This window comes from Watersipora subatra, chromosome 7 (genome assembly GCF_963576615.1).
Source record: "Watersipora subatra chromosome 7, tzWatSuba1.1, whole genome shotgun sequence".
Taxonomy (NCBI): domain Eukaryota; kingdom Metazoa; phylum Bryozoa; class Gymnolaemata; order Cheilostomatida; family Watersiporidae; genus Watersipora; species Watersipora subatra.
In genome coordinates, this window is record NC_088714.1 from 1105906 (window position 1) to 1368419 (window position 262514).

The following is a 262514-nucleotide window of genomic DNA, read 5'->3' on the forward strand; positions in this document are numbered from 1 at the left end:
ATTTCACATTTACATTTAAACCCTTTTAACGTTGTTTTATTTTTTTTAATTTGTTTGACCTGCGCAAAACATTTTCTTCATGATATGAAGTTTGAAAGTTACAGTTGTCTGACAAAAGTTTGAAAACCTTTACAGTTGTTTATATTTTCTCTCAATTTATTTCAGCTACACAAAACACCTTTCTCATGGTATGTAGTTTGAAAGTTAGAATGGCAAATGTTGTTTTCTGTTAAATACAAATCAATTTTTTGTCCAAAGACTTTTTTATTACCCGGGCAACGCCGGGTAGTACAGCTAGTATATCTATAAATGAATGATTAATTTAACCATTAGATAAAATACTGAGTGGATTATGTTAATGATTAAATGGTCTATATAATTCACGTAATTGAATTATGTACCGAATTATAAATGGATGAATGGAGAAATGAAAGAATGGATGATTTTCTAAACTGTTGATTTGACAATAGTGAACTAGACTCATAAATTTTAATTAAAACTTTGCATTACTATATTGTTGCGATGTCATTTGGAAGACCCGCTTGCTCAATTGAAATTGAAGTGACAGATTAGAGCTCAATATTTCAAGCTAGTTATTTATTGTTTGCTGCTTAGCTGTAATGCTATATAAAAAAGGGAATGGGCACCATTTTTGGGCAAGGTCAAGCATATTCATAAACTTTTCGCACTATTAATATTTACCACTTATATTAAGATGGTAGTTGTACCAGGACAAGGAGTTGGGGTTTTATCAACTAATACACTGCTGTTATTACGGTAACACCGTGGACCTTGAAAGCAGTTTAAGTGCATTTACTTAACTTAAATCAAAGCTGATATTCCTGCCCGGGTGTTGCCTATAAATCACCAATATTTTTCAGCATTTCCTTCTGTCTCACTTGATTCTGAGTATAAAGCACATTGACATAAAACTAACGAGTAACATTTTCTAACATTATCATTGGCTTCATGTATTTCTGGATGTGTATATTTTCAAAAAAATGAATTCACATATATTGCCTGGAGAAAATCAGTTTTACATCTAGCCATGGTTAAACCACAAACAAAGCAGCTACATGGTCAAAAAATAGTTTGACAGTTATTAATCTCTTCTTTGCAATTGTCACACGCTATTGCCGCTGACTGTTCAGCTGAGGTTGAACTGACTGAAAGGCATTTTAGATGATTGCTTATAGCAAGTGCCTGTTTGTCGTCAACCAGTTCCACTTTTATCTTGATGCAGTGTAGAGAATAAGAATGACAGCTGTCTGTAATAACTGTGGAGGAACAGACATCGATAAGGACCCTACCAGAGGTCATGCGGCGTGTATGGGCTGTGGGAGTGTTCTGGAAGACACTCTCATTGTCAGCGAAGTTCAGTTTGCTGAAAATGCTGGAGGTGGTAGCAGCGTGATTGGACAATTCGTCAGTTCGGAAGGTACTCTGTTTGAACTTGTCTCATAATATTGAATTCACTGTTATCCACTTACATCTTTTATGAAGTTTTCTTTTGCTTTAGGCGGTGGAGGTGGGACATCCTTCACAATGGGCTCCGGCTTTCGTCCTGGTATCAGCAAAGAGTCCCGAACATTGACTCTGCAGAATGGTAAATGTTAATTCTAAATCATTTTTGGACTAATCACCGATGTCTACTCGCCATGAAGGTTTTGATGTATCTTATCGTCATATCCTGGGCCGTGTGACTTTTGTATTTCAGGAAAAGCTAAAATTAGTGACCTTGCCGCTCGACTAAAGCTCAACCAACATTCAGTAGAAACAGCCTTTGGCTTTTACAAAATGGCTGTCAGCCGCGGTGTGACGAGAGGACGCAGGTCTCTTCATGTTACGGCTGCTTGTCTGTACTTGGTTTGTAGGACAGAGGGCACTCCACGTATCCTTTTCATATTTCTGCTCATAGCTCACCTCGCTGGAAGACTGCGAATTTACTTTTTTGAATTTTTGGGTCTTTCGTGGCTTTGCCTTTGGTAGCTGGTTTGAATCGTGACAGAATTTATAAAATTATATTTGGCCTACTAGCCGATCAAATCAGTTTACTCAGACAAGGAGTGGAATTGCCATTTGATGATAAAACATAGTTTTTGTTGAGTTTACTAACGGCTCACCAGATAATTCGACGTCTAAATCTTTTGGTGTGTTAGTGTCAACACCTATAAAAGACTATCTGTGTGCTACAAGTGTTAAAACCTATTAAAGACTATCTGTGTGTTACAAGTGTTAAAACCTATTAAAGACTATCTGTGTGTTACAAGTGTTAAAACCTATTAAAGACTAACTGTGTGTTACAAGTGGCAACACTTATAAAAGACTATCTGTGTGCTACAAGTTTTAACACCTATAAAAAAACTATCTGTATGTTACAAGTGCCAACACTTATGAAAGACTATCTATGTGCTACAAGTGTAACACCTATAAAAGACTATCTGTGTGTTATAACAGTCATCACCTATGAAAGACTATCTGTCTGCTACTACAAGTGTAATCACTTCTAGATGACTAGCTGTGTGCTACAAGTGTTAACACTGATAAAAGACTATCTGTGTGTTACAAGTGGCAACACCCATAAAAGCTAGTCTAACAATGCTCCTTGGTAGGTCTTAGAAATGAGCATTTGTTCTTCTTGCCTACAATAGCCTACCCACAATTCTTGGTGAGAGTCACTCCTTAACCTTCACCTGTCCAGATATGTTACTCGACTTCAGTGATGTTCTCTCAATAAATGTCTACATCCTTGGCAAGACCTATCTAGCCTTGGCCAGACTTCTCTGCATCAATGTGCCTGCTATCGGTAAGTTTTAGATAACAGCCACCTTTAGGGCTGCGGTGATTGAAAAGGTCTTATGATATATAGACCATCAATAAAAATTACATAGGGAACCTAAGGCTCGCCAGTTGGTTATCATCTCACTCTCTTAATGTTGTATCAGTTTTTTATTCAATCCATGGTTAATCACTGGGTTGTGCGAAGGAATGATCTTTTATTGAGTTATTCTATTGATTCGGTTCGTCAAATTGACTGACGGTTGTGCATTCACCGAAATGGTTCATAAAATAGCACAAAAACATAGGAATTGGAGTATAAGCTACCATATATTACCAGTTTATTAGCTCAGTACTGTTTATGTGATCGCAGTATGGCGCACTAACATCACGTCCTCATTGGTTGACTTATTGCTGCTAAGTCATATGTCTATGCTAGCTCGGCTTCATGTTCCCTGCTCTCTGGATGCTTCACAAATACCCTTTTTAGTGTTTAGTGTCACTGCTACTTGGTTACCTGCAAACATGAATTTGGAGTTCAATCTAAAACCTTTAGTCACTACCCTTATTGCATTTCAAAAATATAATTAGAATTTCTTGTTATAGTTTGGTAGGCCTCTGCGTAGGTATAGAGTGGTAGGAATCTGCGTAGGCATAGAGTGGTAGGCTTCTGCGTAGGTATAGAGTGGTAGGCCTCTGTGTAGGTAAGTCATATTTCTATGCGTAGGTATAGAGTGATAGGCCTCTGCGGTCTGAATGGTTTAGATCTTTGTTCTAGATCCTTCTTTACTGATTCCGAGATTTGCGCACAAACTAGAGTTTGGCGACAAGACTCATGACGTATCTATGACAGCCATACGTTTTGTGTCGAGGATGAAGCGCGACTGGATGGCCATGGGTCGTCGACCGTCTGGCTTATGCGGAGCGGCTTTGCTAGTCGCCTCCCGAGTCCACAATTTTTGTCGCACGAAGAAGGATATCATAAAGGTGGTAAAGGTGTGCGAGAGCACTCTAAGGAAGAGGTTAGAAGAACTACATAAGACTATGTAGTGACCTTGAAGTGTTCTTATTCACCAGTCTAATGTTCGTAAGGGTAGCTAATAAGAAGACAGTGTCGTTCTATCATTTGTTCATAGCGTGCAGTGTCAGATATGTTAGGTATCCATGGTGATGTTATGGCTGTACCTTCATCAATAAGCTTCTTTATAACATACCTCTGGTAAATTGTAAGACAGCAGGTAGTTATTAAAATAGGCAGCTATATAGCACCTATTTTTTAATTACTAGAAATGTCACAGTTAATATGAGAAGTCATAGCTGGTTACTTATGATATAACTGATTTCACAGCGAGAGGCGAATTTTTCTACCTTAGGCTGGTTGAATTTGAAGATACGGCGTCCGGTAAATTGACTATAGATGAGTTCCAAACAATTGATTTGGAGGAAGAGGCAGACCCTCCTTCCTTTACACAAAGTAGAAAAGAGGCTAAAATGAAGCAAGTATGTCTGCATACATTCTCTCTGTCATGTGTCATACATGGTGCGCACAAAGTAAACCTAAGCTTCAGGAACAACCTATGTCAGTCTTCTAGCCTTCGCTTTTCATATATCAAACTATTTTACAGTCAAACTTCTTCATACAGAATCATATCATACTACAGTCAAACTTCTTCATATAGTATCATATTGTGCTACAGTCAAACTTTTTCACATGAAATTAATTTGTTTTGTGTATAAAAAATGTGACATGTTGGAGAAACATTCTCACTGCGCTGTAATTCGTTTAATTTGTTTCACAGCCTAAACATATGCAATAGTTCCTTAATACATACAGTCACACTTCGATATCAAAGTTAGTCTGTTCCCATTATTGCTTCGCATGTCTAAACCATTGTATGCCAGAGCAAATAGTCTTATATTAATTCACTGTTTTGGTTCAGTATGTTCTTGAAGCCCTAGAACAATAATAAATACTTCCAAGTAATTGCATATAGCAGACGAATATCAAAACCTGAATTGTTTGTAAAAGCTAAATTAGTAATAATCAGTAAAACAAGGATTTCTTTGTTATTTTACTTTGAAAAAGAACTGTAGGTTTGGTGGTAGAGTAAGTAATGAAAAAGAACTGTAGGTTTGGTGGTAGAGTAAGTAATGAAAATACACAGCGTAACTCCCTCTAACATATTTCAGATACAGTTTATTTTGACTTAACATATATACTCTATTATTTTTACATTTTAATTAGTTTTATTTTCGACTTTGTATTTGTATGTAGAGTTGATTGTGAGACAACTTTTGACTACATTGGCTTGGGCTACCCATAAGTATGGTGATAGAGATTCAGCGTGTTAGTATTACTTTTGTTGATCACTTTTATTACTCTTTATTTCTGTCACACACTTGATTTTCACCTACAAAACTTCAATGCCTCAAAGAATATCAGACGTGGTATGTTCAAAATTACCATGATTGTAGAGTCAGGTATTTGTTTAAGTTTTACAATGCAAATTGGAAAGTATTATGTTGAGGTGTTCGTAAGTAAAGGTTTGACTATATAACGATACATGATGTTAGATATGCTATGAAGTGAGTTTATCGATGCTTAAGGAAAGCTGACTGCCATTCTTATAGATTGATGATATGATCATAGACGGGGTACAAAATGAAATCACAGAGATCTCGAGTGAAATAGACAAGGAACTGGAAACTCGCTCTAGCAAACAGGTTGCTAACATGGAAAAAGGTTAGCCTTGGGATCTTTTATTCGTTGTACTCTCTTACTATTGGTGCCAAAGTGATATGACTTTACTTGAAGTAGTAGCCTATCAAAGGCTATCTAACTGCAGAGCACCTTTTTTATGTAGGTCGTAGATATGCTCCGTACGCTTAGGCCTCATCAGTCCTCACAAACAGGCACTTTCAATTTCTGTTTAATGTTTTTTTGTAAATGCTGTAAATTAGGAAAAAACAGTAAAATTAAATTAATTGCTTACCACATTACACCCTTCAGCAGTTGTCCTCTTGCAGCAGATGTTGTCATTTATTTTATGCTAGAAGCGGCTAGTCGTCTCATGGCCAGTGAAATAGTCGGTGACACGGACCTGGATGATCTGAATGCCGCGTCATTCCTCGGAAAAGAAATTATAGATGAAACAGTAAATTCTGTAAGTCCTCACGTACTGCAGCTGGTCTAATTTCTCTGAATTATGTTTCTAGTATTGATCTCTAGTATTGATCTCTAGTATTGATCTCTAGTATTGATCTCTGATATTGATCTCTAGTATTGATCTCTAGTATTGATCTCTAGTATTGATCTCTAGTATTGATCTCTAGTATTGATCTCTAGTATTGATCTCTACTATTGATCTCTAGTATTGATCTCTAGTATTGATCTCTAGTATTGATCTCTAGTATTGATCTCTAGTATTGATCTCTGATATTGATCTCTAGTATTGATCTTTTGTATTGATCATTGATAGAAGTTTGCTATCTCATTTTATATCTCGCACCTTCTACTTGTAAGCAGTAGACATCATCGGTGTGTGTCGAAAGCTGTGTTGCTGTCAAGTTTAACAGGTCAAAGATAAGCAACTCAAATTGTTATTGCAGAATGTTGCAACTGCCTACTTTTCATGTCCAGATCACTGTGCCTGTCACTTATCAATTGTGACTGTCGCTTTCTGATGAACTGTGACTCTCATTTCCTCATCAACTATGACTATCACATCGTGATCAACTGTGACTGTCTCTTCCTGAACAACTATGACTGTCACTTCCTAATCAACTGTGACTGTCACTTCCTAATCAACTGTGACTGTCACTTCCTCATCAACTGTGACTGTCACTTTCTGATTAACTGTGACTTACTTCTTGATCAACTATGACTATCACTTCTTGATCAACTGTGACTGTCAGTTCCTGAACAACTGTGTGACTGTCACCTTCTGATTAACTGTGACTAAAACTTCTTGATCAACTGTGACTGTCATTTCCTGAACAACTGTGTGACTGTCACTTTCTGATTAACTGTGACTATCACTTCCTGATCAACTGTGACTATCACTTCTTGATCAACTGTGACTATCACTTCCTGATCAACTGTGACTATCACTTCCTGAACAATTGTGACTATCACTTCTTGATCAACTGTCTGTCACTTCCTGATCAACTGTGACTGTTACTTCCTGATCAACTGTGACTATCACTTCTTGATCAACTGTGACTGTCACTTCCTGATCAACTGTGACTATCACTTCCTGAACAACGGTTACTAACGCTTACAGGTTTTTACTGCTTCATCTTTTACCATCCGAGTCTCTCAGTGATTCATGATGTTGTTTTGCTTCAGAGAGCATCTCCTATGCTTACTAATAAGCCTATGTGTGCGGGTCAGAGACCAACAGCTGCTAGTTTGGGCCTGGGAGGGCCAGTCGAGCAGTTAGAAGAACTGCCTGATGATAATGCTTCCGGAGAGCTTGACCTCAACGGTCTTGATGATAACGAGCTGGAAAAGGTCTGCTTACATTGATCTCTTCACATCCCTTGCGGCTGGTTCCATTGGCCACCATAGCAGTATATATCTATATTGATTACATATGTTATGAATCCTCATGTTCTAGTTGCGTAGTGCTATGTGATCTTGTTGACTCATCTTGTTGATGTCTTGTCGTGTGTATCTGTCAGTTCATTCTCACTGATGAGGAAATGAAGAAGAAAGAGCAGCTCTGGATGTCGCTTAATGGAGAATTTCTTAAAGAGCAGGAAGAGAAGGCTAAGAGGAAAGCGGAAGAGGAAGCTGCAAAACCGCCAAAAGTACGGCGGAAACGGAGAAAGGTTAACATCAATGCTAGCACCGCTGGTCAGTATATTTCTCACGTATTTCATTTAATGTAGTTGTCTAGCATTCCCGATGCCCAGGATTTATTTTTAATCAGCTCGCAGGTAGGTGTTTAAGAGGCTGGTTCTCCAGCACCAGATGAAGTTTGGAGACCAAATATTTTACCGACCTGCGGGAAGGTGCAGAGCAAATGCTTGTGGAATTTACACCAAATCCTTCAAAAAATGTGGAAATGCATTACATATACATGGACTCAAAGACACACACTGACAACGATTGCCATTTATATAGTAGATAATTATATAGATAAATTTATAAACCATATATATATTTAGATTTATATACCATATACAGTCAAACATGGATAACTCGCCCACGGATAGCTCGAACACATGGTTAACTAGAACGGTTTCTTTCGTCCGTTCCCACATAATGATAAATTGCTATAGATCACTCGAACTCAACACTGTTAACTCGAACTGTTTTTTGCCCAACGGCTACCGAAACGGTTGTTATCGCTTTAGAAAATCACTTTATTCCAAGCCATAGAGGTAAACCTCAACTTTTCGTAATTCATAATCTTTTTTCATAAGCTAAAACGTTTTTATTACCACCATCGGCAAAATATTTTTGTCAACGACTTTTCTAAAGGTTTGGTGAAATTTGATTTATACTAAACATCCGCTTAGCGATCGGCCTTCGGAAGCAAGGTAAAGTGAGGTAATCTTTGCATAAACTTCAAGAAAAATCGGCAAAATTGATCGTGGGTAAAACGCTCAAAAGAAAAAGATGTCTTTTCTTTTGAGCATTTCAACAACGATCAAGTTTTGCCAATGTCAATCTAAAAACGTCCTGGCAATAACATCACCTCAAACAACAAACCAATCTCAAGTGATAGAAAAATCTCTATACTTTTTGATAAAAACGTTTTAAACTTTACATTAGAAGCATTTAATTTGAAACAAGCCATTTGTGCTTTTGATTTATATTATAGTTAGTATATGTACATGTATCTACTAATAAATAAGTAAATACATGGACTTGTGACAGTGCTCTGATAACTTGAACGCTCCGATAATTTGAACACTTTCGCTTGGTCCCGTGAAGTTCGAGTTATCCATGTTTGACTGCATATAGAAAGATTTATATACCATGTATATATATATAGATTTATATACCATATATATAGATAGATTAATATACCATATATACATGTATATAGATAGATTTATGTACCATATATATAGATTTATATACCATATATATAGATAGATTTTCATAAAGGCTCATACTACCAGTTCATTTCATCCGTCTTGTACCAGCAGACCTTTTGTCACTGTTTCGTCTTGGTTCAGCTGCCGAACTTGCTTGCTTTCCACATCAGCCTGTCATTGGATTTTGCACTCATCATTAAAGTTGCAGGCATCATATAAGCAAGGGTCTTGTCCAGGGACCACTGGAAAGGTGAGCAGTAGGTAGAGATCAAACCTGGGGCCTAATGGGTCACCAGCAGGTTTTCCTACCAACTGGGCTATCTGTCCTATAAATGGTTGTCTGATTTTCATCATGAATAGCAATGGTCACCAGCAGGTATCCCTGCCAACTACGCTATCTGTCCTATAAATGGTTGTCTCCTTTTCATCATGAATAGCAATGGTCACCAGTAGGTATCCCTACCAACTGCGCTATCTGTCCTATAAATGGTTGTCTGCTTTTCATCATGAATAGCAATGGTCACCAGTAGGTATCCTTACCAACTGCGCTATCTGTCCTATAAATGGTTGTCTCCTTTTCATCATGAATAGCAATGGTCACCAGTAGGTAGCCCTACCAACTGCGCTATCTGTCCTATAAATGGTTGTCTCCTTTTCATCATGAATAGCAATGGTCACCAGTAGGTAGCCCTACCAATTGCGCTATCTGTCCTATAAATAGTTGTCTGATTTTCATCATTAATAACGGAAAGTCTGGTGATGTTCAGGCTTTCCTTCATTATTAATCAGATAGTCTGCAGCTGGATATTTGAGAGGCTGGTTACCAGAGACCAGATGGAGTTTTGAGATCAAGGAGTTTTAGTGGCCTGACAGAACGCATGGAGCATATAGAGCCTGCGCATGTAAAGTTTTTATGACATCAGCCAAAAATGTGGAAATTAATAACGTTTACATCGACAGACTGACGGACATGCATACAATGACAAAATGGGTTTTATTAAAATAGATATTTACAGTGGAGCTATTTGTAGGAGAGCTGTGTGATGAAGAGCTATTTGTAGGAGAGCTGTGTGATGAAGAGCTATATGTAGGAGAGCTGTGTGATGAAGAGCTATATTTAGGAGAGCTATATGTAGGAGAGCTATATGTAGGAGAGCTATATGTAGGAGAGCTATTTGTAGGAGAGCTATATGTAGGAGAGCTGTGTGATGAAGAGCTATATATAGGAGAGCTGTGTGATGAAGAGCTATTTGTAGGAGAGCTATTTGTAGGAGAGCTATTTGTAGGAGAGCTATTTGTAGGAGAGCTATTTGTAGGAGAGCTGTGTGATGAAGAGCTATTTGTAGGAGAGCTATATGTAGGAGAGCTGTGTGATGAAGAGCTATATATAGGAGAGCTATATGTAGGAGAGCTGTGTGATGAAGAGCTATATGTAGGAGAGCTGTGTGATGGAGAGCTATATGTAGGAGAGCTATATGTAGGAGAGCTGTGTGATGGAGAGCTATTTGTAGGAGAGCTGTGTGATGAAGAGCTATATGTAGGAGAGCTGTGTGATGAAGAGCTATATTTAGGAGAGCTATATGTAGGAGAGCTATATGTAGGAGAGCTATATGTAGGAGAGCTATTTGTAGGAGAGCTATATGTAGGAGAGCTGTGTGATGAAGAGCTATATGTAGGAGAGCTATATGTAGGAGAGCTATATGTAGGAGAGCTATATGTAGGAGAGCTATTTGTAGGAGAGCTATATGTAGGAGAGCTATATGTAGGAGAGCTATTTGTAGGAGAGCTATATGTAGGAGAGCTGTGTGATGAAGAGCTATATATAGGAGAGCTGTGTGATGAAGAGCTATTTGTAGGAGAGCTATTTGTAGGAGAGCTATTTGTAGGAAAGCTATTTGTAGGAGAGCTGTGTGATGAAGAGCTATTTGTAGGAGAGCTATATGTAGGAGAGCTGTGTGATGAAGAGCTATATATAGGAGAGCTATATGTAGGAGAGCTGTGTGATGAAGAGCTATATGTAGGAGAGCTGTGTGATGGAGAGCTATATGTAGGAGAGCTATATGTAGGAGAGCTGTGTGATGGAGAGCTATATGTAGGAGAGCTGTGTGATGAAGAGCTATATGTAGGAGAGCTGTGTGATGAAGAGCTATTTGTAGGAGAACTGTGTGATGAAGAGCTATATGTAGGAGAGCTGTGTGATGAAGAGCTATATGTAGGAGAACTGTGTGATGAAGAGCTATTTGTAGGAGAGCTGTGTGATGAAGAGCTATTTGTAGGAGAGCTGTGTGATGAAGAGCTATATGTAGGAGAGCTGTGTGATGAAGAGCTATTTGTAGGAGAGCTGTGTGATGAAGAGCTATTTGTAGGAGAGCTATATGTAAGAGAGCTGTGTGATGAAGAGCTATATGTAGGAGAGCTATATATAGGAGAACTGTGTGATGAAGAGCTATTTGTAGGAGAGCTGTGTGATGAAGAGCTATATGTAGGAAAGCTATATGTAGGAGAGCTGTGTGATGAAGAGCTATATGTAGGAGAGCTGTGTGATGGAGAGCTATATGTAGGAGAGCTATATGTAGGAGAGCTGTGTGATGGAGAGCTATATGTAGGAGAGCTATATGTAGGAGAGCTGTGTGATGGAGAGCTATATGTAGGAGAGCTATATGTAGGAGAGCTGTGTGATGAAGAGCTATATGTAGGAGAGCTGTGTGATGAAGAGCTATATGTAGGAGAACTGTGTGATGAAGAGCTATTTGTAGGAGAGCTGTGTGATGAAGAGCTATATGTAGGAGAGCTGTGTGATGAAGAGCTATTTGTAGGAGAGCTGTGTGATGAAGAGCTATATGTAGGAGAACTGTGTGATGAAGAGCTATTTGTAGGAGAGCTGTGTGATGAAGAGCTATTTGTAGGAGAGCTGTGTGATGAAGAGCTATTTGTAGGAGAACTGTGTGATGAAGAGCTATATGTAGGAGAGCTATATGTAGGAGAGCTATATGTAGGAGAGCTGTGTGATGAAGAGCTATATTTAGGAGAACTGTGTGATGAAGAGCTATATGTAGGAGAGCTGTGTGATGAAGAGCTATTTGTAGGAGAGCTGTGTGATGAAGAGCTATTTGTAGGAGAGCTGTGTGATGAAGAGCTATATGTAGGAGAGCTATATGTAGGAGAGCTGTGTGATGAAGAGCTATATGTAGGAGAGCTGTGTGATGAAGAGCTATATGTAGGAGAACTGTGTGATGAAGAGCTATTTGTAGGAGAGCTATATGTAGGAGAGCTGTGTGATGAAGAGCTATTTGTAGGAGAGCTGTGTGATGAAGAGCTATATGTAGGAGAACTGTGTGATGAAGAGCTATTTGTAGGAGAGCTGTGTAATGAAGAGCTATTTGTAGGAGAGCTGTGTGATGAAGAGCTATATGTAGGAGAACTGTGTGATGAAGAGCTATTTGTAGGAGAACTGTGTGATGAAGAGCTATTTGTAGGAGAGCTATATGTAGGAGAGCTGTGTGATGAAGAGCTATTTGTAGGAGAGCTGTGTGATGAAGAGCTATATGTAGGAGAGCTGTGTGATGAAGAGCTATTTGTAGGAGAGCTATATGTAGGAGAGCTGTGTGATGAAGAGCTATTTGTAGGAGAGCTGTGTGATGAAGAGCTATATGTAGGAGAACTGTGTGATGAAGAGCTATATGTAGGAGAGCTGTGTGATGAAGAGCTATTTGTAGGAGAGCTGTGTGATGAAGAGCTATATGTAGGAGAACTGTGTGATGAAGAGCTATTTGTAGGAGAGCTGTGTGATGAAGAGCTATTTGTAGGAGAGCTATATGTAGGAGAGCTGTGTGATGAAGAGCTATTTGTAGGAGAGCTGTGTGATGAAGAGCTATATGTAGGAGAGCTGTGTGATGAAGAGCTATTTGTAGGAGAGCTATATGTAGGAGAGCTGTGTGATGAAGAGCTATATGTAGGAGAGCTGTGTGATGAAGAGCTATTTGTAGGAGAACTGTGTGATGAAGAGCTATTTGTAGGAGAGCTATATGTAGGAGAGCTGTGTGATGAAGAGCTATATGTAGGAGAGCTGTGTGATGAAGAGCTATATGTAGGAGAGCTGTGTGATGAAGAGCTATATGTAGGAGAACTGTGTGATGAAGAGCTATTTGTAGGAGAGCTATATGTAGGAGAGCTGTGTGATGAAGAGCTATTTGTAGGAGAGCTGTGTGATGAAGAGCTATATGTAGGAGAACTGTGTGATGAAGAGCTATTTGTAGGAGAGTTATTTGTAGGAGAGCTGTGTGATGAAGAGCTATTTGTAGGAGAGCTGTGTGATGAAGAGCTATTTGTAGGAGAGCTATATGTAGGAGAGCTGTGTGATGAAGAGCTATTTGTAGGAGAGCTGTGTGATGAAGAGCTATATGTAGGAGAGCTGTGTGATGAAGAGCTATTTGTAGGAGAGCTATATGTAGGAGAGCTGTGTGATGAAGAGCTATTTGTAGGAGAGCTGTGTGATGAAGAGCTATATGTAGGAAAGCTGTGTGATGAAGAGCTATTTGTAGGAGAGCTATATGTAGGAGAGCTGTGTGATGAAGAGCTATATGTAGGAGAGCTGTGTGATGAAGAGCTATTTGTAGGAGAGCTGTGTGATGAAGAGCTATATTTAGGAGAACTGTGTGATGAAGAGCTATATGTAGGAGAGCTGTGTGATGAAGAGCTATTTGTAGGAGAGCTGTGTGATGAAGAGCTATTTGTAGGAGAGCTGTGTGATGAAGAGCTATATGTAGGAGAGCTATATGTAGGAGAGCTGTGTGATGAAGAGCTATATGTAGGAGAGCTGTGTGATGAAGAGCTATATGTAGGAGAGCTGTGTGATGAAGAGCTATTTGTAGGAGAGCTGTGTGATGAAGAGCTATATGTAGGAGAGCTGTGTGATGAAGAGCTATATGTAGGAGAACTGTGTGATGAAGAGCTATTTGTAGGAGAGCTATATGTAGGAGAGCTGTGTGATGAAGAGCTATATGTAGGAGAGCTATATGTAGGAGAGCTATATGTAGGAGAGCTGTGTGATGAAGAGCTATATGTAGGAGAGCTATTTGATGCAAAGTATATAGTCCTTGCAGTTTTATTTAATTCTTATTTAATTATTCATCAACAAACAATTTTTTAGCAGAAATGCAAATAAATTTGAGACACTAATTTGGAAGCTTGAAGAAGCAGTAATGAAACACCATTGTATTTTTGAGAGGCTTCCCAGAGGGGTGGAGTTTACTATCAGCAGTCAATCATGTGTTAGTGGATGTTCATAACTAAACAGTCAGGATGGTCAATCTATGTCTAGTAAGACCTTGACCTTGGCTGCTTATCCTGTTCATCTTGGTATTTCTAAGTAGCAGAGGACGTCACTGCTATATATCGAGCTCCACTGCGTATACGCTGTATGGTTGTGAATTTTAATACAGGAGAGGCAATGGAGAAGATGTTACAGGAGAAGAAGCTTTCTACAAAAATAGACTATGAGGTGCTTAAGAATCTCACGAATGGCAGCACTAACGATATTACAAACAAGTTGTCTCAAACCGCCAGTTCGACAGCAGTTAGCAATACAATCTCTTCTACTACTCAGGACAATATAGACTTAGTAGCAACCATTCCCACAGCTCTCCCATATCTACCAGATGTTGTTGACGAAACACCTTCCAATTCACAAGTCAGGTAATGATTGCATTTTTCAGTCACAAGGTGAATTCTTTCATTGAATCGTTTTAGAACAGTTACAAAAATGACATTCACTCACCAAAACAAAAAATGAGCATCAATGTTTGGAGTTATGTTCTTTTAGAAATATTCTCTAATTGTCAAACTGTTTATGATTCAGTGTAAAAAGAAAGAGAGACCGATCTAAACCAATTCCTTTAATCCGAGACACTCAGACATCAACAACTAAATCATCTGAACCGCCTCAAGCAGTAGTAGACCCTCCCGTATCAGCAACTCCAGCGGCACAGGCTATAGTTGAGTCTGAGCCCATTGTGGAGTCTGGTCCTGTACAGGATGAAGGTAAGTGCTCACTCTCTTCACATTTTCACGTTTACGTTAGACATCTCTTGACATATTTGCTTTAGACATCACTTGACATATTTGCTTTAGACATCACTTGACATATTTGCTTTAGACATCACTTGACCTATTTGCTTTAGACATCACTTGACATATTTACATTAGACATCACTTGACATATTTACATTAGACATCACTTGACATACAGTCAAACATGGATAACTCGAACTTCAAGGGACCGAGCAAAAGTGTTCGAATTATCAGAGCGTTCAAGTTATCAGAGCACTGTCACAAGTCCATATATTTACTTATTTATTAGTAGATACATGTACATATACAAACTATAATATAAATCAAAAGCACAAATGGCTTGTTTCAAATTAAATGCTTCTAATGTAAAGTTTAAAACGTTTTTATGAAAAAGTATAGAGATTTTTCTATCACTTGAGATTGGTTTGTGGTTTGAGGTGATGTTATTGCCAGGAAGTTTTTCAGATTGACATTGGCAAAACTTGATCGTTGTTGAAATGCTCAAAAGAAAAGACATTTTTTTCTTTTGGGGTTTTACCCACGATCAATTTTGCCGTTTTTTCTTGAAGTTTATGCAAAGATTATCTTACTTTACCTGGGATTCGTTAAGAGCAACACTCCGAGGCAGTTCAATTAGAAGTTTTACGAGGTTTTACGTACATTCTATATCACTCACGTTTTTTAATAGATACTTATTGAATGTACACACGTATTCTGTTTAGGTCAAACGATGAATAGTTTTTTGTAGCTCAGACAACGTTAAAGTTTAATTACAACAATTTTTAAGACGTTTTAAACATTCAACATTCCGACGTTGATTCAACACGGAATCAACGTCGGAAAACTATTCATCACGGGCTAGTCGGGTCACGCACTCAAGGATTTTCGCCACGCACATACAAAACAAAAACAACATGCGATTTTTGTTTTGTATGTGCGTGGCGAAAATCCTTGCGCGCGTGACCCGGCTAGCCCGTGCTACTCATCGTATAGCAGTATAAATCAAATTTCACCAAACCTTTAGAAAAGTCGTTGACAAAAATATTTTGCCGATGGTGGTAATAACGACGCTTATGAAATACGAAAAGATGAAGTTTACCTCTATGGCTTTGAATAAAGTGATTTTCTAAAGCGATAACAACCGTTTCGGTAGCCGTTGGGCAAAAAAACAGTTCGAATTAACAGTGTTGAGTTTGAGTTATCTATAGCAATTTATCATAACGTGGGAACGGACCAAAGGAAATGTTCGAATTAACCATGTGTTCGAGCTATCCGTGGACGAGTTATCCATGTTTGACTGTATTTACTTTAGACATCACTTGACATATTTACATTAGACATCACTTGACGTAATTATGTTAGACATCACTTTACGTATTTGCATTAGACATCACTTGACATATTTACTTTAGACATCACTTGACATATTTACTTTAGACATCACTTGACATATTTATGTTAGAACTTCCTTTTTGACCTTATAGAGCCTCTATGGGTGCATCTGGATCAATCCTAAGCATGATCAATCTATCAGTAGGGCCGTTTTGCCTACTAGCATTCTGTAGTAAAGAGTTGTCCTTTCTTGTTCTACTGCGATTTTTAAATAGGTAAAACACTCTGTCAATTTCTGTCTGCTAGAAAGTTCTGTCAAAGCTATAGTTATAATATTCTCCAGTTCTGTCAAAGCTATATCTATAACATTATACGGTTCTGTCAAATCTATAGCTATAACGTTCCATGGTTCTGTCAAAGCTCTAACTATAGCATTATATGATTCTGCCGAAGCTGTAGCTATAAAATTCTACAGCTCAGTAAAATTTATAGCAATAGCGTTCTATAATTCTGACTGAAAACGCTGTTGCAATGCAAATTTGAAAAAAGAACAGCTACTGAGTTTGCAGCCTGTTCTTGATCAGTTTTAGCGGCGTATCAAACCATGTTGATCGTAGAACATTGTCATTCCATTTGACTGACCATCTTGATCCAATGTTTGTGTGAAGGTCATTTAGGTTTTAAGCCATATTATGAATAGTGATTCTTTCAACTCCTCAATATGTATAACATTGTAGAGGATGACATTGATGAGGAGCATTATGAGGATGATGATGAACCAATATCAGCTGCACAACTGTTAGGTCATGGGTATACAGGTGACTTGTCTCTACTTGCCTCTACTTGTCTACCAACTATTCTCTCTGATCTATTATTTATGCATGTTACTTTAGCCCATTCCCTCATTTCACTAGTAGCCAGGCAGTCTAGTGTACTATGAGAGCCCGTCAAGTGTGCCATGAGAAATAGTAAGGTGTGATGTGGGAAATAGTCAGGTGTGCCATGAGAGATTGTCTAGTGTGCCATGAGAGATAATCAGATGTGTCGTGAGAGATAGTCCGGTGTGTCATGAGAAATAGCCAGGTGTGCCGTGATAGTCAGGTGTGCTGTGTGAGTTTGTCAGGTGTGCCATGAGAGATTGTCTAGTGTGCCATGAGAGATTGTCTAGTGTGCCATGAGAGATAGTTAGGTGTCGTGAGAGATTGCCAGGTGTGTCATGAGAGATAGTCAGGTGTGCCGTGAGAGATAGTCAGGTGTGCCGTGAGAGATAGTCAGGTCTGCTGTGAGAGATAGTCAGGTGTGCCGTGAGAGATAGTCAGGTCTGCTGTGAGAGATAGCCAGTTGTGTCGTGATAGTCAGGTGTGTCGTGGTAGTCAGGTGTGTTGTGAGAGATTGTCAGGTGTGTTGTGAGAGATAGTCAGGTGTGTTGGGAGAGATAGTCAGGTGTGCCGTGAGAGATGATACAGTATGATCTGTATCTTGTACATTGAGCAGATTGTTATGTATACCATATATAGTGTGATCTGTATCCTGTACATTGAGCAGATTGTTATGTATACAACATACAGTATATTCTGTATTCTATACATTGAGCAGGTTGTTATGTATACCATATATAGTGTGATCTGTATTCTGTACATTGAGCAGATTGTTATGTATACCATATATAGTGTGATCTGTATCCTGTACATTGAGCAGATTGTTATGTATACAACATACAGTATATTCTGTATTCTGTACATTGAGCAGGTTGTTATGTATACCATATATAGTGTGATCTGTATCCTGTACATTGAGCAGATTGTTATGTATACAACATACAGTATATTCTGTATTCTGTACATTGAGCAGACTGTTATGTATACCATATACAGTATGATATGTATCTTGTACATTTAGCAGAGTGTTATGTATACCATATACAGTATGATCTGTATCTTGTACATTGAGCAGTGTTATGTATGCCATATACAGTATGATCTGTATCTTGTACATTTAGCAGAGTGTTTTGTATGCCAGATACAGTATGGTTTGTATCTTGTACATTCAGCAGATTGTTATGTATACCATATACAGTATGATCTATATCTTGTACATTCAGCAGAGTGTTTTGTATACCATATACAATATGATCTGTATCTCGTACATTCAGCAGAGTGTTTATATACCGTAAGTCCTCATGCTCAAGCCGCGCGGTTTGTGCTCAAAAACAGATGACTCACGAAAGAAAAAATAATCCTCCAACAAGCTGCATATGCCCACAGACCGCGGCTAATGACAGAGGTTTTGTCATCCTTTACCCCTTAGAGAGCGAGAGTGTTGAGACGGGTTTCGTTAAACCCCTGTCCTCTTGAATAAGAAAACAGGCTACATCAGACTATCAGTACATGTAAAAATAATTTTCTTGTACTTTTTTACTAAATTTTCTTTACGTTCAAATTAGAATTCCTAAACCTTTGCATCAAGAACTTACTTGCCATGTCTCAGATAGATTTTTATTGCGCTGTTAGAGGGCTTCACGTTTATGGAATGATGCCGGTCAGGAATAAAAAGGTGTTAATAACCTATGACTGTGGTGAGTTAAACATGAGCGATAATTTCTTCTTTAGTCTTAAAGTATTCCATAAACATAACCTTAAAAATAAACGAGTGGGTCGCCAAAACCCCATACATAAAAATGTATCATGACTGCGATTATATGGTTATAGCGCGGAACTGAGCAGAGACCGTATTTATCGAGAAACCGTCCTGAGCCTCACGTAAGTTTTAAAAACTTGGCTTTAGCCGCGGCCTATGACCTTGAACCAGAAGCCGCGCCCAACAACAAGCCGCGCGGCTTGAGCATAAGGACTTACGGTACCATATACAATGATCTGTATTCTGTACATTGAGCAGACTGCCATGTATGCCATATACAGTATGATCTGTACCTTGTACATTGTAGGAGAGGAAGAAGACTATGACTACGACTAGCACATGGCAGACCAACAACAGTTTTCTAGCAATCAGCAGCCTACCTTCCAGTTATCACTACAGCCCAACATATCATGTATCATGGCTTAGCTGCTAGCATTTCATAGTGGGTTAGCCAGATTACTTAGAGCACCTATTTATTTGTATATTTCTGTATCGTTTTTTGTGATCGTATGCTTTCATAGACTTTTTTTCAGCACTATTGTTTTTTACGTCTGTAAAATAATACAATTTTGTATGTAATGTCACGAAACATTATAATGATAATAAATCGGACATTTCGATATTGTAATCCCACCCAATGCTTTCTTAGCAACTGTCAAATCCAAGAGTTTGGCTCTCCTTGGCATTGTTCCGTTTTAAACAGCAATGTTGCTGTCGTGTTAAAAAGAACCGCCCTAAGTTCTGCGACCTATACAAAGATGCCTATACAGCTATACAAATGTACTACTCTTTAAATAAATTAATGAGTAGTAATTTACATGTAATTAATATTTACTGCCAACGAGAAAGGTCACCGTGAACGTTTGTTTTTCCAGCCACCTAGACAATTGTTTTCGCGTTTTACCTACCAAATTTCTACTTCAAAAAGGTAAGTACTTCTCATTCAATGTTGTATTGTCTATGAATTGCCACCCCTCCACTACTTAAAAACGTTAGATTTTCCGCTGTTCGTGATAGTAAACATGTTCATTTCCTTCAGCAGCTTAGTTACTAATTTTTTTTCTAGCTATGAGTAGGCCTACTATAATTTACTACTACAGAACTTGCACGGGTACTCCGAGTGTTGCGATAGGCGACAACGAGAAGAAAGAGAGCAGGTAGTATCAACTTACTGTCACCTTGCTTTAGCTATGACCAGCTGTACGTTGCCGGCTCAAAAGTAGGCACAAGCCGAAAACTGTTTGTTCATATACCCAACAGAAAAACAAAAAATGTCTATCCGCAAGTGTTGCGTTGAACTAACATTGTGCTATTGTTATGTCATGCTTGCATTGAATTAACATTATGTTATTGTTATGTCATGCTATGTTTTTCATGTTCTGCTATACCTACATATTATCCACATGCAGGATTTTCTAACATTTTTTTCAGTATATACATGCATATATTTTCATGCATTCGTTTTCCTTAAATTGTATCTCATAAAAAGGATATCATGTTGGTGTTATGTTTATTATAGTAAGGTGCTAATGCTGTATCTGCTTTGACATTATACTGTCTGTGCTGTTATACATATAAATTTTATCGACACAAGCGCATTACTGTTTGTATATACCATGTCAAAACACAGGCTATAGACGAAGAACTGGTGAGCCATGATTAGTGTTTTAAGCATGTAGAAGTCTCCATTCAATAAATCCTGGCAATAGCGAAATAGAATTTTTTAAAAGATGCAAAATTGTTCCATACTGCCAGTTTGAAGAACTTCAGTTTGTCTAGCAATGTCAATTTCATTATCAGTTCTCTGTACACAAACAGGACAACTCCGGTTTGAGAGTGATGCATTGTAAACTAGCTGTAAAACATATTACAAATTTCCATTGTTCTCTCCAACATTATTGACATGTATGACTGCATTTGTGTATGCATAGCCTGATCAGGGCAAAAAAATTCAGTAGACTTGTTTTACAGTATGAAAGACAACTCTTAATAAACCTTATGATGTACGTGAATCTGTTCCCGTATTCGGATTATGCACCCACGTAGTACACGTATAATGAAGGGTACGTAGAACGAAATTTCGTAATTGTCGCCTCTTGTCCGCATACTCTAAAAGTGGTCCGAATACGTGACATTAGAAAAGTCGACCTAAAAGTGTAAGCGATTCTTTTGCAGAAAAGGAATAAATATCATAAAAGGCGCGTTCTGGAAGGTGTTGCTCGTGATACGGTCTTGATTTAGCTTTTTATCCAATACTCATGGATGGAACAAACACACAATCGTTATCTCGTGTAAGCTGCGCACTAGAATCTTATGTAGATCAATGCTATTGCTTCGTGTAAAAAATTATTCTATCAACTTATTCCCAACTTAAACGATTGTCATGTGAGATTTAAGAATTATGTATGACCAATGATATAAAACCAGTGGGGGCATACCTGCCAACTCTCACGCATGGGGCGTGAGACTCACGCAATCACCCCAAAGAAAAAAAAAAATGCGTGAGATTTTTGCCCCAATTTCAAAAATTTTGTATATGCTATCATTGATACATCAATTGCCCCAAAACCAAATCTCGTGTACCAAATAATGTACATGTCCTATCAGTAGAGACAAGTGTAGAGTAACTCTTTACACAATCATTATTACAGGTTAATATGATTTCTCAAATCATACTATATAAGATCATTTACTCAAGTAAAGTATCGAGTTTTCGCGCTCGCATGGATGTGTAACAGGGATATAACTTGTGCCAGACATCCAGGCACACATGGAGTCAGTGCAATGGTTCGACCCTCGTCGTTTGTTGGTCTCGTGTCCTCCCGTATTGGACCTTGCTGCGCTGCAGGCTTGTCTCGGGTGGGTCTTGGGGCCGGGCACCGCAATCTACACTGACGCGCAAATTCAAGGATATTTTAAGAAGACAATCTGTCATTATCATTTATCCCTTTATTACATTTATATCTATATTTTTAAATACTGTTAAGGTCTTTCCTCTGCCTGCAAAAAGAGGCTCTTTGTTTAATTCAATAAAGAAATATATATAAACCAAATCTCACGCATTGCCCCACTCTTGGGTTGGCAGGTCTGAGTGGGGGTTTTATATCATTGATTACACACAATTAATCCGAATTCACCCAGACATCAGTGTGGAATTTGCTTTGTCATATAATTTTATTTGGACTATGGTTAGTTTACGTATATTTATTTAGGCTGTATGAACCTATTTGATTATTACCGGTTCAAACACTAGCGAAGGTGTTAGGCTGTCTCGGGTGGTTAGGGAGAAAATTGTTATACACTGCTATATGAGAGTTCTAAACAAAGCAGAAGAAACAGCGTTTAAATAACAGGATATATATATATATGCAATATTACAACGACCAAAGCACCTAGTACAACCAAGAACCATCAAAAGCAATCATCCTACACCCAATCATGCCCAAGCGAATCAAATACCTTCAGTGGAAGTAATCCATTAGAGAAAATGCACCAATTAGCCTGCCAGAAAACTACCAAAAGAAATTAGACCTCGACCAGACCCGACAAAATAACTGAAGTTAGTCGTCATTTCCAAGCAGTACACTCTCATGACATACTTATGACAAGTCCACTCAAATAGCCACCCTCTACAACACATAGAACAGAAATTGAGTGCCAAAACACTTTCTTACAGGCTAACAGAAACATATATACAAGAGAACAGCTCCAATGACTCATTCTCTTCCATCTGTGGAGCCTCTTCTCTATCATCTGCTGAGTTTCTCTTCTCCTCCTATTTCAACTGCTGAGCCTCCCTACCTAGGGCCTGTCATAACCCGTGTTTGACTTTTGAGACGCGCAACCACACGGGACTGAATGAATGAAAATATGAAGCCTGGTGAAATAACTTTCTTGCCAGGCTTTTTTATTAAAGCACATCAATTACCTAAGTACTTCTATTATATATTTCAGTACATCGGAGTCTTGGCTGTCGAATGAGCCTATATTCAATAGACAAAGAATAATAGAACTATGAACAACAGTTTGTCAAAAGTATGTCCTGCAATAAAAAAACACTTGGTTGTGGTTCCCACAATGTGATGTCATAATTATCATTTAGCCTTAAATCGTCAATCTCATTCGCTGCTATTGAGGCTGCGCTTTTTTGTGACAATCGGTGCTCTTAAACACAGAGAGCGCTAATAATAAACTAGCATTATAGATAATCAACAATGCCCGGGATCGTGCTAACGCCCGACCAATACAAACACATGTTCTGGGTTAATAGATTTCGGGCGATTGTTAGTTTACTTTTTTCATCCTTTCGTTCATTTTAAACATTTATAGTAATTGTTATCACATTGTTTTATATGATGGCATTGTTTGTCCCATACAAAAATGATTAATAACTTGATTAATAACTCATTAGTAAAATCAAAAAGAAAAAAATATAAACATTACAATATTGATATTACTGTATGTATATTCGATTAAATTACAGTATGTGGAAAATAGAAAACAGGTGTATTGGACAGTTAAATTAATCATTTTGTGTATGATACTAGCTTATAGGCAGATTAAGTTATTTACAGTAGGCTTCTCTATTTTGAACAATCCGGAGTGCAGCGAGTCAACCCCAACGATTGATTTATTTCAATTGACTTCTACAACAAAATTAAACAAAAACAGAAATGACTACTAACAACATACCTGGTTGTTAACCACCCATGGTGGTAAAGGTAATGAAATCACTTCGATTAAATTGTGACCTGCCGTCGCGTGGCCCTAAGATTATATGTAAATTGCACTCTTGTGAGATCACGCAATGCTTGAAATTAATTAGCCTCCCTCGTGCCCCTCAACATCGCAATAAAAAGCGTGGGCTAGTGCATAATATCATCGGGAAAAATAGTATGGTGCTTGGAATCTCAGTTATGTATCATAAAAATAATCTGTACATGTAGAGCGAATGACACTGATTCCTTTGTCGTCTTCATTGGTTCTCTGGAGTTGTCCTACCTTTGCATGCCATTAGCGTCATTATCGTAGTTGATAAATATAAGCGGTAAGCGATAAAATAGGCGATAAGAGCACACTACACCCCGTATGAAAATTGTGATATCACAATTTCCGAGCCTATACCATTGAAGATTTTTGCGGTAGAGCTCTGGGGAAATCCTATAAACACCAACCAATGTCTGTCTCACCATGTTAAACAATAGCTCATTTGAAAGCCAAAATATTGAAGAACCTGAATGAGCTGAAACAGTGCTTATGCAATTTATGTGCACAACATAACATAACACCACCTGCTGATTAGAAATGTATACCGTGCAAGATTTGGGTTCATGCATCTTTAGTTTTCGGTTCAGGTTCATATTCAAATGTTTTGACACCCATATGCCTTAATACTATAATGTGTGTTGTTCCCTATTGCTGAGTATGTTTCGTAGTTTATAGTACACCAATTTTCAGCTGTAATATTCCTCTGCCTTCATTGTAGTTTGTCTCACGAGTACAGAAAATTGTCAGTGTAGAGACATTCTTAGTTCTAGTCTTATTCTTTTTTGCCTTTATCTATTATACAGAAAAATTGGACAAGACCATTTACATTCTGATGTCACTATTTACATGATTATCATCATGGTTGTCATGGGGTGTACATGGTTTGCTATCATATTTCTATATGGTAGTACTGTTCTCCGTCAGTGCTTAGATATTTGACTTCAAAGTCGTCTTCAGTGTTTTATAAATCTGGTATATGGAGAAATTTTCCTTTTAACAGATTAATTCTTCTAATTCAACATAGACTGTAAGCATAGACATAGACAACATAAACTGATTCAACATAGACTGTAAGCATAGACAACATAGACTGATTCGACATAGACTGTAAGCATAAACATAGACAACATAGACTGATTCGACATAGGCTGTAAGCATAGACATAGACTGATTCAACATAAACTGTAAGCTCGGTGCTTATAAATGCAAATATTGCTTTTCATTGATTGAGGTTTCAGTCCACATTTTGTTGAAGGCCATTAAAATATGCTTCATGGGAAAAAAACCTATCTTACACGTATCACGCCCAATCTCAGTGATACATTTTTGACTACTTTGATGAAGAGGCCCAATTGGGTGTCAATAAACAGGGATTAGTCAAGAACTACTAGACTCTCAGTTACTGCTAATCATTTAGGGTTAGTTGTAGTATTACCAATATGTTGTATCGCAAGTAGAGTTTGATATGCAGAAAAGTTAATGGAGTTTTTATGTGTCTATTAAGTAACAATTTGCAGCGATTTTACCTGCATTAATTGTCAGCAATCAACCTCAGTCAATTTAAAGTGTTTTGTTACTTTATTGGAAACATAGATACAAGTCATTTATAACAGCATAACGCTCACGCATAATTTTTCAAGAGCGAATGAGTAGATTAACTCTAACATATGTATAGCTTACAATTTTGTATATTTTTAGGGTGTATTTACCTTTCGGGGTAAAAAGAAAAAGCCTTCCATATGTAAGTATTATTGTATTAACAATAGTTACATGATTACATGAGAGAAGAAAGTGTGTTTGTTACCTGTCAGCGGTGGCTGCTGAGTCGAGGAACTTTCAAGTTAGACTTACTATATTATTGTTGGCGACTCTGCTTTTGTGTCTGCATAACTTACATCTGTATCAGCATAATAATACGTACACTTAAATACAGGGAGACTCTGCGTATGAAAATTTAATGTTACAAAATGTCTTTTGGTAGAAATTTTGCTTCGACTTACGAAAGTGTTTCTAGGTACGAAAGGCAGCAAGACCATTCGTGTTTTGGCTCATTAGTCTGTTTTGTATTTTTTAGTAGTTTACTTCTCGTGGGTACAATGTAATGTACAGGCATTTCACTCAGTTTCATTTGCTAGCGAAAATCAATAAATAGCAAGATGTTTCTGTTCGTTAGTTGCATATTTTGGAGCTATCATTTGTGACAAAGTAGGACTTTTTTTAGCGATTCAAGTTCTGAGTTTTATGTATGACGTAGTTTTTTAGCATGAGTAAATAAATCTTTCTTTAAAACCTTCATTTTGTGCCAAACAAACCCGAGACAATACAACACCTTCTGACCGCCAAAGGTAGACAAAAGGTCAACATCAAAGGTAGACAAACGATCATACCATTTCATAGTTATTATTCTAGGTTTTATTTCTCTGTTCTTTCTTCTTTATGTGTAATTTTTCTATTTATTATTATTAATATAAATCTGACATGTATTTTGGCAGGTTCAGATCACTACATGTATATATGTACATGTATGTATAATTTATACAAATGTTAAGCCAGTATTTTGGGGCTCGGAATGAATTAGGACATTTATATGGTTAAGTCGGTTTCTACTTATGAAATTTTCAACCTACAAAAGGACTTCGGGAACGAATTAATTTTGTAAGTAGATGTTTCACTTCATGCATCAGTATTATTATGTACAAGTATTCCCACGACCAAACGAGCGGATGCGAAGTTAGGGAGTTTTTATGATAAATGCATGTGCACACAACTTACGAAAATTTATCATCAACACTGAGACGAACCCTTGTTTGAAAATTTCATCAACAAATTTAACCATCGTTTTGTAGATTAGTTAAAGCATAATAACGATACATAACACATATAGGCCTATTTAAATATGTTACCAAGTCTTTGTAAATTGTCGAAATTCTCTAAAAACTTACCCATCTGATCGGATTATACACAATAGACAGCTTTATTAGGACGAAAATCGTCACAAAACGCTTGAAAAGCTTGGTTTAATAAAAGTTAAGACCGGAAATTGAAATGGCAGTCGACAAATAATAGAACGATCAAGTCGTGCGCATTTCGCGAAAAAATAACGTGCACTTTTCACCAGTCTATAGCATTGTCGAATTGCCGAAGGTTTCGGCAATTAACATAGTACAGAAATCGTTGCATTTTTGCCGATTTCAATTTTTTCATTTTCTTATGAGATTATTACAATAATTAATTATAAGTTTGGATGACTACAGAACAATGACTACGTAGTACAGATTTTCTAAAAATCTATATAAATATCACAACTTCGTGATATTGATAGCTATGACGTTTTGAAATGTAAACAAAATTGTGCATTGGTTTTATATTATTACTATATTAATAATATTGGTTATTCTAATAATATCAGTGCATTTTACTTCTAATATTGGCCAATATTGCATTTCTCTTTTAGCAGGAGGAGAGATATAAACATATAATCTTTTCCTTTCATTATTGCTATTTGTTGTATATAATAACACCCACACCCAGTACATTACAGCTACCATTGCAGTTATCCTATTTGACTGCTAATATTGCATTTCTCAACCATCAGTACCCTTTCTTTTTTCCAATATCACTTTGGTCGAGGGCTGTATGACAGTGGAATTTCTAGTACTATATATCCACAAAATAATACTTATACTTGAGCATGTACCTGCGTAAGAAAACCTCTTGTCTGTTTCTTTAAACTAGGAACATAACTAACTCTTTAGTTTTGGTCAAAAATGCATCTTTTTGCTTTTTATATGAGATTGTATGGTTTGGACTCAAAGGAAAATCAAATTAATGAATTTTGTATATTCACAAATTTAGTAAATTTGAAACGACTGAAAACACTTAATTGGTTTCCGTGTAGGCTTCCACATAAATTTACTAAACTAAAGTGCCTCTCAAATGTTATTATACTATTGTTTCAGGGTGCAATCACTTGTTATGCAAATATCAGTGAACTATAAGCTGACATGTATTTTACTGCATGAAAAATAAGGCTGCATAGGATAACACATTTCATATTGTGATAGCTTTTAAAGCAATGACGCTAGACCAAAGTTGTACTATGCATTCCTTTAGCTGTGTATACCTAAAGATATTTGCGACTAGTTGCGCTACCCAGCGTTGCCCAAGTATTAAAAATCAGCTTATAAACAATGAGAAGTAATGATAGTTGCCTGCCACTTGCTATTAGCCTGGCAGATTGCCAATGGAAACTTTTGGTGAGCTAATGTCAATCAATCACTTACGCAATCACCCTCACGTAGTATGCAAAGCCATTGGGTATGTGCTTCCATATAGTGACTTATATCGGCAATATAACAACTCATGCTCTGTGGCCTATTGAGTAGGATGTCGGAATGGAGAGTGGTAGGGTCGAGATCAAATCTTCTTCTGTACGGATTCTTTATTCCAAGATTTAAAAATTTATAGCCGGAGTGACACACAGATCCACATACTCACATACTTTGAGAATTATGTACATATATAGATTAAGTGAACCCTATTCATTGCAAACGCAGATTAGAGGTCCTGTTGCACCTCTAATCTGTTGTTGTTGTTTAATTGACCCAATCTGTTAATGCCATGTTGTTAAACAGAATCTTTCATGTGAAATTCCCCAATTTCACGTCATTTGAAACACAGCTTTCATGGCAAAAGTTTGCATGCATGTTACCAGTAATTTGATTACGTGTAACAAGGATTGCGCATCGTCTATAAATGCAATGTCAAGTCTTTGAATGCTTCAACTAATCGTGCTCTTTTACCAGTGTAAAGTTCATACGCTAGGAGGATGTGAAGAACATTCTAGTGATATATTTGCGTGAGCACCGATAATGGTCAGTCGAACTAGCGCAAGATCTGACTTTGATCAACAAACTTCGCCTACACAACGCTAGAATAATTTACTTTTAAAAGTTTACAAACTCATTGAAAGAGTGATAGTATTAGGAGCGATTATCCTTTGGCCTTTATCTGCCTCGATAATGATTCAGCTTTATTTAATAGAATAACTCAGAAATTCAGTTATCATTTTCACCAAATTTCAGACCATTGTAAACATCACTTTTCCTGTGACTGGCTAAGATAGGATGTACATGCATATTTGGCTACGGGCTCAAAAAACATGATCTCTAACTCGGTCGAAAAATAGTTTTATTAGAAATGATCAAAGGAGCTGCGAGTGAAGATGGTCCTTTATTCGTCTGCACACTATAATTAAGCTTTATATAAAAGGATAACTGAGAGATTCGGCTATCAGGTTTTGCATGATCACTCTATAGGTGAGCTTCGAATGTCATTAATTCATCGATCAACTGCCCTCAACAATAACACTTTTTATACGCCATCCAATCACTAATTGAAACCATGGTTTTTCAATCAATTGCTAAATATGCACGCATATTTTAGTTACAAGAAAGCTGACACTTCAAAGGATCTAAAAGTTAGTGATTCTATATGAGAGTCACTTGGTATTAACAGATTCTTCCACGTGAACAGGCCCAACAAGACCTTTAAATAAATCAGCTGGCTAACTTGCTCTTATTGAAGGCAGTTCATGTCCAAGTATAGAGATTATGATTCAATTCCAAAGTCTCACTGTTCTTTTTTGTATTATATTATCGTATTATATTATTATTATATTATTGTATATGTTGCCTCAGTCTTTAGTCAGCCCTGAATATTTTCTTACAGGTGACTATGTGCAAAATAGTTGTGGGTTGAAGGAACTCCAATTGAGCCATTATAATTATCTCTCCTCTCAATTGGATGACATGGCTGAGGTATCTCTTTATCTATATAGTATTTTTAGAGATTAAATATTCTTATTTCCTTCTAGATTAGTATACAGATCATCATAGAAGTACAATAGTGTCTTTTGTACATATTGTGTGTCGTGTTGTCTATTGTCGCGATTGTACATCATAGTACATATTTGTACAGTAGTGTACAATTCATTCACTGGTATCTACCTCAAGTGTACATGTTAGTACATATTTGTACAGTAGTGTATAATGTATTCACTAGTATCTACCTCAAGTGTACATGTTTTTGCGAACAATTCAACATTTTGTTGTTACCAGATATACTAGTGGCATTTGGAACTTTTGCACACATTTCCTATTGCAGAACATTCATGCTGACGTAGCGGATGACCTTTTCAGTAATCTAATCAGTTATATCACGGAGTGTGGACAGAAAAGATCGATAGATGAAATTCATGCTGCGGCATTGATAACTGGTGCGGTATTCAAAACACCTGTACACTCTTGCTCCTTCTCATCGTTCGATGTTCATTTGCTCTGCTATCTTGCTTATTAAACTGCATGAAGGAGAGCTTCCAAGGAAGCAGTTTGTAAATATGTTTGCTATATGATATGCTTCATAACCATCGTGTATGCACAGAGTGGTGTCCTCCACAAATGAATATTTGAATTCCCTGTTACTGTCAGTCTTTGTTATTTGACAAGGTGCGCAGGCTTAATGTTTGGTATTTGTTGTTAGGTGTGAACACTCCTGACCATGATGTGCTATATGGTAATGTTGTCACACACATTAAAGAGCAAGTAACTCCGTATGTGGTCCTGCTAGAGTCTCATTCTAAAGCTACTTCTCTGAAACATTTACTTCACAAAATAGCTTCAGATTTAAAGTGTACTGGTGGCAGCGATGAAGCAGGAGAGTTGTCTAGTACTCAAAGCACTTTGTATCATATTGAAAACTGGTACAAAAGTGTGGAAAAAGTTGCTCAAAGTCCTAAAGTAAGACCTGTTACTCTCGGTTCATGTTTTTCTGAATTTTCCTCACTATCTGCTTTGAGACAATCATTATGAAGCTTGGTGATGGCAGGCTGCGTCTTCTCTTGCAGAAGACGAAGAGAGCACGACTCCTACAGCCCAGACCTATTGTGTTGGTCTTTGAGGAGTTTAGCAGATTCCCTATTAAATGCATGCAAGATCTCCTTATCTCCTTCAGGTACATTTTCTTGTTTTATAGCTCTTCACCGACATAAAACCAACTTAGCGAGCTTTTAGGGCTCTGACAGCGGACAGCGACGAAGGTTGAGAAAGCTATTTAACTTTGGTTCGCCAGGTTTCATAAAGGAAACAGTTGAATTCTGACAGTTTTCCTATTTTTTGAGCACAAACTCTGTCTTGACTTTCCATGCTCTTCTTACCTTACTGGTAATCATCTTGTTTCTAAAGAGTGGTATAGAATAGGCAGTTATAAATGTTGAGTTGCCTGCTGTAATATGCTCAAGTGTGAACAGTATGTTCCAGTCAAGCTCAGAATAGTCATGCAGCACCCTATTCAAACTCAATTAATGTACTTCATAGTAGTGTTCTATCTAAGGTAGTTAATGTACTTCATAGTAGTGTTCTATCTAAGGTAAAGCCGCAAGCAAACATACTCTTATGTTCCTATGACGCTCTTAACCAGCAAGTTTGCGTCATCAATTAGATAGAAACAACAAAAATCTGCAAGTCAGTGAAAAATGTTTACTAAATATTTCAAGCTCGCGAAAGACAAAAGTCGCTTTTTCGAATGACACCCAAAGAATGCCTCGCAAATTATTCCATTTTAAACATTTTCCACACTTGAGTCGCTTCATTTTGATTTCAGCAGTTCCGAATGAACCACTATGACCTCTAGCGTAGAATGCTTTATTTCTTTTGACAAAACATCCGGATTAATCCACAAACTACGAATGACCATTGAAGGACTTTTAGCGCGATCACTCAACGTGTGCACAACTCCTAATCCGCACAAGAAAAACAATGATATCCTGTACTGCTTTACTAATTCCAACCGTAAATCTAGTATCAATGTTGGCCAGTTTGCAATGAGATCTCTTTGTGTAACTCCACATATCTAAAATTCCTTCATATTTATTCCGCGCTGCATTCTTCTGGGTGTCACTACATGACTTGGCCACCTGTGAGAGCTGCCAAGTAGCACATTTTCTTAAAGCTGCTATGAGCAGGAGAGGAAAACTCTTCACCTTCTGTTCATGTTTGTACAGGAACCACTTGGAGAGTATACCGATAGTTCTGGTATTTGGAGTTAGTCTTTCCCTATCTGCTCTCCGCAGTACCCTTACCCATGAGCTCTCCACCTTACTCTCTATTCAGGCATTCCAAATGATCTCTTCCTCGGTTTACCTCAATGCTATCATTGACAAGGTATTAAAGAGACAGTTAGAGAGTAGTATTTGAATGGAATGACCTAAAATACAACTACTGTGGTCCAAGGGTGGCTGCTCTGATCTTCATGGTGCTCCATACTGTGGTGAAATTATCTTAGAGAGTTAGGGTGATAGAAAGTTGATTAGAGCTTGTCTGCAGGTAATTGCTTCAATATTACAGTAGACGCTCCTATAGTGTAATTTTCATTTAACATAAAGAATTGATGTAAAGCTGTTTGCATCGTACAAACCAATAATACTACAGTTACGTTAAGTCATTTAATTAAAAAGTTAAATCTAAACTTTTCCATTCTTGTATGTCCCAAGGGGTGAGTTTGGGAAGATCTTGGAACGGAGACAGTTTAAATGTATTTTACGGTTCTTATAACGTGAAATCCATATAATATAAACTTTCCTGAAACAAGTTATTTATGTTGTAGGAGCCTCTACTGTACTGTTCATCAGTTCATGATAGATATTGATATGCTAAGTATTCACCATCGCTAATAACTGAACTCTCATGCAGGAGACAAGCTAAATATATGGCGTACTTGTGTAGATGCTGATAGCTAGCCCTCTGACAAGCTAACTATATGGTGTACTTGTGTAGATGCTGATAGCTAGCCCTCTGACAAGCTAACTATATGGTGTACTTGTGTAGATGCTGATAGCTAGCCCTCTGACAAGCTAACTATATGGTGTACTTGTGTAGATGCTGATAGCTAGCCCTCTACCATTTAGACTGGATGGCAGAACATTTCAGCTGCTTCTTGATAATTTCCTCTGCCATGATTTCTCCATAAAGAAATTTCTCTGTTCACTAAAGGTGAGCTTTGGAAGAGAACCTTCTGTACGAGTCTCTGTTTTACATCAGCTTATGTTTACTAATAGGGATACAAGGTCTCGCCAAAGTTATAGTTATGTTGTACTATTGTTGTTGAGTGTATTGCTCTATACACACATTCTTAGTACGCCCTCTCTCTTGCTTTCATGGATGTGGCAGCTTAGATTAAAAAATATACTTGAACCACTCGCTTTGTCTAATTATTATGAAAAAAGAGGCGCTTCATATAGTGAGTGGCTGATGAGTCTTTCAGAAGACGATATGGCTAAATTGATGATTACACGCAGGTGTCCCAACTGTGGGTGTCACGATATAGCACAACAGTTATTCTCATTTCGTTTTGCAATGCTTTTTTACCTGCATATAATGTTTGGTAGTGGCCTCAAAAGAACCTATGTAATTTACGAAAGTGGTGAGGACTTTTTCCACAATATTTGCTCCGACACAAGATGGTTAACACTTAACATACTTGTACTAGCCAAACTAACTTCATTTGTAGAGCTAGAGTGGAGTTGTGCTACCCTTTGTTTGCTTCATGGAAATAAATGACATTATAGGCCTTCTTAGGAGTCTCATTACACTCTTCTGGTTTCCGATTTTCACTCGATAATAAATTTTAGTATTACCGTGTCTGCACAGCACTTGGCACTTCTATTCATTGTGGAGATATTTATGGGAATTTTAAACTTAAATAAAGTGTAACTGACAGAATTTTGAATTTACATCTATTTATAACAATATAATCATGATATTTCATTTTTCAGCAATGGTTTTGATGTTAGAGGAATAAAAAATAGTTTCGGAGACAATACGATACAAGCTCCAAGCTGCGACATGAGAAGGTCATTTCGTCAGCAAACATATATTCAGTAAAGATTGTGAACTAATCCGTCCATTTTCAGGACGTTAAATGTTGATAAAACCTGATATTTGGTCAAAATTACTCAAAACCGTTATTCATACATCAATCTATAATATTATCTGCTACTGTGAATGCGGTAATACTTTGCGCCATCGGTTAACCTTTAAGTCATGAGGAGTAAAGTACTTACCAAACAAATACTATTTCGTTTTTATTTCAAACAATTTCAGTACGAGGCAGGTTCTAACCTTATAATAGCAGTTAGATTAAATAAGTTTTTCTAACACTGAAAAGACAACTCTCATTGTTTCTAGATGTATTATGATAATCTCTTTTTCATTGTCAAATATCTTTTCACTTGTAAGTTAAGTCAATTATAACCTTTTTCATGTGTAAGTTTACAAAGACCCATTTTGTATTTCAACTATTTCCTTGGGATCATTTTGGCTAAATTTTTTCAGTTAGCATTATTTTCAGTAAGCGTTTCAGTATACTCAGTCATGACATCACTCCACGCTAGTTTAATATTAGTTACAATCTGTGTGGTCATTAAATCTTTTTCAAGTTGACCCATATTTTAATTTGACCCACATTTTAAGTTGACCTATATTTTAAATTGACCCATTTTTAAGTTGGCCCATCTTCAAGTTGACCCATCCTTTTTTCGCCTTGCTGGTTTTTGGATTAACTTTTCCTATTTCAACTCAAAACATTTAAGCACAAATATTGCACTTAATTTGATAGTTGCCATACTTTCATAATGCATAATGCCATCTATCATTCTAGTTCTGCTTGATGGAGCACTGTCTAGGAAACACTGAGGCTATATCAGCTCTTTCTAGAAATTCTATACCTAAGATGGATTTGGACTGTATCCGACGACTTTCATCATTTCGCAGGTTCGTCAGTTATTTCCCTACTTACATTTCCTCACTTAAAGGTGCGCGTTGGGTCTGTTATTATACTATGATATATTAGAAACTGTATTATGATATATTGAGTCTGTTATTATACTATGATATATTAGAGACTGTATTAGGATATATTGAGTCTGTTCGTATACTGTAGTATATTAGAGACTGTATTGAGTCTGTTGTTATACTGTAGTATATTAGAGACTGTATTGAGTCTGTTGTTATACTGTAGTATATTAGAGACTGTATTGAGTCTGTTGTTATACTGTAGTATATTAGAGACTGTATATTGAGTCTGTTGTTCTACTGTAGCATATTAGAGATTGTATATTGAGTCTGTTGTTATACTGTAGTATAATGGAGACTGTATACTGAGTCTGTTGTTATACTGTAGTATATTAGAGACTGTATATTGAGTCTGTTGTTATACTGTAGTATAATGGAGACTGTATATTAAGTCTGTTGTTATACTATAGTATATTAGAGACTGTATATTGAATCTGTTGTTATACTGTAGTATATTAGAAACTGTATATTGAGTCTGTTGTTATACTGTAGTATATTAGAGACTGTATATTGACTCTGTTGTTATACTATAGTATATTAGAGACTGTATATTGAGTCTGTTGTTATACTGTAGTATATTAGAGAGTGTATATTAAGTCTGTTGTAATACTGTAGTATATTAGAAACTGTATATTGACTCTGTTATACTGTAGTATATTAGAGACTGTATATTGAGTCTGATGTTATCTGTGATATATTAAAGATTGTACAGTAGAACTTCGGTCTTCAAACGCTTCGGTTCTCGAACAATTCAGTTTTTGACCAAAAAATTTGAGATTTGTTCGTCTTGGATCTCGAACATAAATTTGGTTTTCGACCAAACCGGAGCATGCACATTGAAACTAAACATTGGGAACAGCTCCGGAAACAGCATAAAAACATTCGCTAACAAAGGGAGAAGCAAGCTACGCTTCATAAATTCTTTCCAAAAAGGAAAAAACCATCTGGGACGACATCCCTCTACCGAAGAGATTTGCTAGGGAGACAACTCCTCCAGTCGAGTTACCCTAAATTGTTTTGAAGTAGGATTCATCTTCAAATATGTGAAGTAAACATGCCATTGCTGTTCATATTTCCTTTTTCACACGATATTTGATGTAACTGATCTGTTGCATTTTTACTGTTTCATTATCAATTTCTGCAACTTTTGGTATTGTATCTTAACTTAGCGAAACTTTTACTTTTTGTTTTTCTTTCATCTTAAATAGAAAATATTTTATTGAAATTAAACATGATCTATATCTAGTCATTTTTATTTATAGTATGCAGTGTACAGTACAGTTTATGGTGTAAAATGTTAAAAAAATACTTTACCGAAGTTGTTTTCTCGACTTGGAACGGATTAAAATTTACATACATTAATTCTAATGGGAAAAATTGTTTCATATCTCGAACAACTCGGTTTTCGAACAACCTTCTGGAACAGATTATGTTCGAGAACCGAGGTTCCACTGTATATTGAATCTGTTGTTACACTGTGGTATATTAAAGGCTGTATATTGAGTACTGTTATGTTGTGACCTATTAGACTGTATTGGGAGTTTGATGGTGTCCTGCTGCAGTAGCATATTAATTATTCACCTTGAACTAACCTTGTGTTGTTGTCTATAGGTCCTAATCATGGCCTCGGCCAGTAGTTGAAGTTGCACTATATTTTCCAGTAAAGATTGGTGCTGGCAGAGCTAGTCGTTGTAAATAGGCATTCTAGCAGCACTGTACTGATTACATCTCAAGTTAGACTAAAGTACCGATAGGTTATATTCTATCCTACTTCCTTACTTGCTCAATCATGTACCACCTACCTTCCTCTTTATCAGCCTTTGTTTTACTATAGGTATGTGGAGTCGGAGAGCGACCCGAGCCTACAAATAAAGTTGTTAGAGGATGACGGCTACACTCGTAAGACGATCTCTTCCCTCATTAAAAACATAAATACCTTCCACCAAAAGCAGCCAGCTTTGCTGCGATGCCTTCACAATCTCGTTAAGGATCTACCGGCGTCTGGCTTTGGAAAACAGGTAGCTATTTGTCTGTATAGCATCATTAGCCTCTCTCTCTTCACATGAATTAGCAGTGCATTTTCATCATCCTCACTGTTTTTTGAACAGTTTCGGTTTTACTCCAATATTAAATTGTTTATGTAGCGGGATGTCTCTCACAGCCTTGATCATGACAGCTTGCATGAAATTGCTGCGTGTTTTATAATAAACACAGTTTTATATTATTCATTATCGACTGTGGGAGCTTTTGGTCTTTGGAACTTGTCTAAATAACCTATTGAGTGTATTTGCTTGCAAGGAACTAACATAACTGGTAGTCACTATTACTCTCACTGCTGCCTTCAGTCTTTAGAGTTAACAAGGAGTTGTCTTATCAACCTTATGTGAATATCAGCTGCATTTAAAGTTCTTAAAATTTTTGCTGTATTCAGGTCCGGGAGGTCTACTTCACTGTCTTGTCTGAAGGTCTCACTGACAAACTCAAAGGAGTCTTTGATTTAATCAAGTAAGCAGATATACATGTATAAGCAGTCTTGTTCTGTTTCCAGACCTTGTAATTGTAATAACTAGTTGTCGGATATCTCTTCTTTTGAGCCATCGTGCAGGGCATGTGCTGTCATGTGCTGTCATGTGCAGGGCATGTGCAGGGCATGTGCTGTCATGTGAGTGATGTAAAGTTTATTAGAATGAGCACATCTACATACCAGAAGTTCTATCGAGACAGCTTTTTCTGTGATGGTTGTACACTCCAACTCTCATTTGTCCAATAAGATTCCTTTTTCTGTGATGGTTGTACACTCCAACTCTCATTTGTCCAATAAGATTCCTTTTTCTGTGATGGTTGTACACTCCAACTCTCATTTGTCCAATAAGATTCCTTTTTCTGTGATGGTTGTACACTCCAACTCTCATCTGTCCAATAAGATTCCTTTTTCTGTGATGGTTGTTGTACACTCCAACTCTCATCTGTCCAATAAGATTCCTTTTTCTGTGATGGTTGTACACTCCAACTCTCATTTGTCCAATAAGATTCCTTTTTCTGTGATGGTTGTACACTCCAACTCTCATTTGTCCAGTAAGATTCATAAAATAAACTCTCACGCATCATGGTCATGATAATTTTTTTCTCATCTCCAACAAAGTATATGTCAAGGTTGTACGTGAATTCGACTAGACTTTCTTTGACTCTAGCATTAGCATTGATTATGTTTGATTGATTACAGTTGATTAGCTGTGAAGTAGTAAACTTGTGGCGTAAGTAGAACATGTAAATTATTTACCTTTTGAGTTGGAATTTCAATTACAAGTATTTTTACATCATCTGGCAACAGAGTTTTATAATTTGATAGTATCAGACCTACACACGTGTCATAGTACATTGAGATGTGTATCTGTCAATATACACACCAAATATCTTTCTCCGGAACAATGAAGCATTTAAAAAGATGGTACAATATGATAAACTTTAAAAGTAATGCTAAGCGCAATTGATATGATTGGTGTTGATACAGTTGAACTCCTTTGTATCAGCTCTAACAAGCAAAGGTAGTTAAGATGATGTGAATGCTTGTTTTATATGTTAACTAGTGAATTGCTGAAATGATTTTGTTGCTGTGTGGTTTTAGACAATGTGAAGTTGTCATACCCTTTTTATGATTACGTCCTATATCAGCCTGTGATTTTACTGTGTTATATTTAAAGCTATACGTACTTTAATTAGATTGTTATCAGGAATGAGCAGCAAATAGGAGTTCTAACATTTCATTCTGATGCGTGGATAAATGATACAATGTGAGAAAATTGTTTCATGTTTTCATAATGCAGAGTTATCCTTTATTTAACCTTCAGCCATGCCTCACGGTACAACTTCTCGACTCTCAATAAGTTTAGTTATGTCTTCGCTCTGCATGATACTATTGTGTTGTGGTAGCTGTGTCTTACATGTGTGAGATGATGTTAGGTTGTTTGTTGTACCATTACAAGACTTGAATGTTGTTAGGTTGTTTGTTGTACCATTACAAGACTTGAATGTTGTTAGGTTGTTTGTTGTACCATTACAAGACCTGAATGATGCTAGGTTGTTTGTTGTACCGTTACAAGACTTGAATGTTGTTAGGTTGTTTGTTGTACCATTACAAGACCTGAATGATGCTAGGTTGTTTGTTGTACCATTACAAGACCTGAATGATGCTAGGTTGTTTGTTGCACCATTACAAGACCTGAATGAGGCTAGGTTGTTTATTGTACCATTACAAAACTTGAATGTTGTCAGGTTGTTTGTTGTATCATTACAAGACCTGAATGATGATAAGTTGTTTGTTGGACCATTACAAGACCTGAATGATGCTAGGTTGTTTGTTGTACCATTACAAGACCTGAATGATGCTAGGTTGTTTGTTGCACCATTACAAGACCTGAATGATGATAGGTTGTTTGTTGTACCATTACAAAACTTGAATGTTGTCAGGTTATTTGTTATACCATTACAAGACTTGAATGATGTTAGGTTGTTTGTTGTACCATTACAAGACTTGAATGATGTTAGATTGTTTGTTGTACCATTACAAGACTTGAATGCTGTCAGGTTGTTTGTTGTACCATTACAAGACCTGAATGATGCTAGGTTGTTTATTGTACCATTACAAAACTTGAATGTTGTCAGGTTGTTTGTTGTATCATTACACGACCTGAATGATGATAAGTTGTTTGTTGGACCATTACAAGACCTGAATGATGCTAGGTTGTTTGTTGTACCATTACAAGACCTGAATGATGCTAGGTTGTTTGTTGCACCATTACAAGACCTGAATGATGATAGGTTGTTTGTTGTACCATTACAAAACTTGAATGTTGTCAGGTTATTTGTTGTACCATTACAAGACTTGAATGATGTTAGGTTGTTTGTTGTACCATTACAAGACTTGAATGATGTTAGATTGTTTGTTGTACCATTACAAGACTTGAATGTTGTCAGGTTGTTTGTTGTACCATTACAAGACCTGAATGATGCTAGGTTGTTTATTGTACCATTACAAAACTTGAATGTTGTCAGGTTGTTTGTTGTATCATTACAAGACCTGAATGATGATAAGTTGTTTGTTGGACCATTACAAGACCTGAATGATGCTAGGTTGTTTGTTGTACCATTACAAGACCTGAATGATGCTAGGTTGTTTGTTGCACCATTACAAGACCTGAATGATGATAGGTTGTTTGTTGTACCATTACAAAACTTGAATGTTGTCAGGTTATTTGTTGTGCCATTACAAGACTTGAATGTTGTTAGGTTGTTTGTTATACCATTACAAGACTTGAATGTTGTCAGGTTGTTTGTTATACCATTACAAGACTTGAATGTTGTTAGGTTGTTTGTTGTACCATTACAAGACCTGAATGATGCTAGGTTGTTTGTTGTACCATTACAAGACTTGAATGTTGTTAGGTTGTTTGTTGTACCATAACAAGACCTGAATGATGCTAGGTTGTTTGTTGTACCATTACAAGACCTGAATGATGCTAGGTTGTTTGTTGTACCATTACAAGACCTGAATCAGGCTAAGTTGTTTATTGTACCATTACAAAACTTGAATGTTGTCAGGTTGTTTGTTGTACCATTACAAGACCTGAATGATGATAAGTTGTTTGTTGGACCATTACAAGACTTGAATGTTGTTAGGTTGTTTGTTATACCATACCAGACCTGAATGATGATAGGTTGTTTGTTGTACCATTACAAAACTTGAATGTTTTCAGGTTATTTGTTGTACCATTACAAGACTTGAATGATGTTAGGTTGTTTGTTGTACCATTACAAGACTTGAATGATGTTAGATTGTTTGTTGTACCATTACAAGACTTGAATGTTGTCAGGTTGTTTGTTGTGCCATTACAAGACTTGAATGTTGTTAGGTTGTTTGTTATACCATTACAAGACTTGAATGTTGTCAGGTTGTTTGTTGTACCATTACACGACTTGAATGATGTTGGGTTGTTTGTTGTACCATTACACGACTTGAATGATGTTGGGTTGTTTGTTGTACCATTACAAGACTTGAATGATGTTAGGTTATTTGTTGAAGAAACTTGTCCAAAGTGGAACTGGAGAGTCAGTTAGAGTTCATAATAGAGACAATGACCTCTTCTACTGACGCTGTAGACATAAGCACACTGCAGCAAGCCCTATACAAGCTTCAGCATTTTGAAGGTATCTTCCAATGTTATACATTGTACCTCCCTGTCCTAGCAATTATGTGTACTATTATATCAACCTGCTTACATGGCAAACTATATTGGAAGTACCAGTCACCTAGATCTCAGTAAAAGGGGACTTCAAAAGACAAGGCCAAAGTTGTTCATAGCCAAGCACAGCGGCAGGTTAATTATGTTAGCATAGTTCTTTCATACATATCACAGGAAGCTGCCTCCTAGTGTATGTACACCGAGTTACTCATCATTGCTCTATTGATAGAGCAAGTCTGTAAGGCTATGATGACTAAGCTCATGCAGTTATCATTGCTCTATTGCTAGAGCAAGTCTGTAAGGCTATGATGATTAAGTTCATGGAATTATCATTGCTCTATTACTATAGCAAGTCTGTAAGGCTATGATTACTAAGTTCATAGAGTTATCATTGCTCTATTTCTAGAGCTCGGCCATAGGTCTATATTGTCCAATATCATAGTTTAAGCGAGTTCTAGAACTGTCACTCAGGTCGCATAGCTTTGCAGGGATTTTAAGATTTTAATTGGTCAAATTTGCTTGCTATTGTTAGACCGCTACCATCCCCCCAGCATGTTAATATATCCAGTGAGTTCACATTCTAATCGAAATCTTTAAATTATTCAGTATCTCTAGGATAGCAATTGCGAGAGATCACATTGGGGATTTTGATCACGCCATGAATTCTGTGATATAAAGTGTCATTTGGTAAAGTGTAGTAATATTTTGGTATCCTATAGCAACTAGAGAACTATTAATGGAAGAATCGACAAGCAAATGTCTGACCAATTTTGATATGACCGTTCAAGATTGTTTAAAATATATTGACAGTCTATGTAAGGTCATCGGATGTATGTTGTCTTCATATAAGGTCATCAGATGTATGTTTTTTTCATGTAAGGTCATCAGATGTATGTCGTAAGGTCATCAGATGTATGTCATAAGGTCATCAAACGTATGTTGTAAGGTCATCAGATGTATGCCGTAAGGTCATCAGATGTATGTCGTAAGGTCATCAGATGTATGTTGTAAGGTCATCAGATGTATTTCGTAAGGTCATCAGATGTATGTCATAAGGTCAACAGATGTATGTCGTAAGGTCATCAGATGTATGTCGTAAGGTCAACAGATGTATGTCGTAAGGTTATCAGATGTAAGGAAGAAGTGGGTAATGTGGACAGTTTTTTTTCGTTACAGTTACCACTATTCTATTCTCTTTAGAATACTCTAAATTATATATTTAGCTTGCAGAGCTTGTTGGCTCTCTTTTCTAAATTGCGTGTTTTGTAATACAAGCAATAGTTTTCCCAGAAGCCACCATATTGTATACAGCAAGATTGTCCACATTACCCACCATTGATGGGTATTGTGGACAATCTTGCTGTACACATTACCCACCATCGGTGGGTAATGTGGACAGGTGCGCTGAGTAGTGTGAGCATGTCATTTTTTGTCATTAAAAGTAAAAAATTTTCAGATATTTAAATAACTACAAGTAATATATACATTTGGTTATATTCAATTTAACGTTAACTGTACAGGAATAATTCAAATATGACAATATAAAATAATAATTCTACTAAGTCATGGTAATAACTCAGATTGTCTTCTAGTGTTGTTGATATAACAAATTATGTCTATCTTAAATTGAATGTTGATGGCTTAAAACCAAATATGAGTCCACTTCTGGTTATTTCTGTATTTCCCTGTGACAGTGGTTTAGGTAAGACTAATTCGAGGTGGCTGTGGCTCCCACGTGTACAATCTGGTAGGTCTGGCTTGAAAAACTTCCCACTCCGGTGCCGGTAAAAGTCTACTTCCAATTCTTCAGAGGCAATAGTTTTAATTAAATTAAGGCAATTAATTTAACATTCATTTTCTAATTACAAGATTTAAAAAAACTTGCGTCTACCAATCACAATCAATAGATTGTGCAATACATCATCCACTTTTGCATTCGTAGTTGTTGGCAAATAATTGTTGGACTGAGAAATTGACATGTACATACATGTATATTTGTGAATTTACTAGTAAGCCTAGTAGTAACAATTTAGACTTAACATTGAAACTAGCAAATTAGGCAGTTTATATTATACGCCTTGCAGCATAGGATAATTTGGACATGGCATAAGGGTAATGTGGACATGTCCACATTATCCCATCTTATATATTATTACAAATGTTGATAAATCTCAGTCATAGTCAGGAGTTGCTTTCTCAAAATCAATAGAGATAAACAGCACAATATGCTTTGTTTGTGTATATATTGCCCCAAAAGTTCCAACAACATTCACACTAGGTAACCCAGGTAGTAAAATTTAATTAAAAATTACTATTTGTATGATAAATATTAAGATGCTTACAGATTGATGTATGATGGATAGAGACTTACAAATTAGCATGTAACTTCTTCTAACAGGAAAAGGAAAGGTTTTATATTATGAAACAAGTGGAATTGGTTATAAACTTTAGCTAATAATTTACCTGTCCACATTACCCAGCTGTCCACATTACCTACTACTCCCCTATGTCATAAGGTCATCAGATGTATGTCGCAAGGTCATCAGATGTATGTCGTAAGGTCATCAGGTGTATGTCGTAAGGTCATCAGATGTATGTCGCAAGGTCATAAGATGTATGTCATAAGGTCATCAGATGTATGTCGTAAGGTCATCAGATGTATGTCGTAAGGTCATCAGATGTATGTCATAAGGTCATCAGATGTATGTAGTTTTAAATAGTCCGCTAAACCAAGTTTAAGCAGTATGACTAAAGGTAATAACTGCAACAGCAGGAAGGAACATTGCCACAGGTGTAAAATGTGCTTCATCTAGATTTTTCCTCTCAATGATAACATTCCAACTAGTGGCCCTCTTTTTATTGTTGTGTAAGTTGTGCAAGAAAACTAATCCTTGATTGTGCAGCTACAACTCCTCTCTTACGATACTATTGGCTAGTCAATATTGACATCTCAACCACCTCTGTATTTCATATATCTATGTCATGCCAACCAAACTTTTCTCCTATCCTGGATACTTGCTTTGCTGAATTTTTATTCTCCAAAAGTCAAATATCTAACTCTATGCAGTAAAACAGCAGAGCTTGATTGAATTGCTATAATACGTTGTAATGTTGATATTCCATGTATCTTGTTGCTATAAGATATTCTATGCATTTTGTTGCTATAAGATATTCCATGTATCTTGCTGCTATAAGATATTCTATGTATCTTGTTGCTATAAGATATTCTATGTATCTTGTTGCTGTGGGATATTCTATGTATCTTGTTGCTATAAGAAAAAAAGCACACATCCAGCCCCTTCTGCTCTTACTGTCCAGAGCTGCTAGCTGAGACAGAGGTCTCTCAGACTCAGCAAGGCAAGAAGTCACTGTTTGACAAGAAGATGGATATGTACACACTACGTAAGACTCTACAAGGGAATCGTCCTCATCGTGTTACGCTCTATGAGCAAATACGATCTGAGGCTAGCGATACACTTTATACATTCTTCAGGTGGGCTCGCTATATTGAACTGTCTGTTTCATTGAAAGTCTTGGTTTCCAATGGACACTTTAGATGCAGTTTTTATAGTCAAATCGTTTGAGATAGTTGTAAAGAAATGCCCAGAGTAATTCATGAAGCAGCTAGCGACAGATAATCAATACTTATTGGTAAAAACTAATGGTAGTCAGCCCTCAATTCTATTCCTCAATATTGATTTGAGCAGCAGTAAACTGCTAGGGATTATTATGAGTACAGCTAGTAAAGCTCACACAAGTCACATGTACGCGCAAGTTTTATAAGGTAAGCCGTCCATGTAGCTGATCGCTTGAGTAGGTAACACAGTGAAGCGGTGGCATGGTTGAACAAGTGGCACAGTGAAAGTGCTGGCATGATTGAATGGGTGACACATCTGAGTTCGCATGGTTGAACAGGTAAAGCAGTCGAACAGATTGTAAAATTTAACAAATGACTCGGTTGCACGGGTGGCATAGTTGAACAGGAGGCATGGTTGAACGGGTGGCATAGTTGAACAGGTGGTATGGTTGAACGGGTGGTATGGTTGAACGGTTGGCATGGTTGAACGGGTAGTATGGTTGAACGGGTGGCATGGTTGAACGGGTGGTATGGTTAAACGGGTGGTATGGTTGAATGGGTGAAATGGTTGAACAGGTGGCATGGTTGAACGGGTGGTATGGTTGAACGGTTGGCATGGTTGAACGGGTAGTATGGTTGAACAGGTGGCATGGTTGAACGGGTGGTATGGTTGAACGGTTGGCATGGTTGAACGGGTAGTATGGTTGAACGGGTGGCATGGTTGAACGGGTGGTATGGGTGGTATGGTTGAATGGGTGAAATGGTTGAACAGGTGGCGTAGTTGAATGGGTGGCATGGTTGAGTGGCCAGCTGTGTTATATATAATACACATACAATTCAATTACAAATTGTTTTTGACATTTAGAAATTTTTGAAATTACAGTTTTCATCTAGAGTGTCATGAAATTACACTCAATATTGCTACTGTTTAAGGTTCTCTCCTTTTAGTATTATTACCAGACGGGGGACTCTCTGCAACATTAGATATGTGAGAATGATAGTCCAGTAGCTCGTATCTTTTCAGCCATTCAATACTCCCCTTGTCATTCATCAAAAAGCAACCAGCTCTTACAAATCACAATTCCTTTTACCTTGTCCCAAATAGAATTCACATTACACCTTCTGTAAGCTTGGCTACGCAGGTTCTATGATTATTGGTATCTTTTTGTCCGATCAATCTTGGATAGAACTGGAAGTATGTTGTGTCTGCCCGCTTGCATGGTGGTGCGGGTGCGAGGGTGTGATCACATGGCGGTGCGTGGGTGTGATCACATGGTGGTGCGGGTGCATGGGTGTGATCACAGAGTGTTTGTTGAAGCAAGACCTAGTGTACAGTAGGTAGATTTTAGCAACATGTAGGTAGGTACTGATTTGTCTATGTGTAAGCTGTTTTTGTATCTCTCTTGACGTACGATGCGTTCCAATGATGTGTGTTACTGGCTCAGAGTCGCACAGTTTTATCTCAACTCCCTACAAGGCTAAGTGTAGGTCTTGTCTAGTCTATGTTTATTTTTCTTGACTCAGCGCCGAATTGGAACACCACAGACAACTGCCACTCTATGAATTGTTCTACTATGAGAATATCAAATCATTGAAGGCTGCCATAAATGCCATGCCGAGAGTTGCTGTTTTCTCCGCTCTCAGCAAACCCAACATGTATATAGATGTAAGTATGGCACAGGTATGGGCTGGCGGATTAATGTAGATAGAAGAAAGCGTATCACCAACTGCTCTCTGGTTATTACATAGTTCTATGAATAGTAGTGACATATTTGTCATTTCAATTGTGGAATAGATGTGTAAGTTTATTACAAACCTCTACTAGTGTAAGTATGTATAGTACAGACACCTACTAGCCATCTTAAGTGTTTTTATTAGGATGTCTGCTATGGGTAGGAGGCCATCCCATCTTAGGATTTCGGTGTTCATCAAGAAATATTCTTATCTTTGCAAATGAGACTCATTATGCTGCGTAGTTGTCTATCTTGACTGCGTGTAGTGTCTTCACTTGCGTTCGGTACACTGTCCCGGTTTTAGCTCCATATAATAGGGCTCTTGGGATTACAGCTCTGTATTCCTTACAATTAGCTTTGAGGGTTACATGCTTGCTCCTCCACAAACGATTTTAAAATTTTCCTATGGAAACACTGGCAGTTCCAATTCTGTTACTAAGTTGTTTATCAATTTTAACATTACTGGATACGGTACCACCAGGTATTTGGAATCTGTACTCTCTGTCTATAAACCTGTTGTTTATCTGTAGGATATGTTAGTGGATGCAGAAACTCTGCAGGTTGATATACACACTCTGTTTTCTTTATGTTTATCTTTAAGCTGAAACTGCTCTGACAAATTAATCTATAAGTCGTTGCGTGTCCTCAAAGAACAACATCTCCATGACAAGGAACTTGCTGGTGCGCGGGCTAGATTTGAACTGAGAGACTCCGAAGAGATTGGCGTCATGTCTTGTTTGAATGTAGACTCCAAAATATAGTGAGAAAAGAGTTGGTGCCGAGACAGAACTGCTCGACACCATTTTCTACCAAAAACTTGTCTGAAGCAAGATTTGCCTGGATCACTTGAGCCTGCATATGTCATGCAAGGATCTTATCAGTTTATTATTTTGTCGGTGCAGCCCAACTTCTTCAGAAAACTATCCAGAGACCTTGCCTTGAGACCATATCAGAGGCCATGGTGAAGTCAATGAAATGGCATACAAAGACATGTTTTGTTCTAACCATTTGTCCTGTACTTGCCAGAGGCTGAACATATCCATTGTATCACATCACTCATGAAATCTACACTGAGTCTCAGGCAGTACATCTGGTGATGTCACTTTATTGATTTTGTTGAGTAGTACACAGGCTATAATCTGGTCAACAATTGATGGGAGAGAAACACCTCTATAGTTCCCACAGCCCTTACGATCTCCTTTCTTAAGTAGAGGTATGATGTTAGCATCTTTCCAATCATGTGGCATTTCCTCCTCCCATATACATGTATCTTTAATCAGTTCAAATAGTGTTTTTGTAGCTACTGACCGTGTTTCCATACTCCATACCACCAGGTGCTCTATTCTCTTTCGTTATGGCGACAGCAGCGATAATTTCCGTTTTGTCAGGTAGTTCATCCGGACAACTCATGATTGGTCTTTGCATGAGGTTATCTATAGAACTCGGCTCTGTCATTCCTGGGACATTAGGAAACTGGTTGAAATGCTCGGTGGAGTGATCCAGAATCTGATTCTTATCATGTAGGATTGTTTCTGCATCAAGCGCTTTTAGTCTTAATATAATATAATCTTAATATAAGTACATCAGTACTCTACCCAGACTTCTGTTGATGTGTCCTGTAGATTAGAGACATCTGTTACTGGTCAACTAACGAAACCTAAGCTTGTGTCAACCAGAGTAACCTATCACTTTGACCTCTGCTGACCGGGCACAGCTATTTAATAGAGTTGCATAAAACTTGCATTCTCCTTGAACAGTTATGGTTACCATTTACCCTACTATTTTCATTATTTTATACAAATAATAGAGGTTTGTTAGGCTAGAGCCGCTAGTGTGTACAAACAATAGAGGTTTGTTAGGCTAGAGCCGCTAGAGTGTACAAACAATAGAGGTTTGTTAGGCTAGAGCCGCTAGAGTGTACAAATAATAGAGGTTTGTTAGGCTAGAGCCGCTAGTGTGTACAAACAATAGAGGTTTGTTGGGCTAGAGCCGCTAGAGTGTACAAACAATAGAGGTTTGTTAGGCTAGAGCCGCTAGAGTGTACAAACAATAGAGGTTTGTTAGGCTAGAGCCGCTTGAGTGTACAAACAATAGAGGTTTGTTAGGCTAGAGCCGCTAGAGTGTACAAACAATAGAGGTTTGTTAGGCTAGAGCCGCTAGAGTGTACAAACAATAGAGGTTTGTTAGGCTAGAGCCGCTAGAGTGTACAAACAATAGAGGTTTGTTAGGCTAGAGCCGCTAGAGTGTACATCTAGATGACATTTGAGTCTTTATGACTTTCACCAAGCTCAGATATTTAGATACTGCCCTGACTTCTAGCTTTATTAGTACTAGTAATAGTATCATAGGAAGCATGGCATGCGGCTTTGCACCAATGTTATCTCTGTATTCAGGCTATCGGACCGCTACCAAGCATAGAGAGTGTGACTCCAAGGCTACCTGATACATCTTTAGCATTCAAACTGCACCTTGAGTGCGGTGCCTTGATCAATGTTTATGATTGGATGCAGGCATTTCTTGCCATTCATGAAGGTGACAGTAGCCATACGGTTGATAATAAGGAGCTTTGGTAAGTAGTGACAGGGTACATGTGACACTTGTCATACATTCGGCACTATGGGAATATGACTGCAATCTACAGTATACTAAAGCGTCATGTGGTTGAACCATTTGTATTAGTGATTTGTTGCGAGTAGCTTCCTAGAGCTTTGATATCGGTCTCTAGCAGCAAGGAGAAACAGTCAATGATGGAAAATAATTAATGTTCAACATGTTGGCTCCACTGAAAGTATTATAGAGCAGACACTCCTATAATGTAAACCTATTTAATGTAAATTCCATATGATAAAGATATTATGTGAAGGTTTTTCTTTGCTTTACGTAAGAAATCCATATAAGGTAAAATGTATAGTGAGTGCAAGTTCTCAAATTGGGTTTGAATAACGAGAATCCTATAATTAGCCTTAAAAGTATCATTTTCTCGGTTGCTGCATTTGGGAGAGAAAATGATTTGTAGGGGGTCTCTATTATGTATACTAGTACTCTGGCAGTCTAGTGAGAGATCGTCAAGTGTGTCGATAATGCACAAAGAATAAGTAACTGCACAATAATTGAAAAATATGTAAAGGTGTTTGATCGGTGCAGGTGTTTGTGTGGGTTTATTAAGCTGAATATCACAAGCTGAAGTATCGTTGATCAGTGCAGGTGTTTGTGTAGATTTATTAAGCTGAATGTCACAAGCTGAAGTATCGTTGATCGGTGCAGGTGTTTGTGTAGGTTTATTAAGCTGAATGTCACAAGCTGAAGTATCGTTGGTCGGTGCAGGTGTTTGTGTTGGTTTATTAAGCTGAATGTCACAAGCTGAAGTATCGTTGATCGGTGCAGGTGTTTGTGTAGGTTTATTAAGCTGAATGTCACAAGCTGAAGTATCGTTGATCGGTGCAGGTGTTTGTGTAGGTTTATTAAGCCGAATGTCACAAGCTGAAGTATCATTGATCGGTGCAGTTGTTTGTGTAGGTTTATTAAGCTGAATGTCACAAGCTGAAGTATCGTTGATCGGTGCAGGTGTTTGTGTAGGTTTATTAAGCTGAATATCACAAGCTGAAGTATCGTTGATCGGTGCAGGTGTTTATGTAGGTTTATTAAGCTGAATGTCACAAGCTGAAGTATCGTTGATCGGTGCAGGTGTTTGTGTAGGTTTATTAAGCTGAATGTCACAAGCTGAAGTATCGTTGATCGGTGCAGGTGTTTGTGTTGGTTTATTAAGCTGAATGTCACAAGCTGAAGTATCGTTGACCGGTGCAGGTGTTTGTGTAGGTTTATTAAGCTGAATGTCACAAGCTGAAGTATCGTTGATCGGTGCAGGTGTTTGTGTAGGTTTATTAAGCTGAATGTCACAAGCTGAAGTATCATTGATCGGTGCAGTTGTTTGTGTAGGTTTATTAAGCTGAATGTCACAAGCTGAAGTATCGTTGATCGGTGCAGGTGTTTGTGTAGGTTTATTAAGCTGAATATCACAAGCTGAAGTATCGTTGATCGGTGCAGGTGTTTATGTAGGTTTATTAAGCTGAATATCACAAGCTGAAGTATCGTTGATCGGTGCAGGTGTTTGTGTAGGTTTATTAAGCTGAATGTCACAAGCTGAAGTATCGTTGAAAGCTATCTTTTATCCTGACTTCTAACCCTGGTTTCGCATGGACAAACAGACACCACTCTTATTCTAGTAAAAATATATTTTTATTTTAGACATATGTACATATTTTTCTTTGCCGCATAGACCTAGTTGTTTAGAAAAAAAGAGAAAAATCAATTTAAAGTGATATTAAAAGTAAAATTATCGTAATAATGGATTAGTTTAAACCACACCAATCAGTGACACCCACTACACATTGGTCTAGTTGAAAAATTTACAAAATGCGATCCAGGTGGTCCTACTGGGTCCGCAAGTAAATGAGCACTGCAACTAAGTCAAGTAAATGTGGTACAAATACATGCGTCATGTGAGGTAGATCAATAGACAGGCGCATAGAAAGATAATGAAATAGAGAGAGAATAAGTTTAACGCAAAATTTACTTCAACTAGTATAACTAACACACACTGTTGTATTGTAACTATTTACCTATTGTTGTAATATCAGTTTCTATTTCTACTATTCTTGTTGAATGTTTCTGTATGTCTTCAAAATTCGTCATGTTATACCCAGTCGATATTGTATCTTACAGCGCAAGATTCACCCATTCAACCGCAGAAATGCAATTTCTTGGCTTCGTCAAGTCTACAAAGAAGAAGACGGATCACATGTCACGGTTGACCTGGGGCACTGTCTAGTGGCTGCCACAGCGGTTGACTTGAGGTACTGTGTAGTGGCTGCCACAGCGGTTGACCTGGGGTACTGTGTGGTGGCTGCAACAGCGGTTGACTTGGAGTACTGTTTAGTGGCTGCCAAAGACATTATCTCTTGTCATTAATAGCCCAAAGTTGGTGTTTTAGAAACGGGTCTTTCCGTATTGTTCAGCTCTTGACAATTGTAGGATCTTGTAGATGGTTTTATAAATAATCCCTTTGCTGTTTTGTATCTTCGTGTTTCATTGTACATAGTATTTTTATCTCTTTGATTTTTCATCAATGATGTAAAAGTGTAAATTTTATTTTTAGCATTGCTACGGTTTCTATACATACATTGATCATCTTAACCTGTCCACTTGTTAACAGTTGGCATATACAGATACATACTTCATCGAACAATTCAAGCTGGTCGTTTATTATTTTAAAATGTTGATATTGTACAAGCACTTTCGTTTTTAAACATTGCTAGAGATATGTCTTCATCAGTGAGCCTAAGCTTTATTACCTGTTTCTTTACCTGTAATAACATTACATGTATTATTATTATGTATTATTATATGTACTATTTATTGCGTAATTAGATGTCAGTAATCTCAATGACCTCTTCAAATTGGCGCTAATTGCTAGTTCCCTTTAACCTTCAGTACATTATTGCATTCAATGTTCTCTGTTCAGTTCTCCGCCCGGTTACCCGTGGACAAATAATGGTCTTAACAGAACATTGTATGACATTGACACGGTAAAGTTACTTTCCTCTTCCGTTTGATTCAGTGGCCATTATGGTCTGCGCGAGTGTAATGCTGTGAATGACGTCAAATCTTTGTGTGTAATGACATATTGCTTCTGAATGTAAGACAAATACATTCATCCCTTCAACCTGTTTCTACCTGTTCAGCTTGTCAAAGAGAGAATTATATTTTATGTACATGTTTTCAGTCATTCTTAGCAGTCAGCCTTGCTTCATGGTATAACTGCTCTCTCGAGGTCGATAGTTTTGCCCAATTCATTCTTCATATTGTCAACTCTCAATGGATATATATATATTAATCTTAAATAAAACATGTACACATGTAGGTATTTAGCCAAGACATCTCTTTATATATAGTATATGTAGTTTACACTGTAAAGTAAAGTGCTCAATAATTGAGTCAATTAGAGCTGTGTATGAAGTTTATTAAAAACTACAGGGTAAAATCATTACTACTATTAGTTTCATGCAATCGCGTTGGAACGCGATTGCATGAAACTATTAGTAGTTATGATTTTAACCTGTAGCTTTTAATAAACTTCATATATATATATATATAGCTTAGACCAGCCACTGTACATAACCTACACACTCTGTGTAGATAAGCCTGGAAATAGTTGCACACACGGAAGTGCATTTGGTGCAAATTTTTTGTGTGAGCAATCCCTCCAAGTACGAGTATGATGTCTGCTAAGCTTACTGCAAGCAGACAAGTGTTTTAAAAGCCATAGTTGCACAAACAATGGCTCTGCGATCTTGCCTGGACATGTCTGTGTCCAGTGGCAAGGATACCAACAACTGGAGACATGCCAAGCTGCAGAGAGCAAGTCAAGGTTAGATGTTATTCCTGCCACCAGCAGCCTTTTTGGGAGTTCAACCCCAACCTGTTGTTTGAAAGTCGCATCCTAGGCGAAGGCTCCTCTCTCAGTGAAGAAAGCTGTCAATACTCACAGACATACTTGAGATTGATAACTAGTTGCCTACTCATACATAATACATGTAGTTATTATCTATTCAACGGCTCTAATATAGGCTGATGTTAATAGAGTAAATTTAATCTTCTCTGGTCTCTTCCGAGTATTCTCAACATTGTGTTACTAGAAAGATTCGTATGTTTTGCAGTGTCTTGTAAGCTCCATATACTACACATGGTGAATGAATGCATAGAATTTCTTTTAAATGATGAAAGAGAGCTTTTAAAATTCTCCTTTTGTTTTGTAAAAATAGTCTTTTAGCACCATTCAATACAAGATCCAAGCTTGAACCTGGTCGGCTCCAAGAAAAGCAAACTCCTAGTAGCTTACTGAATCCTTTTGAAGAGAGGCAGGCTGCAGCTAGACATTCAGAGACAATTTGTATTGATAGGAATCAGTACCTTTTTTTGTAAGAACAGTTAGGTAGCTAGCTAAGGATAACCGACATTTTTCTCGGCTCTCTCTTCCATTAATCCATGAGTTCTCATTAGTACCTAGTCACCAAATAAGGTATTTGAATCTTTGCTAAACTGTCACTACTATTAAGACCTATAAGGATTGCCAGTTTGGGGCCCCTTCAAGGTTCCATAGCAAAGCACTTGCTGTCATGTGTCATGCCTCAAGTCTCGACTTAATAACTGTATCACTGACCGTAGCATCACCCTGCCACTATTCGCAGGTGAGATTGCGAGATAGGCAAACCTTACGTAATGTCATATAGTTTGAACCATGCATCACTAACTGTTGCGCAACTTTCCACAAACTATAAAAGGTCCCATACGCTAAATATCTAACCATTCTGTGAAATAGCTTTATAGAGCTTGGGTGTAACTCAATATGGCGGATATAACATCAATAATAATCATACTGTTGGGTAAGTGTATTAATACAAACTCAGCCCGTTTCTTACTTTCGTAATGAAATCAAAGTAGACATAAAACCTTGTAGTTACTTAAACTCTACTTTGTCTGGTTAGCATCTACATGTACGTTACAGCTAGGATGTTTACTAGTCAACATATGATATGCTGACGGTTTGCTGTACTATAGATTCTGCTTACCAGAAGGAGGTCGTCCCTTATTATACACTATTCTCTGCTTAGTGTTGTATAAACTTGTTGAAAAGTTTTTCATTTTTGGGAAAGTTGTCTGTTTCCTAAGACGAGTTTGTGCATTTTTTAATGCAGACAGTTTATCATTTAATTGAAGTTATCTATTAGAGATTTTCTTTAGCTCGATGGATATTTTTCATTTTTAATGGAAGTCGTTTAATTCTTCATAAAAATGGTTTGTTTTTTAATACAAAGTGTTTGTTTATCTATATTCTGGTAGAAATACCTATGCCTACGTGTCTATGCCAGACTTAAAGTCAGCAACTGTTAATAGACATTGCCTATAGTTTTAGCTGAGTTAAATTAAATAATTAAATAACAATTAAATAAAAATTAAATAACATATGCATTAAATGGTGAGAAGATTTGGCCTACAATTTAGTTTTATTGTGGAGCCAAGTATTAATTGTTTGCAGAATGACACAGTGCTTATGAGAAAATAGAGCGGACAGCAGATCTGATATTTTTATTTCAAAGGATTTCTCTTTAGGTGGAATTGTATTTTCTCTATCGTTATATTGCAGTCGGTACTGCTAGTGGGTACAAGACATACACTGCCATAGACGACAAGTTTATAGGGTGCTTTGGACACATTCATTCTCCAAACTTTCCAAAGCAATATGCAAATGGTGACAGCGGCAAGTACAACATTACCGTGCCTGATGGCCATGTGAGTAGCCTCTGAATCTAAACTATTTATCTATATCTCTCTATCTCTGACCAATCGGTAATGGCTGGCTTTAAAACCATCCTTTTGCCTTGAGCTTTAATATGCATAAGTAATTTCATAACCAAAATGTATAGCGGTGTACTCATCTTTGTGTAACAGTTTGTGACGCTGCGAGTACAGTTCTTAGACCTAGAGTCAAGCCAGGGTTGCACCGATGACTATGTTGCCTTATACGATGGTCCCAGCTACTCCTACCCACTAATCATGAGGATCTGTGGCCATGGGGTGAGTCTGTCAGTAATAAGGCTAATACTACTTTTATAGTAAGTGGCGATCTACTGACTCACACAAATCAGTAGAAATTATTGTTTTAAGACTACAGTCATACTTCAACTTACGAGCTTAATGCGTTCCGAGACTGAGCTCGTATGTCAATTTACTCGCATGTTGGTGCAATTAATTTATATATAGAACAATTAAATATATATTGATTGGTTTCCATACTCTAAAAAAAGGCAAATAAAACACTCAAAACAAGATGTTGTAACAGAAAGAACATGTTGGCTATTGTCCTTACGTACTACATGCTTTCAAAAAGCAACAAATAAAAAATAATGCAAGGAAATGTGATTAATTAAAATGTAAAATTAAATACATACAATAGCAGTTAACACTCGCATTTGCCAGGGAGGGAGATATAAGTTATCCTTCGTTACAACAGTTGACTTTGATAAATTTAGATTTTATCAAAGTGTTAAAAGACAAACTTAGAAGCAAACCTAAAAGCAAACTTTCATTTTCAACTAAACGTAATTAAAATTTCTTCGGCGCTCATAGTTTGAAATTTCTCACTGGTTAGCGAGAAATCTTTCCTTTTTTTCGCTTTCACGACTAGCCGGCCGTTTTAAGATAAACCTATCTAAGGACGTTTGCCTTTGTCGCCCTTGCAACATGTCGCGATTAGGACGAACACAGGTGTCGTCACAAATGGTTAACACACGATCACTAGCCAACTTGTCCGAATGTCTATTAAACAGTTTGGATAGATAGCGCCGGCCTTTTCACATTGCATCGTTTCAGTTACGCTGTCACCGGCCAATTGTTTGTCCAATGCCATCAGCGGTCGTGAAGATCGCTGCACCGTTTAGAAACTATGGCTAGTCCTTTTGCGAACTAAATGCCCTGAATATAATCCTTCTGTTTGATAATTATGAATGTATTTCTGTCATATTGCCGAGCTATCTGAATCACGCATACACATTTCGCATATTTTTCAATACTTTTCCGTTTAATATCGACTGTTATCATTTGCTTTTTCTTTGTATTATCTTTCATTTTACTGGCAAACTTTCGGTCTACGCACAGTACTTTTAATTCACATAATTCTGCACAGAAAATCGTGCACAAAAAAACACGGTACAACAGTATAACCTGAGCAGTTGAAAAATACAGAGTGATGCTGTTCTAATAAAACACCTCCGACATACTTGGCAACTCACTCAAGTGCTCGTATCTCAAACATGGCTCGTATGTTAGTGCTAAAACTTGCTAGAAAGCTGGCTCGTATCTTAAGTTTCTCGTACGTTGGAGCACTCGTAAGTTGAAGTATTACTGTATGTGACCAAAAGAGAGGGAAGAGAACATGTATTACTACCCCAGTCATGCTAAATTCTGTGCTAGCTACCAGCCTTTAAGATTGGATCAGATAAGCTGACACTGTGTGCATGCCATAGCTTCCAGAACATTCCATTTATAAATCCAACTCATTTCTGGAATCCTGTTGAGAATAGATACCATGCCACGAGCTGGGATGATGTGAAAGCAAAATGGCCAACTTAACAAATAGGCTAACGCAAGAATGGCCTTCATTTATTGCTTGTCTAATCCATCTGGAAAGTGCTGTCAGTAGATATAGTAATGCTGTTCTACTCGCATTCCTAGGAGCTTTTTAGATCTCACGCGCAAAAATTGAGCTAATCAGTAATGGAAATCATGTACGTTACAGGTGAACAGAGAATACAAAGCCTCAGGAAATACAATGTTTGTACACTTTATGTCTAACTCTCAAGTGGCTGGTCTTGGCTTCCAATTGGCTTATTACGCAACAGCAGAGAGCTCCACTAAAGGTCACTTCAACCTTTCTTTTTTTGCGCTAAACTTTGTTCAGACTGTCTACCGCCTGATTTTTATTTTTGAGCATGTGTGCTCTTCAGTTGCACTTGATACATCGACCCTTATAAGCATATATCTTTTGTAAACAGTGCAAGTTGGCAAGCAATAACTCATGCAGCTATATATATAAATCTCATTGTTTGTGTCGTCTGTAATTTGGTCTGTCCAGCTATAGCTATTAGTATTTAGCCATGAAGAATCCATATCACAGAAGATTAGATTTCGGAACCTCCCGTTCACCAGGCAATAAACTAACCCATTGAGCTAGCAAGATGCAATTGATTCATTAGGTTATCTGGTTATCTACTCTGAAATACGCATAGCACTCTGTATTACAGCGCAACATCACTAAATCTTGCTCTCACAGCTCTTATTAGTAAATTTAGCAATACTAGCTTACTCAAATTAGCCATTGGCAATGTGCCAGGCTAATGGCAGTAGCAAGCAACTACATTACCTGCCACTATTTATAAACTGTTTTTAATACCCGTGCAACCTGGGCATTAGGCTAATCACTCATATAGTGCATCCCTTTAGCAGCCATTTAGCCGGTCATCAGGTAGCCAACCTCTCAAAATAATTTTTAATACTTTTCACAAAAAATGCTCAGGTTTTAAAATTGAAGAATGGTTTATCTTGTAGGTAAAAGGTGTCAGGGAGCAAACGATCCTGGTTTAGTGAGTGCCTGCTCAGGAGGATTCAAGTTTCTTACCTTTCGCAGTGGAACTTTAGAAACTGATGGCTATCCCCGCACCATCCAAAAGCAAAAGTACTGTAATTGGGCAATCGACGCGTCAAGTAAGGGTCTAAGATTGGCAATAAGCTATTCTGAGTCTACAGTGAAATAAGCGTTTGGGTCATTTAGGGATCAGTAAGAAATGTTTATTAAAATCAAATCTTTATTTTCATTCATTTGCTGTAAAATGCCTGGCACCTTGTAACTCAACCAAGCTAGGTGCATATTTGCATTTTTCGTCTAACAGGTCTAGAGGGACCTGTGCTATAGTTGAACAGCAAGTTCAACAAGTGTTTCATATAAACTACTACTACTATCACTACTACTACTACTACTACTACTACATAGATGTAATCGAACTACATAGATGTGATTGAACTACATAGATGTAATCGAACTACAAAGATGTATTTATATTACACACAAGTACTTGAACTACATAAAAGCACTCCAGTGCCATAGAAGTACTCCAACTATATATAAGTCCTCCAATTACATAGAAATACTACAACGACATAGAAACCAAATAAGGTCAAGTGTCACAACACTTGAAAGTTGCTCTAAGCTGACACAGTCTAACAGAGATTGAGGCTCAAGACTAGCAGAGTTTTTTCTATTCTACTCCATCATAGGTCTATAATTCCCTCAATGATTTTTTTTATATAGGCCAACTTATATAGGCCAATTTATATAGGCCAATTTATATAGGCCAACTTATATAGGCCAACTTATATAGGCCAACTTATATAGGCCAACTTATATAGGCCAACTTATATAGGCCAACTTATATAAGTCAGCTTATATAGGCCAACTTATATAGGCCAACTTATATAGGCTAACTTACATAGACCAACTTATATAGGCCAACTTATATAGGCCAATTTATATAGGCCAATTTATATAGGCCAGCTTATATAGGCCAACTTATATAGGCCAACTTATATAGGCCAACTTATATAGGCCAACTTATATCGGCCAACTTATATAGGCCAACCTATATAGGCCAACTTATATAGGCCAACTTATATACACCAACTTATATAGGCCAACTTATATAGGCCAACTTATATAGGCCAACTTATATACACCAACTTATATAGGCCAACTTAGACTTGTAGAAAAAGTTATGAATGAAAATTTCAAGTACCTGAGATTTTTATGTCATTCTATTAGTAAATCCATGAATTCTTTCTTCTACAATTGACTAACACCATCTCATATCACCTGCCCGTGCACATAATTGACAGTACTTGAAGATTCCTTCAATTTTTTTCATTCATACGCCAGCTGAATGCTAATTGTTATAGAGAATACATTTGCTCCTGTTTTAGGCTATGGCAGCAGCATTACGCTGACTTGGGGCAAGTATTTCACCATCCAGATGACCTATCAGTGCACCAATTACCTTGCTATTATCCATCCTGAACCTAATCAGCCAGCGGGTAAGCGTATTCAATTCTCGCTATGTTTTCATGAGACAGTTAATCTCGCTCTGTTTTCATGAGACAGTTAATCTCGCTATGTTTTCATGAGACGGTTAATCTCGCTATGTTTTCATGAGACAGTTAATCTCGCTATGTTTTCATGAGACAGTTAATCCCTGACAAAAGCCGGCAAGTCGAACGAGTTTTATTTTCACTAATTTTTATTGAACATTTCATGCTTGTGAAAGATGGAAACGGCACTTGTGAATCATACTCAAAAAAATCCGCGCAAACGACTCAACTTAAAACACTTTCCACATTGAAGTCATTCCAATTTCAAAAGTGTAGTGCTAAGTAAGACAAAAGTGCGGCGCTATGACCAAAAGTGTAGAGCTAAGTAAGACAGAAGTGCGGCGCTATGACCAAAAGTGTAGCGCTAAGTAAGACAGAAGTGCGGCGCTATAACCAAAAGTGTAGCGCTAAGTAAGACAGAAGTGCGGCGCTATGACCAAAAGTGTAGCGCTAAGTAAGACAGAGGTGCAGCGCTATGACCAAAAGTGTAGCGCTAAGTAAGACAGAAGTGCGGCGCTATGACCAAAAGTGTAGCGCTAAGTAAGACAGAAGTGCGGCGCTATGACCTCTGGATTAGAAATCCTTTTAATCTGCAACACGCAAATGTCCATGGAAGCACGATACATCAACGTGGGCACAATTCCAAATCCGCATCAGTCGCATAATGAAAACATAGTGTTTTACTCTGCATAGATTTCATTTGTTTTTGTGCACAATAATTAGATGTGGAGACGAGTTAAAACAATTAAGTGATGGAGTTGTGCTCTCCACACTCAAAAGCTACTATTAGCCAATGCTAGGAAAGATTGTGGATTTACAGGTCAAGTTTTTAGCTCACTAATCTTTTACACAGGAGCTCCTGAGTTAAGTTTTTGTTAGGAGGGTTTTGGTAAGGGTCGCCACCCACAAAATTTCCAGATATCAACCCATCAGGTTCTTTGGTTCCAAGGCTAATCAAAATTTTGAGTATGTGACCTGAAGGCAGAGCCACTGTATGTACTGATTATGCCCTGCTAGCCAAAATTAGAGCACCGTACTACAATTCAGAGTTATCTTGTCATAGCCTGAGTGCCTTGCAGTATCCACATCTGTACATTTGTTGCTGTGATTTGGAAAGTGTGCCATAAAAGCACATACCATTAAAACACTTTGAGAGCCGCATTTGCATTCTTTACCAAATCTATTGCTAAACTAGGTATACATTTGACAAAATAAAGTGTACTCGCTTTTAAGTATAGCGTAGGAATATTTACTGTGTTCAAGTAAAAATGTTATCATTAGAGCCATTTAAAACTCACCTGATTCCCAGTAGTGTGACAATAACTTAAGGTGCTTTAAGTAGCTACTGATATAAGGTGCTACTAACGCCATAGGTTCACCCTAATGGATGTGCAACTTGACAAATATTTTGCTTTTAGAGGTGATCTGTGAGTCTAAAATACCAGAAACAAGATCGTCACGTGGGCCATATCTGTTCTTTTCCTTTCGCACGCCTAAAGTGACATCTTCTCGAGGTTTCCAGGTTTCTTATAGCGTCCAAGGCTCTCGTTTTCAGACCGCTACCTTTGTAGAGAGTGGGTCTCTAAGATTAACCTCTTCTCAGACACGAGTGGCCGGCCAAACCACAACTCCTATGACAACTCAGGGCGACTTTATTATGCACACGCTGCCCCCTCATGTCACCGCAGCTTACCAAATACAGTGCGACAAATCCTTGACCGTTGACAACTCTCAGGCGGGCTATATCTATTCACCAGGCTATCCTCAAATGTATCCAAGCAATTGCCAGAGTTCCTACACATTTATCCTTCCTAAAGGCGTGAGTGTCTAATTGCAGTTATTTTTTGTAGGTTTATAGCGATTCACTTTACCAGTTTCTCATCAAGTTAAAAATAACAGCTCAAAATTATAATATATCATTTTTAGATACATTTTGATGTCTTTCATGTTTAGTGAGAAATTCGAACGCTAATCAAAAGTTCTGCTCTTTTGTAGTATCAAAAATACTACCTGTTTGCTCAAGACTTTGTTATTGGAGTTCATGCGGATCCATGCATCGATTCTATCACAATTAAAGAAGTAAATGCGGGCGACCAACACGGGCCGTAAGTTCCCTTCTCTAGCTCATGATATGATGCAGCAGGCAAATCTAGTCATAGACAAATTTATAATGTATCAGTTGTGTAGTCGTATAGTGCTTACAGTTATATCTTGAGTTCTATGCAAGTCTTCCTTACAACATTCTCAGCTAAGGTTGTGATAGACATAAGACTTTCAAGTTTAGTTCAGCGCTTAAGTAGCTGTTTTACACTGATTAATAATCAAAGGTAATAAAAGTACATACATATACTATGTATATGAATATGTATCACTAACGTGTACTATGTATATGATTATGTATTACTTACGTGGACTAGGTATATGAAAATGTACTACTTACATGTACTAGATATATGAATATGTATCACTTACGTGTACTATGTATATGAATATGTATCACTTACGTGTACTAGGTATATGAATATGTATCACTTACGTGTACTATGTATATGAATATGTATTACTTACGTGTACTAGGCATATAAATATGTACTACTTACCTGTACTAGGTATATGAATATGTATTACATACGTATACTATGTATATGAATGTTTCACTTACGTGTACTATGTATATGTACTATGTACGTGTACTATGTATATGAATATGTATCACTTACGTGTGCTATGTATATGATTATGTATTACTTACGTGTACTAGGTATATGAATATGTATTACTTACATGTACAAGATGTATGAAATACATATTCATATACCTAATACACGTTAGTAATACATATTCATATACCTAGTACACGTAAGTAATACATATTCATATACCTAGTACATGTAAGTAGTACATTTTCATATACCTAGTACACGTAAGTAATACATATTCATATACCTAGTACATGTAAGTAGTACATTTTCATATACCTAGTACATGTATGTAATACATATTCATATACCTAGTACATGTAAGTAGTACATATTCATATACCTAGTACACGTAAGTAATACATATTCATATACATAGTACACGTAAGTGATACATATTCATATACCTAGTACACGTAAGCAATACATATTCATATACCTAGTACACGTAAGAAGTACATTTTCATATACCTAGTACACGTAAGTAATACATATTCATATACATAGTACACGTAAGTGATACATATTCATATACCTAGTACACGTAAGTGATACATATTCATATATCTAGTACACGTAAGCGATACATATTCATATATCTAGTATATGTAAGTATTACTTATTCATATACTTAGTATATGAGTGACTATTCTCATGTACATACGTGTTGATATTTAATTTTGCAGGTACTGCGGTAGTGAGAACAAGAACTTTGGTCATGAAGGTCATCTAGTCATTGCTGACTCATTTAAATTTATCTTCAGAACGCCTGCCAACTCCTATAAGTATTCAGGAGTTAAAGTTTACTACGAGGCAGTTAAAGAGAAATAGGAACCAACCATGTCCTTCCTTTTCATAGTCTAGTCGAAACTTGCTATTTGTGGCGCACTTTTCATTATCGCTTATTCTTGTTTCTCTTGTTATTATTGCTTATTCTTATTTTTTTCTCATGCTTGAATTATTTACTTATTTATTGGCATTTCTCTACTTTATTTTTCTTGTTGTAATGCTAGTTATCTACAAGTTTGTTATCAGCAACTACAGTATATATTTGTAAGTCTATGTGATGCCTTGACTGACTATCACAAGTATATTCAATAGCCACAGCCTCTTCTCATACCTTTTCATTTTGCTCTGACAGCATTGAACCTGTTGGTGATCATGCATGGGAATGTTATTTACTATCTTGGTGCACATTTGCCACCTGTAATAAAATACAATTCTTCCTACTTCATTTCTGTTTTTCTCAAAAATTCTATTTAACAATTGATAATCTAATCATACAATATACAATAATATATTGTTGCTTCAAAAATTAATTATTTTTCTTAATGTACTTGTGGCTAGAGAGTAGTTCCACTCTGTGTGTTGCTATCTATTACGGATACCCTGACAGTCTGATGTGCTGTGAGAGACTATCCTGTGTGCCAATAAAACACAATAATTGTTCAATTAGGAAATTGAATGGTTGGTGCAGTAGTTAGCATGCAGGTCTACGAAGTTGATGAGTGCAAGTTTGGATAATGTGTGCCGCATTGTTTTTTCTCCACATCTAATGTGGCTTCGGAGGAGCACAGCTTTTCTTATAGTAAAGACTACATGTTGACAGGTACGCAGGGACAGATTGTTATACGTAATCACTTTATGTAAAATCAATCATCAATGCTGCAAGGTGATGCAGTGCTAGCTCGCTTAGCTTTGAATCCGAGTATCTGAGTTCAATGCCTGTTCGGTGCAATCCTTTTTGTAACATGTTTAGCATGGCTTTAGATGGCGAGCACAGCTCCTAACATAGTAAAGATAAAGATTACTATGTTACAGTAATTATATTCAAGTTGACTGCTAGTAGTAAGTATAGCATTCAGCTGAACATATGCATCCTTTATAATGCTCCCAATGCTAGAGAGTTGTTTGATATGATATTTGGTTTAGATAAGAATACACCTTTTACACATTAAAACTTATTGTTTATTTCATTATAAATCAGTCATACAAAACATAAACAATCCTTGACCTTTGCAGCGGAATTTATCATCAGCTTTGCAATAAAACAAGCCAGAAACTGACTGTGACCATCCTACCTTGTATAGCAAAAAAACATACATAGGAATAAGGTACACACTAAGAGCTTCAGCATATCTGATTGGCAACTGATGAAGTAACACAAAATAAGCCTTCATATTATGATATGGTTAGTGGATTAGTAAACATCCTTATTTGTACGAACTTTTGTTAAAGTTTTATTGAATGTGAAAATGAGTCAGTAGAGTTGAAGTAGCTCTCTTCGTTGGACCTGACAGGAGGAGTTGAGCCTCTCACACTTCTCCTTGAGAATAAGTAGCGTTGAGCTTGTCGAAGATAGGAATGGGGGGTACAAGGGTTTTCATCGGCTAAAAAAAGGGCAACCTTTGTCATAGAGTGAACTACATGTTTTTTGAAAGTAGAAGAGCCATTTGTGATTAGACAACTCCGCATATGGTTCTATTGGTTTCATGCATTTAATTGATCAAATGTGCTTTGAAAATTAACCTCATATCTGTTCACCGTCTATAATTCTACACAATAATACATAATACTATATTGATGACATAACAAGAGGGGTGTAAAAACTCACTTGTGTTGAAATGAATTTGTTTGAGTGTTCCTCCCTGAAATATGCTGTTCCATAAGGTATGTGGCCATAAGTTGTCTGTGTGTGATGTAGTGGCTCATAGTTTCTATGTCTATGGGTGAATGGCTTGAACCTGTTTGACATACTTATGCTATAAAACTCGCAATGTTTATGTTTCACTAGCAATTCTAATATAACCTCGTCTATGATCACATTACAAGTAGACGTAGATAAGTTCACCTTATGTTTACTATTAACCAATGAATTTAGCGACTTACGGTGTGTCAATAACTCGGTCTACCCACTCCTGTTGTTTCATGGCTTCCCTCGCTTCGTCTACCGCAGTATAAGAAGTCTCCACTCTAAGGGATGGGTTGAAAGGTCGATATCGTTGCTGTCTCACTTCTTCCGCTTGTCGGAACGGCCCCTGAAATTATAAAAAAACATTACGGTAGCAGATAACACTAAAAGTAGTTAGTAGATACAGTAGTAGTAGATAGTAGTAGTGGTAGTAGTACACTAGATAGTAGTAGTAGTACACTAGATAGTAGTAGTAGATATTAGTAGTAGTACACTAGATAGTAGTAGTAGTAGTGGTAGTAGAAGATAGTAGTAGTAGATACAGTAGTAGTGTAAAATAGTAATGTTCTACAGTCTTCTATTTCATTGTCAAGGCTAATAAACATTGAAGATTGTAAACTAGAAACATTTGAGTCAGTAGAGATCAGCTACAGTTTAGAAACCTGCCTTAGATACGTTTACTTAAAGACTGTCAAATAACTTCTGACAACTCGATAGCACCCTCTACCTATTACCCTTGACGGAATACACAAAAGACTTCTGCTTTCTCCAATACATGGCTTTACGGATTAAACATTCACTAACCTGTGGTTTTTTAGCTATCGGTGGAAGAGACGGAGGTTTGGGAGTTGTCAGGTCATACCTTGTGGCTGTTGGGTTATACTTAGGTTTCCCATCCGGTTTCTTAACATGGTCAAATGGTTTTGTATTTCTCAGGTCTGCCTCTACCTCAGTTTCAAATGGTAAATACGGTGAGTTGTAGATACCGGGTACAACTGCTGTGCTCACCTGCAACAATTCAATGCAATCAACTTACTTCTACAAGTTTTTAACTGCCCTTCAACTAATGTCAACTCTACGAGACAGAGGACTTCAATAAAATGCAGATAAACATCTACGCTTCTCCAAATTTATTGATTAATAGTATCAAAGTATGAGGCTAAGAAAATACTTCTTAGCAAGTAAACAGCTTTCATAAACACGTGACACACTACATGACCAGTTGTATTCATGCTATAAAACATTTTATAGGTACTCTATGATTCGGTTAAACCATTAGCAAGGAGACATAACCTTCAGTTGCTTCTTATTACTATGTTTAGTAACTAAAGAGTAACAGAATAGATCTTTAAGAACAGAATCCTTAAAGGATATTATGACTTATGACACTCACTAGGTGGTGATGTTTTCTAAGCCATGCTTCCTTGTTTTCTCTTTGAGCTTTGGCTTCTGCTTGCATTCGCTCCGTTTGTTGTTGTTCTTTATAAGCAGCCAGTGTCTCTCTGTTTTAGTAAGTACAAGTAGGTGTAGTTACCTAACCACTAGACTTATACAAATTTTAAAAATGTGACGGTACATCGCACGCTTATCATTATCTTACCACCAAGGGTCAAGATAAACTATGATGAAATTATTATTGACAGTAGTACAGTAAAACTATGTTGTAATTATCACATCTTGAGTAAGGGTTGCCGAACATCTTGATCTGTCCGCGTTATCATATACAACATTAACTGTATATTCACTGTGTATCACAAATGAGTAAACCTTTCAACTCAACATCAATGGCTAAATAATCTGTAAACAGCTGACAAAAACCTACCTGATGGTTTCGTTTTTGATAAGGAGGCTGCTAAGGTAGCGCTTGAAGCTGTAATAGTTGAAGATGTATTTTCTCACATAGAAACCTCGCCAAACCTTTTGTATTCGAGTTGCCAAAAGGTTGTATCTGTTTAGCTTCATCACAAAAACTTCATTCTATTAAAAAAAATTTACAATCGTTTTAGTAATTTAAAATCTTACCAAATATCCAATTTTCAGATTCCCAATGAATTGAGTTTGTTCGTGGTTTTAGGTAGCGTATTGTCTTTTTTCAACCACATAGATAAAATTACAACCCAAACTGGACAACCTCCTCTAAAAAGGGCTAGCACCCTATCAATGCACCGAAATAGATATAAGAGATTGATGGATGCTAAAAAATCTTAGTTAAGTCCACTTAGAGAGCTGATATACATGTACATAGTTTGCGAAATAACTAATCTTGAATTCTGACCTGCTTTGTAAATCCTTATTTGAAACTAAATATACTTTGCAAAGGTACTTGATTTATGTGTTGCTACACTTCTGTACAAGCGTACAGAAGTGATACAGTATGAAATACACGCATGACCTATTATACACAGATTACACTAAGTTTCATGTGTAAAACATACCTTCAGGAAAACTCGGAATTCCTTTCTCCCCTGAAAACCTCGGTATCTTTTTTGGATGACATTTGAGCAGTCGATGATGTATCTCAAATATGCACGGGCTCGCAGCGCTCTGTACCATGACTGTATTTTGACTGCTGCTTGATATTCTCTTGTTCGATTTGCTTGGGCTGAACTAAAATACGGGCAAATCAATTGTTCACATTCATCTTAAAACTATAGTTTCATAAATTTTCTAAGAGTTCAAATGCTGAACCTGCATAGCACCCGTTCACGCTATATCTACTATGAACTGGCAAACTTCTGATATAAATCTTTAGTAGTGAACTAGGCATAACTAGTAATTGTATCCTCACTTCCTCTCCGTATCATTAATTCGTTGTTCAGTTTTCTTTCGCATATCATTATGTACCCAGTGACAACGGTATGTAGTTAAGCAACTTCTCGGACATATGCTGTCCTTGGATGCCCTCAAGGATCAAATATGGTGTCTGATTATGCAAGCACTAACGAGTTGTAGCCCATGTTGCACAAACAAGGGCTCTGTGATCTTAGCAGAACATGTTTGTGTCTAGTTTCAATAAAACCTCGACGACTGAAGACATGCCTAGTTGCGGAGAGTGATTTAAGGTTGGATGTTATTCATGTCACTACTAGTGGCCTTTTTTGGAGATTGAGCACCAACCTGTTGTTTGGAGGTCAGGCGTCTTAGACCACCAAGGCACGGCTGCTGTAATTGTAGAGATAGTGGTGTTCGCTAACATTTTTATTTGCGTATACGTTGAATATTTGTTTCTTCTCTATACATTCTAATATGAAACTGGTACAAGACTGTTTCTTATTATACAAACTTCCATATATAAGACTCACAACGCACAAGCAACAATTCATATGCTATTACTATTCATCTAGATGCTGGAGTAGTTGATCTGTTGCTACTACTCACAGAGACTTACACTTCCCTTCTCTAAACTGCGCCACAAACAAGGCTTGCTGCATCATAGAGTTTAAATAAATTGCATAGCAAATGTCCTAGAAAAACAGTCACAAATCTTTTTGCAATTATTTTATTTTGTCAAGAGTGAGCTTTTTGTTGTTAGGTAAGAGCAGAGGTAGCTAATTAAGTCATCTTCGTGCTTCTCTCTATAGTTGAAAGATACTTAAGAATGGATGAGAAGAGAGCAATCAACTCAGCAGTATTGTAAAATTGTGTAAATTGCTGATCTAGTAAACCTTTTTTAAAAAACTCATTGCTGCACTTGGTCAAGAAATTAGTAATTGTTAGGCCTAGTGAGAGAGAGAGATAACTCTACTTTTTAATGTCAAACCTTACTCTTAAACCAGTTTAAATAAGTACAACTTTTTCTTTCACAGAAAAAGTTGTACTTGTTCCACAGTTTACTAGTTGAGACTGATAACTGACTTACTACACAGCAGCTGCTCTTTAATAATGATATAAGAATGGGAAAAGTTACTGTTAATGTAACCGTCGAAGAAGATATGGGTTAGGGTGGGCTACGGTGAAAGTGTTAAGAACTGTGTATACTGATGTCTTGCACTCTTTTTTGTTAACATACAGAATACTTTGGTATTGTTTAGTGCACGGCCACTAAAAAGTGGTTATTTGATGAAAAATGTGGCTGAAATCGCAAGATGATAATGAGATGCCTGAGCTGTCTTGTAGATAATGGCCACCCTTGAAGAATAACACAAAAATCTCCATAAGAGACTAGAAAATGATTTGGAGATATACAGTCTTACAAAATTTGGTCATTATCAATGATAGTACGTTTGGTGATGATACTGGTAAAAGCAGTGATGTACTTGCTAGCATTAAAGTAAAGAGTGATGCCAGCAGCAACAGTAATAAGGCGACTATGGTCCTGATTGTTGGGCTGGTGACGGCACCAGCAAGAGCAGTAGTTCAACTCCTAGCACCATAGTAGTAGTACAAGAGCTGATGACGGCCGAAAATAGCCCCAACTCAAAAACTGATCTCGGAGTTGCTTTGTTGAAGGCAATTGAGGCCAAAGAAAAAAGACGAGGAGTGCTGGTGTGTGCTAGGATTATGTCTTGATGATTATTGCCAACAGCAGATCTTCTAAAACTCTGATCGCTTTTTAGATTAATATTGTAATAAATGCTGGCTCACATCAGCTCAAACAAGTTTAGCCTCCTTAGATTCTTACATAACATTCTTTGCTGCTCTATAAAAATATAATGGCTTTTTACAGATCATAATGTGCTTTCAGAACATAATGACTTATATGCTGGGGACTTAAATTAAATCTGTAACAGCTTCATTCCTGACTATTGTTAAAGCCAGCTCTTATGCTTTAATTGATAATCAGAAAACTTGTGCATTTTGATACCATAACACAGTAGGAGAAGATCAATTCAGTTCCGGCTCAGGAGCCTTCTACAGAAATGACAATAAAGAACTTTCACTTTAGTGCAAATAAGTTGAAGATACTTCTAGAGCTCACAGAACTGAATATTGTTGAGGTTAGTGTTACGAGGAAAGGTGGACTCACAAACTTTGTCAAAAGTCTGGAAACAAAGTACCGGTTATTAGGTCTCTGAAGACACGCAAAAACAACTGTGGAGTGCTTTTCAAAAGATTTAGGATAATCCATAGATTCCAAAAAACATCGAATGTGAGGTATGTCGAGTCACATTAGTCTGAACCGTCACCAGTGTCAATAAAACTGCTCACAGACAACAGAGACGGAGTACAAAAAGAGACTATAAAAACTTAATGGTTGCAAAGCCTCTACAGCTTAGGTGTGGTTTGAAACCAGCTTAAGTAGATTCTAAAAATTTGGATTTTAAAATTGTAAAAACTAAGAACTTCGACAACACGAGCTATAGACGAATGAAGCCTTGGAGTAAAAGCATACAACAATACTTTTGAGTCACTATCAAAACCTTTAATCTTGTCCCTATTTTTTGTAGTTGTAACAGGAGCTTGATCAATTTTATAACAACGTTTTACTATAACTAAAATTGTTAAAAGTGAATAGAATTGCTGGTGTTGTGCACTAATCAGTGTTTTGCTAGGCAGTATGGTCTAGCATGCTTCACAAAACCATATGTTTCTACAAAGCTTCACCGTCATCTCTAAGCTTACATTACACAAATAAAAGCTAGTATACTAAAAAGTTTAACACAATTTCAGTCATTATTATATATCTTGCTATATCATTGGTAGTCAATGCACAATCTCCAAAAATCTATTTATTGGCAAAGAAAATTACTGTTCAAAATAATGCACTAGCACATTTAGACAATTTAATTTGGCGTATAATAGTATGTTGTCATAGAGCCATAAACTTTACTAAATATGTGTTGATTTAATTAAGTAGTATTTCAATATTAACTTTTTACTAAATTTGTATATTAATGCAGGCAAAGTTATGTCTTTTAAACTTGCACTAAGAACTTTGTTGCTGAAAGTACTGTAACCTGGCTTACCCACAAAAAAGCTGGACCCTTTTGGTAAGTTGGTTAGATTGTTGGAAGAATAATTTTTATTACTGATGCTAAACTAAATTTATTAAACTGCTGCTGAATATTTATTTGTGACAGATTCGATAAAATCTGTTGCGACATAGAATGAACTTGAATAGTTTTCTTGCTCTAAATTTTTTCCCCATTGGCCTTGCTTTAAATTCATTTCAAAATAGACGTAGTTAATATTTTATTTTTAATTATAAAAATTTTCAAGTACTACAGAGCATGAGACATATTCGAAGCAACTTACTTTTTCCTACTATAGACTTCCTTCACTATTGGAAGTATCTCTTTCGTCAGTCTTACCATGGTCGCCATGTTGGCATTGGCGGTTGGCAAGGCGATCATGGTCTAAACGATGATACGGCCAGTTAAAGTTTGAACATTATTACAATGTAAAAAGGTGTTTTATTTGTAATTTTTATTTATTTATTTTAAAAATAACAAATTCTAAAATGGCAATGTTTAGTGTAAATACATGTTTAAAGTATTTGGGATTGTGATTGACGTAAATTTACAGTACAATATGTATAAATTTGACGCAGCTTCATTTGTGTCTATGAAGGTGTCTATGAAGCTGCGTGAAAATTGATCAACATAGACGTCTTGAGAAAAATCAGCAAGGTCAAGTGTAAATATTAAAGACTGGTGCGCCATCTGTCATTTGCCAGTAGAAATGTTATATTCTTTACTTTCCTTATGAAGTGTCTATTCATTAATTTTTTTCTAAATTTTTTGTAGACGTTCTTACCAATAATTTAATTTAAATTTCTATCAATTTTTACTACTATTACTCTAAAATATACTTACATCTGTCCATAAACGCCCTCGAACTCATCATAATCCACGGATTACCAGGTAACTACTGTGTCTATGTCCTGTGTTTATGGAGAGATGTAAGCATATTTCAGAGTAATAGTAAAAGAATGATAAAAATTTAAGTTGATTCAGATTGATGAGAATGTCTAAAAAAACAATAAGAAAGAAAGAATGAATAGGCACTTCAGAAAAAAAGAATATATTATATAACAGTTTCTTTTTATCTTGCCTGCAAATAGAGGCGTTGTTGTTTTCTTAGATCTATATATAAAATAAAGATTTCTCTCTCTCTCTCAAAAGAATATAACTTATCTACTAGCAAATCGCCAGCGGCAAATGACGCACCGGTCTTTGATAGTGAAATGTTTATTCAGTTTAGACCATAGAGTTATCTCCCCCTAGAGTGATAACTACACGAGTGTTTCCGGTGCCAACAAGGAGCGTTTAGGCCACGCCTCTTTTTTGTGCTAGTCAGTCGTAGTGATTGACTAGATAATAACATCAGCCATGAGAAGGGTTAAACAAGGATCATGAATTTTCAGTTGAGATAGTAATTAATGCTCATATTAAAGAAAAGATGATTATAGTTTATTACTCTAATATATGCTTATTATTTAAAGCAATTCAATACCTACCAGGGATTGCTAAACATATTATGGAAATGTTTACTTTTTCATTTCCATAAACATAAATATTTCCATAATTTTAGGGAAATGGATATGGACATTTTATTTTACAAGTATGGAAATGGTATGAAAATGGAAATAATATGGAAATGAATTATGGAAATGCTATGGAAATGGAAATAATATGGAAATGAATTATGGAACTTTTATGGAAATGGAAATAATATGGAAATGGAAATACTATGGAAATGAAGTAGGGAAATGGAATTAATATGGAAATGAATTATGGAAATGGAAATAATATGGAAATGGAAATAATATGGAAATGGAATTAATATGGAAATGAATTATGGAACTTTTATGGAAATGGAAATAATATGGAAATGAATTATGAAAATGGAAATTGTGACATACACGCAATCCCTGATACCTACATGACTTGCCAAGGCACTGAATAGATAGTGAGTGAAAGTGAAGGTAATGCAAGCAGTTACTCATAGATAACATATATAGTCATACTGGGGTTGTATTACATTGGTGTGATGGAAAGCTAATCAACTGCCATCAACTATGAGCTGTACTAACCGGTGTTGCCCGAGTAATAAAAAAGTATTTGGACAGAAAATTTATTTTTATATAACATTTACTATTCTAAATTTTAAACTTCATATCATGAGAAAATATTTTTAAGCAGTTTAAATGAATTAAGAGGAAAAAGAAAACAACTCTAAAGGTTTGCAAGCTTTTTCAAACTACAACTTTTAAATTTCATATCATGAAAGGAGTGTTTTGTTGAAATAAATTAGGAAAAAAAATAAAACTGTAAATGTGTTTAAATGTAAAATAATTAGCAAGTAATGGCTAAATATAACCTGTTTAGCTATGATTACAATGAAAAATTATTTAATAAATAAGGTAATAAAAAAGTCTATTTTATTTTTATATAATTATAGTTAGTAGAATTAAGTATAATTTATTTTTATTTAACCCACTCAGGACTGTTCCCGAATACCTCGGGAAGAGTTGTGCTCTCCAGGGCCCATTCCCGAAGTACTCGGGTTAAACTTTGATTTGCTCTATTGCTTAGCTGTTTAGGTACATCGGTTTTATTCATTCACCAAACGAAGTTTAAGAGTCTGGGCATCATTTTGATACCAAATATGTGATTGGACAAGAAAGTTTTAACTAACAAATTATGTGATAGATATCAACTGTTTTGGAAATTTGATGATCGCCATATTGGAAAAGGTTTATCCGAACGATGGCAAAATTTTTAAGTGAATTAGATGCGGTAATCAGCTCAGGAGAAGAAAATAGCAACAAAAGTAATGTTCAAGAAGAAAATGAGAATTTTCTGATGTAAGAAGGTAAGTTTTATGTGGCTATTTATAGAATTTTACCGAAAAAAAACGATAAAAAGCCGAAATTTTTCTTGTGAATTTCTAACAAACTTTATTCCAATAGTGTAAGATATGGATTTTTTTCATGATACACATGATTATAACATTTTCAATCCAATAAAATTTAGATCTTTTTGCAGCACGAACTCATCACTCTATTACCCCATAATAAACAATAGTTTTATGATTTCCTTGTAGAACTACAAAATAATAAAAATTTCTTATTTCATTTATATCCAATTGTTCAACCCACAATTAGTCAAGCATATAGTTCTCAACCTCAACATCTACTATAAACTAGCCTCAACCACTAAACTCTAATATTGGTCGATAGGGGACACTTACCACAGTAATCATCTTCATGACTTTTTGTGTTTATATTTACAGTATCAAAAAATATTTGCAATTTGTATTACCAATTGTTAGCTGCAGTAGACTACTTATTTTCAATTTTTTATTAGGTATTTACCCTGAAAAACTACTAAAGCACAATTTTTTCTAGGCTGTACAAGAAGTTTGAAAGCAAATAGGTTGCTTACTACCGATCATATTTGCTACATGTAGGTGAAGACAGTCAAGGGCTTGTGAGTGATGATGCCATTGTTGATGAGCCTAGGGCTTCAACACCAATATCTGATGAATACTGCATCAACTAACTTATAATGGCAGCAAATATGCATGTGTAGTTGGCATCAAATAACTCTCACCGTGTCATAATTTTTTAATGAACACACCCTTATTATACATGTATATATTGTTTCGTTTTCATGCATATTCATTTTTACTGTATTTTTTACAATATATTTTACTGTATTTTTACACCTATTTTTTTTGCTAGTAATTGATTGTCTGTTAGCTGGTAACTTGAGTATTTTTTATGCATAATATATTCATAATAACCTCTGCAATGCATTTCAATATAAATTAACAAATTGTTTGATTATATAATTGATAAAACTGTCAGTGACGTAGTGTTGGTTAAAAGCTAGTAACACCTGTTCTATTGCTCGGAATTGAGAAATCTTTTTTTTTATTTGCTGCTGATAAAGTTTGCTATCAATCTAACATAGGTCCAACAATTTCAGTATCAAAAAACTGCTTGTGAGCTGCTACGAAACATGAAAAACAATTTTGATAAAAAAAAAGTTCACAGAATTATTAGAAATTGTGGTCAGTAGAATTTTTAAAGGTGCACAAAAAGTTATATCACATTGTAGCCTGGAATGTCTTTGTTATGCTGCAAAAAACAAATCAAGATTATTTTGAAAAGAACTCTAGTTATACTCAATTTTGTGTAGCTCTATTTTAATTGTAAGGCTAGTGAAAAATTAATTGGGCTGGGGGAGCAGTCAACCAATAACTAATTAGTCCTGAATGGGTTAACATATAACAACATTTACCACTTTAACTTTCAAACTACATATTATGAAAAGTGTTTTGTGTAATTGAAATAAATGAAGAGAAGAGAGAAAATAAAAACAACGGTAAATGTTTTCAAGCTTTTTCAAACAACTACCACATTTAAACTTCATATCATGAGAGAAGTTTTTTGTTAAAATGAATTAAGAAGAAAAATGAAACTGCAAATGTGTTTAAATGTAAAATAATTAGCAAGTAATGCTAAATATAATCTGTTTAGCTATGATTACATGTAAAATAAAAAATTATTGTAATCATAGCTAATTTTTATTACTTTATTTAATAAATAAAGTAATTCACAACTACTTTTTTATTACTTTATTTAATAAATAAAGTAATAAAAAGTCTATTTTGTTTTTAAATAATTTTAATTTAGTATAATTAAGTATAATTTATTTTTATCTAACATATAACAACATTTGCCACTCTAACTTTCAAACTTTTTGCTTGCTTACATCAAGCAAAGATGTCCACTAACTAGTGGACATCTTTGCTTCAAGCTAGTCTATGTATTTGATTGATATGTATTGAAATCTAATATTACATGCAAGGGCTGTTTGTGAACTGAGGTGACAATGAATCACTCTATCACCATACAATGTCAATACTATCTGTTGATGGCAGTCGATTAGCTTCCCATCACACCAATGTAATACAACCCCAGTATGACTATCTATCTTATCTATGAGACTTTGAATAACCAATGATATACAGCCCCTCATGCGTGGGGCTGTATATCATTGGAGTAACTGATTGCATTAACTCACTTACTTAACACCATCTATTCAGTGCCTTTGCAATGCATGTAGGTATTGAATTGCTTTAAATAATGAGCATATATTAGAGTAATAAACTATAATCATCATTTCTTTAATATGAGCAATAATTACTGTCTTAACTGGAAATTCATGATCATTCTCATGGCTGACGTTATTGTTCTGTCGATCACTACAATTGACTAGCACAAAAAAGGGGCGTGGCCTAAACGCTCCTTGTTGGCACCGGAAACGCTAGTGTTGTTGAATGCACAGTTATCACTCTAGGGGGAGATAACTCTATGGTTTAGACTGAATCGACATATTCAATGCACTAAACCTAGCATCAAAAATAATAATCTCAGCCTAAAGAAACTGCTCACAACTATTTCAAGCGAGTACATTTAGGCCAGCGTTGAGAAAATGCTAAGGCTCATTACGCAGTCCTTCCAGTCCAACTGGAAACGTTACAGAAAAGTTCGTATCGGTTGTTTTTGCTCGTAAATACAACTACTTTTTGTTTCCATCTTGGCACAACTACATCATGGTTGTCAACGTTGTGTTTTGCTGCACTGGTGAGTTGTTTTATTGTATGAGTAAAAAGTGGGAGTATGATAAATGATATACAACCCCCACATTGGGGGGCTGTATATCATTGGCAGGCTCATACATTGCAGGCTCAGTATCTCTCTGACAAGTTATTTGTTCCTTTGCAGGAGGGTGAAACCAAACCTTTTTTTAGATATTTGCGAGAGTCGCTCAAATGATGGTGGAATCATTCCTGAACTGAGAGGGGGTGATATGGTGGCTAAAACACCAATTGAAAAAGCTAATGCACTAAACCAACAATTTCAATCTGTTTTTACTTTGGATAAAAATGATTGCTTACCTGCAATAGCTTCACCTCGTTTTAAAGACACTAATCCCATAGAAATAACTGAAATTGGTGTACTTAAACTATTGAATGGTGTAAAAGTTGGCAAGGCTGGGGGTCCTGACAACATAAAAGGAATTACATTAAAAACTTTTTTGCATTTTCTTGCTCGGCCACTCACAAATATTTTTCAATATTCAATAAACACAGCGAAATTACCTTCAGTGTGGAAACATGCAAAAGTAGTGCCTATTTATAAGAAAGGTTCAAGGCATGATCCGGCCAACTATAGGCCAGTATCATTAACCAGCGTATGTTGTAAGTTATTGGAACATATTATCCATTCCCACATAAGTGCCCACCTAGATAAATATGATATCCTTACAGATGTGCAGCACGGATTTCGTGCTAAACGATCCTGTGAAACACAGCTTATTTGCACAATAGATGATCTAGCTAAGAACTTTGATAGAAATTTGATTACAGATATAATAATACTAGACTTTTTTAAAGCATTTGATTGTGTGAATCATCGAAAACTGGTCTATAAAATTTGAAATTATGGAATACACGATCAAGTCTTAAACTGGATAACATCTTTTTTAGAGAATAGAACTCAAGTAGTCGAGGTAGAAAATGAACTGTCAAATATTGTGTCCGTAACTTCTGGTGTGCCGCAGGGTTCGGTGCTCGGACCATTGTTGTTTTTACTTTTTATTAATGACCTTCCTGATAAGGTAAATTCTCAGTGTAGACTTTTTGCAGATGATGCCCTGGTATATGCCACAAGAGATCAAGCCAATACATTGCAACAAGATATACATTCACTTGAGGCTTGGGCGAATCTCTGGCAGATGAGTTTTAATCCAAAGAAATGTTACCACCTTTCAGTGGGAAAATCCCATCTCATGTCAAATAAAGATACTTCTTTTTTCTTATGTGCCCAAAAACTAGAAAGCATCTTATCTAATCCGTATTTCGGAGTAGAGCTCCAGAGTGACTTAAAATGGAATAAACACATTTGCAAAATTGAATCTAAAGGGAAGCGATTAATTGGGATGCTTAGAAGGGTACTCCGAGATGCGGATGCTCGAACTAGAAAGGCTGCATATACATCCTTGGTAAGACCAGGCCTTGAATATGGGTGCGTGGTTTGGGATCCACATCTTAAAAAAGATATTTTATCATTAGAGCAGACACAAAACCTAGCACTGAGATTTATTTTCAAGAAAAAAGGAATTACTAGTTTCACTAATTTAAAAGAGAATACCTCTTTTGAATCGCTGGAGGAGAGACGATCCAGACTGCGTAAAAATATTTTTGGTAGAATCGTCTGAGGCGATATTGATATAAATGTGGGAGTTAAAGTCAGGGAAAGTGGTTCTGATAAAGAGGGAAGGCCTCCTGCATTGTCTACTCGATTTGGGAAGTATTACTTGCCCCACATTAATACCGATCAGTTAAGATATTCTTTTTGGCCTCGGACGATGAGGGAAGTTCGTGCCGAGGTTGAATAGCTAGCTTGCTCTTTTTAAGCTGAGTTCCGCTATTTTGTTTTTTACCTCCATTGGAGGGTCTTTTGCAGAAAATTTTTATCTGATCTGATCTGATTGGTATGATTACTTATGAGTACAGTAAAAAATATCTAAGGCAAATCAAATAGTATTTTTACTGTGCAGGTTCTCAAGTATACCGATCTACCAACAGGTAAAATTGCATATTATTCTACAATGAGACCCACCTTAGAATATGCTTCTCAGGTGTGGGATCCTTGCCGACAAAAATAAATGACATGCCAGTCCATAGATAAGGCGGCTGAACAGTTGAAATAGAACGAGTTCTAACAGTTGAGAGAGAAAGAGGTTTGGCAGACGAAGGAGAAAGAGGCAGAGTCATTGGAGATGTTTTCTTTTATAGATGTTCTTTTTATATGTTTTCTTTTATAGATGTTTTTTTATATGTTTTCTTTTATATTTTTCTGTTAGTTTGTTAGTTGTTTAGGCGCTCATTTTATCTTCTTTATTCAGTTTCTGTTTCTTGGTGTGATGTACTGGTTTGAAATGATGACTAACTGCTGTTATTTTGGTCATAGTAGAAGTTGGCAGGGCTATGTACGTGTCAAAGCCTTTTAATGCCATGCCAATTGAAGCATCTTCTCTGATGTATTTCTTTTACTGGAAGTTTTTAATCTGTTTGTTGATGCTTCAATAATTTTTTTTTCAGATGGTTCTTTGATGTACCAAGTGTTTTGTTCGTTACAGTTTTGCGTATATGCGCTATAGTTCAGGCGTTGCTCCCTTCTGGTATTTGAATTTGCTAATATCCTCATGCAACAAAATGCTAAAGCTAAACAGTACAAACCACATAGTACCCATGGTGAAAAAATAGAAGAAAATTTATTTTTAATTAGCAGTATCTTTCTTTTGTATTGATATTGTTTGTGATGTCTTCTGGAAACATTTTCTTAGCGACATACAGGCATACATAGGAATGCGATAATAATATTGTCACTTTAAATGTAGCGCATTAATGTGCCTAACAAGGGTTACATTTGCGGAACAACAAAAGTTTTTTATGTGAACAACTATATTATGTAACAAGACCAACAATAAAAAGTTATCTTGAAGATATTTTTGCATAACTTTGTTTGCCCAAATATGTTTTAAGGTTAAGCTATATCTGATGGTACATCAGATGGTTTGTGTTGTATATGTATTATCCTTTGCTGGAGCACTTTTATCGCAGCCTTGCGCAAGCTTGCTGCAGTTTGTAAAGACCTCGATTGCGAATGCTGTTTTACGTCTAGAGCCTTGAAAGAGTCAATTGAAAAAGCCTGAAAGTACCAATCAGCTCATTTTGTCACGTGACTTAATGAGTCATGCCTACTCACTGTTTAGAATTCTGAATGTTCCTTATCATTCTCATTGAACCAAGAAGTTGTAACCTTTTTTGTTCCTCACTATAAATGGAAATTTTTTCACCATGGCTTGTTAACAGATTGTCATTGGGTAAATAAGTTTTTAAAAATTTAGAGCCTAACGAGCTGGTCAAACCAGACCTTATAGACTCCACGCTGAACTCAGATCATATAGCTAGCCAGTTCTCTAGCGTCTCTGTTTTACACATCTTTGTATGTCGGCACTTATATTTATTTCTTGACTCATTCAGAAAGAGACCTGAACTAGTTTTGCCTAAAGATATTTAAAAAGCAATTTGCAACTTCACACAATATAAATCGAGCTAAGTGGTGGATTTAGAAATATTTTTTTCAGTTTTTTCATTACCAGTAGAAGTATCTAAAGAGACCATCGTCTGGTGACACCTACCCGTGTCACAATTGTATGTGACACGGGTACCGAATGTTGTAGTATTTTATACCGTTATGTATGTTTTATCTACGAGTATGAGTAGGTGAAACTGGGTCATATGAGAAAAACAAACGTTTTATCTTTGATTGTTTTTATTATTTGGTCACCATATTTCATTCTATTACAAGTAGTCCTCGACCAGTTTAATCCATCACAGATTGATTGTTTGTTTTTTTCTGTGCTCACATGTATTCAATGTACGAAATCGTGGATTTACTATTAAATGTGAATAAAAACACCCTGTTGTATTTTAATTTTGCTTTTTCTGTCTGAGTGCCATTGTTGGTTGAATAGGAAGTAAAGACTAATATTGGTGAGATGACATACCGTTAGATATCATAGAAAGTAAGAAGATACGATAACTATTTTATTAAATGTACGCTTTAGTTGTAGTTTGCCGTCAGCACACTAACTTGACTCATAATCTAGTAACAGTTCTGTTTGAATACGGTGTTATTGACATATAAGTCGTTAAAATGGCTCTAAAATGGTAAGTTTATCAGTTCTTGTGTATTAGTCTTGAAATCACCAGCAAAAATAATTTAAAAGAAAAAGTACTAACTGGTATCTATCAAGATTCATCGACTTCAACAAAATATTCATGTTCATCAAATTTATTGAAAGTTCATTTTTACATTCAAGATCTTTGGTAACATCAATTCCTGCTGTGAAAGCGCGCGGAATAGCTGTTATTTTTAAACCTTTCTCTATAACATTAATTAAAGAGAAGCAGTCAATGCCGCAGCTTATTACGTATCGTAACGTATATTAAACAAATGCAACAGCCTTTGATGTTTGTTCATTTTGCTATTTGTACTTAACGTAAATTTGGTCGAGAAAAGTTTTTGTTCAATAAATCTTTAGTGAAAATTCTTTGTTAGCTTATGGCCACCTAATACTTTCTCAGGCTTATAGAAAAACCTCAGTCCATTTTATATCTTGATAGGGAACACGTGTCGCTCTCCCATGGCAGAAGGAATCTTGAAAGATCTGATGAGCAAGTATTTATCGCATGTTCCAGATGTAAGATGTTCATTTTTAGTTGTTGCTACAGTTCATTCTTTAGAAAGCTGAATCTATTGTCATTTCAAACCTCTTGTATGACAGGATGTTGTACCTTTTTGTAGGGGGAAATTATAGTAAGTAGCGCTGGTATCTGTGCGAAGGAAGGAGACCCTATTAACCCCCATAGTATCACTTGTTTGTCAAAGCATAACATCAGCCACTCAGAGATGTCATCGACTCAAGTGAGCATTGTCAAGTTCACAGCACTCCTAAATATAAGTGTATATGAAGCTTGCTAGTTTCAAACACGCCACACCCAATATTTTTATATACATGTAATCTGTAATAGAGAGACCACAATTATATTAACAAACAAGAATGACTCATATTTCCAGTAGCTCTTATATTTATTGTTGCATTATACGCTATTTGAAATAGGACAAAGTTCCCTACAAAATGATACCAATAATTTTATAACTAAAGACGAGGTAATCCTTTTAAAGCTCAAATCAAACACAGGTCTTACATGTACCTAAAATGCCGTATAACTCAAATTCTGAGAGGTTTTGTATCTACTACCAGTTTCTGGTTTGTGTTTCCAGAAGAAATACATATATGTTTTGATGTCTGTGTAAATTACTTAACCAATGCTTGATTAGCGTAGTAGTGTTGGTCTTATAGCAATGGTCAGATCTATCACTGTAGAGTTGGCAAATATATCATTAATTATATACATTTTAAGTAAAAGCAGGCTTTTGGTTTCTTTATTTTTATGGCTTTTAAAATTTTGATTGTTGGCTTCATGTCGAACTACGAATGAACCAAGAGTTTACATACGAGTTTATACCAGCTCCTATACCAGCATATTAAGTAAACCTCACTCGCAACCAACTTCTACTCACTGTCAGCTGTCCTTTTATTTTTAGCTGACGCGGTCCATAGTAGACAGCGCGGATTATGTACTGTGCATGACTGAGAGTCACCTGGGGTAAGTTGACTATGACTCACTATGTACTGTGCATGACTGAGAGTCACTTGGGGTAAGTTGACCATGACTTAGCGCGTGAACAAGTCTAGTAGCGATAGGAATAGTTGGGAGCAGTGAACTTTCGACTATGTCTAAGTTATTTCGTGTAGTATCAGGTATTAGTATCAGGTGTAGCATATCCATTTTATCATGGCGGTCATTTGATATATCTCACTTATTATCTTATGGTGATACCGACGCTCATTTCTCACAAGTGTCATCCTGATGCTAGGAATGCTGAGAGAATGAGATCAAGTTCTTATACCAAGACACAAGTACGGCTCCTAGGCAGTTTTGGGGAAGGAGTGCAAGCGGAGACAATTCCTGATCCTTATGGAGTGAGTTTGTACACAACATAGGAGAATCTCCTGTCGTCTCTTTTTTACCTGAACCTGTCGTGGTAGTACTAATGCAGTGATAGCACTGTTCTAGCGCTGTTCACTGGCAGTAATAGTTCTGGTACTTTGTACTAGGAGTGATAGTTTTGGTACATTGTACTAGGAGTGATAGTCATAGCTGGTTACCAGGCTGGTTATGCTGCCGCAGAGTCGTCTGCTGAGACTATCTAACAAGCTTTACAAAAAGTATATAAAGGTATACTCAGCCCATTGATAGCATCATTTGCGTCATTCCTACTGTATTTGAAAAAGAACTGATAGCAATATAAAGCTTCTACTTTTGTAGGAAGACCTTGAGACGTATGAGAAGACATTTGAAAAGCTTCGGTTTCATAGCAGAAAATTCATGGACTCTGTTTTGTTGAGACTTTACCCGCCTATATAACTGTTCACTTGTGAAATGTTATACGTTTCTGCTCATTTATTCTAGTCCCCAGCTCACAATGTATTTGTAAGTATTTTGGCGTTTATTTGCTATCATCATACACTGTTAAGTCAAACAAGGCTTATCTGCGTATCATGCACAAATATAAATTATAGAGAGGTCAATAAAATCCCTGAAAAAGCAAAGGGATTGGCAACTAATTGTAATGAGAAGGCAACTCCTAATGCCGAATATCCAGGCACTAACACCGCCCATGACATAAAGGAAGCGCCAAAAGGAGGTTGGAGATATCACTGGGACAACATTCCAAATAAAGATCGGCGTTGCAACTTGTAAAAAAGCTAGCGTATTGTGATAGATGTCAATTGATTGAAACTTTCTTTGGAATTTTGTAGTTGGTTGGCATCGTTGCAAGTAACAAAGCGAGCTTCCAGAAAAATCTAGATATGTAGTTGTCATGGTGCACTGCGTTGTGACCGTGCTCCGTTTGTAGCCTTAGATTTTTTAAAACCACTCGTCATGATCGCTGCAATTTAGCAATCTCAACACAGCTTTGGTCGCTTGAGCTATAACAAAATTCCAGCTTAAGATTTTATTTTCACGCCAGTCCATTCATTAGTTTATTTTCACAATCGTAAGATTTACGCTACAATGGCATCTTCTCGTGAAGATAGATGGAAAGACCTTGATGTGACTAAAGAAGAAGTAGATAAAATAGGAAAAGCTTTAAAAGATGAAAAGTTCAGAAAAATGTTTGTGGAATATGCTGAAGAGATATCAGATCCCAAAAACCGGGAGATTTATGAAAAAGAAATAGCTCAAATGGAAGCAGAAAAGGGCATGGATGTACAATTTATTCACCCTAAGCCTGGTAAGAGGTTACTACATTTGATTAGTGATTTATACTAGCAGTGAGTTAGTTCTTTCTGACAGTAGTAGCCTGTGTCTGTTGCTAGATGTGCTTTTAAGAGTATTTTCATATTTCAACTAGAGGAAGAAAAGTTGATCTACTACTAGAGGAAGAAAGTGTATTATCTTCGTTATGGACACGATCTTAGCAAAAAGACTGAACAGTCCTGCCTTTCGATACAATGCTCTTGAAGCTCAAGCTGATCCATGCAATTAAACCAATTTCTTAAAGTTCTTTTTTGTCGACTTTTAAATCATTTAATTTTTTTTAACTGCTCGTTTGATCAGCCCCGTTTTTTATGTGGTGATTGAATTTATCAGTCATCATTGAATTTTGATTTGTGAAGTCGTACCTTCTTAGTAATAGTACACACAGAGATGAATATTTCTTAGCAGTGAAATGGCCTTAGTTGTATGTCTCAAAGTAGAGAGCCTTTGGCTCATTCACACAAATATGTGTTAATAGTATGGTTTTTGTTTCTTGGTTATTTGAGTAACCTTCAAGTTTTTCTCAGCATGCAAATCATGATCTTATTTTTACATTTTATTAACTGAAGAAAATAGTTATCAATGAATGGCAGGTGCTGTCATCAGACTTTTAGGCTCGCTTGATCTATAGCAGTTATTTTACAGTTTGCTAAAAACCTGTTCATCTCTTTTAACTCATGCTGTACAGTATGTTCTTAGGTCATGTACTAAAAGTGAAAACCAAATCACCAGGAAGCTATGATTTTGCTAAGACATTTATCAACATTTGTCAGAACGAGTTCATTGATCGCCCATCAAATGAAAAGAAAACTCAGTCAAATGGGAAAATGGGTCTGCAGTGGAGCATTCCTCACAGTTTCAGGTGTGCAGACAGAAACCATTTCTGAATTGCTTTATTTTCTAATGTTAATAGGCCCACATCGTAGAGTGTTTGATGCTGAGTCGTAAAGAATAATAGCCTAATTGTGTATGCTTTAACTCAAGATGTTTATCAGTGCAAAACTAGTTTGTCTGTTTTTTTAGAACAGCAAATAAACACTCATTCCCTTCTTAAAGTGCAAATAATAGAATAATTTAGTTGATAAAAGACTTTTTAAAATGTGCTACCTGCCTTCCACAATCTGGCTGAGCAAAATCTTTCTCAAACAAGTATTTTATTGAACTGTTTTCTTTAATATTGGCTGTAAATGAAAGTTTGAGCTCAGCTCAGTCAGTATCTTTTACCATAACAATGAACCAAAATACCATAATAATAATATGATGCATTACATACCATAAAACCTCTATTTGAACGCCACCTTTATTTGACCATCACTGTAGGAGAAGGGTTGAAAAATGGAATGCCACCCTTTAATTTAATTTAATGCCACCTCCATTTTACTGCCACTTTGACATTCTTAGATTTTTATGAACCCGCAATAACAAGTGCTCAGTAAAAATTTGTTCACGAAATGGTACTAATAATGACTCGGTTACATCAATAACATACCGGTAATTCTTTCATTGTTGCAGTTTGTATCGAAAGTCCATTTTTTAACTCCAAAGCTTTACAGATTTCCATTAAAACTTTGAAAGCAACACAACAGAAATCATTAAGAACTGTATCAAGCTAATAGTCGTTTCTTTTTCAACGTGGTCTTGTTTTTTAACGTATGTGAGAAACCATTTAACATTTACGAATTTTGAAGCTAAATATTGTGCTTTAGCGAGCATGCGACTAAAGGTTTATCATTATTTCTGTGAAAAGTATTTTAAATAGCAACACGTAAAAGTTTTGCTATGCCAAATAATTGTTTGGACGCTAATATTGACTAGTTCAGCAGTGCAAAAGAAAAGTTGAGGTCAGCAGGCACTGCGGAAACTATTGAACAGGAATGCAATCGAAACACAACTGGCTGAGCAAATGATGCAAATATTTTTGTTTCAAAAATGCTAGTTTTTGTTTCTGCATATATTATAAATATGGTTTATTTACGTTACTTGCTTTTTAATATATATTTGTAGCATTTGATAGATTATTATAGGCCTATATACAACTTATCAATTTGCAGATTTATACCATAGTAGTTGATAACATCATTGCAGTTATATAACCTTGGCTTACATTGGAATGATGCTCATAACTCCTCTTCTATTGCACATAAAAAGCCACTTTTGGCTGCAAACTGTAACAAACATCAATGAGTGCAATGAACTTTTATGCAACCTTATTAAATATAGTTATAAAATAAAAGTATGCCTTCACCTTAAGAATAAAATAAAAAATTGAAAGCTCCAATGAATCGCAACACAGGCTACAAGATCATTATAGGTTAATTGCAAGCAATAAATATCAACTAGTAGAGATATTACCCAGCTTCCTAATGCATATTTATTTAGAGATCTAAGACAAGTTGGAGGTAAGTTATCGTAGATTTATTGCATCCATAAAGGTAAATGTCACTTGCCCTAAGGCGAAAATATCGATTGCCTAAAATATAAACAACATTCACTTCATCCGCAAAAGAGTTAAATTTATTTTCCCTAAGTTCTGGAAAGCTATTTGAAAAATACTCGCCACCCTTTATTTGAATGTCATTTCTAATAAAGGCCATTCTAGGGGAATGGTTGAAAAATGGAGCGCCATGGCGTTCAAATAGAGGTTTTTGCTGTAATAATATGGTAATGAAATGACTCACATTTTTGTTACGCCAATGTTATTATAACAGCATCGATTTTTATTCGGAGTTCTGCTCCTGGGTAACCGTAACGACTGTACAGCCTCGGGAGTAGGAGGGTATTTTGAGCCATATTATGAGTCCGTATTATGAGTCCATATTAGTAGTACGTATTAGTAGTCTGTATTAGTAGTATGTATTAGTAGTACGTATTAGTAGTCTGTATTAGTAGTACGTATTAGTAGTCTGTATTAGTAGTCTGTATTAGTAGCCTGTATTAGTAGTCTGTATTAGTAGTCTGTATTAGTAGCCTGTATTAGTAGTCTGTATTAGTAGTCTGTATTAGTAGTACGTATTAGTAGTCTGTATTAGTAGTCTCTATTAGTAGCCTGTATTAGTAGTACGTATTAGTAGTACGTATTAGTAGTCTGTATTAGTAGTCTGTATTAGTAGTCTGTATTAGTAGTACGTATTAGTAGTACGTATTAGTAGTCTGTATTAGTAGTCTGTATTAGTAGTACGTATTAGTAGTACATATTAGTAGTACGTATTAGTAGTCTGTATTAGTAGTCTGTATTAGTAGTCTGTATTAGTAGTACGTATTAGTAGTCTGTATTAGTAGTCTGTATTAGTAGTACGTATTAGTAGTACGTATTAGTAGTACGTATTAGTAGTCTGTATTAGTAGTCTGTATTAGTAGTACGTATTAGTAGTACGTATTAGTAGTACGTATTAGTAGTCTGTATTAGTAGTCTGTATTAGTAGTCTGTATTAGTAGTGCGTATTAGTAGTACGTATTAGTAGTACGTATTAGTAGTTCGTATTAGTAGTCCATATAACTTCTACATTATACTGTATGTTGTCAAACATAGTTACACAGTGTGTACAGAGTGTGTGTGTACTTATTGTCAGTTTAAGTATTACTAGCAATACTGTTGTATTATAAACACAATGATCAGTCAGTAGAAATTATATCTGACATTAGTTTAGTTCTAATGCAAAAAAATATTCATAAAAAATGTTTGGATCATTTTGCATTATTACATGTAGTAATAATTGGGCTCACTCAGCCTTTACAAGCTGATATCTCGTGGCAGTCACTCGCATGCATTGTAACTATAGCAGTTATTTTAGACTACATGTAAATAATTACTGCACTGTTTTTACTGTTGAATTTTGAGGTTATTAGCTGGAGAGCTTTATTTGAAGAATGCTCATGCATGATCTGCTAGAACTTTTCATAACTCGGTATTACCAGTTGCATGTCTAATTCAACAGTAATATCTACACAAATTTGTTCTGAACTATTGAAGACTATCCCATCCATGATTGTGTATTGTTTGCATGCGAGCAGAATGTGTTTTACAGCCCTGCCAGGGAAGACTTGGACAAAAAAGGAGAAAAGTGTGCAGTTTACGATGTTGTTTTTCATCCAGACACATACAAGCTGTCTGAAAATCCCTCTTTTCTGAAACTGCTTCATGACACTGCACTGGACGGTAGGTGAACAGAGGGTGGGCAGGGTCAGGGGTGGATAGAGTCAAGGGTGGATAAGGTCAGCTGCGAGATGTTACAATCAGTCGTATTTTTGTGTGAATCTTTCACGTTCCATAATATAATTTTTGCATATTTTGCTGATGTTAGCAATTTGGATGCCAGAGGCTAGGTGATGTTAGCAATTTGGGTGCCAGAGGCTAGGTGATGTTAGCAATTTAGGTGCCAGAGGCTAGGTGATGTTAGCAATTTGGGTGCCAGAGGCTAGGTGACGTTAGCAATTTGGGTGCCAGAGGCTAGGTGATGTTAGCAATTTGGGTGCCAGAGGCTAGGTGATGTTAGCAATTTGGGTGCCAGAGGCTAGGTGATGTTAGCAATTTGGGTGCCAGAGGCTAGGTGATGTTAGCAATTTGGGTGCCAGAGGCTAGGTGATGTTAGCAATTTGGGTGCCAGAGGCTAGGTGATGTTAGCAATTTGGGTGCCAGAGGCTAGGTGATGTTAGCAATTTGGGTGCCAGAGGCTAGGTGACGTTAGCAATTTGGATGCCAGAGGCTAGGTGATGTTAACAATTTGGGTGCCAGAGGCTAGGTGATGTTAGCATTTTGGGTGCCAGAGGCTAGGTGACGTTAGCAATTTGGGTGCCAGAGGCTAGGTGATTTTCGCCAACGTTGCAGGATATGTCTAGATAAACAATTAGAGCCTTGATCACTCGCAGACAAGTGGCCTATTAATGCGAGGACAGCTGCCTGGCTGCTGATTTGCTAACGCTTGTTTCTTATTGGCTAATTTTGTTAGAGCTGGTCAGCCGTGTGTACAACTACCTACAAATTCTGTTGGCATGTCTTACTGACCCTAGAATTTGGTTCTTATACAGAGAGCATCTCATCTACCAATACGTAGTCCGTTTGGCTGTTGCTTGCTCTGAATCCTCTCTATATTCTCACGTTACTTGTATGCAACCTCAGGTCGTGTCTTCTTGTGTACGGCACATCTGCGCCTTGAAATTGGACATTTTTAACCATTTTTTGCTCTCATTTCTCTTCTCTTCAATGGCCCGAATCTAAGATAATTCCCAATTGTCTCGTGTGCCTGTACATCCTTCAGTTTAGATTATGTGCTAGAGGTTAGAGGATAGAGGCTGCATCTGTAAGCATGCAATTAATGTATGAATGTAGACGATAAGGTTAACTTATAGTACAAATAGTTTGAAACTCTCCACTAGTTTTGGTGGCTTGTTGCTTTCTAGGGTTGGAGCGACAGTTTGGACTGAAGATTGACCGATCTTCAGTGGTCGAGTTCAAACAGCTAAAATTCAAAGGTCGTCCTGAGGCTACGATCATGCGCAAGAAAAAAGAGACATCGACAGATGCAGAGAACAACAATAACTCGAACAAGGAAAATGATCCGCTCGCTAATTTTCCCTATCCCTACGAAAAGGGTGTTACTTCTGAAGAACTCTCTCAGAGGAAGATCGAAGAGGTAGGAATGTCTCCGAGTTATAAGTTATTTACGGAGTTAAGTAGTATACCAGTTTACTACTGCTTCTACTCGCGCTATAGATGGTGAAATATATATAAATGCCTTATGGGTTTTTGTGTATAACTCTCATTCTAGAAGTTTTAAAGTGAAGCAGCTAGCACTTGGTTTTTTGTGGCAAAGTGAACATGCAGGTTTACCATGATGCCAAATAATTCTACTAGCTAATAGTTCTACTATTCTAGGCGACTAGTCCAACTGAATCTAGCTAAAAAAGTGTTAGGATATTCAGAGACTTGTATCGCTCGTACAGTGTATCGCTAGTACAGTAGTATCTCTAGCGCAGTAGTATCTCTAGTACAGTAGTATCTCTAGTACAGTTGTATCGCTCGTACAGTTGTATCGCTAATACAGCTGTATCGCTAGTACAGCTGTATTGCTAGTACAGCTGTATTGCTAGTACAGTTGTATCGCTAGTACAGCTGTATCGCTAGTACAGCTGTATCGCTAGTACAGTTGTATCGCTAGTACAGGTGTATCGCTAGTACAGGTGTATCGCTAGTACAGTTGTATCGCTAGTACAGTTGTATCGCTAGTACAGCTGTATCGCTAGTACAGTTGTATCGCTAGTACAGTAACATAATTGCTAGTAGGGTCGTTTGCTATTTCAATCATATCACTAGTACAGTCGTACAAGCACATTAATACAGTAGTAGCCTTAGTACAATCGCATCTCTAGTATAGTTGTATTTCTAATACAGAGGTAACCATCACAAAAGTAATTTGTGGCCAAACTGAAAGTGACTTAGTTCAAGCAACCACACATGGTCGTATTGCTAGCGCAGTCATATCTCTAGTACAACCACACATGGTCGCATCGCTAGCGCAGTCATATCTCTAGTACAACCACACATGGTCGTATCGCTAGCGCAGTCATATCTCTAGTACAACCACACATGGTCGTATCGCTAGCGCAGTCATATCTCTAGTACAGCCACACATGGTCGTATCGCTAGCGCAGTCATATTTCTAGTACAACCACACATGGTCGTATCGCTAGCGCAGTCATATCTCTAGTACAGCCACACATGGTCGTATCGCTAGCGCAGTCATATCTCTAGTACAGCTATAATTAGCTATACTCATCTAATTTTTACACAATAAACAAAATATGTCACACAAACAGATAGAAGCTGCTAACACAGGTTCCGTCGTCATATTTCTGGTATTTGCTCATTACCAATGTTTCAAGTCTAAAGTTGTCATTTGCATTATTGTATTTGTTATTTCAAGTCTGATATACAGTTTAAAGACAGTCATGACAGTGTAGGCCCTACACTGTAGGATAATAAAAGTCTTTCCATGCTATGCCGCGCTTTGTCTGCAAATACTACACTAGATTACGGGCAGAAAATCGGTCAGTGAGGCTTACGTACACTTGTTTACGTCTTAGTCAGTCTGTAGAGCCTGAGGGATGGACATAGTAAATTAAAGCTGAGTGAACCTTGTGCGTGTAGCCCCTAGCCATCTCTTAGCCGCCATCCCCTAGCAGCGCCCCTAGTAGCGCCCCTAGCAGCGCTAGCTGATTATCTGTTTAACGCGCAGTTTACGTCTTACGCTTGAGTGCAGCTTAGGTTTGCCGGCACAAGTGAAACCCCCTCGTGGCCATCCCCTATCAGCACACACGTCGTGTACCACTTCGTATGAAAGAATGATCGGTGTCCAGCTGATTGATTTCCTGCCATATTATAGTGCGTTTAGCGTTTGCTTGTTGTGACACTATGGTCGGGCATTAAGGTGCGAAGCTTATCGTGTTGCTCAAACATTTTCTGTACCATGCCAACTAATGGGATCAAATCGCGCAATGGAGAGATGCAGCCGTTGTAACAAATGGCCGTCTCTCTCATCTCATGGAAACTGACTTATTCTTTAGTCATGACTTACTGACTGGCATAGTAATATAACGTGTTTATTATTCCATACAACAACTATTATCTCTTTTTGAAAATAATGCATTTTAGAGTGGTTGTTGTTTATCATTATCCAATTCCCTTTGCAAATGCTACAGGTAAAAAATGACATTACATATTAGGAATTACAGATAATGAATATCTGACACACAGAGGTCACTATTATTTAACAAATATTAAATTATATAGTATATATACTAGCTGAATGCCCGGTGTTGCACAGGTATTAAAAAGGTCATTGATAGATGAAGTGTGAGTATTTTAACAAATCGGGATTAAGGATTAACAGGTATAATAAATATCATGTGCACAATCATTCCATTAACATAGCTATGTAGCCGTTTGGCCTTGTGGTTTAGCATGCCTGTCTGTAGACCTGGAGGTGCTGAGTTCAAATCCTGTGCAAAGTGCATTTTTCGTTCCTAAATTTTTCTTCGCTATAACTGGACCCGCAAATGCCAAACCAACAGACGAACACTGGGATGTATATCCATGAATCTCAAAGTTTGTGTGTGTCCGTACTTCAGTTTGTCCAGCCATAGCTATTAAAATGTCGAAAGGAAGACTCCGTATCGCAGCAGATTTGATCTTGGGACCATCCGTTCACCAGGCAAATGCCTTACTAATTTAGCTACATTGAGATTGATGGATACATTGGGCGATATATGTCGCTATGTGCGTGAAAATACGCTCCCGCTCTCCGTTAAGGCACAATGCAATGCACTCTAGGTAGTAAGCTTACTCAAATTAGCCGTTGGCAATGCTCCAGGCTAATGGCAAGTGGTAGGCAACTACATTACCTCAGTGTTTATAAGCCGATTTTTAATACCCGTGCAACACCAAGAATTTCGCTAGTTTATATATAGATAAAAGGGTTAGTAAGTCTCCTGTTGGTAGCCTGTGGTCAGTCTGACTGAGTATACTCTTTTTTGTTAACCCTGAAATGTTAGCTGGGCAGCTTGAATTCTAGTCACAGGCTATCTAGTAGTTGAATTGCATAAGTGGCCTGGTTTGTATAAATATTTTTGTTATTGTCCCTGTTATACGGAGCCTAAAAAGTATGTACAGTCAAACATGGATAACTCGAACTTCACGGGACCGAGCGAAAGTGTTCGAATTATCAGAGCGTTCAAGTTATCAGAGCACTGTCACAAGTCCATGTATTTACTTATTTATTGTTAGATACATGTACATATACAAACTATAATATAAATCAAAAGCACAAATGGCTTGTTTCAAATTAAATGCTTCTAATGTAAAGTTTAAAACGTTTTCATGAAAAAGTATAGAGATTTTTCTATCACTTGAGATTGGTTTGTTGTTTGAGGTGATGTTATTGCCAGGACGTTTTTAGATTGACATTGGCAAAACTTGATCGTTGTTGAAATGCTCAAAAGAAAAGACATCAGTACATATACAAACTATAATATAAATCAAAAGCACAAATGGCTTGTTTCAAATTAAATGCCTCTAATGTAAAGTTTAAAACGTTTTTATCAAAACGTATAGAGATTTTTTTATCACTTGAGATTGGTTTGTTGTTTGAGGTGATGTTATTGCCAGGACGTTTTTTAGATTGACATTGGCAAAACTTGATCGTTGTTGAAATGCTCAAAAGAAAAGACATCTTTTTCTTTTGAGCGTTTTATCCACGATCAATTTTGCCGATTTTTCTTGAAGTTTATGCAAAGATTACCTCACTTTACCTTGCTTCCGAAGGGCGATCGCTAAGCAGATGTTTGGTATAAATCAAATTTTACTAAACCTTTAAAAAAGTCGTTGACAAAAAATATTTTGCCGATGGTGGTAATAACGACGCTTATGAATTACGAAAAGTTGAGGTTTACCTCTATGGCTTGGAATAAAGTGATTTTCTAAAGCGATAACAACCGTTTCGGTAGCTGTTGGGAAAAAACAGTTCGAGTTAATAGTGTTGAGTTCGAGTTATAGCAATTTATAGTTACGTGGGAACGGACCAAAGAAACCGTTCGAATTAACCATGTGTTCGAGCTATCCGTGGGCGAGTTATCCATGTTTCACTGTATTTGAAACTTTTACAGCTGAATTCAAATTATAGATACATGCAGATGTCTGTCTTGTAATCTGATATCCGTTTGTGACTCTAATGTGTGTAGATCAGGCATCTGCTATTTTTAAGCCACATAATTTTTCTACAGCCTTTATTATTGAAAAAATATCTTTCCATTTGTACAGCTAAATGTACTGCGCATTCAGTGAGATAGCCTGCTCTGGTATCAGTCAAGACCTCGTAATCAGGGCCATTTACGTATAATAAAACTCTGGTTTATCATGGAAGGTAGGAGAAGCCAGTCAGTGTTTGTAACACTACACAAGTACTCGGAGTTATCCCCCTTAACACATCCAAATAGCCAAAGCTGCAGCTTAATGCTATTTGAACAAGTTTGCTCATTGCTTTATATGCCATCTCGTAAGCTTTATATACAGATACAAAGACTGTACACACATGTAAGTATGATTTGCTGGTTCATATACATCTGGTTTAATGCATCACCATCTTGTATTCTTCTTGTAGGTTGAAGAACAGAATCGACGCCGACTAGCCCGCGAGGCAAAGCATAATGAAAAATCTAAAGATGTTACAAAAGAAGTGGAAGGGGGAGTCACGACCCCTGAATACACGATCACTAATCAATATGGCATTGACATGGCTGACTTCAGCCAATCACTCGCCGGAGTACCTATGGTATCAAACTTATCTTATCTGCAACTATTTGTCATCTCTCAAACAGTATAATCAGTTACAGTCACAGCACCTCCGATCCTTTATATATAATATGCGTGTAGATGCCTCATGTATAGATGCCATGAGGCGCATAAGGCATGAACTAACAGGATTGAGCTAACAGATTTTATTAATGAATAATTCTCATGAGTATTGGCTATTCTTGCCTCGCTGGCTATTTTTGCCTTACTCCAGCCAATGTTCAGGTGTTATTATCTCCTGTTCACATCGCTGTGTACCCTATTCAGCTGGCTTGTTCATCTTGACCTGTTATGGGTTTCCTGAAAATTCTTAAGATAGGCAAGGTTTCGAAAAAACAAACATTTGTTAGCTATGGGGCTACCAGCAGTTTTTGCTAACATAAAAAGCAAATGATTAAATAATGCGGTACATTGTCTACACCATTGAAAGTTATTTGCTCTAGTTGACTTTCTAGAATGGTACACAGAGAAAAGGGTTTGTCTAAAATAAGGCAGACTGCAGAGTGCTCTAAGCGGTAGCCCGAGTCTCTGTCAGTACCAGTTTAGTACCTACTACTTAACATATTGATTCTCTTGAGTACTTTTAACCAGGCTTAAAATGTGCATAACCAATGAACTCTTGCGGTTGTTTGATGCTTTTACATGCATAATGATTTATCACCGGGGACTATCCTGGTCTAGTCTGTTGACATGGCTGGAGTCTATAGCACCCAGATTTCTATTCGCTAGTCTGTTGCAGTCTGTTTATTTGTCAATAGCAACCCATACAAAACAATGTTTCAAAATTTAAACTCTACGCAGTAGTACAAAAACGTTGTTACACGCACCTGTTTTCAGGCCTTCACTGAATACATAGGTAGACTATCTAAGCAGTATATTGTCCAGTGTGAGTATCAAACAGTTGAGCTAGTTAGCCACTATTTCAGACTGCGCTCTATAATATACCTGTAGCTCCATCTACTATTGACTGACCTCTATCAAATTTGTCATAACTTATATACTATTTCAAAATAATAAACAGAAAGATTAGCTGTTTGCTTATCGAAAAATACAAAAGAAAGCTGCGTGTAAACTGCTTGATCATAGCTTTCTAAATATAAACGAAAAGCAAAGGGATTACACAAGTGCACCACCAGTCGATAGCGCGCTCTAGGGCCTTTAAACTCTCGCTGCTACATAGTCTTTAACATTACTATTATTTTTTCTATTCGGGCAAATTTTTAATTTGTTATAATTATTAGGGCCCTCTTTGAACTTTCCTACGCGTACCCTATAAGGGTCGGCAGGACAAAATATTGAAAAAATGTTTGTCATTGAATAGGGTACATAAGGAGTATTTTTTTAGTTATGTATATCCATATACTTGAAGTTATCTTCTTCCTGTCCCTTTCGGTGATACATGTCCAACTTGGTAATTACTCCGTTGATTACCCATGAATGAATCCAAAAATCATTTTTAGCCCAAGTACTCTGAACCCGTATGTTATAAAGCAAGCGTTTGGTTATTATAGCTTGAACACATTAACATATTTATAAAATTCTTGGGTCACGACTCTTGATGTATTTGGTTATTATAGCAAGCGTTTGGTTATTATAGCCTGAACACATTAACATATTTATAAAATTCTTGGGTCTCGACTCTGATGTATTTGCTGATGAGTTCCCTAATCTGCTGTCAAGGGACCCTATCCAGCTCGCTTATTGTTTATCAGGTAGGATGAACAGGTGCTTCAGATGTTTGTTTGTCAGGTTACTCGTGCTGAGTGTGTTTTCACTGACACAGCTCTATGTTAAAGTAGTAGTAGCAGCCAATAGCAGCAGTCGACCAGTGCATAAGTATCCCATAATGCACAAGTATCCCATAATGCACATAAGTATCCCATAATGTGAGTGACAGCTTGACTTGACTATCCTCATAACAGCTACATTAGTGGCCAGCATATGTGCATCAGCGTGCGCAGATAAACACATGCAATACAGAATGACAAGGTCCAGATGATCAGTTCTCTCTTGTTAGGCCATGCACCCTTATATCAAAGAAATTTTGTTGGATTGACAGGTTGCAAAGGAAGGATAAATAAACTATTCTACGCATTTTTGGATCATCTGTCACTATGTAATACCAAGCTTCACCATTAAACCTGCCAGGCCTCTATATTTTGCTATGGTTAGTTGTGGACTGACAGCCTAGGCAGTATTACCAGTATTTGAACAAGAAGATAGTAGTGGAAGCTCATGAAGTGTAACTCACTTTGAGGGCATATGCCCACAGCACTGGTCTGTTGCTATAAGGGTCCTTCCCTCAATTTAGTAGATCACCTTACATTAACAGTTATATTTGCGTATCAATAAGGCCAACTCACCATTTGTCATCTACAAAATATTATAGATTCACTCAAGTATTTCATTCCTTACTAAAACCATAGGTTTTCTGAGTAGAATTAGCGGAGTGGTAAAAAAGAAGTATAGACTGTGGTCACTGGTCTCGGTAAACTCTCAGTTGTTATATTCCCTTTCTTTATTAATCTAATAGAAATAATCACTGCAAAAAAGCTTTATGAGAACCTCGTTGCCAATGGTACTTGACCATTGAAAGATGGGATTCAGATGTGCCTGAGCATCTCATACACTACTAACAGTTATGAACTCGTTTGTTCTACCTCACCTATAAGCCTTATTCGAGTATGTTTGGTATTCTTACGGTAAACTACTGACTGGCGCCTTAGTGCCAGGGAAGCCTTAGTGCCAGGGAAGCTATGGGCCTGAGGCTGATGTACCTTTGAAGCATGAGCAAACCTTATCTAGTCTCTACGTGTGCTTCTCCGTCAACCTCTTGCCATTATTTTTGACGCCAAATCAAATATTTTTTTTAGCAATTCTGTTTTGTTAATGGGGTATTTTTAAAGCTATTTTGTAGCATCAAATCGCATGCAACAAAAATCAAATTGCCACTGGTACCAAATGCGCTTGACATAATTGTATTCAAGTTTATCTCCTGCGGGTTGATATGATTGTCGACAGTCTCATTGCAATCACACGTATGTGTCAATGATGACGATAAATTTCTCACCGATTCGTATTGTCATGTGACAACTTCATTTGCACATAATCTGGGTCAGTAATAACTAGTTCATAATCTGGGTCAGTAAGAACTACTTCATAATCTGGGTCAGTAAGAACTGCTTCATAATCTGGGTTAGTAAGAACTACTTCATAATCTGGGTCAGTAAGAACTACTTCATAATCTGGGTTAGTAAGAACTACTTCATAATCTGGGTCAGTAAGAACTACTTCATAATCTGGGTCAGTAAAAACTACTTCATAATCTGGGTCAGTAAGAACTACTTCATAATCTGGGTCAGTAAGAACTACTTCTATAAAAGGAATAATTATGCTGAGCTGTTCACCATAAAAGTTTATTAGATAATTTCACATGTAGACAAGTCACATAGTAGAAATCAGTTGTTCTAGTCAGTGAATCACATCCCAACCTATGGTACAACTCTCTCTAGAGACTTGCTACAACAACCACATCTCATCACCTAGTTCAAACGCTACACGAGATCACTAGATATATTGTACAATCTTCTTTACAGCCAACAAGCAATACTCCTTCAGCGATCGTCATCTCGATTCACCTTCCAAAACTGAAGAGTGCTTCAGAGTGCGAGCTAGATGTAACAGAACGGAACCTGTCTCTCCACTCAGAGCAGCCTACTGCGTACAATCTGTCAGTCAAGCTGCCCTACTCGGTCGATGATGAGAATGGATCTGCCAAGTTTCTCAAGGCCAAGAAGCAATTGGTAAGTGTTTGCTTTTCACGTGAAATACAGAACATGGTCTAATAGGTTACCTTCTATTGTAGGGTAAGTGTGATTAGTATGTATTGATCATGTATAATCTACCTTCTATTATAGGGTAGGTGTATTTAGTATGTATTGATCAGGTAGAATCTACCTTCTATTGTAGGGTAGGTGTAATTAGTATGTATTGATCATGTAGAATCTACCTTCTATTGTAGGGTAGGTGTGATTAGTATGTATTGATCATGTAGAATTTACCTTCTATTGTAGGGTAGGCGTAATTAGTATGTACTGATCATGTAGAATATACCTTCTATTGTAGGGTAGGTGTAATTAGTATGTATTGATCAGGTAGAATATACCTTCTATTGTAGGGTAGGCGTAATTGGTATGTATTGATCAGGTAGAATCTACCTTCTATTGTAGGGTAGGCGTAATTGGTATGTATTGATCAGGTAGAATCTACCTTCTAATGTAGGGTAGGTGTAATTAGCATGTATTGATCAGGTAGAATCTACCTTCTATTGTAGGGTAGGTGTAATTAATATGTATTGATCATGTAGAATTTACCTTTTATTGTAGGGTAGGTGTAATTAGTATGTACTGATTGTAATTGAGTTTCTATGGAGCTAAACAGTCGTCATGATCAGCTCTCCTCCTATAGCATTGCCTGTAATATTATAACATGTACTTTACTCTACTCACATTAGCAGCAAGATTTGATGCGATATCATGAGGGAATTTATATCAAACGATACTATGCGAGAATTCATATCATATGGTATAATGCAAGAATTCATATCACAAGATACTATGCAAGAATTCATATCACATGGTACAATGCAAGAATTCATATCATATGGTACAATGCAAGAATTCATATCATATGACACCATCCATGAATTTATATCATATCGTACCATGCAAGAATTCTTATCATATAAAACTATCCATGATTTCATATCATATGGCACCATGTAAGAATTCATATCATATTATACTATGCAAGAATTCATATCATATGGTACTGAACAAGAATTCATATCATATGATACAATGCAAGAATTCATATCATATGATACTGAACAAGAATACCATGGAATACCATGCATTACGATTTAAAAATACATGTCATGCAATCATTATCTGGTAATTTATGTTTTGCAATATCATACAGGAATCATGTTATTGCATACAAAATTTGCATCATGTAGTACCATGCAAGAATCCTTATGATGTGTTACTAATGCAGGAATCCATACCTTACTATTATATATTATGTGAGGTTTTTTAAATTATGGTTTTCAGTTGGTTTTATTGTTTTGTGGTCTATGCTGATTTGGCTATGACCATGCTAACTTTGGAATGAGCCATGCTGGCTGGGGGATGAGCCATATTGGCTGAGGGATGAGCCATATTGAAGTTAATACTACTCAATTGTTGCTTATTAATATCATATAAGGTATATATACATGTAACTATGTATATATCTGCTTCACTCTGCATGTACCTGTGTTTGGCATTAAGTGTGGGGCTTTACGGTGCTCATTTAAGTGTGGGGCTTTACGGTGCTATGTTTATGGTTATAATTAGTGGACTGCTTTTAAAACAGAGTTCCATATAAAGTAGCCCAGTCTAGATGTCTATGCTGCATGTTTTGCTATATAAATATTAGCACGATAGTTCATTGTTTTGTAAGAAAAAGTATGTTCTGAATCTAACATATCGATATCTTGACTGCCTATGTGCGTGTTTAGGTCGTTACGTTGCCTGTGCGTAAAGAGAAGGTGCGACAAGAGTTCAAGGAGATTTCAGATTTGACAGCACAGCAAGCGCAGGAGGAGAATACCAGACCCTTGATAGAGGATCTTGGACCAGCCATATCAGAGTCCACTAATCAAGTGATTATCATTCGCTTGCATTTTTGGAGTTATCTCCTGTTTATGGTCAAAGCAGGGTAACTCCATTTCAGTTTACCAAAAATCAATGTTAAAATAGTGAGCATTGCCTATTCATTCCTCTCCTGCTGCAAGCTGGGGTTCCCTGTTTTCTTGAGATATTTGTTGGGCCGGGCTGGATTTCACCATTAAGCATTTAGACTATCTATATATCTAAAATATAAACTTATATATTATGTTCTATCGAAAATAACGAATTCTCTCATATAATATTACTGTTTGAACTTGTAGTCATCAAACTGCAGCAGTGGTGGTCACTTAAATGGAACTGATGAGACAACTCTTAGTGATCAAGGAAAACCTCAGCTACCATTGGATAGCAACGTGAGTGACCTTCCTCTCCTTCATTCCTCCCTATATTTTGCTTACCCACCCTGTGTCATAAGCTCAATGGAACTCTCTCCCTCTATCGGTTTGATGCTAAAAGATCATTGACAAGTGTCAATATATTAGTGTAATTGGTCATATATTATTGTTGTGTACCTGTATCCTGCCGGCAACAACAGTCGCTAGCTTGCTATCTATGTGACCTTTATCACGCTGCTGTCGGCAGTATTTCAGTACATCATTGCTCGCTCTCTTTGGTTCTTCCTGTATATCGGCATTTGGTTTTCTTCAAGCTGTGGTAATAATCTTCAAGGTTTAGAATAGTTTAACGGACTTGCACAAAATTTAATAGATGGTATTTAAAAGTATCGGTATTTTCCTACCATTTGCCCGAATGCTCGGTGTTGCATGGGTAATACAAAAAGTTTTGCATAAAAAAATTTACTTTTAATTGGCGAAGTGTCTTTATCCAATAAATTTGAGTAACTTATCCTAGTCTAAATCTTTACTATAATAAGAGACATGATAGCAGAAGAGATACTAGTTTTAGAGAACGAAAATGCAATTCTCAACATACATATTTTACTCATTGAAGACCAGATTTTTAAAACTTCAATACAAAGACTATTCTACCGCTCAAAGATCTTATCTAGAATACATTTATAATAGGATCGTTAACATCACTAGAGTCATTCAGTGTCAATATAAGAGATATTACTAGAGTCATTCAGTGTCAATATAAGAGATATTACTAGAGTTTTTCAGTGTCAATATAAGAGATATTACTAGAGTTCTTCAGTGTCAATATAAGAGATATTACTAGAGTCCTTCTGTGTCAATATAAGAGACATTACTAGAGTCCTTCAGTGTCAATATAAGAGACATTACTAGAGTCATTCAGTGTCAATATAAGAGGCATTACTAGAGTCCTTCAGCGTCAATATAAAAGCCCAGCTACCACTCATCTTTCATATAGAAGCATTTATGCCAACCAGCTCACACCTGTGTGTTCTGGCTATTGTAGTATCGTGGGCCAACCAGCCCTCACACCTGTCTGTTCGGGTTTTTTGTAGTATCATGTGCCAACCAGCCCTCACACCTGTCTGTTCGGGTTTTTTGTAGTATCATGTGCCAACCAGCCCTCACACCTGTCTGTTCTGTTTCTTGTAGTATTTTGGCTCGAGTTGCACACATCTGTTGCCAAGTTTAAGTTATTGGAAGGTTTCTTGCAGATGTACTCTTATATTGTCTAAATAGCACAGACTATGCATACTTTTATCCTATCTTGTTCCCGATAGACTAGCTATAAATAGAATCATAAAATAGTCTTTTGGGGCTAGTTAAGTTATTCACTGGTAATCTCTGCCTGTTAATCAGTTCACAGTAAGTTCACGGCAAGTAGGTGAATCAATTGTAACAAAGTGTTTTATGTCCGCTTTTACCGAGCACTCGCTCCAAGATTTACTCTTTCATGTAATCCGAGATGCTGTAGAACAAGGTTCCTGTACTTCTGTAGATCCTGTACAAAGTTCCTGCATTCTCCTATGATCAGGATACTGAGTCAGTCAGTCTGGTGCTCGATGTACCATCTATCAACAGTGATGACTTTCATCTCGCATACCACGAACGAGAGGTAAGGTCTCGAAGGGCTGCTCATTCACTCTCATCTTTGCCGCTAGTTTTAGGAGTTGCCCTCCTTTCTGGAATCTCCTCTGGTGCCTCGAAGAGTGAAACCAAATATGGTTTAAAGCATCAGATCGTTAATAATTCAAACTATCATTTTATTTATCTCAGTTTAATTTCTTGAAGATTGACTTTATTTATGACTTCCTAGCGTCATCAGTTGCCATTATTTAAGCACTCACAAGTGACCCAGATGACCTAATGTAATGAAATACCTATATTTCCTTCTCTATATTTCCTTATCTCTTCTCTGTGGAGGACACTTAGACCGATGGAAATAATGGTGGCTGGACTTTAGCTCATAAGTTTCCGTTGACAGGCACGGTCTTAAATGCTGACAAAATATGTCATGTGTTAAAACCACACCTGTCTTGCCTTATATTATTGTCCTAAATGAGAATATAAGATTTAAATTTATACCCTAGAACGGCTATTATATTTCCCTTTTCTGGTGGACATTGTCGAAACATAATAAAATGTTCAGAAAGAGAGAGCAACACATGAAAGTTTGATCATTCGCTAGCGGTCTAATACTGACAACAGCACTGTAGTAGTCTTTCTTTCTCTACGAACTGTACGACTACTGCTCGGACTCCTAGTGTGACATACCTGCCATAGTACTGTACGACTACTGCTCAGACTCCTCGTACGACATACCTGCCATAGTACTGCAACATCTTTGTTTCCCACCATAGGCTTTTAATCTTTGCCGCTTGCTGAAATACTGTCTACTGTAAAATATCTCAAAGAATTACAAATTTTCGTTGCTGAGATATACAATTACTTCTATGAAGATTGCAGTCAGATTATTTGGGCTATTAGTAGGAGACAATTATCTGTTTATGTTCTTTATTGCTAAATGTGGAAACCCCAAACCTTGAGCATGACTAGTCTTCCAACGTTATGTCATATAAAGATGAAAAATAATGGTTTTGACGATCTCTTGCTTGGCACCTCATGAAGCTATAAAACTGTGAATAGGCTGATGGACTAGGCTGATGGACTAGTGAGATATCAGTTTGAACTACCAGTTCATAGAGGCTGTAAAGGGGTGACTGATTAACAAATGTTTTATATTTTGCGAGTTCAATTGTGAAGAGCCACTAGCCCTAAGTGGAAGGCTTAAAAGACAACAAGTTTGTCTGGCTTTGTTTGGATCAGTCAGGTGCAGACAACCCTCGAGTTTAGTTGAATAATTATGTAGTTTTCACTTTATTCCTTTGCTATCTTTTAAAAATCACACAACATTAGAACGGAAAATAGCAGGAGCCTTGGTATCTTTAGCGAAGGCAACCCTTTACAATGAGTTGATTAATTTAGTAAATCCAAGTTTTTTTATTCAACTATTACCCCTCTGAGAGTCTTCTTTGGTTTAGGTTTGTGAGACCAGCAATAGTAGGTTACTACAGCATTTCTCACCAGCAATAATAGGTAACCACAGCAACTCTCACCAGCAATAATAGGTAACCACAGCAACTCTCACCAGCAATAGTAGGTAACCACATTAACTCTCACCAGCAATAGTAGGTAACCACATTAACTCTCACCAGCAATAGTAGGTAACCACATCAACTCTCACCAGCAATAGCAGGTAACCACAGCAACTCTCACCAGCAATAATAGGTAACCACAGCAACTCTCACCAGCAATAGTAGGTAACCACAGCAACTCTCACCAGCAATAGTAGGTAACCACAGCAACTCTCACCAGCAATAATAGGTAACCACAGCAACTCTCACCAGCAATAGTAGGTAACCACAGCAACTCTCACCAGCAATAGTAGGTAACCACAGCAACTCTCACCAGCAATAATAGGTAACCATATCAACTCTCACCAGCAATAGCAGGTAACCACAGCAACTCTCACCAGCAATAATAGGTAACCACAGCAACTCTCACCAGCAATAGTAGGTAACCACAGCAACTCTCACCAGCAATAGTAGGTAACCACAGCAACTCTCACCAGCAATAGTAGGTAACCACAGCAACTCTCACCAGCAATAATAGGTAACCATATCAACTCTCACCAGCAATAGTAGGTAACCACATCAAGTCTCACCAGCAATAGCAGGTAGTAATAGCAGGTAGTAATAGTAGGTATAAACACTTTTGGACTGTATATTAGTGAGGAAGAGCTGTAAACTCTCTTTAGTCTTTGCATAAGGAAATAGAGTTTGTGGAGAGCTACCAAAATTCTTCACAACTGTTTTTTTTCCTGGGATCTCCGGGAAATTCCAAGACTAGGCTAGGTGTTTTATGTTCTCAAGTCACCTGTTACCTAGTGTCCTGTGTAGACAATAAATCATAAAGCGCAGTGACTGTTACTAGCCCTCCCTTTCTTTGTTAAAGATTTTTATCATCATTGATTTCCCAATTAGGCTAGAATGCTAGGTATTGTTTCATGTTTTATCGTTCCACGGGACTATTTGGGATTGAGCCATATGAACCCACACCACGGAGTGTGCCAAGCTGGCTCCGACTGGAACTATATTGCTATGCGCCGCTAAGCATAGCGTGTGCCAATAATTCTTTCTGGAGAGCTTTTGTAGCTCTCGCCATTTGGCGCAGCCTCCAGAGCTGGTGTACCGTTAGTAGGCTGTTAGAAAAGACAGAGTAGTGCACGCTATTGCTCTTTAATTTTAAGGTAGTTTTTTACGTAATCATGATCAGAAGACAAGATTTTCAGTAGCAAAACGTCTACTAAAAACGGCGATGCTCATGTTGCGATCATACAAAAAGCTAACGGTTATTGACCTGCAATGCTTAGCTCGTATGATAACTCTAGTGATATGTCATTCACACAACTCGCTTTAAATTTAATAGTGGCCCACAGCATAAAAGATGCTTCCTACTTAGTAGCACAGCCAGGGATCTGCTAGTTGTCATACCAGGCTCTTTCCTTTTATTGAACTTGTTCATTTGAAGGCAATTTTGGACTAGGTGAATTTGTGGCTTGCTACTATCTAAATCATTGGCTACTAAAATTGTTAGCCCGCACACTACATGGAGAGTCATCCCCACATACTACATCGAGAGTCATCCCCACATACTACATCGAGAGTCATCCCCACATACTACATCAAGAGCCGCCTTGTAACGCAATGTCAACCCGGTATCACCAGTAATCTGGTAATACTGGGTTGACATGATATGTCGAAGGTGATTGGTCGATTGCGGAATACAGTTCACCTTCGAGATACGATGTTAATCCGTTCCAAGGCTGGCATCGTATAGCGAAAAAATCGTATGTCGGGGTATAGAAACCGTTGTAATTATACAATGAAAAAAAAGAAGGTAAAAATCGTCCAAAATTTTATAAAAATGCTGTACATATTGGAAATTAGTAACAAAATAGAATGTTAACCTTAGTAACTATAGTTACCTACAGTAGCTGCTAGTGTTAAGTGCACCTAGTGATTATAATCTGCAATACTGTAAAATTGTAATCTGTGTACCAAATGCAGATCGTACGGTAACAAGTTCTTACCTTCAAAAGGTACGCATAACATAAACATTGAATTCATTTCAATTAAGTTTAGCTTGCCGAACTCACCCTTATAACCAAGTTTTAGTATGTATTTTGAACTATTTTAATGAATTTCAACTGTTATCACGAAATTTTATCCTTCATAAGTTTCTGTCTTCACTTTCATTATAAAATTTAGCGTGTCTGGTTGAAACCTTTTTCAACCAGAATTCAATAAGGCCGACCGATGCAGTTATCAAAAGCGGCCTCTCACACACCTGACCATTTAATGGCTACCGAAAAGAAAAATGAAATGTTACCGTATTTACTATACAGGACGTACATACCTTTGGAGTAACGTGACTTTAGCTGGTATATTGTAGCGAATAAAGCAGAGAGGAGGCAAATGGGTATCAATGCTAATTATGTTGCTGTACACTTGAAGATTAATTTAATACGTAATAAAATGGAACTTTTAGCAGGCTAATGAAGGTTGTCTAGTCCTGTCCAATTTTTCTTCTGGTTTAAAAGAAAACAATGCTGGTGCAATGCAGAAAACTGCTAGCTAGCTAAAGCTTGTAGAAGGATCCAGAGAAGGTGCTACAATAGTTTTTCTTGTATGGAATGTGGGCTTTAACAAGTTTCAGAAAGTAATGTAAATGCGTCAACTATCTTGAGTAGTTAGTTATATGAGTTACAAACATACGATGAATTATATTCACGTAGGAGATAACAAGCCCACCTGCAAAGACATAGTTAAACAAGAAAATAAAACAAAATCAAAAGGAAACAAATAAAATGAATAAAATATGAAAAACATGCCACACAAAAGATAAATAATATATATTATACATGCATTGTTTTAATGTACCAGTCCACATCAGTAAATTAAAAACTTGAAATATTTCTGCCAATGTGGGGTTGTCTGTATCTTCTACTTCCTCGCCTTTACTAAATGGTTGCTCCTTTTGAATGCTGATCGTGTGCATGACCTAGCTCCTTCAAGTCTTCAGTCGGAAGCACTGTCTTGTGCTTGCTTTAATGGAGTTCTTGTTTTAATAATAACTGCAAATGCTGATTGGTTGCGATCATATTCCTTGACAATGTTAATATTACGGGTGCTTTCTTATTTACGACATCCAACTTTGTTGACATAGAAATCATTGTTCCTTCGTTTTGTAACGTTTGTATCGGTCTCAGATTCCATAGCTAACGAATTAAATGTAGATACTTGTAGTTATATATGTATGCTGACTTGAAAGATTATAGTAAAAGATATAATAACGCCACAAATGAATATTTGCTCTCGCTTGTGTATTTTACACGAAATTTCCACGCGGAATGCTGACATGAGAGAAGTTGATCATCGTATCTCTTCTAAACGTTCTGAAAATGTTTTCGGCAAACTATATTTCGGTGTCTTTTTTATTTCGACGAGCGTTATGAGCACACCGACCGCCAAATTTTAACTCATGCGAAACTTTTCTCAAAATCGTATGGTGAAATAAAATTCGTATAGCGAGGTGAAGATATCACAATGTTTGACTTCGTAAGGTGAAAAAATTGTATATCAGGGTAATCGCATCTCGAGGGTGCACTGTACAGTTGTTTCTCAGTGATTACATTTATCAGTGTTGTTACATGCTCACTTTAGTTTTATAGTTAATTCTAAAAATTATCTATTTTTACTGCTAAACTGTCCATAGTGACTATCCATTGGTGATGGGGAGCAATATTTCCTGAAGATTGTGTAAATGCGCCTTTCGACAAGTTTCCTCAGTTTATAGGACTGATTGCTAGTCAGCAAGTCTCTAGTTTGTCTTCACATATTGCAGTCCACGTGTACCCAGTCTTGGATATGCTAACACAATACTAGCATGATATAATCAGACGTTAAAACTTGGACTGGCAAACACGCTTTTTGCAGTCCGTCATAGAAACTTCCTTTAGCCACGTCAACCTCATTAAATAAGATATTCCATTCAGGGTATTCAGTGAAGATTCATTACTTTGAGACGGGACTGTGGAAATTTCCTATTGAGCCCTTATTTTAGCTCACTTTGACCTTGCTTTTCGTGTAGCCCAAAATGTACTTGAAGTCATATTTTCATTCGTTTAGTCAACTGTTAACATCCAGTCGTGTGTTGTTGAGAGCGCTCCTCTATTGTGACCAGTGCTGAGAACTGAGGCTACGTTTGTAGCTTGTCTCATTGCAGCGCATTATTCGCAAATACAAACAGATCATAATCTCATAATTAAATCACTTACGCCAACTTATGACCTTGCCATTTTTTTATAGGTCGAAGTTGTCTTCTCAACGGTCAGCCGTAGTGGTTTTCCTACTCACTATTACCTCAGATGCACATTTCCATCATTGGTTGCAAGCGTTTCCCAAGAAATTGCTCATAGAGATGCTGTTTTAACCATAACCAAAGTTAGCTGTGAACTATGGGAAAGTTTTGATTCCTTTGTGGACAACACAACCAACGAAACCCAAGTAAGCTCACATTCTCTTAGAATAACTGGCTTTTACAGTATTTATGTTTTTTCTTTTTGCACACTTACATAATGCTAACAATTGTCTTCTTTCATTGACTTGTGATTTATTGACATGGTCTAGCATCTATCAACAGTTTCGTCTTCTTCGTTCCATCATTTGTCGAGGTTCTTTCTGTTTATTGCTTTAGTTGCTTGTGGATGATTTTATGTATTTAGAGTAGAAAGAATGTATAAAGACTTAGTTTGACCATAGCGTGGCCCCAGCCACGCCATAGGTACTAGTAGAAAATAATGCTAATATCATAGTTGCTACGATTAGGGGGTGGCTACGTTGCGTATTGTCTGTTACTGTCACGATTCTTTATATTTTTCACTATTTTTTATTGGTTGTATATTGACCAATAAGGTCACACATTCGATACTGAGTTCAACAATCATTCGCTATTTTAGCTAACCATAAAAAGTTACTGTTAATTTTTAAAGAAGTAACAAAAGTGTGCTCGTCGCTAACACAATTACTATTGAATGAGACGTCAGCAATGTGAAAGCAGCTCCGAACTGATGTGTTTGAGCTGATATTGATGCCAAACAAAGCAGGGGATGTTTTAGTCTGTGTACTCTGAGTAGTCCAGTCTTATAGCAGCTGCTTGAAGATCAACCATCTGCCTATTAGCCTTAAAGCTTTATTCTAAGACAAATAAATCCAAAATATTTGGAGTTGTTCATACTTGTACACTGCTAGCTCGTGTAGATCTTGCATCGGCATCTCTTTAGGAGGATGATATAATTCTCAACTGTATCAAAACAGTTCATACTGAGGTTAGTTCGTTTTGATTGCGACACCCGCTCAAAATTTACTGTGCAAAAATGGTTTGGATAGGAGTTATTCTCTCCAGCAATCTCTGGATTTATTTGGTACCAAGCTTCGCTAGACTACAGCTTACTTGGAATACCGCTTGAGTGGGTTACTTTTATGTAAAATATCCTGCACAAAGTCAAACATCAGCCTTCGATCACTGCTACATACATACATAGTACACGTATATATGTATACGTACACATATATATATGTATACGTACACATATATACATAGTACATAATACACGCTACATAGTTCTGTGACAAATGACAAACTTTGAGGAAATATTGATCTCAACATACGAAGGAATTTCCAACACGCAAAGCTTCTCAAAACATCAGTCGTTTAATGAGTACATATGTATGTATGTAGTTCTCCTTGACCTAGTCTGCTTCTATAGCATTGGAGCAATATTAAACAGTTCTTCCTGTATTCTTATTCAGTTTTACAGTACTAGCAACAGTAGTACTAGCAACAGTAGTACTAGCAACAGTAGTACTAGCAACAGTAGTACTAGCAACAGTAGTACTAGCAACAGTAGTACTAGCAACAGTAGTACTAGCAACAGTAGTACTAGCAACAGTAGTACTAGCAACAGTAGTACTAGCAACAGAAGTACTAGCAACAGTAGTACTAGCAACAGTAGTACTAGCAACAGAAGTACTAGCAACAGTAGTACTAGCAACAGAAGTACTAGCAACAGTAGTACTAGCAACAGTAGTACTAGCAACAGAAGTACTAGCAACAGTAGTACTAGCAACAGAAGTACTAGCAACAGTAGTACTAGCAACAGTAGTACTAGCAACAGAAGTACTAGCAACAGTAGTACTAGCAACAGTAGTACTAGCAACAGTAGTACTAGCAACAGTAGTACTAGCAACAGTAGTGATAATAGAGAAACAATGTGACAACTGCTGGTCAATCATTTAAAATATCTCCGAATCTATTTATCGGTTGTCACGAGTAAGGAAGTGAGCGTGATACGAAGAAACAAAAGTCGAAAAGGAAAGGTTGGGCGTGACAGTCAAAGCTGAAATTAAGAAAATACAAAATGTAAACAGAAAAATTGCCTTAGCAAGTTCTGCTAACTTAGAGTTTGCATAGTCTAAGCTAGACCAGCTCCAGTGTATATTGTATCTCCAAGGCTACACCCCCTACCAGCATGTCTTTAAGGTAAAACCAATTGCTTTATTGGTTTAGTTTGTTATGTATATCTTAGTCTTTTTAGAAGATAAGAGTGTTTGTCCTAGCATATGATTGGTTTGACATAAAAAGTAAATATCAGATGGGAACTGTTTGTATGAAAGAGATTCTAGTGACAATTAGGCAGAAAATAGGCAGACTTTCACCAAAATACATTGTTTGTATGCTTGTAACTGCTCTACGATTTCGCAATGAAGAGCCGATGCCAAGATAAGGTCATGTCGACATGCCTATATATAGCCATCTCAGATACCGGGTTGCCTTTAATAGGCTGGTGATTGGTGGAACTGCATAAGCCACACCCACAGTCGATATCTAAACTATTGCACGTATTACCTTATCATGTTTTAATACATTTTTTTATTACAGTAGACAAGAGTAAATAGATGCAATTATGCTAATTTCTAAACAAAGTAGACCCTACTGCTCGTATGCAAGTCATAAATATGATAATAAATTTCTTTTGTTGCAAGAATCCTGTATCCTGTTTCATCTATTTTAAGTACATTTAATCAAAATATTTGTAATAATATGTTAACAGTTGCTTTCTCGCTTGTTATTACCTCTCTCTAATGACGCTACTCGTAGTGCTTAGTAGCAGTGCATTTGCTAGATCCCTTGCATATTTGTATAAAACTACCTCTTCATGGCCACCATTACAGCTAGCTGGCCTTTTCATTGAGCATATATTCATTATGCACAGCCATGCCTAGCAGCCTTTGGGGCTTAATCCAGACTTTCAATTGAGTTTCTTCTAGGGAGGGAGTAACAAGAGAAGGTTGACAAACCAGTGTAAACATTTATCAATACGTTCAATCAATAAGAGAATATGCAATTCTATAGTCGATTAGTCGCTCAGCCTAGTGACTTGTGCTTTCCTATCGCATCCTCCGACTCGCATGGACTCGCACACTTCTCCTTCGTCAAATTCTCATGATTCTAGTGCGGCGTTCATTCTATCTTCTTTGTCAGTTGTGCTCGGTCTGCTTCTCCTTAAACTGAACACATACGTGAATCAGCAGAATGGATCGACAGCGGGCAGGCTGCCTGTGAGTTTCACTCAAGCACTTGTAATCGCTTGTCATAGTAACGGCGCACTCATGACTAGCGCCAGTCATCTCTAACTGATAATTGTAATTATACTGATTAGGCTGATTAATGGAGCGGTAGATCTATGATACCACCACGATAACATCTCACAACATAATAGCAACAACAATTATGTTTACGTAAGTGTAGTTTATCATACTCTTACTGAAGGTCATCTGGAGGAAGACAGGCTAGCTCATAGCCTCTGGTCTGCGTCAGCAATTTATGTAGCTTATGATTATTTCATTTCTGTTGATAGTAGGTCTGACTATGTTGGATAAAGCACAATGGTACAAAGATCGGAAGTTTAGCAGCTGTTGGCAGCAGCTGTCGAAAGCTAATATTGGCAGCATTATTCGATCGTGGTAGCTGATGGTCTTAATCGGTTCTAACAAAATAAAGTCGTGCGAAGTTGGATACTAATATGTATTGATATTGCACCTGTTCCGCTCTCCAAGCTTATTCTTGCCAGTGTGCTTTGGTGGAGATGATCTGTTTCTGATTTCGCTCATATATAAGATTCTTGTCAGCTTATCGTGTGTTCTACTTGATGGGTTCAAAGGTTTATGGTTTTTGCCGACATTCCATAAAGATTAAGACATTGCTAAGCTTTAAGTTGAGAAGATACTTGGAAGCTATGAACTATTGATGTTTATATCTTCTGCAGGTTAATAGGTTTGTTACAAAGACAGACCTCGATGAAGAGCTCATTGAGCTGGAAAAGAGGGAACAATTGGAAGTAGTCACGACAGAGCGTGTCGATGCTAAGGTAATTTGATCACTCACTAATAAATGGTGGGAGGTCATGAGAAGTTTACAGCTCGCACCAAGCAGCCTTGACATCTAATGCCCTCGGAACTGGCGAGTTAATGTATGCATACATATGAAATGGCAACAAGCACTACAGCCTCATCAATCGAGTGCCTTTATACTCCCCTGCCATTGTGTGGTAGACATCACCTATGGCTATCTAATTTGGATGACTGGATATGCCTGCAAGAGCCTACACCCTGCTGAAACGCTCGCTCATGTTGACACTGACCTTGCCTGTTGTTTACCTGCCAACATCTCTTACATTTTTCATAGCTGTTATATCGGATGGTTTTCATACTTGAAACATTTATAAAACTTTTGTATGAAAATCGTGTGATTTTCTTGCTAATAGTAAGTATCCTACTTGTTGTTAGAAAGTTGGTTATAATACTCTTCAACTAGCCAATGGTTTGCACTAACAACTTAGTAGTCTAGAATATTCTAGAATGCCTGAACTGCAAACAACAGGTTGGGTTCAATTCCCACGCAAGGCCACTAGTAGTGACAAGAATGACATCCAACCTTAAATCACTCTCTGCAACTTGGCATGTCTCCAGTCATCATGCTTCCCTTGCCACTGGACACAGACATGTCCAGCCAGGATCATAGAGACATTGTTTGTGCAACATATTTCTTCAAAACACGCACAACCTCGGCAATCCTTGCAGACAGCTGAGGGGTTACTTACTTGCTAGGCACGTAGGGCTTTGTAATGACTTTAGTTGATCAATCTTTGATTTGTATTTTCTGTTTACTCTTTGCAAAGACTGATGCGCAGTTTGAGGCACCCGAAGCACCACTTACATTTAAAACTGGGAACGAAGTAGCCCCGTCATCCGGCATACAAGGCATATTAAAAAGGACTGTTTCTGAATCAAGCGCGGATGACCAGCAGAACTGCCATGGTGATGCCTCTCTCAGTGTTGTAACTGGTGGCTGTACCTCACCTACGGAGTTGCCCTCACCTCGAGAGGTACATATATTTGCTACATTGGATCATCAAAATATCTCTTCTCGTCATACCTTCTTTTCTCAGCACTCTATGTTAAAACTGCTCAGTTAAAAGAAGTTGTCTGTTCATGGCAGAAATGTTCTTGAACATTCTTTTTAACTTTGTTGTGAATGTTGACATATCTCCACTTGTTACAGCTATCTTTCTCTTTAAAAAGTCGTATGTAGTGTGAAAAATTTATATCCAAGAAACGGTTTTTTCATAAAGATGTTTACTGCCGCATGTGTGGGCTTCAAAAGCTTCTAACTTAGCCCGGTACATACAAGATTCAGTATATAATGTTATTCATTACCTGTAGTAGAGCGGCTCAAATCATTCGTTTTACCATTCCTGTGGCTAAACCATGTGGCTGATTAATCCATCAGTATTTCTAGGACTTCAACTTTCTATACAGAAAGATGCTATTGAAAAGACATTATCATATTCGGTTATATTCATATGACGGTTATGGCCTACAAATATCATACACACCTCCTCACAATGAATCACTTTTCAATGGTTTTGCTTACTTTACGAAATAAGCATAATTATTTTTTGCTAAAAGACTAACCACAAAAATACAGACAATTCTAGTTTACCCCCCAAACACCTCCCAATCTATAGGAAACTGCTATAGTGGGAGTGAATGCAACCCAATAAAATGCTCCTGAAGTTTCTACGGATTGCGAGCGTTATCTGCCATGAGCGGACAAGTCTTACATTCCTTACCTTTTTGAAGGCTCTTTCTAAAAAGAGAAGATGGTGCAGGGCTGCAGTCAGAGTCCCCTAGTAAAGTAAAATGTCTTGCATTTGGTTCCTTAGCAACTAAGTCATGTGACAAAGTGTACTGTGCATATTGTGCTGATTTAGATGGCCTATAGTCTATCGACTAGGGTGGGTCAGCTTGCTGTGTCTTTGTTTCTTGCTTTTCGCTTGTTCCTTTCTATTTCTTTTATACACAATGTTTCCATTGTACGGATGATGTGGATTTGGAATTGTGCGCTCGTTGAATTACCGTACGATAAGTATTTTAATAAAGATTCGCGTGTTAAGGATTAATGCGGGTGCTTTGTTACAAACTATAAAGATTTCTATGCCAGAGGTTACAGCGTTGCGTTTGGAACTGGTGAAATTGAAATAGGAATGGCTGAAGTGTGGAAATGTTTAAAATGGAATAGCTTGCAGGACATTTTCTTGTGTATTATTCGCAAGTGCTGTTTCCATCCTTCGCCAGCATGTAATATTCAGTAAAGATTTATGTGTAACAAAACTCGCTTGATTTGTGGATTTTTGCTGTTTCCATTTTGAGAATGCTGCAAACTTGCAGATTGACGGCGTCATGGAAACATAGTGATAGCTGCCAAATGGTCAAAGGCTTGTTCGCTAGTTATAGCTTCACAAATATGTCTTTTTGCAAGTTTACCTTTTGATTCTTTAACACGTAGAGAAAGCTGAAATCTTCTGCTTTTTCTGTTGGCTAGACTTACCTGTTGAACCTATGCCGTTTACTTTGTGATAATTTGTTTAGAGAAAGAAGTCCGTCTCATTTAACGATAAGATCGAGGAGACGATGTTCAAGTCTAAGGACTCAGTATGTCAGATGCATAAGGCGCTTGTCAATCGACGCAAAAAACAGCGACAGCGTCAGAATAGGAAGGAAGAGAATATCGAGCGACGCCGTCGAAATAGCAGTACAGACAACGCAAGTAGCGGCGAAGAGGGAACTAATAAAGTGAGTCATTTGGTACCTCGCTGTGTGCTGGTCAGCGTGGAAAGTCAGCTAGGGCATGATGCAATAGTACAATTAATTAATCAAATAATTGCTCAACTTGTGGATATTTCACAACATGACTGTATTGTGTTTATTTGTTGCACCAGCAGCAGTTTTTATCTTGTTTTTCTGTTGACAGCGTAAGGGCAGGAGAAGACGACACAGTAGTAGTACGAGTGATGATGGAATCACTAGTCCACGGTTTCTGAACAACTGCCAGGACTCTTTACTTACAAACCACAAAGATGGTGTATGCACATGCGCAGATGAAGATCTTCTTTCAAATGGATTTAATCCATTGCCTCCTCAAGAGGCAGCAGACGGACAAGGGGATAGTTGTAACCAAGTTATTACTGCCAGTGAGGACAAAAGCGAAACTAAGGATACTACCAAAGCCTCTGGTGTCAACGATGAGTCCGATCTCAATTCAGATGATGACAACGAAGTTGAGAGCATGACTGAAAAAGAGACAGACGGCAAAGAAGGCGTTACAAACTGGTCTGATACGTCGTCGTCTGATTTCGTTGATAAAACTAAATGCGCATTTGACTTCAACAACTCCGTGATATTTGATCTCGATGAGTGAGCCTCACCTTACTCCGTGTAAATAATCTAGTGGTTTCATGGCACCTCCTCTTTATTGAAAGTAGTTTCATAGCACTTTCTCTCTATTGTACGTAGTTTCATGTGCCTCCTAGCTATTGGAAGTTGTTTTCTACATGTATTTGTGACAGCTGAATTACATATAGTGTCACCATCTTTAAAAGTGTATGGTTTGCTCAAAATTCTAGTTTTCTCTGAATTGACTCTTTTTCTGTATATTTTTGTGCTCTTCACATCATTATCAATTGATTCTTCTATATGGCACTATTAACTTTAGTGCCAGTATTTCTTGGAGTTGTGCCTTCTTTTCTATAAACTCTTAGCATGAGATCTATTGTAAACATACAATATATTAGTGTATTTACAGATAGAAATAATGATTGGCATGTAATACAATATTATAAAATGTCTATTTTGTGTCTATACATGTTAAAATTACTAAAATATATGTACAGTGAGAAAAGAGAAGACAATGTAGACGGTGTGATCTGTCGGTGCTAATATCGTGGTAAGGGTTATATGAGTTATGCAGTAACCTTTCTATAGCCTGCTGTAAACTGTAGAGGTAGGCCATTGGTTGGAAGTTGAACAGGAAAATGGGTGGACTTGGTGTTGCCATCAACCAATTCCCACTGGCACCCTCGTATTACTTGACAAAGGAAGATTTGAGCGAAAGTTGTTATATATTTTTCTCCGACGCAGCTCCTTATTCCATTACCTCCGAATGGCATATAACTGTCATTAGCCTCATTCGTCGCCCATCGGTCAGGATCGAAACTACCAGCATTCTTGAAGTTTTCTTCAGCTTCATGCTGGTCACGGATACTATATAGTACAGTCCAGCCTTTGGGAATTTGATAGCCCTAGAGAAACGAGGTGAAAATACAAAAATTTAATAACAGCGTGACAAGACCTGTTCAACAGCCATTAGTGCAAGCGAAATGGAAGCGTAATATATTTTATTATGATTAATAGTTAGGTCTGTTTGTACCAGAACTTTAAAGGCAACATACAGCTAATTTATTTGATTGCGGAGAAAGTATCTTCGGGTCAACCTCATACTACCGTGGTTACCCTTGTCGACGGGAAGAGAAAAGGTGAACTGGGACAACATTTTTAGCGAAATGACCATCATTATATAGACATACCTCTAATTCAAAGGTTTTTAGAACATGCCGAAAACCGCCTCCATAGGGTGGAGAGTGTCTGAGGAGTTCCTTGCAGACTCGCTGTAGGTAAGGCATTTTAGACATTTGTTCTTGCTGGAGGGTGCCATGCTTCGAGTTACAGCTATCCAGCTCTTTCATCAATTTATCCATAACCTCTGGATGTCGGGCTAGTTCAAGGAAGGCTGAGCAGCAGAGTGAACTCATACCTAGAGAGAATGTGATATATTTCATTAGAACTCTAGGAACTCTACCCAATTATTACATAAGTCAAAAGTGACGAATAGACGTGAATAGGTACTACTATCAAGCTCATGAGGGTGTCTGCTGGCTCATAGCTTTACTAGGTAACAGGCAGATCAGCAGCTGCATGAACAACTAACAATTATATAACTCAAATGCTATATCATAGAGCGATCGATGTGACAGGACCTGGTCAAAGATCAATGTACACATTGACAGTTACTGGGTACAATTGACTACGAGAAGCTGTACAGAAGCTGAGTTGACCTACCATGGTATGCTGAGAAAAGCATCTCTATAAGTGTGTCCTTGAGCTCTTCTGTGGTGAGGCTACCATCTTGCAACTGCTCTTGGAGGATTGCGACAGCATCTGTCCTATCTTTGCAGTCATCGTGCTGCTTCATTATGATGTCATCGAGAGTTTTTAGGAGTTGTTTCCTCGCTCTCATTGCCTGAAAAACCAAAATGCTGATGAAGATCACAAATATAATATCGTACGATGTTTCTAAGTTGTTTTTTTAGATCAGTTGGAGGTAGGTTGCTAATGAAAGACGGCGCTTACCTTGTGGTAACCAAAGCCTGGTAGATCGATAGGTAAGGTAAAAAAGTTGTCAACCATCACCTCCATATTGGCCATCATGGATCTCATCTGTGCAGGAGAGTAGCTGCATCCAAGAAGCATGTTGGCAGTAGTCTCAAACGCGAGCTTTCGGCTTTCTGCCAATGCCATCACCTGGCCTTGATCGCACCAGCTTTTTATGTGCTTGGAAATAATTCTTTCCATACCATCGGCATATCCTACAAACACATCCATATCATTAATAGTAATACTAATAATAGTGAGAAAAGTTAGAATTCAAACTGTCACATTACTCTTACCGTGGAACAAAAAAACGTTTTGCAAATTTTAATGATGAGATTACTTACCGTTGATGGCAGAGCATGTAAACGCCTTCATCACGATGGCTCGTCTCGTATTATGCAGTTTTCTGGTGGATGTAATAAGGCCGCCGTGACCCATGATGTCCTTGACGGAGGTCGGCCAGGACATGGTAACAAGCGACTCTTCATTCTTCAGTACTTTGTTTATGTTTTCATTGCCCCAAACACGGATAGTGGGTTTACCAAGAACATGCGTTTTATAAATGTGTCCATGTTTCTCACGTCGACTTCTGTAGAATTCAAAGCCCTAAAATTAGTCAACGAATTCTTATTAGACAACCCTGTATTAGCCGAGATTGTCATGAAATAGCCTAAGTAACTTTTAGCATGGTAGCTTTTGAGGCTCTGATAGCCCCTTCCTTCTACTATTATAGTTTGCATACTGCTGAAGCGTACAGTACCTTGAAGATCATGCCAAGGGTTTCTCCGACAAATGGATAGCCAACTGTGCCAGGTGGCAGCGGGAGACTGCTGCTGGCATCCTTTGTGCTGTTCACATAGTATTTCCAGAGTGATATGGAGAACAAGACAAGTGTTGCAGGTACCAAGAACTGCAGCGCCCAGTGTAGACTAGCTTGAACGCTCTCTACATCCTAAAGTATGAGTAAAATGTCACTTCAAAAATGTACAATGTAAGTTAATCATATAACAGTAGATAAAATTTGCTGCCCAAACAATCATATAAAATCATTATTTTATAAATGAGGTGCTTCCCCATATTTAATAATTATCCTACCATGTCTGGTGGCTCAGGCTGTTAGAATCTCTGTCTCTAAACGTGATGAATATTTTCAGAAGAATGATGTAAACTTTCTTACACTCTGTTTTATAGTTGTTTGGCTGGGCACGCTCGCGTGGCCAGTCAAGCGATGAAACAATTTCTCATTGGCTCATGGGTCTGGCAACATAATCCTCCGATGTCTGTGTGAATAAATGCATAAATGCGGTGATTTTGATTGATTACAGGTTTACAGAAGTTGAACTTTGCTTGCTCTGCTTCATCGTCACGTTTCGCATCAGGCACAGTCATTATTAGACAGTTCTAAATGTAGAGAATGCCATTTATAGGAAACAAAACCAGTCATCTACGTAATATCAAAGCTTGCATCTGTTGAGTGTGTAATGGTGGTCTATTGTCAACAAATAACTGCATTCGTTTGGCAACTTTTCAACTTTATTTAAATTATATAAAAGGATAGTACTTTAAATATAGTTTAATAGCGACGCATCGTATTGTTTATGTGATTACATTACAGTGTATGTCAGGTCCGCTTATAACATAGCCTATGATCAACAGATGAGTGTGATATGGTGATGAATAACTCTATCTAGTAGAATACAGGGCAAAAGCCAGGTTCACAAACCGGCTCTCCCGTCTCTGCAGACCTTATCGGTAGTTTAAAATGTAATAAGCTTTACCGTGATTCGTTATAGTTTTCCTACCTTCAAAGTAGAAGTATTGCGGAATAGGCCTACTCATATTGAATTGGAAAAAAATTGGCATAGATTGCTGTGATATCGATAGCCAGGTGATCGGAAACTGTGTCAAGTTACAACTTTTTAGAATTCTTTTGGGTAACCTTAAGCTGACTGTCAGAAATTTTTTTGAAATCATCTACAATTCTATTGCGTGCAAAAAATTCAAATAACTCCAGTTTTATGTTTCTTTTTCTTTGCGTCAGCTGTTTGATGTCACAATAGCTATTGACTCTGAATATCTTACATCTAGAAGCAGATAAGATCATCACTCAAGCGTATAAATACGCGAGGCTGTTCATACCTATCTCAGTGCTGCACTTGATACAGATTCACACTAGAGACCGTCGGCACCTCAGTCTATATTTAAAATGGAGACGCAATGACCGTGGGCACCTCAGTCTATATTATATAATTCTGCCTAATTTGCTTGTTAAGACCCCATTTCAATTATAGCACTGTTCATTCTTTAAGTGGGTACAATGCAGCTTGAACAAACTATATTTAGATATGCAGCTTGGTCATAAAAGTTCACTGATAATCAATTAGTCTCAGTGCATGCCCAAATGTTTGAAATTTTTCCCAGCTCCGAGTAGAAGTAGCTGCCAAAACTGTGATTTCGTCTGAGGTCAATTTATCACAAGTATGCTAGACAATGGCCCAGAGCTATGCGTGTAGGCCAAATGTGGAATGCAAAAGTTCAACCCAGAAATCTTGTTAGACCTAGATAAGATTTTCACATGTGACTGCTCAGGCAGTGGCTCATCTGGTCTGCACTCTCGGTTCCTGCAGCTCTTGTCCTACCCGCCTTCAGTAAAGTAATCGTTTCACAGAGGTATAGTATAGACCTGAAACCATTGTTCTCTTGCATTTATGTGAGAACAATGCTTAGTGGTGGTTTTAAGTGAAAGACAATAATGGATTATTGCTAATTTAGATGGGAGCTTATTATCTTCCAGTATCCGATAGCCACTGAGAACAGGGGGCAGAAGGAACTCAACCGTACACATTTCGAAATGCATTTTTTGCTTGGTTAAATGTTCTTGAAGCATTAAAATGTTACAGCCTCACCATGCATCCACAGGTAAATTGGAAATAGTGTGATAAAATGTGATTGCATGCCTAGTTATTAAAATGTAGCAAATGCAATCAGTTGAAATATGATGGGTTTACATGGACAGCAAATACCACCGGTTGAAATGAGATCTCTTATACAATTAATTAAAAAGGGACAGTTAATATGGTTGGTTGAAATGAGATAGCAAATATGGTCGGTTGAAACGAAATAGCAAATGCTATATTTGAAAATGATATACTAAATACAATAAACTGAAATGAGATACAAGATACAGTTGGTTGACATGAGACAGCAAATGTGATTGATTGAAATGAGATAGCAAACACGATTGGTTGAAGAAAAATAACAAATACCATTGGTTGGAAGGTGAAATTGTGTTGATAAAGCAACAATAGAAGTGGCAGGTCTTTACATAGTTAGAGTTGATAAAGAAACAATAGAAGTGGCAGGTCTTTACATAGTTAGAGTTGATAAAGAAACAATAGAAGTGGCAGGTCTTTACATAGTTAGAGTTGATAAAGCAACAATAGAAGTGGCAGGTCTTTACATAGTTAGAGTTGATAAAGCAACAATAGAAGTGGCAGGTCTTTACATAGTTAGAGTTGATAAAGCAACAATAGAAGTGGCAGGTCTTTACATAGTTAGAGTTGATAAAGAAACAATAGAAGTGGCAGGTCTTTACATAGTTAGAGTTGATAAAGCAACAATAGAAGTGGCAGGTCTTTACATAGTTAGAGTTGATAAAGCAACAACAGAAGTGGCAGGTCTTTACATAGTTAGAGTTGATAAAGAAACAATAGAAGTGGCAGGTCTTTACATAGTTAGAGTTGATAAAGCAACAATAGAAGTGGCAGGTCTTTACATAGTTAGAGTTGATAAAGCAACAATAGAAGTGGCAGGTCTTTACATAGTTAGAGTTGATAAAGCAACAATAGAAGTGGCAGGTCTTTACATAGTTAGAGTTGATAAAGAAACAACAGAAGTGGCAGGTCTTTACATAGTTAGAGTTGATAAAGCAACAACAGAAGTGGCAGGTCTTTACATAGTTAGAGTTGATAAAGCAACAATAGAAGTGGCAGGTCTTTACATAGTTAGAGTTGATAAAGCAACAATAGAAGTGGCAGGTCTTTACATAGTTAGAGTTGATAAAGCAACAATAGAAGTGGCAGGTCTTTACACAGTTAGAGTTGATAAAGAAACTTACAAATTTTAAATGAAAACATTGAATAATAAAGAGAATCATATGGGATGACGTCAGCAATAAATATTACAGAGCCTGAGGTATGGCAGCGATTGAACCTAATGATCCCACATTATTATTATTATTATCAGTGTTAATAACAATAGCAACGACAGTAGCAGTAACAGGAATAGTTAGAAGCTAGGTCAGTCTCAACTCTTGTAGCCTATATTTTCAACACAAGAATATATTATCACGCTGTACACTGCACCGTACACATGCTGTACAATATACACTGTACACATGCTGTACACTATACATCATACACTAGCTACTGTTGTGTTGGCTGAATAAATCTACACGAGAAAAGATGGTGTTGACTTGATGCCAAATCTTTATATGATTTCAATCTATCTAATGTCGGAGTGACTCAGTCATGGTAGCTGTCACTGTTGCTATCACTGTTTCTGTCACTGTTGCTGTCACTGTTTCTGTTGCTGTCACTGCTGCTGTCACTGTTGCTGTTGCTGTCACTGTTACTGTCACTATTACTGTTGCTGTCACTGTTGCTGTCACTGTTACTGTCACTGTTACTGTCACTATTACTGCTATTGTTATTATAACTGATAATAATAATAATACTATAATCTAGGGATAGAAGTAAAATAAGTGTAATAGTCAAGATCTATGATAATACTGATAGTGATTAGAGCACTTGGAGCTATCTTTCGACGGAGTTACTTGTTGGAGAGGGGATGCGTTAGGAGTTCCACATTAACCAGAAACAGCGTTGCAAAATATAGCCATGCGCGAGCGATAGCAATGCAATCAGTTCTAACCAACTGTGGCCATTGTCACCATTGTTCCTGTTAGTACACTTTCTATCTGAAGTATTGAGCATTGCATTCGATAGAGCCCGTATCTTCTCCATAATGTATGGTTTGTGGATACAAGCAACTTATATTTTTTATTAGCTCTTAGAACGAGATTCTTTTGTAAAATTAGAGTTACAAGGATAAACTTGAGATAATTTATAAACACACATTCAGTTTCGCTACTACCAGTCACAAGAAAGTTTATAATGTCATCACCGTTCACGCTGTTCTTTGCACAAGTCTGGAAAACAAAGCTATCTTATGTCAGCCTCGTCTACAGTCAGCGACTAAGCTCATCAAGTCCTTCTTCAATGTACTTTTGTATTTTCACTTCGGCGCCGTGGTTATTGCTAGTAGATGTTTGCATAATCTCAGAAAGAGTTGAAATGCTTGAAGGAATCACCTCCTTGAACCAAGCCTGACCAATAGGTTACTACATGAAATTGCTTGTTGAGCTAAATGAAACACAGCAGCAGTTTAGAATGCGCCTATCAAAGAGTTGATGAACTTTGCACGAAATATATTTAGGTAAATAATTAGCTTTTAACAGAATTAATAGAAATTGTCTTTTGTTGTGGCTATAAAAAAGAGTTGTAAGCCTCAACTTGGTATATGATGAGCTGTGATTGTAACATCGTTCATCCGATTTCACTTGGACTAGTATAATATAATAGAGCTGCAGCTTCTCTCTGTCTGTCTGTTTGCTTTTCTATTCATCTATCTTCGTTTCTGTCAGTTTTCATTTCTGTCTGTCTGTTTGTCTGCTTTTCTATTTATCTATCTTCGTTTCTGTCCGTTTTCATGTCTGTCTGTCTGTTTGTGCTTCTCTGCAACACTTTTTCTGTCGTTTTCATATCTTTTCGTTGGTCTGTAAGTTTGTATGTCCGTCTGCTCCTTCATTTGTTCATTCATTCATACATGTCCGTCAGTCAGTTTGCTTTTCTCTCAACATGGAGCTGCTAGAGTTTGCACTTCCATCTTTCCACATAAACTGTGTACCATGATCCATTATATTCCGAATCTACAGAACTTATGATATTTGAATAAGATTATTTTATTTTCCGAGAGTACTGTATTTAATCTACTCAACTTATTTGATTTTGAATCAAGCATCAAGTTCAAACTGGCTTGTTGAGTCAGCAATTGTTCTTCAGTCCATGCCGTCAGCTGATTGGCTAATCAGAGACTTTCAGGGACACGTAAAAGAGTACAAATTTATTGATATCACTAGATATGAAATCCTGAAATGTTGAATCCTACAAAGGTATTAAATCTGAGAGAGAGGTGTGTGACCAGCGTAAATGCGTCAGAACTTCACCTAGTTGTTACGTAAGCTTTCTGTTCAGTAACCGCAACAATCTGTATGCGTGCTCAGCTAAAGGTCAAAGACTTTTTCTGGAATTTTATCAATAAGTAACAGCTATGAAAGATGAAGTGGATAGCTGGCAGTCTTATAACATAAATATCTCTTATCTCTGTTGCTTTAAAAGCTAGGGCGATGACATGTTCACGGGGATGAATTGAGGTACATACTAGTATCTCACGTGACAACTAATCCCGTTGATCAGTTTTTATGAATTATAAGACCGCAGCTGCTGCAAAACTGTGGCAGTTACCTACCCACACATACAGTAGGTTGTATTTTGAAAGAGATGGAGAGAGAAAGAGAGGAAGGGAAAGAGAGAGAAGGAAAAAAAGAGGGGGGAAAGAGAGGGAGGGAAAGCGAGAAAGCGGAAAAGAGGAAAAGAGGGGGGGAGGGAGAGGAGAGAGAGGAATGTAAAGAAAGATGTTGGCGACTGAGTTCTTTTGTTCCGTATTTTCCTTGTGACAATTTTTCATTAAATACATTTTCGAATAGCCTGGTGAAGAAAAAGGGTTGAATTTTCAATCGCTGGGTTTCCATGCTTTATGTGGATTTGGAGTTGACCTCTGCCAATGAATTCGCACCCTACTGTTTCAACGATTTGGAGTTGCATTTTATTAATTTTTACAAAATTAGGGATGCCCTTCTCAAAACAAGCTGTTACAGTCGACTTTCTTTTGAGTCACGGTCACTTTTCAGTTAACGCTTCGTATGTTTGTTGCACTAATTCAGACATGATATGTTATCAGAATTGTCTTTATTATTGATAATATCAATATCTCTATATATAACAAAACAGCAACAGAATTTACTATTTGCTATATAGTTATTACTTCAAAGGCTACAGGAACGACAATCGCTTCTAGTGAAGAATCTTTTTCTATGCTAGAAGAGTTAAGCCTAAGAAGAGGTCGACACCAGTGCAGTGAGAATCTTTACAGTCAGTAGGTTCAGTTATTTAATGAATAAGATAATAAAATAAATGAAAAGGTAATTACCTATCTCATCATCGTGTATGAACAACCTATTGTTGGCAATAGTAGTTAGAATAGCAGTGTGATGAAATGCGCTGAATGTTTTTACCTCTGCTGGGGAGAGCTCAACTGGGTATTATCGATTAGAATCCATTTGCAGTGAGCCCTTCTGTGACGACGAATAGCAGTCTCATTGCGAAAGCCTCCGCACAAATTTTGTAAAGTGAATCCATTCAGATTTTACCGTTTCTATGACTTCGAGTGGAAGCAACTCCAAAGCTAATCGAAGCTTGGAAAACCAGTGTATCGCAAGCTTAGCTTGCAAGACACATTTGCAAAAACTTAGCTTTAAACCAAGCTACATGTATGTTATTTCTGTTTACAAAAGCAAACTTTTTATTGTTATTTAATAAGTTAGTACAGGTTTTTAGTCACTAAGAACTGAAGCTATTTAGTCACTAAGAACTGAAGCTATTTTGTCCTAGAAAGCCTATTCAAGGGTAAAGAAAGTTGCCTCTTCTCAGATATGGTCATTCCTTGTTCTATTATTACACGAGATCATCAAATAAAGCCCAGATGTAACACGCGTGTAACATAAAGATTGTCAGGATGAACAGACATATCAAATGGAAAGGATTGAGAGTGATTAAACAACATCATTATGGCTCCAAACAAACAGTAATTTGTTTTTCAACAACGGGCAGTAGCAGAGAATGGCAAGAATAGTTGAGAGTTCACAGGCTAGGAAATGAGTTAGTGAGGCAATTTCATGTTATTACTCTTTTACCTCATTTCACTATTGCATACGATGACTAAATATAAACATGGCAGAATACAATTAGTCCTGCTATTACATAAAATGAGATACAGAAAATCAAGATTATTGAAGATGGTGAGATGAAGGACATGCTGCTGATAGCAACCGCTATTACTCCGTGTTGTCTATTTCTAGGTAGAGAAAGTTATCGGTTTTGTAGCCAACAGATGAGGCGAGGCGAGTCAAGGTCTTCTAAGCTCTGACATGTACACGCCTTGACAAGCTCTGACAGGTACCTGTTCTAAAAACTGAAGACTCATTAGATTAAGTTACACGTAAACAGCAGAGGTGAAGCGCAGGACAAACTCAGTCTGTTTACAAGTGTGACTAACTCCTCCGATTAAACGCCTCGTAAACAGGATCAATTCAAGTGAGCCGCCAGGGTGCGCCTTCCTTTGCCCTTTCTCAAAAAGATTAAATTCTGTCAAAAACTTTCCTCGTATGTCAGGTTTAAGCAATCAGGTGGCATAATTAAACAAGCATGCGGTCAAAAGTTTAAGGTGCCCAGATAAAGACAGCTTAATTAAACTACATCCAGGATAGATTCATTATCTTGGCATGTATGACAATCTGGTACATTATAATCAGTACCAACTCCTACACAAGTGGGCTGAGCTTATCTCGCTATTATCCAATCAGAGCGAAGTATGATAGAGCGATAGTGCTGAAACATACACATTTCTAGACACCTTGTCCGCCTCATTGTCTGCACTTATTGTATATGCAGAGATTCATACTGTCAGATGTGGTTTTTCTCCTTTTACCTAAACGTTTATGCACCATCCATTGTGAGCAAAACGGTGGCGATTATCATTAACCATTGAACTCTGAACGCCTGGCGACTGGTGATGTGGTAACATTGGTGTCCGGTATCACAGTTGTTATGACAATAACCTTTTGCTCATGTGAAACTTGATGTAACCAGAAGCCATCAATTGTCTCTACTTATTCCCGAGTCTAACCAAACAAAAGAGTTAAGGATATGCTTGTTTTTCGTCTTATTCTCTGATAATAAATCTAAATTGTGTTAAGAAGTGCCTGATGAATCGTTCCCTTTTTGGATTTTACGACTAACAGCTGGTTCATTCTGTGTCTAACATAGATGCTTGTCATCTTCGTTCTCGGCATCATTTTTCTTGTTATCGTTGTTCTTGTAAACTGTGTCATGAGGGATTAAATAATGCTGCCACCCTGTAATCGATGAGTAATCTTTTTTAGACGGCTAAATGGCTGAGATAAGAGAAATTTTAGAAAAACTTTATTCAACAGAGTCCAATTTTATCCATTCTAGTATTTTAGTTCCACCTATCAACCTCTCTTATATAAATAAATGTGTGTGTTTACTGTCTCATCTCTTGGTTTAACATCGTATCTATTTGCTCAGACTAACATCTACAAATGTGTAACTATTTATAGCATTTCCATCTCATCTGTAGTTTATATTCATACCCGTGTTCATATCTGCATTCATATCTGCATTCATATCTGTGTGCATATCTGTGTTCATATCCATGTTCATATCTGTGTTTATATCTGTCTTCATATATGTGTTCATACATGTGTTCATTCCTTTATTCATATTTGTGTTAATATACATGTATATGATCATATCTGTATTTATATCTGTGTTCATACTCTATAAAGACATGATGACTGTTAAAATACGATTTAAGATTTTAAATTCCATGTTTAAAAGATTAGGGATAAGAAAGTTTTCTATTAAACTCGGATGAGTTTTTGAACAGTTGGGTTGAAGCAGTTTAACAGTACAAAGAAAGGTGAATGACCTATTTCTAGCTGTCTGCCAGCAATATTTGAGGCCCAATGCCTGCCAATCAGAGCTTTCACACGCAATGTTCATCCTCAAATTTGCAAATGCTTACACAGCTGGCTTGTTGCTCGAAAGCATACAATTATGTAAATGATTTTTCTAAACTTGGATGAGCAGCAGAGTGCCTGTCAAATCAAGCACTACGAAAGAGCGATAGAATGCCCAGCTGTTTTATGCTAAACTATATCAAACACTCTTGTAAAACAGATCGGTTGTTTTGAATTTTATGGATTTCAACTAAACTTTAGTAGTTCTGGCTTTTCCTAGAAAGTACTCGTACATTCCAGCAGGACACCAGCATGAGATTCTTTGTGTTGAAACCAATGCGCTGACCCGCCGTACAGCTGCGGTTTTCTGGCAGCATTCCAGAAATTAATAGTCGTTTTACGGGCATCTTTCATATTCATTACAGGAATGTCTAAGAATAGTTAAAGAAAATACAGACATGCTCACAATACTGGTCCGGTATGTCATTCATAGTTAAAGAAAATACAGACATGCTCACAATACTGGTCCGGTATGTCATTCATCAAGCCTGAGCGAGCACCAGAGTTAGTAAGAACTTGTTTCTGGTTATTGAGGCCAGGTGCCAAATCACACCTACACAAAAATCGTTACAATGGATTATTTTAGGTGAATCAAAGTACAAGTCGTTTTAACAAGGTCACGAAAATCACTACAAGCTGTGGAGGTCAGATTTATCAAAATGAAAACAACTAGTTGAGAACAGATCGATAAAAATGATTACAAGCTGCAGAGGTCAGGCCGATTGCGATGATATCGGAAAACATTTTAAATCAATTGAATTATCTTTTTTTACGTGACAGTCACAGGCTTTCAGCTTATTTCAACTTGCATGATATGAACAAATTGCATACAACTAACAACTATTTTGAAAATATCATTGCAAGCTGCTTTAATAACCTTCCACCTAATATTCATAATCTTAGCTTTTTAATTTTAAACGTTATATGTCAAACTATTTATTTAATTTTAGTGGCTAATCGCTACCCGTTTTTCTTTGTTTTTATGTTTTGGTATTCTTTTATAGTGTAATTTGCAAAACATTCTGTTCGAAATAGCATTATTGCCAATGAAGTAATAAATCCTTACTATAATAGGAGCCGGAGCCATCCGTTCGTCTGTGACAATGACCTTCACTGCCCAGCAAACTACCACCTTCACTGCCCAGCAAACTACCACCTTCACTGCCCAGCAAACTACCACCTTCACCTACCATTCACTTTCCATGTTTTAAAACAATTGTATATACATATACTTATTCTTTGTTCATTATCGGCATGCATGACGATCTCCCATGGCACATCAGACTGCCAGGGTACTAGTATATATAATCTGTGAATTTTTTGCGTTCACTAAAAAAAGCTAGAACACTAGCAAGCTTAAACGTTGCGCCATTCAATGGAAAAATGTTATTACCATAAAACCTGTATTGGAACGCCACCTCTATTTGAACGCCACCTCTATTTGATTGCCACTATGGGAGAAGGGTTGAATAATACAGAGCCACCCATTCATGGAACGCTACTTCTCTATTTGAGTACCATTTCCATTTCATTTTATTTGCATTCTTAATTTTTACGAACCCATAATAGCGAGTGATCAATAGAAAAGTGTCCACAATACTGTACTAATAACAACTGGATTACATCAATAACAATTAATTCGCTTGTTATTTCTGTTTGTATCGAAGTGCATTTTCCAACTCAAAGTCTTTACAGTTTTTTTTGCTAAAACTTTGAATGCAACAAAAATATTTAGTAACTGTATCAGGCTAATAGTAGCTTGTTGTTTAATGCTGACATGTTCAATACTTCGATGTATGTGAAAAAGTTTTGTGCAGCGACAATGGCATCTGTGCTAATATGTATCCTGAGACTGAAATTTTGAGGCTATTTTGATTATACGCGGGTTCTCTTTAATTGCTCGCAAAGCTTAATTTGGCTGGTGTAAAAGTTTTGCTCTGCTAAAAAAATCGTTTGGATGTTAATATCAACTAGCTCAGCTATGCAAAAAAGGAATTGAGGTCAGAAGGCACTGTGGGAAGTAATGAACAGCCAGAAGAAGTTGATATGGTTTTAAACGAAGGCAACAATCAAAACTCAACTGGCCGCTGCGCAAACGATGCTAATATTTTTGTTTTAAAAATTTTTAAATTTTTGTTTTGGAATGTATTTTAAATATGGTTCGTTTATGTCAGTTGTTCTTGAATATATATTTGTAACATTTGATAGATTATTGTTATTATATAACTTCTAAGTGTGCAGATTTATAGTATATTAGTTGATAGCATCCTTGCGGTTATATAAACTCTGCCTACAATGAATCGACGCTCATGACTTTTCTTTTATTGCACATAAAAAATCAATTTTGGCTGCAAACTGCAGCAAACATATCAATGAGTTCAATGAGCTTTTATGCAACATCGTTAAATATAGTTATATAATGAAAATATGCTTTCAAATTTAAAATGAAATAAAAAACTTCAAAGCTGCAACAAATTACAACGCAGAATATAAGATCATAATTGGTTAATTGCAAGCAATAGATATCAACTGGTAGAGATATGTATCAGCTTCCTCGTGCATATTTATTTAGAGATATATGAGAAGTTGGAGGTAAGCTAGCGAATTTCTTGTGTACAAAAGGGGTAATGTCACTCTGTCCGAAGGAGAGTGCAAAATATAGGCGACATTCATTTTGCCCATGAAAAGTTTAAATTTATCTCTCAAAGATTCTGGCTAAGTGTTTGAAAAATACAACAGCCCCCTTTATTTGAACATCACCTTTAATAACGCGCCACTATAAGGGAAGGGTTGAGAAATGGATATTATACGTTAAAACGTTATATTGTTTCATCATCCCTTCCACAACTCAACTAATGAGAGACTTAGGCTAGGCTGCTTATAAAGGATAGAAACACTTGGTGTCTGTAGTCAAAAATTATTTTGAGAATGAACATTGGTTTAGATGAAAAAATGATAATTAATAACAAATGATGTGTAACCAACAACCTATGAGCTCAGTCTCTTTCTCTCTCTCTCTTGGTCATGGTCAGTCAAGGCAACTAAGACTGTCTATGGTTGTGTTTCATAGAGCTGTTTCATAGAGCTGTTTGCATCCAGCTCTAAACAAAGAGCTGCCCGCAGATATTTAAGGGATTTTCTGCTTTTGCTGTAGCAGATTCAAGGATGCGGTCTCTAGTGGACAAGAACAGGTTGAGACTGGTCGTTGCAGGTCTGGCCAATAGATAGGCTTGTTTATCCTCTCCCTCTAGATGCTGTCACAGAGCATCACTACTATAGCCCAATGCTGTTTTTTGTTCTGTAAGGGTGTCCAGCTCACCACCCATTTTTCGGTTTAAAATTGAGTTAGATAAACAGTTTTCTATGGATGCATGTGGTGTTTATATGAGCCGTAACCTAAAACATCCTGGCATAATAAACGATATGCATATTCTAGCTCATCAGCATTGAAATCTAGTGGGTGGATTCAGTGTGTCCAACTTCACTTGTAGTATCTAATGTGTGGCCTGATGTGTATCTGTTAAACATTTAAGAGAACTAGGCTAGGAAGTCATACGGTATTGCAACATCAGGCACACTTGAGTGGAGAGGTAGATAGACACGAAATAAGATAGCTATTCTTTATGAGATGGTTTAGGAGTCATCAACCAATGACATTTTCAACAATTCAACATACATCTATTATCAGCCACAAACTGTCATATTACCAATGATTAATGTCTTTACAGTTTTGGTGTCAAGGACGCTTGTAGAGCTCAGTCCATTTGGCGAAACTGGCGACTAAACAATAAAATTAACAGTATAAACTTGTTTAATTTTATATTGTTTTTAGCAGTCGGGCTCCCAAACAAGTACCATAAAAGATTAGGCATGAAAAAACACGGCAAAAATTTTTGTGTGGAATGGAGACCATGATAAGCAAAGTGCTTAGTATTATGCAAATACATAAACTTGGAGTTATATTCTCCATAGCGCTTTCAGTAATACGTTACTGACATGATAGTTACTCTATCAGAAATCCATGAACAAATTCAGTAAAACATGTTTAGCATGTTTGGGAATTATGAGTATCCTGGGTATCGTGGGTATGATTGGGTTGATTGGTTATGATTGGGTTGATTGGAAACATTAAAATATAAATAACTCAGGTTATGACTTACTGAAGCATCACCAAGTATTGCTTATCCAATGTCAACTGGCCCGGTTCTACTAAGCTATCATGACTCTACCACCATGTGCACTAATCAAGGCATACACAACTGCATTTCGCCTAAAATTTTAATCTGAATACCTAGCCTTAGCCTTTGTACCAATAGCATCCTTCAACTCACAGATAGTCTGAAAGCACCCTTAATCTTCAATGTAATATCACCTCATCAAATTTATCAACTCTAAAACCATCCATGCTGTCCATGCAGAGAACCAACGATATAATAAATACTTTGTGAGCAGCTCATAAAACTCAGTTGAATCATTTTTATGCTCAATGATGCACCCAAAGGTTCAATGAGCTCAAAGGTTTTTATTATAGCTATCTCTATAGTAAACTGATATGTTGACAGCATTAAAATGTTTGACATCATTGCGTTTTATCCCAAGCTGCCGATACAGGTTTGCGCTATAGCTCCACAAATACAAGTTAAACTAGGGCACAAAGCTATAAAATATTTACAGGAGTATCATTAGGCATATACTACGATTTTAGTCTCTATGCATTTGTACAATTAAAAAATCATCACATCTGTATCAATATTCCAACTAAATCTCTGTACGAATAAAAAAGAGGTAGGAGAGAGAGAGAGCTAAGACTTCCTGCTAAGGTAATAATGAACACAAAAAAGGTAAATATTCTGTATTACCACATAATGTAAAAGTCTAGGTTTAGACTTAGCCTAAGTACTTCTGTTCTGTATGCTTGGACAGTTTGTCACTGTGTCATGCTCACGCTTTATAGCCACACGGAAAAAAATATGGCTATATTTTTAAAGCAGATCTTAAGAAAATGGATTTGATACGTTACGTTTGTTGAATTATTCACTGAGTGTTTTTAAAAATAGGTCTCTATCAGATTTGTGTCTTGCTGAAACACGTATGAGTTTTAGATCACAGGCTATGAACACTTGAACCAAGTATAGTCGTCAGGGTTTACCTTGAACTAAAAAGACCAGTTGCACAAGAATGCCTTATTAAAATTCTAACATTCAAGTTAATGAGATAAAAGAGACAACCTTAGCCTTGGACGCTGCAAAATGTAAGTAACTATGGTACATACATGTATGTAGCCGCATTCTATAGTACCTATGAACATTGGCTATTCAGATCCTGTCTGGTTTTTAGACTGGCAGATGAGAATGCTGCGCCTGCGCACATCCTGTAGGTAATAACACACCAAAGAATTTCATGTTTACAACCGTGTACTAGCGCATCTAAACACTTCTGGTCTTTGGGAATCATGACACGAATGATTGTAAGCGGTAAAGATTTGTAAATGGGACAGATGAGTTGCATGAAGCAGTCTGACCTTTAGAGGCAGCGGGAATGATGGATTAATTAACATGGCTTTTCTCAACCTAGCCTTGTGAGCCCAGGACTTAGCTGTATTGTTTACCAGCGGATGGGTCACACAGTGGGCCGGGTCATACAGAGTTCAGCTCAGGAGAACCTGAGAGAAGGGTCGGTTAAGCGGCAGTCCGAAGGTAACAAAAATCTAAAACCTGGTCTATGCACTAGAGAAGGTACATGTAAGAACGTAATTGACGCTAGATTGTATTAAATTGGTTCCAGATTAAATGAAATTTGAGGCGCATCTGCCAGAAGTCAACAAACGGGTCTGAGACAGTAAAACAAAGGAAATGTATTGTTGAATTTCTGCTAAGAATTAGTTCGTGTATCAGATTGTAGTTTTCCTTATCCTTTGCACACAAACACGGGACATCGGATATGACAACTAGACTCTCGCTGTCTGCCTTCATGTATTCATTTATAACCAGAAACCTTTATATGTTTTGGTCAAATTATAAACAAAAATATTTGTGTATTAGTAACGAGCAGTATCACAACAGAGCTAGAAAAATAATTGCTAAGTACGTTGCCTTGTCACTTACAATTTATACTCCAGTTTGCGCTCCTGAATTCCTTGCAACCATTAGCGATGCCAAGCTATGATAAACAACAATATTGTTCTGATCATATAATTCTTGTTTTTTATTTCTCCTTAACAGCAGGAAATAAAAGAAAAGTGACGCATGTGTTTCGCAAAGGTGACTCAATACATTGCGATAGAACATTCTAGAAATTCGGGTTTCACATAGCAACTGACGAAGCTCTTCTCAATTATCAAGAGGGTCTTTTTTCACTAACAAAACAGCCAAGCGCTTGCGATATTAGGTTGCTGATCCGAGGATTAAAATCTATACATACACGTAAGTAAATGTCTGTCATCCAGCCCCTAGTAAAGCTCATGCAAGCGCCTGCAAGGTGTCTAGCCAAGGGCCCTTGATCACATACTCCTGCATGCACTCCCCCAGGCAGCCGACTATCAATTACTTTAATAGCCTTTTGAACCTTTAGCAAAATATAGACTGAGAACCTGCTAAAGTTCTCATGAAATTTACACGCATCCGTCTTTGCGTGTATCTTCAGACTCGCTCAGCGCGGGGACCATGGTACTATAATTATCTTCGTCTGCTCTATGTCAGACCTGCTTGACATTGCCAAGGTATAAATAGAGAGCGATTCTAGGAATTCACTTCTAGGAATTGCTATTCATTCATTTATGGGTTACTGATGACAGTCAGAGAGTTGATGGGGTTCACCTTTTCTGGTATGAAGTTGATGGTTCCAGTCAACAATTTAAAGCCATCATCAAGTCTGCGCTAGAGGAAATGTTATGGCGTATCTACTATCAATAAAGTCGAGGTGAACAACTATAGCTGCCCTACTAATGCATCCAAATATGAGTTGAGAGTTCACGGGTGTAAAATTAATGGTCTGTAAATGGATTTAACCTTTTGAGATCTGCAACCTCTACGTGAATGTCTTGTGAAATGATTGATGGCACTTCTATGGAAATTCTGACTATTGCCTCATTCTATTGAAGTATTTTCTAAAAAAAAAGAATGAATGCGGTTAAGCCTGGAATCTGCGTAGAAACAGAAATCATCCATGTCACCTCTTGGCCTAACAGAAACTTGTTTTACAAAAACAACAAAACTGAAGTTAATAAATTAGACTTTTTGCATAGAGTAGACATAAATCACTCTATTGATTCCAGCTGTCAATAACTGAATAAATCCAATACTACTGAGTGTGTAACTAATTCTGAAAATAAGCCTCATACATCCTCATTGACTCATAGAGTGCCTCGGCGAGTCTATTTGTGTAAGTGCTTTGACGGTATTACTTGCAGTTTCAAACTCTTTAAAAATGCCCCTAACACATTAGCAATAACTAAAGTTAAGATAAAAATGCCTAGGAGACTTTGCTATCCCAATTACTTGCGATATTTTCTAACAGAAATAGTCATCAAAACCTACTACGTGAATAAATTAAACTGTCTTTGAATTTTGCATTTTGAAACAGAGTTCTGCAACGTTAAAATGTTTTTATTGAAGTATGCCCCCTCCCACGCCCCCTCTCCCCATGTGTACTCTAATTCATTGTCGTAACAGAAATATCAAGTTTGGCTCTGCTATAGTGAGTGCGAGCCTGTAGGGGAAAACAGGAGTTGTGGAAACCTCTGCCAAGGGAGCACAACTCTAGATAACTAAATACCACTCTGGATGTCTAGCACTAGTGACCTTAGCGTAAGGAATGTGTAGTACGGATGACCTTAGACTAAGGGATGTGTAGTACACCATGTGTAGTACTGATGAACTTAAACTAAGGGATGTGTAGTACCAATGAACTTAGACTAAGGGATGTGTAGTACTGATGAACTTAGACTAAGGGATGTGTAGTACTGATGAACATAGACTAAGAGATGTGTAGTACTGATGAACGTAGACTAAGAGCTGTGTAGTACTAATAAACTTAGACTAAGAGCTGTGTAGTACTGATAAACTTAGACTAAGAGCTGTGTAGTGCTGATGACCTTAGACTAAGAGCTGTGTAGTACTAATGAACTTAGACTAAGGAATGTGTAGTGCTGATAAACTTAGAGTAAACAGTATGAAACGCCTTTAATTAGGCCTTATCAAAACAATTCAATTATCAAAACAAATTACAAATCAGTAATTTTATCTTCTATTCTTATGTACTCAGCACCAGGAGAGAACTATGAATGTATAATAAGGCTACAATATAGGTACTAGATTATTACAAACAAGTAGCTATATCATATTTTATCTTCAAATGCCCAGACCAGTTTTGTTAGTTACTTTGTTTTCTTTTTGGAGAAGAGCAATGAAAAAGCCAACGTTGTAACACAGCTTCAACAGACTTTTTGACAAGTTGATTCCATCCTTGCCTCTAATAAAGATGATCTCTTTGACAATTTAAGGCCATTCCAAATTCGGCACAGTTGTTAATGCCAACTGCCCATGAGCAATGCATAGCCTTTAGGAATCAAAAAGCAAAACTTGCTTCATTTTATATTAATAATAAAATTCAGACCAAATATGGTAATCATTAGAATCTAGAGCTACACTTGTGCATCATAGAAATAACTTGAGACTATGAAAAGTACATAATATAGCAGAGAATCTGACAACTAAGTACGCCATAAAGACTGAGTACCAATGACAATATTTCTATGAGTGGTTGGGTAAAGAGCAAAACGCGTATCAGCCACTCCTACTTTCCACTCCCATTAAATAAGAACTCACTTTAAACCTTTTGACAGGTACATTTTGAAATAACCTTCTCAAAAAATACACCAAAATCAATTTTAAAACATCTTCAACATGACAGAGATCTGAGTAAAAACAAGATTGGTTTTGACAATTCAGTTCTGCTGGTATGTCAACACAAATGTCTGATGGTGGGGTAGAAAGAGAAGTTGTCCCCAACGAGCGAATGGAATCTTCATCAATAGGACACGACTATAAAAAGTTGACAAAAATACAACAGAAGCAAATAACCAGTTTGAATAAATAAACAAAAATTCCCTAAAAATACTCTTTGGAATTGCGACCGGCAATAGAAAATGATATTTGTAATAGAGTTGTTTGCAATAATAATATATATAATAATAATATAACAGACCATGTGTATAGCCACATGTATAGCCAATGAAATGTGTGTACAAGAAACGGAATGCGTATAGCGGCATGAATTGAAATTGGCCAATTGGAAATATTCATGATACAACAAAATATGTTTTCATCAATTCATCTAGTAAATGTTCAAGGATGCCAGCTGACAGCAATACATGTGTAAAGTACTAGTACAATACATCTGTGAGTAAAATACTTCACTATAAAATATCACTTGGATTTTACAAAGCTGAGGAATTCCTCCCTTGTCTTTGGATCCTCCCTAAAGACTCCAAGCATGGTGCTGGTGACGGCAGTTGTTGAGGTCTTCTGCACACCTCTCATGATCATGCACATGTGTCTGCCAAAACAGTAGTACTTATCATAGATGTGTCCATAACAATACAGCAGTGCTTATCATAGATGTGTACATAACAATACAGCAGTGCTTATCATAGATGTGTCCATAACAATACAGTAGTACTTATCATAGATGTGTCCATAACAAGAAATACTGTTAATCCACTATGAATGCAATTTGCAAGACGGAATGAAAAGCTTAAGAAAATCTCTGATATATTAACTGTAACTATTAATATAATATATTAATAATACATATATTTTAATAATATATTAATAACATAATTGTAATATATTAATTGCCAGCAACAAAAAGACAAATTTTTACCGAGTATTTTCATTATTTATAAACCTTGCAAACTAAATAGCTCAAAGACAGGCTCAAAGCAGGTTCACGACGGACTGAAGACAGGTTCCAAAGAGACAGGCACCAGAAAATATTTCAAACCAAAATAGTTTAACCATATCTATCTTCATTGGTTGCAAGAATGACCTCTTGTTGCATGAAAACCAACAAATTTACCTGTTTTACCAATTCCATTTGTCTATTTTACTCATATCATATTGTAACCAGTAATTGATAAAATTGACAACAAAAATTAAATAAGTAACCTTGACTGACACTTTATAAGTGAGAATAAAATAAAAAAGATTATCTTGCAGGCATGGCATCTTTAGCCTGAGAGACATGAACATGTTCAGTCTGTTGAGATTATCTTGCAGGCATGGCAGTGCTTAATAATCTTTCTGACGGTCAGTTGAGACACTTTAGCCTGAGAGACATGAACATGTTCAGTCTGTTGAGATTATCTTGCAGGCATGGCAGTGCTTAATAATCTTTCTGACGGCCAGTTGAGACACTTTAGCCTGAGAGACATGAACATGTTCAGTCTGTTGAGATTATCTTGCAGGCATGGCAGTGCTTAATAATTTTTCTGACGGCCAGTTGAGACACTTTAGCCTGAGAGACATGAACATGTTCAGTCTGTTGAGATTATCTTGCAGGCATGGCAGTGCTTAATAATCTTTCTGACGGCCAGTTGAGACACTTTAGCCTGAGAGACATGAACATGTTCAGTCTGTTGAGATTATCTTGCAGGCATGGCAGTGCTTAAGAATCTTTCTGACGGCCAGTTGAGACACTTTAGCCTGAGAGACATGAACATGTTCAGTCTGTTGAGATTATCTTGCAGGCATGGCAGTGCTTAAGAATCTTTCTGACGGCCAGTTGAGACACTTTAGCCTGAGAGACATGAACATGTTCAGTCTGTTGAGATTATCTTGCGGACATGGCAGTGCTTAATAATCTTTCTGACGGCCAGTTGAGACACTTTAGCCTGAGAAACATGAACATGTTCAGTCTGTTGAAACTCAAGACTTCCCTTGATGCACAATCTAAGAACATGCGAAGGGAAATAACTTCCTCAAATCAGTAAGTTGAGCCACAGACAATACAAGGAGTCACTAGAAGCCTAGACAGTTAGTGCCAAGCCATACGCAGAATGTCAAAACAAAATTACCCAGAAAATATGTATTGAAGTTATGAATAAAAACTATTAAAAATGAGTAGATTTATACAAACACAGCAAAATTGTAAATGAGTGGATTTGCAGAAATATCTCAATAAAATTTATACATACTTTGCTTCAATTACGACACCAACACCTGCCGGCTGAATTGCATCCAGCATAGCATTAGCAATCTGGTTTGTGAGGCGTTCCTGGATCTGAAGGCGCCTGCTAAACACTTCCACAATTCTACAACATTCAATATAATACGTATACTCTTCACCACAATCATCATGCTATTCTTGTGAAAGGCCTGACAGAGCATTAGAGGTGCTTTTGTAAAAGTAAAATATAATCCGACATATTATATCAATTACATAACACTACCTGACATTTTTAGAGCTGTCAAACAAGTGAAATTATGCATACAAAAGTACTGGAAATGTTAAACTGAGGAGACATTATTATTTTAAAAGATGAAAAATCAACGATGTCTGTTCTCCTCTTCCCGTCTATCTTTCCAAACCCCAGTACATGTTCTCACCCGCAGTCGCTGTAAATTCAACACCTGCTCAAACCTGCTCTCACCTGCCGAGCCTGCTCAACTTTTGCATCTCAATTTACTCGCTTACCATAATCCAAGTTATCCAACTAGCATAATGCCAGATCTAGTACCTACAATCACTTGCCAATTGTGATCAAATCTAGCAGTTGTTCTTACATGGAACCATCCTAAACTCAAGCACCTTCTCCTACCTGTCAAAACTGCCAGACTCGAGAATCAAACCTGCTAAGCTCCAGCACCCGCTCTCACCTCGCTATTTTGCTCAGCCCTAACACTGTCCCACTGGGAAGATAACCAACAGCGACCTTGCCATAGATGGGTACCAGGTGATGTTCGCACATGGAGAAGAACTCTATGTCTTTAACTATCACCATTTCATCAGTTCCTTCCTTGAATATTGCGTCATTGATTACCCCTGCGCACGAGACCATATCTGTGCGTTAGCCATTCAGTTTAACAATACCTCAGCTTTCTATGGCACCCTCTATTTGCTGCCACAGAGCATCTAGAGATAACTCCTTATCAAAAGCTTACCACTGCGGGGTCCCGCCTGCTGTAGTGCAATAGCAGTCTAATCACAGGCGACACGGATATAACTATACAGGCCTGTGTTTGCTAACACTACCTCTGACAGTAGTTCTACCATTTAATAGCCCAAGAAACATCCAGTTTCAAACCAAATCCCTATGACCTTAGTTTGACCTAAAAATGGTGTTTTAAGTAAATCACCTATTACTTAACATTTAGCCAAGGCAGAAATTATAGATGCTAGAGGCATCAGTGTCTGTACAGCCGTCCGTCCACTGCTCAGTCAGCAGTGATTGACTTTCTACTCTACATACATTGGATGCTCACATGAGACAGAACCCTTATCACTGATTGTATTGAATATACGCAAAAGCTTCCTGTATTTAATCATGTTTCCGTACAAGTAATTGTATATTATTGATCGCACCATTAATAAGCAGGTGGCCAGATTGAACCTGTTAATTATAGTTTGATGGTGCGGCACTCTTTACTCTCCCAACACGACAATCAGTTGACAAGCTCTAATAATTGCTAATGACACTCAATATCTGGCCCCCACTTAGATGATGAGATTTATTGACCCGTTCTTTTGGTTTTCAAGCTGTCAGCAAGGGCATGCAGAGTGTCAGCATCGACAAGTAGAGTGTCAGCAAGGGCATGTAGAGTGTCAGCAAGGGCATGTAGAGTGTCAGCATCGACATGTAGAGTGTCAGCAAGGGCATGTAGAGTGTCAGCAAGGGCATGTAGAGTGTCAGCAAGGGCATGTAGAGTGTCAGCATTGACATGTAGAGTGTCAGCAATGACATGTAGAGTGTCAGCAAGGGCGTGTAGAGTGTCAACAAGGGCATGTAGAGTGTCAGCATCGACATGTAGAGTGTCAGCAAGGGCATGTAGAGTGTCAGCAAGGGCATGTAGAGTGTCAGCAAGGGCATGTAGAGTGTCAGCATTGACATGTAGAGTGTCAGCAAGGGCATGTAGAGTGTCAGCAAGGGCATGTAGAGTGTTAGCAATGACATGTAGAGTGTCAGCAATGACATGTAGAGTGTCAGCAAGGGCGTGTAGAGTGTCAGCAAGGGCATGTAGAGTGTCAGCATCGACATGTAGAGTGTCAGCAAGGGCATGTAGAGTGTCAGCAAGGGCATGTAGAGTGTTAGCAATGACATGTAGAGTGTCAGCAATGACATGTAGAGTGTCAGCAAGGGCGTGTAGTGTCAGCAAGGGCATGTAGAGTGTCAGCAATGGCATGTAGAATGGAACACCTTTGTTAGGCATTACACTACACAATTACAAGTTGCTATACAGCGATAACGTAGTGACACACACCTACATAGCGCTGCAATGCCATCGTGAAAACAGTCACGACACTCTCATTCTGTCGCTGTTTGTAAGCGAAACACACATGCGATGTACCATCTTTGTGTCATGGAAACATCCTTAGCAACCAATGACGTTGCACCTGTGCATGCGCATTACTTTCCCGTTGCTTCATATGCAGACATACGCCGTCATACGTGACATAAGGTGTCACACAACCATCGCATTACTATAGTGCCCTATGGAAACCTGATCTGCTTGTCAGCCCAGCATAGCGCTTCCACATTGACACATCCAGGTGTCACTACACTATCACTCTATGGAAACTGAGTATATAGTAGATGCCTTAATCACCTTCCAAGTCCTCCTCATAGCCTTTGGTGAAAAACATGAAAGCCTTTGCTGCTCTCTCGGGCGTCTTCAACAAACCCTCCCTATCTGGATCCTCCCCAACATTGACCAACATTGTCTTGATTGCTCCGCTAAGAGCTGCCAGTCTCTGCTGTTCTTCTTCTTGAATCTGACTGAACTAACAGTTGGTGATTAAATGAAGTACCATTAACCACTAACATATGTCATACAAAGCAAGAGTATAAGGACTAAATGTTCTAACTGTGGCAATCGCTAAAGATGGGAATCGTCTCCCTTACATTTTGCTTAAGCTTAAACAACCGCCAACCCTTCGGCGTACAGTTAGTTTACAATGGTGACTAACACTTACATGTATGTACTACCAGAATATAACTGAAATATCGCTGTAGCACATTCCTAGATGACAAAGAGGATTGCTAGTAGGCAGCACATGGAGTGTCTAGTTATTGTATCTTTTATAAGGTTCTGAGTATCTGAAAATGAAAGCGGATGGTCTCTGAATTAAAAGCTAGACAAAAGCATTCATGCAATAAAGCATTTTTTGTTCAACTCATCAGGAGTTGTCTCTCCATGTAAGATTGAGAAAGTTTCACTTGTTAGGAACAAACATGAGCCAACTAAAAGCGATTAACTGGGTGAAACGCATGTCTTAGAACAATAAAAATGATTCTTCATTATAAGCCCATCCGGCTATTAAAATGATTTTCATTTTTAATTGCTGCAAGCTTTTGAATGACAATCTGCTGTCTTGCAGGATTTCAAAACTGTTGGCCAGGCTTGACATATTTATACATACTGAAAACATAATATAGCTCTACAATATTTGGTGCAGAAAGAGATCTTCACTCACTAAACTCCATACCTTTTGCTGCTACAACAGGTGAAACAAAGGAATGTATTTATAAGAGTATTTGTACAGAACCTAGTTTCAGCGTTGATGCTATGCTTGACGAATTTTGACAAATGTTTGACATTGTTGAATGCTATGAACTTAATCAGCATTCAAATAAACAAAAGTAGGTTATGCTGATGTTAGTAATATCATACTTAAAACAAGACATCATAGCAATTAGCATGATACATGACAGTAATTAGATGAACACATTGCAGAAGTTACCGCGACACATCACAAAAGGTAGGGAGCACATCACAGAAGGTAAAGTGACATACAACAGAAGGTAGATTGACACATCACAGAAGATAGAGTGACACATCACAGAAGGTAGAGTGACACACCACAGAAGGTAGAGCAACACCATGCAGCAGGTAGAGTGACACCATGCAGTAGGTAAAGTGACACTGTGCAGCAGGTTGAGTTTCACCATGCAGCAGGTAGAGGGATGCCATGCAGCATGTAGCGTGACATCATGCAGCAAGTGACGGGACGCCATGCAGCAGATAGAGTGGCGCCATGCAGCAGGTAGAGTGACGCCATGCAGCAGGTAGAATGATGGCATGCAACATTTGCATGCCATGGTGTAATGATTAGAGTAACAGAATACGAAGATAAGCATCCCACGACTCAGCACTATTGAAGAGATAATTGAAAGGTCAAAGTGAAACACATTTTCCTAAATAAAAGATTTCACGATAAGACAAGCACTAACTTACTAGATGAGCATCCTTTTGTATACTGTCATGTTCATGTCTGTCAAGACGCTCCGAGTTGGTTCTTCGTTTTGGTAAGTAGGGAAAGCCATGAGCGTCAAAAGAACTTGACTCTTTCTTGGCATAAATCTCTCTGCTCTTTTCAGACTTATCTTGCTGAGCAGCCATCTAAATGAATTATAGACTCTAAAATGAAAAACAACACTAGTAAGAATAAAAAACGGCAACATTTAAAGGATACCGAAAAACCCTGTAAGATCGTGCCAAAGCAAAGACAACTAATCGTCTGAAATGATTTTGTAACTAATGTAAGAACTTTCTTAACAAATGTAAGAAGAGCGTTCAGTAGCTTGCTGATAAAGTTCTTGATGTTCAAAATAATCTATTAAGTAATTAAGTGGCATAATTATTATATAATAAGGAGAGAAGCGAGCTGTGTGCACTTTAAAATCAGTGTAGCGTATTAAGCTGATTATTGTAAGGTGCCTAATTTCTTTAGACAAGCATGTGGGGTGTCTCACTCACACCAAACATTTCTTTCATCAAAAGCTGTTCTCTACTAAGTGGAAGCTAGTACGGAGCACGATGTGTCTGTCTGTACCGAAAAGGAAAGCGAGGAGTAATAGCCAAACCAGTAACCGAAATAACAAATAATGTGGCACCCTTCTTTGACCACTGTTCAATGATTTCCACCTTCATTCAGTTTTGGTACCATTCCCAACAATGGGTCCTACTGCAAACACATTCTGTGGTAACATATGCAACTGAATATGTGTAAAGTTCATCATTCACTGTGTACATAGTGAATTGCTGAATTTTATAAAATGTGCAGATTCTTCAGTGAGAACACAAGTCTCAAAGGTACTTGTTTAAAATTCCTGATTTTTCCTGCATACAAATGATAGCTATTTGAACCAATACGTTAGTCTGAATAGTGCTCAACACTGAAAGTTGAGGTTTCAGTTCTTGAGCAATTCTATGCTAATCTTTTTGTTATCTCAATGCATGAGTTACCATAGCGATGAAATAAATTAAGCAAATAATAAGTACTCTTATCATTGCCAGAAACTACTGACACACAGACAGTTTGTATGTGCATTTATTTAACGGAATTCCACAAATCAACAAACATATTTTTTGAATAAATATGTACCCCTTAGTTAACTGTTTGTCAGGCCACCTTTTTCAAAATTATTAATTCTATAGACATGTACCCAGATTTTAGTAATCACACCATTTCGCTGATTGACACCTTCATCCTCTCTCCCTACAGAAACCAATATAAATATTAATGAGCACCCTACAGCTGGTGAAGCTCATTTTCGACAGGCAGCTGAGGCCATAAAAGAAGAAGCCACAGTTGAGATCAAATTAGTGTCAATTGTGTTCTCTAGAAGCACTTATAAGATGTTAGCTCAGAGTGACCAGAAAATGTTTGCCTAAATATAAGCGGAACAAGCTGGGAAGCAGAAAGGCTACAATAAGTATAATATCTAAGGCTACAATATCTAAGGCTACAATATCTAAGGCTACAATATCTAAGGCTACAATATCTAAGGCTACAGTATCTAAGGCTACAATATCTAAGGCTACAATATCTAAGGCTACAATATCTAAGGCTACAATATCTAAGGCTACAATATCTAAGGCTACAATATCTAAGGCTACAATATCTAAGGCTACAATATCTAAGATAGACATTATTAACCTAATAAGAAAATGTATTAAACATACTAAGAGAGCAAAACAAATAAAAAGAGCAATAAGATTTTACTGAACATATAAATTGAAAAAAAAACAATATTTTTTACAGAATACTAAAAAAACCAATTAACCTTAAAATCATATGAACCTGACTCAACCTACATCTAAGAAAGCATGCATATATGTTCTATTGTCAGTTTTATTAACAGTACACTGAAGGCTATCAGCTCTCTCACTGCACTATATTACATTGAAGGCTATTGGCTCTCTCACTACACTATAATACACTGAAGGCTATTAGCTCTCTCACTGCACTATATTACATTGAAGGCTATGGGCTCTCTCACTACACTATATTACACTGAATGCTATTGGCTCTCTCACCACACTATTATAATACACTGAATGCTATTGGCTCTCTCACCACACTATTATAATACACTGAATGCTATTGGCTCTCTCACTACACTTCACTATTTTACTATATGTCCTAAAGTGACTGGATTTGTCTTGATTAAACTGATTTATGCCTTGTCATCAAACAATTGCAAGATTAATTGGCCTGTAGTAAACTTATTATATTATAGAGGTTGAGTTGACCATTAGTATGTATGTTAGAGTAGAATGTATGTTAGAGTATGTTAGAGTAGGATGCATGATTTTCCACTCTAGAAAATTTTCACATTATCTTGTATGTCATTCTATACATCGCTTACATTTGTTATAGCAGATATTTGCTAACTTTTCATTCATTACATCTGTTACATGTTTACTTGTAACAAACTTTGTTTCATGTTACAATTGTTACATGTTTACATGTAACAAACTTTGTTTCATGTTACAATTGTTACATGTTTACATGTAACAAACTTTGTTTCATGTTACAATTGTTACATGTTTACTTGCAACAAACTTTGTTTCATGTTACAATTGTTACATGTTTACATGTAACAAACTTTGTTTCATGTTACAATTGTTACATGTTTACATGTGACAAACTTTGTTTCATGTTACAATTGTTACATGTTTACTTGCAACAAACTTTGTGTTGAACCTTAACTAAATGTCAAACAAGCGGACAAAAACGTTTATATTATTGACAGATTATTATATAATATATCAAATTTAGGTAAACTGAAAAAAAGTCCCTGAGATGAGTCAATGTCGGAAGGCACGATTCTTGTCACTAGTGTTGGTCCTTCATCCTTCTCACCGACTTTCAGTAAAACGTTTCTAAATAAAAGTATTGCTTCTAGGACAGCATCTGATAATTTATAGCAACAACCCGTGTAGCTGTCTACTTGCCTCTCTTGTTCCATAAAAGTTATTGTCAACAAATATCTCAATGGTTGTGATGAGTCCTAGGACAATAAGCTTTGAGGAATGGCTGAAAACTGCAATTAAACTCAACTGGCCAACCATGTTCAGTCAACCAAAGAAAGGTCAATGTGCAGCTTTTTCCTTTCTCCACATACATGTTTTTTATGCGCAAGTAACATGACATTGCACCATTTACAACTACAGTGCCTATAGTGCTATTTACAAATTATCTGAACATCACTCTTAAAGGTTGACTTGCAACAAAATTCACATTACAGTTATTTGGTATCAAAAGATTCACCATGTCTTACTCTGTTGTGTTGTAAGTGCCAAATATGTGGAAATGTGATTACAAGCTCTTAAAAGCTCAAAAACGAAAAGCCGCTGTAGATTGGAATCTCTTTATTTCGATGACGTAACCACGAAATTTGATTATCGTCTTGTCACGTATGTTCTCACGTGAATTGAAAGGCCTATAAAAAGCTCAATATAAAACTTATCGTAGTACTAGTTTATGACAAACACTTCGGGTTTTACCGAAGACCCCGTATCAAATATAGATGCTCACTACTTTACAGTTTTGTTTCAGCATTATTCTATCGTCAAGTCGTAATCTGATCATGTGACCCAATACTTTGCAAATAATTTTTGCAGCACTTTTCGATTATCACAGGTGACCAACAGGATCATCATGATTATCAGACAATGATATGTACTCCTTCGAGCTAAGGTTAAAAAGTTTAACGATTTTTTACGGTAAGTTATAAGATATCAGTGCTAAAAGTGACAGCATTAAAATGACGATAAAACAGACGCGTAAAAACAATAGACATAGTTTTATCGAATGCGTGAAGTATATTTGTGAAAATATTTCGACGAATAAGGTTGCAAGAAAGTGTAAACAGAAACCATCTCTCACAACTACATCACATTTGAGCCGTTTTGGAAAGGGAATCCAAACTACGGCGGTCTTGTGTGGCTGCGATTTTCTGTTCGTTTTTGAGCTTTTAAGAGCTTGTAATCACCTTTCCGCATATTTTGCACCTACAACACAACAATGTAAGACATGGTGAATCTTTTCATAGCAAATAACGGTAATGTGAATTTTGTTGCAAGTCAACCTTTAATATAAACTTACACAGCCAACAAGATGGTTTCAGGCAAAGACTTCTCTGCATAACTCAACTAAGCTCTACTTGCTATGACTTGGCCCGTGCTTCTGAATACTCATCTACCAAGCATGCAGTCATCTTAGATTTCAAAGAGGCTGTTAACAAGGTACTTCACAAACTCCTCATACAACAGATCCGATGAATTGACAAGATAGGTGTTAACATACTAAATTAGATTCAAGACCTCTTCACAAACAGAACCCAGTGAATTGTGATGAATGGCAGTCATGTGACGTAACCGTAAACATTAGAGTTCCACACGAATCTCTCCTGGATTCCAAAGTTATTTCTAATAAACAAATATCAACAAGCTCACTCGATAGACTGCAATGTTGACCTATATGTGAACAATACTCTGCTTTATGCAAAAGTCAACAGTAAGAAAGATGAGTGTGCCTTCCAGTGTAGTCTAGACTATCTCTTTGAGTGGCCGCTCAAGCAAAAAATGTCTTAGAGCACCAAAAATGTTAATTTAAATATTGTTATATTATGTATAATAATATGCTAATTCTGCGGCAAAAACAAACTTGTCCTCCAGTAAACCTTAGATAGTATTTCTATTTGACATGTTGAACTACATATCTGAATGCTCTAGTTTAGTGAAATCTAAAGTTTGATGGTCATATGACAACAAAGATCAGCAGTGCAAGTCGGATGTTTTGGGGGTTTAAATATGATATTCAAGAAGACTCCACAAAGCTCCTACTATCGTCTCTGCCAACCAAGTAAACACGCCACATATGGGATTCTCCTGACAAATTAACTAAAGCAGCCATTGTACAAGTTCAGCACCAGGCAGTGCGCTTATAAAAAATATAAAAGAGAGAATGCTCTCGAGTGAAGGCATTTCTCATCAGACTGCAACGAAATTGCCACCTAACAACACACAGATGATGTAATCCAGGCTTCAGACATAGGCAAAACCAAAATTTGTCCAATTTTTGCTATCACAACTTCCTACCCAACATCCATATGATACATGAGAGTAACATGAGGATTGGCTTATAAAACTTTACAATACAAGGTTGACTGCAAAATGACGCTCAGTTTTAAATATATTAAAACCACTTCAACTAAATTATGCACTCTCATGGGTGCCTCTAAAATGCTTTCTTGTAAAATGTTGTATTCTCTTTGAGGTAGAAATGCAAACATTATCGTAGCAAAAACAAAACGGAGGTTAGCTCTAATAACCGATGTTTTAGCAGTCATGTTAATCAGCGTATAAACACTAAAACTCCCGTATTATAAAACACGTAATTTTTCATGTTCAACTATCAAAACTATGCCAGCAAAGCGTAACGATTCAATATGATAAACCTCCCCATCGTAAGCGAAGCGGCGAAGAGAAAATTTGTTCGTATGGTTACAGGGTATGAAGCTTTGCCCAATGCTCAGCCAGTATGTACAATGTGAACCAATAGAAATAGAGACTGGCGCCACGCCTTCTGTATTGACCGGCCGGTTTTTGTCACTTTCAAAAAGTTAAGCATTTCCACAAACTCATTTAATAGCTAACGGGGGTTAGCTGCTATCCTCCGACTGGAGTAGTAAAACGTTCAGCATTTTGTTTGCCGCTCCGCTTTATTGGTCAGTAGTACTATGTAATATAGCTAGAGCAGTGGCTCTAGCTACTTAACGTCTCGGGTATGAAATTCTCCGACTCCAAAGCGTCACAGGTTTTAGATTCACAGACACATGACTTTGCAAAAAGTTTCTTTAGAAATACTGTACATATTCTATGTATGCTGAGTTCATATCATAATGCCTTTACTTCGGATCCTACTTTGGGTGATATTGTGTTTTTAAAACTTTGTATATATTATATACAATTTGGAGTTTTTTCACACTGGGTGCTATATAAACGCAAAAATTAGTTGTTAAATTTGAATGCTGTTATAGAGTTGCGGGAGTGTTGACTCGCTCTTCAAAGTAAGTACAGGCAGAAGTTTTGTGCATTTTTGTTTAATTGAATACTTATTAAGTTACGAAACTGACAAATATTTCTCTGAAATTACGGAGTCTGAAGAAATTACAAACAGTTTTTTATTTGTGTTAAGTTATTGACATTTGTTTGCCTGATGACAATGTAAGACGTCATTGGCCGCTATTCGATTTGTGTTATAACATGTATGTTATAACATTTGTGTAATAACATGCATAGTTTCAACATAACACCTTGTAAATAAACCTTGTCAGTAGATAACAACTTCTTTTTTAGCATTCATTTCTAGTTTGCCGCGACCATCTTTATGTCAGAATCATTATTCACTTGTGAAAGCAGCAAAGTGACATAAGCTTACACTGTATTGTAAGTGAGTAGAATCACTGAGCATTGATATAACTAATATGTGATTTTCTTATGGTATTGAAGTGATCTGCAGATCACTTGTTTGCACTGATGCATTGCCAATAGCTGTTTTATGTTAACTGCATGTAATTAGTAGTTTTAGAGAAAATAACTCATTAAAGAATTTGTCTTGAGTCTAAATATTGCTGTGATATAATACAAGTTTCAAACGACTGTGACCTCAGGGCTTGAGTTAAGCGAGTTCAGAAATTATAGATGCTAGAGGTATCAGGGTCTTTATGAATATCAACTAATATTAAAAGACAGCTTGAGAGCATCCAAACATTTTTGCTCTATGCATTCTTATGTGATCAGGGCTATTTGACTGAGTGCTATAGAAGTCCAAATCAACTACTAGTATTCATATATCTATTAGTACCTAAAGTTGGTAGTTCTCACATGTTGTTACTGTTGCACACTATTTTAGTATATAACATCCTGAGACTCATCATGATTTTGTGTGACCGAGAGGGCAACTGTGGAACTACCCACAAAGTAAGTTCTTTTCCATCAAGGTAATCTTGCGTTACTTGGTATTGAATTTGCTGTAAAATTACCTCAAGAGCTTATGTTTGATAGTCAATTTCTATTTCTTGAAACTGCTTCTGGCCATTCTCTTTCCACATTCTCTACTGATAAATAGGGTATGAAAGTGCAATAACTGACCACTATAAGCAAGGCTGTTATTAAGCCAGTACTTATTGCTTTGCAGGACCACAGGCTATCTCCTGTAGGCAGAATCACAAGTATTTGTCGACTTTCTTCGAGAAATCTGAGGCACTACACTAATTTTCCTACTTTTCTGTTACTGGTCACATTATTCATTGGCTGTCTTACTCTGCACGAGATACGAAAGCTCAACAGGAACTCTCGTGTTGGAGTATCCACTGTCAAATCTGGAGCTCTTCATCCTAACATGGTCAATATTGGAAACCGACAAGCGTGGATTAAAGCAAAGCATGTATGCACATATTTTACTATTTTTTAAGGCACTTTTCATTCGTGCATACATACTTTCTTGCACATGACATGCTGTGGGACTTTATACATTCATACATACATACCGCAGTGCACATGACATGTTGTGAGACTTTATACATGCATACCGTAGTGCACATGACATGTTGTGGGACTTCATACATAGATACTGTTATGCACATGGCCTGGTGTAAGACTTATTTTTTTCAATATCCGTTCATTTATTACTGCGCCATTTAGTTATTTATATATTATACATGTATGTTCATCTATACATATAAATTTGTGTGTCGTCTCTCTTATGTCCTGTTATAGCGATTAAGTTTTAGGAACGAAAAATCCACCTCACACTAAAGTTCAAATCAGAACCTTCAGTTCTGCAGACAGGGGCACTATTTATTACACTACGCATCCGACTGGCCATAATAATGAATAATTGTGCACGTACTTATTACACCAGTTAAAATACGCATAATTAAAGCGCATGTGAAATTCCTATTGGTTAACAATAGCACGCTTGAAGATGATGATTATGTAAGGATTATAAATACACTAATAAACACAAGCTAGCTTGTGTTTATTAAGCTTAGTAGTTATGCAACCTGGCTTTAGACACGGCTCTTATTATAGTAAAAACTTAGATTAACTTCAGTTACTAGCTTAAGCTACTCAAATTCATTGGGTTACTATTTTATCACCCGAGCAATGCCGGGCATCCGGCATGTGTATTTATAGAATAAGAAACCTTTCATGTTGCAATAGTTCACATCGCCACTTTGGTAGATACTTATACAGCTGGCTTTATATTGATAGCTAGAAACTGGCTACCTCAAGCATGTAACGGGAGTGTTGGAATCCCTTGGATACTCACTTGATGGTGGTACATACAGTGATTGGAATGTTATGTGGGCACATGATTACCCATTCGGTGATGCCAAACTCAAGGAGGTCATGCTAAACCTTAAACCTCACCAAAAGGTTAGTTTGTGTAAAAGTAGGGCTAATGTACAACGTTTTGACATGGAAAAATTACTTTTTCAACTCTGGCTTGATTTGATGTGTCACAACACGAAATCACATTGCGGAACAGGCAAGGTGCCCTACCTACTACCTGGGCACATCTACTACCTGCGTTGCTTTGATTTTTTACACCGTGTAATAATCTTGCAGAGCTGAGGACAGCTAATAAATGCTTGATTTTATTTCTTGCAGCAGGAACTTACTATGAGCAGCGGGCACCAAATAACTTGCATTCTAAATAACCATGATTAGGCCAGTTGTTTTATGTGATTGTTTCTAAAGGATACTTATTGCACTTACATATGACTAACTAAGGATTTTAGTAGATACGATGCTACTAGCGTATTGATAGCTAAATATGAATACATTGGAGGATATCTTGAATCTAGCTGGACCTGAATCTGGATAATATCTTGAATGATTTCTTGGAAAAAATTCTAATAAATGTTCTCTGTAGTAGGTGGAGGTCAAGTGAATAGTAAGAGATATAAGACCTTGCTTAGCATGTCATCCTTACTGAGGTCGTTGATATTATACATGTAAATTGATTTCCTAGTTAAGCACACTGACCGTTAGTAATAGGCTTTTTCTCTCTATTTGGTAAACCTGAGTTGGTGTTTGTGGACGAGTTGTATACTTTTAGGTGAATAAGTGGCCTGGCTCAGGCTATGTAACTAGTAAGGTATCTCTGGCAACCAGCTCTATCAGACATATACCCAAGGCATTTCAGTTGCCGGCTCGGGCAAACGAGTTCAAGGCCTATGTGAGTACATTATACCCTATTCCATTATTGGCTATGCTGTTCTATTATACGCTGTTCTATTATACGCCGTTCTATTATACGCCGTTCTATTATACGCCGTTCTATTATACGCCGTTCTATTATACGCCGTTCTATTATACGCCGTTCTATTATACGCCGTTCTATTATACGCCGTTCTATTATACGCCGTTCTATTATACGCCGTTCTATTATACGCCGTTCTATTATACGCCGTTCTATTATACGCCGTTCTATTATACGCCGTTCTATTATACGCCGTTCTATTATACGCCGTTCTATTATACGCCGTTATATTATACGCCGTTATATTATACGCCGTTCTATTATACACGGTTCTATTATACGTTGTTTTATTATAGGCCGTTTTATTATACACGGTTCTATTATACGCTGTTTTATTATACCCTGCTCTATTATACGCTGTGTTATTGTACGCTGTGTTATTGTCAGTGCTCTCTTATACGCTGTTATATTCTACGCTGTTATATTATACGCTGCTCTATTATACGCTGTTATATTATACGCTGTTATATTATACGCTGTTATATTATATGCCGTTCTATTATAAGCCGTTATATTATACGCTGTTCTATTATACGCTGTTCTATTATACGCTGTTCTATTATACGCTGTTCTATTATACATTGTTCTATTGTACGCCGTTCTATTATACGCTGTTCTGTTATACGCTGCTCTATTATACGTTGTTTTATTATACGTTGCTCTATTATACGCTGTTATATTATACATGCTGTTATATTATACGCCGTTCTATTATAAGCCGTTATATTATACCCTGTTCTATTATACGCTGTTCTATTATACGCTGTTCTATTATGCGCTGTTCTATTATACGCTGCTCTATTATACGTCGTTTTATTATACGCCATTATATTATTTGCCGTTATATTATACGCCGTTATATTATACGCCGTTATATTATACGCCGTTATATTATACGCCGTTATATTATACGCCGTTATATTATACGCCGTTATATTATACGCCGTTATATTATACGCCGTTATATTATACGCCGTTCTATTATACACTGTTCCATTATACACTGTTCCATTATACACTGTTCCATTATTTGTTATTTTGTAATACAATATTTTATTATATGTTATTTTGCAAAAGTTAAATGTTTGACCAAAGGTTGGTCACATTTTGTTCACAAAAACTTTATCTTAGCCTGCATGTAAGTGTTCAGCTCACCCAATGGCATCAAATTTCACTGCAGTAGACTGTATGAACTAGGAGAGAGTTTAACTAAAGTTGTGTTCTCCTCTGAACTAGATGCTGCTAAACACTGTTTACAGGCTGAGGCTCACCCCGATACACTCTGGGTTCAGAAGAGTAACAAACACAGAGGAATAAGGATAACTCCCGTTTCTGGTGAATGAATACGCTGAGTGTACTTTAGCTAGTATAGCCTTAGACATACAACAAATTAAGTGAGGGATATTTGTGGGGCAGGTGTCATTTTAGCTTGCTCTGTGTTGTTAGCTTTGGGTAAACATTTGCATTTCATCTGTTGCATAATCTTTTCCAGTCAAATATTGCATTTGTTTTGTTCGGGTCATGCAGTTTATTTGCTTTACTACTGATAGAGAACTTGTGTGGAATTTATTTTGTTAAAGTTATTGGTTATAGTCTCTCTTGCGGTTGGTCACTTCAACAATGACTGTCTTCTGATTTAGGCTTTATCACTGACTTTCATGCAGCTCTGTTTTTTGCCTTCTTTGCAGCTTTGTTTTCACCTTCTCTTACCATCTGTTTGTGTCTAGTTACCTCAACTTCATGTTACGCTTAGCTACTTCTTTGTATCTCAGTCTGGGTCGGCCCAGGTTTCTCTTTTTGTATGATTGTTTCATAGATGCTTCGTAGTCCTACCTTTAGTGTTGGTGAAAGTGAATTAATAATGTCGTTAATATTACACTCAGCTACATCTTTCTAACTCAGTCAGGGTCAGTCTTGATTCCTCTTTCCCTTATAGAGCTGTGAATATAATAGTTGCCGTGGCATCCTGTGCACGTGTCTCAGCCATCGTAGGTCTTTTTCTATCAGAATGTCTGACAGGATGGGTGACCATCCCGTCATAGGATTTCAATGTTCTTGACCTTATCTTTGCAAGTGAGATTTATTTTGCTGAGTAGTTGTCTCATCATGACTACATGCAGTTTCTTCACTTGCGTTTGGTACACTGTTCCGGTCTTAGCTCCATATAATAGGGCTCTTAGGATTACAGCTCTGTATTCCTTACAATTAGCTTTGAGGGTTACACGCTTGCTCCTCCACAAACGATTATAAAGTTTTCCAAAGGAAACACTGGCAGTTCCAAATCTGTGACTAAGTTCTTTATCAATTTTGACATTACTGGATACGGTACTACCAGGTATCCAAAATCTGTACAGTGTGGACGGCTTCTATTGGTTATAGTATATATTACGATTTTTAATGTATTTGTGATATTTTGTTAGCCGTAGTATATGTTCTGTATTCTATTAACTATAGTATATATTATTTGTTGTATTAGCTATAGTATATGTTATGTATTGTATTAGCTATAGTATATGTTATGTGTTGTATTAGCTATAGTATATGTTATGTATTCTATTAGCTATAGTATATGTTATGTATTGTATTAGCTATAGTATATGTTAGGTATTGTATTACTGTAGCTATAGTATATGTTATGTATCCTAATAGCTATAGTATATGTTATGTATTCTATTAGCTATAGTATATGTTATGTATTCTATTAGCTATAGTATATGTTATGTGTATTAGCTATAGTATATGTTATGTATTGTATTACTGTAGCTATAGTATATGTTATGTATCTTATTAGCTATAGTATATGTTATTTGTTGTATTAGCTATAGTATATGTTATGTATTGTATTGGCTATAATATGTTATGTATTTTATTAACTATAGCATATATTATTTGTTGTATTAGCTGTAGTATATGTTATGTATTGTATTGGCTATAATATGTTATGTATTCTATTAACTATTGTATATGTTATTTGTTGTATTAGCTATATTATATGTTATGTATTGTATTGGCTGTAATATGTTATGTATTCTATTGACTATAGTATATATTGTGTCCAATTATTTTTGTACAATTACCGAAGGTTTCATTAAATTATTTGGAACGTTAGCCAAAATTCTTCACATCTTATGCTAGGGCCGAACTACAATGCCCCTTTATGACGAGAACATTTTTTTATTTTGCTCCAGTTTGCAGAAAACTTCCAGACGCGTGAATGCTTATGCTCGCTTGCTGTTACAGATCGCTGTCAAAACCATTCTACATTCAACACAACCAACTTTCAAACTGTGTATATTACACAGCAGCTTGCCATTTTACTTCTAATATTGCATTTCTCCTATTGCAGGGGAGAGATATAAACATATCTTTTCCTTTCATTATTGCTGTTTGTTGTACATAATAACACCCAGTACATTACAGCTACCATTGCAGTTATCCTATTGCACTGCAGTGCCATTTGACTGCTAATATTGCATTTCTCAACCAGCAGTACCTTTTCTTTTTTCCAATATCACTTTGGTCGTGGGCTGTATGACAGGGGAATTTCTAGTATATGTTATGTATTCTAATAGCTATGGTATATGTTATGTATCCTAATAGCTATAGTATATGTTATGTATCGTTATAGCTATAGTATATGTTATGTATCGTAATAGCTATAGTATATGTTATGTATCGTAATAGCTATAGTATATGTTATGTATCGTAATATCTATAGTATATGTTATGTATCGTAATAGCTATAGTATATGTTATGTATTGTAATAGCTATAGTATATGTTATGTATCCTAATAGCTATAGTATATGTTCGATATCTATTCAGCTATAGCATGGTATATATTTGTGGTGAGAATGACTCTTACCATATTATATAAAACTGCAAAATACACATTAAAATTAAGGATTTCTACACCGACTGCTTTGAATCTCTTTAAATACAATCACACAGACACACAAGCTAATAATAAATTCTCCTCATGGCTCTCATAGGCATTGTCTACCTTCCTTTCTAGTTCTAAATGTTTTGTTGTTATAATCTATTTGCTTTCACAAGATCAACTGTGCTTTACATAGATGAAATTATTTTCCAGCGATACGTTTTTTAGCCTATAATAATTCTTCTGTCCTTTTGCTATTTATTAGACTACTCTTCAGTCCTTTTGCTATTCATTAGACTATTCCTCAGTCCTTTTGCTATTCATTAGACTATTCCTCAGTCCTTTTGCTATTTATTAGTCTATTCCTCAGTCCTTTTGCTATTTATATATTAGCCTATTCCTCAGTCCTTTTGCTATTTATTAGACTACTCTTCAGTCCTTTTGCTATTTATTAGCCTATTCCTCAGTCCTTTTGCTATCCTTTAGACTATTTCTCAGTCCTTTTGCTATTTATTAGTCTATTCTTCAGTCCTTTTGCTATTTATTAGTCTATTCTTCAGTCCTTTTGGTATTTATTAGCCTATTCGTCAATCATTTCGCTATTTGTTAGCCTATTCCTCAGTCCTTTTGCTATTCATTAGAATATTCTTCAGTCCTTTTGTTAACTATTAGACTATTCTTCAGTCCTATACATGTATTTATGTTTCAATTCCCTTCTTCTGCAATTTGCCATGCTTCATTTCATAATTTCACAATTTTCATCACTTGTAATGACATGCATACATATGGCTGCACTTTATTTTTTTCCTTGGACTCAAAAATAAGCAATGCATTATGCAGTTACATACAGTTGCAGCAATTACAAACATAGAGCTATTCTGTCTCGGTACTAACATAGTATCACCGCTTAGAAAATGGAAGGTTAATTTCTTTCGAATTCTTTCCAAGGTTTGGATCTGTCTATGGGAAACACATTTATCCAGCAGTACGTCGATAAGCCATTAATAATAGACAAGAAGAAGTTTGATATCGGAATCTATACTATTATCACTTCAATCTCTCCTCTCAGGATCTATATTATTGACCATGAGTTCCTCCTCAGGTAACTGTATCAACACTCTTTACATTTATCATTTTAATCCCTCCTCCTCAGTCAACCGAGTGTGTAACTTTATTTGTTGGGTTTCTATGCATCGCTTATGGTCTACTAAAATGCTAGGGATTGTGTTGCAGGAGTTCTATGAAATAACTGGTTCCGGAATCCTTGTTCAGTTTACCGACGGTGAATTTCTATTGATACTGAGGCATTCAGTACAAGTGTGCTATGCCGCTCACATAAGGAGCCCTTCTCGATTATGGATAGCCTGCACTACGTAGTTTAAGGGAAACTTTTGGTATACAAACGACCTTGAGGACAAAACGTATCTAGATCGTATGCATAGTTTATAAGGCAATGTAATGCCTAACCAAAACTTCTTAATATCGTGAATTTGCAGATTAACACGCTGGTAGCTGTAGGATGCACATTGTCGATTTATTAAAAAGTTCCTAAGCGCATATGATCATTCGTGAGTACGCACGCATTTCATGTGCCTTGGTAAAAGCCTACTCTCCCTTTTTGTCTAGTTCTTTCCAAAGCACCATCACTCTATAAATATTGTCTGTAAGTCTCTATTGCAGCAAAAATGATGAACAGTTTCTAAGTCTGTGTAATATTGATTTAAATATGGGTTTTTGCCATCACCACAAATTGTTCCCTCTATAGTCAGACAACTCCTTACTAGCAAATTTATTGCTGAGAGATATACTGAATAGATTTAATAATTGTGGTCTACCACTTTAGTTACTAAAATCAAGGACAACACTGGAGAATTACATGTTGCAAATTCATATCATGTTTTATATATTCTGACGCTATATAAATATATATAAATGAAAATATACATTTATATACCCTATATCTCCATTTATTTATAACTAGACCGTTGGCATAGATTAAAATAATAATAGGTTTTAACCTATTCCATCACTCTAGTTAGTTAAAACACTCCACATTTTTCAGCGCGTAGGATGCTTTTAGCGGTAGGCCATCTATATATCATATATATATTATCTCCATCTATATATATTTTATGGTTTTATCGGTTGAAAATGAATATAATATTTTTTGCTTGCCTTACCAGTTGTATTCTATACAGATTCTACAGCATGGCAGTCTAAGCCCATATCAATAAACGTTTTATTAGTCTTGTTTGCAGAGCCCTTCACTGACACATCCATACAGGTTGTTGTAGAAACATTAAAAATTAGCACGCACTCATCAGCTTGTTGAGTATGACGACTGACCATGGAAACATTCATAACATTCTGAGTGCATATATGTATGACAAGAATAGATGACGAGGAACCTTTCAAATATATTACAGCTTCTAAGATTTGAGAAAAATATGTTTTAGACTAGTTTGCTTTATTATAGTAAACTGAAAGCTTGTTTGTATAATTATATTAATCATTGTTTTTGTAGATTCTGCTATGAAGAGTATTATCCATTTGATGCGTCAAATGTTAATAAATACATAGTGGCCGATGAATACACTCCCATATGGGAGATACCTTCTCTCAACAAGTACTATGGCAATGGCTTCTCCGCCAAATTCTCATTCAGTCAATATCTCAGAGATGAAGGTAGAGATCCTTCTGGAATATTCCAAGATATCGAAAGCACGATCAGAGATGTCTATATCAGCAAACTCAGCGATATGCGAGATTCTCTCAAGAATTACCATAATAAGTATGTAAGTAAGACGGTATGGTAGTAGTATGTATTTGAGATGGTATGATAGAAGTATGTATGTGAGACGGTGTGGTAGAAGTATGTATGTGAGACGGTGTGGTAGAAGTATGTATGTGAGACGGTATGGTAGAAGTATGTATGGAAGATGGTATGGTAGAAGTATGTATGTGAGATGGTATGGTAGAAGTATGTATGTGAGACGATATGGTCGAAGTATGTATGTGAGATGGTGTGGTAGAAGTATGTATGGAAGACGGTATGGTAGAAGTATGTATGTGAGACGGTATGGTAGAAGTATGTATGGAAGATGGTATGGTAGAAGTATGTATGTGAGACGGTATGGTAGAAGTATGTATGGAAGATGGTATGGTAGGAGTATGTATGGAAGATGGTATGGTGGTATTTCTATGATTAACTAGTTAGGAATCTGTTTTGATCTTTTGATCTGTTTAAATTTATTCCATAGTTTAACCGTAACCATTAAATCAGACGCATTCTCCAGTTGTGTCTAGTTAAGAATACTGGTTACCTGAAGTTCTGTTATTACGGGTCTTATGGAAGGTGATGTGGCAATTTAGTGCCACTGATTCTCCCGTGAGTCAGTCAAGTTACGGCATCAATCGTACACTCCAATTTGCATAGTTTTCCAACTAAACAATGTCCAAATCAGTGTTAATATTAATATTGAATCCTTGAATACTTGGTTGTTTGAAACAGACCTCATTGATTCAGGGTAATATTTATTTGAATTGAACAAGAATGCTTTGACATCTAATAGGGAAAGTTCAATAAAGCTATTTAGGATCGGGATTACAGGAACATATCAAATTATTAAGAAACCTGTTCCCAGGTACTTTGTGCTAACAATTAGTTTTTAAGCTACAGAACCTGCAAAAGTTGACCCAGCTGCTTTGCCAAAGGGAAACTACTATGAGAGTCAATTCATGTGATATACTTGCAATAGAATGGTAAGGTCCTTTGTAATTCTGTGACTCGGGTCAATTATGTTTTCAAACAGCACGGGCTGAAAATTCTAACTGAAAAATTGCAGACAATAACGATGGGAACATCAGGTCTTTGACCTTGCATCAGGTGGGGGACTTCATTTGTTGGATATTATGCAATATTGACAGGTGATTTTACTTACGTCAAATCGGTTTGTAACTATCTTAAAGGTTGACTTGCAACAAGATTCACATTACAGTTATGTGGTATCAAAAGATTCACCATCTCTTACTCTGTTGTGTTGTAGGTGCCAAATATGTGGGAAAGTGATTACAAGCTCTTAAAAGCTCAAAAACGAAAAGCCGCCGTAGATTGGAATCTGTTTATTTCTCTCACGTAGTCATTACAGTTTGGTTATTGTCTTGTCACGTGATGTTCTCACGTGAATTGAAAGGCCAATAAAAAGCTCAATATAAAACTTATCGTAGCACTAGTTTATGACAAACACTTCGGGTTTTACCGAAGATCCTGTATCAAATATAGATGCTCGCTACTTTACAGTTTTGTTTCGACTTGGTCTAATCGTCTAGTCGTAATCTGATCATGTGATCCAATACTTCGCAAATAATTTCTGCAGCACTTTTCGATTATTACATATGACCAGCAGGCTCATCATGATTATCAGACAATGATATGTACTCCTTCGAGCTAAAGTTAAAAAAATTAAACGAATTTTTACAGTAAGTTATAAGATATCAGTGTTAAAAGTGACAGCATTACAATGACAATAAAACAAACGCATAAGAACAATAGACATAGTTTTATTGAATGCGTGAAGTATATTTGTGAAAATATTTCGACGAATGAGATTGCATGAAAGTGCAAACAGAAACCATCTTGTAACAACTACGTCCCATTTGAGCAGTTTTGGAAAGAGAATCCAAACTACAGCGGTCTCGTGTGGCTGCGATTAATTGTTCCTTTTTGAGCTTTTAAGAGCTTTTAATCACATTTCCACATATTTGGTACCTACAACACAACAGAGTAAGACATGGTGAATCTTTTGATATCAAATAACTGTAATGTGAATTTTGTTGCAAGTCAAAAATAGGCGAAGCAAGAGGGAGCCAGCAACTCAGGATACCTAAATTTTGCCCAACTCTGCAATATGGCTGGTCATACTGAGCACTATAAAATATCCTTTACGTATATTAGTCACATAAAATTGCCATAGCGACACCACAATAATCAATTACTCATCTTCTGTACTTACTCATCCATAGCAACCTCACAATAATCAATTACTCATCTTTTCTACCTACTCATCCATAGCAACCTCACAATAATCAATTATTCATCTTCTGTACCTACTCATCCATAGCAACCCCACAATAATCAATTACTCATCTTCTGTACTTACTCATCCATAGCAACCCCACAATAATCAATTATTCATCTTCTGTACCTACTCATCCATAGCAACCCCACAATAATCAATTATTCATCTTCTGTACCTACTCATCCATAGTAACCCCACAATAATCAATTATTCATCTTCTGTACCTACTCATCCATAGTAACCCCACAATAATCAATTACTCATCTTCTGCACCTACTCATCCATAGCAACCCCACAATAATCAATTATTCATCTTCTGTACCTACTCATCCATAGCAACCCCACAATAATCAATTACTCATCTTCTGACCTACTCATCCATAGCAACCCCACAATAATCAATTATTCATCTTCTGTACCTACTCATCCATAGTAACCCCACAATAATCAATTATTCATCTTCTGTACCTACTCATCCATAGCAACCCCACAATAATCAATTATTCATCTTCTGTACCTACTCATCCATAGTAACCCCACAATAATCAATTACTCATCTTCTGTACCTACTCATCCATAGCAACCCCACAATAATCAATTACTCATCTTTTGTACCTACTCATCCATAGCAACCCCACAATAATCAATTATTCATCTTCTGTACCTACTCATCCATAGCAACCCCCAATAATCAATTATTCATCTTCTGTACCTACTCATCCATAGCAACCCCACAATAATCAATTATTCATCCTCTGTACCTACTCATCCATAGCAACTCCACAATAATCAATTATTCATCTTCTGTACCTACTCATCCATAGCAACCCCACAATAATCAAGTACTCATCTTCTGTACCTACTCATCCATAGCAACCCCACAATAATCAATTATTCATCTTCTGTACCTACTCATCCATAGCAACCCCACAATAATCAATTATTCATCTTCTGTACCTACTCATCCATAGTAACCCCACAATAATCAAGTACTCATCTTCTGTACCTACTCATCCATAGCAACCCCACAATAATCAATTATTCATCTTCTGTACCTACTCATCCATAGCAACCCCACAATAATCAATTATTCATCTTCTGTACCTACTCATCCATAGCAACCCCACAATAATCAATTATTCATCCTCTGTACCTACTCATCCATAGCAACTCCACAATAATCAATTATTCATCTTCTGTACCTACTCATCCATAGCAACCCCACAATAATCAAGTACTCATCTTCTGTACCTACTCATCCATAGCAACCCCACAATAATCAATTATTCATCTTCTGTACCTACTCATCCATAGCAACCCCACAATAATCAATTATTCATCTTCTGTACCTACTCATCCATAGTAACCCCACAATAATCAAGTACTCATCTTCTGTACCTACTCATCCATAGCAACCCCACAATAATCAATTATTCATCTTCTGTACCTACTCATCCATAGCAACCCCACAATAATCAATTATTCATCTTCTGTACCTACTCATCCATAGTAACCTCACAATAATCAAGTACTCATCTTCTGTACCTACTCATCCATAGCAACCCCACAATAATCAATTATTCATCTTCTGTACCTACTCATCCATAGCAACCCCACAATAATCAATTATTCATCTTCTGTACCTACTCATCCATAGTAACCCCACAATAATCAAGTACTCATCTTCTGTACCTACTCATCCATAGCAACCCCACAATAATCAATTATTCATCTTCTGTACCTACTCATCCATAGCAACCCCACAATAATCAATTACTCATCTTCTGTACCTACTCATCCATAGCAACACCGCAATAATCAATTACTCACCTTCTGTACCTACTCATTCATAGCAACCCCACAATAATCAATGACTCATCTTCTGTACCTACTCTTGTTCTCTTCTAGAAACTTCTTTGAGATGGTACGCTTTGACTTTGTGTTGGATGATGCTCTAGAGGTCTACTTAATGGAGGTAATCATATATCTACTCGTTACTTACTAGCAGGGCGTAGCATATTCTTGCAGGATTTTCTTATTCGAGTTAGTTCTTTCATTAACTTGACTGTGGTAAACACCTCATTTTGTTTCCTCTTCAGTACAGTCTTTTTACAGACACAAATCTTGTTTTAAAACTAAACAAACATCAGTACATTTTGTGATTTAATTTAAGCTTCCTTATTGTTTTTATACAGCGGTGATCGTTATTGTGGGACTGCTTAAAATAAACACGCTATCTGTTACTAATTTATAGTTTGTTAAGTATTTATTAGATTAATTATGGCACTGTGTGTAGCAATAAAAACCTAAGAATGTTTTACGCACAAATATTATTAGGTATCAACTGATATTAGCCCTTTAGCTTGGTTTTCTGTAACATAACGGTATCTGCACAAACTATATTGGCCTAATATAAAATTGATTTTGAACATGTGTACATGTACCTACATGAAAGTAAATTAGCGGTCTTTGTGGTAGTAATTCTTTACTATTTCGTTGGCCAGCCATTATTATCAATCACAGGATATGTTACAATGGGTGCTCAATAAATAGATTATATTAATTGAGAATATTTTTAGTGGCAAACAGATTGCCTACCAAACTTGCTTTTTAAATATGTATAGTATGTATGATCTGAGATAATAATGATGATGAACTCTTTATTGATAAAATAAAATATGATATACTGCAATTAAACAAAAGCCTCTTTATGCAGGCAGAGATGAAATGAAATTGTGTGATCCGACTATAGTACATATTGACCTAAATAGATGGTAATATATTATATAGCAAAAATAGATACTACTATATACAATTAAAATGGACGTGTTTATTTTGATTGTTCATGTTTGGCAATGTTGACTGTTTGGCAAAATTTTCCATAATCAAGATTATATGGAATGATACTTTGATATACAATTGATATTTGCAGATACTGTTAACCCAAGCGTCAGACACTTGGGTTAACAGTATCTGACCCAAGCGTCAGATGGCCCTAGATGCCGAAAAGTGTTAGTGTTAGTCGAGTTAACACCTGACCAGGGCTATAATATTATCATCTGTTGTCATGTGAACATGAAACGATGGTTGACTTGCAGGAAGTCTATTATGGAGTCTCAACTATTTTCTGTTGGCTGCGTGTGTGATCTAGCATCTTTGTTATCCGCACATATATGGAGGTAACGGTGAGCGGATTCGTCTTCTTTTAAACAAGTTGGACTGTAACTCAATCCTGATCTGAATTGGAATAATTGGAGTCTACTTTGGCCCATTAAAAAGTCACATAGAGCTCCAAGATTTTCTCTTTCAGTGTTCAGTTTTATTGATTGAAGACATGATCTAGGGTTAGGTTTAAAAGAAGGCCGTGTTCCATCTCTGATTAGAGCTGTCCATTGTCGTTTCCATTCTTTTTATACACAATTGTTGACTTTTATTTAGAGACTTTTATTTAGTGTAGATTAATGGTTTCAGCATATTGAATCGCTGTGTTAGACTTCTTGTGCTGGAGCAGCGCTGTTTCACAAATTAAAGTTGATGGTAATACCTAAAACTTTTGATGTGGGAGACAAATGGATAGAGTTCAAGTTAATGGTGGGGGAGAGATGGTCCCATTAAACACCACAATTTCTGTTTTCTGGTAATTAACTTGTAGTTTCCATTTCGCCATCCATGTTTTTATAACTTGGCAGTTTTGCAGTTTTCCTTGTAGTTCAGAGTCATCCCTTGCAGACATCAGCACAATGCAGTCATCTGCATACTGGAGAGATGTTCCTTCAACTTCAGATAGCATGTCTCTCACATATGTAATGAATAATAAGAGAGATAAGACACTTCATTGTGGTAGCCTATATTGCAAGGCTGTGCTGGGTGGATGTAGTTCTTTACTTTGATGTTTATTTGGCTGGCTGTAAGGAGGAAGTTGGCTAAACCAAGGAAATTGCTGTGAATTCCAAACTCTTGTAATCTGTATAGCATCCCCTGATGTGAAACTGTGTCATATGCTTTCTGGAGGCCAAAGAAAAGAGCTGCACATGTTAATCTCTTTTTCACGCTATGTGTAGCTTTGGTGAGCAGGTTGAGGAGGTATCCCTACTTTGTCTGAATCCATGTTGAGTATTTGGAATGAGAGACCAATGTTCAATTAACGAGTGTAATCTCTGTTCCAGAGTTCTTTCGAGTGTCTTACCAACATAAGACCTGATAGTAATAGGACGATATGAACCTGTCTCTCTGTAATCACTTGCTCCTGGTTTTTGGAGAAAAATGACTAGATTACAGTTGTTCCATCCCCATTTGCGAGTTTCTATGACCTTGTTGCAGAGACAGTGTAACACTATTAGAAAAAGGTTTGTTCCTTGTGTAAGCATTTTTGGATGGATTCTATCATAGTCAAGACTTTTCCCTGACAGTTTAAGCTTATGGATAGCCTGTGTGATTTCATCCATGGAAATGATGCTATTGAGCGCACTCACATGTTCATTGTATGTAGCGTCTTGAGAGTTGGCTGGGTCAGGTAGATCATTGTAGGTTAGAGTGCCACATCCACCAAATATAGTATGGAACAGGTGTGCTGCTTTGGATTTGTCATCCCTGAGAACTTCATCTTGTGATCCAAGAATAGCCCCAACATTGTGTTCATCTTCCTTGTTAAATGTAGATTTGAAATCCTTCCAGAAACTTTCAGAACTGTGATCATTAAGTCTGCTAGTTTTGAATTCCAGGTGTTTTTGTTGTGCACTTGATAGCTCACTTTTAAACAGTTGCTGAATTCGATCCAGCTCGTTGCCATTTCCATAAGAGGAACGTTATTTGTACTGTGATCTAACTTGTCGAAGTTGGGAAGACAGCTTGGAGAGCTCTTCATTCCAGTAGGACTTATTGTGTTTGTTTGTTTTTGCTGATGAGACATGTAACTTTTCAGTTTCAAGCAAAAAAATTTTTAGGACTTCCCACGTGACAGTTGCATCAAACATTGTGGTGAAGTCAGTAATGTGCTGCACACACATTGTTTTTAGGGTGCGACTGAAGGAATACCAATCGGTGTTGTTCCATTTGTATACGGTCTTTTTCTCAGGCGATGGTAAGCATATATTGAGCTCTGTTATGACCGATACGTGACCCGTACGTGGGGCACCGGTAAAAAGTTCAAGTGTTATCAACATATTGATTCTTGACAAAGCGAGTGATGTCTGTAGAAGCGACAAACAAATCAATGAAGCTTGAGTTATTGTCACATAGAAATGTCGGGTTGTCATGTTTGTAGATGACCTCACGTCCCACTTTCTGTGCAAACTCAAAAAGGGTGATGAATTCTGTCCATGATCGCCCTCGAGTCTCATGGCGAGCATTGAGATCACCAATCAAAAGGATTCCATCAACTTTAAGTGTTGCCATTTTGTCTTTCAAGTTTGCCGTAGTTTGAAGAATTTCCTCTAATTTTGTGCTTTCTTTGGGTGGTGAGTACAGTGAACAAATATAGAGTTGATGTGTGCTCACTTTTGCTATCGTGACTAGCATGTCTGCTGAATGTGGTTCAAGGTCAGGGTATCTGGTGAGTTGTATGTTGTCTTTGGCTAATAGCGTCACCCCTCTTTGATTTGGCTTGATGATGCTTCTCATTTTTCAGAATACACCGATGGCGAGTTTACTCAATTTTTCTTTCTGATAGACATACAATATCAATGTTTTCACTCCACACATACTGTGCCAGAGTTTTTATGGTGTTTTGGAACATACCATTGATGTTTTTTTGACATATTTTGACTGCCATTTTAAAACTCGTTATGATGTTGGGTGATCTGATTCAGGCATTTTTTGTAGTCGCTACATTTGTTGTGTTGATTGGAACTGTGTTTGCCATTGCAATTTCTACATTTGAGGGTTTTCAGCACCGATTATGTGCGAGCCTTCATCAATGTCTTTTCCACAATGGGGGTATGCTTTTGCACTGTCACATCGGTTTTGGGAGTGCCCGAGCGTCCAGTTGTTTGTACAGTGACTAACTTGTGGGCTCCACTCTAGTTAATATACTCTGACATATTGGCTTTGGCTTCCTAGTTTTTAGCCATCATGTATGGCTTTCTTTAGGTTCTCTGGCGTTTTGAAATAGATTTTAACAGTTCTTAGTTTTTGTTTTAGATGGCCTTTGGCCATTCTATAAAATGATGTGCCCTCAAATGATTGATCTAGGCCATTCTAGAGATTAGTGTCCTCCATGTCAATAGGTAAACCTTTGGCAACAGTGATTGTGTTAACTTGTTTCTTAGACGGCGCTTTTGCTTTTGATGACTCAAAAAGCCCATCTTCTGGGTAATCAAGTTGCTTCTCATCTTTTTGGTAACTGAATCAATAGCTTACTTTTGTTGTGGGGATAGTGGTTAATACTCGATTATAATTTTGCTGTCTAAGTGCTTACATATTTCTCTTCTGATCTTATCGTCAGAAGTGTTCTGCTGGTGTCTTTTATGTCTCCGGTGACCACTACTTTGTCTACCTGGAAAAATATTCTCCCTGGTTTGTTTGGTGTAGGTGGTGGGTTTTGTGTGATTGTAGGTTGTGTCATATTTCTGCCCCTTCTCTCGTTACTTACTTGATGCCATTTATTATCCGACTCATGATTAAATTCATTTGTTGTCGAGGACGATTCTGAATTGATATATTCTGTAGTGGTGGTGAACTCTTGATGACACGGTTGCTGTCTGTTTTGCATTAGGTAACTGATATTTGGTCCAAGAGTGGCCTTCAGTTCTTTGTTTTCTTTTTCCAGGGGCTCATTCAAGATTCATTGACTCCAGTTTCTTTTCCAGACGCTGTATCATGGAAATGGCGGTAGAAATGGATGGTTGAGTGATATTGCTGGTGTTTTCAGGAGTGATGTTGCTGGATGTCACATGTTTTCCAGTTGCTTTGTAAGATGGTTTTTATTGGGGTGCTTGACTGTGTAATCTCGCCTGATGGACTTGTTGGAGTTGTCTAATATCATTTGAGGCTTGAACCGGTTGTACGCATCAATTGGGAAGAGTTTGACAGTTTTTTTAAAGGAGTTGACCTTTTTCTGCGGTTTAGCTGACTGGAGTAGGTAAGAGAGAAATCATTTTCCCGAAGTCCTCAAGTAAATATAACAAGGCCATATTTCCTTGAATGAATACTGTTCCACCGCTATATACATTGATGTATAAGGAATTTTTGAATTATTTTGGATATCAGTTGGGTAGGTTTTCTATTCTCCCTGTAGCAAATCTTTTCAACGTGAAAGATATTCTGGGTGACAGTAGGCAGCTACACTTTCATGGTGTTGACATGTTATAATTTCCATGGCATTATACGTATATATCTTGGAATGTTGACCACAGTACAGATATCTTCACCATCTTTGTAGTAGCTACTTTTTATTTCACATAAGGCCTTGTTGAGTGCAACCATTATTGTTGTGAACACTTCTGTACAATCTATTGGGTTTTTATCAGTATGGTATCGATGGGATAATGAAAATAGTGAGTTTATGCCATAAATGACACGAACAAGCTTACTAGTTGGTCCATAATTACATTGTGTATCTGTAACTAGACAGTGTATAATGGAATAAGATCTGAATGAGTGATAATACACAGTTTGTATTGCAGAAAAACAGGAGCACAAGACAATCAGCTCAGCTCACCTTATTCAAAACAAACACCAACTACTTTACGTTGTGTTTAACGTTATGCATAGCGTCAAGCCTGACTCTGCATAATGGAAACGCAAGAGCCAATAAATGCTGCATATATAATTGTGAAAAGCCTTGATGTGTACGATACAAAATATTCCACAGACAGCAATAATCATACTGGAATTATTACCTTCTACCAGGTAAACATGTCTCCCAACTTGTCTTCTGGACACTTCACTAGGAATCGTCTCCTCTACGAACAGGTAGTCTACAATCTGTTACATGTTGTTGGGGCAGCTACGAGAGTGGAACACCATAGCAAGTTAGAAGTTAATGAGCAGGAGATGAGAGTTGGCCCTCGAGACTTGAGTGTGGATCCAGATGCATGCGTGAAGCACTGCGCTGACGGGTAGGTTAAAGGGTTAAAGGTCATTTGATGTAGACTGTCTTACTTATCTGTTCTATCTTAAGATTGTTCTAAGTTATTTTACACTCTGTCTACGTATGTCTAAATCAAACCTCTACTTATCCCCTCAACATAAAACTTTCCAACTTATGATTTAAAGTCTGAGTAAAATTTGAATCCACATTCAAAGTAATATTCAACATGTGATGTTCCAAATTTCTTGAAACATTGCTGTTTTGTCAGTTTAATGTAGAAAGCTATGCAAAAACAGTAAATAACAAAAACATTCAAAAAAACAGTAAATTCAAAAATCTCTTTCTGAATATACACATCGTCTAACCCACAATGTCCAAACCGAAATTCTACTTAGAATACAACAGGTTTCTAATCAAATGGGAAGCTTATGAGATTTGAACTGTTTAGAGAAGCCTAATAGTATTGACATACTCGTTGAATCTTCAGGCGAACGTTTTTTGAATGTAGGTTTGGTAAGAATTACAGCAAATACTAGAATTGCCGTTAAATTGTAGCTTTGTGTATTATTCACTCTTTAAAATATAGATCGCGTTAAAATAATGGCAGAGTGGTAAAACAGGACTTTAGATGTGAGACTTTTGACCGAATAAATTTTTTTGTAGAAATTAAAGTTTTAGGTTTAAAATTTAAAACAACTAGGTTTACATATTTGAGTATTATTATTATTATGGTATTATGGTAGCTCATGGCTCACCTAGCTTCTTAAGATGACATCTAGGCTGTTCGTGTTCGTCGTTCATATTCAGATTGCCACTACTGACAGTCGTTAAAATCTCCAAACTAAAATAGCAAGGGAAATCCTCTTCTATTCATTATTACTGTAGTGTTTCAGTTTTTCATGCACAATTTTGTTTCAGTGTTTAGTTTTTACATAGTTTCATATAATGTATTTGTTTTAATGATATGTGCAATTTCCTGCAGTATTTGGTTTCTGGGCTGTGGAACGAATTAAACAGTTTATAATGTATTCTTATTTGAGTATTGATCCAGCGTATGATGATTTTAAAATAGAAAGTTTATTTTGGAAAGATTGAACTTCATCTGTAGAGATTGGATCTTTCTTCAATGATTGTATTCGCAGTTGTTTAGCTTTATTCTTTTACAAAGTATACATTCAAGTAGTCAGACGACTCCTAAAAATTGTGGGGAACTTTAGGTGTAAAGCAGTGGAATGCAGGCTATGTTACCCATGCATGACTTCTTCATATAAGGAAATGCTTCAGGAGGCATACTTGGAGCATGTCAACAGACGGAGTACGAAGCGAATAATGCCACCTACCATGGTATGTACGGTAGACTCACTCATTTTATTTCTCGTGCTAGCTGTAGCCTCGGTTTCAACATTGTCGGGTGATTAAAGGCGGTCTTTAGTTATTATCAGAGATGGCCCCATAAGAGGCCAAGTTCAGGAAAAAGCTCGCTTGCAGCAGTGGCTAAACGCCTGCAAAACCTGTCAAAGTTTTCTTTTGTGGGGTTCCACAAGGCTGCCGCCTACCCATAAGTTATTAGTACATATATTTGTATATGTGGTTATTGCTGGTAAACTATCAGTTCATACATTTTTATTACTATTGATATCTTGAAGGATTCATCGCCTAGATGTAGGGAATAATTTAGTTAACTTATGAGTTGATTCTCTAACTGTATAATTTATGCTCGTACTTAACAATTTGGTTGTCTCGATTTTCTTCTGCGTGTCTTCTCTCATCTTTGTTTTCATGGTCTCAATAATCCCTTCATCATGCACAACTCTATTACAAATTGGTCAAAGGTGCACAATCGTTGATTGTATTGTACTATTTCCATTGTGATCATCATTACGATGTAATAGAGTCAAGCGACAGCAGATGAGAGACCAGACTACTGGCAGAAGCTCTCCGATCAGGATCGGACAATGCATCTCTGGTTTGCTGGCAAGTGCAAAGAAAACCCAAGTTGGTGTTGACGGCTGCGTCACATACACACAACTTATGCTCCAGCCAATGCATTCCTTTCAGTGTGTAAGCTCATATCTACCTTCCCTTCGACATAATTCATATTTAAATTACATTCACAATTAGTGAGTTTGACCAATTTTCTAGTTTAGTTTACAAAAACTAAATACAGTGTTTGTATTACCTCTTTTCTTGCTTAGGAAATACAATGTTTTATAGCCACAGATCTGATTGTGTATAATTATTTTTTCTGACATCCAAACATTATTATTAGTATTTCTGCAATCTTGTTTATATACATATATATATATATACAGCTAACATTTGCATTAACTTGAGAATCTTCACTTTTACCTTCATGGCTCATTCAATCTGACACGTCTAATGTCTATTCACTATACTTTTTAATAGCAACATTTTAAATGGAATTATATGCATTTTTTACACTGTATGTCAATACATGCATGGTTCTGAATCCTGTGCTGATTTGTCAGGTGAGATCACACACACGCACGGCGGAGTTTACATGCTTGTCTGTACATGTATGCTAGCATGCTTATGACCATACATGATACACCATTTCTGCACAATTATTTTAACAAATGCATATTAATGCATGAATTGTTGTTGCCCACGTGGTAATGCATGATCTGTTAACTAGTACAAATAAATCCTCATGTTACATGTGCGCAACTACGTATGTTAACATGTACATGATTATGCTAATATGCTAACATGTACATACATATGCTGCCATGTGCATGACTATATTAATACGCTAATAAGTGACTTATGCAAAATGTGTTTATATTTTGTAATCAAATCTTTTATGAATGTGGTTTAGCGTTTATGTACACTAATCTCTTCAATTACAATGTACAAACAAAATTAGACACAAACAAATTAAGTAAAAGTAAGTTACTTTCACAGAATTCTTACAACAAACTTCTACAATATTTAATAGCAATGTATTTTCAAATTAATTGCACACAAATTTATTTATGAAACAATACAAACATGGATGAGCTATAATGCCAATGTAAATGCGTGAAAGTGCTAAGAACTTCAAAAGCCTAACGGTAGATTATCACCAGAGGAGACCGTTAGATCTGACATGACAAGCATTCCATAGTCCTGTACTGGTCTCGACTTACTGCAAAAACACAAATAAAAACATGTCAGGATGAGGAACAATGCAGCAAGTACTGGCGCATCGGAAGGCCAGCGTTGCATACCTATAAATGGAAGATAAAAAGTGAGGCAACAAGGTGCCAGACCTCCATGTCATACGTTTAGACAACAAGAAGATGCCAGACCTCCATGTCATACGTTTAGACAACAAGAAGATGCCAGACCTCCATGTCATATGTTTAGACAACAAGAAGATGCCAGACCTCCATGTCATACGTTTAGACAACAAGAAGATCCAGACCTCCATGTCATACGTTTAGACAACAACAAGATGCCAGACCTCCATGTCATACGTTTAGACAACAACAAGATGCCAGACCTCCATGTCATACGTTTAGACAACAACAAGCTGCCAGACCTCCATGTCATACAACTAACAAGTACAAATAGATGGTGCATGGTGAATATTCAGCCCGAGCCACCACAACATATTCTGTTTTGGTTCTGAATATATCTAGTATAAATATAATAATATACGCATCATTAAACACTGAGATTCTACGAGTTATCAACTACCATTGGTGAATCACATATTTTGTATTCAAAACAGTTAACGACAGCGATAATCGCTGTCAACTATCAACTTAGAATAGTTGTGGGTGTGGCTCCGCTGCTTGGGGCTTTACGCAAGAAACAGTCAATTGATGAACACATTAAAAATAGCATCAGCAACAAGCTAATGTCAACAGCCATTCAGAAAACTTTTGTATGACACATAGCTTTAACCCTTTGAATCCTGGCCATTCTTGTCGATGTGTGTCAGCAACCCTGGGCAATTTTTCCATTGATCGGAAGTTTTTAAACTTATTGAATATATCTAAATGTGCTCATAATACAATTTTATTTGGTAAAACACTAGTAAAAAAAGTTGGGCAACCCACAGCTAATGTCATCAAACAGAAAAAAAAAGTATTTCACCATTATTCAGGCTAAAAGTATAAACATTCTTCATATTTTAAAAACCTCTAAAAATATTTACAGTATTATATCCATCGAGCACATGTTCATCATTTCATGCCTCAAAATACACTGGAAAATTATAATTAGTACCATTCTTCAAATTCTTCATTTGCATCACAATCATCCATGACCTACCAACGAACGAGTCGTATCGATTTTTTCGGAAATAAAGATATTTGAAAACTTACAAATGGAAGTAAAATTTCAGGTCTAACATCCAGTGCAAGAACTAATTTGATTGGTTTACACTGGTACGTAGAAACAGCTTTTGCAAACAGAGCCAAGTGAATGCCGGTAATTCAGCAGTTAGGGTTTCTGACACACCTTACACAATGCCGGAATAACGGCCGTCAGGGTTCAAAGGGTTCACCATGTAAAATTAGCATATAGTTTAAGACTTTTAATTTTACATACTGTATAGTTGTTATTACAACAAACCTTTAGCTAATCGATGAATATAGAAAATAATAATCACATAACTTTGACAGAGTAATTTTACTGGCCAATATTATAACTACACATGTAGCCCAGCAAGTTCATTGGTCAATATTACAACTACACATGTAGCCAAGCAAGTTCATTGGCCAATGTTTGATTTACATGGGTAGTCTAACACGATAATTGGCAAATACCGTAAAATCTTTAATTGAGCGCCATCGCGCTCTATTTTTTAAGCCTTCTCTTGTAGTGGCAGTCAAATAGAGGCGACGTTCAAATAGAGGCGACGTTCAATTAGGGGTTTTACGGTAATCCAACTGCACCGGTAGCCTAAAAAGGTCATCGGCCAATAATCCAACTGCACAAGTAGCCTAGGATCGATCATAGGAAGATCATTGGCCAATAATCAAATCGTGTGTATAGCCAGGTAGTCAAACAATAAAACAACTAGTGGCTTGTTTGTTCCTTTTTGCCACCCACCCAATATTAGGTGGGTCGTCTCTACCACCCACCGAACATTGGATAGGTGGTTGGCATTTGTCTTCTGAAGTAAATTTGTTTAGCGATTTAATCTTTTATTCTGTGTTTCCATGAGTTATCCCCTTTTCAATTTATATCCAATAGTTCATACCCCAATTGAGGGTATTCGACAGTATTTATTGTACAATAAAAAGGTTGTTACAGGAATTTACTGGTGATGAAGGCAGAAATTGCTATCCCATGATACTAATTTTTCAAACCATTTTCAAAAGAAAAAAATGATAGACGCCAATTGAAAGAGAGAGAAGGAGAGAGAGAGAGGGGGAGGGAGAGAGAGGGGGAGGGAGAGAGGGGGGGGAGGGAGAGAGGGGGGGAGGGAGAGAGAGGGAAGCACAAGTCTAACCTTGGTTTAGCATGTGTGAGAATGTGTGACTTGAGATTAGTACTCTGAGCGAACTTCTTGCTGCATCCATCGAAGGGGCACACGTATGGCCGGTCTCCTGTGTGAATCCTAACATGGGTTCTAAGGTTGAAGTCTAGAGAGAATCTCTTTCCGCATCCCTCAAATGTACACTATATAACGCACATATTGAAGCATTTCAATGAAAATAAAGCATGTAAGTTGAGTTCAGAGGCTAATTCAAAACTGAGTTTTATTGAGCAATAATTTGATTCAAAAGTAGACAAATGGCTCATTTTGTAGTACACCAGTTAAATAGGACAGAAACAGAATTTGCACACAAAACTGTGTGTAAACTGAGTTTCAGAGAATTCACCGGTGAAAGTGAACAATACCTTTCAACAGGCAAATAGCCTCAGGATTCATGGATCCAAAAGACAATATTATAACAAAAAGTGTTTACTAAGCTTACAAATGTATTCACTAAAGAATGATTAGAATGAGGAAACTGTAAGCAATTAACAAATGTAAGTCTCAATGAGTAATGAAAGCTTATCAACGGTGAAGATTTGTTGAACGCTAATGACTAAAAAACCAACCTGAAATGGTTTTTCTCCAGTATGTACAAGCTGGTGTCGCTTTAGTTTGCTACTTTCGACAAAAGACTTGCCGCATTCAGCGCAGACATGAACTCTCGGGCCATGTGTGTGCAGGTGCTTGCGCATGGCGGAGTTGTCCCTGAACAATTTATTGCAACCCTTGTGGGGACAGGGTATTGTGCGTGCAGGCTCATCACGAAACTCCTGTTTCCGAGATTTTCTGTTAGCAAAGAATAGAAAACATTTAGTGCAATACCAACACATTTCCTGCCGTTATATTATTGCTGATTTTCCAAAAAAATGTTTTAATCATAAAACCCACAAGAGGAAATCAAAACCTTTTGCAACATGTTACAAAAATAATACAATAATTCAAATCAATCCTTTAAGTGCTTTCAAACGATTGGTCTTGGGACTTTGCCAGATATCCTTCAGACATACTTAAACTGCGCTACATTCTCAGGTTCTGCAGCATCCATAGGCAGTTCTATAGGATTCTTGCATTCGAGGATGGAAGGCAACTCTGAAGATTCTGTAGCGGTTTCAATGTCGGTGGAGTCAACCATGCCTTGACTCTCGACTTCTGATACGGGTAATGTTGGTAATTTTGGCTCATCTATAGAAAGTTCGTCGGCTGGAAAGGCGGAGTCTAGTGTTGGATCATCTGTGACAGAAAAAAAGTAGAAAGAAACAACAGAATTTGCAAGTATAGTTGTTCCTAGGTTTTGAAACGTCTCTCATCTTAATAAAATCGAATTTCAACCCGAAACTTCAAGATTTTTACGCTTTGGACTTTGCCAGAAAATTCAACTTTCGACCAAGCCAACAAAAACCTAATTTTTGCATGTGGCAATTAGTAAAAATAAAAACCAAAAAATGTTTTTGATGTGCTTTGTTTATTTCACATCTTTGCTAGAATATGTCTAATGTACCCTTTAATTACAATTTTTTTAGATCATAACCTTAGTGTAGGCAAGCCTTCACTACTTTAATGTTTATGTCAAAATGTTTAACAAATACGAAATCTTTGTTTTTATTACGGTCTCAAACAGAATATATATTTTATTATAATAAAACAGTCCAGTTTTCCACTTTTTTATTTATGGTATGCAATCCAAAAGACTTTGAGTAAATAAGGCTAGGTTACGAGGTTTTACAGATAAGACTGGTACGGTACATTTTCCAACCTAGTATAAGCAAATAATGGTTTTTTATCAGATGATCACTGCTACATATCATCTGCTCTCTTATTACCTGTATATACAGGTTATCGTGAAAAATAATAAGTTTTAAATTAATTGTTTAGATTACAAACAAAATAAAATTATTTACATTAATTATAATGTGAAAAATAGTTTCGAGTTTCAAACAAAGCACTTTTCAAACAGTTTTTTGAAAGGGACTGTCCTTAAAAACTGAGGTTTGACTGTATATAATGTTATCATTTACACGCTCACCAGATGCTTTATGTACATAAAAACAAGTTTAAGCATTTTCGTACAAGAGAATATGTATTAGGTACCTGATGCCCACATTGTGACAGAAAAGGCCCCTTCTAGAGTCTTAATTTGCACTCTTTTCTGTTGCCAACTTCGTCCACTGCTGCTCTTCCCTGAATCTTTTACATCACTAGTCCCAAATTTCCGTCTCCACTTTTTTGTTCCTCTAACCTTTTTCGTCGACGGAGAAAATTCTTCAGTTGCAACTGGTATAGATCCATCAAGTGAAATATCTTCATCTTGATTCATAAGGGTCGCATCCAAAATGACATCCGAGTTGTGAATACCAACATCATCGCTAACTACCAACTCTCTATCTAACAGCAGTTTGTCATCAGCAATAAGATTTTCTCCAAGAAGTTCATATTTGACATTTTGTGACAAACTGTCTTCTTCCAAAGACTCAAATTTGATATTCTGTGGCAAACTGTCCGTATCTAACGGCTCATATTTGCCATTCTGTAACAAACCCTCCTTCTCTATAGAGACTATTGCTTCTTCAATCATAATTGAATCACTAATGCCATCCAAAGAGTCCATTGTACTTTACTATTTACACTAGATACAGAATTCCACTTGCCCTTGCGAACATCCGCACAGGAAGTAAACTCCGGGTGATTTCCCTACAAGTAGGAGGTTGATAACATTAAAATATCTGTACCAGGTATTAACTTCAAGTAGCAAACTCATTGTAGATTATCACACCTACAGTTTCTAACACATTTGCAGATATCTATCTATCTTTAATGTAAGATTAAGCTAGCCTAGGTAGTACTCTAACAAACTACAATCAATCGGCATCTCAAAATATGAGATTACCTCACTATGTTGGTTTGATTGTGACAGATCACAGGTAAACAATATCGAGCAGAGTTAATGAGAATATGTAAAAGGGGGAGAGGGGGGAGTTCATCTAAATGATCTAATGCAGCGTGTTTTTCGGTATTAGTTAAAATAAGCCTAATTTCTTTTTAAGCAATAGTAAGTCTTTCTATTTATTCCGGTTTTTGGTCTTTAATACTGTTATGCAACCTTAACTACTGATTGAACATTTAATATAGGAGCAATTCTATATTTCGCAAACACACTCAAAAGATATGTTAAGGTTGAAAAATTAATGATGTAACATCTTGGAATGTTGACAGTTTTTCAAGTTTTGCGACAAAGTATAATCAACTGTGTTCATCTTTCTAATCATGACTTTTCCATTTAAATCGCACGTATTCATCTACTTAAACACGATTTTTTTGTTTTGGTCTATGACATGCATTAATTTTTTGAATAAATCAACAGTTCTATGTCAAAGTTTCCATACAATGGCTGCTCTACTTATTTTGTATTAGCAGTAGTCTTGGCTCACAGAAATAATCTACTTATTTTAGGCCATAATGATACAGTAGAATTTGGAAGGTTTTCACCTTTTGCTTTACTTTGGCCCACTTAAAAATTCATTTACTATTTTTTCTTGCGTTAGCAATTTTTGTGCTGTAATGTAGGTTTGGTTTAGAAAACACGAACTATGACTGATGATCGTACTCTGTACTATGGCCTTTATATCAGTTGGGTATATGCATGGTGTGGATTTAGCATTCTAGCATTTGGGTCATCGTAGCACACTGCGAGCTTCAGTACCAACTTTATTCCCTTGACGATGTACACATTTTAATGACTGTTGAGACATATGTCAAGAGCTCTGGCCTGACAATAAGGTTTTAAACCTATTTGATATGACACTACCACAGTCTCATGACAGCAGGTGGCCAGTGCTTTCTGTTGCTGTATAGTTGCTTTTTTTGTTTTGAACAAATGTAAAAACAAAGCAAACTAAAACAACTATGGAGTAATTTTTTTTTAACGTGTTACCATGTTATGACAGCTTATTTCTTGCATAATACTCACACAATGCTGTAGGATATGTAAAAGGCAAAATACTGCATAATAAAACTAAGCATGGATAAGAGACAAAGGTGATGCTAAAACAATACCTAAAACTGAATGATACCAAATCAGTATACTAACGCAGTCCCGTTGCCTTAACCCTTTGCGCACAGCGAACCAATCCCCATGCAGCTCAACGAAATTAGGTTTTCATAGAGCTTTTTAAAATTCTTTCAATCATTTATAATTTGTGTTATAGCAACTAATGGCTTGAATAAATATGACCTGTACTGCTATTGTGAGGCTAATAATTGTGCTGAGCATGCATGTGCAAGCAGTCATATATGCACATAAATGTCACGAATGCAGTCAATGCATTCATAAAAGTTCGTCAAATTTTCTGTGAAAACTTAAAAATGGCCAAAAACTCTTTCCGCTAAAAAGAATTGATTTTGATGCTGATATCGACTGGTGCAGCAGTGGAGAAGAATATTTTGGGTTATAAAACAGTGCAGGTAAAATTACAAGCCCAAGAAAAAGTGAAGTGATCGTGAAAGCAACATTGAGGTCGTAACCAGTACTGGAAGTCGAGAAGGTAATGATGCTAAACAAATTTATTCTTCATGTGCCATTTCTCTTTTTGCAAGCATTACAGTTATTGCTTGTTTACAATATTTCTTTTGAAAATGTTTATCTTTAACATTTGATAGAATATGATTATTCAAAATATAAATTTGCAAATTTATAGTATGCTATTTGATAATGCAATGCCATTTTCAAACCAGCATTTGTGATTAATTGAGGCTCATAACTGAACCTTCATTGAACATAAGAAGCAAGCTTGTTGCTGCAAACTGTAGCAACCACAAATCAATATAATTAGTATAACAACACTGTTAAAAATATTTATAGAAACTAAAAATGCATTTAAATTTAGCATAATGAAAAATAAAATTCGTAGCTCTAATGAAGTTCTAACTCAGATTATAAGATCTTCATGCTACATGTAGCTGCATGCAAAATATATCAGCTTGTAAAAAGGTTTTCCCAACAAAGCTCAATCAAACCCCCCTCCCCCATATGATAGTCATCGTCTATCCTTGTGGAGATGTTTATATCATTGTGAAAATCGACAAGCACCAATCTCTAGCATTTGCCAAAACACAACTGTTGCTAACCAGGTTGCGAACAAATGACAGCTAATATTTGCTTATTTGTGGGTCACTTAACCCCACTACAGAATAAAATCAACTGCATGTTCTCTGTGCTAGCCTGGGTTTCAGAGCCAACACAGTTCTTGTGGGGCAGTCGCGTAGCCTTGTTAGGTTTTGGAAAACAAGACTCGCTGTTATCGTGTCATTAGCTCATTTAGTCAGTAGACCCCGCAGTTCACAATAGCAAACCTTGAATTTCTACAGCGTAGGGGTAATACCTAGCCGGAAAAATTGATCCATGGAAAATAAAACATTTCAAATTACCTATTTTTACCAATTTTGTGATTGGTAGGGGTCGTAATATATACATGTATGCTTAAAGTTAAATAGATTTTACCCGAAATCACCCGAACAAAGTCTTTTTTCCCTAGTTTTTGATTAATATTTTGTCACCCCTAATCTAAAATGACTAAGTCTTTCATCGTTGTCCAATTGTTTGACCTGGCCAATAAGATGGGACAACAGGCAAAGCTGCGCGGTGTAGTTTTCATCCTAAAAATCTAAATATAAAACCTAATTTGAACGATTTCGCAATGGCGAATATTAATATCACGAATGCTTGTGAATGGCAACTGACTGATAATAACGGTGACAATATAGGGCAACTATATTTTTGACAACAAAATGAAACCAAACAATCAGTAAAATAAGTACAATGGTTCATAATATTTGTAAATTTACAAGGGGCTTTATTCAGCATATTTCTTTGTTCTGGTGCTATGTTCGGGTTCATTCCAACGGAGCTCGATCATTAAACCCCGCCCATATGATAGCCGTTGCCTATCCCTGTGGGGTGGTTTTATATCATTGATATTCACAAGCAGACCTGCCAATCCAAGAGTGGGGCAATGCGTGAGATTTGGTTTTGGGGCAATTGATGTTCAATGATAGTATATATACTAGAAATTCCACTGTCATACAGCCCACGACCAAAGTAATAATGGAAAAAAGAAAGGGTACTGTTGGTTGTTGAAAAGGTAGTTCTCAGCAGGAATTGACAGAGTATAATGTAAATGAGACTTGTTTGAGATGATATAAAATAAATTTGAGGGAATTGTGGAAATTGGGGCAAAAATCTCACGCCTTTTCATTTTTTCTTTGGGGTGATTGCGTGAGTCTCACGCCCAATGCGTGAGTTGGCAGGTATGTTCACAAGTGTCCTTCTCGACAAGATTACGTTATTTGTATCTGGACGTAGAGAATAGCCGATTGATTTCAGAGTTAAAGAGCGCTTGATAGGCCACTTTCTTCGACGCAAACTCTAGCAGTATCGTCTACAGACACGCACAAGCCACGGGTTTCATCTCCGAGAACCGCAAGTATGGAGCATTGAGCGCTGCAAAGCATTCAGTTTGGATTGTCAACTTTTATGGTGATATATTTATCAAATTTGATATTTAACAAAAATAGTACGAACAGATAATTGATAGTTCGAAACTACAAAACTTCGTAGGCTTTTATTATAAGAATAAGTCGTACCTAGTATTGCTGCAGTTTCGTTTCTAGAGCAGAATAAACAACGTTTGAAAAGATAAAAGCTCGAATGAAATCATTAAAACAAAATATAAATACTATTACAAAACATTTTTTCATTCAACGTCCATGTGGTGTAGCTAAATTGGAGCAGAAGTAAGGTTAGATTACGCAGTAATTCACGTCGATTATGAAAATACCACAAAAAGAAAAAACAAAATAGTCCAAGTAGAACAAATAGCTAAACATGTTTTTAGAAGGTAAAATACGCCGTAGAAATAACGATGTTGTTAACAAAATTAATTTGTTTACTCGGACTATTTTTACAATGTAGTCTTTGTCACTTTTCACTAGCTTTCGTGCAAACGACGAGTATTCCGATAAGTTTTATTTATCCATGCGTACATAGAAGTTAATCTAACTAGACGACAAGACTCGAAGCCTTTGTCGGACGATTTTATGTTAACCCTCGCGCATAATTATATTGAAGCGCCTAGTTAAACTCCCGTTAGATATATGCAATGAACTAGAACTTAGTCATTGGCAACATCTGACCATTTTAATCGAAGAAAAAAGACGGTATAGGAAGCCTACGTGATCTCGCTATAACTAGTCCAATAGTTTACCCAGTTATTTTTGCTTAATTAATCATTTTAACAAATTTAACGTTTGCTGTTTATGTTTTTATATATCGTTTTAATGGTATACTAACATTTTATCGTGTAACTCCTGATTTTTGACAATGACACAAGATAAGTCCCTTATAGATGTATGGGGGATATGGAGGTTTAGATCTTTCTATGGCAATTAAGTATTTTAGCTTATTGTGGTACAGTTATTGTAGCAGTAAAGCTAAGTATAACGATGAAGTTTTGACTTTGGGCAATGAAGACTGGGAAATGTGACTTAATGTTGCTGCGGCCTGTCATCTTTAGTAGTTAAGTATCACATTGATGCTGTTATATTCTGCTAAGCACATCTAGCACGATTGCAAAAATGGTTATAAAAAATAAAAATTTTAAAGAAGAGTTCTACATACTTTCACAATTTGAATGAAGGCTGTTCAGGTGTTTAATCCGTTTGCAAGATTTATAAAAGCCGGCTCCGGAGGGAGGTCAACATTACTTAAATATCTCCCACTATATAAAAACTAAATTACATAGAAAAAGTTAACTAAATAAAAAAATGAACAAATGTTGGTATTGTCTTTTCTCTTAATTAATTTGTATGTTGTGGTGGCTGTAAGTCGAGGTTTGGTTTTATTTGTTATTATTAGCAGCATGTGTTATTGTATTTTACTAGATTTGCTCTGTAAATCGTAAACTAAGGTTCAATATGCACATTGCATATCAGTCATTTTACTTGATTCAAGGTGTGTTTTGTATAACCAGTCTTAATTAAGGTTTTCTCTTATCAGTTACATTACCAAAAGAACCCCAGAGCCGATAACTCCACACGTAGACATGGATTCACAAGCTCGAGATGATTTTGAATGGGTATATACAGAGGAACCGCATGCTACTCGGCGAAAGGAAATTCTGGGTCAGTTTTGGTTCCTTCTTTGTGTGCTTGTGGCAGACATAATTATCTCTATTACTGTGTACTTGGTCAACATAGTTATGCAGCAATATGTTGAAGCAAAGTTCATATGGATTTACACAAGATAAAAATCCATTGTTTGCGTTTATGCTAGTTTATAATTTATCTCACTCCCACTATCTCCCCCTTCATGTTACTTTGTAATAGTGGATACCATCTAGGCTGTTAATGGACTTTGGTCTCTTCTAGTTTGCCAGCCATGGTAAAAGCGGGTGTCAAATTATTCTTTGGAGCTTAGTCTAAAGTTTTTTTGCAGCCAAGTACCCTCAGATAAAGAAGCTATTTGGACCAGATCCTAACATGAAGTGGTCCGTCCTGATGATGGTGCTTACGCAGATAGTAGCTGCATATATGATCCGAGATTGCTCTTGGTTCACTGTTATTCTGACTGCCTACTGTTTTGGGGGTGTAATAAACCATTCCCTTAGCCTTGCTACCCATGAGATAGCCCACTGTCTTGCTTTTGGCATAACCCGTCCCGTAGCCAACAGACTTCTTGGTATCTTTGCTAACACAGTTATGGCTGTACCTGCGTCGGTGACATTCAAGCGCTATCACCTTGATCATCACAGATACCAAGGTTGGTAGCTCGGCCAGAGCCTTTCATTTTACCATCAACTCATTCTTCATATTTAATGATTTTTTGCGTTAAAATTTCTTCATCAAATGCCAGGAAAATCGTCAAATTCCGTCATTCGAAAGAAACTGCAGTTCTAATTTTTAAATATTACAAAAGGTAGTAGAAAGTTTGAATTTGATATTAAATCTATTATTGTTAATGAGAGATCACAGACTTTAACATTTTTTAAATTTCTTAATAGAAAATAGCTTTCAGTATAAATATTTTGCACGTCTGATTTGCTTAATTTCTAAAAACCCCAAATCGATTTAAGCTGTTCAGAGTTATAAATTCTTAGCCATAATTTTTGTTTAAAAAGCAAATTAATAATTTTCGGAACAGCTCTCCAGCAGCAGCACCAGCAAACAAGATCTAAAAAGGCTGCCTTCCTTGCACTCCTCGCTGTACATAAGTCATTACTTGTAGTCATGTGTTTATTACTTATAAGAATAAGAGAGATATCACAGCTTTATAAAGAGTATTACTAAGTGGCAGGATCACACACATTTCCATCCTTGCATAGAAATCAGCTGAAGTCTGTTGGCAGATTATTGACTGTCAGCTTTATCGAGTGTACCCTATGGTTGAATATTCTATTAAAAATCATATTGAAGGCAGGAGTTGACTAGTCATCAGGTTTGTTTCTATTTAAGAATGTACGTAGTTCAAACTGTAATAATAGCCCTCGTAGTTGACAATACATTTTGTGGCAAATAATTTTTAGTGCTCATTCACTGAAATTATTAGTTCGGCCTTGACCTAGTAAGTAAGCTCATGGTTTGGGTGTCTGGCTCGCTGGTATTTCTTTGCTTAGAGAACTACGTCTGAACTGCTGGGTTGACTTTTGGGTCTACGAATATCCTGTGGTTTACTACTGATGGTTTAATCGAGCTAATCTTGGTGGTTATTAGGCAGTTATTACCAGACTAGCATGATTCTAAAACCTTCGAAATGGAGAATGCTGATGAGGTCGTCTTATTGCATGCGCCGGATAATAGACATGGTGTGGTGAAAACCTTTTATTGAGCATTGTACAAACTGCAGCGGAGATAAATAATGCATTGGAAATAGAATGGGCATCACCGAGTTTGCAATTTTCATATTCCCATGGCTCGTGTAACACGGACTGCTTTCGTAACATCATAGGTAATGCTTCTCACATTTTAATCAGCACTTTTCATTTTCTCACTAACATCGATTAGCACGCATAGTTTTAATACAGATGGTTGGCAAAAGGTCTGGCACACTGACCAATAACATCTTGCATAATCAATAGCAAAAGTCAATACTGTATAGCGCCTTGACATCGATTACGCTTTTGTCCCTTAAGCTGGTCTTTTTGATACATGCTCAATTGAATGTTTGTCTTTGAAGTTTGTGAAAAACTTTTGAAGTCTGTGAGAGACTCTCTTTACAAAATGGAAGAAATGTTTGCCTCGTAAACCGCAGCCTATTTGTTCAGCATTACCTCAGATCTGATTGTCTCTCCCGTGCTCATTAGGTTCAGAGGAGCTTGACGTAGATATTCCCCACAAGCTTGAGGCTCGTCTCTTCAAGTACACTCTTGGAAAACTCATTTGGATGTCTCTTCAGCCATTTTTCTACGCACTCAGACCATTAGTTGTCAAGCCTAAACCTCTGACCATTCATGAGGTGAGTTAACACTTCTCCTTCTCGTCTGACGAACATTTTGCCATAAAGATCGACTCCTCTAGACTAACAGTGTAAACTATCATCTTCTACTTGAATACATACCGGGGCGTGTGGTAAGACTAGGTAGGTTGCCATGTACTGACTATGTGTCCAATGCAATTCTGTCTTGTTCATCAAGTCATGTGGAATTGTCTTTTATTACACAAATTCCACTAGAATCAATGAGCCAATGAAATCAATACTATTGCATTGATGCTAATGTAGCCTGAGGTGCAATCACTGACAGATCAAACGCTTCAGAGGATATTAAAGTAATACATTGTTACACCATATATAGCCTGAGGTCATGTTGAAAAGCTATCTAGTGAATTTTCATTTGCTACTACTCCCTACATATCAGTACCAGCAGTAGACTACAGTAGTTTAACTACAGTAGACTACAGTTGTTAAACTATGTACATAATCTGTTCTGAGAATGTTTATGTTATAGGTTTTTACGTTATACAAACCGTCAAATTGTAAATTACCTAATCCATTCCAAGATTGCCCCAAACTCGTGCCTTTGCTCCTTCAAATAGGAAACAAACTAAACTTGACTTTGTAGTTTATTTAATGACTGTACAATGACCGATATTATTCGTTTCTATTTACAGCTTATCTCTTCTTATCACTTTCACTTAGTTTAGGCTCCATGATTACAGTCATTACATAAAATTACGTCAATTACGGTAATTTTACAATAATTTTATGTTAAGTTCAGAGGAGCGCACTTCTACTGCGTCAATTTAACTCTTTTTTCTACTTTTTTAAACAGCAAGGTCTGCTGCAAAGAAAAAAAGGAAAAATATTGCATCTATTTAAGATGAAGTAAAAAAATCTATTTACTCTAGTAAGAGCGGTGCCTGTCTGTTCAGCCATTTTTTTGAAGCCAGGGTTAGAGGTTATGATAAAAGATTGATTTTAACAAGACTTCAGTCAGTAACATTCAGATTGGTAGACTGACACTCTAACACCTGCATCAATCGACCGCTTTTAGGTATTTCTGAATAATTGTGTTGCTAATTATTCTCTGTCCTTTGTCGGCACACCTAATTGATGATCTTTCACGGCACACGGCAAGGGTAGTGTAAATATAATAGATATACCCATATACATATTTTCTCTCCAAAGTGCGGCGAGAAAGAAACTGATATTTTTAAGGATAACTATGGGATTCTTATTATTCAAATCGAATTAGAGAACTTGAGCCAACTTGGCGCTTTACATTATCTTAAATTTATACGGTACGAAGTGAAAACTTTACATAAATTCTTTACGTTAAGCGGAATTTGTGTGAAAGGATGTTTAGGTTATAAGAGTGTCTACTGTGTGTATGAAGTATCATACTGCCATTTCACTCTAATCTATATGTATGGACATCCCAGGTGTTATTCTTCTATTCTTACAGGTCATAAATGCAGCAGTCGTTGTGGCGTTTGATGTGGCTGTCATACAGCTGCTTGGGTGGAAATCATTTGTCTATCTTCTTGGAGGCACACTGCTAGCCATGGGTTAGTATTTCTTTAAAGGATCGTGGTAGGCGTTAGAAGTGAGACTGAGAATTCCCTTAGTTTTGGTGGTCTGAGGTTAATCCATTACAGGCCCTTTTCCTATTATCTCATCCAATTTTAACTAGCCGTGTTTCAACTACCCTGTGTTGAGGGTTGGTCATGCGCGTGCTCGCAAAGGAAATTATATAAACTTGATGCAGTAATTACATTTTCACATTTTATTTATCAGACCAAATTAAGATTTGCCTCCTCCTGTCTGCACGGTATATGATAATGCATTCAAGCATTTTGCTGCTGCCGATACAATACCTTATATACGTAGATTTAGTAGAAAATTAAAACTAGAAAACCTGCATTGACTATTCTTATATAACAATTAGGCACAATTAATGAACACCGAGCTGAATATGATGTAGGAATAAGGTGTTGGTGGCTTGAGAACTAATACAATAGTGGTAAAATACTGTATGTAATTGTTTTACATTACTAGAGAATTAAAGACAATGTACTCGTACCATTAACTTGGCAGGATTTTCTTTTGTGACAGATATCTGGGAACAAAACCTTATCATAGAAAAATAATCACATGTAGCTAATAAATAACACAGGGCTTATGCCAGTCAACCCAATGATAGTTAGGTTCTATGGCTACAATGAGAGTAGGTCTTGTTTCTTATTTAGCCATGATGCTTCTGGTGCGCACCGTGTTTAACAATTATAATTTATTTAATGAGCAACTGGTTTCACATGACACAAGCTTGTCTTTCCTGTAACCATTTCTACACTGGCTCCGTCACTGATAAGGGAATCAAGGAGAACCAAGTGATTTAATTAGTGTGGTCACCTGGCCATTAGAACAAAGAGCCTTCAGCAGTAGTAAATGTATGTTAAAGCCCTAGTAGCTGAAATAAATGAGTAGCTCAGGCTATAAAAATAACTCCAGTCATCAATAACCTGACTTTTTGATCTATGTATATATTGATTCATGAAGTCTTTCTGGTCAGCGATTCTTTTCTTTCAATAAATTGTTTATTGTTTGTATTACTTTTAATAGTGTATATTGTTTAGAAGTACTTAACAATACTACAACTCTGTTTATTAATACAGTTGTCAGTAGGAATCAAGCAATTTATTAGCTCCTTGTTCAAATTTCTCAGCTCCACTCAACGAGAAGAGTGATGAGCAGAGATGAAGGTGTTTACTTGTCACACCTCATTTGAAAGACTCGTTCTGTTCCTTGTTCGGGCTTTTATCAGTTGGTTATTTCCGCATAGCCTTTAACTCGTGCGACTATTACAAGGTTTGAGTTTCACCGTTTATATTTGGTCTTCAGGTATTCACCCTGTGGCTGGGCATTTTATATCTGAGCACTACATGTTTAAGAAGGGATATGAGACCTACTCGTACTATGGACCACTCAACCTTATCACCTTCAATGTAGGATACCATAACGAGCACCACGATTTTCCTTATATACCTGGAAGTCGTCTCCCTCAGGTAATTCACTTGAATTAGTCTGTGTTAAGAATGGAGAGAGAAATGTTGCAGGCTGATTGGTTAATAATTACAATATAGCCTTGACATTAAATTAGTCCGCTCTAATATTTGCTCGGTATGTGAAAATGATCATATGCTGGGGCAAGTATTCTTACAGGACTTAATCAGATCGCTTCACAACTCGAAACCTTCGCAACAAAATACCTTAGGTAATTAAATATGGCATTAAAACATATGTATTATATAAAACAAAAAAACTAAATCATTTGTAAGAAACAGTCAATAAAGGGATAATCAATATTGAGAGGTTTTTATTGTCACGTTTAAGCTGAGGTATTACAAGAAACAGACAGTGTGTAGGTAGAGGTGATACAAGAGACAGTGCGTAGGTAGAGGTGATACAAGAGACAGTGTGTAGGTAGAGGTGATACAAGAGACAGTGCGTAGGTAGAGGTGATACAAGAGACAGTGTGTAGGTAGAGGTAATACAAGAGACAGTGCGTAGGTAGAGGTGATACAAGAGACAGTGCATAGGTAGAGGTGATACAAGAGACAGTGTGTAGGTAGAGGTAATACAAGAGACAGTGTGTAGGTAGAGGTGATACAAGAGACAGTGCGTAGGTAGAGGTGATACAAGAGACAGTGCGTAGGTAGAGGTGATACAAGAGACAGTGCGTAGGTAGAGGTGATACAAGAGACAGTGTGTAGGTAGAGGTGATACTAGAGACAGTGCGTAGGTAGAAGTGATACAAGAGACAGTGCGTAGGTAGAGGTAATACAAGAGACAGTGTGTAGGTAAAGGTGATACAAGAGACAGTGCGTAGGTAGAGGTGATACAAGAGACAGTGTGTAGGTAGAGGTGATACAAGAGACAGTGTGTAGGTAAAGGTAATACAAGAGACAGTGTGTAGGTAGAGGTGATACAAGAGACAGTGCGTAAGTAGAGGTGATACAAGAGACAGTGCGTAGGTAGAGGTGATACAAGAGACAGTGTGTAGGTAGAGGTAATACAAGAGACAGTGTGTAGGTAGAGGTGATACAAGAGACAGTGTGTAGGTAGAGGTGATACATGAGACAGTGGGTAGGTAGAGCTAATACAAGAGACACTGTGTAGGTAGAAGTCGCCATAGAGATATGTAGCTAGTCTAACCTTGTCTTCATGAACTGTAATTATTATAACTTATTTATATACTTGTATATTTTTGGTTTTGCGCTTGGTTTTTATTTTGTCAATTATTTTAGCTGGCTTCTTCCCTTTCACTCATTTCAGGATTTCTTTTATATGCGTAACTTTTAGCTCACTTCCAGAATATGTTAAAGGATTGATTCTATTATGTTGTTCGTATTTTTCCAAAATTTGTTTTAATTTTCAAAATAGCGTTGCACTTTCCTTTTATTTTTCTCACTCGCACTAGACCTCTGATAGCCCATGATTTTAAAACTAGAAAAGGTAGATACGTGCACGAAGCACTCTCAACGTAGTATGAGCAGCAAAGAAACAGACTAGGTAGGTGAAAGAAAACATGCGTTCAAAGTTGGCATGTTTCAGAAAACTTTGGTTGTTGTATGTCAAGAATCACTTGAGACTGTCGAAACAAATATTATCTTGCAATCAAATAATTTGTAAGCTGATGTTTGGCCGGATATACGTATAAACATTTCATATATCCATTGTATATTCTATTGCTCATCTGTATACCGTACCATACATGATATGGAAGACATTTCATATATGTATTGTATATTCTATTGCTCATCTGTATATATGATGTGGAAGGCATTTCATATATGTATTGTATATTCTATTGCTCATCTATATACATGTATATATGATATGGAAGATATTTCATATATGTATTGTATATTCTATTGCTCATCTGTATATACGATGTGGAAGACATTTCATTTATGTATTGTATATTCTATTGCTCATTTGTATATATGATATGAAAGACATTTCATATATGTATTGTATATTCTATTGCTCATCTGTATATATGATATGGAAGACATTTCATATATGTATTGTATATTCTATTGTTCATGCGTATATGTGATATGGAAGACATTTCATATATGTATTGTATATTCTATTGCTCATCTGTGTATGTGATATGGAAGAAATTTCATATGTCTATTGTATATATGATATGGAAGACATTTCATATATGCATTGTATATTCTATTGCTCATCTGTATATACATGCATGATATGGAAGACATTTTGCATCTAGGTTCGCGCAATCGCTCCTGAGTACTACGATGATCTGCCAAGTCACACCTCGTGGGTTAGAGTGCTCTACGATTTCATCACAGACCCTGAACTCTCACTCTACTGCAGAATCAAGCGCAAGCAGATCCCGAAGTCACTTGAGGATGACGAGTGAGCCCCCATTAGACTTGTCTCCACTCATTTTCTGTCTATCGCAACAATCTTCTTAGCGCTAAAAATGTATTCTTGATTCAATACAATTTAATTACCATTAGGTACTTTTTGTTACTTTTCTGTTTTTCCATAGAGCTATATAGCTTCACCTGAGACTATGTACATACTCGCCGAGTAATGTGCTTTGGTAGACTCTCTACTTGCAGAGCATGGCTGTCGACTACAGCTTAAGCGCATCTCACATCGGAAAGGCACACTAACCTAGTATTTCATTTGTCTCTGGCTGACAACTTCTCATAGGAAAATATTTTTCTCACAATAAAACATCCTCACCTTATACCAGCATCTAGCTAATAACTTTTTTAGCACTTACCTAGTATTGTATGCTAGCGTCCAGTTTGCAGTTTTAGTTAGTAACAGTCAATATAATATTATTATTATTCACGCAACTTCTAGGTTATGAATATATAGGCACAGCCTTTATATAATATACAGCGTTGTTGGCAATAACTACGCATTAAGATAAAACAAGAAGTCTTTTCTTTGTGATGAGTTGTATTGGAAATAATGACTTTACATCTCAATCATAGACCACAGTTAATCTACTGTACTATTACATAGAATAACTCATGGTTTGATTGTACTCGAGACAAATTCTGAAGTCAAACGTAGTCATTCTTTTATATTCAAATATTTATTCTTCTCCAAAAATTAATAAGCACATTTTCTGATGAACATCAGATGTTCATGTAATGTAAAAATCAAATTATATTAATTTTAGAAATATGGTGACTGGCTAAAGTTGATTCGTAAGTCAACCAATATGCATGCATAAAGATAGGGTGAACTTATAGAACCTTAACAAATACTTTGTAAAACACAGATAAAATGAGTTGAAAAAGTGTGACTGCTTTCCTACGACGTTTCACTACCTTTAATGGAGGCTCTTGAAGTTTTATTTGAAGTTTTGTCTTTGCAGTGGAAAGGCAACTCCAACAAATAAGACTCAGTGTTTAAGTGCTATTCTTTAGTGCATCAATTGGGGACTTCAACATAAAATCGGAGCATTCATAACATTTGCCTATGATTTATGTTAGCAAAAAATTCAATAGCAGTCAATAATAATGCTGACAGGTACTTTGCGCGTGTGCTAAAATTGAAGATTGGCACATTTCCTAGGAACTTTGACAGTACCAGACGATCATATGCCATGAGTTATGTTTGTTACCCAGTGCAAAAAGTTGATTCTGTTTGATAGCAAGTGCATCGGAAGGGTGTTTACAGCTGACAAGTTTTATATCACCAGTCATATAAGAAGCTAGCAGGGAATTCAGTGATGAGCAGGTGCTTCTGGGAGTAAGCTTGGCACCGATATTTGTTACATCGTAAAGGAATTATTGTCAGTATCGTTTTTGCTCCATATTACTAAAGAACAATCACGGTTGCTCCTTTGATACTTTTGTATTTTTGTTTTGAGCTAAACACTATCCATAGTGAAGTGAGACAAGACTATAGACTATATTGAACAAAAGCAACAAATTATAATAGAGTCCTAATTATCCCATGCTTCACCATAGAATCCACTTCATTTTTTTAAGTGGCAGAGATTTCATAGAAGAGTAGGCAATTGCATGTCGCTGCAAATCATACTGTTTAGTGTAACTAGCAAGATTAGTTGAGGTCATGTGAAGGTCATGTCCTTGACTGACTTAGTATTTGAGTTGATTTTTCGGATAATCCTTTCCTCTATAGTAAGGTTTTTAATTTCCTATTGGAAAATGGAAACCATTGAACAATCTATCTACAGGGCTATGATAGTACTCTAAGATCATTCTATCACTTAGCCAATCAGCAAGTTAGAAGTGGCTGGTAGCCTCCGTTATTTTCGTTATAATAACAACTCATCAAAAGCATTGCTACCCTTGTACCTTTATTTTCATCACATTTTTTGCGTAAATGAATTTTAATCACGCAAAACATGTTTTTACTGTGCGATAAAGATTCAATTCTTGTTAACTGTAAGAAGAATGTTGACACACTTATGTCATCATTTACTGCCTCTTTATTCAGGGGCTGCGATAACAAAATATTAAAATGTTTAACACTAAATTTTTTGGGCTGGCAAGCTGGCAGCAGAATTTCTGTCGGTTGTTATTGTGATGCTAATATAAGCAGATAGGTTTCACACCTGAGAAAAAATACCCTAAAATGTCCTTTCATTGTCCGAGTCATAAGCAACAACTATGAGGCGATTCGTTAAATATAGTAGTGATACAGTATTAATATATACGTAATAATCATATATAGTAGTCATTGTCTTGAACTTAAACACATAGATTTGTGCATAGTCACAGGCTGATTAAAACAGACTACACCATGTGAGTATAAAAACAAGCGTCTTAATAATATAGATGTAATACATGAAGTATAGGCATTTACAAACGATAACTAACAAAAATCAAAGTATATTGTGTAGATAACTTTTATTTTTACTTAATATTTTACTTAGTACTTTACTTAATATACAGAAATCCGAGACTTCTTTTTATTGAATTCTAATCCATGTTGTCTGCATCATTCTAGCACCGATTTAAGTCTTTCATTATGTTCTTCTAGGTTGCCCCATATATCAGAGCCTCAACCATAATCAGTGCTACACCATTTCGACCCTTGACAAGCCTCTCCATTGCAACCTGAGATAACTCAGGAGTACTTTTAATACCAAATGGCAATCTCGTTAATGCATATCTACCTATGGGACTGTTATAAGTTGTTGGCAAACTACTTGGCTTATCTAGTTTCAACTGCCAAAACCCTTTAGAAGTATTTAAAACACTAAAAAATTTTGCATCAGACATTCTAGCAGTAATAGACTCTAGAGTAGGCAACGAACAATGTGCACACAATACAGCCTTGTTGAAGTTGGTTGAATCAATGCAAATCCTAACACTAGCATTAGATTTCTTGACTTGCGCTAAGCTATTCATCCAGTCAGTTGGTTCAGTTACTTTGACTATAATACCCTGTGATTCTACTTGTCTAAGCTCTCTTATAACTTTATCTCAAATGGGTTCAGGTATAACTCTTTGAACATATACATTTATAACAGATGTATATGTAGTGTCTATATTTATAGAATGTTCACTTTCGATGCCATCCAGCTCATTAAATACATCTGAATAGAATGTATTTGGGAAGCTTTGCCAACAGTCCTAGTTTAACGCATGCCTCGCCGCCTAAAACAGCTCTTTTACATTCTGGCACAATCATGAGTTTCAGAGTCGGGCTTTCGTCATTAGTTCTAGCAGTAGCAGTTACCTACCTGGATGGCACAAGTTGATGACCAGAGTAGGAGTAGAGCTGTGTTGCAGGGGTGAATTAGATTGGCAGGTTCATATAACTTATAATTTGTACAGAAGTGTATTGCACTCAGCTCTAGTATCTAGCAGCACTGAGATTGTACTATCATTGATCTCAATATCTGTAGTCCAGTCTGCCGGATTAGGTTTTGAACTTTTTACACGCACAACAAACTGTGAGTTACACAGACTATGAGCAGATAGCAGCGATTAGTAGCGATTCCCGAAATGATTAAGCTTGTTGCAGCTGTGATATATTTGTCCTTTTGCTGGACATGCGTTGAGTGGATGTTTGATTTGACTGCCACATCTAGCGCATTTGTTTGATTAGTATTTGTTAGAATGACCAACTCCAATTTCCAATGACCAACTGGCAAATTTCTGCCAACTGCATCTATTGGCTAAAAGGATTAATCATGCTCAAACAATAACATTATCCCAATGACGACGAGTAATGCAAACCAGTGTCGACGTCATGGTTAATCATATAACGTTGACTTGCAACAAAATTCACATTACCGTTATTTGATATGGAAAGATTCACCATGTCTTACTATGTTGTGTTGTAGGTGCAAAATATGTGGAAAGGCGATTACTGATTCGTGATGGCTGTGGTGAACTGTTCGTTTTTAGCTTTCGAGAGCTTGTAATCACATTTCCACATATTTGGCACTTACAACACAACAGAGTAAGACATGGTGAATCTTTTGATACCAAATAAATGTAATGTGAATTTTGTAGCAAGTCAACCTTTAATTACTACCTGCGCATTGCTGTTTATTAGTTGTTAATAAAACCAATGATATACAGCCCTCAAGGATAGCCGACGGCGCTCATATGGGCGGGGTTTAATGATGAAGCTCTGTTGGAATTAACCCGAACACGGCACCCGAACAAACAAATATGCTGAAAGCACCTTGTAAATTTACGAATATTATGAACTATAGTGGTTATTTTACTTATCTGTTGATCTCATTTTGTTGTCAAATAAATATAGTATCCCAATATTGTCACCATTATGATCAGTCAGTTGCCATTCACAAGCATTCGCGATATTAATAGTCACAATCGTAAAATAGCTCAAATTCGGTTCTGCATTTAGATTTTGAGTATGAAAACTACACTGCACAGCTTTGCCTGCTGTCCCATCTTATTGGCAAGGTAAAACAATGTGAAACCGATGAAAGACTTTGTCATTTTATATTAGGGGTGGCAAAATATTAATCAAAAACTAGAAAAAAAATGCCGTTGTTCGGGTAATTATATTCAACTTTAGGCATATACTACGACCTTTACTAATTTTAAAATTACTAAAAGTAGGTAATTTGAAATGTTTTATTTTGAATAGATACATTATTTTGGTTAGGTATTACCCCTACATTGCAGAAATTCAATGTTTGCTATTGTGACCCGCGGGGTCTACTGGCTGAATAAGCTAATGAAACGATAACAGCGATTCGTGTTTTCTAAAACCTAACAAGGCAACGCGACCGCCCCGCGAGAGTTGTGTTTGCTTTGAAACCCAGGCTAGCACAATCCTAATAAAGCTCCATCATTAAACTCCGCCCATATGATAGCCGTCGGCTATCCTTTTGGGCTGTAAGTCATTGATAAAACCTTCAATGTCGCTTTATTTAATTACCAAAATTGTTGTTTTAGTCTTTTTGTATCAATCACCTTTCGTGCTACTTCACCTAGAGGTGGAATGAGACACGAGACGTCTCGAGTATCGACCTGTCCCGTCTTGTATCGGTCTCGTCTCGACTTAATTATTGCCAAACTCGAGACAGGAAATAGAACTAAAGCGCCTGCGCCCGGTTGTTAAAACATGGCTTCTTGCGGTAGCAACAACTCCATATATTGTAATGGATTGCGGGCAACTGCCTTTAAAGTTACACCCGGTCCGTTACTACCTGTTGCTATTGATTATGTTGTCTACAGTCTAATCATGTAGTCCGGACAACGGCCCTGTTATATTTTAGTTCGGTTCTGTGTCCTTAAAACAGATACCGGGTCGTATCTAATTACTCTTCGGATAATCCAATTTAATAAATAACGGGTAAAATGTCTGTATTTTATCGTATCGCGTGTAAACACCAACCGCCCTTAATAAAGTTCGGGCCTCTTTTACGTATATACTACCAATCGCGGGTAAAACTTGTCCGGACACGGAGAAACGAACGAAAGGCCGTGTCGACCATAGTCCGTGTTCGGTTAACAATAACGTTTTGTTAGCTCAATATAAGAATATACATGTGCATGTATACAGTAATTAATATAATTTCATGACTACAATTTAAATATAATTCACATACTACAGTTAATACACAAACAAAACTTAACACTAATGAAACGATAAGAATGAAAGTGTTATCGTGTGTTCTTTTAGTTGCGGTATTTCTTTGTAGAGCGACGGCTATCGGTTTCATTACACATTACATTAAAAAGTAAGAACTATTCAATAGATAGTAAAAATATACATGTACAAAGCAATATGTTTATAATAATTATGATCAATCAAGCTCAAAATTCTTAGAATATATAACTTCGGTATTTTAGAGCTGTTTGTGTCACTTTTGTTTACAAAAACTACATGCATATCACTATTAAATTGTTGTATTTAAATCGTTTACACCAGGTGAAAATTCAATTTAAAAATAGTTTTATTAATTTTATATATACCAAGTAGCTAGTACTTGTGTAGTGAAATCATCACCAAATGCTCATTATTTTACTGTCTCGAGTCTCGAATTTTTACAAGACAGTGTCTCGAGTCTCGTCTCGAACTTGAAAAACCTGTCTCGTTCCACCTCTACTTGCACAATTTGAAGGACAAGGACTTTGTAATAAACATGATAATTGATGTGTAATTGACAATGTTAGTTCAGATCGTGTTTATATTGAGGTCAGAATGCAATGATTACTGACGTGTCATATGGAAACTGTATATTGTTTTTTAAACGAGTAGAACATACAATGTAAAAACTTACACACTAAAATGAGGTTAGAAGTTGTCCCTACCATTTTTAAAAAGAAATGCGTGTCTGCCATTTTATTTTAGTGAAAGTTTGTCTAAACGGATACACTGCTAATTGCCTAGCTGATGAGTTTAGGGAGGATTTGACATTTTTTACTTACTTCTCCTTCAAACCCTCCGTAAAGGTTGGTTTGCAATAAAATTCACATTACAGTTATTTGGTATCAAAAGATTCACCATGTTTCACTCTGCTATGCTGTACGTGCAAAATATGTGGAAATGTGATTACAAGCTCTTAAAAGTTCAAAAACGAACAGTTAATCGCCGACATCACGAAACTGCTGTAGATTAGAACAAAAAACCACAATTCTTAGCCAAAATGAAGACATTGTATGGAAGACATTTATTTGTAGCACACGGAGTTGGCTTTTCTTCAGGATATTCAGATATCCTTGGAATGAAATGTTCTTCCTCGACCATTCCCTTAGTCACCAGCTGTTGAAATCTTTCTACTTTCTAAAGGGTATTCAAGGACAACATAGGTATGTACTCGCTGGAAGGGTGCTATTATACGCTTATATAAAGGGTATTCAAGGATAACATAGGTATGTACTTGCTGGAAGGGTGCTATTATTCGCTTATATAAAGGGAATTCAAGGGTAACATAGGTACATGTATGTACTTGCTGGAAGGGTGCTATTATACGCTTATATAAAGGGTATTCAAGGATAACATAGGTATGTACTTGCTGGAAGGGTGTTATTATACGCTTATATAAAGGGTATTCAAGAATAACATAGGTATGTGCTTGCTGGAAGGGTGCTATTATACGCTTATATAAGGGAATTCAAGAATAACATAGGTATGTGCTTGCTGGAAGGGTGCTATTATACGCTTATATAAAGGGAATTCAAGGTTAACATAGGTATGTACTTGCTGGAAGGGTGCTATTATACACTTATATAAAGGGAATTCAAGGATAACATAGGTATGTACTTGCTGGAAGGGTGCTATTATACGCTTATATAAAGGGAATTCAAGGATAACATAGGTATGTACTTGCTGGAACGGTGCTATTATACGCTTATATAAAGGGTATTCAAGGATAACATAGGTATGTACTTGCTGGAAGGGTGCTATTATACGCTTATATAAAGGGAATTCAAGGTTAACATAGGTATGTACTTGCTGGAAGATGCTATTATACACTTATATAAAGGGAATTCAAGGATAACATAGGTATGTACTTGCTGGAAGGGTGCTATTATACGCTTATATAAAGGGTATTCAAGGTTAACATAAGTATGTACTTGCTGGAAGGGTGCTATTATACGCTTATATAATGGGAATTCAAGGTTAACATAGGTATGTACTTGCTGGAAGGGTGCTATTATACGCTTATATAAAGGGTATTCAAGGATAACATAGGTATGTACTTGATGGAAGGGTGCTATTATACGCTTATATAAATAGTCTCAAAATGCATTTCATTGTCATACAATGAGATTATAAAAATGTATTCAAAATCTTGTACATGTTAGACTTTCATGAAAGTTTACACTTAATATAATCTTTGGGCAGACAAACTACAGACTTTATATTGTTTTTAAGAAGTTTTTCTGATTCCAAATGTAATTCCGATGTGTTAGTTTAATTCCTTCATACTTCAAGTTATAAAGTTTCCTGTATAACATCTGGTGTTATCAAACTTTGGCAGATAGATTTCCAATCGTGTCACATTATCTATTATAAACGTGTGCAATGCATTCGTATGCTTTGCTTTTGTGTTTTTACAACAAATATTAAAGTTTTTTGGTCTTTTAAAAAAGTTTTAATGACTGGAAAATAGCAAATTTTACATATTTTACCCAAAAAAATGTTAATATTTTTTACTTTTCCAATCAATAATATTTGGCGCTATTCACTGAACATGGTTTCAGTCTATGCTAATATGAGCTTAACCATAACCGTATTACAATATGATGTTGACAAATATGGCAGTTGTCTGCTCACCGATGTGGTCTGTCCTGTCATCAGATTCTTCTCACTAGTGCAGCTCAGTTTAAAGAAGTCTCCAGATAAATCACCTGGGAAGGAAGAAGTATGAGAAATGAGGAGAGGAGAATCGTATTCCACTTCGCTGTCCATCCCAGCAGGTCGTGTTATTCTTTGTAAAAGACAACTCCAGCCATCAGCTACTCTGATCTCTCCATCACTGTTAAAGTAAAAGTAAAGTAAGGTAAAAGCTAAAACACTGAACAATCAGTCCCTTGAGTATTGCAACCAATCCTTACAACGACAGAGACTAGGAACTGAAGCTAAATAGAAGTCGTAGGCGTGCACTCGCTGATAACAACTAAAGTATTTTTGAATCAATGATTTAAACCTGCTTTGTACGCTCAGCTAAGCTTTCACGTGACAAACTCGCAGCAATTTATACAAAGAGAATGGCAACGGTTGAGCGTGTCTGTCTCTATTTTGCCGAAGGAATCAGAAATGCAATGACGAGAAAAGGAGGAGAGAAACAAAACGTGTTAGTGAAAAGGAAGTTCTCAGGCTATCAGCAGGACTCTATGTTTATTAAAGTGTATGCTAGCAGGTTTACTAGTCTGCTAGAAGTACTAAACAAACTACTGGTCTACTAGTGCTCAAGGGTGTCTGCAAGATGCACAGATGCATAGTTCACTTTTAACACTTTCGCTTTGAACCAACTCAACATAAAAGTCAGTTCACATGTCTATGAGCTTCAATAGAACCATGTGATCAGGTGAGTTTAAACTAGCACGTGTATCTAGCTGCTTCAACATAGATAACTGCTAGCAAAACTAAGGAAATTCAATAGAGCATAGCTACTAGCACCTTTGTTACTGCTTTACACATCTATGGGCTCGAACAGAGTTTAGTCTAAGGTCAGCTCATATGTTTGAAGGTTCAGTAATGCTTGACTACTAGGCCTCTGTCTCTTACCTGTAACCACATTGAGATTTTTTGTTGCACCTAAGAGGTGGAAGGCGGGTGAATGCTTTTGCAATCGTATCATTCTTCAGTGAATACATTGGATGGTCACATTGTTGGTGGCTTGGCTCATCAGCGTCTGAACCATCTAGCCCGAGAACTCCTGGAACAGTTGGTAAAAGTATTCCTGTTACTGGCAGCCTCTACTTAACGAGCCGCATCTTTCATAAACATTTGTTTATCCTTAGACTTGCTACCAGCATGAAACAGACAGCAATTTAATCTCTCACTATAGTTACCCATAAACTTGTCACATTTGCCTCCCTTGCAAGGAACTGGGGCTATCAGAGGTTGATTTTGCTTGAGCAGTCTTTCCTGTAAGAAGTGCCAACATACTGGAGACGTGCAGAAAATGACAACATTTACAGAAGGTTTTGGGTTTTCAATATCATAGATGATAACATCCAAACTGAAAATACTTCCTACCTAACAAAAAGCTTACAAAAAAGATAAAAGATTTTCTATTCAACTCTTACTAACCTTGCGCCATTTATCTATCAGATGCCTCTGCTTAAAGCCTGAAGCAGGATCTGCGTGTGATGGGGGGTAGTCTGACACCTGCGTCGTAATATTTAATGTAAAGAGAACTAAAGCTGTGCTACATAGCAGAGTGAAGAACAGTCGAATCCTGTTTCGAAAGCAGAATAATTTTTCTGGCATCTTGGCAGACTTTGAGGGTGCATCAATTTGTAAAAACTGTCAAGTACATAGATGTAAGTTAGCACTAGATGTTTGATACTATACTATGACATGTACTTTTTATGTCTATGAATTACAAGCAATGGATTGCTTTGAGCCGATTGGTCTCACATCCTTTTGTGTGAAAGAGAATAGATTGCATATATCATAGACCTGCACACCGATACATCTGACATCGACACTTTTGCTGTCACACAGTATGGAGAGACTTGAACTGCACATATTGAAGACAAGCTAACACCAACCTTAGATTCAGTAAAATTGATTCACAACTTCTCTCTTAGGTCTCACTCCGTTAGGAACATCTACTTGAACAGTAAAACTCGTGGAAGCCGGTGCTCTTCTATAGATAGCACTAAAGTGCTAATGAGAAGGAAGAACTGTAATCACTGACGGCTGAAGGCTCAACTAGCCACCCCTCTATTGATAGTCAACAAAATCTGTTTTGTCAGTTTAGTAGCGATAATGTGACCTTTGTACATTGACCTTTGCTTGTGTCAGTAAGTCATAACATCTTAGCTACTGTAGCATGACTAATGACATGACAGTATGTATCTGTTGTGTTTGCTACTATTTTTATGCGCGCAAGTACAATATACAAGTACATGTATATACGTATATATATATATATGTGTATGTGTACAACATACTCATGTACCTAATTGCTTAAAGCATGTCAACTAATAAACTGTCTAGGAGTTGCATTAAAACGTGTTAAAATGTTACTAGCTAATACGATCGCTTGGAAATGCTAGATTCCCCAGTCATTGCGTGCTCAACAGCGTGTGCATAACAACATACATGTTCACCAAGGTTACCTACAACTATCACAAAATTCATCGATTAATTTCTCTTTGCCAGAGTTGTTGAACTGAAAACGTTTTATATTGTTATACACTTATACAATACAAAAAAGGTAAAAATATCCTTTTTTTAGTAACCTGTAGTACCTTTAGTACTGTTAGTTTCACTATAGCTGTACTAGCTGGCAAATGCATGTATGAAAAGTTGTTTATAAATTAAGATTATATTGTTATGCACATTTACATCGTTGAAATTGCTTTAAAGTGCAGGTATTTGACATAAATGTTTTAAAAGCAATGTTTTTCGAGTGTGGTGGGTCACTAGAATGCACACTTTTTTAACGCACACACTTTCATAGTTTAATTAAAGGTATTGAAAGAAAGAGACCAATCGGATACCTACAAAATTGTTAGAAACCAAATAAAGAAAACAAACCAATAGTTTACTAATTATTGCCAGTTTTGGTGAAGGATAAGATAGTGAAACTGAATGCCTTAGTACCTAACTTTTTTTTGTGTTTCACGGAGACCCATTTAGATGTCCCAGTCAGGGAAGGAGAGCAGCTTGAATCCAGATTTGTTGATATTTATTGAAAAATGTCTGAAGACTTGAAGGAGGTTTGATTAGAGGTTCTAATAAGGTCTTTATTCAGTATTAAAGGATGTGAAGGACCTCCTGATTGTTCCTATAAAATTTGTGGTTGTTTGTCATCTTAAATAACAATTGGTGAATGCTGACATTATGGTGGTTTGCATATAATTATATCCGATCTAATATTTCACACTTGGCAATGGACCCCTCGCATGAGTTACTGTCAACGTTTTCACAAATATATCTAAATATATACGATGCATCACAGGATATTTTAGCCTGATATTGACTAGCTGAAGGTGTGGTTAACAGCGGCAGCAATAGAAAAAGTCTCTGCTAGAATTTTATTAATTGTTTTAATGAATTTGGTTTTCGTCAAGTAATTTCCAATTTTTCTTACATAAAGAGTAACACATTTGATGGAATTTCCGTAAACTCTTTAGTAATAAATCGAGAGTTATGTAACCATGACATGCTTGAGAAAGATCTCAATTTTCCTTTTAAATGCATAGATAACAAGAGGGCAATAGAAACAATCAAGTTGTATAATATAGCAGATACAGATAGAATTATATGGATTTTAGAAAAAACCGAGAAACCAATCAGGAACGAGTTATAACAAATACAGTGTGTGGAATGCATTCATACATATCATGCCCAGAGTAATGATATGTAGCTGCCAACCATCACCGTCAAGATGAGGAGAAAAAGGGAACCCTACTAGTTCCATGAAAATGCCGAAAAACTAGTCCATAAAAAAGGCACATGTACAAAAGATACAAGATGTCAGGGCAGGAATTTCATCTTCAGGAGTGTAAACTTTGGAGGAAATTAAAAAGGATGCATATTAAACTACATCATGACTACATCAACAATCGTCATTCTAGTAAATGCACAACAAATACTAATAAAATCTTTAGAATAGCAGCAACCAATCAGTGCAGCCTTTAAAGTAGCAGTGACCAATCCGTGCTGACTTTACAATAGCAGTGACCAATCCGTGCTGACTTTACAATAGCAGTGACCAATCTGTGCTGACTTTACAATAGCAGTGACCAATATGTGCTGATGTTAGAATAGCAGTGACCAATCTGTGCTGACTTTAGAATAGCAGTGACCAATATGTGCTGACTTTAGAATGGCAGTGACCAATCTGTGCTGACTTTACAATAGCAGTGACCAATATGGGCTGACTTTAGAATGGCAGTGACCAATCTGTGCTGACTTTACAATAGCAGTGACCAATATGTGCTGATGTTAGAATAGCAGTGACCAATATGTGCTGATGTTAGAATAGCAGTGACCAATCTGTGCTGATGTTAGAATAGCAGTGACCAATATGTGCTGACTTTAGAATGGCAGTGACCAATCTGCGCTGACTTTACAATAGCAGTGACCAATATGTGCTGACTTTAGAATGGCAGTGACCAATATGTGCTGACTTTAGAATAGCAGTGACCAATATGTGCTGACTTTAGAATAGCAGTGACCAATCTGTGCTGATTTAATAAGAACCAAAAGAAATCGCAAATGAGTTAAAACAATATTTTAATTGTATTTAATTCTATTCATACCAATATTCCCTTTTTTGATCATTTTTACTCCAAGGTCACTAAAAATAGAGGTAACAAGTTACTATGTTTATTGAAATTAGTAAAGGTACCTGGTTCAGATGGCTTCAGGAGAATAGATCTCTGTTTGGTCATTGACAAAGGGTCCTCAATCTTACCCGTCAGTATTCAGTATTCTATGGTAATTTGTAGGCTTCTCACGAGTTGTAAAGGGGCGTAAAGGAGTGTAAAGGGGTAGGGGTAAATGTACCATTTCTTAAATCAGGTAGCAGACAGTCAGATGTCAACTACGAACATGTGTCATTGACATGCGTTTATTCCCACATGCTTGAACATGTTATCTCACATAGTCTGAGCTCCAAGTTGAATGATACTTTGGTACCACAACAACATGGTTTCAGGAAAGAACTGACTCGCACTGGCCAAGTTTTGAACACTACTCATTCATAATGAGAGAAGTTGACACATTATACTCGGAGTCTGCAATATAAATCAAACAATGTAGTTTTAAATATGGCGGATGTCAAACATTCAGGGGTTATTATATAATGAGCAAGTTTAATAAAATCAAGCTTGTTGCCAAAAGCATTCAGAGGCTGTTAAGACTCTTGGAATGCTAAAATGAAATCTTTGTTGAGCACCGCTAAAAATAAAATTGATAGCGTATTGAAAATGAAATTCGCTGTCAAATTGTGGAACTCAGGTGCAGGCGAATTTAAACAACTGTTTAAGATGGTCCAGAACAAAGAAGCTTGTTTTATAAGTGATCGAAAGGGAAGAGACGGGATGTAGTAAATTTGCGTTAAAATTTATGACCAAGTCTTTCCACCATTAAAGCGAAAGGACAACACCTTATTAAATGTTGGTGGCACTGAGAAGGGCCGAAGGGAGGATGAGAGCAAAGCTAAATCTATACTAACGAGTCAATCAGGGCTTATTCGTCCAACTCGAAAATTAAAATTATGACGTGTTCAACGGCTAACTAAGACGCTTGCTGGAATAAATACAAGCTAAAATGCACCAGCTAAAACAATTATAAGGCATCCTTTACCTTGAATTTATTATCAACTCTTTTTCCGTATTATTAATGTATTACAAAAATTTAGCAAAATTTTTACATCATGTATTTATTTGTAAATAGTGTTTGTTGTTTTGAAAATTAACTGCCGTTTTGACCTACAAATTTCAACTACTTGTAATCACCAATCATATATTGAGTTTGCTTCTGCTTGCTATATAAACAGTTGTCCCTGCATTGGAGGAGCAGTCGGAATTCGGCTAGTATGGTAAAACATACTGTGATATCATAATAAATTTATTCAAGTATAGCACATTTTCTTTTGTAACTTAGACAGCTTGGTTTGAAGGGTGTGCTAGTTTATATACAGTCTGCTATCAACTGTGATATATAGAGTCCGTAATATTGACTCTAGCTGGGGTTGTGCTGGTATATATACCGCCTGTTATCGGCTGTAATAACGAGTCTGATTTATCAGCTCCTGTTGAGGTTGCACTGATATACACAGTCTGCTATTGGTTGTTCGGTAGCAAGTTGGTATTGACAGCTTTTACACTAATAGTATCAAAAATTTAGGTAAATAGGAGGTGCCTAGGCTACCATAACCAAGCATCAGTTCCTGCTTTGTATGGTTCGGAGGTTGCCCTGATTTTACTTCAGGAGTTACTCAAGAGAAAGAGCAATTGTCCCTTGCATCTCTAAAAGCGTGTAAACAAATGCAGAAATTGAAAAATTTACATACTATTGTAAAATTAAGCCACCATTTTTAAAGAGTTGAAAGATTTTATTAACATATTTTAAAGACAACTGTCCACAAACATTGGCACAAGCCAGGGTAAAGTCCATAGCTATCTCTACCAATCTGGACACATACTTGAATATTTTTATACTGAGAACCAACCATTATTCATCTTAGAGTCAGCAATTTTTAACAATTGTTGAATCTAAGGTTTTTGACAATTGCTGATGGTGTACTCTTCCGACTCAGGATGGACTACAGGTTCTATTTTAATTTTTACACTTAGGCAAAGAGGAGAAATTCAAAGTAATGAAAGAATATAAAAACGTTTACTTTGCACATTGTATTACGGTTAAAAACATTAATGAATGATCAATATGTTAAATATTTGGTGTATCAATAATTGAAGAAGTGGCCAGAAGTACGTCTTCATAGATGCATAAACAGGTAGCTACCCTTTTTAACATGGCGGACTATGCGATTTAGGGGCAGTACTTCGGTGCTTTCTAGCTAAAAATATTTTTATGATCGTACAAATTCATTAAAAGTTTGTCGTTAAGTCAAGGTCAAGAAAACGCCGTTACCAGGAGACTTGAACTTATTGAGATTTTTATTAGGTTTGTGTTCAAACATGTTCGCTTCCTTTCACATTGTTTTATGCTTGCAAATTGTATTGTGGAAAATACTTTAAGCAAATCTGCTTCTCGTAGTAAAAAAAATATTTGGTAGACAAATATTCGTATTAACTTCGAAAGTTAATCGTGTAAAGCAGACGAGTCGAAGTTTCTTATGCTCGCTAATGCACATAAACCTTAGCACATTTATTTCACATCCAAAATAAAAACCATACAGTGAAATTTTAAAAATGAAACGTCTTTAATGATATCTCCCGTTTAGCCTTTTAGTTGATTTGTGCTTATTAGTTTTTAGACGTTAGATGAACGGTAAGAGAATAATAGATAATACGTATTTACGAAACCATTTTGAATATTCTATGTCATGTGCTAAAATTATTGGAAAATGATTTGATTTTTTATAAACTAAATGAGTGCTTGGTGTTGCATGGGCTTTAATAAAAGTTTTTGCACAAGAAAATTGTTTTAATCAACATGTACAACATTAATCATTGTAACTTTTAAATGAAGATGTTTGCTTATTTCTGTGTGTGTCTGGCTAGAGGTGGAACGAGACACGAGACGTCTCGAGTATCGACCTGTCCCGTCTCGTATCGGTCTCGTCTCGACTTAATTATTGCCAAACTCGAGACAGGAAATAGAACTAAAGCGCCTGCGCCCAGTTGTTAAAACATGGCTTCTTGCGGTAGCAACAACTCCATATATTGTAATGGATTGCGGGCAACTGCCTTTAAAGTTACACCCGGTCCGTTACTACCTGTTGCTATTGATTATGTTGTCTACAGTCTAATCATGTAGTCCGGACAACGGCCCTGTTATATTTTAGTTCGGTTCTGTGTCCTTAAAACAGATACCGGGTCGTATCTAATTACTCTTCGGATAATCCAATTTAATAAATAACGGGTAAAATGTCTGTATTTTATCGTATCGCGTGTAAACACCAACCGCCCTTAATAAAGTTCGGGCCTCTTTTACGTATATACTACCAATCGCGGGTAAAACTTGTCCGGACACGGAGAAACGAACGAAAGGCCGTGTCGACCATAGTCCGTGTTCGGTTAACAATAACGTTTTGTTAGCTCAATATAAGAATATACATGTGCATGTATACAGTAATTAATATAATTTCATGACTACAATTTAAATATAATTCACATACTACAGTTAATACACAAACAAAACTTAACATTAATGAAACGATAAGAATGAAAGTGTTATCGTGTGTTCTTTTAGTTGCGGTATTTCTTTGTAGAGCGACGGCTATCGGTTTCATTACACATTACATTAAAAAGTAAGAACTATTCAATAGATAGTAAAAATATACATGTACAAAGCAATATGTTTATAATAATTATGATCAATCAAGCTCAAAATTCTTAGAATATATAACTTCGGTATTTTAGAGCTGTTTGTGTCACTTTTGTTTACAAAAACTACATGCATATCACTATTAAATTGTTGTATTTAAATCGTTTACACCAGGTGAAAATTCAATTTAAAAATAGTTTTAATTTTATATATACCAAGTAGCTAGTACTTGTGTAGTGAAATCATCACCAAATGCTCATTATTTTACTGTCTCGAGTCTCGAATTTTTACAAGACAGTGTCTCGAGTCTCGTCTCGAACTTGAAAAACCTGTCTCGTTCCACCTCTAACTTCACCTCACTTCTAGAAGCGCAGGTGGCTAAATCAACGAAATCATTTTGAAGGAGTTGTCACTTAACCGCTCGCATCATTCGCAATTGTCGACACCTGCTTAAACAGGTTTACGCCAATCACAGATTTTACGTACATGCATAGTCATAGAGTAGAGGTAGAGCTACGCGTATACTTCTATGGGCTAATATTACACCGCGGAATTTTCTGTCGATATTATTATCATCTTGCAAGCTTTAAGGAATCTACACATGAAGTTGTAGAGAAATAATGATACGTGTTTTAATGTGTCGATGTTTATTACAAAAATCAACACATTAAAATGCGTTTCTATTATTTTGGCCTACTTTCGACTAATATTAATGTGTCGATGCTTATAATAGGCATCGACACATTAATTAGTCGGAAGTAGGTCACATTAATAGGTCTAAATGATATGACTGTCAATGGTAGAAAAATTTTGCATATTTTTTGATCGATTCGTGATTAATAAAAGTTTGTGTTATGGCAGCGCAGGGCTAAAGTGGGCGTGCGTTAAAGCGTTTGAAGTTGAAATATAGACTGTGCGGGTAATATTAATAACCAACGTAATGTACAACGGCATTTCGTTTTGTGGATCAAGTCGCTTCAGTCTTTCTCCAAGGTGAAATCGTGTTTATCTTGTTAGAAAGGTAGAGTAATTTTTAAATCACAAGCTCACGTAGCACGACGAAGGTGAACTATTAGTTACTTATTGCTCTAACTGGTTTAGTTTGAACACACTTACAATATATATTTTATTCATATGTTGAGGAGTCATTTCTATGTAGAGAAAATGTGCGACTTTTCCAAACTGAGTCTGGACAATGGCCAGTCAAGGCCTCGTTCGGATTTAGCCTTCTGGTTTCAGTCGTTCAGCATATAATGAATTGTCGTTAATTGTTAATAATATTATTGTAATATTATGTTAATGATACATATCATGCAGTTGTACTATGTGGGTGTACCATTTCCATAATACTGTTGTGGAGGTCAGCGCTGACTAGCCACTTGCAAGTGGGTTCTGCTTACAAGTTGTCTTATACCGAATGAGTAATAGCTCTCATGCACAACCGTATTTGTTGCAAGCAAGGTGACGGGTGAATGAGTATGTCTCTTTATTTACACAAGCTTTATAAGCATGAAAAGAGTTACACCTCAAACAGTTATTTTTGTAAATGTAAAAATGTTAAGATAAATATATGTTTACACAAAGCTGCACAAAAGTAGGTTAAGCTTACCACGCTGTTCTTAATGAAGATTAAGAACCTAATTCTCAGTTGTTAGCTTTGTCATCCATAGTCTGTATCGCTTGCTCTGTGTTCTTTGTTCTCATCTCACTCGGGTATCTTCTCTTGTAGCATATTCCTACCCTTCCTGTTAAACACTTGTTCACAGCGCCGTATATACGGAGTTATATGATAGTCCATTAGCTTTCCACGAAAGCTGGCGTGCGTATTACTTCGCTAATCCCAGAATAGCTTGATGCATATGGCTATTAGAAATAGCTGAGCTTAGCAAATCCATTACAATACATTCTGCGAAAAAATTGTTGCGGTGGAATACAAGATAAATTAAGATAAGGCTAGGCAAAAGACTTTAGCTTTAGTAATCAAAGTTAAAACATAATCAGTGACGTTTATTTACAACAGAAAACAACTTATTCTAGGAAAATATGAGTGTTAATAAACAGCATGCCCTAATTGCTTGGTCATCTGTCGCTCTGTATCATTGCACAATCGACTGCCAAATACACTTTCAATAAAATACAATACTTAGCTAGATACGTATACCTTTTTGTCTAGACTAGTAAAGAATACGGAGAAGGATTCGGATGTCTTTAGTAGATAATTATTTAAAAAGTTCACCTTTTGCATAATTGTTGTTGAACTGCTGGAACTGATAGGATTCGTGCACTTTAAGAAAACTTTTTATACATAGACGTGGATTGTGTTTTACATTTTCATAGCTAGGATGTGAATATGTGGAAATTGGGAGCCAATAGTAATCTAATACTGGCCTTCTATGTAAGGCTGATCTTAGAAACACTTGAGAAAACACTTTTACACGGGTGGTTTCATACAATCCAATAATATGAAACAAGAATCTGCATAGTTCTAATAGTTTTTCTTTGGCTTATGGCTTCACAAACTTACATCGGGATTTTGTCAGGAGAGGCATCACTGATCTATCAACGCTCTTACCAAGCTTCCACTCATTCAGACAAATCTGATTGAGATAGAGTCTGACGAATTGCTTTTCTCAGTTATTAGAAGAGTTTGAGAGCAAACCAAAGACAGATTTTAGGTGAATCGTATTGAAAGTGTGTGCTAGCAGTGATAACTGTTATGCAGTTTAGCCAAGGTAATTTAACACTCGATTAGTGAAAGAGGGTTTGATGATTAAATGAGGTGTGATCGCAGCAAAGTCTGTGTATTCAAAGAATGATTACGAAGCAGGCAATGATGCTATTTCAATCCGGAGAAGTTTCCTTGTGAATTACCAGTTATAAATCGGGTTTTGTGGTTGTCAACTCTTGTAGTTGAAAGCCATCATGATTGGCATTGTGCTATCACTTTGTTTTTTGTATTCAAAGCTTCAGTAGAACTTATCTAAGATAATCCAATATTACTCTAACAAGCAAAATGTATTGGAGGCAAAAATCGACTTGCGATCACCTCTGCATACAAATCTTTTGACCTTTTTTTTAATAAAATTTGAGTAAATATTTGTCTCAATATCCGAAGCAACATCTAACACGCGCCATCCAAATTTAAAAAAAACAACAGTTTCATAACTAACAGTAAAAATTTATATAATAAAAAATTGTAAAACATTCAAAATCGAGATAACTTCTAAAGTGATATATTATTGCTCTTATCTATTGTTACCACGCGTGGTCGCTACTCCTCGGTGTTTACAGGCATTATGATTGGTTGATCACAATTGTTATTGTTAGCCAGGCATAGTGACTAGGCGTGCTTAGTAACAGTTGTTAGTATTGCGCAATCTGATCTGTTATGATTGGTCAGTTATAGATTATATGAAATAGTGAAGCAATTATTTATAAAAGTATATTTGAGCATGAAGACCTTATAAAGCAATAATATTGGTCATTTGGGGTCAAATGTTAGTGCTGCTGTTTGTCTTCTCCCTGACTAGGTTATTATACGCAAGTGCCGGCATCTTGATTGCACTTTCTAGGAATATTAATCTACGAAGTGTGATTGTTTTCTTTTTCTACTGTTCTTAAATCCATTGTTATAAAGGAGCAGAAAATAATTAAGCTCGCTCAGTGTGTTTTGATGATTTTGTGTCTGTGTAGCATTATTATGGCACAGTTAATTTGTATGAAGTTTTATTGGTAATCATGTACTCTAGTCAAACCAAAACTTGGCTGAGCTATTGCTCATCGGTGTATAACATGAAGCATTATAATACTAGACTATATGATATTGTATATTTAATAATATATATATATTATTTTATATATGATATATATATATTTACATATATAATGTATTATATACGTAAATAAAAGATGTAAACGAATATTTGTTTTTCTATTGAATTTTGTATGCTCAACTCTTACGTATATGTGATACGGTACAGCATTGCTGTATATTGCAGTTTTACAGCGGTAAAAACATTATTTTTAAATGCATTAGCGATATGGTCTGGCTGGATTGGCATTTATGTATAATATTTCCCCTTATTGTAATTGCAGCTTGACTTGACCTTCATCCATCAGCTTTTGTCTGACAGGAAGTTTAACTTATAAGGTTAGTCTGGTGTCGAAGGTGGTAATTCATCAGGTATATATGGTAATGTTACACTATTGGTGTGAAGTCACATTTTTGCTAGAGAACAAGCTTCTTACTCTTTTGGTGTGTTGTGCCTCTGTTTGATGCTTTCAGATTCCTTGCGCGTATTACTTTGGGGTGTAAAAATGGTTGATCATTGAATGGGGTGAGGCAAAGGTATTTCTTACAAATGGCTTTTAACTGTTTTATTGACACATTAATCCCTTTATCAATTGAAAAATTAGCCATGGACAAATCCAATCAAAAGGTTTCACCCAACGCACTAATAATACAGCAAGCAATCGGTTATCAAATTCTATAAATATTAACTACATGAAGAGATTTTGGGTTATGATTTTAATGATGCCTTGAGGAGCAATGCGTACTTATTGTTATTCGACTCCGTTATCAACCATCATTGTCTACCCCAATCATCGCAAATACTACTACTACTACTACGCAAATACTACGTATTCATGAGATTGATTTCGAAGCAGACACTATTTAGTAATTATAAACAAAAGGTCACTATACTAACTATTCTACAATTGTTAAGGGTATGCAATTAGAACTTGAATGCCATTTGTATGCCCCATAGAGAAATACCCTATGTATATACCCCTCATACATGCCTCGTATACATGCCCTATATACATACCCCATGTGTAGGGATTCTGAAAGCACCCTTGACCAGCTGGGACTATCAGCCATTCGAATATGGCAGCTGCTAGGGCGAGATTCATATCGCTTCATCTCTCACAGCTTGCGGGAGGGATTGCGGTAACTGATTTTCTGGTGCAATGATTTTCGCTTGGCAGTCGGAGTGGAGGTTCAGTATTAACGAGATAAAGAAACTGTAAAGTTACTCTCTGAACAGTATCTGGACTGCCGGGTCATATTCTACAGCGAAAGTTACATGGCGCTCTTAACAACAACTAGCGGTCATGGCTGCTGATTGTGCGGTATATTTATTGGTACTACAACTCTTTGCCTTGCTCTGCATAAGTGCTAGTAGAGTATTGCTATTTCCTTTTATTTCAGACAACACTAACATTGGTTGCAGTTGCATATTATGCTCTAATTTGAGCTCTCTGTCACGCAATTGCATCGCTTAGAGAATTCTCCATCAGGTATTCAAAGATTAATTAGCGTTTGGTATCAGTTAGTTTTATGGTAGTTTTTGATTTTACTCTGAGATTCTACATCACTTTCTTGCTGTTGTTGATAACTTCTTAACTGTGATTCCGCTGTTGTGGGCGATTGCAAACAGGGTTGGATAACTCCAGCATGCTTCAACCTTTGGTGAACGCATTATGACAATTTCTGGGGAGACTTGACTCTGATGCCGCAAGACCAACTGCTCCGGTAGCTGGGTGTTTTAACGCGGTATGCGTAGTTATCCCTGCTTAAAACTTCACAGTTTTTAGCAGGGATTCCAGTTTTCAGCACTCGTCTTTGCATATGGCTGATTGTTAATGCTTTGACTGTACATTCTTCCTATTTTAGTCATTAAGCTACAACTGCTTTCTCTAATACGATATTAGCAAGTTTGACAGCCAGAGCGGGAGAATGTTACACAGTAAGTCCATTCATTGGCGGTCCTTTCGCCCATTACACTTACAACTTTTTACCTAACTATCTCCGCAAGCCAGCAAAGTCAAACTGATAAACTGATACTGTATTGTTGCTAGGTCATTTATCAACACGAGATTGCCTTGTCATACCAAACATTGTGGAATGCTAAAATAGTAAAAGTAGGTCAGATCTTGACTACCTATATATTCCTTTTTTCATTGAATTTTACTCTGAGAATGAATAAAATGGCTCCGTTATATATTTTACAGCATAGGTTGGTACATTATTGTTTATAATTTGGTACACTGATATTTATCATCTTTCGCACCATTAGTCTCCGTCCATCCTATTTGAGGGTTCTATAAAAGAGTAGTGTCATAATACATCGTGTATCACTACCAGACTTGTGTATCACTACCAGACTTGTGTGTGTCTTCAATGCCTAAGAACATGGAATAGAGAGCGCAGGGCTTTGAGAAAGCTTTATCTGTGGGAGTTTAAGTCTTTTTCATTTGTTTGTGTTTCATTCAGTGTCATCATAACTATATCATTGCCAAACATAACTAATCGGCACTTCATGAATAAACTAAAAAAATATGCTGTTACATTGATAATGTCGAGTAGAATTTTCTGAATTGGATAAAATGTAGTTAGGAAGTAGTTTGCGTAACACCGAAATAGAACTTAATATGTTCAGGCATGAGCCCTTCTTGTGTCCTTCTTGTGTCTGCTCATTTAGTGTTAGGAGTTCAGAATCGCTCATAAATGAACAGACGAACATGTGCCCATACACTTGCCATCAGGAATACCGTGTCTCTATTTTGCATGCGCAAGTTTTCCCTCTCTTGCGTTTTTGCCGTGCTTAAGCGCTGCCACTAGGCTTGTTCCATTGTTAGGAGTGTTTGTTGTAAACATTTTACTTGAAAAAGTAGGTCGACATGAATGACACTTATCACTTCTTCTGGCAACCCAATGAGCCATGCAGATAGTTATCTGTTGTAAACAAACACTCTTAAGCCTTGAGTATTATATTGTTAGACAAGAGTGTAGCTACACGCAGTTTGCCATAACTGTAGCCACTGACAGTTTGTTACGCTTGTCACGTTTACCGCAGGTTGTAGCTGTTTCATTTCGAGCTGTCACTCCCGACTCAAACTCCTGAAATGGCATCTGAAGCAGGGCGCGAGGTGAGAGACGACTTCGAATGGACATACACGCAGCAACCTCACATCAGTCGTCGACAGGAAATGCTCGGTTGGTTCATACTTCCGAAAAATATAGCTATCAAATTTCAGTCTTACTCTGGTTGGAGTATTCATTCATTTATTACAAATACTATGAGAGGTCATTAGACTATTAACAGTGAGATCCTCACCTGGCTTTTTCTAGTCCTATTGTCTTCATCTATGTACTGCGAGCTAATCTACAAAGGCTTGTGAATTATGAACACTTTCTATGTTCTCAAATATTTATGCGTGTGTGCTAAGGTGCGTTGTAGATGTCAAGGTTTGTAGGTAGATCTCAATAGAGTTCATATAGATATTAACCTCTATGTACCTTATTTTCATAGCTATGTTCACATAGACATGAACATTTATATACATACATATAAAAATTCATGAAAATGCCAAAGTTTCTGTACATACCGATGTTTTTGGTCAATGTTTCTGTACGTATCGATGTTTCTGTACGTATCGATGTTTCTATACATATCGATGTTTCTGTACAGATTTGGGAAAAGACGACCTGTTTAGTCCTAAAAGAACAATTAAAATCTAAATCTAACAAATAGTGTCAAGGTCAAAGAAATATGGATGAAGAAGAGTTGTGCAATGCACTGTGTCGATCATATTTTATCAAGATGTTGAGAGGATTGACAGGTTATTAAAGCCAAACCAGTTGATTGCAAAACAGTGAAACAATGAAGTTGCCATTGCAACAATAGAGTGAATCTCAGCTTTCATCTTTTAGCAAAATATCCACAAATCAAGGAGCTGTATGGACCAGACCCCAAACTGAAATGGACCGTGCTCACGATGGTGCTCACCCAGATCTTTATGTGTTACTTGGTACAGGACGCCTCTTGGTTCACCATCTTTGTGCTTGGCTACTGCTTCGGAGGCATTATCAATCACTCGATGACGCTTGCCATCCATGAAATATCCCATCACATCGCATTCGGCGTCTCAAGGCCTAAGGCTAATAAAGCCCTCGCCATCTTTGGCAACATGATTGTTGGTGTCCCGACTGCCATCACATTTAAACGCTATCACATAGACCACCACCGCCACCTCGGTTAGTCACATTAGCTCTACTTGTTGCATGATGAAGGCATGAAACAAGCAAGAGAAGACTACTACTGCTTAAGATTGTGAATAAAGCCGCATGTTCAGTCGATTTGATCAGCTCACCAACTGATTAACTTTTAATGTTTTTTTCTTTGACTATACTTAATGTTTGTTACATTAAATATAGTCAAATATTAGATAAATATTAAATATTCATTTTAATTTAAGTGTAAATATTACAATGCAAATTTCTTTACTCAGACCAGAACTGAAGTTTTAACATTTCTTGCGAGTTTAACAACAACATTTATGTTGAGTGTTGCTTGAGTTTCTTGAGAAGGTTTGTTTCAAGTTATTTAGTCATTTATTCAACCGTTATTTTGGTAAAAAATTGCAAACACAACAGCTGTTCATAAGTACTTTTCATGGAAGTTAAGTGAATTGTATCTGTGATGACTTGAAACACGTCGCTATCGTACCTAAATTAACTAGCCCATCAGTATGAGGAGATCTTCAGCTGTACATTAATCTTAAAAAGCAGAAAAACCAAAAAGCACACAACCTTTTTTTTTCACATGAAGTGACTCACTTGTTCACCTTTTCGATGTGATCGAACCTGTATCTCACTTGTTAAGTGCTCCAGAACAAATAGAGCATTCCAATCTGGGTGATGTAATGACAGTAATTATTTCTTCTATGCAGCGGTAATTTCAGCAAGCCAAGCATCAAATTATCCTATTACAAGTTGTATAAGTGATGACTGATTCACACAGTTCTAACAGTGGAGTGAATGTTTCTTTTACTTTTCAGCATCAGACGACTTTGATGTGGACGTTCCGACTGCCCTTGAAGCACAGCTGTTCAAGTATCCAATTGGAAAGTGCATTTGGATGTCGCTTCAGCCTTTTTTTTACGGCATACGGCCTCTTCTGGTGCAGCCCAAGCCTATTACTTTTGATGAGGTATTTGATTCTAAAATTTATGCATTTATTCTTTACTTTATGTAGATATTCTCCTAGTCACGTCAAATCGGAGGTAAAGTGGATCAAACACTTCTTTAGGGTATAGGCAGTTGTGTCAATGCACACCTCCTTTTTTAGAGTATAAGCAGTTTTGTCAATGCACACCTCATTTTTTAGGGTATAGGCAATTGTGTCAATGCACACCTTTTTTAGGGTATAGGCAGTTGGGTCAATACTTACCTTCTTCTTTTTTAGGGTATAGGCAGTTGTGTCAATGCATACCTTTCACAATCACTGCTAAATCACAGGTTAATGACATGAGGAAGAGTTTGTAAAATTACCGGGCCTTTTGTTGCAACGAATACCAGTATTATAGATTAAACCGTAACTGTCACGTACAACTTTTATCCTATTTACTAGGTAAATCAGACACACTGATGCCGATTTTGTACTCAAAATAAAGTTTGGTCTACTAACCTTCAAAGTCATTAAGGCTTTTTTAAAGCGTTTCAATATCCGTCTCGAAAACAACACAATCGGCATTACAAGCTCCGCCCATAAATATGTGACGAAACCTAGCTTTTTCAGGAACGGAAGTTAGGGATGTTTAGTCCGATTTAGAATAATAAAGACGGGTGTCTTAAAACTCACTGTAAAATTTGTACATCGATGTTGTGTGATTTAACGTGTGACGTGTAACATCACATGTGCTGGCCTCACGGCTCTTATTATGGTAAATTCAGCAATATAAGCAAGCTTAAGTTACTAGCTTAAGTTACTCAAATTAGCGAATTTGTTAATTTTGTTATTGAATAATTAGTCAACTTAGCCACTGGCAACTGCATTACCTGCTACCGTTCGTAAGCTGTTTTTATTACCCATACAATGCCGGGCATTCAGTAGTTTTTATATACATGTATTTAACATTATAAAAGCGTTCGCATAAACAAGTTGCCTTAATGTTACTTCTAATTAGTGAAAGCATAATAACAATGTGCTAAAAATTTATAAAATGCATTTAGCAGCCGAGGAAAGCATACAATGTTGTGTATGGAGAACAGGAATCTATCTAAAACAAAACTATAATTAATAACGGAGGCGAGATGAAAAAAGCAGTGCAGATTGATTATAAGTACAGTTTCCCGCATCCGGTGGACTTCTTTACACAAAAGCCTCTTTGCATATGCACTCCTGTCAACTACTATTTTGACAGCCAAGCACTGAAAAATGCTGTTTCTACACGCAGGGGATCAGGTGAAACTGAGTGTACTTTTAACAAGTTACTCTATTGCGATAGAATCGAGCCATATCAACCTACCAGCATTCACGATAGGGTTTATATGTTTGTCATTTAGAGGTGCCTGTCACACCATGCAAGATTTGTCCAAGATTTGTCCAATAAGTGGTTTAGTTGGAGATATTCTTCTGTATACGTGCAAATGACTGATAGAGTTGTGTTGATTGTATCCACTGTTGTATGATTAGGTATCCACTGTTGTATGATAAGATGTCATCAGATGTTTTTGTCTGCAGGTGGTAAACATGGTGGTCGGGTTTAGCTTTGATGTCATCATCATCCTAGTATTTGGGTGGAAGTCCTTTATATATCTGCTAGGAGGCTCTCTGATTGCCATGGGTGAGTGGACTGGACGTACAATTCTATTTGTTCTGTACTAGTGTATCAGTGCTTATGTTTATGACTGTGATATGTTTATGACTGTGATATGTTTATGACTGTGATATGTTTATGACTGTGATATGTTTATGACTGTGATATGTTTATGACTGTGATATGTTTATGACTGTGATATGTTTATGACTGTGATATGTTTATGGCTGTCATATGTTTATGACTGTCATATGTTTATGACTGTGATATGTTTATGACTGATATGTTTATGACTGTGGTATGTTTATGACTGTCATATGTTTATGACTGTGATATGTTTATGACTGTCATATGTTTATGACTGTCATATGTTTATGACTGTGATATGTTTATGGTTGTCATATGTTTATGACTGTCATATGTTTATGACTGTGATATGTTTATGACTGATATGTTTATGACTGTGGTATGTTTATGACTGTCATATGTTTATGACTGTGATATGTTTATGACTGTGATATGTTTATGACTGTGATATGTTTATGACTGTGATATGTTTATGACTGTCATATGTTTATGACTGTGATATGTTTATGACTGTGATATGTTTATGACTGTGATATGTTTATGACTGTGATATGTTTATGACTGTGATATGTTTATGACTGTGATATGTTTATGACTGTCATATGTTTATGACTGTCATATGTTTATGACTGTCATATGTTTATGACTGTGATATGTTTATGACTGATATGTTTATGACTGTGATATGTTTATGACTGTGATATGTTTATGACTGTGATATGTTTATGACTGTGATATGTTTATGACTGTCATACGTTTATGACTGTCATACGTTTATGACTGTGATATGTTTATGACTGTGATATGTTTATGACTGTGATATGTTTATGACTGTCATATGTTTATGACTGTGATATGTTTATGACTGTGATATGTTTATGACTGTGATATGTTTATGACTGTGATATGTTTATGACTGTGATATGTTTATGACTGTGATATGTTTATGACTGTGATATGTTTATGATTGTGATATGTTTATGATTGTGATATGTTTATGACTGTGATATGTTTATGACTGTCATATGTTTATGATTGTGATATGTTTATGACTGTGATATGTTTATGACTGTGATATGTTTATGATTGTCATATGTTTATGGCTGTCATATGTTTATGACTGTCATATGTTTATGATTGTGATATGTTTATGACTGTCATATGTTTATGACTGTCATATGTTTATGACTGTCATATGTTTATGACTGTCATATGTTTATGACTGTCATATGTTTATGACTGTCATATGTTTATGACTGTCATATGTTTATGACTGTCATATGTTTATGACTGTCATATGTTTATGGCTGTCATATGTTTATGACTGTCATATGTGTTCCACAGGCATTCACCCTATAGCTGCTCATTTTATATCTGAGCACTACATGTTCAAGCATGGCTATGAAACCTACTCATACTATGGACCACTCAACCTTATCACCTTCAATGTAGGATACCATAACGAGCACCACGATTTTCCATACATAGCTGGAAGTCGTCTCCCCGAGGTTTGTCAATTCAATAACGTGTACCATCTATTAGTGTTAGAATGAAACCATAAGCCACTCATAGCCACTGCATTGTCCTGTGCTATGGCAAGTTGTTATACTGAACATATACAGTGGACGCTCCTATAATGTATACATCTTAAAACGTAAATCCCAGATTACATAAATGATTTATGTGAATTTCTTGTTTCGTACTACATGAAAAATTCCGTATAACGTGAATCCGGGTGTGATCTCAAATTTGATTTGAATGGTAACTTATCTCGTCGCACTTGCGAGAGAAGCAACGATGAGCGTATAGCATTATATATATTATATATACAAGTTCCTTGACATTCGAATTCGTTGTGATAGATCTTCAGATGTGTCAACAAAACAGAGAATAGCTAGCTGTGCAACTGTTCATAAATACAAAGGCGATTGATTGGTGCAAGTGTTACAGCGTCGGTCCACAATCTGAATGTCTCGAGTTGGAGTATCGTCGAAAGTCCTCTGTTATCCTAACCTTGCCCCCTGGATAGAAATAGACAATGAACAGGTAGTACTGCTTTTTTAGTAAAAATATTTTGTCGTTTTTTTGCTTTATTGTAGACATAAAATATTTGTCATTAGTTTTACTTTGCAGAATAGAAAAAAATTTGTCTGTCTGAAAAATTACTTTGTTGTTTAGAAAAAATAAAACAAATTATTGCAAATGAATGTCGAATATGTGCGCTCCCTATCAACCTCTTGTAAAATTACCATAATCATGGTCTATAAAACCAGTGAGATTTATCAGAAAAAGGAGAAAAGTTGTTGATGCAAGCCAATAATACTGCAGTTATGGTACAACCCACAAAAGTTAAATCAAGTTTTTTCATTTTGTATGGCCAGAGAGGTGAGTTTGAAAAGATCTTGGAACGAATTAGGCAATTTACATGTATTTTACTGTTCTTATAAGTTAAAATCCCTATATTGTAAACAGTCCTGGAACGGACTATTTACGTTGTAGGAGCGCCTACTGCATATATGTTTTGGCTGTATGCGTAGATCATACCTTCAGCCATGTTGTCATCTGACAGCCTGCTTATAGAGTGTCACAACTAAATGCCTTTTGCTACCCTTGAAAGATTTTTTAGAATTCATTTTTCCGTCTACTGACAATATCTTTTTGGTCTTAGAAGCTTTAAAGCAATGCAGATGTCTGGTTCATACACCTTGTTTGTACCGAGTGTAATAATTGATGTACTAGGCATGTCTGTCATATGATGCTATGGGAATGTTAGGCTTGCTGAAACTTTTCCAAACTTTGTTGAGGCAATGCAAACATTGATAACATCAAACAGTGCCTGCTGCCAGGGTTGTATTACGCTCATTCAAAATGAATTTTAAGCATTTTGATGTAGAATAACGAATATCATAGCGTGTCAAGTTTTCCTAAACAGTCTGACCACAGTTTTCTACCACCGTTCCTTTTAAACTATTTGGAAAGCGATTTCTTTTAATTTTAAAATTATTTTTCCCATTACAAATTATGTAAATAATTTTTTTTTGCTCCAAGACTAGAAACCGTTTTTTTTAGCATTTTTACATTATTCTATCTCAATTGTATATTGAGAAGAGAGCAGGTGATAGAGTGCATTGAATGTCTCATAAATAATTTGTAAAGATTGTTAAGCGGGGAAATCCATTGCCATATCTGCAGAAACTTGTATTCCAATTTTGTTTTCTTAGATTTTTAGTGTAAAACTTTAACTATGATGAAAATGAATAATATAACACTGCGCAAACATACAGCCAGGTCGTGGAGTTTTCTCGACTTATCTCAGGAATGTTCGAATTTCAAACTGTTTTTCTTCATTTGAGGAGAGAAAAATCTCAAACATTTTGTGCGAGCTCCAATTTGTTAGAGATCTGAGAGATCTGAGACATTCAACTGTCAACATTTAATATCAACTGTTTTCATAATCCATTGATACTTGAGTGATTCCACAAATAGTTTGGATGCTGGGTGCTATCAGTGAAGGAGTCCTTCTGGGATACCATAAATTTCCTGAAAATCTTTTCTCATCATATCTCACACGAATATACACATGTCATTGAATACTACTGTCCGCGACTATTTTTTTATTCTCCGAGGTCATACCCACAGTCTACATGAAGCAAAAATGAGGTCTGGTGGTGGGAAAAGATTAACTCCTAAGATCTTTCCCTCTTTTCACTAAGGTATTCGCTGTCTTCCTGATGCAGATTTGGAGTTGTGCACACATTGAGTTACCGTACCATAAGTGTTTCAATGGACATTCACATTTTACATGTTGCAGATTAATGCGGTCGCTTTCTTGAAAACTATGGACTTCTACGCCAGAGTTCATAGCGGCGTATTAGGAACTGCTCAAATCAAAATAAGAACGAATGAAGTGTAAAATATGTTTAAACTAGAATAGTTGGAGCGGTCGTAAAATTTGCGAGTAAAAAACTCGCAGATTTTTGCAATTTCCGTCTTGCGAATTAACCGTGCCATGGAAACATAGTGATAGTCCTCATCTATTTGAATTCTGTTGTAATGCCAAGGCTAAAGAGAGGCAAGAAGGCTACACATTTCCCCCATATATGTACATGTGACCAAAACATCCTAATGGTATACATACCCAGTCTGAACAGCATTTTGTGTGAGCAAGTCCAACAGTGTAATATGCATATTTCGTCACTACAAAATCTTTCATAAGGCAGCAATGTCATTATTGTGAACTTTCATGTTAGCGTTAACCATAGACCGATTAACTATACAGTATAGTTAATAGGTCTATGGCGTTATCACTGAAACAATGACTTGCATTCCTTTTAGCTGCGAAAGATAGCTCCGGAATACTATGAGAACATTCCCTATCACACATCATGGCTCAGGGTCTTGTACGACTTCATCTTTGACCCTGACATTTCTCTTTATTGCCGCATTAAACGCAAGTCCCTGCCCAGATCCGTGAACACAAGCAAACCAGTGATCGATGGGATAAACAATAACAATGAAGCGAAGAAAGACAATTGACATGTATATCCATGTGGCAGTGGTACTTTCTGTCATACCCAAATCTAGCTATTAGTCTTTTCTCACCTATTTCTTCCTTTTCTATCTCAGAGTGCTTTATCTACAGATTTTCTATTAGTCAGTTCCATGCTGTTGTGGTGCTGTGCTCAATTGTATTTTTATAGCAATATTAAAAATTGTACTTTCTTATTATAATCATTCCATTTGTGATGTTAGTTTCAATCTTGTATCAATACATTTATCAGTGAATTACAACTCGAAAGCAGATCACCAAAATACAATGTTTATTCCCATATATCCGCTAATAGTTTTTTGGGATAGATAATGTTCACACAACCATAAGTGATTGAGAATATATGATATAATATAAAAGGAAAGATCTGTACAAACACTAGCATAAAATACAAAACTGGATGTAGAATACTAGAACCCCTGCCAGAGTATTACACGATATGATTTATAAATTTAGCATTTGCTGCATATCTTCGAGTAGATAATAAATACAATGAACGATAAGATAAGGACTAGTTAGCTTGTTTGTCACGGGCTAAGTACTATTTGGTTCACCAAGTGGCAGAACATTCTTTCAGAATGCTAAGCGTCACCATATTCATACGAGATGCCTAGATATATCATAGATGTGTTGCAGGTTTTCAAAAACCCATAGAATATAGAGTACATACGTAGATGCAAATATTAGTAATTAATGTAAAATGAACATATAGCAAGATGTTTGCTAGGTCTGTTGTAGAAGGTGCAGCAGTAAGGACGAGTCAGCTACCTTCGGTGTCGCTCTCTTATCATTCTCTACAAAACATAGCAGACATGCCAACAAAACATAGCAGACATGCCAACCTTCCTTTGAAGATGAAATAGAACAAGAGTGGGCAAATTTATCTAGGTCTTATATTCGCGTCAGATGGCATTTTAAATTAATTCCATAATCAACTTGAATGTCTGCTCAGGCAGTATGTTTCAAGAGAGTGGAGGTAGCAGAGCATCAGCATGAGACAACCATTGCATCTGGTTGAGAAGGTCATTACATCTAATTGCTGTCAATTCATAGTCCTAACATGTCTTACAACCGATGAATAACACCCTTATAAGTTCCAGCTGAAACTACCATAATCTATTGACTCTGCAAGACAGCTACAAACAGGCACCTACATACTTTATTGACTCCTCAAGACAGCTACAAGCAGGTACCTACATACTTTATTGACTCCTCAAGACAGCTACAAGCAGGTACCTACATACTTTATTGTTTTTTCATTACTGACAACAAATGCCAATTCTGCTTCAAGCTCAGTGCTCTAAATAATAGATGAATGGAGACATTTAAGTCTCATTTAAGACATTTAAGACTTTAATTCTTAAAGTAAGTGTAGTTACGTTCTGTAACAAATAGGACTCGAAAGTACTGGACTTGTGCTGTACAAATCTTTCAGTCGTTCACAGAACTTAGGCTACAAAATGGTGTAAAAAGATATTTTTTATATGATTATATCAGGTTAACGATCCGTTGCCATACGCATATGTTACAAAGATGCATTTGATGAGGATAATTTATACACTCTCTAATGTATTACACAGCTATTGCAGCATTGTTAAGACAGAGCAAAGGTGTATGCTGTAATATAAGGTGGATGCTGTAATAAAACCTCGCAATCACAAACATCCAAGAGTGCCAGTTTTCTCTTAATGCAGTAAAAAGGTTCTATGTTAAAACAAAAATTTGATCGCTATGGAGAAAGACTAGACCCGAGGAAAAGAGAAGAAGTCACACTTGAATGATCAAAAGGCACGATAAACCAATCCTCATTTCCGTTTTATTTATTGATCTGTTGGCAGTCGAGACTGCATGGAGCAGCTGATACCTTACAGTGAACACTTTACACTCTTCTCATACTGACAGTGCGACAATTACTTGTCTTATCTCGGGTCAAAAACAAAGTGGAGGCATTACTAGCTGTTACTAACTGTTACTGTTACAAGCATTACTAGCTGACTCGACTAACAAGCCAACGCTTTGCTAGATGTAGCAGCGTGGCCATGAAACTTACTATGAGCTGGATGGGCATTTTTTTGAAGCAAAGGCTGGTATTTAGTCGGAGAACTAGACTGGCACATGACAGGGCTGACTGAAAACCATCCAGCTCCGCTGTTACTGGCGACTTTGGCTCCATTCAGTGATAGCGAATTGTTGTTCCCACCATCTAAAATACAAGCTTCATATGATTCACAGTTACGACTGTTCAGTTTTTTTTGTACAACTATCCTGGGTAGTATATGGAGTGTACATGTTGCTCTGCTAACGATTGCAATGGCTTTTAACTTAAACCATAACTGACACGTACAACTTGTATCGTATTTCCTAGGTTAACCAGACACGCTAATTCCGATTTTGTACTCAAAATAAAGATTAGTCGACTAACTTTCAAAGTCATGAAGACTTTTTAAAGCGTTTCAATATCCGTCTCAAAAACAACACGATCGGCACAACAAGCTCTGCCCATAAATATGTGATGTAGTCTAGCTTTTTAGGAACGGAAGTTAGGAATGTTTAGTCCGATTTAAAATGATAGAGATGAGTGTGTTAAAACCCATTATTATCCAAATCCAGCCTTCAAAATAATCTCAGTCTTTTATGAAACGTAGATAAACTATTTAAAATTGCTCGTAGCCTGTTACAGAATGTTTAATAGGCTGAATGTCGAGAAAAATGAGCTCAAAAAAGTGTGATTTTATTAAAAGCTAGCGTTGTTATCGCACTTTTTTGAGCCCATTTTTGAATATGCAATGTTAAATAGCTTATCTACCTTTCAGAAAAAACAGATTATTTTGAAGGCTGAATTTAGATAATAATGGGTTTTAAGACGCCTATCTCTATCATTTTAAATCGGACTAAACATTCCCGATTTCCATTCTTAAAAAGCTAGCGTATGTCACATATTTATGGGCGGAGCTTGTTGGGCCGATCGTGTTGTTTTCGAGACCGATATTAAAACGCTGTAAAAAAGCCTTCATTACTCTGAAAGTTAGTGGACCAATCTTTATTCTGAGTACAAAATCGGAATCAGCGTGCCTGATTTACCTAGAAAATACGATAAAAGTTGTACGTGACAGTTATAGTTTAAGCGACACCAATGTCCCCAATTCAACGTTAAAAATTGAAAATTAAAGGTGAGATTAATTCAATCAAAATTAATTTTAAAAATTCAATTGAAACTTATGAAAAAGTCATCAATTATGGATATGTTGATCATAGCAGTTAGAAATAAATCTGTTTAGGCATTTGTGTGTTTAGTAAATTCTATTATTACAAGAACATAAACATGAAAAATCATTCATAATAGTAGCAAAGGATGACCAACATTACAGAAGAATACAGCGGCCACCATTCGGGTTGCACAATGCTTGGCTATCATTACTGATTGTATAGCTTCTGCTAGTCAACGCGAGGTTCAAAAAATTTTCACATTTGTCCTTTACTCTAAAGCGACTCCATAAAGTGAAGCCTGAAGCCTATCTAGTACTTGACAATTTATATCCCATATCATGAGGCCTCATACTTGTTTAGCTAGTAGATATAAACCAGATGTTTAGTGAAGGCCATAAATAAAAATATAGGCAGGCAGTTGTCCAATTGGGAAAAATGAAAAGAAAATACCATTTAGTGGAATGGAAGTCATCTGCTGGCTTGACGATTGCTTCCCGTTCTCCCAGCTGTTCCAGAGACCTTTGTCAGGGGGTTTACTGGCTGCCAAGTAATTGCTTGAGTTTGGACTTATACAGTTAGCCTAAACGAGAAGTTAAGGCAATACTGTAGTTGGGTTGCAGATCGATCGTCTTTGCAAAAGGTTTCAAACGAGATCATATGAACTTACTAATGATCTTTGAGTGCCACATTTGTCATTCGTAATCTTTACTCGTCCCAAATGGTACGCTGCACTGGCGGCGTCACACGTGTCAGGTTCCCTTTGCATCTTTACTTGGAGTGACTCAAGGCTGAGAAAAGAGAAATCTTAATGTAGCATAAGGTAGAGAGCTGTGATATTAGTAGCCTATGGACATTGGCAACGTGTGACCCATGTCCCATTTTTTAACTTTTGGTAACTAGTGATAAGAGTTTTAACACAGAAGTTGTCATTGATGAATGCCACATCTCAAGTATATCGTCGTTAGCTTGCATGTCATAGGGTCATCTATTAGCTTACTCATATAATTCGGTAACCTTCCGCTTGCGTCTGGCATACTCGTATTGAGGGCCTTGAGACGAAACATATTTATGTTGGTTTCTGCATGGGACGCGTGCGCCATCTCTTCCTGAAGGCACATTGCGCATAATGAATGGAGGCCTACCTGCTATCGACTGGCTGGTAGGAGGAGAGACTTCAGCTGTAGAATAGATGAAGTTAAATATTACTGGAGTTGTTTTCAACTTTAAATAAGTTCGTGCCAAAAGAAAACCCCAAATATGTTAGATCCTGTTACAACGTTATAACAGATTGCCCAAGAATGCTAGTGTGTGAATGTTACAGGAGATGAAGAAATGATATTTGTAACATTTCCTTTTTAGCAACTTCACTTTGGACAAAAGTCTGACATAAGCAAGATGAGTAAAGACTAATGACACAGCTAGCAACGAATGATAGTCACTATGTTTCCGTGGGGCGCAAGTTTGAGTCAATCCGCAAGTTAATCGCATCATGGAAACAGTATAATACCGCAAGCTAAGCAGGTTTTGCGATTCGCAAAACTTTATCAAATCCATCATGCTTACGAATGATGGAAACAGCATTTGCGAATAATATGCATTAAAATATCGCTGGCTATTCCATTATAAAAATTTTCAAGCTTCAGTCGTCTTTATTTCGATTTGAGCAGCCTGGATGAGCTGATGTTCCAAACTAGAGTCATTAATTAGGTTAATACTTGACCTATGGGGTCAAGCGTTGGTGTTAAATACACATGCATCGTGCAGATGTTTAGTGAAACGCTCGCTCGAGTGCAAAGTAACTCAACTTGCGCACAGCCCCAAATGCGTGATACGCATGGAAACAGTGATAAATGAGCTGTGGTGTGATAAGAAGGACCAACCATCCGTGAACACGAGTCTCTCTTGGCACTGCTCCTCGAGGTCAGCCAAAGAACTTAGAGAAGAATGCATGGATTTGTTGTAACAGTCACGCCCTCTTTCGGTGTAGGAAAGCTCGGCGAGATCAGATATAAGGTCCCCGGTGTCACCGTCGGACAACCACGGCGGAGAGTCAGCAGGAGTGCAGTTGTCTGACTCAACAGCAGGACTGATTGAGCTTGGAGAGGAGTTAGCAGGACTGTACAGGGAATCGTTTTTGCTACAATGCACCGATAAGAAATGATGCCAAAAAGCCTTATTAGGTAAAAATAAGGAGCGGGAAACAGAACGTGATGCAAACTAAATTTGAGACATAAACAAGATGAGTGGACTAGAAGCTAAAACAAGATAAATGATAGCATTAAGTAAATGTCTACTTATAGCAAAGGCTATAAGTAGACATGTATAAGGGAGACACATAGGAACAAGGAACAACTGTTGTTCTTATGTTGGACATAGGAACAACAGGAGAACAAGAAAAGGAAACAGAGCGGAAATAAAAGATGCAAATGACAGAAAAAAGGGTAAAACTACAAAATCCATAAACCAACAGCTAGAGAAAAGAGATAAATGGAACTTAGTCCGCTGTCCATATGATGGACAACATACCGACATTTGATGGATCGTATTAAAATGTAGAGCTACACTATTTATTAGTTGATTGATGATGATTCACAAGATCGATCCTTTTTAACATAATCCTTTACATCTCATTCTGCCCATTGATGAATGTCTATGTCTATGTAATAGCTTTAGCAGTCACACCACGGTCATGTCAAATTCAGTAGCATGAATTGTATACTTATTAGTTCATCGCTTTTAGTATTATCGTTTTTTAAAACATTTCATTATTAAAAATACTTCCTGTCCATAAATTTTCTCCCATAATCATTGTTGCATCGCTTGAGCTAATTTGTGTAGCAATCTGTTGGCTTTTTAAAGTCGACTTTCTTCCATGACCAATGTTTTCTCAACAATATTGAGTTTTTAAATTGTATCGCTACAATTGCATCAATCGAATTTCTAATGATCTATACTATATTGTTACCTATCTTCTATTTAATCGACTTTTTGATGATCAAATTTGTGTCCCAGGATAGTAACTCATTGGAGCTTTGGTGCCGCTATTGGTGACAATAACTTCAATATGGAAGAGAATATAAGAGGGCAAAATTGAAGTTATGAGAAACATAACTGTGAGAAGTTCAATATCAACACAAAGACGGCAATGCAAAACTATGGCAAACGAATAGATTATAGCACTGTATGAACCTTCTCATTGCCAACTAGGTGATACATTCCATTTGCCCTCGAAACACTGAAAGTCCAGAATCAATCAAATATACGCTGACAAGTTATTTATTTACATATAGTCCCTGGCTTCATAGCGCTATGGATATTTGCGGCAGATCAATCCTGTGCAGGTGTGGATGCCGTGCTTTCTCGCTATGGTTGACTAGCTCAAAGAGAAAATGATGAAGCTAACTGCAGTTTTGAAATAAGCTGTAACATTAATTATACTATCACAGTTTTAAATGCCGAGTGTTGACAACTTGTGACGCGTGTAGACTTGTGTCGCAAGCCAAATCACACGCTAATGTCTAGTTTTCCTCAAGCTAATTGACCATTCTTGTCTTATAATGCGTGGATATTTACCGATATGAGCCAATGTTGTCACCTTTCTGGTCGCCATCTTTGGAACCGAAGCCATCGATGGACACATCCAAATAATCCTCCATGGGAATGTAGGGAGCTCGCAGAAAGAAGTCCTACAAAGGGGTTTCAGATTAAGTGCTCTATACACTACTCCTTCAACACACTCTACTGAAACGGTCAAGGCTGCCGCAAACAATTGTTTTGGAAAAACCTTTTTATGCATATCCTGAGCAGTACAGCTATGTTGCATGCGCCATAAGCTGAGATAACAAATCAAAGGATATAAGTTTTAGTTTACATAGCTATGAGCTCACCATTTCGTCAGCTTCCGAACGATCAACAAACGGTCCTCTGTTCATATCGACAGACTGGTTGTCAAGGGCTTCGACTAGCTCCTCCAATACTAACCAAAATAAGAATAAACATTAACGCAACAATTGCAACAGGATGACAGGGTCAGATTAGTGTGGCTTTCATTAGTGTGTCTCACTAAGGAGTTGAAATGCTGAGTTAAATGAGTCGACGGCGCAGTCAAGGAGCCTAGTTAATGAAACTAGTCATACCTGAATCCGTTGATCCCTTAGTCACAGTAGGAGTAAATTCGCCTCCGAGGCAGTTGGCAGTACAGTCCTCTCCGAATATGGACTCCGTGTCACGCTGCAGACATAAAAGGGCCCACATATTTAAATAAAAATTAAACGGAATTTATTATTGTGCTAGTAAAGTTGGTAGAGAAAAGCAAGCCAGGCAGTTCAATTTAGAGTTGAACATTTCAAATGAGAATTTTTGAAGGTGTAAAGAGAAATAGCAAGACAGCCGATATTTTTTACAGAGTTTCACAAGCCTATTATTATATAGAAACGATTAGTTTTATCGCAAATACAAGAATTTCAGCTAACTGCTCAAAATATGTAAACTATTAAAATAAGTTTTTGTAGACATTTTTTTTCATTAAAGAAAATCGCTTTTTTCTTGAAAGAATAGAGCGATTTGAACAGTTTATAGAATAGCAATAGAATGTTCCGCTGCTAATTTAAAACATTACGGGTTCTGCATTTGAATTATACTAAATGAATAATCCATGCTTAAATTGCGCAATGATTTCAGAAATGCCTTGCAACTGCAGCTTCTGCCAGTAACTGAATGGGGAGATACTAAGTTTCCCAACGCATATCACACAAGTACATATAATTGATGTGCTAATAGTATACTTCACTAAAAACAAGTTTGACGATTTATTGTGGACAACACTGAATGATTCATGGACTTGTAAAGAGAAACTGTGAAAATTGGCTTCGATAAATCCAACATGCAAGTACAACTTCTACTTCTAATATCGCTTAGAGTAGCACCTCTACTTGCAAGGAAATCATTGATAAATAATAATTAGTAATTGGGGTTTATGATAAGTTAATAATAGTTTTTAAACCGACATATCCTAAACGACATATCCTAAACGGGTTTGTTCAATCAAAACTCACTATTATATTGCTTACAAATGATTGTGGACGCTGCCAAAACTATCGCGTTGGAAATAGCTTACAATACATTTAATTTGAGAAATAGGCAAAAACACTAATTGTGATCACCACATGACAGGCATTTTACCGGATTATGATAAGCTTTTACATTCTAATGTTTTTTGTTGTTGTTATTGCTACACAATGGCCTGCAAGCGGATAACCTGGAGTCAACAAACATGCCTCAACTTTTAAAATGCAAGTAAAATATCAGTTAGAAAGGGAGGCTATGTGTTAATTGGTTCTTTAACAAAAATTGAATTATGAATCGAAGTGATTATCGATGATATTGAAAAATTAGAGTTCAGTTAAATCGATATTTGTGGAGAAAAGGTTTGGTATAAAAGAGAACTTAATGACTTTTACCAGTCATTTAAATTGAATTCTCTAGGGGGGGGGGGGTTTACCATAATTAGCTCTCATAGCTAGCTTCATAAACTATCAAACCTTTCACTTCTAGTTGCACTCTAAAACCAAGAATGAATGTTCTTATAACTACAATGTCTGCCAAGCGTTAGTAATGGCCAAATGAGACTCAGAATGTCTAATTTATTTCATCTATATTATATCTGAGATTTTATATCAGCTAGTTTCATATAAATTTGCCACAATTACTACATTTGCCACAACTACTATTATACCTCTCGTGTATAGGCCTACTCGCTATACTATTATACCTCTTGTGTATAGGCCTACTCGCTATACTATTATACCTCTTGTGTATAGGCCTACTCGCTATACTATTATACCTCTTGTGTATAGGCCTACTCGCTATACTATTATACCTCTTGTGTATAGGCCTACTCGCTATACTATTATACCTCTTGTGTATAGGCCTACTCGCTATACTATTATACCTCTTGTGTATAGGCCTACTCGCTATACTATTTAGTAGCCAACTACTATTATACATAAAGAAAACCTACCATAATATCGAGGCAGGATGGACTGTCCTCCACCGGATCCATGAAGACGCTACTAGTTGAGTTGAAGATATCATCAAACCCGTATGTTTCATCTGTAAGGGTTGGACTTTCTCCTAAAGAAATGCCGGCAATAGTGAAAGAGAAAGTACAGTCAAACAAAAGTTTGTAAACTTTATACAAACATTTATACAAGCAACAAATTATCTGTACAACACTTATACAAACAATAAATGATCTGTACAAAATTTATATAAACAATATGTATGCATTTCGATGAAGGCTTAAAATCGCCTCACCATATCACAAGGTGATACTATTCACATGGTGTGCAAACTGGCACATAGAGCAGGCAATACATCTATAACGAAATATCCTTAGAGCATCTTTCAGTATACAAGAACATCAAATCTTTTAAAGCCAAAAGTTATATGCTGTTGATACTTTCAACTCGGCAATATAAAATTCAACAATTTAAAGACTGTCACTTTAGAATATTATTCATCCTAATGTTATTAGTATCCTTCTTATTGTAAGAGTCGTATGCCCTTGACATTTAATGATATAAGAGAATACACCATTGTAGGTTACAACATATGGTGTGGTTATATCTATAGCTATTGAGAATGCTAGGTGGCAATCAAAAATGCCCAGTAAAAGCTCTCATAAACCAACTTATAAGCATTTCAAGCACTGGTAGAAGTGAAGTGGGAACTGAACATGATAGCAGCGCTACTATCATGCGACAATTTAAATGGCTGCTGAGGCTCAATAGTCTCCCTAGTACTCTAGTAATAAAGGTGTAGGTACAAGAGGTGATATAGATAGTGACAAAGTCTACGCATTTCACAAGTTTATTTTAATCATCAGCGATTTCCTTGAGAGGCTATTTAAATTAAATGTTGACTGACTGCGTGAAACAAAACAAAGCATTTATCAACACTAGTAAAGTGATGTGCGAACGGGTTTCTATGTTCTATAATGATTTCATCACATCACAGCAAAGGTCAAAAGTTGCCAAGTTCATGAAATTTTTCTTTCCACACAATTGCTGAACAGTAACAAGGCCACAACTAGTTCTTGACTTGAAGGGCTGGCCAGGGCTTTAAATAACCAGAGAGTTAAATAGTTTGGCGGGCTTGTCGATAGAGTGGTAGCACAGTGGTAGCTATGCCAACTGGAAAGGCAACCAAAAGGCTACAATGCTGTTACAGTGTGCTTTCCTCATGTCCAAAGACTTGCCAAAAACAATTTTTTATATTGATCCAATAATCTTCGTGAAGGCAAATATTACAACCAATACAATTATGGGTGCAATGTTGCCGAACTCAATTTTTTACATACACATTGTCAAGAAATAGAATTTTATTGCAGGTCGCTGTGTATCACAATGAACACTACTATTACATCACTAGTTTATTAGCGCAAAAACAGCAAAGTTTGCTATTACTTGAATTTTTTTATCAAACTAGTAGAGAAAAACAGAACACGCAGGATCTACCATATTAAACTGCACTATGAATATAGAAACAGCCTATGTTTTAATTAATTCTATATGTATACACGAAGAAGGGCATAAAACAGAAACAGTAATGCCCTCTAGGCAGCATTCAAGCAGAGCGATTGCGATAAGGCCGGAATGACAGAGACCTGTCTAAAATTAGTTCCGAGTTTTCTGACGTATATTTAGATCAAAGATAAAAATGTGAGAGTTAACGGCGTATAGTTTTTAAAGTCCAAGAGTTACCACCACTGTTTATCTTGCCATTTCATACTAACAACATATTTACTGCGTGTAATTAGACTTCATGATTAATGAGAAGCGAAGAGTTGTGAACCCTTCTCTGGTCTCTTACACTCAGCTCTATATACTCTATACGCTCAGATGGTTGTTTAGGTTTCAAAACCTTCCACTACCACTCTCCACTCTCAGTAACAAACGAATCCACAAAACTCCACAGTATCTGTTAAAGCGTATATCAACATTCTGAGATGTCACAAAAATTGAAAGGCTGTTGCTAAAATTGTTGCTGTTCAAAGAATTCTAATGTAAATTATTTCTTTAAAATGGCAAAAAAATTGAAAAATAGTTACGCTGCCGAGAGGTACGCTGCCGTTGTTTCCCAGCAACAGCATTCAGCGATTAGAGCAATCAGAATGCCATAAAAGGCAATTAACTCCACAAAGTTATTCTGTCCGTTTTGTAAATTTCAAATCAAAACTGAGACTCTTTCTACCCACCAGTAGCTGCAGTATGTTTAATCGCATCACAGAAGTTGTGCTGCACTTTTTCGGCTTTGACAATGACTTGAGGTTGGTCGATCGTACTCTCCTCACTCTGCACACCGGCCAAGATAACACCAGATTGCACTGGCTGACTGCAAGTATAAAGGATACCATCAAAGGTCTACAAACCGCCATCCTGATAAAAATTTTTATAGTGCTAGCTGAAAATGCTCAGACAGTTATGGCTATTGAGAGAAATTCATTGGTGTTGAGGAGAATGGGCCTTTTACCTGATAACATGATGCACGCATATCGTGTGCAACGGCTTTCCTGTTTTACAATCCAAAGTGATGGAGGCCTCTGTATAAACATTCATTTCTCCTCCACCATTTATTAAGAACCTGTATGGATCTGTCATAACGTGCTCCTTGCTAGACACTGTGAGAATAATAATAGAATTCGTAACCATTGCTATTCTCAGAGACTCAGAACAGCAATGATTATAGCAATGGTTACTAACTGGGATCACGATACGCCCTGGCAATCACAGCAGACACGTGCCAACGCTTCACGTGTTACCCCATTAACGAACTCAACTCAAGGCACTCCACCCCTTTATCAAATGCTCATTGTATGAAACATCAAGCTTCGTCTATTAAATGGAGGTTGAAATGAGCTATCAAAACCAACATAGCGCTAGCCTGAAAACACTCATGTTTTGCAGTAAAGAAACAGAGCAACCCTGCTCAGCTCGGCACAAATGATGAAGGCAGAAGCATATGAAAGCATTGAAGACGCGTCTTGAAACACTCCTCCTTCAACGCTCTGTGAAATACAGGAAACTTAACAAATATGAAAATCGCTGTTCCTGTTATTTACACTCTGCAACTTTCATTGCAACGTTTACAATAAGCATTCTACAGTTAAGTAAACATTTTTAATAATTTCACCTTTACAACATTTTTTTATTCAGAATTGATATGGAAACTCCTCATGGAAACTTAGTCAATTACAGCAGTTGCATGGACCACTAGTGAGGCACCCTAAATACCAGTTGCATGGACCACTAGAGAGGCACCCTAAATACCAGTTGCACGGACCACTCGAGAGGCACCCTAAACACGAGGAACCCGCGTGAATGACAGGAGTTGTCCATACATATTAGTAACAAAACTATTCATATGGTAAGTTGTAGGTAGGTATGCTTTCAACCTACTTCTCTATGGAATAAAAGGTTAATTAGCCCTGTTATTCTCAATTGTTATACACTACACTGCACTGCCATGAAGTCTCTCCAATTAAACGTGATTCACATTTTGTGGTACGCTTGACAGTGAAATTTATGTCCAATTGTTGTTGAAGCATGCAACAAATATAATTTTCTTAGGTGAGTAAGTCTGCGAAAAGTTATTTGTAGTTTTATTCCAGTTGTTGTTAATTCACTGTGCTGAACAGAAATTTGTATGTCCATAAAACACCGAGTATTCAATAGCATATTAATGTTAGACGTTCTCAAAATGAAAAATATGTATTGCCACTCCATTTTCTACTTCAAACTATCGAAGGTTAAGCCTGCTTCTTTTACCTGAGGCACTTTGCCATTTATGGTCAAAAACACACACCTAACATACTTGTTCTCAATATCAATTCTATAGTATTATTGCTTCTTATAACAAGTGCTTCTTATAACAAGTGCTTGCTATAACAAGTGCTTCTTATAACAAGTGCTTGCTATAACAAGTGCCTGCTATAATAAGTGCTTGCTATAACAAGTGCTTGCTATACCCTACAGGATGAATTTATTCGCGGAGTTATATTTCGCGAAAATTGTCTTTTCATGCGTATTCGCGGATGAATTTATTCGCGGCTGAAAACTGCCACTCTCTAGGAAAAGTTAACTCTATTGCGGCTAGTAATAGATATTCCTACGCATGCGCACATCGCGTGTTCCGTTTTATATTTAGCTTACAATTGCGGGGCGGTAAATTTTTGCTGCGTCCAGAGGTTTTCACGAATATTCATCGCTTTGGAGGCCTTTGATAAGCCAACAACTTGTGGTAAGTAATGATTTTTTTTTACATTTACTAAATTAGTTAAATTTTACTTTGGTTCTTCGGTAAAACGCAATACTGATTTTTTTCCATACCTACTGCTTCATTATTTGTTTTAGTGTGAGAGAGAGATTTTTCATCATACACCGAAGAACAATGATTGCAAGGGTGGTAGATGTCATTCTTAGAAGATCACCAATCATTCAGGGAGGTCTGGAAATTGAGGTTGAAGTGACCGCAGCTACTTACGAGAAGAATATATCTGTTTTTAAAAAAGGAACGAAGACGCCTTTACGAGCACAAATCTTTGGCCAACCGGCAGAACTTTGCAATAGTAAGCCACGAGAAGGGTTCTGATGATAACTTCCTTACCAGCCATGTAGTAGCGAGAGAATCGCCTTCAACACATACCCAAGACAGTGACAGAGCTGCTATTACCAAAATAACTAGTCAGAAAGCACCATTACACGCTAGTATTCACATATCAAGAGTACCAGTTTAATTTCCTTGCTAGACAACCGCCATATGGACTAAACTGTTTATATTTACTCCATTCATCTTTTGTAAAATTTTATTCGTATTTGAAACATTTTATTTGTACACTCAAGTTTGTAATAGATTATAATATATCTATACATGAAATAAAATATAGAATTTAATCATGTTTGCTACAGCGATATCAAGAAGTTGTTATCGATGAAGAGGTCTAGGTTGACTCGTTGCCTCTCTGCCAATATTCCTGCCTTGATGAATATTATTACTACTTGTCTCTAGTTTTCGTAGTCAATCTGCAATAAACACAAAAAAGAAAAAATATTAACGAGTGTTGAGAAAGTACAAAAACAATAGCTGAAGTATTTGATGAGAGAGATCAGTTTTTAAACAAAAGAATTAACTAATGCAGTTGATTATGGAAAAACGTATCTGCACTGCAAATCAAATACATACCATAATGTTCAGAATCATGATCGTCCTTGACTTCGGTATTAGAAATTGATGGAGTTGATTCTAATGTAAAAAAGACTAGGAGAGCTTTTTTGCTATGCTGAAGCCATGCCGAATAACTTGTAAAAACCTTGAATAATTTTGTAAAGTTTGACGCAATAGCAATAAAGCTCGAAGGCTGGCGATGATTTTAAAGAAGTTTTGGAACTCGGCTACGTTTAGTACTTCGGCCTCGCGGCTATTTTCGCGATGACGTCATTCTGCATATCGTGTGACAACCTCGAATAATTTTGTAAATAAATGTGATGCATTGCCAATGGTGTTAGCTCAAAGCTCAGGCAATGATTTTAAAAATGTTTTGGAACTCAATTACGTTTAGTATTTACATTAAAAACTAGGCTAGCGACTAGTTTTTAAATTTGATGCAGTAGTTATTCTCTCTTGTGATTAAAAATAGAACTAATTATTCACTGAATTTAATAATTCGCGGGATTGACTGTTCGCGAAATCGCGAATTTTTATGACCAACGAATATTTTCATCCTGTAGGGTAACAAGTGCTTGCTATAACAAGTGCTTGCTATAACAAGTGCTTGCTATAACAAGTGTTTGCTATAACAAGTGCTTGCTATAACAAGTGCTTGCTATAACAAGTGCTTGCTATAACAAGTGCTTGCTATAACAAGTGCTTCCCCAAGTATTAAAAAAATGAAATATTTAGTTATATGAGAAGTTTTGTGCGAAGTAACTTGTGATACTCTTCTGCGCTACATGCAAATTCATATACTCGACTATGAAAGTAATATCTCGTGCATATCTGACAGTGAAAATACAGAATGTTAATCAAGTTTTCTAAAGAAGAAATCATGAATTTATAGTTAGATGATAGAATCTTTAGCGCGTTATCCAATTTTTTTATTGCAACTTGAAAATAATTTTACTCAGGTCTCCAACAGATTGCAATTTCTAACATTTTGTCTGAGTTTAACAGTGAAATAATTTATGTTGACCACTACATAAGTATCCTAAAAAGAGATACGATTTTCAAAGGTAAGTATGCGGCGAGTTGCCTAAGTGTTTAGTCCAGCAATATATCAGTTATAGTAAGTAACAGTCTACTTGTAGTAAGTTTTCACTAAGCTTAGATGTGCCGCACTTAAACATGCTGAATAAACTAGTGCCGCACTTAAACATGCTGAATAAACTAGTGCCGCACTTAAACATGCTGAATAAACTAGTGCCGCACTTAAACATGCTGAATAAACTAGTGCCGCACTTAAACATGCTGAATAAACTAGCCCATTTAACCATTTGGTGCACAAAGCCTCAAAACTTGAGTTTTAATTTTTTTTCAACTTTGAAACTGCATTCAGTTCTATTTGAACCTTATGTTCAGTTCTATTTGAACCTTATGTTCAGTTCTATTTGAACCTTATGTTCAGTTCTATTTGAACCTTATGTTCAGTTCTATTTGAACCTTATGTTCAGTTCTATTTGAACCTTATGTTCAGTTCTATTTGAACCTTATGTTCAGTTCTATCTGAACCTTATGTTCAGTTCTATTTGAACCTTATGTTGTGAACAAACAATTTTGTGGCATATTTCATTTTGTAAGATGTATCACAGTTTCAATAACTGTACGATATGATTACCGACGACAGTGTTATAAGTTAGAACATTTATCAAACCTTTACCAAGCTCGCATGTGATTCCTTCAGTACGTGTGCACTAAAGCACTCAGCATGAGTTGAACGAATGCCCATTGTTGTACCATTGCGCGTGAGTTTTATAACACGCATAGCTAGCAAAAGGCAATGCCTCTCACAAAAATGGCTTTGCATCTGTGAATCTACACACAAAACTATATATGAAATTAGAGAAAAACTAGTTCAGCTTACATCAGCAACTAGTCGATCTTTCCTTGAAATGACCTCTAGCTGCTGCCGTGCGCTTGACTGATTACATGGAATTTTTAATTGTTCCACCGTGACATCACAAGCAGCTATCCAAGGAAATGTGCCTTTTTGATGAGATTGGACTTATAACTTAATGCACTGAGTCAAAATATTGGTTATATAAATACACACCGTTCTACATAGCAAAAAAGTTCAAGTTACACCATGTTAATTACAGAATCTGCTTCCAACACCAGAAACCAACAAAGTGCATCACTTTTTTTCTCACGCGGTGAAAATTGCGGAGCAATCCAAACTGTGTTGTCCAGCAATCGATATAAAGAGATTAAATGGCACGTACGTTATGACGACTCCCTAGTAGAACACAGCTACCATTTACCCTCTAGAAATTTTTAATTGCTTGTTTAAAGGTGAACTTACACAAAATTTAAATAAATTTTATCAGAAAGAATCAGTATTTTTCTACCATTTGCTATTGATTTTTTGATGTTTGAGGTGATCTGACTGCCAGGGCAGTTCAAGAATAAAATGAACAAAAATCGCAGTTCAAACGCTCAGATAAAAAAGTGCAAAATGACGTCACTAGTTGCTATCGGCTATCGCATTCAAGATGACGAATTAAGCAACTCTATTCTGTCCGCCTCTATTCTGTCCGCCTCTGCAACTATAAACATCATAATCACAGACTCACTTAATCTGAGATCAAGTTTCACCTGAGATCAAGTTTTGTTGATTTTAATCTTGACAGTCAGATCAACTCAAACATCAAAAACAATCACAAATGATGGAAAAATACTGATACTTTCTGATAAAATCTACTAAAACTTTGAGAAGTTCATTTTTAATGTAAAGTGATAAATATAAAGGAACACAACTCACGTGCTTTAAAACTCGCAACAACAGACTTTATGTCTGCAGGATGTACAAAGTCATAGAAAGATCTTCCTTCTAGATAAGACTTGGAATAGTGGGTCAGATCTGAGGTTCTGTAAAAGTAGTATCAGACGATGAGTGGACATACACACATATATACAGACATACATATCTGGAACAGTGGGTCAGATCTGAGGTTCTGTAATAGTAGTATCAGCCGATGAGTGGACATACACACATATATACAGACATACATATCTGGAATAGTGGGTCAGATCTGAGGTTCTGTAATAGGAGTATCAGCCGATGAGTGGACATACACACATATATACAGACATACATATCTGGAACAGTGGGTCAGATCTGAGGTTCTGTAATAGGAGTATCAGCCGATGAGTGGACATACACACATATATACAGACATACATATCTGGAACAGTGGGTCAGATCTGAGGTTCTGTAATAGGAGTATCAGCCAATGAGTGGACATACACACATATATACAGACAAACATATCTGGAATAGTGGGTCAGATCTGAGGTTCTGTAATAGTAGTATCAGCCGATGAGTGGACATACACACATATATACAGACATACATATCTGGAACAGTGGGTCAGATCTGAGGTTCTGTAATAGGAGTATCAGCCGATGAGTGGACATACACACATATATACAGACATACATATCTGGAACAGTGGGTCAGATCTGAGGTTCTGTAATAGGAGTATCAGCCAATGAGTGGACATACACACATATATACAGACAAACATATCTGGAATAGTGGGTCAGATCTGAGGTTCTGTAATAGTAGTATCAGCCGATGAGTGGACATACACACATATATACAGACATACGTATCTGGAACAGTGGGTCAGATCTGAGGTTCTGTAATAGGAGTATCAGCCGATGAGTGGACATACACACATATATACAGACATACATATCTGGAACAGTGGGTCAGATCTGAGGTTCTGTAATAGGAGTATCATCCGATGAGTGGACATACACACATATATACAGACATACATATCTGGAACAGTGGGTCAGATCTGAGGTTCTGTAATAGGAGTATCAGCCGATGAGTGGACATACACACATATATACAGACATACATATCTGGAACAGTGGGTCAGATCTGAGGTTCTGTAATAGGAGTATCAGCTGGTGAGTGGACATACAGAGAGATCAGAGCCATTGGGATTGATAAAAGGAATTACAAACCGAGTTTCATACAGTCAAAAAATCAGCTGGTAAACAAATTGCACAATATTGTTGACATCATACCAAAGAAAAAGTACATTCACTAACTAGGATATCGTTGAGCACATTTCACATGTTGATTTATCTGGGTGGTGTATAGCTGTTGCTTTATGATGTCAGCCACTTTTAAGATAATCTATATTTAAGACTTTAGTAGTAGCCTATATAGTTGCAAACTAAAATTACACTAAGATAATTTTTACTATGGTAAACTGATATAAATGGTCACACTAACAACTACAGCATCTGATCTTGAATACAAACTAGATGCCGTAAAATTTTTATTTGAACACCATGGCGCTGTATTTTTCATTCATTTCCCTATAGTGGCGTTTTATTAGAGGTGACATTCAAATAGAGGGTGGCGCTGTATTTTTTGACCAGCTCATCAGAATTTTAGAAAGATAAATTTAACTCTTCTACGGCGAAGCGATGCCAATGCCCGCTACATTTTGCACTCTCCTTCGGGCAGAGCAACATTAATGCCATCAGCTACAGCATGTTTGTTAAACCGTCTTTCATATACGTCAAAGTATCAGACCGAGTTCAACAAGAAACTACTTTGATTAAAGCATAGCCAGATACAGTAATTGTTTCAATGGTGTCGCTTTTAACGTTTTAAAGATAAAACCTGAAGAGTATTCTTTTGTTCATCGGAACGCTTTAAAAATTTCAGGTTAAATCGTAAACCACATTATAAACAAATCTGAAAACAATGGATCGGATTGAGATCTTAGTGACTTCGAATCAGAGGGTAGTTCTGATGACTGTTACGATTGATCTTCTCAGGTACACTGTCACTAGAACAATCAATCTTCTCAGGTACAGGCACACTGTCACTAGAACAATGGCAATCACTACAGCAATAACGAAAGAATTATTTGTGATTTATGTAACCGAGTCGCTATTAGTACCATTTTGGGGACACTTTTCTACTGATCACTTTCTATTATCAGTTCGTAAAGATCAAAGAATGTCAAAATGGAGGTCAATTGAAGGTGGCTTTCAATTAAAGGGCGGTGCCGCATTTTTTAACTCTTCTTCTAGAGTGGCGTTCTATTAGAGGTGGACTCAAATAAAGGTTGCCTTCAAATAGAGGTTTTACGGTATATTTGAATATTAACATTCTCATTCAACCTTAGTGAAAACGATTCTCTGAAGAATAGATGCCATAACAGTACTTCCTTCAAAAGGTCAAATTTCTTATTTTCGCAAAAGAATACGTTTTATAGCATTACTTTAAAGATAAATAAATAAACATAGAGATTTAATACATTGTGCTATGTTCTTACCTCAGTCTAGTTAAACCTATTATGGGCCTATGTGGCTTACAGCCTCGAATGCCATTTGAAAACTTTCCATCATGTTTTTTACTTCACAATGTCACCATTTGTGGCTTCATTTATCCACAACTCCTGATAGTATGTAGGACTTTATATACTTTATATGAGGAATACACAGAACAGCAGCTGTTCATCTCAGCACTCAGCCACTAATTTTAACATCATAAAGGGATGTTAAATGAGTGACACACATGAATAACATGCCGATGAGCTATTCACACAGTGAAAGACGACACTGTAGCGCAATGAGTTTAAACTTGTTCTGTATCACAACAAAGTGGGACCGTCATTTTTCGAATAGCCATAAACCATGATTGCAAATAAAAAAACTAACAAACAAATTTCGCTAAAAACTACCTTTTAAATCAGACAAAAATAGCACAGCTCCTTGTGTTACTTCCATAGCCATCATAAGGCTCATTAAATTCAAGTATCAGATAGAGACCCATAAAACAGAGTGATGTTGATGGCTAATCATGATGTAGCTGTCAACACTTGGAATAGACAAGTCCTCTATTGGGTTACATTTCCATGCAATCTTGTGGTTACTTGTATGCTCAACTAGTCATTTGTTGCTTAGCAATTTCACAAGCTGTCAGGATTAACATCGCGCAAAGGTGGCATTTCCATAAATAGTCGTTTTAAGGCCAAAATAAAGAGTGTGATATTTTGAGTATAAGCAATGAAACACTTTGTAACGTTATGACTATTTATACAAATATCCCCTACAATATTACAGATAACGAGCCCATAAAAACGTTAACATTTTCATTTTCAACAGCTACTCAAAACCAGAAATGTGTGGTTTGAACAAACTCCATTGGGGTTCAAAAAGATCATATGATACCATGGGCATGACATGAGATCATTTGTTAGAACTACATGTGATGAATCTGAGCTCATGCAACTGCTAAAAGACAAAAACTGGAATTACAAAGAAAGTTTGTAGGATGATGACTGATGCCGTTCTCTTTATGACAGTAAGAAATGACAATCTGACATGAAGGATGGCCATGCATAGAGGCTATGCGTATGGAGTACATATATAGCGCTTGCTATTCAATTGTGTACCTTTCTCAGTTACAGTAGTTTTTTCCTTGGGGCAGCCTACATTTACAATGAACAATTGATGTGTCAATAAATGTTGTGGCCTGAGATCTTTATGGATACTTGATTGTTTGTAGGCTACAATATCTAGATCAATTGCTTTATTAGATTCATTTGTGGGTACTTCTCATGCGGCTGACATATCATTGAAAGAATCATGTAGAGGAGAGCCCCCTAACTTTAAAGGTTGACTTGCAACAAAATTCACATTACAGTTATTTGGTATCAAAAGATTCACCAAGTCTTACTCTGTTGTGTTGTAAGTGCCGAATATGTGGAAATGTGATTACAAGCTCTGAAAAGCTCAAAAACGCAAAGCCGCCGTAGATTGGAATCTCTTTATTTCGATGACGTAGCCACGAAATTTGGTTATCGTCTTGTCACGTATGTTCTCACGTGAATTGAAAGGCCAATACAAAGCTCAATATAAAACTTATCGTAGTACTAGTTTATGACAAACACTTCGGGTTTTACCGAAGACCCCGTATCAAATATAGATGCTCGCTACTTTACAGTTTTATTTCGGCCTGGTCTAATCGGCAAGTCGTAATCTGATCATGTGACTCAATACTTCGCAAACAATTTCTGCAGCACTTTTCAATTATCACAGGTGACCAACAGGCTCGTCATGATTATCAGACAATGATATGTACTCCTTCAAGCTAAGGCTAAAAAATTAAACGAATTTTTACGGTAAGTTATAAGATATCACTGCTAAAAGTGACAGCATTACGATGACGATAAAACAGACGCGTAAGAACAATAGACGTAGTTTTATTGAATGCGTAAAGTATATTTGTGAAAATATTTCGACAAATAAGGTTGCAAGAAAGTGTAAACAGAAACCATCTCTCACAACTACATCACATTTGAGCCGTTTTGGAAAGGGAATTCAAACTACGGCGGTCTCGTGTGGCTGCGATTTTCTGTTCGTTTTTGAGCTTTTAAGAGCTTGTAATCACCTTTCCACATATTTTGCACCTACAACACAACAGAGTAAGACATGGTAAATCTTTTCATATCAAATAACGGTAATGTGAATTTTGTTGCAAGTCAACCTTTAAGGATACTTCAAAGACTATATTCAAGACTAGCCAGTTTTTGATACATTAATATCAAAAACTGTTGTAATCGCCGAAAGGGCATGCAGGATGTCTAGAACTACTCCAGTTTGATTTTCAGTTCATAGATGACAAGCATGTCAGTAGACAATATTAACAAAGATGCTATTGCATCAAAACAACAAAACAAAACAAATAAAAAGTGATATGGCAGTAAATAGCTGACTAGCAGCAAGTATAGGCGCTTCCTTGCGGCTAGACTTTTAGTTATGCCAGCTATACATCTCAAACAGCCAATATCACGTGCAAACAAAAGATTGTCGTTTGTAATACCCTGGCGATTGCAAACATACCGGTAGCCGAGGTCTAATATTGTGGTATTTCAGACAGCTAGGTGAATTCTAGGGAACAGGGTGACATTTTATTTTACCATCACTAATGCACTTCGGTATCTTAATGTATGCACACGCACAAGCCTATGGCGCTGAGAAGATAAAGAGATAAATTTAGCGAAAAGAGGTATCTGGTAGCCAGGGTAGAGGTCAATAAGCCAATATGACAATATGGATGAATATTAAGAAATAATAACCATAAAGGCTAAAGCTATCAACATTCCATGAGTGTTTTGATCAGATTCTTTTTAAAACTTATGCTACCCCTGTTAGTGCTTGTAACCCCTGTTAGTACTTGCTAATAACCCCTGTTAGTACTTGCTAATAACCCCTGTTAGTACTTGCTAATAACCCCTGTTAGTACTTGCTAATAACCCCTGTTAGCGCTTGTAACACCTGTTAGTACTTGCCGATGACCCTTTGTTAATTTGAGCATGAGACAGATGAGTTGTTGGACTGACATTATCAGTAGAACGACACAAATAAAGTTAACATAAAATATAACCTATAAGTTTACTACGGTGTCTGATATGTTCTAAAGATGTTTGGCCAGTCTTAGTTCTGAAGACAATTTCATAATGATGATAATTTGTGTTGCAAAATGCTGCACTTGTCAGCTTCTTGTATTCAGACCCAGCCAATAGGGTAACAGCCTATAGGGTGGCTGTTACCCATCCAATAGAGTAATCCTCCCAACAGCATGCATACGAATCTGTGCAGACAATTGGTATTTGCGTTGAAAAAATATTAAATTTTACTGGCTTAATTGAGCTTATGAAAATACGATTCGATTCGCAGCGAAAATGGGCAGAAAGTTTCATTTGTCACAGCAAATTGCATGCCGGTGGTACTTTTTGTTTTATCTAGCACTTGTGTGTCCGGGTCATTGCGAAGGTGAGCAGTACTCTTGAACAATGGTAATTATTAATCACGGCACCAATAACAAATATAATTTTTTGCAAATGATTCTTGCGTAACAGCTCTTGGCCACTTAACTTATCACTTTTTATAACTAGATGCAAGAGCAGAACATGGGCAGTCAATATTATCTACAGAGCAAAGTACACTCAAACGCACTTGTGGCCATTGATGCATGCAAAAAGTCCGGTGAATAGGACCATACCCTTATGCCATATCAAAGAAATTAATAGAAGAAAAATGTACGGTGAGAATTAGAAAAGCAACATTGAGTATGGCAAAGATATTGGTTGGTGAGATTAAGGTTTGTTGGCAAGTGTTAGAATTGCGCAATACCACTCATTAGATCTGCCAGATATAAATTAAAGCTTGCGTGCTGTGTCCAAACTCGTCACGACTCAATGGAATCACTCAATCACTCAAACTATAGTCCTGTCTTATACGTCGCTCGCGCACGCCCGCATGCTGCAGACTGTTCCTTTTCTACTAATTTACGATTCGAATAAGAGGCCAGTTGTTCTATGAACACTAAAGTAGAAGGTCAGTTGCAAGGTGAAAGATGACACTAAGGGCATCAGAAACTAGATCCATTTGGCATTCATCTATTGGCCATATCCACTTTCTGAGGGCATTGCTAAACGTATGCTATGTCTTATACGTAATGAGGCAGCTGCCGAGGGTGTACAAATAGATGGACATATGCGGAATAGCCCCACCCCCTGCCCTATTTTGAGAAAGAAGGCCATGACGGCCATGCAAGATTTTGCTAGCAGTCTATGTATTCCTAAACATTATTAACTATTCAAGGCAAGTCATTTAAATCTTCTTTACAGAAGATGAGCAGTCAATAGTGAAATAAGCACTGGGCACTGGAGCATATGCCTACCATCAAGTGTTTTCATCAAAAGGAAAAAAAGGCGATGTGTGGTGATTAATCTGACATTTGAAAATAAATTTGAAATAAAAATGGCTTGAGCTTGAAGCTAATGTAATGGAACAACGGGAGACGACCTTTCTGTCAAACACAGACTAGTTGCTTACTACTCTATCAAAGAACACAAGCATAATTATAGCTTTAGCATTGACGTATTTTATCACTACGTAGAGTCGAGGCTTCTTATCAGTGGTCTCATTTGACCTTCATACTTGACTTGGTCGACATATGCTGACTTGCCCTCAGCGCTATTCAATGTTGAAAAAAGACACTTACTGCGAGTCACTGTCTGTCACTCTCATATCAAGGGAGTGTTGGCTGGTGAAAGTCATACTGTCCAAAGGCAGTTTACCCGGAGACGGATAGTCGAGTGGAGTTGCTGTAAGCACCAAATACTCGGGTATACCGCTGTTTCCCGGCTTCACATCTGCCATCAGTCTTTTACCGCAAAATCTCAGCGTCTGCAAAAACCAAATTGCAAAACTACTGAGACTAATACCCTGACAGTGTTGAGTATCGAGCGTCGTGAGAGATCGTCATGAGTGCCAATAAAGCATAGAGAATAAGTATATACCCAATAATTCTAAAATCCTGGAAGATGAATGCCTGGTGGTGTCGCGCTGGTGGCAAATCTGAATGTCACAGGTTCAAATCTTGTGCAAAGCAATCTTTTTTCCTAATCTGCAACTTAATCCATCCTAATCTGCAACTGTGGCTTCAGACAGACATGGCTTCTCTTACAGTAAACATTATCAAAGGTTGAGGATGATCGAAGTCGCTCCTAGATATCTATGATAACTACAGTAGATGTTCCTTTTAAGCAAATTCCACTTAACGTAAAGAATCTATGTAAAGTGTTGGATTCATATTACGTAAAATATTCTATATAACGCAAAGTGTCATATCGGTACAAGTTCTCAAATTCAATTTGAATAACGAAAGTCTCATTGTTAGCCTTAAAAATATCTTCTGTTCTTTTGAAGAGAAAACGACATATAGGGGTATCTCTATTATATGTACTGATACCCTGGTAGTCTGGTGTGCCGTGAGATATTGTCATATGTCCCGATAAAGCACAGAATATAGAGGTATCTCTATTATATGTACTGATACCCTGGTAGTCTGGTGTGCCGTGAGATATTGTCATATGTCCCGATAAAGCACAGAATATAGGGGTATCTCTATTATATGTACTGATACCCTGGTAGTCTGGTGTGCCGTGAGATATTGTCATATGTCCCGATAAAGCACAGAATATAGGGGTATCTCTATTATATGTACTGATACCCTGGTAGTCTGGTGTGCCGTGAGATATTGTCATGTCTCGATAAAGCACAGAATATAGGGGTATCTCTATTATATGTACTGATACCCTGGTAGTCTGGTGTGCCGTGAGATATTGTCATATGTCCCGATAAAGCACAGAATATAGGGGTATCTCTATTATATGTACTGATACCCTGGTAGTCTGGTGTGCCGTGAGATATTGTCATATGTCCCGATAAAGCACAGAAAAATAAGTAGCCGCGCAATTATTTAGAAATACTAAAATACAAAGCTAAATGTCCTGAGTTCGAGTCTCGTTGAAATCAATCTTTTACTCCAACCTCTAACGCTAGATTTTAAAATGGGAGACAAACAGACACCGCTTTTATTATAAAGATATATCTTTATTTTACTCTATTATACATTACAATGTCTAATATGTATATAGTATATATATATAGTATATGTGTAATATTGTATATTAGACATGTACAATATTTTCAGTTTTTTTTGCACCATAGACTTTCCTGTCTAGAAAAAATTGTGAAAGAAAGTGAAAAAATTGCTTTAAATTGACATTGAAGGTCTGAGCTTGCCTAAACGTAATGTAAATAACCGTAATCATGGACCCTAAAAAACTAAGCGAACATTATACGAAAAAAGAAAAAGGTTGTAGATACAAACCAATAATACCAATTACTGTAGTCACTAAATGAAAAATTAAATTTTTCTCTTTTTGACAGGCCAAAGGAGTGAGTTTGGGAAGGTCTTGGAAAAAATTAGGCAATTTATATGTACTTTATATGTACCGTAAAACTGTTGAACCCCATGACACTGTAATTTATATGTACCGTAAAACTGTTGAACCCCATGATAATTTATATGTACCGTAAAACTGTTGAACCCCATGACAATCTATATGTACCGTAAAACTGTTGAACCCCATGACACTGTATTTTATATGTACCGTAAAATTGTTGAACCCCATGACAATTTATATGTACCGTAAAACTGTTGAACCCCATGACAATTTATATGTACCGTAAAACTGTTGAACCCCATGATAATTTATATGTACCGTAAAACTGTTGAACCCCATGACACTGTAATTTATATGTACCGTAAAACTGTTGAACCCCATGACAATTTATATGTACCGTAAAACTGTTGAACCCCATGACAATCTATATGTACCGTAAAACTGTTGAACCCCATGACACTGTATTTTATATGTACCGTAAAATTGTTGAACCCCATGACAATTTATATGTACCGTAAAACTGTTGAACCCCATGACAATTTATATGTACCGTAAAACTGTTGAACCCCATGATACTGTATTTTATGTACCGTAAAACTGTTGAACCCCATGACACTGTATTTTATATGTAACATAAAACTGTTGAACCCCATGACAATTTATATGTACCGTAAAACTGTTGAACCCCAAGACAATCTATATGTACCGTAAAACTGTTGAACCCCATGACACTGTATTTTTTAACCCTTCCCTATAGTGGGGTTTTATTAGAGGTGACGTTTAAGAAGAGGGTGGAGCTGTATTTTCTGACTAGCTCACCAGAATTTTGGGAAGATAAATTTAACTCTTTTACGGGCAAAGCGATGCCAATGTCGCCTATATTTTACACTCTCCTACAGGCGGAGCGACATTAATGCCATCAGCCTATCAGCCTCACGTTTGCTAAACCGTCTTTCAAATATGTCGAAGTACCAGGCTGAGTTAAACAAGAAACTACTTTTACTAAAAGTATTAGCCAGATGTCGTTATTAATTATTTTGATGGTCTCGCTTTCAAAGTTTGTAAAGAAAAAAACAGTAGAGCTTCGGAGTTGGAAAACGAACAAATTGTGATATGCCATTACAAAGGATGCTATTACGTCATACGGTGTTCCTCAAGAGTATTCTCATCATTCATCAAAATGCTTTAAAGTCTTCAGTTGAGTTTGTAAACCACATTATGGACGAATCTGAAAACAATGGGCTGGATTTAGACCTCAGTGACTTCGAATCAGAGTGTAGTTCTGATGATTATAACAATCGATCTTCTCAGGTAAAGCCTCCTCAGGTAAAACCATGGGAACCACTAATAGTAGTATGGCTGTCCATCGAAGTCGACGATGATCTGCATCTTAGCGATGCCCGGTTGTGTCAAGCAGTATGGTAGAGAAGAGGTGACCCTATTCTCAGTGTCTACCACTTCTGGAACTGTAAGATTAACCTGAAGGGATGCATTTCACAACACGTCCAGTCTGATAGAGCCAGGTAGCTATTTCACTTGCCCGATGTGTAAAGGACAGAGGTGGATCTTCAACGTGTCCACATCGTCAGTGTGGTACACAGGGCCACCAAGTTATGATCTAGATTCGAAAGACCCGGCAATTTAGGACTAAAAGCTTGCTGAGAGCTTTTTGTCAGATCGGCATTAAGCAGGACTCAAACCGCCAACCCTATGGTTGTTATTGATGTAACGTTATTAGTATTATTATAATTATTGCAAGTATTGTTGTAGTATTAGTAATTTTTTAATTATTAGTACTATTTTGTGGACACTCTTCTACTGATCATTTTTTATTATGGATTTGTAAATATCAAAGAATGTGAAAGTTAAATAGAAGTGGTGTTCAATTAAAGGGTGACGCTGTATTTTTCAACCTTTCTCCCTTTCAACCTCTCTTTTTCGGGAATCCCGAGCAATACTAATTTTGTGAGGAATTTAATGCTCCACAGTTGACTTGACAGTAAAAAACAAATATAATTAATTCAAGTTCGCAGTTCTTCCCAGACCCGCGATAGTCATCATAGATTCTTAGCATAATATGCAGCAATAGCGACAAAAACTGTATTTAACCATGTAGCTGAATGCAGTACTAAAAAACATACGTCATTATTCAGCCATCTTCACTTGTGATATGGGTCGCGGTCACAGAAACCATGGTTAAGTCGCAAATCACGAAGTTGAGTTATCCGACTTTGAAGTTGCACTAACTGAATTTATAATATTGGTAACGATTTTTGTAACACGTGCATCTGGACCAATCAAAGAGTGATCTTTCTGAATCTGAAGTCAGTTTAGCCAATAGAAGTCTTTAACCCTCGGAAAAACCCCCTTAAAACCGTTGCTATGCTAAACAGGAAGTACTGAAAAATGGCGTTCGATAAATATAATCGTTTTCTTTTTGCCGATTTTAAAAATAACTTTGACATTTTGGACACTTATAATGAGTACTTTGGTATTCCAACTGATGTCAAAAGCAGTGAAAGTAAAGGGAATTACGATGATATTTTCCTAACAATTCTTACAAGCTTATTACAATATTTAATTGTAAGAATAATTATTCGATTTTATAAGATTGTTTTCAGATTTAATTTTAAGAACAATCATTCGAGTTTACAAGATCGAAGTATATAGTGATCGATGGTGTGCAATATGTTACTGTTGTTATTTTTCTAAAGATTTTGTTGATGATTTGGCTGTGCCCAATATCGCGATACTGCCAAGCCGTTTTTAATATCTGCAAAATTAAGTAATACGTTTTTTTTTATAAATATAAAGCTATTTCTATGACAACCAGCTAAAATTTGTTTAGATTTTTAAATTCAGCATAATCTTTTGAATATAAATACAGAAATCTAGATAAATATCACAACTTCTTGATATTTGTTGCTATGACGTTTTGAAATGTAAACAAAATTATGCATTGGTTTTCGTTTCTCAAACTTTACCGCCAGTTTTCTCGGAACTATGTTTTCGCAATAATGGTAAACGTGCATTCAGTTTTTTGACCATAGAATCTGCTGTAATTAAGCTAGAATCCAAATTTTTTTGCAAAATAGCTGTGAGAAATTTCTCCTTCTGCCAGTGTAGATAACTCTAAATCTTATAATCTTGACTTAACCATGGTTTCTGTGATCATGACACATATATAGAATCTTGCTAGAAAGACGACTAACCTGTTGATCAATAGCTAGTTAATGACAATTATACAAATACGGATTTATATGTAGTAGTAATGCAACTAAGAGTGAACAATGCTAAAAGTATCGCTATTAAAAGCAATCATTTGCATTATTTCTAAAGTTGATTTGTCTAGACCTTCAACAGCTTGCAAAAAAAACAGATTTAACGATGAACTGAAGCATAAATGAGCCAAATATGCAACTAACTTTATACGCAGAAGATTTGAAGTTGTGTCCTCTAGCTCGAGGAGAAAGCTGAGACTTGAACCTGATGCTGAAACTGAGAATTGGGCTGCTGGATTTAAGCACCTGCTCAAGTTCGTCACAGTCCCCAGGATGCACAAAGGTCTCAAGGCTTCTGCCTATCACGTCATACTGAAAATTCACAGATGGCACTTTTAGTATCAACCTACGAATGCAGCAGACATCCTAAATTCCTTCACTAACATTGCAGTCAGATCCAATCACGACCAGTTACTGGTGCCTCTGAGAGTTTGAACATTTCAACCATAACAACTATAAAAAACACGTCCTTAATTACCACAAGCAATTCAGCTTCAAAGAAACCAAAATATCCAGGTTAATCCTCTGATAATTTGTTAGTTGAAAAACAATTTTAATGGCAATCCATCAAGATATTCACTGCTGAAAGATCCGCATTGTAAGTTTACTGGGCACGTCTCCATATCAGACTGTTGACAGATGATTAACCGTTCTACCAACTTCACGTCTAGACTGTTTTCCTCTCACCAGATGCTTTCACGGTTTGATCTAACACCTCTCACACTTTTCCCATCTTTCATGTCTTAAACCGCCCTTTCTCTAATCCCGCAGATGCAGCACCTCCCGCCCCTATTCCATTGTATACTTCACCTCTTCCTCTCTTATTCCACTATTATTATTACAGCCCTGCTCCATTTATCAACACACAGATCCTCTACCTCCTGTAGTTTGACTAACACCGTACCCTTGTTACTATTATCATATGATATACTAAATTTCTTAAAACTGTCATTTGTCTTTTTATAGTGAATATCCCTTTAATGTAGCATATCAAGTATCTCTTACTTCTTCACCGAACAATATCTTTGGCTATATCGAAAAATAATAGAACAAATCACTAGCCCATACCTCGCATAGACCAAGAAGCTGTTTGACATTGCTGGTCACATATATCACGTCCCCTGCTGGAGCTATGATAAGTAAAAACCCGTGAAGGAGATCGGCTGCCTCTCCAGCAGCGAGCTCAGAATTCCCATCGCTGTCGCTTGATGAGAGACAAACATCTGCAAAGCATGCAAAAATGATGAAATTGAGATAGCTACAATACAGTGCTTTCCATGGTGATAGGTTGGAAAAACAAAGCATCATAGTGACAAAAATATGAATAGTTAACCCTTTCGCGGGCAGAGCGACGTTTTTTTCGCTTCCCGATACGGCTGCTAATGGGCAGTGCGACGTTTTTGTCGTTTCGGTAACGTATTTTATTATTGCAGTTTCTGGTTAGCTAAATGCCGTTTTTTGTTTACTTTTTTTACCAATAGCAAGCTACGATATAGTAGTTTCGGTTAGCCTCAAAAATTGACTTTAAGGTTGAAAAAAAATGATCGTTTTTAGCAGTGATGAATAAATAAACTTTCGAAAAAATTAGAAAATTGTTCTAAATAATTTATCAACTTTTATTTTTCTTGGTTCGGTTTTAGCTTTTATTTACCAAATTTTTTGAGAGTTTGAATTTAGTTTACCGTCATGGCGACTTCTAAAAGAACCTCCCGAGATTATTCTAATAAAGCAAGTACTAGTACCGAAATTACTAAGAGATTCAGAGCCGACAGTGACTTTTTAGATTTAGTAGCAAGAGATGACAGTGAATCAGGTTCGGATTATGATTGGAATGACTTTACATCTGGAGGTGACAGTGATGAAGAGGCTGGTAGCAGCAATGATGAGGATGTGAGTAGGAGTGATGCCAGTGCCTTGAAGAATATAACCAACATAAACAGAGATGAATCTCCTACAATTCAGCAGTTTATAGCAGTGACAGGCCCAGTATTTACTCCAGTAGATGCTCAACCAGTAGAGTATTTTGAAAAGTTTTTTGAGCCTGTCAATCCAGGAAGTACATCTTTGTGGGAGCTCTTTGTTACACGAATAAGTACATGGTGCAAAGATTGTGATGTGGGCCTTTGTAAAGGAGAATGCTTTCGAAAATATCATTCGTAAATAGACAATCATTATGAAAAGCATATATTTTATGTTATACATTTTTATTCGTTTATAATATATATATATGCCTATGGACAAATACATGTATACATATGCACCTTTAAACATAGATATATGCACATAATAACACACAGAAAAGTGTATGAACCTTTTAAAAAAAGTTGATTTTTTGGAAAATTAATTCGCCCATGGGGGTCTGATTTAGTTTTGAAAATTCGCCCGCGAAAGGGTTAACCAGACATTCCCAAGTTTTCAGTTCTGGCATCAGCATATCTGATGAGATTGATTACGTGGTGCCTCACTTTCTCCGCATTAGTGCATCACGAATTATCACCTCACGGATGCAAAGCTGGCAAAGAAAACCTTCACTAAATATTTAGGGGTATTGAATTTTGTCACAAGAAATAAATTGGCACACATACAGCTTCCTCTAACAAACTGCCCGTTCACTTTAATATTAAAAACTAACCAACACAACAGTAAACAAAATGAATGTTAGTACATGAGCTACATGAATCACTTAAATGAAGAAAGAACTCTGATGATGTACAAATGCATCTACTGATGCCTTCATCAAGGTAAACATACCATCATATATAGGTAATACACGTGGATATGTTTGTCAATTCATATACCGTGATTTAATTCATTCTATGATTGACAATTAGCAAAAACTTGGAGGTAGAACATTTTAGATGTCATACAATTTACACGGTAACAACATGGAAGCAAATGCATAGTTTTCATGTATAACCACAAAACGATTTCTTAATCAAACGTGAAAACATTTTACTAACCTGAAATAATGAAAGAAAACACTATAAAATTCCTTGATAATTACAAGTGATTATAACATAATTCATTTACTAGGGGGAAAAAATCCTTGGCTCTCAACAGACGATATGATACTGCTTCGCACATTTATATTAGAACTGAATTTGTTTTTAAAATTTTTCAAAACTTTTTCAGCTCACACTAAAATCTCTTCTAAAAAACTTGACATTTTTTTTATGAAAAACAATTAAAGGTAATGAAGACAACGCTTGAGACGAGTGACCATGTTTTCTATAGTCTATAAAAAAAAACAACCGAAAATGTAGATGACACGGCGAACAAAGGTAAAGCAATATTTAATATATTTGGCATGATGGACTCACTGGCTAATAAGTGGCGTGAGCGAATGTAGTTTATGCAAAGACGAATGATGCTTGTCTTGTCTAATGCTCCCTTCACATTGTCTGCCACAGGCAGTATGTCTATAATGTCACTGAAAACTTCACCCTCTTTACCTCTTCGACTTCGGGCAGCTTCTTTAGATTTTTCCTTCCGAACTTGTCTTCTATGTTCAGACTGTACCCTGCATCAATAATATAATGCTACTCATGACTGAGTGGAAGAAACCACCGACTATCATAAGTGCATAACTTTGCAACTTTGGTGGGATAGATCAAATAGTCTCTAAACACACACTATGGGCTAACCAGGTGCCCGTGAACACGGTAGAATACTAACACTAACTTTTGAATAAAGCAAATTAAGATGCTCAAGCTTTAGGCAAAATATTGCAAGTAAAAGTTCCTGTGAATACTATTTGACCAACTATTGTAAAACAAATAACATTATAATGGAACATAAAATTTTTATTTCAACTTTCTTATGATATCGTTTAGCATAACTAGAAGAATTCGGTTAAAATAGCACTTTGTATAACTATAGTGAACCTGGTACATTGTAAACACATTGCCAAAATGAAACAAAAATTGTTTTTAAGTTTATTTACATTATGGGAAATGTATTAGATAAAAATAGTGGGATATGTTCCTGAGAACCATATGTATTGATATGGTATTTGGCGAGTAAATATTAGCAAAAAGGATATGTTAAAAAAAATCTCTTCATTAACAACAACTCCAAAACGTTTTATTGCTGGAACAAAAGAGATAAAAATGAAGTTCAGTTTCATATTATCTTTTGAAAGTAAAGCTGTGAGCGGATTACATGACATAAACCCTCTGTTAGTCTAAACTCAGTTTTTTTCTTATTGAATATTCAAAACTTGTTACATTCACTTTTAAAACATTTCAAATTTCACTTTCAAATTTACATCCTGATGGGAGACGACATCCCCATCATAAGATTTAAGAAATGAACTCACTTGGCTTTTCATCTCTGTTTTTCATGTACAAAATCAAAAATTTATAGCCTCATCTAAGAATTTATTATTGATACTCATAATGAATAGTTGCCAAAATGTTTTTCACCCAAAATAAAATAACAAGTCACATGCTAAAGCATGCTAGAGGTCTCAGAATCAATTTGGTATGAAAGTTATTTCATTCCATTCTAGTGCAATCTGACAACAAATTTGGATATAAATTCAATATATAAAAAGATTCAGAGCAACTGTTAACTATTATACATGCAAACTATACAATTAACTATTATATAACTACTATACAATTAACCAGCAAACATTTGCACTGAATTGCAAAGATTTTTGTGCATTTATAAATACTTTTAGGTGAAAAGCCTAGAATCGACCTGTCAAAAGGGAGCTCAGCTGTCCCTGGTGAAATTTCGTGCACAACTTTTTTGAAAGTCACATCATCACACCCTCAAGGAACCTGTATTCTGCATAGTTAATGACATGTTTAAACTCTTTATAAATGATTATAATACTGTGATACGACCTGCACCACCTGTATGGCTGACGTCACATAGCAAAGTTACACTAAGCAATATGCTATCATCATGTTCTCATTGATGCCATTTTAAACAACACTTGTTATTTATTATCAAAGACTTTTTTGCCAAAGTGCCACAGATTCAATATAACAAAAAAATTTCTGATCTCACCATGAGGAAGCCAAGCTAGTGGTATATACCAACAGACAAAGGTCTGTTAAAAATGCATATTCCTGGACCAATGAAATTAATACATAAACAATGTTTTTACAAATCCTGCATTTGACCATTTTGATGAACCAAAGAAGTATTTTAACATCAAGAGTTTGATTCCCGACAGTGAACAGGCATTGTCGTTGGCACCTTGTTGTAAGGGATTTTCAAAGAGTAGCAACGATAGAGTACTCATGGCTAAGCTCATAAAAATTAAATCAATAGCATTGAAAGTTCTTGAGCGTTTTTTAGCCCAACCAGAGGATGCCGACAAATTGTTACTGGTACCTTCTCAACTCTCCAAAAATACCATTGCAGTACTTCACTGCATGCAGGTGTATGATTTGACTAGCAAAACATAATTTCTTGTAATTTGATCAAAAAACTAAAATATAAAACCATGATCTATATCTAACAAGCCACTATTTGTAAGATAGTAAAAGCGATGTCCGTCTTGAGACGTTTAGACACAAGCGATAATTCCAACAAACCAATATAGGCCTATAGGTGGTCTGACTGATGAACTTGTCGTATGGAATTTCAGCTATACCTTTTATCCACAGACTTTTGTCGCATTATGGTTTTCCTACCGCAGTGAAGTTGTTTAGGCGTACGAAACAGTAGAAAAAATGTATAACCGAACTTTTTACGCTCTCCTTTCGCTTTTCATAGCCGAGTGTACAAATCCAGCGACGTACACCGACTTGCAAGTGATTTACCCAATCGTAGAGACATTGAACAACCTATTTTATAAATTTGTAAGCAAGTAATACGTTAGCAGGTTAGCAGGTTAAAGTTAATAATAAATATATTTACGTACAAAATTATATTAGGACTATTTAGTAAGTTTTACAGTTTTGCAACATAGTCGAGCGTAACATTTATAAAAGTTAGAAGCGATGCCATTGATACACGTTGAACGCTAAAAACTGGGCAATAACATGTGATGTTCACGTGACCGATCGTTTGACATTTTTACTTGGCCTTACTTCTCTTTTGACTGTGGCTACTATAAGTCCGAATATGAGATCTTTATTGGCGATAATATTTCTTTTGGGAGTGAGTAGTGCTTTTAAGTATTATCCAAATCACCAGCCATTATCTGCCGAGCTTGAATATTACATCAATCATGAAATCAAAACGACTTGGACCGCAGGAAAAAACTTTCAAGCTCATGGAATGACCACATCTGGATTGAAACGTATGTGTGGTGTTATCGAAGAACCCAACGGTTTCAAGCTCCCATATAAAGACTTTGAGGAAGTAAACGAAGGAGATTTACCGGAAGAGTTCGACTCTCGTACTCAGTGGCCCAATTGTTCAAGTATTACGTAAGTATTGTTACACGTAAGTTGTATTCTCGCTCAAAGGTTTGAAACAGTCAAAACAAACCGTTTGCTTATATTACCATTTTTGTAATTTTGATTTATCAAGCAAGGAAAACAACAATCATCTGTTTAGACGCACAAATATCGATACAGTGTCCACTCTATTAAATTTTACATGAAATTGTGGGCATTTCTTTGCAGAACTATCCGAGATCAGGGTAATTGTGGATCTTGCTGGGCATTTGGGGCTGTAGAAGCAATATCGGACAGAATTTGCATTCATAGCAATGGTATGAACCAGCCCAGCATTTCTGCTGAAAATCTGCTAACCTGCTGTTGGACTTGCGGAATGGGCTGCAACGGTAAGCAAACTTAATTGTTTTCATTATTCATATTATTATTAATTATTAGTATCATTCAAATAATATGAATATGAAAACAGCGATATGCATTACTGGGCAGCGAGTCGATGATTCTGTGATGTGTCCTTTTCGGTGTAAAGCCACTTACTAAGTTGGTGTTTTTTATGGTGAGATTGTTGTTCCTGTTGTTCAGGTGGTTATCCACAGTCTGCTTGGAGCTGGTGGAAAAGAGATGGCCTGGTTACTGGAGGAGCTTATGGCACTAACAAGGTTTGATGACATGAAATATTGCTTAATGAGTCGAATGAACTGTCACATTACAAGTAAAAGTTGTAAACAAACAAAAATGCTTGGCCTGGTCAGACTTTGTTTTGGCCAATGACTACAACAGACCATAGAGCTATCTGCTCATGGAGTTGCATTATGTTTGCTATATCAAAATTATGCTAAGCATTGTAAAAATTCTAAAACATATAAACAATTATCAATACTGTCGCAATTTTTTTTATTCAATTGTCTACCAACATTCAAGTAATTATGAAACCAGTTTAAAGGCAGAACATCATCAGTAAAAGAGTGAATTTTCCAGATAAATATTCATGCAATTTGTATATTTCTATACAAATATAGGCTATCCGAAAGTCTCGGTCATCAAGTTTTATTGATGTTATTAGTTATATTAGTTAATACTATACATGCATGTGTCTATTCTGCCTTTAAAATCATCCATCTATAGAACGTAAATGTAAGTACTGGTTGCGGACAACGATTACCAATTTGAAAAGCAATCAGTTTAATGACCTACACAAATGTTGTGGTAATGTTATTATACATGGTGTCCAGATGAGCTGCAAGATGAGACAACCAAAAGAAACCCTGTACATTTGTTGAATGTGAACATAACTTCTCAAACAGCTCATAATTTGTGCTTGGAGTTTGAGTGGGGTCCAACCAGACTGTTCATTCTTTATTGTTAATGGGCTCGGACCACACTAAATGTTGCATACCTCCTGTTTCACATTGTTTTATTTATTCTGGCTGCTGACTGGACTCTGCAAGAAGTTGAACATTCCTTGGTTTTTTTGGTATTTTAATGGAGCACCATGAATAGAATCGTCGTATTGGCCTATAGTTCTACACTTTCACATGAGAGATAAAACATTGAAAGTTGGTTATAAACAAGGTGATTGTCACCTCTTATCCGGCGTATTCTCTTATCATGTGGTGTAGGCGCGTCGAGGCCAGGTGATGCTTATCTTCCCTTTCTGTCTAGGCAAGCCATGGTCAAAATTTTACATAGCGTCGCATGACCACAGCTTCGGCTCAAAGGTCCTTTGATAACAGACAAGCCATTATTTGGGCCTCTGCTGCCTACAAAGGTGATCCGGTTATTTTGTAGTTTGTTACCGGCTGTACTCACCTTTGTCCTTTGATAGTGAAGGTGTACCTAGTTTTCATGATGAATATCATACACTTTTGCACATACCAGCAACAGTATCACATGACTTTCTCGGATAGCGATGTCTCACTCAATTGTTTTCAACTCTACTCGTCATATCGTTAATTTTAATTTTTGTTGACCTTCTGATCTATAATTCATACTAGCAGGCGCTGTGGCCACTGATTCATGTTTGTTCTTGATTCACTTGAAGGGCTGCCAGCCATATGCCATCAAACCTTGTGAGCATCATGTGAACGGAACAAGGCAGCCATGCAGCGGGGATGAGCATACTCCTAAATGCACAAAAGAGTGTGAATCATCTTATTCCAAGTCCTATAAGGTTAGTGTTCATTCGAGTTTCGCTATTGAGGATAAGGAGGTGTGCGTATTACCCCTGATCAAAATGCTTACCGCTGCAAGGTTTCTTGACCTTGACCTTCATACAGTGGACAAGACCTAAGACGAGCTAAGATTATTAACATCAGCTATCATTTCTAGTCATGCCGCTGTATTCCGCTTTCAGATGTGTGCTCGATGAATCACTGTTGTTGTTAGTTTTGAACAATACATGTTGTTCAGATCATATTGAATGCCCATTTAAACAAGTCATAAAGGCTGTTTTGCACATCATGGCAATTTTATTACGCAACTACATTGTATTTGTTTATTACTAACCAGAGTTTAAAAATCAAAGTGGTTCAGGGCTGATGTAGATTTTGTGGAGGGCGGTATTTCTATATAGCTCCCCCTATTCTCACAGGATGATATGTGGTACGGTTCCTCGGCCTACTCGGTTGGACCCGAGGTCTCACAGATCCAGAAGGAGATAATGACCAATGGGCCAGTAGAGGGATCGTTCACTGTTTATGCCGATTTTCCTAGCTACAAATCTGGTGAGTATTATTTGCTTAAGAGTTGTCCCTCTGTCAGCTTTGAGCCATTAGTGTGTTCAAGAGAAAACAATGTGTGCTTCTGGAATGCCGCCGTCAGTAGGTATAGGAGGTTAAAGAATAGTTATAATTCTACAAAAATTACAAAATTCTTCTGCTCGATGCAGTCGCTAGTAAAATAAGCAGTGATAGCAGAGCTAGCGACTTGGGATAACTGAGAGATAAAGGGGTGGTTATAAGGCCATTTGTTTTAGTGTCTTCACCTTTGACGGAAAACATCATGCTGATGTGTTGATTGTTACCGTGACAACCATTCTGATGATTGCTTCATGATGCTTTACATACATAAAGTTAATTCACTTTGACATCGTCCTCGTATGTTAAAACTGCCTCATGTTGGAGTAGATATTCTCATAAAAATTAACTGTCATCAGTTCGTTCAATATGTACAATAAATTTTGTATAAATATTGTGCGCAAATTGCGTGTAAACGAATGCATTATACAAAACCGTGTCAAAGTGTCAAGTTAAAGTGTCAAGTTAAAATGTCTAAAAGTGTTAAAATGTCTAAAAGTGTTAAAATGAGAGTCGATAAAAATAGATTGTGATCATTACATCTTAGAAACGGACAGGAGGAAGGGTGTGTGGAGGAAGGGCTCAGCAGTGTGCAAGTTTGGAGGTAGAACTTGTGACAGAAATAAGTATTTTAACTTGCTCTGATGTAGACCAGTTGAAGTTTAAACCAACCTAACTTTTCTTTTATGGGCTTTTTTATTTGCATTTTTACCAGCTTTTTTCTCTTGCAAAACAATTTTTCAAAACTTGAAAAATTGTTTCGGAAATGACCTCGGGTGTGGAGTCAGAAATTTGTCGTAATTTCATATATTATGTCGGGAAGACTCTAAGTATGTTAAAGGTTTGATTGTATGTAAAGTATTCAGTGTATAGCTTACATAGCTTACCTGGTTGTTTTTGCTTATTTTCAATGCTTGTCTTGCAACTTTATTGAATGTCAAAACAGTAGTCGCAATGAAGAACATATTCCTCTAGTATCTTTTTAAAAGGTGAAAAGTCACTAACAGAATTAGCCAATGAGACGCAAGCAATGTAAAAAGCGATTTATACAACGCCTTCATACCAGTGACATCAGCATGAGTCGCGATTCCTTTTGCCATGCGAATAGATAAATACACATGGGATGCATATGTACACATTCATTGTCTTAACACTCCCTAGTCACTAGTTGCTATAGCTAACATGTCTCAGTAACCTGACTAAACCTGTACAAGTATCTAGTGTTGTGACATCATTTTCTTTGACAACCTATGCGTGTACTTGCAAGGCTTTGGCTCCAGAAATCATTTATACATAGACATTGATTGTCAATGTGTGTTCATAGGCGTTTATCAGCACGAGTCTGGTGCTGCTCTCGGTGGGCATGCCATCAGAGTCTTGGGATGGGGCACAGAGGAGGGCACCCCATATTGGCTTGTGGCCAACTCATGGAACTATGACTGGGGAAACAAAGGCTACTTCAAGATCCTAAGAGGAAAAGATGAGTGTGGAATAGAGAGTGGTATCGCGGCTGGCATGCCAAAGTAGGGAGACTTCGGCGCTCGACAGTCATGATTCCTTTTGATTTCGCCTTCATAGACATTCTTAACTAACCTCTTACAAATGTTACTTATATATCATTCTATAATGTTATTACTAAATATGTTTGATATATTTTAGTAAATAAACTGATCATAATCGCAATGTTAAGTTGATGATGTACTACCAAGGCTTAAGTTGATGTTAAGTTGAAGATGTACTACCAAGGCTTAAGTTAATGTTAAGTTGAAGATGTACTACCAAGGCTTAAGTTGATGTTAAGTTGAAGATGTACTACCAAGGCTTAAGTTGATGTTAAGTTGAAGATGTACTACCAAGGCTTAAGTTGATGTTAAGTTGAAGATGTACTACCAAGGCTTTAAGTTGATGTTAAGTTGAAGATGTACTACCAAGGTTTAAGTTGATGTTAAGTTGAAGATGTACTACCAAGGCTTAAGTTGATGTTAAGTTGAAGATGTACTACCAAGGCTTAAGTTGATGTTAAGTTGAAGATGT

The 262514-nt window shown here is 36.7% G+C and overlaps 16 protein-coding genes across 22 annotated transcripts; 9 read left to right on the plus strand and 7 right to left on the minus strand.

The window, feature by feature from the left end:
• Positions 1–1257: 1257 nt before the first annotated feature.
• Positions 1258–19450, plus strand: LOC137400225 (transcription factor IIIB 90 kDa subunit-like). The gene is made up of 14 exons (XM_068086554.1): positions 1258–1438; positions 1520–1606; positions 1718–1891; positions 2702–2806; positions 3557–3800; positions 4152–4278; positions 5410–5521; positions 5833–5942; positions 7127–7291; positions 7462–7636; positions 14271–14523; positions 14687–14868; positions 16968–17048; positions 19175–19450. Exons 1-14 carry the CDS (start codon positions 1258–1260, stop codon positions 19201–19203), a joined length of 2025 nt encoding a protein of 674 aa, XP_067942655.1. The 3' UTR covers positions 19204–19450.
• LOC137399566 (serine-rich adhesin for platelets-like) lies at positions 11254–14183 on the minus strand (the record flags this gene model as incomplete). The annotated part of the gene is made up of 2 exons (XM_068085743.1): positions 14119–14183; positions 11254–13825 (listed from the first exon to the last, which is right to left on the minus strand). Coding segments are annotated over exons 1-2 (2637 nt in total), but the record flags the coding sequence as incomplete, so codon positions are not given.
• Positions 19451–21085: 1635 nt separating the features above from the next.
• LOC137399908 (origin recognition complex subunit 3-like) lies at positions 21086–51438 on the plus strand. The gene is made up of 16 exons (XM_068086170.1): positions 21086–21158; positions 25333–25375; positions 29365–29453; positions 29800–29911; positions 30175–30431; positions 30539–30645; positions 31694–31853; positions 32568–32681; positions 34348–34460; positions 36376–36559; positions 36973–37046; positions 40621–40745; positions 44099–44273; positions 45882–46023; positions 48484–48659; positions 50813–51438. The coding sequence occupies exons 1-16, from the start codon at positions 21126–21128 to the stop codon at positions 50916–50918; spliced, it is 2010 nt and encodes a 669-aa protein (XP_067942271.1). The 5' UTR covers positions 21086–21125; the 3' UTR covers positions 50919–51438.
• Positions 51439–52426: 988 nt separating this feature from the next.
• Positions 52427–62373, plus strand: LOC137399714 (tolloid-like protein 1). The gene is made up of 9 exons (XM_068085922.1): positions 52427–52517; positions 54294–54439; positions 54599–54724; positions 56445–56565; positions 57254–57409; positions 58679–58789; positions 60262–60662; positions 60839–60948; positions 62229–62373. The coding sequence occupies exons 1-9, from the start codon at positions 52427–52429 to the stop codon at positions 62371–62373; spliced, it is 1407 nt and encodes a 468-aa protein (XP_067942023.1).
• Positions 62374–63531: 1158 nt separating this feature from the next.
• On the minus strand, positions 63532–70499 carry LOC137399922 (spermatogenesis-associated protein 17-like). The gene is made up of 8 exons (XM_068086182.1): positions 70430–70499; positions 66670–66841; positions 66057–66211; positions 65628–65736; positions 65039–65242; positions 64432–64580; positions 64157–64286; positions 63532–63932 (listed from the first exon to the last, which is right to left on the minus strand). The coding sequence occupies exons 1-8, from the start codon at positions 70495–70497 to the stop codon at positions 63858–63860; spliced, it is 1062 nt and encodes a 353-aa protein (XP_067942283.1). The 5' UTR covers positions 70498–70499; the 3' UTR covers positions 63532–63857.
• Positions 70500–75558: 5059 nt separating this feature from the next.
• On the plus strand, positions 75559–82431 carry LOC137400072 (protein-arginine-phosphatase-like). Of its 2 annotated transcripts, none has more exons than XM_068086381.1 (6): positions 75559–75675; positions 80387–80463; positions 80568–80687; positions 81372–81433; positions 81705–81810; positions 82157–82431. In XM_068086381.1, exons 2-6 carry the CDS (start codon positions 80407–80409, stop codon positions 82253–82255), a joined length of 444 nt encoding a protein of 147 aa, XP_067942482.1. In that variant the 5' UTR covers positions 75559–75675; positions 80387–80406; the 3' UTR covers positions 82256–82431. The 2 variants fall into 2 exon arrangements, with proteins under 2 accessions (XP_067942482.1, XP_067942481.1); XM_068086380.1 differs by having other exon boundaries at positions 75598–75773.
• A 470-nt stretch (positions 82432–82901) lies between these two features.
• LOC137401178 (protein kintoun-like) lies at positions 82902–114781 on the plus strand. Of its 3 annotated transcripts, XM_068087561.1 has the most exons (14): positions 82902–83126; positions 83852–84014; positions 87178–87308; positions 88550–88782; positions 93304–93474; positions 97091–97297; positions 99055–99198; positions 99487–99579; positions 101099–101215; positions 107031–107228; positions 111050–111151; positions 111962–112168; positions 113715–113918; positions 114097–114781. In XM_068087561.1, the coding sequence occupies exons 1-14, from the start codon at positions 82907–82909 to the stop codon at positions 114541–114543; spliced, it is 2637 nt and encodes an 878-aa protein (XP_067943662.1). In that variant the 5' UTR covers positions 82902–82906; the 3' UTR covers positions 114544–114781. The 3 variants fall into 3 exon arrangements, with proteins under 3 accessions (XP_067943662.1, XP_067943663.1, XP_067943664.1); XM_068087562.1 differs by lacking the exon at positions 113715–113918; XM_068087563.1 differs by lacking the exons at positions 111050–111151; positions 111962–112168.
• Positions 114782–114903: 122 nt separating this feature from the next.
• Positions 114904–117721, minus strand: LOC137399594 (cytochrome P450 26B1-like). The gene is made up of 7 exons (XM_068085774.1): positions 117648–117721; positions 117313–117504; positions 116897–117158; positions 116532–116767; positions 116241–116421; positions 115709–115935; positions 114904–115423 (listed from the first exon to the last, which is right to left on the minus strand). Exons 1-7 carry the CDS (start codon positions 117648–117650, stop codon positions 115085–115087), a joined length of 1440 nt encoding a protein of 479 aa, XP_067941875.1. The 5' UTR covers positions 117651–117721; the 3' UTR covers positions 114904–115084.
• A 17388-nt stretch (positions 117722–135109) lies between these two features.
• LOC137399357 (GTP cyclohydrolase 1-like) lies at positions 135110–142182 on the minus strand. Its single transcript, XM_068085437.1, has 5 exons — positions 142005–142182; positions 140376–140550; positions 138429–138594; positions 137747–137863; positions 135110–136107 (listed from the first exon to the last, which is right to left on the minus strand). Exons 1-5 carry the CDS (start codon positions 142167–142169, stop codon positions 135978–135980), a joined length of 753 nt encoding a protein of 250 aa, XP_067941538.1. The 5' UTR covers positions 142170–142182; the 3' UTR covers positions 135110–135977.
• Positions 142183–148001: 5819 nt separating this feature from the next.
• Positions 148002–170818, plus strand: LOC137399718 (probable tubulin polyglutamylase ttll-15). 2 transcript variants are annotated; one of them, XM_068085928.1, is made up of 12 exons: positions 148002–148129; positions 148975–149042; positions 149260–149508; positions 150339–150503; positions 151189–151308; positions 152652–152727; positions 156220–156373; positions 157796–158062; positions 162258–162324; positions 168198–168406; positions 169596–169722; positions 170271–170818. In XM_068085928.1, the coding sequence occupies exons 2-12, from the start codon at positions 148998–149000 to the stop codon at positions 170382–170384; spliced, it is 1593 nt and encodes a 530-aa protein (XP_067942029.1). In that variant the 5' UTR covers positions 148002–148129; positions 148975–148997; the 3' UTR covers positions 170385–170818. The 2 variants fall into 2 exon arrangements, with proteins under 2 accessions (XP_067942029.1, XP_067942028.1); XM_068085927.1 differs by lacking the exon at positions 148002–148129 and having other exon boundaries at positions 148971–149042.
• A 347-nt stretch (positions 170819–171165) lies between these two features.
• On the minus strand, positions 171166–180698 carry LOC137399542 (transcriptional repressor protein YY1-like). Its single transcript, XM_068085705.1, has 6 exons — positions 180512–180698; positions 175964–176563; positions 174883–175105; positions 174442–174661; positions 173846–174015; positions 171166–171526 (listed from the first exon to the last, which is right to left on the minus strand). The coding sequence occupies exons 2-6, from the start codon at positions 176478–176480 to the stop codon at positions 171439–171441; spliced, it is 1218 nt and encodes a 405-aa protein (XP_067941806.1). The 5' UTR covers positions 176481–176563; positions 180512–180698; the 3' UTR covers positions 171166–171438.
• A 1077-nt stretch (positions 180699–181775) lies between these two features.
• Positions 181776–190331, plus strand: LOC137399247 (sphingolipid delta(4)-desaturase DES1-like). Its single transcript, XM_068085272.1, has 6 exons — positions 181776–182047; positions 182361–182684; positions 184225–184376; positions 185824–185926; positions 187260–187423; positions 189658–190331. Exons 1-6 carry the CDS (start codon positions 181969–181971, stop codon positions 189808–189810), a joined length of 975 nt encoding a protein of 324 aa, XP_067941373.1. The 5' UTR covers positions 181776–181968; the 3' UTR covers positions 189811–190331.
• Positions 190332–196167: 5836 nt separating this feature from the next.
• LOC137399248 (uncharacterized) lies at positions 196168–201287 on the minus strand. The gene is made up of 7 exons (XM_068085273.1): positions 201165–201287; positions 200105–200222; positions 199641–199856; positions 199400–199475; positions 199113–199263; positions 198159–198360; positions 196168–196661 (listed from the first exon to the last, which is right to left on the minus strand). The coding sequence occupies exons 3-7, from the start codon at positions 199818–199820 to the stop codon at positions 196494–196496; spliced, it is 777 nt and encodes a 258-aa protein (XP_067941374.1). The 5' UTR covers positions 199821–199856; positions 200105–200222; positions 201165–201287; the 3' UTR covers positions 196168–196493.
• A 6216-nt stretch (positions 201288–207503) lies between these two features.
• Positions 207504–221877, plus strand: LOC137399245 (sphingolipid delta(4)-desaturase DES1-like). 3 transcript variants are annotated; one of them, XM_068085267.1, is made up of 9 exons: positions 207504–207589; positions 210621–210675; positions 212203–212275; positions 213386–213525; positions 214243–214566; positions 215370–215521; positions 217055–217157; positions 218562–218725; positions 221553–221877. In XM_068085267.1, the coding sequence occupies exons 4-9, from the start codon at positions 213435–213437 to the stop codon at positions 221751–221753; spliced, it is 1035 nt and encodes a 344-aa protein (XP_067941368.1). In that variant the 5' UTR covers positions 207504–207589; positions 210621–210675; positions 212203–212275; positions 213386–213434; the 3' UTR covers positions 221754–221877. The 3 variants fall into 3 exon arrangements, with proteins under 3 accessions (XP_067941368.1, XP_067941371.1, XP_067941369.1); XM_068085270.1 differs by lacking the exon at positions 212203–212275 and having other exon boundaries at positions 207513–207589; XM_068085268.1 differs by lacking the exons at positions 207504–207589; positions 210621–210675 and having other exon boundaries at positions 210722–212275.
• A 143-nt stretch (positions 221878–222020) lies between these two features.
• Positions 222021–257073, minus strand: LOC137399244 (hypoxia-inducible factor 3-alpha-like). Its single transcript, XM_068085266.1, has 18 exons — positions 256935–257073; positions 254644–254843; positions 252392–252546; positions 251468–251635; positions 246293–246477; positions 239006–239112; positions 233506–233653; positions 233231–233367; positions 230993–231105; positions 229110–229203; positions 228861–228949; positions 228547–228659; positions 226854–227110; positions 225971–226151; positions 225641–225761; positions 225424–225553; positions 223817–223969; positions 222021–222560 (listed from the first exon to the last, which is right to left on the minus strand). Exons 1-18 carry the CDS (start codon positions 256958–256960, stop codon positions 222490–222492), a joined length of 2448 nt encoding a protein of 815 aa, XP_067941367.1. The 5' UTR covers positions 256961–257073; the 3' UTR covers positions 222021–222489.
• Positions 257074–257366: 293 nt separating this feature from the next.
• LOC137399246 (cathepsin B-like) lies at positions 257367–262163 on the plus strand. The gene is made up of 6 exons (XM_068085271.1): positions 257367–257715; positions 257914–258074; positions 258268–258344; positions 259727–259855; positions 260276–260408; positions 261805–262163. Exons 1-6 carry the CDS (start codon positions 257408–257410, stop codon positions 262005–262007), a joined length of 1011 nt encoding a protein of 336 aa, XP_067941372.1. The 5' UTR covers positions 257367–257407; the 3' UTR covers positions 262008–262163.
• The last annotated feature ends 351 nt before the right edge of the window (positions 262164–262514 follow it).

Coding starts and splice junctions, on each gene's coding strand:
- LOC137400225 (XM_068086554.1), top strand. CDS start 1,258: ATGACAGCTGTCTGTAATAACTGTGGAGGAACAGACATCGATAAGGAC. Junction 5,522..5,832: donor GGTTGCTAACATGGAAAAAG/GTTAGCCTTGGG, acceptor ATTTTATGCTAG/AAGCGGCTAGTCGTCTCATG. Junction 7,292..7,461: donor ATGATAACGAGCTGGAAAAG/GTCTGCTTACAT, acceptor TGTATCTGTCAG/TTCATTCTCACTGATGAGGA.
- LOC137399908 (XM_068086170.1), top strand. CDS start 21,126: ATGGATGGAACAAACACACAATCGTTATCTCGT. Junction 21,159..25,332: donor ACACACAATCGTTATCTCGT/GTAAGCTGCGCA, acceptor GTATATTTTTAG/GGTGTATTTACCTTTCGGGG. Junction 25,376..29,364: donor AAAGAAAAAGCCTTCCATAT/GTAAGTATTATT, acceptor ATTTTCTTACAG/GTGACTATGTGCAAAATAGT.
- LOC137399714 (XM_068085922.1), top strand. CDS start 52,427: ATGGCTCTGCGATCTTGCCTGGACATGTCTGTGTCCAGTGGCAAGGAT. Junction 58,790..60,261: donor TGAACCTAATCAGCCAGCGG/GTAAGCGTATTC, acceptor TTTTGCTTTTAG/AGGTGATCTGTGAGTCTAAA. Junction 60,663..60,838: donor CATTTATCCTTCCTAAAGGC/GTGAGTGTCTAA, acceptor GCTCTTTTGTAG/TATCAAAAATACTACCTGTT.
- LOC137399922 (XM_068086182.1), bottom strand. CDS start 70,497: ATGGCGACCATGGTAAGACTGACGAAAGAGATACTTCCAATAGTGAAG. Junction 64,581..65,038: donor CGATAGCTAAAAAACCACAG/GTTAGTGAATGT, acceptor TTATAATTTCAG/GGGCCGTTCCGACAAGCGGA. Junction 64,287..64,431: donor GACCGAGTTATTGACACACC/GTAAGTCGCTAA, acceptor TATGTCAAACAG/GTTCAAGCCATTCACCCATA.
- LOC137400072 (XM_068086380.1), top strand. CDS start 75,743: ATGGTTGTCAACGTTGTGTTTTGCTGCACTG. Junction 75,774..80,386: donor CGTTGTGTTTTGCTGCACTG/GTGAGTTGTTTT, acceptor ATATCTTGATAG/GGAACACGTGTCGCTCTCCC. Junction 81,434..81,704: donor ATGACTGAGAGTCACCTGGG/GTAAGTTGACTA, acceptor TCCTGATGCTAG/GAATGCTGAGAGAATGAGAT.
- LOC137401178 (XM_068087561.1), top strand. CDS start 82,907: ATGGCATCTTCTCGTGAAGATAGATGGAAAGACCTTGATGTGACTAAA. Junction 84,015..87,177: donor AGCATTCCTCACAGTTTCAG/GTGTGCAGACAG, acceptor TGTGTTTTACAG/CCCTGCCAGGGAAGACTTGG. Junction 97,298..99,054: donor TCAAGGCCAAGAAGCAATTG/GTAAGTGTTTGC, acceptor GTGCGTGTTTAG/GTCGTTACGTTGCCTGTGCG.
- LOC137399594 (XM_068085774.1), bottom strand. Junction 115,936..116,240: donor GCTTTTCTCAGCATACCATG/GTAGGTCAACTC, acceptor CATTCTCTCTAG/GTATGAGTTCACTCTGCTGC. Junction 115,424..115,708: donor TAAAAACCTTTGAATTAGAG/GTATGTCTATAT, acceptor TCGTTTCTCTAG/GGCTATCAAATTCCCAAAGG.
- LOC137399357 (XM_068085437.1), bottom strand. CDS start 142,169: ATGGCTGCTCAGCAAGATAAGTCTGAAAAGAGCAGAGAGATTTATGCC. Junction 140,551..142,004: donor TACAAAAGGATGCTCATCTA/GTAAGTTAGTGC, acceptor ACCAACTGTTAG/TTCAGTCAGATTCAAGAAGA. Junction 138,595..140,375: donor CTATGAGGAGGACTTGGAAG/GTGATTAAGGCA, acceptor TCTCGTGCGCAG/GGGTAATCAATGACGCAATA.
- LOC137399718 (XM_068085928.1), top strand. CDS start 148,998: ATGATTTTGTGTGACCGAGAGGGCAACTGTGGAACTACCCACAAA. Junction 149,509..150,338: donor CGTGGATTAAAGCAAAGCAT/GTATGCACATAT, acceptor TTATATTGATAG/CTAGAAACTGGCTACCTCAA. Junction 150,504..151,188: donor ACCTTAAACCTCACCAAAAG/GTTAGTTTGTGT, acceptor GTATACTTTTAG/GTGAATAAGTGGCCTGGCTC.
- LOC137399542 (XM_068085705.1), bottom strand. CDS start 176,480: ATGGACTCTTTGGATGGCATTAGTGATTCAATTATGATTGAAGAAGCA. Junction 175,106..175,963: donor TGTCACAATGTGGGCATCAG/GTACCTAATACA, acceptor TTTCTGTCACAG/ATGATCCAACACTAGACTCC. Junction 174,016..174,441: donor CTGGAGAAAAACCATTTCAG/GTTGGTTTTTTA, acceptor TGCGTTATATAG/TGTACATTTGAGGGATGCGG.
- LOC137399247 (XM_068085272.1), top strand. CDS start 181,969: ATGGATTCACAAGCTCGAGATGATTTTGAATGGGTATATACAGAGGAA. Junction 182,048..182,360: donor TCGGCGAAAGGAAATTCTGG/GTCAGTTTTGGT, acceptor GTTTTTTTGCAG/CCAAGTACCCTCAGATAAAG. Junction 184,377..185,823: donor AACCTCTGACCATTCATGAG/GTGAGTTAACAC, acceptor CTATTCTTACAG/GTCATAAATGCAGCAGTCGT.
- LOC137399248 (XM_068085273.1), bottom strand. CDS start 199,820: ATGCCAGAAAAATTATTCTGCTTTCGAAACAGGATTCGACTGTTCTTC. Junction 199,264..199,399: donor CAAATGTGACAAGTTTATGG/GTAACTATAGTG, acceptor CAACTGTTCCAG/GAGTTCTCGGGCTAGATGGT. Junction 196,662..198,158: donor TGACAGGACAGACCACATCG/GTGAGCAGACAA, acceptor AATACCCTTTAG/AAAGTAGAAAGATTTCAACA.
- LOC137399245 (XM_068085267.1), top strand. CDS start 213,435: ATGGCATCTGAAGCAGGGCGCGAGGTGAGAGACGACTTCGAATGGACA. Junction 213,526..214,242: donor TCGTCGACAGGAAATGCTCG/GTTGGTTCATAC, acceptor TTCATCTTTTAG/CAAAATATCCACAAATCAAG. Junction 214,567..215,369: donor AGACCACCACCGCCACCTCG/GTTAGTCACATT, acceptor TTTACTTTTCAG/CATCAGACGACTTTGATGTG.
- LOC137399244 (XM_068085266.1), bottom strand. CDS start 256,960: ATGCGACAAAAGTCTGTGGATAAAAG. Junction 229,204..230,992: donor CATCCTGCCTCGATATTATG/GTAGGTTTTCTT, acceptor TTATGTCTGCAG/CGTGACACGGAGTCCATATT. Junction 222,561..223,816: donor AAATGCCCATCCAGCTCATA/GTAAGTTTCATG, acceptor TATGTTTTGTAG/AGAATGATAAGAGAGCGACA.
- LOC137399246 (XM_068085271.1), top strand. CDS start 257,408: ATGAGATCTTTATTGGCGATAATATTTCTTTTGGGAGTGAGTAGTGCT. Junction 257,716..257,913: donor CCCAATTGTTCAAGTATTAC/GTAAGTATTGTT, acceptor ATTTCTTTGCAG/AACTATCCGAGATCAGGGTA. Junction 259,856..260,275: donor CTTATTCCAAGTCCTATAAG/GTTAGTGTTCAT, acceptor CTATTCTCACAG/GATGATATGTGGTACGGTTC.